The 212,333-nt window shown below is 50.3% G+C and overlaps 3 protein-coding genes, 4 long non-coding RNA genes and 1 pseudogene across 13 annotated transcripts; 4 read left to right on the top strand and 4 right to left on the bottom strand.

Moving 5' to 3' along the window:
* Window positions 1-7,522: 7,522 nt before the first annotated feature.
* BMP10 (bone morphogenetic protein 10) lies at window positions 7,523-15,221 on the top strand. Its single transcript, XM_072842710.1, has 2 exons — window positions 7,523-7,957; window positions 13,322-15,221. Exons 1-2 carry the CDS (start codon window positions 7,624-7,626, stop codon window positions 14,260-14,262), a joined length of 1,275 nt encoding a protein of 424 aa, XP_072698811.1. The 5' UTR covers window positions 7,523-7,623; the 3' UTR covers window positions 14,263-15,221.
* A 29,285-nt stretch (window positions 15,222-44,506) lies between these two features.
* ARHGAP25 (Rho GTPase activating protein 25) lies at window positions 44,507-135,293 on the bottom strand. 5 transcript variants are annotated; one of them, XM_072768657.1, is made up of 12 exons: window positions 135,153-135,293; window positions 134,768-135,008; window positions 94,621-94,817; window positions 85,240-85,327; window positions 81,418-81,534; window positions 67,013-67,220; window positions 61,917-62,049; window positions 58,945-59,018; window positions 52,910-53,031; window positions 51,902-52,098; window positions 48,545-49,074; window positions 44,507-46,337 (listed from the first exon to the last, which is right to left on the bottom strand). In XM_072768657.1, the coding sequence occupies exons 2-12, from the start codon at window positions 134,826-134,828 to the stop codon at window positions 46,130-46,132; spliced, it is 1,935 nt and encodes a 644-aa protein (XP_072624758.1). In that variant the 5' UTR covers window positions 134,829-135,008; window positions 135,153-135,293; the 3' UTR covers window positions 44,507-46,129. The 5 variants fall into 5 exon arrangements, with proteins under 5 accessions (XP_072624758.1, XP_072624757.1, XP_072624759.1 ...); XM_072768656.1 differs by having other exon boundaries at window positions 134,768-135,266; XM_072768658.1 differs by lacking the exons at window positions 134,768-135,008; window positions 135,153-135,293 and adding an exon at window positions 95,415-95,517.
* On the top strand, window positions 78,157-84,414 carry LOC140600421 (uncharacterized). Its single transcript, XR_012003690.1, has 2 exons — window positions 78,157-78,754; window positions 80,701-84,414. It is a non-coding gene; the product is annotated as an uncharacterized lncRNA (long non-coding RNA).
* LOC140600422 (uncharacterized) lies at window positions 104,274-105,478 on the top strand. The gene is made up of 2 exons (XR_012003691.1): window positions 104,274-104,524; window positions 104,818-105,478. It is a non-coding gene; the product is annotated as an uncharacterized lncRNA (long non-coding RNA).
* Window positions 134,107-141,106, top strand: LOC140600420 (uncharacterized). The gene is made up of 2 exons (XR_012003689.1): window positions 134,107-134,844; window positions 140,172-141,106. It is a non-coding gene; the product is annotated as an uncharacterized lncRNA (long non-coding RNA).
* Window positions 141,107-148,073: 6,967 nt separating this feature from the next.
* LOC140600552 (U2 spliceosomal RNA) lies at window positions 148,074-148,234 on the bottom strand (annotated as a pseudogene).
* A 27,072-nt stretch (window positions 148,235-175,306) lies between these two features.
* On the bottom strand, window positions 175,307-188,883 carry PROKR1 (prokineticin receptor 1). Of its 2 annotated transcripts, none has more exons than XM_072768655.1 (3): window positions 188,803-188,883; window positions 186,469-187,970; window positions 175,307-178,179 (listed from the first exon to the last, which is right to left on the bottom strand). In XM_072768655.1, exons 2-3 carry the CDS (start codon window positions 186,951-186,953, stop codon window positions 177,483-177,485), a joined length of 1,182 nt encoding a protein of 393 aa, XP_072624756.1. In that variant the 5' UTR covers window positions 186,954-187,970; window positions 188,803-188,883; the 3' UTR covers window positions 175,307-177,482. The 2 variants fall into 2 exon arrangements, with proteins under 2 accessions (XP_072624756.1, XP_072624755.1); XM_072768654.1 differs by lacking the exon at window positions 188,803-188,883 and having other exon boundaries at window positions 186,469-187,065; window positions 187,205-188,489.
* Window positions 188,884-195,939: 7,056 nt separating this feature from the next.
* Window positions 195,940-199,813, bottom strand: LOC140642341 (uncharacterized). 2 transcript variants are annotated; one of them, XR_012038816.1, is made up of 3 exons: window positions 198,596-199,813; window positions 197,358-197,509; window positions 195,940-196,422 (listed from the first exon to the last, which is right to left on the bottom strand). It is a non-coding gene; the product is annotated as an uncharacterized lncRNA (long non-coding RNA). The 2 variants fall into 2 exon arrangements; XR_012038817.1 differs by having other exon boundaries at window positions 195,940-196,357.
* Between the last annotated feature and the right edge of the window lie 12,520 nt (window positions 199,814-212,333).

The raw sequence follows: 212,333 nt of genomic DNA, 5'->3' as shown, positions 1-212,333 counted from the left end.
GTAATTGGGAAGCTCGCTTTTCTAAGAAATTCTTGCTGAAGCTTTTTTTGAGCTTATGATAATCACAATGATGCTTTGTCTCTTTGGGATTTGATGGATAATATCAATTTATATATTTATTTCTAAGCGTGGGGCTGTCTCCCCTCCTCTTTTGAGGAAAGAGGATAAGATAACCATTTATCCTCTTGTTATTTTCAAGAGTTGGAGATAGCAGACAGGGTGCTAGTGCTCAGGGAAACAGGCGCCCTTCTCCCAGAACTTCTCCCACGGGCTGTTAAAGCACCGAGGCAAAGATTTGAAATTGTTCTCTCACAGCGAGGCCTTAAACCATCTGGATTTTGTTTTTGCATAAAGAGTGACGTAGGCAATCGATATTTCCCATAAATGATCCCAACACCACTTCTCAGATCGTCGATCTTTTTCCCACTTGCATGCAAAATGCCAGCCATTATATACCACTTTTTCATATTTGCGAGGCTTTTTCCAAGCTCTTTTCTGTTTCTGATCTACTCCTACAACAACACAACACCAACTGGATTGTTGCTGATTTTTTTAAAGATTTATTTATTTTTTTATTCATGATAGATGTAGAGAGAGAGAGAGAGAGAGAGAGGCAGAGACACAGGAGGAGGGAGAAGCAGGCCCCACGCCCAGAGCCCGACGCGGGACTCGATCCCGAGACTCCAGGATCGCGCCCTGGGCCAAAGGCAGGCGCCAAACCGCTGAGCCTCCCAGGGATCCCCATTATTGCTGATTTTTAAAGGGATTTAATATTTGCTAAGAAAAGTCTCTCACTGACTTCTCCGAGAGTGTGTTTGCTCTTCTTAATCCTTTGCTCCTACATTTAAATTTTAGGGCTACCTCTTCAAGTTCTATTAAAAAGTCCTCTTAGGATTGTGATTGAAATTTTATTGATGCTAAGCAGTGATTTAGGGAATATTGACACCTTTATTATATTGTCTTCTTAGTGATGATCTTGGAATGTTGCTACGTTTATATAAGTCTCCTTTCTTGTCCTTCAATAACATTTTTTTTTTTTTTGCTCCTGGGTACCATGATTTACATGGGTTGAATTATTCATCGTAGAGTTGCGGGAGCCAGCACAATATTTTAAAGCCAGTGCTTGCTTCCCAACTCAAGCTATGCCTTTTGTCCAGAAGAGGACCTCCTGTTCTTTTTTTTTTTTTTTTGACCTCCTGTTCTTTTACAGATGCTAGGAATGAATGAGCAGAGCAACAGAAGAGAGCCCCTATGCCTCAACCGGAGTCCGTAAAGTCAACCAACACAAGCGTCGGCGAGGATATGGAGCAACAGAGCACCTCCTGCGAGAAACGCAACAGGGAAAACCATTTGGGAAAACACTTTGGCAATTAAGGTTACTCGTAGTAGCACCATATGGAACGGGAAAAAAGAAACGACCCATGTGTCTATTAACATTGTAATGGACTATATATTTATAAAACCACTAACTATGCAATAGTGGAAGTCAATGAACCATAGCTACATGCACCAACCTACGTGCATCAGAAAACATTGTTAAGCCCAAAAATCAAGTCATACAAGAAAAGGTAGGATGTCATTCAATTTGTGTATGTTAAAACAGGCAAAAAACTAAACTCTGTATTTTAATGGATTTGTTCATATGTAATAAATTATAAAAGTGTAACAGATTGGTTAGCAGAAAACTCAGTCTAGTAATTACATCTGCCGAGGAGAAGGAAACGAATTGGGAAGGGTTCACTGTAAGGTTTTCCTTTTTCCTTTTTTTTTTTTTTGATTTTACCCATTTATTTGAGATAGAGAGAGGGAGGGAGGTAGGGAGGGAGAGCACAAGCAAGGGGAGGTGGAGCAGGAGAAGCAGGCTCCTCGCTGAGCAGGGAGCCCGCTCTGCTCGATCCCAGGACCCTGGGGTCATGACCTGAGCTAAAGGAAGATGTTCAACCGACTGAGCCCCCCCAGGCTCCCCTCATGGTAGGTTTTAGAGATAACTGGCCTTCTCCACTTTTAAACCGGGTGGTGGATCCATGGTTATTCCAGTTTTATTATTTTTTCACACTTTTTATATACTTTACATAAATCCTTTGTGTATATGGTAAAAAGATTTTAGATGAAAAATGAATATTTTAGATGAGTGGTGTACTATGGTATAAAAACTGATCGTGATACGCAGTGGGCCTCGGGAAAGGCCTGCCCACTTTAATGATGGATACTTATTTTAAACGGCATTTGTGCTTTTACGGTATTACCGTGAGTAATCTAAGGAAGAGAATATTTGAATGTTTGCTGTGACTTATCCAATGACTCAATGACTATTTTATTCACTGCTCCGTGCCAAGGAAAGCTCTTCACGATACAATGGTGAACACAACGAGGATGCCTGACACTGTGAAGCCCATGTTCTCGCTAGGGAATAAGGCGTGGGTGACAGCGAAAGAGACAGAAAATCATGTGCGAGCTACATTAATCAGTTGTATCTTAAGTTGGGAGGTGACAAGAAGTGCTAGAGCAGGTAAGTAGGTCCCGGCCTGCTGGGCAGGCTGCCACTGAGTAGGGTACTCAGGGCAGGCTTCATTGAGGAGGTTACTTGTGAGCAAAGACGTGGAGGCGGTGAGGGTGACTGTGCAGGGGGTGGCGAGTCAGGCGGAGGAGATGAAGCAAAGGTCCAAGGGAGGGAAGGGGCATGGGGTATTTGAGGAATGAGAGAGGCCAGTGGGGCTGGAGTGGAGTTTGCAAGAGGAGTGACTCCAGAGAGGCCAGGGAGGGCCAGGGCCATGAAGGCTTCTGGAGGACTTAGCCCTTTGCTCCTAGCAAGGGAGGGACCGATGACATGCTGTCGTATCAGGATCTAGGCGCCATGCTCAGAATAAACTGCTAGGCGGCAAGGACAGCAAGGGTTAGTGGCCTATTACCACCACCCATGGGTGGCGCGGCACAGACTCCCAGCTTCTGTGCATCTCGGAGACGGCTGGGGGAGGCAAACGGTTGTCTGGCCACTCTGCGGTTCCTCTTTTCCAGACCTACATTTCCAGGGAGCAAACATATTAATATATTAATGCTTGTGAGGACTACGGGGCAACATGAAAACCCCTTAGGAGGTGACATAGGCTTGGTGACAGAAAGGAAAAGGCCAAGTTGTGTCCCTGTGTAGGATGGCTGTTAAAAAAAAAAAAAAAAAAAAAAAAAAGAGGAATCCATGAGCTCCCAATTGGTGCAGCTCCTGCTTAGTCTCAGACCTCCTCTACTGTGACTCTCCTTCTCGCCAGACTTCCCTAACCGCCACGACCACGGGCTGTCACTTCAGAGTCTTTGCATAGGCTGTTCCTTCCACCTGCAGTGCTCTTTCCTGCAGGGCCGGCATGGCCAGGTCCCTCGTCTCCCCACCTGGGAGGCCCTCCCCAGCTTCGGCAGTGAAACAGGAAGCCCCCTGCCCTCCTCATTGCTTATCCTCTCACTTTGGTTTGTTTTTTTCCACTGTAGTTATCCCCGCCCATCAGACACTTCATTTTATTTGTAGGTTTGCTCATGGTCTCTCTTCTCCCCGCTGTAAAGTAGACTCACAGGTCACGGGTTAGGTCCGTTTCCTCCAGGTTTTGTTTCTGAACGGCACCTGGCGCATAGCAGGTGCGTACACGAAATCTCGAAGAAGACTGTGACCAAGGCCTGAATTCTTTAATTTTTTTTATTGCTAGCCCAATTATTGGTGGGAATTCACATGAGAGGCCTTATTGGCGAGGGAAGGGCCCACGTGGAAGGTGAGAGAAGGAAGGAGGTAAGAGACTCTGTAAACCGCAGGCGTGGGCGGGGCTGAGTTGAGGTGACGGGTCCTCGTGTCGCTCCGTGAGAACCACCTGGCAGACCGGTGAGCCTCAGGTAGGCAGCAACCTAAATGCTGAGGGGACAGGAGGGGCGAGGGAGCACTTGCCAGCTGAAAATGCGGGCTCTGATACACAGGTTGATGAGCGATGCCACTGTCGGGGCAGCTTCCGGTCCCAGAGCAGGTGTTGGGGCAGGTGATATCAGAGAGGAGCAGGAGTTGTCTGGCCCACCCCAGGGGCAGAGGCTGGACATGGCAGCAAGATCTGGGCTGGAGAATGAGAGGGCAGCCAGGGAGCGGGCTCTAGCAGCAGGGGATGCGGTAACCGGCGCAGGCCAGCTGGCCTCGTGCTGAGTCGGAAGCGTGTGGAGCTTGCAGAGCTCCGGCTTAGGATCTGTGGGCGACACGAACCTCTCCTGCTGTTCACAGGGCAGCGGTGACACGGAGGCCAGAATATCAAAATATTCCCATCCAGCCTGGTACGTAGCTGCTGCCCAAGCCCCTCCTCCAACGTCCCACCCCCGTCTCCCCAAGACCCAGAGCTCACTACCTGGAACTCGAGGCCTCTGGGACCCCACTCTGGTGCTCTCTCTTGTGTCCGTTCTGACAGGTGGGGACCTGCCATGTCGCTTCCTGAATATTTGTATCATCATACCTGGTTTGAGAAGGGACACCTCAAACTCCTGGAAATTCCCTAGTGAGTTTGGCAAAAGCAGTGTCGTGCTTCTGACGTGGAGTCCAAGGTGCAAGTGGTTCCAAAAGCCTGGAGTCACGTCCGAAGGCCTCCCAACTTCACTGGCCTTCGGTCATCGGGGCAATCTGGTTGGTTACATTTTACTCAGGATCTGTTCAGTCCTAACAGGGAACAGCAGACTTCACCCTGGGGCAGTGGGGGCAGGGGGACAATGGATCCAACCTCCGCTGGATCACGGATCCCTTTGAGAATCTAATGGAGTTCAGCAGATCCCTTAGGTATTAGAACTCATCTTAAAAGTTGACCCCAAACTTCATAAAGCAGAGACTTTGGAGCTTTTTGAATTCGGGATTGAAAAGCATGACGTGTAGTTAATATTTTGCTTTCCACCCCAAGGGGGTTCACTTAAAATATCTAGACATGCTTTTTTTTTTTTTCATCTTTGGCTCAGCAGCATGGTCCTCTTCCATCCACTCTAAGTGAATTATAACACGCTCCAAACGAGCAGAGTCCAAAACCATGAGATCAGTGCAAAGGAGTAGAATAGATCGTGTCCAGAGGATCAAGACTCCGGAAGGAATGTGGGGATACTTGGACCTTTTAAAGTCTGATGAGGGCCCTCAGGAAAAGCTTCTGGGCAAAATCACGGGGATGGAGAGTCTGCAGCTAAAATGGAAGGTGCCCCAGTCCTGGAAGAGGGTGGAGGCCAGTCTCCTTCCTCGCCCGCCCCGCCACGGGTGTGGCCTGAGGACCCTGCCTCTCGAGGGGTCGTCGGCGATGAGCTGTGGCGAGCGACGGTTTCCCATTTTATCTTTAATCAGCCAGAAATGTAAACATTTACGATGCAGAACCCAGTCTAAATATCCAACCGCAAAAAATAAATAAATAAATAAATAAATAAATAAATAAATAAATAAATAAATAAATAAATATCCAACCGCCCCGGCTGCGCTAACACCGACCCGGGGCGGGGGGGCTGGCGAAACCGCAGGTGCCCGTCTTTCCGCCTGGACTGCAAAGGGCTGGAGCTCAGCAAGGCCGATGCCTGCGTCTGGGGCCCTCAGTGCCGCCACTTAGCCCGCTGTCCTGCGGCGGAGACACGCGCCCGCCTGCCAGGACAGTTTCGGAGTGTGCGCTGACATCTGTGCGTGCACGAAGAGAAACGGGTGCTCGTTTTGATGCCAGGGCCCCGCTGGTGCACCGTCGGGACCGCATGCAAGGCCCGCCCGCGGGATGGCCGGGACTCCTCACCCGGGACCTGTTGGGATATCCTCTATTTTCCACCTACACCTGGCTTCTTAACTCAGGAGCACGACCGTCAGCCAAGTACGGCTTTGAATCAAACCAACCACCAAGCAGGTGGACAGTTTTGAGGAGAGACTCTTCCTCTGAGCACGATTCCTCCCACGGCAGTTGAGGAAACTGCCGTAACCTTGCATCTCTGGGAGTTGGAAAGGACCGGAAGACGGCTCCGGAGGGAGCCTGCAGGGAAGGAGATAGCGGAGACCCTGGAGCGGGCCCACTCGGGGTAAACGTCGGAAACTGTGGCTCCGAGCTGAGGGCACTCCAGGGTGCCGAGCCCTCGGGCCGCTTCTGAGCACCGGGCCGGGCACCTGCCACCTGCAGGAAGTGCCCTGGCAGGGTCGGGGGGTGTGAGCATCCCTGGCAGCAGCCGCAGCCCGCACTCACCTGCCCGCCCTCACCTGTCCACCTTCACCTGCCCGCGCTCACCTGTCCACCCTCACCTGCCCATGCTCACCTGCCCGCCCTCACCTGCCCGCCGTGCCCCACCGCCCGGGGTAGAAATCGAGATGGGCCTGATGGGTCTTTTGCTAAACCAGGTGCACAGCCGATTGTACCGCGGTTTCCTCAGACGAAGCCACCTGGCATTTTTCATCTGCCGGGGATGTTGTTTGCTCGACTTTTACTTGGAGCCACCGACAGCTTGGATGTGGCCCTGAAGGTGGATTTGGCAGGGACGTTGCCGCCCTAGTAATTCACGGCTCTGGGATGCAGCGAGCTCCCCATGCAGTGCAGGTGGCTGCCTCCTGGCTGCATGCACAGGGGTGGGGGGGTGGGGTTTGGGGGTGAGGCGGGGACCCGGCCTTCCTGCCCCTCTGTCCTGGCTCCAGGCTTGGGGAGCGCCGGTTTCGAAGTCTGATTGTTCTTCCCTTTTCGCAGGAGTCGGAACGCCCAGGTTCAAATCCTGACTCTGTCGCCTTGTAGCTCGGTGGCCTCCGGCAAGTTATGGGATCTTAGTGACCCGTCCGTGCCGTGGGCATGATAACAGGGCTGTGAGGGGGCGCACACGTGGTGATGTACGTAAGGCACTCGGCACAATGCCTGTTTATAGGAAAGCACCTGATAGATTGTAGTTGCTATTATAATTAAACACTCACCCTATTTTTCAAAAGCCACTTAAGCCAGATCAAATCTGTTATGAAAAAGGCCCTCGACCACGAGGTTTATACTTCCTTGTTTCTAAAAATGTAAACTTCTAGAAATCTGTGTGAATTCATTTAGACTAACGCGGAGATGTGGGATACTCGGCCTTTCTTCAGAAACGTTGACGTGAAGCTGGAAGCCCCATCACTTGAACTAATCCGTGGTGCCGTTGACGTGGATCGCGCTGGTTCTCGGTATCTCTTCCATGCATGTGTGAAAGCAAACCACATAAAAGCAGAACTTAGGCATTCCTGCCAAAAGGAAGTGAATTGAAAGGAAGAGAAGCAGAGCTTCCACAAGGAGAAAATTGTCCTATCTCTTAGCCAGTGTCAGAATGTGGACATGTTTATAAAATGCTCATTAAAAGAAAAAAGGATCGCAAGATAGAAACAAAATCTGGTGCACAAGTTTACACTAGAGAGATAAGAAAGGCTAGGCCCCTATAGGGGATTTTGTTATCCAATTACGGCAACCTGACTTTTGGTGGGGCGGGCGGTGGGGGGGGGGGAGTGTGGAGAGGAAGGGAGGTAGGGGGAGGGAGAGAGAGGGGAAGAGTTTCCAAACTTGTCTCCAGTGACACGAGACATTAACGCTCCATCAGATAAAACTGCCACTTAGAGCCCAGGAGAGCTAAATCTTCCTGGGCTGGCCTGGGGGCTCGAGCACAGTCATGGGTTCTCTGGCCCTGCAGCTGTGCGCGGTCTTCGGCCTGGTGGCTCACTCGGTTTCTGGCAGCCCCATCATGAGCCTGGAGCAGTCGCCTCTGGAAGAAGACATGCCCCTCTTTGACGATGTCTTCTCGGAGCAAGACAGTGTCGACTTCAACACGTTGCTGCAGACCATGAAGAATGAGTTTCTCAAGACGCTGAACTTATCCGACATCCCTCCCCAGGACTCAGCCAAGGTGGACCCACCGGAGTACATGCTGGAACTCTACAACAAATTTGCGACGGATCGGACCTCCATGCCCTCGGCCAACATCATTAGGAGTTTCAAGAACGAAGGTAAGTTTACCTGTTATTGATGGAATTGGGCTCGGAATTTTTTTTTTTCTTCCCCGAGAGCAGCGTTAAGTAAATTCACAATTTGTGGGAGTAATACAGCTAAGGGTGAGTGCATCTGTGTGGGGCTGTGCATACAAAGATGCTCTAAAACAACGCATCTTTTGTTTTTATACCGTTTTCATGGTCGTTTCCCAAATGTTTTATACCGTTTTCATGGTCGTTTCCCAAATGTTATTAAAAGGTACCCAAGAGGGCAGCCCGGGTGGCTCAGCGGTTTAGCCCTGCCTTCGGCCCAGGGCGTGATCCCGGAGTCCCAGGATCGAGTCCCACGTCGGGCTCCCTGCGTGGAGCCTGCTTCTCCCTCTGCCTGTGTCTCTGCCTCTCTCTCTGTGTCTCTCATAAATAAATAAATAAAATCTTTAAAAAAATTTTAAAAAGGTACCAAAGAATGTCTTTTAACCAAAAGCTGTAAAGCATCTACCATCCTGACCTCATAACCGGGCCTTTAAAATTTTTAAATTTGAACAGCAAGAAATGCAAAAAATTAGTGCTGCTGTACTACTCTACCTTTGTCCGGCATTTTCCAGGTTTGTCTTTTAATTGGCCGAAAGATTGTCAGCTTCTCCTTAGAGTGAAAATAGGTGAAAACTAAAAAGTCCAGACTTGTGCCTCACTCAAGCTTTGATTGTATTTCCATTTTCTGACCTTATTTAAGAAGTATTCAGACAGGATGAAAACTTCTATTTCAGAGGTTCTCCCTAAAGTTTTGTTGTGTTGTGTGACGTGGACGTCCTTGAATCGCTGTTTATAATGTCCAGGAAGTTTGCACGGCCCAGTTAATGATGCCCCTTACTTCAGTCTTCATGAATAGCAACGTGCAAGCCTTAAATATCAGCAGGAAAACCAGGTTAGCCCCCCTCCGCCAGCTTTTATTCAGTGACTAAACGGCCTGATGTAGCAAGTTAATCCTTTATCTAATACGGTGCCAGTAGGCAAAAATACATTTTTTTCCCCCTAGTGTGCGTGGTAAAAGATCTGGGTCCAAAGAAGTGAATTCTTTAATATTTACCATTGTCATTGACCACATACAAAAGAGGGTTTGGGTTGATGTTGATCAGCAGTTCCTAAAAGCAGAAAGGTGCTAGCAAAGAAATGGCTTAGGGTTTGGAATTTTGAGACAGGCTTGATTCAGCAGTTGTGGATATTTTAGCTTGGTTTCTCTGAACCTCAGTTTTCTCATCCGTGAGTTGGGGGTAATAAGCGCACGTAACACAGCTGAGCGATCTCCAAGAGGGTATGGGTAGGAAAGCACTGCATTTGCTGTGAACCGGGGACACACGTTAGATATTACTCAGGAATTCCCTCAGTTCTAGGCGTCGGAGGACATGTGCAGTGGGGATGGCTCAGTCTCGGAGACACCGTTTGCCTTGACAATTTAGATAACTGGCCCAATGGTAGATAGTCAGTGACGCGTTGGGGACGTTTCCTAATAACCTTTAGCCACGTAATGGAAATGGCAAGAGTGAGATTGCAGATTCCTCTTGGGGGTGAGCCTGCGCTGGAGAGGAGTGGCCTGCCTCCACAGGAGCCCTCCTGGCGTTTCTGAGCCCCGCGCCGGGGGCCCGGCTCAGGGTGCGGGTGGGACAACGTTCGCACGCCCTGAGACAACAGGAGTTTTTCAGGTTCCGCATCTCCGGGGGAGGGTTTCGTGCCCGAGGTCAGGCAGTGCAGTTTCCGGAGCGTCTTACTCCTGGAGAGCAGCGGAAGCAGGAGCGGATTCCGCCCTGGGCGGTGGCCCCGGTGGCTCTTACGGTCTCACTTTTGGCCCCTTTGGGTCTGCACAGTGCAGCTGCCTGGGAGACAAAGACCGGCCCCGCCCGGCCCCACCCCCAAAGCCAAACCAGAAAAAAAAAAAACCTTCCCCAAATGTAACTAGTCAGGGGGAAACAAGTGCATTTCTAAGGTAGAAAAAGCACGAGTTGAATTCCTCCTACGGCTGCCCTCGCTTTGCCATCTTGGGGAAGTCGGTCCTCGGCACTGACCCCCATTTCTTCTGGTGTAAAAATGAACACGACGGAAATGAATGGTCATTGTAGGAACTAAATAAAACAGGGCTTGCAAAACACTGGCACGTTTAAATATGTTCAACTAACATCCGTTCCCCTGCCTAGAATGCGACACCTCCATCCAGTGCTTTGTTTTTTGTTTGTTTTTGAGGATTTTATTTATTTATTCATGAGAGACCCAGAGACAGAGAGAGGGAGAGACACAGGCGGAGATAGGAGAAAGCTCCATGCGGGGAGCCCGATGGGGACTCGATCCCAGGACCCCGGGGTCACGCCCTGACGTGAAGGCAGGTGCTGAACCGCTGAGCCACCCGGGCGCCCCTCTGTCTACTACTTTGTATACTTGCACGTGCCCAGTGAGCCTATTTTTTCCACAGCTTTACTGAAGTGCAATTGACCTGCAATAAACTGTACATATTTGAGGTGTATAATCAGCCAGGTTTTGACATTGGTAGACACCCGATGAAGCCGTTGCCGCAGCCAAGATGGTAAACATATTCATCACCATGAAAAATGTTCCTGTTCTCCTTTGTAATCCCTTCCCCCCACTACCGTGAGCTTTTTATTCTGTACTTTTCTCATGGGTGGAGCAACCAGTCTACTCCATTTGTGGTCTTCCCATGCTCCCCATCCAAGGAGAGTCAAGTCTCTCTATTCTTATAAGAGGGGAACAGCTCCCAAGATCCTTGATGTGTCAAGGACCCATGGATGCCCATGGGAAAACAGTAAAACAGTTTATCAAACAGATAATCAGCTTGATCTGATGTCCAGAACCATCAACTAGTCAATATTTTAAAAGTGTTGCCTCAATTTAAGGCATCGTGATAGCTTGGAGGCCTAGAAGGGAGTTTAAGCTGTGCGACCTGCCAGCATGATGACAATCTGGTTGGGAAGATCCACTCATAAAAAGGAAACTGAAGGGCAGCCCAGGTGGCTCAGCAGTTTGGCCCCTGCCTTTGGCCCAGGGCGTGATCCTGGGGTCCCGGGATCGAGTCCCGCGTCGGGCTCCCTGCGTGGAGCCTGCTTCTCCCTCTGCCTGTGTCTCTGCCTCTCTCTCTCTGTCTCTCATGAATAAATAAATAAAATCTTAAAAAAAAGGAAACTGAAATGTAAAGGATGTAAATGGTAAAGCTCAAAGGAGAGAGAGAGAAAGTATTTGAATCACTAAAACTACTCCTGAAACCAATATTACACCGTATGTTCACTAAGTATAATTTAAAGAAAAACTTAAAAAAAAAAGGGGGTGGTGGTGGTAAATACTCAAGTGACCCAGGAGACAGTGAACTTCTAGATGGAGAGGTGAAGGAAGGAAAATCCCATGAGGAGCGGACACAGCTAGAAAGGTGGAGGCGAGGGGAGAAGGCTTTCCAGGAGCCAGAAGCGCGTCTCCAAACGTGCGGCGCACAGCAAGGCACAGGAGTGTTTCGGCAAATGGTGAAGATATCAGTCTGCTTCAAAGAGGAGGGTTTATAGTTTCTTTAATCTTTCAACAAACATCAATTGTTCAATTACAATGTTCCATGGGCTGTAGGGGAATGAATGGGAACTATGACTCGATCAAGAGGTGAAGGCCTGGTTCTGGCTGGTTTTAAGAGTCTTGCTGGAGAGTTTAAATTCATCTCATTGACCCGTATTTCCCACTGGCAGTGTATGAGATGATTTCAGGTGGTACCCTTCACAGAGCACGCTGTGAATCCTGTGAAATTATTATATTTTTTCACTAAGGTGGATCGGATAAAAGAATCCACGTGACCATCACCTCGGTCTCCTCATTTCCTGAATGTGGTTGCTTAGGACAGGCCTAAAAGAGAGATCATGTCTAAAAATCATCTTACAAAGTTAAAGAAAAATATTAAGAAAATGGTCTGAAACAGGGAACCCACTAAAATAATGAACTGGCGTACAGGTGGGAAAACACTGCCAGAGATGATAGAGAACACCTCAGTTGGTGGTCCTTAGGGCTCTGCTGTCCTGGAACCCTTTGATGGATGACAGATGCCTCCAGGGGAGTCCTATGTTACCTGAGACAAGTGTACAGGAGCGTTGGGCTCCTACAAAATTCCCAGATAGAAAGTCAACATGATAATATTTGGAGGTGTGCTGCTTCTTCTTTTTTTAAAGATTTTTATTCACTCATTCATGAAAGACACGGAGAGAGAGAGAGGCAGAGACACAGGCAGAGGGAGAAGCAGGCTCCATGCAAGGAGCCCGATGTGGGACTCGATCCTGGAACTCTGGGATCATGCCCTGAGCCAAAGGCAGATGCTCAACTGCTAAGCCACCCAGGTGCCCTGGAGGTGTGCTTCTGAGAATGAAGGACCTTTCATAAACATTCGGAGGGATTCTTAGGCGCCAAACTCCATGCGGGTCACTAAGGGTATGAGACTAAAGCAATCCATCGGTCCCAAGGTTCAGTTTCTCCCATTCCTCCTTGTTGAAGACCATACCCCCCAAATACAACCACCGCGACCCCTCCCCCCTTGGTTTATGGCTATCTGGTCGACCTCATTAGACTTCGGTGTCTAGAGCAGCAGTCAGCAAACCCTTTCTGTAAAGGGCCAGACAGATAGCAAATATTTTAGGTTTCGCGGACCATGTGTTCTTACAACTCTGACATTGCAGGGCAACAGTAGCCGCTGATGACACCGAGATAAATGGGCCAGGCTGTGTTCTCCTGATCCTTTATTTCCAGAAATAGGTGGCAGGCCCAACCCAGCCCATGGGCTTGAGTTTGCCAACCCCTGATTAGCCTGGAGGTCTTTTAGGGAGCCCAAAGCTCAGCCCACCCTGTGGGGAATCTTCACCCATTACAAATGCAAATATGAAAAGCCATCAAGTGCTCCTCCCTGAAAAGCATCCAAAAAAAAAACCAAAAACAAAAACAAAAAAAAACAAAAAAAATCCCACCACTCCATGTCTCATTTGATGTCTCTTCCCTGGTTAGGATAATTAGGGGCTTGCCTGCGGGGTCTCCAGGGTCCCTCCCATCTTTGCAATTCTGTGGCTGATAAGCCATGCAAGCAAGGCTGGGAGAGTGTCCTCCCATTCATTAGGGAGCCACTTTCCATCTCACTCTTGGCAGCCTGAGTCAGTTTAGGCTTCTACCATTGACCTTTCAGTGCTTTCTGTTGGAAAATGCTAACATTGTGTTTGTTTTCATTGATTGTCACTGCCCCCCCCCCCATTTCTCTGTATCAAGCTTCCCGCACAGACAGGCCCTCTGAACGCATAAAGAAGCATCTGTTTTTCCCCGTGACACACTACAAATCTGATTTTTGTCTTTTTTTTTTTTTTTCAGATTTGTTTTCCCAGCCAGCCAGTTTTAACGGGCTCCGAAAGTACCCCCTCCTCTTCAACGTGTCCATCCCTCATCATGAAGAGGTTATCATGGCCGAGCTCAGGTTGTACACACTGGTGCAAAGAGACCGCCTGATATATGATGGAGTAGATCGCAAGATTACCATTTTTGAGGTACTAGAGAGCAGAGGGGACACTGAGGGCGAAAGGAGCATGCTGGTCTTGGTGTCGGGAGAGATCTACGGAACCAACAGTGAGTGGGAGACTTTTGACGTCACCGATGCCATCAGGCGTTGGCAAAGGTCGGGCTCGTCCACTCACCAGCTGGAGGTCCACATCGAGAGCAGACACGATGGAACCGAAGATGCCGGCAGGGGACACCTGGAAATAGACACCAGTGCCCGAAATAAGCACGTCCCTTTGCTCGTCGTGTTTTCTGACGACCAAAGCAGCGAGAAGGAGCGGAAGGAGGAACTGAATGAGATGATCGCCCATGAGCAACTTCTGGAGCTCGACAACCTGGGCCTGGAAGGCTATTCCAGTGGGCCGGGAGAAGAAGCCCTGCTGCAGATGAGGTCAAACATCATCTACGATTCTACTGCCCGCATCAGAAGGAACGCTAAGGGAAACTACTGCAAGAGGACCCCGCTCTACATCGACTTCAAAGAGATAGGCTGGGACTCTTGGATCATCGCCCCCCCCGGATACGAAGCCTATGAATGCCGTGGGGTTTGCAACTACCCCCTGGCAGAGCACCTCACACCCACAAAGCATGCGATCATCCAGGCCTTGGTCCACCTCAAGAATTCCCAAAAGGCTTCCAAGGTCTGCTGTGTGCCCACCAAGCTAGAGCCCATCTCCATCCTCTATTTAGACAAGGGCGTCGTCACCTACAAGTTCAAATACGAAGGCATGGCAGTGTCCGAATGCGGCTGTAGATAGAAGAGGAGTCCCGTGCTTATTTAATGACTGTAAATGTGTATATTTTGTGCTCCTATTTAATGAGATTATTTAATAAGAGTGTACAGATCACAGAGGCTGGCTGCCTTAGGGAAGTGGGCAAATCAGTTTGTTGTACGAAATGCGTATTTTGCTAATTCAGTCTCGTCCCTTCCAATCCGTTTTTCTCTGGACTTGCCATTTGCTGGCAATGCCACTTCCGGCAGCGAGTGGCAAGCCCCGCTCACCGTCCTAACCCGAGCTAGAGTGTCAGATGGTAGGTGTTTGTGTATGTATATGTGTATATAGGCAAACTCACAGAACTCTTCTGGTTCCATAAAGATAGGTTAATTATACTCACACGTGTGCACGACTCCATGAAATGTGTATATATTAAAAACCAATGGTACGTTTCCAGTCAACTCTTCTCTGAGTAGGATCTGTCTCAAGATAATTAGCACCCAGGGTTCGAGCATCCTGGGATCCGTCCTAGGAATTCCTAAATGCTACCGGAGGCGGAGGCGTCGCTTTTATGGGTTGCGTTTTCGCCGTTGCTCAGAGCCACAGGACCAGGTAAAGGGCGCTCGCTGCCTGTTTGAGGGGAGGGTGATTTGATGCAGAAACCAGGTGGTTTCCAGAGGCAGCGGCCTCAAGCTACATTAGCAAAGGAGGAGCCCCCGGAGCACCGCCGCGCTCTAGAGGGCAGCACCCGGTCAAGAAAAGGCGACCGAGGAGCCTGCAGGACGTTCCTGAGAGAACAGGACCGCAAGGCCCGGCCTGGCCGCGTGTGTTGGACTGTCGGGCGCGGAGGGCAGAGGAGGGGGAGGGCGCTCGCGGGGGAGGAGACAAAGGGATGTAGATGCTCTCCTAGGATGTGTCTGTAAAATTGTCAGCAGTTTTAACTGGAGAATTAAAGCTTTTGGACAAAATAAAATCACCCAAGACCAAGAGGAGGAAAATCAGAAGGGCTCTTGTCTGTTGGACTCTTCTTCATACTTTGCCTCAATTTTTCCTAGTCCTCCCTTGCCTCTGCGCCTCTGCTTTTGCTTCTTCCCTCTTTCTCTTTTTGCCCCCAGCGCCTCGGGTCCTTCTCTCATTCCCATGTCCGCCCCCGCCCCCGTCTCCACCGGTCCTCAGTGCCCTTGCTGCAGGTTGGAAGGGGACATTCGAAACCACGCGCTGTTGGGGAGGGTGAAGTTAGCGCTCTAATCTCGAGATTTCCTCCCAGTATGTCATTTGATTTTGTGCTTCTTCTTTTTTTTTTTTTTTAAGATTTTATTTATTTATTCCTGAGAGACACAGAGAGAGAGGGGCAGAGACACAGGCAGAGGGAGAAGCAGGCTCCATGCAGGGAGCCCGACGTGGGACTCGATCCCCGGTCTCCAGGATCACGCCCTGGGCTGAAGGCGGCGCTAAACCCCTGCGCCCCCGGGGCCGCCCTTGATTTTGTTCTAATAATGTTCTTCACTAAAGGTTTTATCCAAGAAGAATAGTTAAGTGTAAGGAAAAGGAAAGCAGGGTCCAACCGGATAACTCATCAACAGAGCAGGTGACTCAATGGCTACGGCTGGAATCCACAGTCGGGGTTGCCTCATGCCTAGAAACCCTACAGCTCCCCGCCCCCTTCTGCAGTCTTCCCGGTTTGGAACTGGCCCGGACAAGGGGCTGGGCCGCCGTCCTGATGGGGGTGGTCCCCTAGGGTAGCCAGCACCATGGATGGGATGGACACGACCTTGGGGCCCAGCGCCGGCCCACGTGCAGGAGGTGGGTGCTTGGGGGGCACCCAGCGCCCTGCGGCCCTGACCCATGCGGGCCCCTCCGGGCGTCCACGCTGACGCCTCGCGCTTCTCCGAATGGGTCTCCAGCACGTGGGCCCCCACTCGCCCGCCAAATGCCTCCTGGTGAAGCCTTGCTTGTGTGCGTGCGTCCCAGCCTCAGCCTCCTTTCACCAGCCTCCGGGGCCAGGAGCCCATATGGCGCCAGGAACCAGAGGTGCGGGGAGCTGCTTTGCAGGACATTTTCCCCAATTTGGACAACCTCTCTGCACGTCCACCGCCCACCCGAGTCCAGAGGGCAGGTCCTGGGAATTCCCTGCCCCCGAAAGGTTGCATTTTGCCCGTCGGTGGGCACGACGCAGTGAGGGACACTTGAGGTGCCCCTCGGCTCAGAATCGTTCATGTGCAAGAGGGTGTCCTGGAGGCTGGCGTGCGGACGTGCCTGAGTGTGCATGTGCCTGTGTGTGCATGTGTGTGTGTTCATAGCTGGCTGGGACAGCCCCCTCGGGGCCCTGCACGAGCTGGGGTTCGTCCTTGACGTCCGCGGGACGCCCCGTCTGCATATACCTGAGCTCTGCTTCTCCTTCCTGAGGAACATCCCCTACAGCCTCAGCTGAACGGGGAAGCTGCTGTCAGACAAGAGGCCAAGTGCTCTCTCTGTATAAAACATCGATGTGATGGGCACGTGCACACGTCGAGGGGGGCCATCCCGCCTCCGAGGCCTGCTTCCGCTACCCACGCGCTACCACCCGGTTTTTGCCAAATTGCTGAGACCTTGCCAGGCCACCCTCAGGGACGCGCCTGCAGCCCTGACGTAAGAACGGAGCGGGATGTGCCAGGCCTGCCTCCTTGGTGCTCCCCGCCGACGGGGCCAGGTTGGGGAGACACCTTGCGGCGAGCGCTCACATCCCTCTTCTGCTGGAGACACGTGAAGGGCCAGGCCGGCAGTGAGCAGGCCGTGTACCCCAGACGTCAGTTCTTCTACCACCCGCCGCACAGAAGCACGCAGTTCTGTGGTTTGCTTCTTCACTCGACGGAGAAAAGAGCACCGAAGGCCGCAGACTGGTCCTTCAGATGCCGCTAGTTGCATTCTTTTTTGTTTTTTTTTTTTTTCTCATGGAGAAATGCAAAGGCATAAATGATCAGTAGGAGCTCCCCCAGCCCCCGACCCCTGCCCCGGGGCTCCTCTTAGGCCTCCTGCAGCGAGTCTACATTGCTGTGGCAACACCATCCTTGGGAAGCAGAAATCACTGATGTCCTCTCTGGCCACAGACCATGGCTGCTCCCACACTAGTCATTTTTGACTCTTTGGTAAAAGAATCATGGTCCCTGCAGCTGATGCACCTCAATGACCCTCAAGGAGGCTTGTGGCAGAGGGACTTGGATGGCCAGCAACCAAGACACTCATGTAAAAGTTCCCAGGCTTCTCACCATTCCCTGATGAGTATAGTTATTTTTGTAATATAGTGTAGAGATTTTATTTATTTATTTATTTATTTATTTATTTATTTATTTATTTAAATATTTTATTTATTTATTCATGAGACACAGAGAGAGGGAGAGGCAGAGACACAGGCATAGGGAGAAGCAGGCTCCATGCAGGGAGCCCGATGTGGGACTCGATCCCGGGTCTCCAGGATCACGCCCTGGGCTGAAGGCAGGTGCTCAACCGCTGAGCCACCCGGGGATCCCCAAATATTTTATTTTTTAACGTTTGTGATTCCCTCTTGGATGAAACAGCGCTTTTCAAATAATGCCTTCCTCGGAGTATGGCTCCTTTACGATTCAAGGCCTCTATTTTCATCTTTTTGCATCGAAATTTCCCGTTCCTTTAGGAGGACTTGCCATAGCTTCGTATGTTTGTGTCTTGTGGGCGCGCTGTGAACCCCTGGGCATATTTGCTCCCTTGTAAATAGCCCAGTGTTAACCGGATAGTGTCGTTTTGACCAAAGTGTAAGCGTTCCCGACAATATTTAACCAACACATTGTCATTTTCCCAGGACAGGCGAATATTGTCAGGCCGTGAGGGGCTGGGGCTGCGGGTCAGTGATGGAGGCAGCGCTTAATTGGGCTTTTCATTCCCCAAACTAGGTGCTTCCTCCTGACTGTACCCCCTGCTTCCTTGACCCCCAGTTGGGAGACCAGTTGGACGAATCCCTTTGTAATTAGACCTGTACTCTATAAATATATATATATTTTAAGTTAACCTAGTGGTTCCCAAGAGAGTCACCCTCAAAATGCTTAATTCTCTCCCTGAGTATTTTTGGTGAAATTAACGGTGAGTACCTTCCCCGGAGCCGCTGGTCCATGTTTTGGTTTTGTTTGGAATCGATCCTTTTAGGGGTTTTCACAGAAAGGAATTTTACATATCGCCTTGTCCGGGGCCCATCAGCAGCCTACGGGGGGCCCAGAAGCTTCGTGGCCAAAGCCGTTTATGGGGCGGCAGTCACGCAGAGGGGGCTGCCTCGGAAGGCTGCGGCTCTGGCCATCCTCGCCCATGGCAGCTCTGGGGAAAAGGCCCCACGGCCGTGCATCTCACCCCCACCGAGGACGCTGAAGTCACACAGCAGGTGGAAGGCCCACCCGCAGAGCGAAAGGGTGTCTCCGGTGTGCAGATGTGCCCGTGAGTCCACAGCCTCGGGGAGGGGCGGCCGTCTGTTGTGATGGGCACGCTTATCTCACACACCGGCGCTTGTGCGTGCATGTGCATGCGTGTGTGTGTGTGTGTGTGTGCATGTGCATGTCTGGCTTGATCGCACCGGGGCCGGGGACGCCCATGCCCACCTGCCGAACTCCTGCAGATCCGGGAACCAGCTGATACCACGGTCACCCGGGGTCAGCTCAAGCACGCGCGTTTCTTTTCTTGTGTAAAACGTGTTCACCATTTGTGTCCAAATTTCGTCAGTGATCGATCGCTGACCTCAGACGGGGAGGGAGATACCTCGCTGTGTGCAGAAACCACAAGTGTACGTTCGGAGTCATCCTGTTAAGTAAAATGGAAACACTATTTTGACGATGATTATTTGCAGCTTATTTTTCCTTAAGATGAAATGCCTTTTGGGACTCCCCCCACCAGCCCTCCCCCCCCCACTTTTTTTTTACGTTTTCGTCTCACAATACACCCAGGTCGGTTAAAACTTCCCACCGTATTAGTAGAACACGGCCTGAAGGAGCAGCGTATTGGCTTTAGCTTCTAAACCAGAGGGTGAGGGGCACCTGGGGGCCCAGAGGTGGAGCATCTGCCGTCGGCCCAGGGTGTGACCCCGGGGTCCCGGGATCGAGTCCCACGTCGAGCTCCCTGCATGGAGCCTGCTTCTCCCTCTCCCTGTGTCTCTGCCATTCTCTCTCTCTCTCTCGGGGTCCTCCATGAAAAAATAAATAAAATCTTTAAAAAAAATAAGAGAGTGAGCTTCTGTTATGTGGTTTTCCCATTTCACACAACTTTCTGTGACTCCCATGAGCATCACAGACACACCCAGAAAATGAAATGAGCTCTTCTTTGTCAATAATCGGGAGATCTTTCTTCTTCGGATTTGGAAAGACGCAGATTAAAGAGATATTATTTTAGGAGGCACATTTAGGTTACGTTTCACTGGAATCTGATTACTGAACCTCACGGGACCTCAGGTGGAGGGGACTTGTGCACCGCAGTACTCACCCCCAGCAGCCCCTCAAAGCACTTTGAAACTTTTCTGCAAGTATCAGTCAAGGGAAGGGGTGGTGCCCTACCTTCTACAAGGTACCGATGACATTTTTAGAGGGCTCTGCCTCGATGGGCCTCTGTCTAAGCTGTGCACGCAAGGGACCACGGGGGAGACGAATGGTTGGGGGGATTGAGCTGAGAGCCCAAGAGGAGCCACAGGCCGGGGCGGGACTGAAAAGGCCTGGGAAGCCACTCTCACCCCTTGATTTTGAATTCTTCAGCAATCCATGCATTCTGTTGCAGTTGTCCGTTTGCAGTGGTCTCGCACACTGTGGGGCCTGGACCCGTTCTCCACGTGTGGCCCGACGGCACAGGAGCAGCCACCATTATCCCAGGACTTTCTTATCTTCTGAGACAGCCTGGGTTCGCATTGGATAGACATGGCTGCAGGTTATTTTGGGGGGTAGGTTGTTTGCAGAGTGAGAGAAAACATGATCTTATTTTCATAAGGTTGCACTTCATTTGCATACTCCCAGCATTTCATACTCCTAGTATTTCATAATGCTGGGATTATGCATTTAATACAGTTTCCGATGGTGTTCCTAATGTGAACTGGTCTTGGGGGTGTTGCAGGAAACTAATGCCATGAGATGGGCTGCATGTGACTCCAGTCACATGGACGAGAGCCCACTTTTGCGCCAGAAGTGACTATTTGTAAATAAGGGGCCTATTTGGAGAAGGTGAGAGCTTGTTAACTTGGGTGTTTATAAATGGATTATGTGATTATCTCCAACTCACTCTCCCGAACTGTCAGTTTACAAGAACCAGTTCCTGCCCTCTCTTACCCTTCCTCAGACTGGTAGCACAGATCCAAGGTGCTCATCGTGTTCCGAGAAGGGAGCCCCCGAAACACGAGGACACCTCAGGCCGTTTTCACTCTTAAATGTGATTCTGAGAATCCTACAAAAAGTTTTAGGCCATTTAGTTCAAATTGAGATTCTTCAGTGGGAGGCATGAAGCCCCACGGTCAAATCAGGATTTGGCAGAAAATATTTAGTTCCCGGGACCTGGAGCCAACTTTCTGGCTCCGCATGGGGCTAGTGCTAGAAAATCCGGTTCTAACACCTTGGGAGTATTCCTGCCTGAAATGCATCACCTGACCTGACCCAGACTCCAGAAGCATCACATGAACCCATTAGAAGGACACGCTTACAAAATAACTAGACTGTACTCTTCAAAAACATCCATGAGAGGCAACGGCAGGCAGAGAAACTATTATAGATTAAAAGAGACGAAGAAGATGTGACACCTCAATGGAACGTGTGATCCTGGCCTGGATCCTAGGTTGCTAAAAAATGGCCAAAAAGGGAAATTATCTTTTTGTTAGGCTCCCTGCTGCTCAGTTTGGGGGAGGGTCCGACTTTATCAGTTGCAGACTCTCAAATGCTATTTATTCTCAAAAATCTCCTGCATGGTTTTTTTCCTCTTTTTCAGAAGCAGCGAGGTTTGTACAGGAGGACCAAGTAGGCTTTTGTTTGCTCAATGCATGGTGGAAGAAGCAAGCGGGCTGCACGAAAAATGAGACCTCTGCCCAGTAGCAAAGATGAGACCTAGCCCGGTCGTTTTGAGCAGCAAAACTCAACGGAAGGAACAGAGCGGGGGGCGGGGGTAGGCGGGGGTGGGTAGGGGCGAGGGGACGCACTTCATCCGTGTGGCAAACCTGACGTCAGTACGTGAACTACAACAAAACATTTCCCTGAATTAACCAAGCTCAACACTCCGTGCCCCGAAAAGAAACATGCTTTTCAGGCAATAAACCATCTGTTTCAAGTGTTTAGAAAACGAATCTCCAATCGCTGGTAATTTAAACTTCCTTATACCCCAGTTCAATGCTTGATAAGGAGAGAGTGCTAACAACATGGGAACTGAGTTACTATATTAAGGAACCCAGACAGAACACAAACCAGCCCCCTGTGGTTGTTTTGTTTATGCTGTAGACCCATCTGCTTTAATTAACGTCATATTTACATGAGGCCAGCTCCCGGCACATCTTTTGCTGCAACTGTCCCATGTTCTGTTCTTCGTTTTCATGAAGTCCCTGCAGAAGCGTAACTGAGACCGTGCAGCGTGAGGGATATGCAGTGGGATCCCGTCCCAGCATCCCAGCTCCCACGGGCCAGGCCCACCTGCTTTGTGCGATTGGGAGCCAGCTGTCGGGTGGCCAGATAAAAATATAGATGTCCAGGTAGATTTGAATCTGAGATAAGCAGCGAAGAACTTGTTGGGTGTAAGTAGGTCTCAAAAAATTACATGGGACATGTTTGTACTAAACACGTGCCCATTGTTGATCTGAAATGCAAGTTTAGTTGGTTGTCCTGTGCATGTATGTGCTAAACCTGGCAGGTAGGGCTCCGCAGGTTACACGAGTGGAGCCCGAGGAACGTAAAAGAGCTATCCTTCCTTTCCCACTCGGGCTATTCAGAGGATCACACATCAAGGCTCCCCGGGTTCGTTGTTGAAGAACAGCTTTGGGATTGGAGGTTAAGATCTACTTGACCCTGATAACTGCGATACTGAAGACAGTAGCATTACCTGACTCCTAAACCTCCCCAGTCTCCTGAAAATCTCACCTTTACATCTTTTAAAGATTTATTACTTATTAGAGGGAGAGAGGGAGAGGCAGGGGGAGGGGCAGGGGGAGAAGGAGAGAGAGAATTTCAAGCAAACTCCCCACTGAGCACAGAGCCCCAAGTAGGGCTCGATCTTACGGCCCTGAGATTACGACCTGAGCCAAAATCAAGAGTCCGACACTTAACCAATGGAGTCATCCAGGCGCTCCAAAAATCTTACCTTTAAAAGTTCTATTTTTCTTTCTCTCTTTTTAAAAAGATTTTATTTATTTATTTATTTATTTATTTATTTATTTATTTATTTGAGAGAGAGAGAGAGAGAGAGCATGAGCAGGGGGAGGGAGAGGGAGAAGCAGGGTCCCTGGGATCATGACCTGAGCCGGAGGCAGACGCTTAACCTACTGAGTCACCCAGGCGCCCTCTAAACATTCTCTTTTTCGTGTTGACTTTGCCTGTTTTAGATTTTGTCATATTCATAAAAGTGAAATTGCCGGAGAAAAGGACATGCACATTGAGAATATAGCATTCTGAAAGATATCAGCAAGTTCATCTCTGAAAGGTCATATAAATCATACTCTATCAGCTGTATACAAGAGCACAGTTTCTTTCTTTCTTTCTTTCTTTCTTTCTTTCTTTCTTTCTTTCTTTCTTTCTTTTTCTTTCTTTCTTTCTTTCTTTCTTCTTTCTTTCTTTCTTTCTTTCTTTCTTTCTTTCTTCTTTCTTTCTTTCTTTCTTTCTTTCTTTCTTTCTTTCTTTCTTTCTCTTTCTTCTTTCATTTTTAAAGAATTTCCTCATTTATTTGAGAGAGAGAGAGAGAGGGAGAACATGAGCAGAGGGGAGGCGGAGTGAGAGAAGCAGACTCCTCATTGGGCAGGAGGTCCGATGCAGGACATGTTTCCAGGACCCTGAGATCATGGCCCGAGCCACCCAGGTCCCCCCAAGAGTACCGTTTCTACACAGTTTCCAATATTCCACACTATTACTTTTTTTTTTTAAGATTTTATTTATTTATTCATGAGAGACACAGAGAGAGAAAGAGGCAGAGACACAGGCAGAGGGAGAAGCAGGCTCCATGCAGGGAGCCCGATGTGGGCCATGATCCCGGGTCTCCAGGATCACGCCCTGGGCCGAAGGTGGCGCTAAACCGCTGAGTCACCTGGGGATCCCCACACTATTACTTTTCTTAATGGATGATGCACTCGTTGATGGGATCCCCCAAGTTCATAGGTTGGAGCTCTAACTCCCAGTACCTCAGAGTGTGAGCTTGGTTAGAAATACGGTCTTCAAAGAGGTAGTCAGTGTAAATGAGGTCGGTCGGGCAGGCCCTAACTCAATACGATGGAGTCCTCATACAAAAGGCAAATTTGGGCCTAGAGACCGACATGAACACGGGGTGAACACCCTTGGAAGATGAAGGCAGAGGGCCGCCTGGCACGTCTTGAAGCCAAGGAACGCCAGCGATTGTCAGCAGACCGCCAGAAACCAGGAGGGCGGCACGGGCGACACCGTGTCCTACGGCCCTCCGGAGGAGCCAACCTCGCCAACACCTTGCTCTCAGGCGTCCAGCTCCTACAAGCACGAGACAATCACCTTCTGTTTTTCGAGCCCACCCGGTTCGTGGTGCTCTGTTGCAGCAGCCCTGGGACACGAACACAAACACTAAGTACAATAAACATGAATAAACTTAGATTTATTTGTCGTGATTGGTGAGTTTGAACGTATTTGCACATTTTTCTTGACTAATTCTCCTTATTCTATCAGTAGACTTCCTGTCTCTTTCCCATTACTCATGGCCTCCTACTGGGTTCGTTGGCGTATATTATCCCATATAGACTGTGTGCAATTAATCCTTTGGCAATAGTTTCCCCATTTGTTGCTCATCTTTTAACTTTTCGAAAATACTGTATTTTGCGGTTCAAAAGTTTTACATTTTCATTCAGTCTTTCCCCTTGTGGCTTCTTGGTCTTGTGCATCGTGCTTAGAAATGGTTTCTCCATCTAAAAATTATGAAAATGTTTATTCAGCAAGGGACCGTTTGGCCTAGCTTAATGAAACAGCCAAAGGGAGAAGAAGAGGTAGAGGGAATAGGGACGTTTTTCCCTGCCCCAGACCACCATCAGCCGGTCTCACACTGGGCCTGGGAGACATTTAAAGCCTCACTTGGTCGTGTTACCTTCTCCAAAAACCCTCAATTTTGCAGTTGCCTCTCAAACTGTAGTTCCTGTGACTTGAGAGCTCCTATGCCCAGGGAACCAGGAGTTGGCCCCAGGTTCTTTCGTGCTAACGTTGCATCACGTCTGTAGGGGATCTTACCGGACGCTCCCATCACCTGTGCCCATGTGATAAACCACACCCGGACAGTGCTTGGAGCCCCGACGGTAAGTGGAAGCTTTCCTCACTCACCGGTGGGGAACCTGGCCACGGGCTCCTTGAGTGTCTCTCTCTTCCCTGTCTCTTTACATGGCTACCTCCGGGTAACCAGACCTCTTCTTTGATGGCGGAAGGTTCCAGAGTCCGTGTCCTAAGAGTGATGGATGAGGCTTGTTTGGTGTTTTATTATCTAGCCCTGAAAGACATGCAGCATCACTTCCTCCACTTCTATTAGGTAGGAGCGAGCCCCGCAGGCCAGCTCGTGATCAACTAGATGGGAATTACACCCATGTTCTTAAGGGAGGTACGCTGATGATTTTTCAGTAGGAATTCCCAATAGCATCTAAGAAATCTGAGAAACCTCTAAGCTGACTGTCTCTCTCTTGTGTACACCGTCCTTCGGGGGCCCATGGGATGCGCCTGCATCCCTTGCCCTGCTAACCCAGAGAGAGCCTGCCTGTCCCGGCTCAACAGTAACTTCTCTTTTCACTCCTCCACCAGAGCAGGGCAGCGGCCTGGCAACTGAACTTGGATCTCCTGGGTGGGGCCCAGATTTGAGCCCTTGGTCTCCTTCCCCACAAACATAGGGAATGCATAGCAGGCTCTCTGCAGGGCACAGTTTGAAGCAACGCTTACTCCACGTCAAGTGTAGGTTGGCCATTCCTCCCCTCCCCTTAATTCTGAAATGCAGATGCAGTCCAAATGAACTCCTTTCACAAGCTACGTTTTGAATACATGTTTGTGTTCATTTGGAATGCACTGGAATGCATTCGGTTTGAATACATTCGGAAAATGTTTTTCTTAAATTAAGTCAAATTGTGATAGGTTTCAAAAGCTCGGTGACTCAACATGACTAAGCACCACGTTTAAGCAGGAGCCGTAGGCCTCGTTCGGTTCTTATTGTTTGTTAGTTGTTTTTTTTTAATAAATTTATTTTTTTATTGGTGTTCAATTTGCCAACATACAGAATAACACCCAGTGCTCATCCCATCAAGTGACCCCCTCAGTGCCCGTCACCCAGTCACCCTCACCCCCCGCCCACCTCCCCTTCCACCACCCCTAGTTCGTTTCCCAGAGTTAGGAGTCTTTCATGTTCTGTCTCCCTTTCTGGTATTTCCCACTCATTTTTTTCTCCTTTCCCCTTTATTACATTTTAAATAAATTCTAATTTGGAATTGCTTTTTGGACAAAGTAATAACAACAAAATTAAGTGACTTAACTAAAGTCAACTAGTCAGTGAAAGAATTAATCACTAAGACCTAGATACCACAACGTCTTATGTCAGGATTCAACCTCAGGCAACCAAGATGTTTTTGGTGAACTTTTACCCTAAGACTTGTCTCAATACTTGGTGGTGGTGGTGGTGGTTGTTTTTAATGAGAGGACACAAACAAAAAAATCCCAGACCCTAATGCACCATCTTCTACATTTTCCAAACTTTTATGAAAGTGTTTGAACAAAAGCCACATTTTAACAAATAAATACTGCAGAGCAATATTATTTGGTGAGCACAGACCTACATAATGTGGTTGGATGCCATTGGCTGGAGGAGTTGCAAAGTGAGAAGCAAAGTGCTTTTGAAACAACCCAGGAACGTGGTGTTGAAAAGTAACATGTGGAGTTAAGTAAAGGTTGGAGGCAGTGTGGATTCACAGGGCAAGTACAGTAACCAAGTCCCATGATCCATCACCTTTAGGTTTGTTGTTTTTTGCCATGACAACTGCTTATCTTTGGTAGATGTTTTTGGATCAACAGCTGACACTCGAGGAGGTGGCTTTTCTAACTGGACTGACAAATGAAGACCAAATATGAAAATGAAGCAGCAGGGCAAGAGATTTCTATACGAAGGATATTAAGGGATTTATTATAACCGTTCTTTTCATAATCGCACAAATGATGTCAAAAAGACATTAGACGGAAAATACTGGTTTCTCTGAGCACTTATTTTCACAAATAAGGTGCAGCTAATCACTCACGTGGCAAATTTGAGCCCTTTGGAGCTACTACTAGTGCTATTACTAGCACGATAACTTAAAATCGGTAATAGATGAAACCGTTGGCCTCTAGCCCTTGCATCTGGGCAAATTAGATCAACCTCAGTCCCAGGGACAGATTTCAGACTCTGCTAGGCCACCACCCTGAGTTCGTTTGGCCCTCTAGTAGTTCTGGACAAGTACAGTGCTGGCACTGGTACGGCCCTCGTCCTTGTCTTCTTCTTAGGCCACCCAATGATCCCGCGTTCTCTTCGAGCTACCTGGAGCAGGGATGGCAACTCTGGAGGCCCAGTAAGTAATAAAAACAGTGAGGTGGCCTGGAGACGGTGGAGGGCTTCGCTTCTACCTGTTGGCAGCAGCATTGGTGTGGTTCCAGACAACTGTTGCCACGGTAGCCAGTAGGCCCATGTGTGCCCGATTTTCCAAGTTTTAAAGATGAACTAGAAATCTGGAATTGAAAAATTTTTTAAATGCTTCCATCTGATTCCAGGAAGTGTCTACATTCTGCAAAGTACACATAATGCACATCTGTGAGCCAGATTTGGCCCACACCCTACCTCTCTGGCCTCGAGGTTAGCTGGAACACTGGGAGAGTCGCGATCCCCCCGACTGGGTCTGTGGCTCTCCCAGAGAGCCCCCAGCTCTAGCAACTGTGTCCAGGCTGGAACTGTTCCTCTTGAGGCCCCTTCTCTCCATTTGGCTCTCAGCTGCTGTTCTTAGTTAAGAAGAATCAGGAATTGGGTTGGGAGCTCCCTTGCCCCCCAGAGCTGGGGAGTTCACCTCTGCTCCTTGGTGATGCAAAGTCAGCAGCATCTTTAGCGTCCCCAGTAGGCCTGTTAAGGCCTGGCCTTGATATTGGAATTGTTTCGACATGTTAACATTAGAATAGGACTTTCTCCAACAAAAAGGCATTCTAGTCCAATAGTTCTCAGGCTACATTAGAATCATCTGAGGTATTTAATAATTTTTAAAAATGTCTGGTCTTACCCAGGAGAATCAGATTTAATCAAAAGGGTGTGATGTTGGGCAGCAGTTCTCAAATGTTTTGTCCTCAAGACTCCTTTGTTAAGGATGCTTAAAAATTACCGAAGATCTTAAACAACTTTATGTGGTTTGTATCTATTTATATTTACTGTATTTACTATTTATGCCTACTATATTTTTAACTAGAAAAACTTAAATATTTATTAATCCATTTTAAAATTAATAAACTCATTGTATGTCAATATAAAATATCTAGTGAATAATAAATACATTTTCCAAAACAAAACTGATAAGAAGACTGTCATTGCCTTTGCAATTTTGCAAATCTCTTCAATGTCTGACTTTAATGGAAGACAGCTGGATGGTCTTCTCTGCTTCTGCATTTCATCCATTGCAATATGTTGTTTTGGTTGAAGAGATGAAGAAAATTTGACCTCCTACAAATTTGCAGCTGGAAAAAGGGAGACATAGGGGTGCCTGGGTGGCTCAGTCGGTTGAGCATTTGTCTTCTGCTCAGGTCATGATCCGGGGGTCCTGGGATCGAGCCCCATGTCAGGCTCAGCAGGGAATCTGCTCCTCCTCACTCTCTCCCTCTGTGCTCTCCCTCCCTCTCTCAAATAAATAAATAAATACAATGTTTAAAAAAAAGGGGGGAGACATATTTTAATAGCCTGTTCAGATAATTGTGAATATGCTTTAATACTACACTAAAACTCATTGAGTGATAGTTCCATAATTGTTACTGGCAGGAAATCTTAAATAATATTAACTCTGTACTAGTTACAGTCAAATCCATTGGCCTTTTTGCACTTTTTTTTTTTTTGCTTCACAGTTCTGGATGCTAGAAATCCAAAATCAAGGTGTCAGCACGGTTAGTTTCTTCTACTTTTAAGAACATTTTTTATGTATGGTGATGCACACTGCTACCTTAGTTTCAGGTGTACGACATATTGATGCTGTGCTCACCACAGGTGTAGCTGCCATCTGTCACCACACAACGCTCTTGCAATATCACTGACCATACCCTGTTTGCTGTTCCTTTTATTTCTTTATTTTTTAAAAAATATTTTACTTATTTATCCATGAGAAACTCAGAGAGAGAGGCAGAGACACAGGCAGAGGGAAAAGTAGGCTCCACGCAGGGAGCCTGATGTGGGACTCAATCCCGGGACTCCAGGATCACGCCCTGGGCCAAAGGCAGACGCTCAACCGCTGAGCCACCCAGGGCTCCCAATTTCTTCTTTATTTTTTTAAAATTTTTGTTTTATTTACCTGTTCATTCCACGACTGAAGGTCTGGCACTTCCAATGGATATTTTACCCAAGACTGATCCTACAATATCATGCATTTGTCATTTTGAAAATATTTGTTTACGGATCTTCCAACCGTTGGCATATTTCATCTTACATACACGACATCACACGTCAAGTAGCTTCTGGAAAACTGCACTGTTCATCCTGTGAGAGAATGAAAATGATAAAAGCACGTGTCTTGGATTGTTGCGGAAATGGTCTTGACCTCTAAGGACCCTCTGGTATGTCAGAAAGAGCCCTTTTCTAGAACTGTGTGGATCTACTCTGGAAGGTGCTACCAGCTAGCTAAGTGACCTTAAGAGTGGCCTCATCGTTCCGCAGCAGTTTCTCAATTTTGAAATGAAAGTTTGGAACTCGAGTCGGTGTTTATTGGGGAGGCACCGTTGCATTCAAGGAGGGAAAATGAGTGGTTGTGAGGGACTGTCCCTTGTGCGAGGGGATGGTTACATCTCTGTCTCCCTCACTAGACACAAGTTGTACGGCGCCCCATCTTCAGTCCTTGCAACACACCCAGGACCCCGGAGGGATGATACTGCCTCCTGTTATGATTTGTTGGACTAAATGAACTGTAAAATGACCTAAAATAATGCCTGGGTGGCTCAGTGGTTGAGTGTCTGCCTTCGGCCCAGGCCATGACCCCGGAGTCCTGGGATCCAGTCCCACATCGGGCTCCCTGCAGGGAGCCTGCTTCTCCTTCTGCCTGAGTCTCTGCCTCTCTCTCTGTCTCTCATGAATAAATGAATAAAAATCTTAAAAAAAATAAATAAGAATTTTAAAATGACCTGCAATAAGCAAACGTATTTTGAGTTTCTCTTTTGCTTTGTGTGTATATGTGTGCATGCATGTGTGCCAATGTGTGTGTGCACATCTGTGTTAGATACATCTGACTTGAACAAATGTTTGTGCCCACTTTGGTCTAGTGACACAGAAGTAGCACAATGAGAGGGGCCGCGTGTCCTAGGAACTCAAAGCCCGAGCGCCAGGGCCAACCTGCCTGCTTCTTGCTGAGCCTCTCTATGCCTCTGTCCCCTCCTTTGCCAAGTGAGAAAAAGAAAAGCATCTTCCTTATAGAGTCACGGGAGGAATGAACCGTGTGAACACGTACAAAGTACTTGGGACAGCGTGTACAAGTGGATAGAGAAGCAATAAATGTCAACGAATAGCCTTACTAAGTCGAGGCAGGAAGCCCCACTTACCTCCGCGGAAAATTTTGTTCATCTTCTTCGATTACATTTTTTCATTCTTTTTCCCATAAGGCTGAATATAAAACTGACTTCATCATACTTTTATGTGACCACATGTGCAGTTGGTTTAAAGGTGGGGGAGGGACACCATGTTCACAATCCCCGATGGCTTCAGTGAAGAACTCGCAGGCTGCCTCCCTGAGGCTCATTCTAGGTAAAGGCAAGGACATCTCCCAAAGCCCAATAAACCTGGCACACCAGAACTTGGGGGGATCGGAACGCACGGTTTTAAATGGGACTGATCTGTAAGTCTCTCTGTCGGCAGCAAAAAATCCCACAGAAACAGGCCAAAATGGAACCCCTGAGATTTTTAGCTTTGCGAATGACCCGTGAGAAGAAATTTCCAGATGTAAAAGGGAGACCCCCTTGCCAAACGTTGAAAAAGGCTTAGAGAGGAATCCTGGAGGTCGGGTCATCTTCATCTTCCTCCTCCAGGAAGACAGATGGATTTACATCTGGCACGCTCTCTCGGAGAACCTTCCGCGGGGGGCCGGAGAACCTGCCCACTTTCACATCACCAATGAGGTGAGCAATGAGGGTGGTGGGGGGATAGGAAAGCAAAGGCACCGGCCTCGTGGGCCAGCTGTGGCCCTGCTTGCAAACCGACCTCCCGCTGACTCGCGGAGCTCTCCGAGGAGGGTTGTGACGCACGTGCAGACCCGGTCGGCACTGCAGAGGTGAGGGGAAGGTGAGCCCACAGCAACGCTTCTGTACCTTCGTGTACCTTTGTCTCTGAATAAACCCCCTCTAGTAGAGCTCCTCGGCCTGTGTTTCCCGTGTCTGTTCCTTAGCTACTCTTTCTTCAAGATTCTACTAACGACCAATTTAAGAATTTGTTGGGCAAGATGCATTTAGGGGTCTCTTGTAATTTAGGGTTTCTTCCAATTTAGGGTCTCTTCCAACTCTGTAGGTGCACACAGTTATGTATCTGTAGAGTTGGAAACGGCTTTAGAATTCATCTGGTTATTTTTATCTGTTATTTTTCGACATGGAAACTTCCTGGACCAGAAATCACTTTCACAGCAGGACTGAGCCAAGAACTCCCAACCCACAACCCTTTCTACCGCTTACTCCAGGGTTCTTGAATTCGGGGTCTGTGTGTGACCCCGGAGCTTTGCAGCTATGTGCACAGTGTACACAGAGGTAGCTGTGTCCACTTGGGGTATCCTCCCGGAGATTCAGTTTTACCCTCTGGCCGATACATAAACAATCTTCTTTTTTTTTTTAAAGATTTTATTTATTTATTCATTCATGAGAGACACAGAGAGAGAGAGGAGGCGGCGGGGAGGGGGGCGGGTGCGGCACAGACACAGGCAGAGGGAGAAGCAGGCTCCATGCAGGGAGCCCAACATGGGACTCGATCCCGGGTCTCCAGGATCACACCCTGGGCCAAAGGCAGGCGCTAAGTCGCTGAGCCACCCAGGGATCCCCAACATAAACAATTTTCATATCGCACGTGCCGCCACTCACATCACATGGACCTCCTGTTCCTCAGCTCCCAGAGCAGGACCTAACCCGGTGGGTCATTAATAAATATTTGTTGACTGAACAAATGCTAGAAATAAAGTATGATACTTTTATCAAAAAAAAAATGTAGCTCACAATGGCCTTCGAGATATGTCAGCAGAAATACTTGAGAACACCATAGCGATGCTAAAACCAGGTGTCTCAAAGAAGCAGCTATGATGTGGCCATGTGTCCCCTTTGAAAATCCTTCTATATGTTCCTGAGATGCAAGGTATTTTGAAATCGGTTGAGTAGGAAAATTGCCTCCTTTGGTTGTCTCTCCCCAGGACGCCTTTCCTCCCATTTCCACCGAACTGCATGATCTTTTACCTTTTCTCACCGCATCCCCAGGGAAGGCTTCCCGGGACCCTTAGACTGGGTGAAATCCTCCAGTTTTATGCTTTATTGAAACCTGCCCTTCTCCTTTGTAGCTTCAGCACACTTGATTCATGTCTGTCTTCCTGGCTGGGCCCGTGGCCGTTGGGTCAAGTAGGGCAGTGACTGTGGCAGCCTCAACGGGGGAGACAGGTCAAGCCCCAGTTAAAGATTCATCCCTGAACATGACCCCGGGGGAGGCAGGGGCTCCATCACTGTCAGGCCTGGCTCTGTTGGCTATGCGTTGGGAGGTGGAATGCATCCGTGAAAAGGTAATAGAAATACGTGGGCATTTGTGAATCTTGATAGAAAAATGGACACTTGGGAACAGTGTTTCAGAAACGCAGATGTCAGACAAGGGACCTCTGTGATGTGCGACACGGGCAGACAGAAATAGGGTATCCCTGGCTCTTACCTCATAAGGCATGCGGCTAGGTCAGCCCCCCGGCCGCTCAGCCAGCTGGCCACCCTTCTAGCTCTCTCTCTTCCTCCCTGTCGCTCACTATACTTGTTCTTGGACTGACTTAGGGTAATCCTATATTCTCCAGAATTCCTCACCTGACTGTGTGACGTTTCCGGCTGCCTCATCGCAGACAGGATGAATGGAGACGACGAGGGGGTCAAAGAAGGAAGGAGATGAGAAACTGGCCGGCACCAGGCCATCAGCAGAAAGGGAAAACGACATTCTGAAATTCGAGATTTGCATCAATTTGCTCAGCAGCCACTTTTTAGAAGTTTGAGCTGGGAACTAAGGACATACGACCGTTAATGGGTCTCTTGAGAGACGTGAACTTTGAATAACTGGCATGAAGTCCTGCTCCCTTTATTTCTTTTTTTTTTTTTTTTTCTGCTCCCTTTATTTCAATCCAGTCTTGTCTAGCCCCTTCTGGGACCTAGAGCCATCCCGCCAGAGTGATGCCGGTTTCTGAATAACTGATGGTTCTGCTTTGCGTGTGACGTCTCCTCCGACCGGAACCACCCTTACCCTGCCTAGTGTAAGACTACCACCCAAGTGTCACCTTCCCCCAGGGGCTCCCCCATATTTGGCATTGGGTTCTTCTTTTTTTGCTGTGTCCCATCAGCACCCGCTACGCCTCGCCATTACAGCACTTGTCCCGTCGATCTGGAAACGTCTACTCACAAGAGCTGTATTTTTAATAATTTCATCCCATACCTACCGGGAACGTTCTCTCCACTGTTTCCTTTGCCGGAATGCCCTTCTCAGGGCTCACTCTGAGAATCCATCTATTCCCTCCCAGAACCCTATTTACTTCTTCTCTAGCATGAATCATCATCTGCAGTTCTTTTATTTGTTAGCTTTCCAGAATCTCCTCTAGAAGGACCCTTGTGTGAGGGTAAGGACCTTGCTCTTGTCTCCATCCCAGAGCTTGGCTTTCACATATTAGCTAGAATAAATAATAACATGCCTGGTACATACATGATAGTCCAAAAAAAAAAAAAAAAAAACCAAAATTCAATCCAGAGGGGCATTACTGTATGTTTTTCCAAAACCTAATTACCCGTATTTTTTGTTGTTGTCATGGGAAATTCTTATTTCACGCTGGCCAGCATCATTAATATCACACACACACATACACACACACACACACACACACACTCGTTTAGGTGGAAACCATGCAAAAGACTTTTTCGGTGAGATGGTGTCTGCCCGTGACAAGGACCGCATACTTCCCGAAGACTCCTGGTTCTTCAGGGGTTTGAGACAAAGCGTATTTTCTTTAGAAACCCTTCTTTTTTGGAACTATGGGAAGCACCCTTGGGCATTCCAGTCTAGGTTTAAGAGCAGGGGCCAGACCCAGGAGACCCACCCTGTAGCCAGGTGGGATCCGTACGAGGCTCACTCCAGCCCAGGGCTCTCTATCCACCCATTAACATTCCCACCTCCACTAACCTATGGTGCTGATGACCTCGGATAATATCGTTTCCTCAACTCCCCCTCCCCCAGCAAAGAGAAATGTTGATTGTCATCATGGAGTAGACAAGACATGATCTTTCCTTTCTCTCTGCATTTTTTTTCTCGGCATAGCCGTCATTCGGGTCCTGCACAGGTGATTGCAGAGGGCAGGAGGAGGCGGGGCCCCGTGGATGCCCCGGCCACTGCTCGCACCTGTCACTTCCATGCAAATCACTCTACAGCTAATTCAAGCGATGGAGCCCCTCCAGAGAAGAAGTGCCTGGTGCTGAGAAGCCTGTGGGCTCCCAGATGACTTCACAACTCCCCTGAAAAGACCCACTGACTCTTAAGAACTTTGGCTTCCTTTGCCTTCACATTTCTTGAAACTTCCAGCTCACTCGGGACTGTCCCACATCAAACTATGTCAAAACGCTGGAATTTAATGAGTCTTCCTTCCTCATCCACCTCCCTTGCTTTTGACGTCAGTAGCCAACCCTTGCCTCTGAGTAATTTCCCTGTCGAGTAGCCGAGTTTTTCCCGGAAGCTCCTCATGTTTTGCCGGCAGCGTTGGCACAGGGCACCCTCAGTCGGAATTCAAAACTGGGCTCCACCTGCAATAGCAGCAAGAGCGAGGCTGGACATGTGGCCTCCTTCACCCATTGATCGTGTGCTCATGTAGCATTATTCAGCGAAATAGGAGTCACCGTCCTAATGATGGCAACTCCTCAAGATTTTTATTATTCAAAGGAATAATCTGTGTGAACTGCATATACAACAGCTAATGTACAGGTAAAGCTTACACTTGAGCAGGAGTAATAGAACCGGAATAAGCAGCCAATCATGATAAATGATCAAAGTTTATCAGCATCGTCACTGTTAGGGTGTTGATGAAGAGAACAGGTGTTAGGATAAAGCAAGCCCGTCTTTGAGCCTTCCGCCCACCACTTGCCGTCTTTGCCCTCTTTTCCTCCGGTGCAAATATGAGCAACATTCGCTCTCAAAAGACTGCCCAGGGGATTCGGTGAGGTCAAGTCAAAAACCAAAGAAATGAAAACTTAGGGCCTGGCTATTGGCTAAGGGTTCAATAAACCCCAAGTTGCTCAAGGAGAGAGCTCAGCGGCAGATCTCTTCTCTCCTCTGTGAGGACAAAGCTCAGCGATTCTTTTTTCTCCGATGATGCTTTTTTGTTCCTTTTGGATTATTTTGTCGGTAAAGTGGCCAGGCCCAGAACTGTGCTCCTGAGGCCATCTGTCAATCAACCAGTGGTGACTGAGCTAGGGGCTCCCGAAATTCAGTTCATGGTGCTCTTGCTTTCTCAGGAACAGGTTCTCCATGTCCCTGGGCCAAAACAACTATCTAACGCCTCCATTTATTGTGTAGTTTAAGCCCAAACAATTTAGTAAGCATTTATTTATTTATTTATTTAATAATTCAGTGGCTGTTCAGAACAAAAAAAAATGCACATACATTGAAACAAAAACAAGACCATTCTTCATTTTACTTTTAAATTGACACAATTGGGGCGCCTGAGTGGCTCATCGGTTGAGCAGACGTCTGCCTTCGGCTCAGGGCGTGACCCCGGGGTCCCGGAATCGAGGCCCACGTCGGGGTCCCCGCAGGGAGCCTGCTTCTCCCGCAGCCTGTGTCTCTCTTTCTCTTTCTTTGTTTCTCATAAATAAATAAACAAACAAATCACCACAATTACTAGCAGGTGGTGCTCTTCTCGGGCATTGCGTGCTTTCCCAAACCTTGGCATAGCCGTGGACCCGCCACTCTTGTCTCCTGTTCCACATCGGTCTCGTGCAACCCGTGCATTTTGTCACAGCCGCCCTCAAAAGCTGAACTTCAAAAGATCTGATGTCATTGAAAGGGATGCGGATGATCCAAAGCTGAAGCTGTGCGCTATCTGCAGCTGGTAGTCGGCTCTGGGTCCCGCGGATGTTGAGCGTCGCTGTGTTTCCTTCAGAAAGATGAAACACCGTGGTGCCCTGTGGGTGTGCTGCAGCTCCGGGGCCGGGGAGCCTCAGCACACAGTGTGGGAACTTCCCATCGGATTGGTTTCCAGGTGCCGGGAACTCTCCCCATCACTGGGTCCCAAGCACCACGCTGGTGGACACGGTCTGTCCCCGTGATTCTTAGAGGTTAGTGGATGAGACCGACATGAATCAAAGAATCTTACCAAAAAAGGCACTCTCACAAAGCGCGTGCAGGGGAGTGAAACCAGCCTGTCCCTGCCTGGGCCTCGCTCTCAGGCCTCAGGGAAGGATCTGTCCTCATACGGTTCACAGCAGGTGCTTCCTCTGGCAGCTGCAAACCTAGAGTTGTGCTCAGGACCGTCCTTCCTAAACAATGACTTGGACGGAGAAGAAAACTAGTATGTCTACAACTGGGGAATTAAAAATAACAACATCAACCTTAATGAGATGCATCCGGTGGAGTCAAGGATGCCCATACTTACCTGGTTCTCAGGGGAGATATTCAGAGGGGGCTCTCCAAGAAAAATCACTTTATTTCCACAAGGCTTTTGCTATAAATCCTACAGGTCGGGCCAGGGTGCGTGTCTGAGTCTCTTAGGATGGATGCTTTTTGTCCAGGTGCCGGACAGACGAAAACTTATAACCTGGAAGCAGGCTATCTGGCATCTTAGGCCTCTGTACACTGGACCCTGGCTCTCATCTCCAGAATTGTAGTTTTTATTTCTTTTTTATTTTTAAAAGGATTTATTCATTAGAGAGAGAGAGAGAGAGAGATCACAGCAAGGGGAGCAGTAGAGGGAGAGGGAGAAGCAGGCTCCTCGCTGAGCAAGGGCTTGAATCCAGGACTCTGGGATCATGACCTGAGCTGAAGGCAGACGCTTCACCGACGGAGCCACCCAGGCGCCCCTGAACTACAGTTTTTATTATTTTATTTTTTTAAAGATTTTATTTATTTATTCATGAGAGACACAGAGAGAGAGGGAGGCAGAGACACAGGCAGAGGGAGAAGAAGGCTCCATGCAGGAACCCCGATGCAGGACTCGATCCCGGGTCTCCAGGATCCTGCCCTGGGCTGAAGGCCGTGCTAAACCGCTGAGCCCCCCGGAACTACAGTTTTTAAATTCACAGCGTGTAAGTAGAGGAAGGCCCCACAGCTGTCTTACCAAACTAGTCATGTGAAGTAAGGGTCCCAGAAGATGACACTGCGGGGGGTGGGTGACCTCAGCCTCTCAGCCCCTCAGCCCCGCCCAGGCCCACCCAAACATCTCACCCCGAGGTCTAGCCCGACCTTGGGTGGATGGAGAGGCGTGAATCTAGAGCTCCCACTGGTGGCAGCAGAGGGCCTCCAACATTGGTCCCCTTGCCCCGTTCCTCCCTCGCTCACACGGAGTTGAACCCCAGGCTGACGTTCAGCAGGAAACATTAAAAAATACCGTCTTCCCTTTTACGGGGACAAATCCCCCCAGTGCTGGCAGCTTTCTGGGGACCTTCGGGGAGCAATGGCTGTCTCCAGGCCTTTATGGACGCTTCCTGACTGCTGAGCCCCAAGGCCTCCGCTACTAGGAGCAAAGCCTAATGAATCGCCTCATCCCCACCACCACCTCCTTGCCTCCCCTCTTCCCTCCTTTCTCTGAGGACCTTTTGGAATCAAGATGTGCAGTTTACACACACAAATACACAGACACACAAATGCGCAACTGGGCTACCGGTGCCTCCCACCAGCAGGGAGATGGGTGGGGCTGCTGGCGGCGGGAGGAGGGTCTGCAATGAGAAGCTCAGAAAAGCCCCACTCAGGAATTAAGAGAAATACCTCCCTCCCTTGCTTTCCTTGTTGATGCTTCTTCCTAGGTCTGCTTTATCTCAGGCCAGGGTGGTGAGACTGGGAGGGGTAGGGAGCAGGAGGGGCCGAGGAGGCCGCTCAGCCTTCCCAGAGCGCAGGCGGCAAGTCCAGCTCGAGGGCCTGGTGCTGCCAGGAGGTCCAGCCCAGGTCACCGGGGGATCGAACTGTGGTTCGGACCCAAACCTTTGTAGCAATAAGGAAGCGCTATCGTCTGGCATAGCCCCACGAGCCCGCTGCAGGGAAGACTGGGCCGGAGCAGGTTCCGTATCCAGGGTTCATCGGTCAAGCCGGAGACTGCCTCACTACAGCTTAGGAACAGAAACACCAATCCTAATTATAGCTTAATAAATAATCTAAGAGGGATCCCTGGGTGGCGCAGCGGTTTGGCCCCTGCCTTTGGCCCAGGGCGTGATCCTGGAGACCCTGGATCGAATCCCACGTCGGGCTCCCTGCATGGAGCCTGCTTCTCCCTCTGCCTATGTCTCTGTCTCTCTCTCTCTCTGTGACTATCATAAATAAATAAAAATTAAAAATAAATAAATAAATAATCTAAGAAAAATCTAAGAAAATCTAAATAATAAATAAAATAATAATAAATAGTAAATAAAATCTAAGAAAATAATATCTAAGAATATTAATGAATTAATATTATTAATAAGCTTAATAAATAATCTAAGAAATCTGAATAATAAACAAAATAGCATCTAAGCATATTAATAAATTAATATTAATAATAATCTTAATAAATATTAATAATAAGCTTGATAAATAATCTAAGAAAAAATCTAAGAAAATCTAAATAATAAAATAACAATAAATAATAAATAAAATCTAAGAAAATAATATCTAAGAATATTAATGGATTAATATTATTAATAAGCTTAAAAATAATCTAAGAAATCTAAAAATAAACATAATAGCACCTAAGAATATTAATAAATTAATATTAATAATAATCTTAAATAATAATAAGCTTGACAAATAATCAAAGAAAAATCTAAGAAAATCTAAATAATAAATAATCTAAGAAAAATGGGATTTATCATCATGTAAGGCCGGGTTTCCTGACCCCCATGCAGTGACCTTTCACGGTACCCATGGAACAGCGGGATTTTAGAGTTCTGACCCTATTGATCTCCTGCGATAGTTTAAAACAAGATGCAGCAAAACCCCCATGGCTTCTAGTAAGATATTAAAATGTGTACTGATATTAAAATCTCCCTTTCAGAAGGGATTCTGAAAGACCGGGGTCCCTCTTGGCTGGGGATCTAAGGATGAGGCCTTAACACTGTTAGGTATGAGGGGCTGAACTGGGCCTGGCTCCCCCTCCTACACGGGAGCCCAACCCCCAGTATCTCACAGGACTGTAGGTGACCAAGGTGAAAGCAGGTCACACGGGTCTTGGACCTAATCCAATAGGACCTTATTGCCACACGTGGGACAGCAGCCTGTCTTGCCAGCTGCAACAGGAGGCCCACATGCCCTCGCTGCCTGGGTGCCCGTCCTTGAGCCCCGGGGACTCGGAGAGCTGGCGACGACCTCTGCGTCACTGGGATGGCAGGGCCTGGTGGCAGCCCTACTGCGGGAGCCGGCGTGCCAGTGGGCGTGTGGGGCACAGCACCTGCTGATGGAGATTTCCTCGACCTGAGGTCGTGAGCTGCGGTGCACCCCACACTTGGGCCACTAGTTCGCCCGTGTCCACATCCACCACCCTGCTCGGTCCTCATGGTCGTCCTGTGTGGTGGGGAGCTCGGGTCCCTCGCTGCTGGCAGGCCAAGGCCTGTAGGGCGGGGCTGTGACTGTGATGTTCATGAAGCGCCCAGGACTCTGGCGGGGGGCGGGGTTCAGCGGCTGGGCCTCTGCCTTCGGCTCAGGCCGTGACCCCGGGGTCCCGGGATCAAGCCCTGCCTTGGGCTCCTGTAGGGAGCCTGCTTCTCCCTCTGCCTGGGTCTCCACCTCTCTCTCTGTGTCTCATGAATAAATAAACAAAATCTTTTTAAAAAAGGATGTTTAGTCTACCTTGAGATAAATAATCACAGCCTTGTAGCACTTCCCTGGGGAGGAAACTCCTATTTAAACCTCAGCAGAACCACCCACCTCGAGGAGCCAAGGAAGTCATGTTACACGGGAACTTGCAGCCTCCTTGTTCTCTCCGTCACTGAATCTTTCTGATATTGACTCTTTCATCCCCAAAAAGGGCTTCCCGTCTGCCAGAAGTAATAATAATAATAGTAAAAATAAAAATTAAAAAAAATAATAATAACAAAGAGGCACCTTAAGATGGACTTCTTGGAAAATCTCTCGAGGCCCAGGAGTCTTCTTATCCCACATCCCTGAGTTGTTACCCAGCCTTGTAATGGGGTGCGGTCCGCCCCCGTCCTCGCGGCCCCATGTGCCGCCCCGGCCCTCCATCGGAGCAACCCCCTGCAGCCGGTGGCTCCCGGGCTGGGCTGAACACTGCCCACCCAGGCTGGTGCGGCCTTGAGGGAGTCGGCTGTGAGTCCTTGTGCAGGAAGCGGCCCCCGTTCCCTGGGGAGCTGTCGGGGTGCACAGCTCGGAGGGTGGAGTGGGCTCACCTGGCTGTGCGCCTGGGGCTGGTGCAGCAGAGGCAGGAGGTGCTCACTCCCAGCACCAAACGGCGAGTCCCCTCTGCCTCCTGACCCTGTCTTTGGGGTCTCGAATCATTGCCCCCCGCCCCCAAGCCCTGGCCGGACCCTCAGCGCAGGGCTCCAGCACGAGGCCTCAGCCTGGCCTCGTCGGCTTCGTGCAACTCCCCCCGGCCACTGTGAACTTCCTTGCTCCGCGACCTCCCTCCTCACGCCTCTCTGCTTTCTAGCAAATCTGTGTCCACTTGGCCGGCGTGGCCATTAATACGCGACAGCGGACTCATTTGTCAAAAGCCAATTTGTCAGGTGAGCGTGTCACCCGATTACTGGAGATCTTCTGAAGTGTTAGCATTGCCCTACACCTGCCCCAGCTCCGTCTCTAACCCTAGAGACTGTCAGGGAAAATGTTTTCCTCCGAACGGGAGGCGATCTGCCGAGCCACGGTCAAAGGCGGGAGCAGAAGCAGAAGCAGATCACTTCGCTGTGGAAAGGGGACCCTGCTCTCTGGCCGTGGGAGATTTGTTAGGACGAGCTCAGCTAATGCAAATAGGGCACTTTCAACAGTCCGGCGGGCGATATCCAGGCCCCAGCGCACGTGGCTGTGACTGCTATCGTGGCAACTGTTGCTTTGAATCTTACACGTGCATTTAAATTGTAGGAATTAATGAAAAATAAAAATAAGAATTTAAATCGCGAGGGCTGACCCTCGCGTCATTCACCTGGGGAGAGGAGAAAGGCTGCAGACGGAGTGTAATCACCGACGGCCAACGACCCCATGAGCGCTGTCTACGCAGTGAAGCCTCCCTAGAAACACCAAGGAACAGGTTTTGAAAAGCTTCCAGGTCGGTGAACACGTGAACACGAAGGGACTAGAAAGCAACAGGTGTATTTCTTCAATGTCCTTGGTCAAAGGTAGTTCTTGCAAAACGCTCAACGGCAGGAGGAAGACCCAGCGTTGCGACAGTTTGCTGTATCTTGGGTGCAGCTTCCTTGGGGTAAGTAGAGGCATCGCTGGCAGCACAGCTCTCCGGGTTGTCGCTGCGTGGAGATCGGCTTTCTCAAGACTGGCAGGGCCGCTGCCGGAAGCTGTGCGATTCCCAAGTGTTGTATGGCTCCGGCAACCCTCGACTTCTTTGCGAGATAGATCCCCATACTCTCGGAAGAGCGAGGACGCGTGCAGGAGTGACTGGCAGTAGCGTGGGTAGCGAGCCACGCCATCGATGTGCGCCTCCCTGACCGCCACTGGCATCGGCGAAATCCAACGGAAGAGATCCCGGGGAGGGTCGTAGCTGGAGCGCTGGGTCCCGTCTTGCATTAATAAATAACCAGCAGTTCAGCAGGTCAGGGAGCTCAGCACGGCGGAGCCCGGTGTCGGCTTTTTCCGATCGGGGTTGGTTTTCCACTGAAGGTCACGTCCAGCCTTAAAACAGACCCAGCGCTTGATCTTGAGACCACCTGCTTCCTGGAGATCAAGCTCAAGGTCCCACGGGTGCGTCTGATGTCTCCCCAGCCCGGAGCTCACCCAGCTCTTTCCCCGGGCCGACCGCCGGCCTCCCTCACAGCCAGGAAGGAGTGACTCCGAAGGGAAATGAGCATTTTGAATCTGCGCTGAAAATCAGTAATGAAAATAATGCAAGAAGCAGGGGGCGAGTCCAAGCCAGTGCATCGCTAGATGGGCCCCGGCTGCCGAGGAGTCCCGTTCGGACACTTGCTCTGCTCGCGGATCTCCCGCGAGTGTTTTGCAAACAATCAGACTCCGTGCAACACGCTGAAGACACTCCGGGGCCTCGTACTCAGAAGCCGCAAAGCCTCTTCAGGATGGGCCCTTGGAGGCTGCAAACACCCACAGAGCAGAGCCCGTATTTACCTTAGGACACATCTGAAGGTGAGGGAAGGATGGAGGGTTGTGTCCCCACCTCCTGCCGCCAACACTACCCCGCTCACGGGGAGGCCCCAAAGTTCCTACGTGGAACAGGAGGAGGTTCTTCTCCTCTCTCTTAAAGGACTCAGGGTCGTCCCCCCGGGGAGCTTTCAGGGCTGGAGCGCACATCCTGGGATCCTAAACCCACTGCGGGCGGGTCTGCAGCTGCCGTGAGGACCCGGGCGGGCGGGCGGGCAGCTGGGGTGCCTCCGACTATTGTACCTCGCCACCTCCACGCAGCCACAGCGCCTAGTGGTTCTTGCCTGGGCTCGCACCAGTGTTCTTTAAAACAATCTTCAAAAAGTCCTTGGGGGGTTATTTTCATTCATCACCACGTAGAGGTAGCTGCCTGGTGGCAGGGGAGCCCACAGGAAGGTGGGGCTGCATGACCCGACGGGCGGCAGAGGGGCCCCGCTCCCCAGAAGCTTCCGTCCCCGCATCCCGGAAATGGGTGGCGTTGTGCTTCAGCTGGAGTCTTAGGTTTTTGTTTTGTTTTTTTTTTTTAAAGATTTTATTTATTTTTTCATGAGAGACATAGAGAGAGGCAGAGACCCAGGCAGAGGGAGAAGCAGGCTCCCTGTGGGGAGCCCAATGTGGGACTTGATCCCAGGACCCCAGGGTCATGCCCTGGGCCGAAGGCAGACGCTCAACCACTGGGCCACCCGGGCTGCCCTAGAGTCTCAGGCTTAATGACAGTGCCTGCGAGGAGCATCCCAGCAGCGCTGGAGTGGACGGTCACCGCAGGGTCAGTCACCGTGGGGGGGTGTCTTTGGGGGGGTGTGTCACCATGGGGTGGTCACCACTGGGGGTCATCATGGGGGGCAGTCACTATGGGGCGGTCACCAAGAGGGGTCACCATGGGGACAGTCACTGCAGGGGGTCACCACGGGGTTGGTCACCATGGGGTCACTGTGAGGGAGGTCACTGTGGGGGTGGTCACCATGGGGGCAGTCACCGCAGGGTGTCACTGTGGGGGCGGTCACGGCGGGGGTCACCGCATGGGGGGTCACCGTGGGAGCAGTCACTGCAGGGGGTCACCACAGGGTAGGTCACCGCAGAGGTCACCGTGGGGGGTGTCACCGTGGGGGCATCACCACAGGGGCTCACCGTTGGGGGTCACCACGGGGTTGGTCACTGCAGGGGTCACCGCAGGGGGTGTCACCGCGGGGGTCACTGTGGGGGTCACCACGGGGAGTCACCAGGAGCAGGCCCACAGGGAAGTCCCTTCACCAGCCCCCACCAGCCGTCAGGCCGCCGATTTCAGGCTACTTTCAGTCCTGCCCCCCTGACCCCGGATCCCGGGCCACCTGCCCTGACCTCGCCCCACATGCCCTGGGCTCTCTGGGGAGCTGTGGCCACACCGCACTGTCCCTTGATGACATCCCACACTCCCTGCCCCCCCACGCGCCCCCCCACGGGTCCCCCCACATGCCCCCCCACGGTGTCACCCAGCAGCTGCCTGCCTGGAATTGGGGACGAACACAACAGCGGTATGTCCCCGACGGGCAGAACCAGCGGGCTGCCTCCAGGCACAGCGCACCCCGGGTGCTCTGGGCCCACCGCGTAGACCGCCTTCCTCTGCCACCGTGACTTGGAGAGGAGGGTGCTTTCAACCAGCGCTGCGTCCCAGACTTTGACTCAAGGCCCAGGTGCCGCCCTCTCCCGCGTGGAGAGCCACCGCCGAAGCGGAGTCGCAGTGTTCCGTAGATGACAGACGTCTCCGTCTCCTCGAACTTATTCATGACCAAACTACTACTATCCTAATTTTTTCCAGTAACGTCTTTGGGCTCAGTCTTCCCCATGTGAAAAATGGGTCTACAACGTAGATCCATCTTCTAGGTCTTAAGCGCCTGTTATCCTAAGTGAGCGAACACATGATAAACCCTAAGTGGGGAGCTCAGAGGATTGTGTTGACTGGGGACAGAACAAAAGGAGCAGGTGATAAAGTCTTTTAAAAAGTGCGGAGAGATGCCTGGGTGACTCGGTCGGCTGAACGTCCGCCCTCAGCTCAGGTCATGACCTCAGGTCCTGGGCTCCAGCCCTGCTCAGCAGGCGGTCGGCCCTTGCCTCTCCCGCTGCCCCTCACCCCCCCACCCCGCTCCGCCGCTCACGCACGATCTTTCTCTCAGATAAATAAAATCTTAAAAAAAAGAAAAAAGGCGTAGGAAGATTTAATATCATCACTAGTCACGAGTTGAGCCAAACTCAGCAGTTTTGCAACCATGTGTAACAATTCTGTTTGCATATTGGAAATAACTGGAAGTTTTTTTTTTAAAGAAAGAAGTTCTTAGGCTCCACCGCCCCCCAAATCCTGATTCTGTCGACACGGGGGTAGGAAGGGTTTGAGCATCAGGTTTGTGCCCCCGTCTGCACCCTTTGCTCCGTGGGGGCGGCGCCACGGCCACAGGCAGGGGGAGGACAATGGGGCGGAGAAAACAAAGAGGAGAAGGAGTGAGAAAACGGAAGCAGAAAAAGGAGTGAGGGCGGAAACCCGCGCAGGGAAGCCCCCCCCCCCCCACGGAGACCGCAGATCTCAGCCCCGTGGCGCGGCCACCTGCTTGCGGGGTCCGAGTCCGTGCATGGCCGTGATGGGGGGACAGGCGCCTAAGGAGCCCAGGCGACACCTGCTGGGACACCTGCTTCCACTGGTGGCCTCCCGGTGGAAGGCACCTCGAGAACGTGCACGTGTGTCTGGGGCCGTTGCTGCTCCTCGTCTGCGCTGTGTGTGCCTGAGAGAGCGACGCAGCAGCGCGTATGGGATTCCAGGTGGAGGGACCGCTGGGACGCCTCTGCTCCGGTGTTTTCTACCGCTGGGGCGCAGGTCCGCAGAGCCTGGAGAGCGCCTAACCAGGGCGACGGGCCTCACCAGCCCACGAGGCTGCCTGCGGGGGCGTCCTCCGGTGGGGTGGCCAGGAACCCCCCGCAGCTACTCCCTCCTGTGTCTGGTCCCCTTCAAGAGCCAAAGCACTTTCATTGTGATGAAACAGAATAAAAAAAACCCATTACCGTGACTATTCTTCTCTAAAAGCCACAGCGAGCCTAGAAGGGAGCCCAACACCGTGGTGGGAAAGCGCCGTTCTGGGCCCACCGCCCCGCAGGGGCTCCCGACACACCTGCCTTTTTTGTTTGTTTGTTTGTTTGTTTGTTTGTTTGAATATACTTCTCTCATCGATTTTGCCTTCATAAATACAAAGTTTATTGCTCGTTTTTGTCTCAGTCTAATAATACGTTTGGGTTTCCAGCCCCCAGGGTAGGCATCCAGGAGGGGCTGGCGGAGCGGGCTCTGGTCAGCAGGTGCAGCGGCCCAGACCACAGCTCACCAGGTGAGCGCAAGAGGGCGAAAGAAAGATCGTCTCCGCCCGGCGTCTCAAGGGCCCCGCGAGGCCATGTGCCTGGATGTATTGTTCCCCCAAAGCAAAAAAACAAAAACAAAAACAAAAAATAACGAGCTAACGCCTCCGTGCAGCCCGCGGCGTCGGCCCTGGGAGAGGGCCTGCCCCGATGCCTCCCCCGGCCCTGGCCTCCGCCGTGGGAGGTTCCGTCTCACCCTCCTGAGACCCCGCTGGGTGACAAGGGCCTTCTGAACAGAGCGGCAGGGGGTCACCGATGTCCCCGCGTCCCTGCTCACCCTCACCTTCCTGTAAATTCCACTGATTAATTTTCCTGGGAAATGGGACGTGTCCCCGCAATGTCTCCTCCCGACTCCCTGGGGAGTCGTTTGCTTCTCAGTCAGGAGGCGGCGCGCTGGGGGGGCCTCCCCTCGGCTCCCGTGGGCCCCTCACGCGTCGGCCTTGGGCTCTTTCATGGATTTGACGAACTCCTTGACTTCCTCCTCCAGGGCCTTGTTCCTCCTCTCCACGTCCTCCCGGGAGCGTTCCACGTTGCGGAGGCTGATCTCCAGGGCCGCAAACTTCTTCTTCTCCTTCTCCAGCTCCTCGTTGAGCCTCACCACCTTGGCCCACACATCGTAGTTTTCCTTCTCGAGGCTGCGAGGGAAGACATAAGAGAGTGAGAGAACGGGGCCTCCAGACCCCCCCCCCCAGCCTCGTCCTACTCCCCCACGAGTCCCTTATCCAGCCGTCCCTGTCATCCGGGCGCCTCCCCCAGGTGCCGACCTCCCAGCCCACCTGCGGCCCCAGGTGCGCCGAGTCCCCTTTGCCAGCTAACGCCCGTGTCTTATGCCGTCGGGTTTCTCCTTGTTCTATGGTCTGCATCTTCCACCAGGTAGGGAAGCACCCGACACGACGTGCTTTCCCTGCAGCCCCTCGCGGGTCCTGCCCAACGGCCTGCCGACGGCCCGCGCCCCAGACTTCCCAGCGCACCCCGAGTTCCCACACCTTGGCTCACTCCGCCGGCCTCCACGGCGGAACCAGACCTCCTCTCCCGAGGCCCCTGGGGGCGGGCAATCCGGAGAAGGGCCCGCGGTCACCCGGAGTCTGCTCCGGGCGGGTCCCGGGCTGGCCCCGGCTCTGCCCCGCCCTGCCAAGCTGCATTCGGCCACCGCCCAGGAGCGGGGGCAATGCCATTTTGACGCCCAGGGAAGGCAATCTCAGGACGGGGGGCGGGGGGACCGCATGATGGGACATTTGCTCCAGAATTTCCTTCTGGGAGATGTTGTCTCCCTGCAAGGTCTCCCTGCCCCCGACTAGCCTATTCCTCATAGAAACCTGAGCCCCCGTTTGAACCCAGCCTGGCCTCTCTCTTCAGGGGCCACGTAAGGGCCCCTCTTTCGAGCCCTGCCTACCCCGCCGGTCCCTGCCCAGGGCTCTCCTCCAAGTTTGCACCTGCTTCCCTCTTGCTCTGGGAGAAACCTCAACCGAGGGGATGCTGCGGGGTTTCGACCACTGATGCTGCAGAGAGAGAACCTGGGTGGGCCCGGGAGCCTGACGGGGCCAGGTTCAGATCCCAGCCCTACCGAGGATCCGATGGGTTCCCCCGAGGAATCTTCTCTACTCTTCCCAAGCCCCCATCTCTTCTGTAAAACGGGGGTATTATCCGTCTTACAGCATTGCTGTGCGAATTGCACGAGAAGGCGTCTGAACCACGAAGCTCGGAGCGGACACTACGGACTGGTAACCATCCTCCCAGCTGAGGAGGGAGGACCCCTCCGGGGGCTGAGTTCAGGGGCCTCGGTTCCCCTCAGGAGGAGCGGCCCCTCCGTGGCAGCTGGGGGTCTCCCGACCCTGCCAACAGCAGCCACTCGAGAGCGCGGGGGGGGGGGGGGGACACTTCCCTGGAGCTGCCTCTGTCACGGACAAGACGGCACGCGCGCGCCCGTCGCATCCCCCAGAGGACGGATCTCAGGTTCTTAGACAAAGGATCTACGCTTTGCTTTTAGGCGGGAAACCTCCTACGTAGAGGGCAAAGAATGGGGGCTCCCGGATGTCTGCCTTCCACGGCCGGAGCCTTAGCAGACTGGAAAGGTACCTGTAACTCGAATACCCCGCTAGTCCACATTTCACGACATCACGATGTGGGTTAATCCCGGCGAAGCTGGATTGAGCTTTACGCTCCGGAAAAGCCGGTGGTGTGAAAAAGATTTCGAGAAAATAGCTTATCTCCCCATGAGAGCAAATTGGGGCTGTGCACCAGCCTATTTAACACAGGAACCTCCTTCTTGAGCCTTCCAGCCTCCTGCCCTGCTTTATTTTTCTCCATAGCATGTTCCGCCCTCTGACAGCATATATTTTAATTACTTATATATATATATTGCCTGTCTCTTCCTGATAGACGGAAAGCGCTATAAGCACAGGGACCTGTCTGCTTTGTTCAGAGCTACTCCCCAGCAGCAGGCCCGGGGGGTGCCCAATAAACAGTACGGGAGGTACTCAATAAATATTTTCAGAATGGATGAATCACGTTAATATATATTTTAAAAAACCCTAAAGTTCCTCTTAGTTTTTAGAGCATGTCAATCCTTAAAGAACCAGGATTTGAAAATAGTTGCTTAGGCTGTGTAAGCTGCATACTTAACTTTTCATGAATTTAACCTAAAACTGAGAGCTTTCACCAATGTAGTCATCTCAGCATTCCCTTTACCCTTCTCCTTAATTAAGCCCAACTGCTGTAGATTAACGTTTTCTCTAAACTTGAGGTTTTTAAATATCATTTCTTTGGCAGAGGAGAACCATCCCCGTTGCTTCCGCAGGTGGAAGCCCAGTGGCTGCCCAAGGCCCCTCCGCAAGTGACTTACTTTTCGATCTGTTCCTCGTACTTTTGCTTCTGTGTTTCTATTTCCTTTCGCAGCTTCTGGACCACCGTCTGCAAGGATTCAAGTTCCTCCTCGCCAGAGTTCTTTTTCTCAGGCCCAGTTTCAGAGCTGGGGCTGGCAAGAGTTTCTCTCTTGGAGTCACAAGCAGGGGAAGAGGCCGCGGCTGCCTCCTCCCCGGTGGGCCCCGGCAGGGTGGGGACGTTATCGTAGGTGGAAGTCCGCTGGGCGTCGGGATAGTGAGGCACACCTTGAGACAGCGTTCTCCTGTGCCCTTCCCCTGCCTTTACGTCTGAAGGTGACCAGAACTCATTTTTAAAGATCTCCACTTTGCCGCTGTTGGCACCTTGAAACGCTGACGTCAAGAAGCATTTCCGATTAGGGAGCGTCTGAGTCCTTTTTCGTGACTGCAGCTTCCAATCTCCTAGCTTTTCCCTGGGGGCTTTACTGCTCTCTTCCAGACACCCATCGCTCGGCTGTTGTCCAGTGGGGCTAGTGGCATCCGAGTTGCTGGTCTAGAAGGAAATGGCCATGGATGTCACATGGGTTTTCCCCGTGTGTATCACATTCCCAAGATAAGGATTAGCAACTTGAACGCAAGGATCTTCTGACTGCACACCCATGAAACTCTTAATTAGTAGACCATCTCTTAATTCATCACATTATTGATGATCTGCTTAGTGTTTTTCAAAAGGACATTACACGTGAAGGGAACTAGCTCATGCTCTAGAAATCAATTGTTATTCGTGGTAAGAGAGTCTTACACGAGGATTCTTTCATAGCTTTAGGATAAGGAGGCCTTTCTAACTAGAACTCGAAAATCCAAAAGCCATAAAATATAAGTCTGACAATTTCAACCTACATGGGTGTCCAGGACCCCTCAAATTAAAAAGAACAAACATAAAACAAGGAAAACGCCATATATAAAATCAAAAAAGTAATGACAAATTAGCAAAAATATTTGCAAACATATCACAGACAACAAGTTACTCTCTGCTAGACAAAGTTCATAAAAATTGAGAAGAAAAGGACCAACAACCAACAAAAATATGGACAAAGGATAAGATCAAACAGTTCATAGAGGAAAAGAAAAATGCAACAAGCCCTTACACATAAGAAAAGATGTTCAGCTTCTCTCACTAACAAAGAAACCCAAATCGAAATTAAAATCATTGAAATATCAGGGCAACTGGGTGGCTCAGTTGGTTAAGTGTCACAATCTTGATTTCATGATCAATCTTGAGGTCATGATCTCAGGGTCATGAGATTGAGCTCTGCCTTGGGCTCCAACCCAGCTTAAGATTTTCTTTCCTTCTCCCTCTGTCCCCCCACCTCCTCTTGCATAGACACTCATGTGCTCACTCACTCTCTCTTTAAACAAGAAAAAAAAAAAGGTGAAATATCAATTTTCACCTATCTGATAAGACACTGCCCCAAATTTGAAAACGCATTTTGCTAGTGAAACTGTAAGGAAACAGGTCCTTTTGTGCACTGTTGGTGGAAGTACAAAATGGCACAACCTCTGTTTGACGATTTTAATAAAACCTATACACAAACCTACTTACCAAACTCAGATACCCCAGAATCCCAATTCTGGGAATTTATCCCAGAAATATATCTACCTGTGTATAAAATGAAGCATGGTCAAGGTTATTCATTGCAGCCTTGCTTGCGGTACAAAGGAATGAAAACAACCTGGTCAGATGAGAGGCCTGTCCATGTATTGACCTAAAAGGTCTTCAGGACACACTCTTAAATGGAAAAATGCAAGATAAAGAGTAGTGTGTGCATATGTGTGTGTAGAGAAAGAACAAGAGAATATCCTATTTGCATTAAAAAAAGAAGTAAATAATTTACATTCACATCTGTTTATATTTGCATAAAAGAACACTGGGAGGATAAGTAAGAAACTAATAAAGGCAGGTGACAGATGGAGATAGCAGAGGGAGCAGGATTTTTCAATGTATGTCTTTTTCTCTTTTGGATTTTTTTTGATATGTGCATGTGTATTTTTAAATTAAGTTAAAACATGAAAAAAAGGAAGAAAAACAAAAAAAGAATGAGCCCTAAAATCAGAAAATCAAGGCTCAAGCTCTCCTTCTAACCACGCTAGCAAAACACTTGCTTCCACAACCCCTCCTGGAGTCAGAAGCACCCAGGCCTTGAGGTGAGAACTAGAGCTAAATCCCATTCTGTAACCTCCTAGCATCCTGCTGCTACCTTAGGCCAGCTGGTCAATCTCCCTGAACTCTGCTCCTGAAAGATAACATGTGGGTGACAAATGCTACCCTACAGAGTTATGGTGAGAACCCCAGAGGTGACCTTCTTAAGTTTCCCAGCACAGTGCCTGCCCATAGCTGCCCACACTGTTACAATAAATAGCAGAAACCTGTCAAATAAGCATAATGACATCCACCCTCAAGGGCCACTAATAAGATTTCATTATATGAAGAATGAACATTTCTAAATATTAATTTAATTTGAGAGTGTTGGTAAAATGCATTGTGAACAGACGTCACCTAAGAAAAAACAAAACCACTACCACTACCTACCTTTTCTTCAAGACTTTTTTTTTTTCTTTTTTTTTCAAGACTTTCCTAATTGTCCTCAGGATTAATAGTACTATAGACAACTTACATTACCGGTCAACCAGAAATGTTAAATTCTACTCTTGGTTACACATAAAGAATTAAGCTGCTACATGAAGTTCATGTTTTTTTTTTAAATATTTGTCTCTATAAATATATAAAAATATTTGAGTTTTGTATATTATTGGCCTCAACAAGTCTACATTTCAGAGGCTGCAGAGTTTTTTGACATTGGGAACGTGAGCCCCAACCCTTCAGTACAAAGGAGGGGTGACATTGCTGAGACAGCTTATCAGGGAATGAGAAATATTACATGAACACATCACATACTCTGAGAAAGAAATCACGTTTCATGGGTTAGCGGAAACCAGTTCTCTCTGGACTTTCACCCGGAATTTTCAACAACTCTTGCTAAAATGCTTATAATGTGATATATAATTTCCCCTATTGACCTTCCCTGGACTGTATTTGGAAAGACTTCCCTTTTACAGTGAGCTTTATTACGGATTCCCGTTGCTCAGTCATTAGGAGACTGGCACACATGTCACTGACCCACCTCTAGGATGCCAACAGAGACTGGATTTTGAAAGAGGCCAGACTTCCAAGATACATTCAAATGGGTCTGTACCATCTGTGCCCACTGTCATGGCGTATCTAAAACTGCCCAAACTGCCACCCTAGACCAACTCTTACATGGAATGACTTGGACTAAAGGAAGAGTCAGAGGGAAGGAAGAATTTTCTCTGCACCTTACCGTGTTACTGAAGCTATCTGCCCTAGAAATTGGAGGGTCTTCAGTGGCATCCCAGCCCACAGAACTTCGAGCTACTGGAGGTTTCTTAGGGTCATTTTTCTGAGCAGGGGGTGAGAGGGGTACATCCTTGGACTTCGGGAAAAGAACTTCATGGTCTCTGATCATCATGGTCATCACTCTTTGGATTTGAGGAGCCCCTGAAAGGTGAAAGAAGAAAAAGATCTGTCGAGCTGGACCATGGCAAGAGGCAGGCAGTCCTCAGGGTCTCCACCCATGGGATGTCTCTAAACTTGGGTCTAAGACCACAGGGCCCAAAAGGACCTCATTTTGCTCTTCATGGGACCCTTCCAAATTGCTTGAGATAGGAGATCATGGTGGAAGTGAAGGGATAGAAGAAGGATATGAGAGTGGGGTGTAAGAGGGTTATTTTCAGCCTATACAGTCCTGTGCATCAGTCTTTGATCAGAAAATAGGTAACATAATATTTTTCTCCCCTGATGTGGTCCTTAATATGACATTTGCTCTCTTGCTACATGGATAGTACATACATGCCAGATGCACTGCCTTCCAAATCCATGGCAGACATCAATACTCTCTGCTAAGACTTCTGCACAGAGAACCAAGGTGCAGCCACAGAAGTCTTTTCAACACAACTTCACAAGTGGTCTTTCTGTGAGTTGTCTTATAAAATCAAACTTGCTTTCTCTACTTTCTTGCAAACTGTTTTCTCTGGTTAAGGTTATTTAAAAGTCATAAGAGACGAAGAAATACTAGCTGTGGTTGTGCTAGCCCTGTTGTACTGTGTACAGAGAGGTCAATTTTTAACCTCTCTGCTCTGCTGTGACCTGGAAAATGGATATAATTCCTGCTCTGCTCCTTTCACAGGGCTATTTCACAGTTGGGGCAAGTAATCAACTGAAAATGCTTGGCAAATTGCAGAGCACTTTGGTAGCTAGATAATTGTTGTCACTTCCTCCGCCCCTGCCTTCCACACAGGACCAGCTGTACCTCTCATGATCACAGCAGGGTCTTCGACCTTTGACCGGATGAGATTCACACCAATCACGGTAGCCAGGTTATCCACGCTCATCTTATTAACAGCACAGTTCAGCTGGATTTCATGTAGGAACCTGTGGACAGCCAGGAAATCCCGTAGTAGGAAATAGGAAATTGCCAGAAGGAAGCTTCTGGGTACCAATGAGATCTCAGAGATGGATCCCATCTCTTCCCTTCTAGTCTCAAGAATGAGACTAGTCTGCTTGGCCCATATGAGTTTAGCTTCACCCTGGAAGATTCAAGATCAAGGCAGAAGAGAAACCAAGAGGAGCCTACCCGGCTGCTGGGGTGGTGTAGGGGATTGGGATGGGCACCCTGTTGGCAGGAGGTAAGATCCGGCTCAGGGAGCTAAGAGGAAACTAGAAGGACTCAAATGAGTATGTGACTACCACTCATCCCAACCTTATAGGCTTATCTCCCAGGCTTTCGGCACCCATCCCACCCACGTTTCCACAGATGAAAACTTTATCATGAGGAGATGTCACAGAGGGAAATCCACAGTGCCTCTTTGCTCTCATCCTCCAATTACAGCACCAAGCATCTCAAATTTTCAGTGGATGCTCAACAACTAGCAATGAATTTTTACTGTAATTCCACCCATTGGAGGCATGAAGCTCTCAGTTTCCCTATAAAAAAATGAAACTAAAAATATCAGCAAAGGAATTTGTAAATACCTCTCCAAAAAACATCTTTATATGGATATGCTGAGGAGAGGGAGGCAAGATAGTAGAAAATTAGGAGTCCTCATTTCATCTCATCCCCCCAAATTTAGCTAGATAATCTTTCAAACCATCCTGAATACCTATGAATTCAACCTGAGATGTAAAGAAAGAACAGGTGGAACAAATAGAAAAGTGACCATTTCTTGCAAGCCACTCTGCACTGGACAAAATGACTAGAAGGACGGATTCACCACAAAAGAAAGAACCAGAAGCAATACTCTCTGCCACAGATCTAATGGAAATGGATTTAAGTAAAATGTCGAAGACAGAATTCAAGATTACATTTTTAAAATTACTGGTGGCTCTTGAAAAAAGAATAAAAGACTCTAACGATTCTCTTACTGCAGAAATAGGATCTAATCAGGCTGAAATTAAAAATACTTTAACTGAGATGCAGTCTAAACTGGATCTCTAACATCCAGGATAAATGAGGCAGAGAGAGTGAGTGCTATAGAGGACAAGTTGATGCAAAGGAAGGAAGCTGAGGAAAGAGAGAAAAACAACTAAGAGCCCACAAGGAGACCCCGAGAATTAAGTGATAGTTTGAGAAGGAATAATATCCATCTTATTGGGGTTCCATGGTATATGGAGAGAGAAAGAGAACCAGAAAGTATGTTTGAACAAATCATAGCTGAGAACTTCCCTAATCTGGAGAAGGAAACAGGATTCATATCCAAGAGATAGAGAGGAACTCCCACTCCAAAATCAGTAAAAACTGACCAATACCCCAACATATTGTGAAGCTTGCACATTTCAGAGATAAAGAGAAAATCCTAAAAGCAGCCAAAAACAAGAGATTCTTAATTTATATGGGGAGAAATATCAGATTAACAGCAGACCTCTCCACAGACACCTGGCAGGTCAGAAAGAGATGGCATGATATATTTGGGGTACTAAATGAGAAAAACATGCAGCCAAGAATACTTCATCCCACAAGGCTCTCATTCAGAATAGGAGGAGAGAGACGCTGGGTGGCTCAGTGGTTGAGCATCTGCCTTTAGCTCAGGTCCTGATCCCGGGGTCCTGGGATCGAGTCCCACATCAGGCTCCCTGCAGGGAGCCTGCTTCTCCCTCGGCCTGTGTCTCTGCTTCTCTCTCTGTGTCTCTAATGAATAAATAAATAAAATCTTTAAAAAAAAGAATAGAAGGAGAGATAAAGAGCTTCCAGAATAGACAGAAACTGAAAGAACATGTGACCACCAAAGCAGATTTGCAAGAAATATTAAGGGGGACCCTGTAAGCAAAGAGGAAGCCCAAAGAAACAATCTGCAGAAACAAGGACTGTATAGATATTAGGATGACACTAAATTCCTCTCTTTCAATAGTTACTCTGAACGTGAATGGGCTAAGTGATCCAGTCAAAAGACACAGGGTATCATACTGGATGAAAAAGCAAGACCCATCTAAATGCTGTCTACAAGAGACTCATCTTAGACCTAGGGACACCTTCAGACTGAATATGAGGGGGTACAGAACCATTTACCATGTGAATAGTCCTCAAAAAAAAGCTGGGGTAGGAATCCTCAAATCAGATAAATTAGTGTTAAACCAAAGACTATACTAAGAGATGAAGAGGGACACTATATCATACTTAAAGGGTCTATCCAACAAGAAGACCTAACAATCATGAATATTTATGTTCCTAATGTGGGAGCCGCCAATTATATCAACCAATTAATAACCAAGTAAAGAGACACATAGATAATAATACATTAACAGTAGGAGACTTCAACACTGAACTCTCAGCCAAGGACAGATCTTCTAAGCACAACATCACCAAACAAACAGGGCTTTTAATGATATGCTGGACCAGATGGATTTCACAGATACATACGGAACTTTCCATCCTAATGCAACAGAATATACATTCTTCTCAAGTGCACGTGGAATTTTATCCAGAATAGAGCACATACTGGGTCACAAATCAGGTCTCCACTGATACCAAAAGACTGGGATCATTTCCTGCATATTTTCAGACCACAATGCTTTGAAACTAGAACTCAATCACAGGAAGAAATTTGGAAGGAATGTCTTTGGAGGTTAAAGAGCAACCTACTAAAAAAAATCAATGAGTCAATCAGGAAATTAGAGAAGAATTAAAAAGATTCATGCAAACTAATGAAAATGAAAGCAGAACTGTTCCAAATCTTTGGGATACAGCAAAGGCAATCCTAAGAGGGAAATACGTTTCAATACAAGCCTCCTTCAAAAAATTGGAAAAAAATCTCAAATATACAAGCTAACCTTACACCTAAAGGAACTGAAGAAAGAACAGCAATTAAAACCTAAACCAAGCAGGAGAAGAGAAATAATAAATATTAGAGCAGAACTCAATGAAATAGAGACCGGAAGAACTGTAGAACAGATCAACAAAACCAGGAGCTGGTTCTTTGAAAGAATTAATTAGATAGATAAACCCCTAGCCAGCTTTACTAAAAAGGAAAGAGAAAAGACTCAAATTAATAAATCATGAATGAAAGAGGAGAGATCACAACCAATACCAAGGAAATACAAACGATTTTAAAAATGTATTATGAGCAACTATATGCCAACAAATTAGGCAATCTGGAAGAAATGGAGGCATTCCTGGAAAACCTACAAATTACCAAAACTGAAACAGGAGAAATAGAAAACCTGAACAGGCCAATAACCAGGGAGGAAATTGAAGCAGTCATCTAAAACCTCCCAAGACACAAAAGTCCAGGGCTTCCCAGGGGAATTCTATCAAACACTTAAAGAAGAGATAATACCTATTCTACTAAAGCTGCTTCAAAGGATAGAAATGGAAGGAAAACTTCCAAACTTGTTTTAAGAGGCCAGCATCACTTTGATCTCAAAACCAAAGATCCCACCAAAAAGGAGAATAATAGGCCAATATCCCTGATGAACACAGATGCAAACATTTCTCACCAACATACTAGCTAGTAGGATCCAACAGTATATTAAGAGGATTATTCACCATGACCAAGTGGGCTTTATCCCTGGGATGCAAGGGTGGTTCAATACTTGTAAAACAATCAACATGATAGATCATATTAATAAAAGACATCTCAATAGATGCAGAGAAAGCATTTGACAAAATACAGCATCCTTCAAAGTGTAGAGGGAACATATCTCAATATCATAGAAGCCATCTACGAAAAGCCCACAGCAAATATCATTCTCAATGGGGAAAAACTGAATGCCTTTCCCCTTAGATCAGGAACACGATAGGGATGTCCACTCTCATCACTGCTATCCAACATAGTACCGGAAGCCCTAGCCTCAGCAATCAGGCAACAAAAAGAAATAAAAGGCATTCAAATTGGTAAAGAAGAAGTCAAACTCTCCCTCTTCGCAGATGACATGATACTGTACCTAGAAAACCCAAAAGACTCCACCCCAAGATCGCTAGAACTCATACAGCAATTCGGCAGTGTGGCAGGATACAAAATCAATGCCCAGAAATCAGTGGCATTTCTATACACTGGGACTTAAGAAAGAGAAATTAAGGAGTCAATCCATTTACAATTGCACCCAAAAGCATAAGATACCTAGGAATAACCTAACCAAAGGGGTAAAGGATCTGTACTCTAAAAACTACAGAACACTTCTGAAAGAAATTAAGGAAGACTCAAAGAGATGGAAAAATAGTCCATGCTCATGGATTGGAAGAATTAATATGGTTAAAATGTCAATGCTACCCTGGGCAATGTATATATTCAATGCAATTGCTATCAAAATACCATGGACTTTCTTCACAGAGTTGGAACAAATAATCCCAAGATTTGTATGGAACCAGAAAAGTTTCCGAATGGCCAAACGAATGTTGAAAAAGAAAACCAAAGCTGGTGGCATCACAATTATGGACTTTAAGCTGTTACAAAGCTGTGATCATCAAGACAGTGTGGTCCTGGCACAACAACAGATACACAGATCAATGGAACAGAAGAGAGAACTTGAAATGGGCCCCCAACTCTATGGTCAACTAATCTTCAACAAAGCAGGAACGAATATCCACTGGAAAAAAGACACATCTCAACAAATGGTGCTGGGAAAATTGGACAGTCACACCCAGAAGAATGGAACCGGACCATTCTCTTACACCAGACACAAAGCTACACTCAAAATGGATGAAAGATCTAAATGTGAGACAAGAGTCCATCAAAATCCTAGAGGACAACACAGGCCACAACTTCTTTGACCTTGGTCACAGCGACTTCTCGCTAGACATTTCTACGAAAGCAAAGGAAACAAAAGCAAAAATGAACTATTGGGACTTCATCAAGATAAAAAGCTCCTGCACAGCAAAGGAAATAGTCAATAAAACTAAAAGACAACCTACAGGATGGGAGAAGGTATTTGCAAACGACACATCAGATAAAAGGGCTGGTATCCAAGATGTATAAAGAACTTGTCAAACTCTACACCCAAAGAACAAGTAATCCAGTCAAGACATGGGCAGAAGACATGAACAGGCATTTCCCCAAAGACGACATAGACGTGGCCAATAAGCACATGAGAAAATGCTCCGCATCACTTATCATCAGGGAAATACAGATCAAAACCACAACGAGATCCCACCTCACACCAGCGAGAATGGCTAAAATTAACACAGGAAACAACAAAGGTTGGTGAGGATGTGGAGAAAGGGGAACCTCTTATACTGTGGGTGGGAACGCAAGCTGGCGCAGCCACTCTGAAAAATAGGGTCGAAGTTCGTTAAGAAGTTAAAAATAGACCTGCCCTACGACCCAGCAATTGCACTGCTGGGGATTTATCCCAAGATACAGATGCAGTGAAACGCCGGGACACCTGCACCCCAGTGTTCACAGCAGCAGTGTCCACGATAGCCAACTGTGGGTCAATCTACATGCTCCATGTCACTACAGAGATTGCACACAGCAGGTCCCCAGAAAGGGAAATGAGTGGCCTGAAATGAATGTCTCTAAGGCACTAAGTTATGGCCCAGAGCCAGGAAGATGGGAGATCATTCTAGAAACATTTTAAGGATTCTGGGTGTTACTGCATGTCCCGGGACTCCAGGCAGCACTGCGACAGCACTGAAGGAAGACGCATGTTCACTTTGTGAGCCGATCAGACTTTCAGTGGGTCTTTTTCATTATGTTGTGGATAAAGGGAACTGCTTTGGCGCCGTGGGAATACAGTTGACCTTCCCAAGGTCTGCAGCAGAAGCTCTGAGTTCACAGAGACGTTCTTTCCTCCTCTAACCGGGGGCTTCTTTCTGATACAGTTGGCTGGAAACTGATGCCAGGGGATTCTTACCTGCACAGGTAGCTCAGGAGGCTGTAGTTGTCTCGAGGAAGGAGGGACAGCTGCTTCACCAACTCCTGCTGCGCCTGGGAAGAGATTTTAACACCGTAAACAAGCCTGCTCCCTCGCCAGCCAGGAGCCTCTGGAACACAGGGAACAAAACTGGCGGTTCCGTGCAGAGGGAACACCGGCAGTCATTCCAGTTCCCGTAGCTTGTGTGTGTGTGTGTGTGTACATGTGTGTGTTTTAAGATTTTATTTTTTTTACTTAACAGAGAGAGAGCACAAGCAGGGGGAGCTGCAGAGGGAGAGCAAGAAGCAGAGTTCCCGCTGGGCAGGGAGCCCAATGGGGAGCTCAATCCCAGGACCCCGAGATCATGACTCAAGCCTAAGGTGGACATTGAACCAGCTGAGCCCCAGTTTTTGTGTTTTTTAAAAAGCTTTTTACTTTGAAATAATTATAAAATCTGAGGAAACTGAAAAAAAAAAAAAAAAAAACAGCATGTAGAGGCACACAGGTTGCTTTGCTTTGTTTTTTAGCATATTTTTTTCATTGTCTCGAATCACACACTTTTCCCCAGCTCAGAGCTACTCTAAAGCCAGGACAATTCGATGACTCATACAATATTTGTTTGCTCAGTGAATGCTTGCGATGTAACACTGCAGTAAAGAACCGGATCATCACAAACACCCCAAGTCATTTTAAAAGTATTGAGAAAAGAAAAAAAAAATCAGTATTGAGAGAAGGAAGTTTCTGAGAAGGGTTTTAAGCAATGTGGCCTTGCTGAGACCTGCTGGCACACAGGACAGGCTGACTAATCTGGGGGAGGGGAGCAGGTAAAGGTCAGAATGTTCTAGATCCATGAGACTATCATACAAAGAATGCATGTGCCGGCGGGGGTTGGCGGGGGAGGTATGAGAAGTTGTCTGGAACGTGGATTTTTTTAGTCAACTTTTAAACCTTATTCCATAAAATGTTATTATTTTCACAAAGGTACGCTGATATGCCCGAATTAAGACTTTTCATGTCCTCTTCTCACCCCTGACCAAAAACAAATAAATAAATAAATCATAAATCATGCACAAAATCATGCACACAGCTACTAATTCTCAAGTGGCTTGGGGTATTTGGTTCTAGTCCGTTCTTTAACGGATCGTTACATCCCAGGAAGGCTGTTACCATGTTGCCGAGGAAGGTCTATACAAGATCATGCAACCTACCTTTTCTTTTAAAAAAAGATTTCATTTATTTATTCATGAGAGACAGAGACAGAGAGAGAGAGAGAGAGAGAGAGAGAGGCAGAGACACAGGCAGAGGGAGAAGCAGGCTCCATGCAGGGAGACTGATGTGGGACTCGATCCCGGGACCCCGGGGTCTCACCCTGGGCCGGAGGCAGGCGCTAAACCACTGAGCCACCCGGGGATCCCAGCAACCTAACTCTTGTGCCAGAAAAGAGCTACACTGGCTCCAGCCTGTTAGCAGCAGCACTATCACCCCGTTCATTTCCTAATGTTGAAATACAAAATCAGGATCCCCTTAAATCATGAGGTTTTTCATCCTGAGTCAGGAAAGAAGTTCTCATAGCTGTGCTTTCTACCAGGTTGAGGGGACTATTGCTGTATTGTTTAAAAATGATAATAACTAACATATATATATATATATATATATATATTTGTTATGTTGTATAATCCCAGAAAATAATATATATTATTGTCATTATTTATTATTTTCTAAGGGTATACTACATAAGAAATTATAAATAGAGAATAAATCTCTCCCTTAACCAATAATTAAAGATAAAAATATTGTTAATTTTTAAATTAAAAATAATTTAAAGACATCACTCACCTACCTCATATCCTTTGTCCTCAAAACTATCCTAAGTATAGCAGATGTTATGCTAAAGCTTGTTTCAGTTTGTGCTGTCTGGTACAACAGCTACTTGACACAAGTGACTATTTTAAGTATTTGAAAAAATAAAATGAAATCAGGAATTTGGTTCTTTAGTTGAACCAGCCACGTTTCAAGCGCCCAATGACCATGTGTGGGTTAGTTGTCACCATATTGACCAATGACACCACCTACCCGTGCACCACGATAGAATGCTGTGTTGCTCTGAATAAATAAACTCTCATAGAAAATGCTTAATTTGCCTAATGGCAAAATCAAAGTTAAATCCAGGTCTTCACTGGAGGCTTTTCCAAGTACCACTTCACCAAAAAGAGCGTTAACCCAGTATTGCTAAGAACTAACATCCCAGAACTGGGGAGTGAGACCCCAATTATTAGCAACATAATAAAAATGTATCCTTCGGGCATTTGGTTTTGCGAATCCAGGTTAAAATTCATGAACATCTTATTGTTGTTAGATGGGTTTTCCTGGTTTCTTTCGTTGGTTGGTTTGTTTAATTAACATGACTCCAGTGCAGTGAGTGTGGACTGTAAGACCTTCCAGGAGACGATTTACACAAGGTCACAAATCCCGCAGGCGAACTCGTGCGCTCTGCCGAGCAAGCTGCCGCGGATGCCGGCCACGGCCCTGTAAGCAAAGGGAAAGCTCCTTGTCCTTCCCTTCTCCAGCACATGCCTTCCTTGTATGGCCGTGCTGACTCTCACCGTCACTGTGGAACTAGAACGTCCTCACCTCTCACCCGACTTCCAGGCTGGTCGGCGCGTCCTTGTGTCCCACTGGGCCTCGGCAAGGCCATACTGCTCGGAACCTTGCTCAGCAGCTTCCTCTTTTTCTTGTTAAACTGGCTTGAGTGTGTTCACTATAGTCCATCTGCACTGGATTGTCATATCCCAGCAAGACTGTCCCTATGCTTGGCCTCAATTGCCTTTTGTTCCTGACAAAGTTCCAATGTGACAAAGTATCCCACTAAAAGGTGTAGGTCCCTGACCTACTGTTGCTCGCCCACCAGAATCGTGTTCAATAACTATCACCTTCTTACAAAGCAGGACAGCTAACTCTAATGAGATACAAACCTTTGCCTCATCCGCATTCATGAGCTGCCCACATAGCAGGAACCCCTCGTACTGGCTCCAGGGAACCACTGGCTCTGGGAGGTCTCGGAGGTAGAGCTTTAACAGGGAGGCCACTGTGTGCACATCCGTATCTCTGCAAAAAAATAAGCAATGTCCTTTGAAAGTGAAACTCCAGAACATTCCTCACCTCTCCCTTGGTGATGCACTGAACAGAATCCTAGGTTCCGAAAGGGAGTTTTGCAAAGAAGAGTCTGATAAAGATGTATTCAAACAGAACATCTTTGCTAATCTTCTTGGGAATAATGATTCCCAACACCGTTTCCTTTATCTCTTCCACCCACCTCAAAGGTAAGTTCAAGGTCTACCTTTCCATTAATCCTATTAAGTTATTTTTATCTTCACCTCTTTCTTTTTCCTCCAAGTCACCTAGTACCTCACAATTTTGCATTCTCTACTTAGTCTCTAATTTTTCCTGTGATAACTCATTTATATCCATGGCCCACGATCTCTTTAAACTCTCCGAGAGCTTAAAACATTTCTGGGATTCATTCATCTATTTGCACGATCATGCACTCGGTCAGTAAGTATTGAGAGAACCTACTAGGTTCAAGATTCTAGGTCAACCACTGGGATTTCAGCAGTGAACCTGAGGGATACACACGACACTTGGCCTGATGGGCCACAGAGCCATGCAGACTCAAACATCACCAAGTCATTACAATATTGTGACGTTAGTAGCACAAAAAAGAGGTCCAGGTCCTGAGGATGTATGGAAGTATGAAAAAGGGACACTCAGTGCAGAGTTGGGGAGAGAGATGGGACAAGATTGGAAGAGTGGCAAGGAGTTACAGCACGGGGAAGGGAGCACATGTACCAGCCCGGAGGGTGGGGAGCAGAGACCCTGCTGCAGAAAGAGAGGCAGCATTCAGATGACTGCCTGTTCAGTGAAGGAGTCTTGGGTTTTTCAGCTCAGCTTCTCCAGTTTACCGCAGGAATGGGCAAACCGTGGCCCAGGAGTCGAATCTGGCCCACTGCCTGTATCTGCACAGCCCCTGAGCTAAGAATGAGTTTCATGTTTTCAAATGGTTGGGAACAAAAGTCAAAAGAAGCCTATTTAAAAAAAAAAAAAAAAAAAAAAAGAAGCCTATTTCACGGCCTGGGGAAATGATGTGAAATTTGAATTTCAGCACCCATACGGTGTCCCCGGAATACCATCATGCTCATGCATTTTTGCATCGTCTCTGGCTGATTTTGCGCTGTAACTCTGCTAAGAGCAGAGCCGAGTAGCTGCAGCAGAAACCATCTGGCCTGCAGAGCCTCGATATTTCACACGCAGCCCTGTATCAAAGTCTGCTGACTGCTCGTTCATAGAGCTAATGCGTTTGTTCTGCAGCTCTAGAAGAGAAAATAAGTCTGGATCTACCGTATGTTTGAGGTTCATTAGTGAAGCGATTATTTACTTCATATTTATTTACCTCATTAAAAAAAATGGTGTTCTTAAGCAACTGTCCTGGTTGTATTTTGAAAAGCTCTGATGCGGTAGGAGGTTTGGACAGCTACGGTGTGTCCTGGGTTTCAGTGATGGGGAATGTAGAATCGGCCGCGTGGAAGTGGCTCCCGAAGAAGGGACAGGAGGGGTCGGTTTGGCCAGAAGGAGGAGAAGAGAAGAATGGAGGGAGCAGAAGCAAGAGCATCAGGACTTGACTGTGAACTTCTGTCTTGACATCGTGGGTAAGCTTTGTCGTTGGCTTTTGCCAGCCCGCGTTTGGAGCTGTCTTCTGAAACGGGGCCCCCTTCGCAGCCTGTGGGCTTCTCTTCCTCAGAAGGAGAACTCGAGCTGGCATGAGCCCTGACCGTGCTCCACTGCTGCCGCAGGAAATTGGGGCTGGGAACCATTCACTTAAGGTGGGGATTCTGGAAAAGCCTTCTCTGCTGAGTCACTGCCTAAAAATACTCCTGGGCGAAGCCTTCTTGTTAAAATGCACGAGACGTTCCCAAGAAGATGGCGGAAGGACAACCAGCTGACAACTTTGCGGGGGGTGGGCATTCCCCTAAAGTCCCAGAGCGGCTTCTCCTCAAGCCCCAGCATTGCAATCCTCTCTATGGTTTTAGTCAGAATCCAGGGCCTCTCCCTCACCCCGCCTCCAATTATGCTCCCCAAGCCCCTCAATTCTATCCGAATGTCATGTGAATCGCTCTAAGTCCCACCCCCACCCCCCAAACACTGCCCTGTTTCGGAAGGCAAGGCCTTTTGCCAAGATCCCGCCCCAGCTTCCTATGTGGCCTCCTGCCTCCACGCGGTTGGTTCCGTTCTCTGACCTTCCATCCACTGCCTGGCACAGCGCCCAACACAAAAAATAGACCCAAGCAACGAATGTCGCAAACAACAATTTGAAGTAAGAAAATATAGATAACACGTTTAAAAAAAAAAAAAAAGAATCTTTTAAAGATAAATGGCAATAACAAAACCCACAAACGACTAGATAGTTCAATCAGAAGAAACTACAATAGCAAAAATATCCAACATTAGAAATAAAGAAAGGGCTGTAACCACTGATGTAGGGTAGCTGCTTCAAAGCTATAACCAAAGAATGCAATTATCTGTGTAAAGCATCTTGGAACATTTAATACCAGAGGAAGCTTCCCGATTCATTTTATCGGGGGAAGACAATGCTGCTTGTCCTGGCTAACTCCTCGTGCCTGCTTAATGTGTCTGGGCGAAGTGTCATTTCTTCTTGGAGCTCTCCCTAAATCCACTAGAATATGTCAAAAGGTTCCTATTCTGCAACACCAGTGTGTATTGGGGGGGGGGGGCGGTGGCGTGCACGAGGATGGTGCAATCCATCAAGCGTCCCACTCTTGGTTTTGGCTCAGGTCATGATCTCAGGGTTGTGAGATCGAGCCCTGCGTTGGGCTCAATGTGGGGTCTGCTTAAGATTGTCTCTCCCTCTGCCCCTTCCCCCACTCTCTTTCTCTCTAATAAATAAATGCATATATTTTTTGAAAAGGCTCCAGTTCCAAGTTCTCGTGGTACCATCTAGTTTTCAACTTGAGCACCTAACACAATAGAAATTATACAATTATTTCTATAAATCTCTGGTTTAATGTCTGTGCCCCCGTTGTAGCAGGGCCAGAGCAGTTGCCACTGTTAGAGTCTAAATTTCCAGCATGATTTTTCCTGAGTTTGGCTATTCCTTCACCCCAATGAAATATCTTTAAATGGCTTTTCTTAAGTCAAGGACTAAGGGCAACACCCTTAGTGTTTGAGTTCAACACCCAAGATTAGCCCAGGCTCCACGAGTGGCTCTCCCTGGTAGCCCTGGGCTTCAGATGTGGCACATCTGCATGTTTCTCACAGAAATATAGGCATCAGAGGTGTATTCGTTCTGTGGCCAGATAGTGTCCAGCTCAGCAGAAACTTAACAAAGAGATTTTAAAATTCATATGCAAATGTTTAATGAGAATCAGATACAGCTGCACTAGAATCTGCCAAACAATAGCTCCTTTGCCTCTCTTCATTCCGTGAGACGATCTGGGGCATCTCAAACCACACATATGACAAGTGTAGGGGATCTAGATGAGCATCCACAAGGATTACATAGACCCCAAAATCGGCCCTGGGAGGACTCTCAAGAGCCCGGGGTGACCCTTCCTATTTCTAGGCGTGCAAACTCTACTTCTTGGTTCTGGGGGTGGAGAGGTCATGACGAGCTAAGCTTCCTTCTTTCAGCCCCAAATATTTCACAGGAATCAAAGACTATGACTCCGCCACCCAGGCTGACATTATAGGTACATAAAATCAAGCCCAGGGCAAGTGTGTGACGAACGCCTGCAATCACCTCTATTCCTCCTGGCTCACTGTTCACATTGCTTTAGCAATAACCCACCTGTATCTTTTTGATCAACTCAAAGCTAACGAAGAACGGAAGAAGAAAACTGGATATAAAGGAGGCGAGCTTCGGTGAACAGGTGCCTGATGATGAATCGCAATTTATAGTGCTGCTGAGGGCTCCGTACACTGGTGCCCACAACCCGCCGTAGTTCCAGTAGCAACCGCACCCGTTGCTTCCCTGTACAAGTACGGCACCCTTGGTAAGTCAACCTGCTGCACGCCGACGGCGGCAAAGCCAGTCAGTGGTGGTCCAAGCTCAGGCCGTGGCTGTGAGACCCGAGAGAGCAGGTGGCATCAGAGATGCTGCAGAGGGAGAACGGCCATCGCCGGTGGCTGGGGTGGACGGTGGGAAGGGGGAGCTCATGGCACTTCATGATTTTCCCAGGATCAGCCCCGTTCCTAGGTCCTTCTAAATAACCTCGTGGGGAATTGCAACCTTTGGGAAGCAGATAGGGTTTAGGCCTGTCTCACCAAATCTTGATTTATGGGCTGCTGATTTGGAAAGAACAATGGCTCTTTCTTGCCAGCGGGACAAGCACACACAGGCAACCAGGGCAAATATTGCACAAGAGGCGGAGACTGTCCAATGTCGGGGTGGAGGCGGTACTAGCTGACGGTGGCAGAGCTGACAACCTCGGTGGGGCAGCCGGGAGGTGGGGGGCAGGTAGGCCATGATGAGAAGAATTGTCACTACAGCTGCCGTGCCCCCGCCCCAGACCTGGGCAACCTCCACGGGGGACACAGGGGAGGATGCCAGCTGCCACGGCATCACGTACTCTCTCCGAAGAGGCTCCAAACTGAGTTCCCAGGTGGACACCACTGTGTCTCCCAAACCAAGCAGAAGCCCTGGCTCTGGCCCTTTTTGGAAAGCCGAGCCCTCGGGCACAGACACGGCACGCGGTCCACCCAGCGAGTGTGCGCAGCCCGCTCAGCCCTCCCGTGGTTTGCACCTGCCCCGAGTGGGGCTTTGAGCGAGCTCCCGCCTTCCCCCCTCCCGCCTCGGCACCTCCCCAACATCCCCCGACTGCCCGGCAAGGCCCGGCTTCGGGTTCACAGCATCGCTCACTTAAGTGGTCGGTACAACAGAAGGCTCTCTCGGTTGCCAGTGGGGCTCTGGGGGCATCTGTGGGTCCCCCAGCTCGGCTGGTAGAGGGAGGGCTCCGAGCCCACTGGGGCTGGGGACGGCGGGCCCAGGGCCGTGTACCTGTCGAAGGAGGGCCGCTCCCCGGCATCGAAAGCATCTCTGAGTTGCTTCACCAGGTTGTCCTGCCCAGGGAGCCGGAAGATGCCCTCTTCATGTAGGCCGTGCTGGAGGATGAACTCTGCACACTTCTCCACGAGGATGGGCACCAGGTGGGGGCCGAATTTCTGCTCATAGGCCACCGTCTCATCCAAACGCTGGCCAAACACAGCTGGGAAGAGAAAAACAGGACCCGCTCATCGCTCTGCCCTCCGTTGGATGAACTGAAAGGTCAAAGTGCTGCGCCTCTAGCTAGACTCGTCCGTGTTACCTGTAACCCCAAAAGTTTTAGTGCGATGGTGCTAAACAAAATATAGGGGATGAGTTGTCCGTGACGTTTCCTAAAACGTCTAAATGTGGAGCGTTCTCTGTCACTCTTTTTCTCTTGACCCACATTTTTACTCGGCTAAGATAACAACTTGCTTTCACTGAGTACCTGTTGTGTGCTAGGAGTCGTGCTGAGCGTTTCACACGCTGTTCTCATTTCACCCTAACGGCAACCCCACAAGGTAGTAGAACTGTCATACTCACCACTCGCTGAGCCTCAGAGGCGCTACCGGACTTGCCAAGGTCAGGCGCCGGGGCATGGTGATCAGAATTCAAGCCCGGGCAGTGAGCTCACCAGAATGTGCTCTTGACCGCGGCAGCAAGCAGGCAGTTTTGAATTTTGCTTGTGTCATAGAGCATCGGAAAATAACAGACCATCCCAGGGACGTCTCATACTGTATTAAATCGCGGCACTTTGCAGAATTTAGATTTTCTTCTATGTTTTACTATTTTTATTTTTCCTTAAGATTTATTTATTTATTTGGGAGAGAGATGGAGAGAGAGAGGAGTGGGAGGTGGGGGGAGGAGCAGAGGGAGAGGGAGAGTCCTCAAGCAGACTCCCTGCTGAGCACAGGGCCTGACCCGGGGCTCGATTCCAGGACCCCGGATCATGACCTGAGCCTAAATCCAGGGTCGGTCACCATCCAGGTGTCCCAAATGTTCTACTATTTTTAAAATTGCCACAGTGAACGTGCTTATCCACCTAGGAGGGTTCCTGGAACGTATTCAGTGCAATGTATAATTTCTAATTAATTGCTTAATTAATTAATTAACTTTTGGATGGGTGAACGTAGGCTTTTCACCCTTTTGAACTATTTCCTTAGGGCAAATTCCCACAGGTAGAATTACTGGGTCAAGTGGTTTGAACATTTTTATGACTCAGTGGTATGCAAACTGTTGTCCAGAAACATTTTTCCAAATGACACCGCCTCCAGCAAAGCATGTGTGGACCAGCTCTAACTCAGCCCTGCCGGGCCTGGCCCCATGATCCACACCCCCGCCCTGCCCCGGGGTAACAAGGTTAGTGGTTGAAGCAGGACGGTTGTTGGCTCCCCGCCCTCCCCCCAGAGCCCCATGCCCTTGGACTCCTGCAGGCTCAGAAGACAGGCCTCGGCTTCAGCTCTGTCCTGCGCCTCCGTCACACTTCGGAGCCCGATACCCCGACCCACTCAATTCCCAGGGCAGTGCTCCCCGAAGCCCTTTGGTTTTCCGCACAGTTCTCCCTCTGGCTGGTCCCGGGCCCAGCCTCTCTAGTGTGAACCCGCGCTCTCTCTCACTGCCCCCAGCCAGGCAGCGGGGTCCCTTCTCTGCTGTGCCCGGGCGCTCCTGCGGCTCCCCTTTCTAAATCGGCTCCAATTTACCCGAGCACACTGCCCCCCATAGCCCCCCCGTTTGTAACAATCATTCACTTCTTCCCCAGGTGTCACAGTAGCATTTTCCAAATTACCCCTCAAAGTCCATCATCCCAGCAGGTGAGCCAAGGAAGGAGACGGGGTGGTCCCTGTGCTCCCCACTCCCCATCAGGCCTGCTGGGCTGCTGTCTGCTTGATGCACTGCGTCTCAGTGAGACTGTTTGGTTAAATACTTCTGACAACATTTGAAAGTTGGGGCTGGCTTGGTGGGTTGGCAGTTGGTCTGGCCCCCGACCCCCTCTCCCGTCTGACTTCAGGTCACGCCCCCAAAGGCACCTCACCCCACTGTTTCCCAAACCCACAGAGCTCTCCAGTCATCGTTATGCCCTTGCATGGTCTTCTCATCGCCCGGTCTGCTCACCTCTCTTTCCGTGTCTGCTGGACTTTGTCTTCCTTGGCTTGGCTCTAATGTCATCATAGACATTATCCACGTCATTATCCACGTCATGATGACATTATCCATGTCATCACCTCTGACAAGCTTTCCTTGACCCCCACTTGGGAGATCCTGTCCCTTCCTTCTCAAATATCCCCATCCCTTTTGACACTGTACAGGAATTATTCGTAGGTACCCACACCCTCTGCATGACTAGGCTCCCCGGTGCTGGAAATACGGGGATGCCCCCTTTTCATCCCCAGGATGCAGCACCGGGCCTGGCACAAGGTCGATAGTATGTTTTGCCGAATGACTTGAGAGTTATTTCATCTTTAAGCAGGTGCTTTCCATGATTGATGACAACTGTGGCATCTCTAGCTTAAACACTAGTGAGATCTCCTCGGTGAAGGATTCAGCTTCACACGAACATTTCCTGAGTGCCAGGGGCAGGCCACGTGGAATGGGTAATGCAGACAAGAGAACGTAAGACACAAGTCTTGCTGTCAATAAATTTACTCTAGTTATACAAAAAATGAAATGAGGGCAGCCCGGGTGGCTCAGCGGTTTAGTGCCTCCCTTCAGCCCAGGGCCTGATCCTGGAGACCCGGGATCGAGTCCCACATCAGGCTCCCTGTAGGGAGCTCGCTTCTCCCTCTGCCTGGGTCTCTGCCTCTCTCTCTCTCTGTCTCTCATGAATGAATAAATAAAATATTAAAAAAAAAAAGAAAGAAAATGAGATGAGCGCCTGCAATATGGTGGGAAACGGTCAGAGAATGTCAATGGCAGGATAGACCCTGGTTTCATATAAGCCTGTGAAATTTGCTAGATAGACATTTGGAAGAAAATGATTGAAATGATCTGACTTCAAACATAGACCACATGTGTGGTGTGTGAGGAGCACCTCAAAGGGAGAGGCAGACGCGTTTCAGAGCAGCTGAAACTCAGGCTCAAGGGGCTCCCTGGACTCTGATAGGGAACTGCCTCCCAGACACAACCTGGGGTGTTCATGGCGACATCAGAGCTGCCAAACGGGAGCTCCATTCCTGGGGTCCCAAGGCAGATGCTCCGTTTTGCAGGTGGCCTGGAATCCAGCTCCTCCGTACAACCCACTGGGTAACAAGTCCCGTAGTTTTTCTCCCCATCCCAGCCTCTCAGCCTCATCCTGTGCTCATCCTCTATCCCTCACAGACCCCACAGCTAGTCCTTGCGATGCCACTGTCCCCGGTAAACCCACTTCCCAAGCCTCCTGTCTCCTCCATCACCTCTGCTCTGCTGACTCCTGGTACCCTCCCCAGGCCTTCGTCTGGTCACGCAGAGCTCCCAGGAGCACAGTATTCCATATCATGGAAGGTTATATTCCCAAACTCGGTAAAACCTTCGTTCCAAACCCTCCCCCTCTGCCTTGCACTCCCCACCCTTCCTCCCTTCTGTCTCAGTGGATGACCGTGTCTCCTCTTTCCCTTCTCTCCCTAAGAGAGAATGAATTAACTCCCTCATTCCCCGTCCCTGCATTTCTGGCTCCTCTGTCCATCTTCTCGCAGAGGAAGGACCCTGTGCTTTCCTCTAAGATGTTGCTTTTCCGGCCTGTGCGTCCCATCCGTTTGCACCTCTTACAGGACATCACTGGATCTCTTTTCTATCTTAAATTTTTCTTTTTCCAGTCGGAAGAGCCCAAGTGAGTCTAAGTCTGCCGATTTACTGAACAATAACTTCCTACCCCAGCCCTCAGACAACCACTAGTTGCCTTCCTTCTCCTCATCAGTAGACCCATAAAGGAACATGTCTGCTTCCATCCTCACAGGCTCTACTTCTTCCCTTATCGACCTCTCAACCCATCCCAGGCCCAGTCTGCTTTCATGAGCCTGCATCTTTCCACTCAATCCACTCAATAAAGTTTCTAGTGCCCTCCTAATGGCCAGACACGGCCTATGTTCATTCCACACCTTGCTGGTCTTCCCTGAAGACTCCTGATGCTGCTGATTCTCCTTCCTCCTCAAGACTTTCTCCCTACGTCATGACAAAACCATCTGCTCTCATTCAGGTCCCATCTCCTTGCTGGCTTCTCTGCAATCTCCTTTACTGTGCTCCTTCCTCCACCTGCGCCTATAGTGCGTCACCTCCTGGCATTCCAACGTAGCTGTCTCCGCCCTCTAGACATTTTCTTTGACAAAGGTCCTACGATTCTGTACTTTTGGTATCACCTACAAATGGGTAACTTGTAAATCCACCTGTCTGGTCCAGATTGATCGATCGCTCAATCTCTCCATCCATCCAACCTTTCTCATCCAACATCTAATGGCAGTTCTCCCAGTGTCTTCTCCAATCTCACTCTTGTCTCCTCCCCGATACTCCCAAATCACGCTTATCCCGTAGCCTTCTTCCCAGGCAACAGCATTCAGTCACTCAAGCAGTCAAACGTCAGGTACTTTCCTAGGCATGGAGAATACAAAGCAATCAACGCAAGGTCCCTGCACTCACCGAACCCCATTAGCAAAAGTGTGCGTGTCAGGATCTTCTGCAACACCCTCTCGTTCCCTCCAAACAGATCAACACTTTCTAAATTAAACCATCTCTCTTCTCTGTCGAAATTATCGTGATGGTTTCTTTTGTGCCTCTGTTTCCTGTAAACTTCTTCCCCTGGAATTCACAAAATCATTCAGCAAATACGAACTGAGCGTGTGCTGGGGGCCAGCCTCTTTGGTAGCTGGAGATTATGATTAAAAGAATGAGAAAACAACAACGACAACAACGGTCTTTGCTTTTGAACACGCTGGAGCTCATACCCTTCCTCCCTCTCCCCACCTGGACACCTGATGTTCCTGCAGCAGGAGCTTCAACCGTTTTCTCATCAGAGGGAACCCATGGGTCCCTGCAGATGCTGTCTCCTGCCACTTCCCACGTAACTTAGTTTTAAACGTGTCTCTCCTCTCCTGGACCGGCTGCGGGCTCCTCCAAGGCAGACAGCCCACCCGGCTCACCCTCTATCTGTATTGCCTGGCACAGAGCCTGGCACGCGATGGACCAGTCCTCCAAGAGCCGCCGCCAGCGGTCTCTCCTAGTTCTCTCATGGCCCTTCTCTCCCGGAAGTACTCTGACCAGCACTTGCTCTTGTCAAGGAGATCAATGGCCTTTACATTTGTAAAACCGAGAGGAGTCGAATTCTCAATGTTCCTCCTAACTACTCTATCAGCACCATGTGACATCGCAAATCCCTCCTTCTTAAGACCCTTCCCACCTGGCTGTTGGCACTTGCACTGGCTTCTCCATGTATCTCGTGGGCCACACTCCCTCAGCCTCCTCGGATGACTCCTCCTTCTCCCCCGTCCTCTGAATGCTGGAGCGTCCTGGGCCTCCCTTCCCTCACCCTCACATGCCCCCCCAGCACCCCCACTGCCTTCCTACTGCCCCTACAACCGGCGACACAGGACCTCACACCTCCTGCTGAGAAATCAGTCAGAGCCACTCCCTCCAACAAGGCATGGCCCCTACAGGCTCCAGAGGCAGCAGGACACGAGGGGAGAAAGAGCCTCCTGCTTTGCCTTAGTTTGCTTCAATCAGACGTGGCCACTTGCCATCCCGGGTCATGTGTGAGGAGTCAGGGGCAGAAGACCTCCCTGGAGCTCCCAAGCCCCATCCTGAGTGACAGCCACCTCTGACTTCTCAGTCCTCGCCACTGCCCTTTGATCCTGCGTGGACGTGAAAGAGCCTAGAGCCCAAGGAGACTAGGGAGGGAGGAAGACGGCAGCCTGCGGGATGCGAGGCCCCTGAAGGCCACCATCCTCCCCAGGCCCCCCCCCCCCGCCCCGCGCCGTGGCTGCACCCACTCCTTCAGGGAGAGCTAGTGCACTTGCCTCCTGCCCTCCCAGCCCGCCGTAACTCCCGACTGCTACTCGCTCTGTACCAGGCACTGCTGTCGCAATGGGTGTGAAGATGAACTGACGGATGGATTATAATATATGATGTAATAATTCTAATTACGAATGCATTTAATTAGTTCAGCTAATTTCATGAAGTACCCTAGAAGCTTTCATGCATGCTTTCTCCTAATCCCCATAAGAACCTCACAAAGTAGGTACTATCATTCCATTTCGCAGATGGATAAACTGAGACTGGGGTTAGGAATGTCTCCGCCGTCATACCGCCCCGTGATTCTAGATTCAATACCTTCATCTCTCTGGCGTAGAGCCAGCGGAATACAAGCCTCCAGGTGAAATTTTAGGCATCACTAAGTCTCGGGGGGGAGGAACAAGGGCCGGCGGCTGCTCGGGGATCCCCGCACCCCAGACCTCTAACCTCCTCTCCAGGTTTGCGAGGCCACCCCAGGACCCTGAGGCGCTTTGGGGAAGCTGAGCGGAAGGATTCTGAGCTTGTCCCCCTTCCCCATCGCCCAGGCCCCCCCACCCCCGCCCGGCCTCTGGTGCAGCCCGGCCCCCCTCTCCCACTGGCCTGGCACCCGCGCTGGCCCCTGCGTCCCGTTCCCGGGGCTCCGCTCCAGGACGGCTCCAGGACAGCCACCCCGCAGGACAGGGACGGGGAGCTGGGTAGAGCACCTTGCAGGGGAAGAATGGAATCACAGAATAGGGAGGAAATACCTTTCTTTCGGAGCTTGGGGGTTTTCCTCCTGAAATTCCAGCAGGAGAGCTGTGCCAGGGCGGCAAGGCCACGGCCCAGGCCCCAGCGCGGCGACCTGAGGACGTGAGGCATGGCGAGGCCGCGGAGCCACGGCGGCCTCCCCCCGCCGCCCCGCCCCAGGACAGCCATCCGGCTCGCTCAGCACCTGCCTGCAAGGCCGGAGATCGCCGATCTGTCCGCACCTGCCCGGGCCTCGCTGGCCCTGCCCACACCTCCTCCCTCCCCGCTCACCTTCACACGCGCCGCTCGGCCTTTAGAGAGCGAGCCTGAAGCCCGCGGGCCGCCCGCCCGTGCAAGCGCCTCCTGTGACTCAGCAGCTGATTGTCACCTGCCACCCGAGGGCTAGCACGGAGGTGGGCAAAAAAAAAACCCCAAAAAACAACAACATCCGGCGCACCAGCCCCGGGCGGCCTCGCTAGCACACCTCCCTTCCTGCCCTCCGTGTAGCACCGCGTGGGCACGAGCACGGGCCTCCGCCCGGCGCCCCCACCCCCCACCCAGAGGCCTCGGTCCAGCCTTCGGAGACAAGGGTCCCCGGCGGGGGGGGGGGGGGGCACCGGGCTGGTTCCCCTCCCGCTGAGACTTTAGCAGACACCGCGGCCTCCCTGCTAGCGGGCCCGGGGACTAGGGATGGCCTCAGCGTCGGGGGCTGGCGGGCCGCCAACCCGAGGTCCACCCCCTGTTCCCGCAGATGCTCGGGATCGGAGACTCGACCGCCACTGCCCCCTCCTTCCCTGTCGTGTCCACGGCCACGTCAGCCCTGCACAGCCCCCTCCCCCTCCACCAGCACCGCCCCCACCCAGGCCACCCGAGGGCCGAGGCCACCATCCTCAGCAGGGCCGCGTCCACGCGTCCATCCCCCGGCTCGGCAGCCTGTCCTCCCTGCCGAAGGGCCTGGGTGGGAGCTGCTCCTCCGGCTGAGGTCCATTCCTCTGCGCCCCCCTCTGCCTGCCGAGCCTCCACTGACCCTTCGGATTTAAGCTTAATCATCACGAGTTCAGGGGAGCCTCCCCCAATCCTCTTGCCCAAGACATTTCTCCCCCATGCATTCCGCGCTCCTCCTTCAGGGCCCGTCCCAGCCGTCGGGGCGCACGGGCTCACCCGCTCCGTGTCTCCTGCTAGACGTGAGCTCCGGAGCAGGGCATTGGGGTCACCGCCGCACCTCTAGGGCTAGCACCGCGCTCCGCACCTGGCACACGCTCAACGGATATTTGTTAAGTGAATAAATAAGGGTCTGTCTCGGGGGCGCCCGGGGGGCTCAGTCAGCTTAGCGCCCGCCTCTAGGTGTTGGCTCAGGCCGTGATGTCAGGGTGCTGGGATCGAGCCCCGCGTCAGGCTCCGTGCTCAGCCGGGGAGTCTGCTGGAGAGTCTCCCTCTGCTCCCTCTGTCCCTCCCCCTGCCTGTGCTCTCTCTCTCTCTCTGTCAAATAAAATACAGAAATCTAAAAAAAAAAAAAAAAAAAGAGTATCAGTCTCATGATCCCCAAAGAAAAGGGGATCGCTGAAAATAAGTAAAAATCCTCCTTGGGGAGACAGTAAAAAAAAAAAAAAAAAGAAAGAAAGAAGAAAACCGGGGGGTGGGAGTGAATGGGTGACGGGCACTGGGGATTATTCTGTATGTTAGTAAATTGAACACCAATAAAAAATAAATTAAAAAAAAAAAGAAAGAAAGAAGAAAACCCATCCTTCTTAATGTCCCTTTTAGCTAGAGAAAAAGACTCAGGGAACGCCTGGGTGGCTCAGCGGTTTAGCGGCACCTTCAGCCCAGGGCATGATCCTGGAGACCCGGGATCGAGTCCCGCGTCGGGCTCCCTGCCTGGGGCCTGCTTCTCCCTCTGCCTGTGTCTCTGCCTCTCTCTCTCTCTCTCTGTGTCTCTCATGAAGAAATAAAATTAAAAATCTTAAAAAACAAGAAAACAAAACAAAACAAAACAAAAAAACCATGTGCCCCGGCCCGGGCCTACCGGCAGGCCGCTCACAGCAGAACTGGGCACAAGGTAGTGCAGTTGCTTCCGTGCCCAGCAGCGGCCTGAGGGAAAACAGAGACGTGAGCCTCTGGGGCAAGAGGGAGAGGCAGGCTCTGAGGGAAGCCGGTCGTGATGTGGCCGCCCGCTGCCTGGGGTGGGACACAGAGATGGGGTCCGCGCGGGGACCAGGGAGGACAGGACCCTCCCGCTGGGGAGAAAGAGACAAGTCCAGAAGTCCAGATGGGATCACCTCCCTTCGCTTTCTTCCACTTAAAGCAGGAAAACTTGGAATTGCATCCACAACTTCCAGGGGAAAAAAAATTAATCTCATTTTTCCAGCCTGGCCCTTAGGAAAGAACCATGCAGGGGGCAGGCGGGTGGGGGGTGGAGAGAGAAATCGGCTTGGCTAGGAAAGAGAAGGCTGGGACATCAGGGCGCAGCAAGGTGCTGCGTCCCAAGGGGGGACATTGGGATTTACTATAAGAAGTGTATTTTTGGTCTTTTACCCATTTCCTCCCGGGAGCTCCCTAAAACTCCTGGAATTCGCAGTGTCGAGAGAGATAAAGGTTGTCTTTTGTTATGTTAATGAGGTGAGTTTTTGAAAAGCACGTGGAACCAACTGAAAGCAAAACCGACACCAAGGCCGGTGGAACCAGGATGACAGGGTCAGAAAGTGCAGCCCCGCTGCCCTCCAGGGAGCGGGAGGGGCTGGAGCCGCAGTTGGCCACTAACAGCCAAGGATTTAATCAACCATCGGATGCACCAAAACGTCCATAAACCCCAGAGGGATGTGGGGGGTGCGGAATTTCTGGGTTGGTGGCAGCCTGAAGGTCGGGGAGCGTGGCACTCCGGGAGGGCGCCCCTGACCCCGCCCCCGGGCACCTCTTCCCCCTCGGCTGTCCCTGAGTTCTATCCTTTTAGGACAAACCAACCGTCTAACCAGCGAGACGCTTCCTGGATTCTGGGAGCCGCTCTAGCAGGTGACGCACACCCGAGGCGGGGCGGGAGGAGGGTCTGCTCTAAGCCGGGTGGCCTGAAGCACGGATCCCGGCGGCACCTGGGGCCTGCGGGGCAGGGGCAGGGGCAGGGGCAGTTCTTGTAGGGCTGGGCCCTCAGCCTGTGAGGTCCGATGGCATCTACCTAGAGACAGCATCAGAACTGCGGTCAGTTGTTGGACACGTAGCTGGTGCCCAAGAATTCCCGGGACGAGTGGACATGGCCCCAGAATGGGACGAGGTGAGCGGAATGATTAGGGGCCGAGGAGCCAAGGGGGCGGTGGGGTGTGTGGCTCGTCCCAGAGGGGCTCTACGTCACAGTGTGGGTCCAGTAGCCGGGCAGCAAAAGGACCGCAGGCGCCGGCTGTCGCTCTATCAGAACATTTTTCTGGAAGTTTCCACAGCTTTTAGCAGATTCTCTCAGACGTCTACAAACTATAGAGGGTCTCACCAAAGCTCACCGTCGACACATTGGGAGAGAGATGGTTCTAGAGGCGGCCACCCACTTACCCAGTGATTTCCCAGCTGGTGGCCGTTCAGCAAAGAGCAGAGCCTGCGGTGTAGACCCCGGGGCCACCAAGGACGGGAAGGCCGCCCCTGCCCATCCCCGGCCTCGGGCACCGTTTAGATTCTGGGGAAGGAATTCCCGAAGCGGGTGGAAGGCTCCCTCCAGCCCGGGGAGACCAACGTCAGGCAAACGAGCCAGATACTCAGCACGTGGGCAGAGAGAGAAAGGAAGCAGGAGTGAGGGGAAGGGGGCGGGAGTGGGCCAAGGAAGGGACCCCGCGTCCCCCCGGCTGAGCGGGAGGCTCACGGAGGAGGGTCCCAGCAAAGACCTGCCAAGCGCCGAGTACCCAGCCCCGTGGCTACCCGGGGAGAGAGGGTTCCAGAAGGAGCACATGACTGCGTGCCTGATAGGAACGGCCTCGGGGGTCGGGGGGAGGGGAGAGCACATGGGTTTCTGGGCCACCGCTGGGGTTTAGATGAGACGGTAGGGCACCTCACAAAGGATGGAGGTCGCGGAGGTGAGGAGAGGGAGGTGCTGGTGGGAAGAGCCACGGGAAACCAGGAAGCCGCAGGGGGTGTGCGCTGCAGGTAGGCAGGCCCTACAGGTGGGGGGGGGCCTGCAGGTGGGGCATGCGCTGCAGGTGGGGGGCCCTGCAGGTGGGGCATGCACTGCAGGTGGGGGGCCCTGCAGGTGGGCGGGCCCTGCAGGTAGGGCATGTGCTGCAGGCGGGGGGGGGGGGGGGGTGCCCTTCAGGTTGCTGGGTGGGGGGGTAGGCGGGCCCTGCAGGTGGGGGGACCCTGCAGGTGGGGGGGACCAGGCCCAAGGCCCCCTCCATATGGGTCCAGGCCCGGTGCGGGCCCCTCCACTCATCAGCTACTTCCTCAGGACAGAGGTTTCCCATACAAGCAGGAGGAACCAGGGTGTGGCTTGCCTGGTGGCCCCACACTGGACTCTGCTGTCTTGAAACGCCTTCTGCCCGGGACGGGGCATTCGGACTCAACGAGAGGCCTGAAACATCTGAGATGCCACGTCACGGACGAATTCTGTTCTTTGAATAAATAAATAGGCTTCCTCTGGACTTTCCCCTGCCCGCAGGATCTCTGCTCGATTTGCTTCTCAGGTGGTGCGGTGGGGTAAAGGAGAAACCCCCGCGTGGATTAGAACCCGGGAGGGCAGCTCGCACGGCCACGCTGAGCCAAGCACCATCTAAGGCACACAGACGTCGCCGTCGGGGCAGCATTTTGACTCAGAATAAGTGCACAATCCGGCGACGGCCGTTGCCCTTGTCCCTTGTCGCTGCAGGCTGCCTAAAGCCCTGGGCTGGGGAAGGCAGGAAACGTGGACGGGGCCCACCGTCTCGGGGCAATCCGGAGGGTCACAGCGAAGGCTATCCAGGCTGAATGGGATACAAGGGAGCTTTCAGCACGAAAAACCTCACCTGGGACTGATGAGCACGGCCCGAAGCACAGTGTTTAGGACCTGGGAGATGGGTAAGGAAGCCCTGCTCCTCCTTTGGTAACGGGATGGCGGTGGCGGGCGTTCTCGAGCTTGGGTGTCCCACCAGTGACTCCTTTCCTCCCAGGCCCCGCTAGGCAGGACCGCCCCCTTGCCCCAGCGCCTGAGGCTGCACAAGTGGTCTCCTGACCCCAGCGAAGCCCGCGGAGCTTCTTTCCCAGGAGGCTGGAGTGCGGAGGTGCAGGCTGAGCTTGTCCCTGCTGTGCTTGGGACGGAAATACAGCAAAGCTGGGGCTGGCACCGCTGTCTTGGGCCAGGAGGAAGTACCGGGGGCCGCTAACCACGCAAAAACAGGCAGGCACGCAGGGAAAAGCAGAATGCTACGCTACGTGGCCCCAGAGAAACCTACAGAATAAGCTCCGGGCCCATGGTCCACTTCTCTGCCCCAAACCCTTGACTCCTCTTGGCAGCTCTCCCATGGCTTCCTTCAGTAGCTACCGTACCAACCCAGTAAATCCCTCTCTGTGATTTGATTTCCATTTTTTGTAACCAAAGAATCCCTAAAATGAATCAATACGACAACATGAAAAAGAAAAAAAAAACCCTTTAGCTACAAAATAAAAGGTATTAAATTGTATATATTAGAATCCCTGAAATGAATCGATACGACAATATGAAAAAGGAAAAAAAAACCCCTTTAACTACAAAATAAAAGGTATTAAATTGTATATATTAGAATCCCTGAAATGAATCAATAGACAACATGAAAAAGGAAAAAAAAACCCTTTAGCTACAAAATAAAAGGTATTAAATTGTATATATTAGAATCCCTGAAATAAATCAATACGACAACACAAAAAAGAGAAAAAAAAACCCTTTAGCTACAAAATAAAAGGTATTAAATTGTATATATTAGAATCCCTGAAATGAATCGATACGACAATATGAAAAAGGAAAAAAAAAAACCCTTTAACTACAAAATAAAAGGTATTAAATTGTATATATTAAAATCCCTGAAATGAATCAATACGACAACATGAAAAAGGAAAAAAAAAACCCTTTAGCTACAAAATAAAAGGTATTAAATTGTATATATTAGAATCCCTGAAATAAATCAATACGACAACATGAAAAAGAGAAAAAAAAAAACCCTTTAGCTACAAAATAAAAGGTATTAAATTGTATATATTCCATGCTTGTCATTCTGGAAAAAAAAAAAAGGAATATATATATGAATACCACCTGAAAAGAAAACATAAAAATTCCTCCCGGTGGTTTCAGGGGTGATTATTTTCCTCTATTTTTTTCCAAATTTTCGCAGAATTGTTATGGTGCTCATAATTTTTTAAAGAAACCATTGAGCAACCCAATAAATATTTAATATTTGAGCTGTAAAACACCCTCCCCAGCACACACACACGCACACACACACACACAGACTTCCAAAATAATAGGCAGAACAGTTGATAAATAACTATATCCAGTTATCCTGGAGTTGACACAAAGTACGTTCCTAAAAAGTTGAGGGAAAGTGGCCCCTCGAGATCTCCCATATCAGTTCTTTCATGCCTCTCATGAAAGGAAAAAACATACTGGGTTCGCCTGTTTGTTAATTGCAGTTTGTTCTTGTTTTGTTTAGTTTTTTACGTATATTCGATTTAGTTAACAGATGGTGCAGTATTAGTTTCAGGGGTAGAATTGAGAGGCTCATCAGTTGCACGTGACACCCGGTGCTCATGCCATCACGTGCCCCCCTTCATGCCCGTCCCCCAGTCACCCGGTCCCCTCTCCGTGCCCCTCCAGCGACCCTGTTTGTTTCCTAGAGTTGAGCGTCTCTTATGGTTTGCCTCCCTCTCTGTTTTCATCTTATTTTATTTTTCCTTCCCTTCCCCTATTCACCTGTTCATCTGCTTTGTTTCTTAAATTCCACATATGAGTGAAATCACATGGTATTTCTCTTTCTCTGACTTTTTCCACTCAGCACGATACCCTCTAGCTCCATCCATGTCATCGCAAAGGGCAAGATTTCACTCTTCTTGACGGCTGAGTAATACCCCACGGCACGCGTATACACCACCTCTCTTTACCCATTCATCTGCCGATGGACATCTTGGGCTCTCTCCGTATTTTGGCTATTGTGGACACCGTGTTAACTGCAGGTATGTTTTTCACGGCAGTTTCTCCTCCAGTGTGGACCCAACACCAGGGCACCCAAAAAACTCAAACACTCGAGCCATGGAACCCAGAGAAGTGCTCACCCTGAATTGACGGAAAACCCGTGAGCGGGACGCAGGTCCTGAACCTCTCCCCAGTCTGACCACCCCAGTTTTGACCAACCGCTTGACTTTCCTGTGCTGCTCAGCCTCCCCTAGCTTTGGGCACGGATCTTGCCATCACCCTCTCAGGCCCCACGACCCCATAACCGGGCAGAGTCCTGGTGCTGCAGAACGTTGGTGCTTCAGGGCATCACATAGGTGCAAAGGGCCGCAGGCGGCCCAGCTAGTCTAGAGTCGGCTCTTTGAGGTCGTGTAGGGGGGAGGCTAGATGCTTGGCAATGAGTGTGGCTTCAGAGTTGTCCTCCCGTGGTCTCCCCTGGACACTGTTCAAGGAGGGAGCTATCTATCGTGTCTGGAGCTACTAACTCCCCATCTTTGAGATGCCACAGACACCTGCCCAGGAACGTCCGCAGAGTCCTTACCTCCGGAGGGCGTGCCAGCGACTCTCCTAAGGAATTTAACCCACTCCTCCATTTCCGCCTGAGAGCTGGCCATGAGGACATAGGAGTCCTGTCCTGTGCGGCTCTGGTCCCATGAGGCTGGAGGAAGAAGTAATACTAATGAAGGTCTTCGAGTGGCGAGCGGCCCAAGGGAAGCAAAGGGAAACTAACCCTCAGCTGCTTCCTTGGTTCAATTAAACAAGCAGGCACACGACACAAAGGCGTAACCTGCTTATCCTCAAGGGAACCAAAACTCTAATTCCATAGATAAATCATTGAGCACCGCTGGTTTGCAATTGGGATGCCCTGGGCTGCGGTGTGCTCCTGTGGGGGAGAGAAGCCATTTCCTGCCAGAAAGGAAGAGGAGTTCACGGGGCAGCGTCAGTGTTAGAGGAGACAGGCTCAGCCCGCACGAGTTTGAAGCTCGGAGCCCATCACGCCTTCACAGAGTTTCCCAAGCTACTCATGAGCTCAGCTGTTGGGGTGGGCACGGGATAGCACCTCGGGAGGGAGGGACGATGAGCACCCGTGTGCCTTTCTCACAAAATCAGTGCTTCCTTACTCAGAACTTCTACTCTCCTACCTGCACGAGACGTTGTAAAAAGGAAGGTTCTCAAGACGTAGTTGATGGACAAACGAAGTTCGTTAGGACCTTATCATTTTCACTTTAAACCCACGATTACGGGCAGACGTATGTAATGCTTCCCGGGTCTGTGTTAGCAAGTAGACAGGAAGGTGGAGGAAACGACGAGACGGGGTGGAAGGGGAGAGGAAACCAAGAGGAAGAATGAGAGAAAGAGACAAAAAAGAAAAACCAGGACAGAAAAGGAGAAGAGAGGGGAGAAGGAAAGCATCAAGCGCAGGTCTTAGGAAGGATAAGAACACAAGAGCAACCCCTTTCAATCACGGGATTCTATTAAATTCTATTAATTAAATTCTATTAAAAGTGTCTATATAAACATCAACCCATTCTTCTCACAATGTCAGGGCCTTTCTCTCAAAAAGAGTTAGTTCCAGCACCCTAATTGTGCCCCACACCGAATTTTCTTCAAGGGCAACAAAAAAAAACCTTCAAATTGCCTTTGGTCCGGATCTCTCGAGCCTCTATTAATATCACCACCGCGTTCTTTTGAGCTCTGGAACAACCCAGTTCTGAATCTATCTTATCAAAAGGGTCATCAGCTCTTCTGACCAGAAGGGTCAGTCCATGGAGGCCCTTGACCACTCCTCAGAGCTAGGTGTTTCCAGAAGTAAAAGAGGAAGTGGAAAGCGGTCGGGGTGGAACTAAAGGATCCTGTAGCAATCACGGTGTCCCTTTGAAGTAGAATGGGCGCTGGGATCATTTCTGCGCTACAGCTAATGGAACTCAAGCCCCGAGATGCAGACACCTGCCCGCTGGCACCCCGTAAGTTATATGGCCAAACTCAAGGCACGGCCCCTGCTCTTTCTCCCAATAGTTGCCACTGGCCCCTGCTGCTTCCAGTTTGGCCTTGGCCAAAATTCGTCTGGCATACTTCTCCACCATGGCTGTTCTCCAGTCTACCCTGTTATCAAAAACATGCCTTTTCGGTTTACCCTGACTTCTGGGAGAGCTTTTAGTTTTGTCCTTAGTTTTGTCTCTCAATGCGGTTGAGAAAACCCCCTGCTCTCAGGATGCCCCTGAACGGCTACGGACTCACCCTTCTGGTCAAAAAAAGCCAATGACGCGATGACACGACGGCTTCTAAATCAAGTCATCGCAAAGGGGTAGAGAAGGTGATGCTCCATGATATGAGATGGGTTCAAGCGGTCAAAACCAGAGGGAATTTGAAAATCTTCCCTAAATATCAACTAATGGAATATCCACTCTATTTGAAATGGTAAGTGGCTGCCCGGTCCCTACCTCAATCAGGGTTGTTTTTTTTTTTTTTTTCCGCTCTTTCTTCCATTTAATTATTCCATTGTGCTTAGTCCATCATAAGCCTCTCCTAGCTTTGGGCATGGATCTTGCCATCACCCTCTCAGGCCCCACGACCCCATAACCGGGCAGAGTCCTGGTTCCCCATTAGACTAAGAGCACACGAGCTTGTTCTTTGCTGGATTCCCAGTCCCTGTCATAGGGCCTGGCTCATATAGCAGGTACTCGATGAATCTGTTGTGACATCTCACAAGGTGAGATGAGAATTAAATGCAACAAGAGGAAGAATGCTTGGTATCCCTGATGACTTCCTTGGGGTGGAAGGAGAACCGATGGCGATTGTGTGAGAAGTCGGCAGGGAGAGGGAAGCTTGTCCTGCATTCCTGCCCGCCCCAAAACAGTGTGACGACAGCGAAAGTCTTCTCCCTGGCTCTCGTGCACCCAGTGCCGGTGGTCACAGAGGCCCCGGTTAGGAAGAGCGTGACAAGAAAGGAACTGAAATGTCTCTGCACCGTGAATACAGAGGCTTGCCTCATTCTAAGTTGGGTGAAGACTTGACAATGATGCCTTTAGGGAACCTTCAGGAAAGTGGCTCCCACCCGACTACTACTGCTTTAGGGTTGTTTGTTCTTATGAGACGTGTGTGTGCATGTGCAAGCAATGCACCTGCACACCCAGGAGACCGCAGCAGGTGTGAGTGATGATGAGAGGATAAACCTTCGTCCTGCGTAACATAGCAATCCTCACGGGCCCACGGGGAGTCAGCAGCCAGAGCGCCCAGTAGGGTCACCCTCGATGGAAAGCTCAGGCTCTGGGACGCGTGTTACCATGGACGCTTGCATCCCATGAACCGGGAGAGGGGTCCTAGGACTAGAGGAATCTTGGAGGGAAAGAAGTGGGACTTTCTCAGAGATGAGACACTAAAAAAATAAACTCTTTCTTTGGGGGGTGGTGAGAGAGATGGACAGAGCCTTGGATGAAAAACAAACACATAAACCAAAAAAAAAAAAAAACCCACAAAGGAGTGCCCATCAAGAAGGAGGCCACCTGGGAAGAGCCTAACTTTAAAAAAAAATTTTTTTAATTGTTTTTCTTTGTTTTCTATAGTAGTAGCCAGTTTTAGGATTGATTTCTACATTATACTTTCCTCTAGTGATCCCCAAATGTCAAGCGCTTACATGGCATTAGCGACATGTCGGTCACTACACCAGGTGGGCCCAATACATTTCTTTCTTTAATCCTCACTGTCATCCTCGTTGTGCCATTTCACAGATGAAGAAACAGTGGCAGGAAGAAATGAAATCACGTGCTCACAGTTATGCAAATACAAGGTGGCAGGGCCCGGGTCGGAGCAGGGCAGGCGAGCTCTGCAGCGGGGTCACCTGTCAGGTGCGGCCACCTTGTGGGAGCAGTAGGGAGGGGGCCCGGGGCTGCCCGGCTGCACCCCCCGCCCAGCAGCCCCCGAGCTCCTGGGGAGGCCGGGGCCGGGAGATGAGCCAGAGACCTGGAGCAGGACGCCCGCAAACACAAACGTCCCTCGAGACGGAGCAGGACGGTCCCCTGGCCCCAGGAGCACTTGAGAAGGGGGCGTTCACCTGGGCAGCAGCACCCGCGTGCGGCCCTAGCCCCGTGGCAGAGGCGACCCAGTGCCTGACGCCTCTTTGCTGTCATTTAACCTCAATGACTCAGCCGTGCTGGTCACAGGCCACCTCTGACCCCGGAGACGGCGACGTGTCACCGCATTCGTCTCCACGCACTGCTCAGCCTCGAAGCTGCACTCCCTGCGGCGGGCGGGCCGGGGCGCCTTTGGGAGCCCAGGCCGAGTCCACGGCGTCCCTGGCCCCGCGCCCCCGAGTCTCCCAGCTCGGGGATCCCACAGGGCCTCCGTCCCCACGCGTGCTGCCTACCTGGGATGACTTCGAAGACAAACTTCCCCGCCTCCTCTGGGTTGGTGGCGATCTCCTTGATCGTGCCTCCTGGTAGGTACAGGCAGCCCTGAAAGGTCAAAGGTCAGCCCCATGAGACCAGCAGCACTCCTGTCACCTAAAATTACGTTGAGGGACAGACGGGAGAAGGATGGGCTGGGACGCGGGAGCCACCCGAGGACGCGCCAGGCGCCTGGAGAGAAAACAAGGCCCTGACGGAGGGCCGAGGGGACGGGCCGGCGCTGGCGTCTGTCCGATGACCAGTCTCCTGGCCGCCGCCGCCGTCCCATCCTCGTAAGCAGCGGAGCCGGGCATGCCCCGGGCTCCCACCAGCTGGTCAGGCGGGCCCTCCAGCGCCGGCTGCCTGGGCCCCGGGGACTGAACCACGGGCGGCACCGATCCGGAGGCCGACGACTTGGCAGCAGCCCGAGCTGCGAGAGCACATCCCAGGGTCTGGCCCTGGGCCCAGCACGCAGGATACGCGCCCATCTGCTCCCGCAGCGGACCCAGCACGTGTGGCCCCGCGCACCTAGCAGTGGGGGGACCAGGGGGCCTACTTCCCCCGATGTCATGGGGCTGGGGAGGGACGGGTGGGAACCGGCCCCGACGGGAGTTAAAGCTGACAGGGCAGGGACCCAGCAGCCTAGTGTCCCCTGGGAATGGGGACGAGGATCACGGATGCTCGAGGCCAGCGAGGATGAATGCGAGACGGAGGAACAGGGCCTCCCGCAGGGCTCAGCTGGCAGCCTCACCATGCAGGGCACCCTGCGGCAGGCAGCACCCCCCCGGGTGCCCACCCAGCATCTCCCCAGGACCCCGGTCCCTGCCCGGCATCTCCCCAGGCCCTGCCCGGCATCTCCCTAGGTCCCTGCCTGGTATCTCCCCAGGACCCTGCCCAGCATCTCCCTGGGTCCCCGTCTGGCATCTCGCCAGGTCCCCACCTGGCATCTCCCTAGGCCCCCGCCCGGGCATCTCCCCGGGACCCTGCCCAACATCTCCCCAGGCCCTGCCTGGCATCTCCCCAGGTGTCCATCCAGCATCTCCCCAGGTCCCCACCCGGCATCTCCCCTGGTCCTCGCCCAGCATCTCCCCAGGCCCGCTCCCAGCATCTCCCCAGGCCCCCGCCCGGCATCTCCCCTGGTCCCAGCCCAGCATCTCCCCAGGTACCTGCCCGGCAGGTATCTCCCCAGGCCCCCAGCTGGCACCTCCCCTGGTCCAAGCCCAACATCTCCCCAGGTCCCCTCCCGGCATCTCACCAGGTCCCCACCTGGCATCTCCCCAGGCCCCCAGCTGGCACCTCCCCTGGTCCCAGCCCAGCATCTCCCCAAGACCCTGCCCAACATCTCCCCAGGCCCTGCCTGGCATCTCCCCAGGTGCCCATCCAGCATCTCCCCAGGTCCCCACCCAGCATCTCCCCTGGTCCTCGCCCAGCATCTCCCCAGGCCCGCTCCCGGCATCTCCCCAGGCCCCCGCCCGGCATCTCCCCTGGTCCCAGCCCAGCATCTCCCCAGGTACCTGCCCGGCAGGTATCTCCCCAGGCCCCCAGCTGGCACCTCCCCTGGTCCCAGCCCAGCATCTCCCCAAGACCCTGCCCAACATCTCCCCAGGCCCCGCCTGGCATCTCCCCAGGTGCCCATCCAGCATCTCCCCAGGTCCCCACCCAGCATCTCCCCTGGTCCCCGCCCAGCATCTCCCCAGGCCCCCGCCTGGCATCTCCCCTGGTCCCAGCCCGGCATCGCCCCAGGTCCCCTCCCGGCATCTCCCCAGGTGCCCACCCAGCATGTCCCCAAGTCCCTGCCTGGCATCTCCCCAGGCCCCCACCTGGCATGTCCTCAGGTCCCTGCCCGGCATCTTCCCAGGCTCCCACCTGGCATCTCCCCAGGTGCCCACCAGCATCTCCCCAGGTGCCCACCACATCCCCCTAGGTCCCCACGGCCGCTGCGTCCTCTAGTCACAGATGAGGAGGCCAGTCCTGCAGCGACTGCACCACGGGACGTGGCTCCTTTGTGCCCCCTCAGCCTCTATCGATGGCCAGGGTAGGCAGCGGCAGGTTCCAGCTGCGTGAGGGCAGGGGTCCCGGGGCAGAGTGGCCACGAGGAGCACCGGCACCAGAACCTCCACTAACGTCGAAAACAGAGGGCGGCCTTGGAAACTCCCGGAGCAAACGAAGCCAGTGCAGCCAGACCCAGCGGGGCGTTGCTTACTTTGCAAGGCCGAGGTGACCCGGATCATTTCTTGCTTATGCCTCTGGGAGTCATGGGCAGAACTTGAACTGCAATCACTGACCAGTTTCCTATCATTTAAGGAAATGCTGGAGCAGGGGCTGGGGTGGGGGGCGGGGGGAGAGGCAGAGGGAGAGGGAGAGAGGGCATCTCCAGCGGACCCTGCACTACGTGGGGCTCGATCTTGTGACCAAGCGGTCCTGACCTGAACTGACCTCAAGGGTTGGGCATTTACCGAAGTCACCGGGCGACCCTAAGGGAATGCTGACATGATAACTAACTATTCACCTTAAAGAATAAACAGCCAGTGCTCTCTCACTTAAAAAGCTGCTCTGTAACAAGCTATCCCTGAGCCTCATTCCCCGTCGCGGTGTGAGGGTTTCCGGTTTGCACACTTTCTGCTGCATGCACAATTTTTTTTTTTTTTTTTTTTTTTGCCGGCTACTACCTCGGGGATTTGCTGGTTTTACTTCTGTTATTTCTGAACTTTTGAGAGCATAAGGGCCAGAGCCCTAAGGAGCTCTCAGGTCAGCTCAGGAGCCTGAAGGGAATACATGCTTCTTGAGAGTCTGGAGAGAAAAATGTCTAAGACTGAGTGAGAAAAAAGAGTGGAAGCAAAAGAGGAAAAGTAGGAGGAAGAGGGGACAGAGGGGAAGTGGAAAGGAGGGGGGAGGGACAAAGGGGAAAATATCTGTTTATAAAATATCTGCACTTTTCTACATTTCTCTAATTTTATTGCTTGAGAATAACCTCCACCTGCATGGTCCTCATCATGTCCAAGTAATATCAGTGTCCTTGGGGGACGGGGCGGGTGGGGGGGAGCGGAAATGTCCTCGAGACTGTGCAGCTGGGCTACTTTGCATGACTTACGGCCCCAAATAAAAAGCCGTGTTATTTTTAGACAAGGAGGAGCAGTGTCGGGCAAAAGAAAAGAATAATTTCAGAGGCACCTGCCTCTTCCCAATTGACCTGTTGTTTGATAGGCCTAAACCGCTTTCATCCAAAAGCAGTAAAAATAAAATACCGAGCTCCTAAGTACCGTGAACCGAGCAGTCTCAAGGAGCCGGGCCCTGGCTCCGCGCCCTGAGCACGTTGGCACGTCGAGCCTGGGCGAGGGCGCAGGCAGGGGCCAGGGAGGTTCGGTGGCTGGCCCAAGGCCACGGCGCCCGGCGGAGGAAGGCTGAGATCCCAGCCCCAGTCAGTGGGACTTGGACGTACCCCGGGGGAGGACGGCACCCTCAGGTGACTCGCCAAGCGGCCGACCGTACGCCCTTCAAGGGCCTTGAGCATCGTGAGGGCGGCCAGCGGTGGGGGGGCCTGCACAGGGCCGGGTGAGGATGTCCCCGTGCTCCACCGGGCAGGTGACTGGGTGCACCGTGAGCAAGGGTGCTCCGGGCCCACGGCCTCGCAGGACTGCCAGGCTGAACCGTCACAGTTTCAAGGGACACGGTGAGCCAGTCGTCGAGCACGGCCGGCATCACGCGCTAAGTCATCTACGCTTACGAGGAAACCGTTCGTATAAAAAATAAAGGGGATGATACTCGTGGCCCCCCAGTTAGCGAGTGTATTTTACTATTATTCCTGTTCGTGTATGTGGTGTGTGCATCCGTTCTGGGTGGTACAAAAAAAAATTGCTCCAAGACCTTGTGCTGGGCGCTTCTCTTCCCCGCTCTGCGCTCAGCGCGGCCCCAACTGTGGGGACTCACGGCCGCTCACAGCCACGGCCTGCCCCCGCCACAGACCGCGGCCACCCGGCCACCCGGCCACCCGGCCACCGCGGCCAGGCCCCCGGAGGCAGGGACACGCCACAGGGCCCGATGACGCTGGGACTGGCCAGAGCCTCGCCGCCGCGGGGACTCTAGCACGTTGGCCGAGCTTCTGTTTGGAACCATCGCCCTGATGAAGAACCTTCTGGAAGGAGCTACATCAGGCCCACCGAGCCCCAGGCCGCCAGAGCTGGGCCCCTCGCGGAGACCTGGGGGACATGCAGGCGCCCCGGGAGGCAGGCACAGGCGTCCCCCAGAGGGGCCCCTTAATCGACTGCGCCCTTCTCCTCTGTCGGACGTTAGGCTCACAGTTCTCCATTACGGACAGCACCGCACCTATCTTCTTTCTTTTGGATCATTTCCTAAAACCAAAATGACTCGATGTAAGCCTATGATATATTTTTTTTTTTTTTGGCTCTTGGAAATCTGGCCAATGGCTTTCTAGAAAGTTTGCACCAGCTCATATGCATATCATCAGCGTACACGAGGGCCTTTTTCACCTGATTGCTCCAAGATTACTGGGGTTTCTGTTTGAAATTGTTTTTTTTTTTTTTTAAGAGAGAATATGTGGGCATGTTCTCTTTTTTTTTTTTTTTAAGATTTTATTTATTTATTCATGAGAGACCCAGAGAGAGAGGCAGAGACACAGCAGAGGGAGAAGCAGGCTCCACGCAGGAAGCCTGATGCAGGACTCGATCCCGGGACCCCGGGGTCACACCCTGAGCCGAGGGCAGATGCTCAGCCGCTGAGCCACCCAGGTGCCCCAAGTTCTTCTTAAATTTATAATGAATTTATACCTTCGTTATAGAAAAATCAGAAAATGAACATAAAGGAGGAAATTTAAAAATTGTGTAAAACTCCACTATCAGAGATAACCACTATTAATAGGTCCACGTATTTCTCTCCCACCAAGCCACTTTCCCATAAGTTCACTTTCAATACTTTTTTCCCTCAACAATGGGATTAGTAGATACATCATCCTCTGCTGTAAACTGGCCTTTCTTTTTTGTTTTTGTTTTTGTTTTTTTTTTTGCTTTTGTTTTTTGCAGCAATATTATGGATATCTTTCTAGTTCAAAAAGTATTAGTTGAGGGCGTCACAGCAGACTTGTAGTCTGTGGTATAAACACACAAACGGTCCTTGATACAACTTAGTACCTACCACTGGGCATTGTTTTCAACATCAGTATTATAAACAACACTGTGGTGAAAACCTGTACGGGTCGATTTATCATCGACATCAGTCTTGGGGCGCCTGGGAGGCTCAGCCGGTTAAGCAGCCGCCTTCGGCTGGGGTCGTGGTCTCAGGGTCCTGGGGTCGAGCCCCTTGCCCAGCTCCCTGCTGAGCACGGAGTCTGCTTCTCTCCCTGTCTTTCCCCACCCCTCACCACCAGTATGCTGTCTCCCTCTCTCTCAAATAAATAGATAAAATATTTTTTAAAAGTAATTATCAGCATCAATCTTAAGCAATCACTTTGGTTGAATTCCTAGAATTAGAAATGTAGGGCCGAAGAGTTTACATTTTTGAAAAGGCATGTCTTACCCTCCGGAAAGGTGGTACAGGTTTTCATTTCCATCGGCTCTGCATTATAATCCCTATTCCCTGTCCTTACCAACGCTGAAATTTCTAGAAAAGCTTTGCTAATTTGATAAGGGGATGGTGATGTTTCGTTAGATTATGTTTCATGTCTAATTTTTACTGAGACTGAACTTTTTATTTATTTTTTAATTTTTTTTTAAAGATCTTATTTATTTGATTCATGAGAGACACAGACAGAGGCAGAGACACAGGCAGAGGGAGAAGCAGGCTCCATGCAGGGAGCCCGATGTAGGACTCGATCCCAGGACCCCGGGATCACACCCTGAGCTGAAAGCAGATGCTCAACCACTGAACCCCCCAGGTGTCCCTGAACTTTTTTATATACATGTGTTGGCTATTACATTTCTTGGTAGATTGTCCACTTGTGTCATTTGCTCACTTTTCTATTGAGATATTTGGACTTTTTTAAAAATTAGGTTTGAATACTTTAAATATTAAGTATATTTGTTTACCACATGCATACATATATAATATTTTCTTCCTTATTATTTGCTTTTTCACTTTGTGATGCTGGTTTTTAAGATACAGTTATTTTTATTTATGCAATTAAATAGCCTTTCCCTTGTGCTATTTTTGTTGCTTATCCTATGCTTGAAAAACACCTGCCTTCCAAAGATTATGCAGATAACTGCATTTTCTTCTAGGTCTTTTATGAACTCATTTTTTTTTTAACATTGAAGTTTTCAGTCCATCCAGAATCATGAATGGTGTGAAACAGAGCCTAGAAACATGCCTTTATTTTTTTCCCCAAGAATTTAGCTCAACTTTCATCTCATTTCTAGATGTTTCTCTATGAATCCCAAAACAATATTAAATGATAGCATAAAAAAGTGCTTTGTTTTTAACAGATTTTTTTCATCTTAATGAAAGAATTGTTGATATATAAGTCTATGAGAATGTCCACTTAATTCTTATTCATAATAATATAAAAATATCAACCCAAATTTTCAACTAATAAGTTAAATAAATTATAGAATGTCCATACAGTGGATTATTCTGCAACCATTAAGAATTACATTGTAAAATAATATTTAATTATAATAATAATAATTCATGACTTATTGTTAACTTTTTAATTAAAGAATATTATTATACTAATTTGCATTTAAAATAGACTGGTTTCTAAATGTATATGTATAGAAAGGACTGGAAAAAGCGAGAATTTAGGTGACTATTTCTTACTAATGGGATCATTCTCATTTTCTGCTTTGTGCTCATCCTCATCTTCCAAATTTCCTACCATGCACACATATAGCTTTTGTAATCAAAGTATCCATAGCTAAAGGCAGTAAAATCATCTTTCTAATACATTATCATTTTATCTCTAAAAGCTTTTTAAAAAACTTTTTATACCTGAAATGAGTATTGGATTTTTTTTTTTTTTTGAGTATTGGATTTTATCAAGTGCTTCTTTCAGCCACAATTTTTCCTTATTTGACTTATTGATCTCAGCCTATTGATATTCTATTCATAGATTCCCTTAAAAAAAAAACCCAAAAAACAACAACAACAACAAAAAACAACACAGGGCAGCCTGGGTGGCTCAGTGGTTTAGTGCCTCTTTCGGCTCAGGGCGTGATCCTGGGGTCCCGGGATCGAGTCCCACGTCGGGCTCCCTGCATGGAGCCTGCTTCTCCCTCTGCCTGTGTCTTTGCCTCTCTCTCTCTCTCTCTCTCTCTGTTTCTCATGAATAAATAAATAAAATCTTTAAAAAATAAAAATTAAATTAAACTAAATTTAATTTAATTTAAAAAAAAAAACAAAAACCTAGAACAAGCTTTGCTGTATTATCCCAGGTCCCAGGCTACTTTAACCCTGGGAAGATTTTGAGTTTCCCCCTTCAAATTAAGGGACAGAAGCTAGGACCTCCACATTAGTTTAATGCTTTCACAAAACATTTTTTTACGCATGCTTCATATCATTCGGGCCTGTGATAAGTGCAGGCCAGGTATGATGGTCTCGTTTCACGGAAGAAGAAAGAGGGATCTAGAAAAATTAAATGATTATCTGGCCAGACAGGAGAAGAGCCAGGAAAAGAACACAAGCTTGGACATATCATACCTCTCATCGTCTACACCTCGTGGAAGCCAGCCCCACTGAGCTGTCCTTCGGGCTGACCTGGGAAGGCTAATGCGGTAGTGCCACCTCCCTCACCCTGCAGACGGGAAGATGTGCTGCGTTGGCTACTCGTGCACCAGCCACCACCACCACAGCCTATAGCTGCTGGGCTCTGATAGGGTCTGGGTTGTTCATAAAGCAAAAGGAAGTCTGACTACCATGCACAGGTCACTGAGCAAGAACCCCGTCTGTGGTAGGGTCGCTGGTCCTTCTCCAGCCTTTGCAGTGACAGACACTCACAGCCCTCAAGCTGGGGGGGTGCGGGCTGGTTAACCAGGTGCTGGTCATGTGTCACGGAGCCCCAAGCTGATTCTCACAGATAACTGTCTTCTTCCAAAATGACTGTACTGTTTCTTTACATACCCTGCCACCCACCCTCAGTATCCTCACCCTTCTCGGGGCCTTTTCTCTGGATCCAGAAGGTTCTAGACTCTGTCTTCCCTAATAAGTTCTCTCTGGCCAAGCTCACTCTTGCACCTCCACCGATAGGAGCTCTAGATGGGGTGGCCCGTCGTCCTGGTTGCTCCAGGACAGGGTACCTGTTAATAGCACCCTCTTTCACTTTCAGGCGCCGTGATGGTCATGAGGACTCACTCTTCCCAAGATTTAGGGCCAAAGTGCTCTCTGGCCTCATGCATTCCCTCTGGAAATCCTGTTGTCTGTGCTTTCAGAGCATACCAGGAACCTGACGACTTTCCTCCAGCCCGCAGCCCTCGCGGCCATTCTAAGCAACATAACCTCTCCCCTAGATGACCCTCATGCCTCTCTCCTCTGGCCCTGACTCTCCTTTTGCCCAGCTTTTTACAGCATAAGCCTAGCGACGTCCCCTTTCTGCTCGGAACCTTGCAATGCCTCCACAAGGCCCTCAGCACGACCCCTCGAGTCCTCGCAGCGGTCTTCATCTTTGCTCTCTGCACAGTGACACTCGGGCCCGCCGTCCTCTCTCGGAGCCCGTCCCCTCTGCCCCTCTCCGCCCCTGGCCCTGTCCCTGGCTCTGTCTCCCTGGCACTGCGAACGCCCAGCAGACGTGCGCCACCGTCGAGCTGGGCCCTGGCCCTCCCGTCTGCCTGGGGTGCTCCTTCCCCGGATTGCCACCCGGTGGCCACCTCTCCTCCAAAGTCATGCTGACCACCCTCGGTGAGATGCTATCACCTCCTTGATCTCCCCTTGACCCATTCCTTTTTTTTTTTTTTTTTTAATCTCATGGAACTGGTCATTTTATTGTTTTGTTTTGTTTTGTCTGTCCTTAACAAACCACATAGTCTCCGTATTTGTCCTCCTGTCTCCTTATCTTCTGAGCTCCCCACACAGGGCCTTTTATCCGTTTGCCTCGCTGGCCGATTTCAAGTACCCAAACCACGCCTGGTACCTAAGAAACACCCAGTAAACACCGGGCCCACAAGCAGATCCATTTGCCCGAGGGCAAGCCCGCTGTCTCTGAGCCCTGACACGCCGCGTCACCGTCTAGGACATGTCAGGTCCAGACCATGTCACCATCAAGGCCAGGTCCCCGACCTCGGCGTCAGGGAGCCCCTCAGGGCTCACCCCCGGCTTGGAGGATGCCCCGCTCTGTCTGAGGTCAGCTGGCAGGTCTAAACCCTGGTGGAAGAGGGGGGAGGCCCGCAGGTGCCCCCCCCAGGAGCCCCGGCCCGGCCTACCTGCGGCTTCCCGTCCTCCTCGTCCTTGTAGTAGCAGAGCTGCTGCGCCCTCAGCACGAAGTACCTCTGCTGCCAGTTCTTCACGATGGAGCGCTGCTTCTTCAGCCAGCCCATCTTGACGGGCCTCTGCAGCGGGCTGGGGGCCGGCAGGTGCAGGGTGGCCATCTGCTCGCCGGTCATCACACTCCTGGAGCGCGCTGCGGGGGACACGCGGGCTGAGGCGGCTCAGGGGCCCGGGCGGCGGGGGGACGGGGCGGCCGGCGACAGCCCGGGGCGCCCGGCATCCTGCACCCGGCGGCGGAGCCTCCCGGGGAGGAAGTGGCCGCAGCATCTGACAAAAGGCGCTTCCTTTTTCCTGCGGGGGCGTCAGTATCCGAGAGAGAGAGACGCAGGGCCGGGGTGCGGGCAGCTGCATGGGTCCCAGGGGTCCCGGGGGTCCGGCCATGCAGAACGCTGCCCCCTGCTCCCCCTTCCCAGAGCCTCCCCGCAGCCCCCCCTTCCCCTGGGACTGAGGTCGGGGTCACCCTGGGCCCTTCCCTGCACTGGCCACGCAAGGACCCCAACAGATGACCCTGCCCCCAAAACACAGGAGGGGAATTTGAACCCAGACCCTCCACGCACTGCACCTCCCAGTTGGCTTCTGTTGAGCACTAGAGAGCCCTGCTGTCCCCGGCCAGGTCCACAGGTCCCCCCCACCTCGGGGGAGCTCCCAGCTGGGACAACTGTCTCCCTTCCTCCACCCACAGCAGCTGGTGGGCAGGCCAGGGCCCCGCTGGACAGCCCTCTGCGCCCACCTGCCAGTTCTGCGGTGCCCTTCTAGACAGTTCCACCGCGTGGGAGCTCAGCACCCCGCTCCTGCGCTGTTGCCCCTCCACCACCACCACCACCACCGAGTGCCTGCCCTCTTCTCCCTGCTGGGAGAAGTCTCCGGCTTACGGGCCCTGTCTTCAGCTTTTGTGGGTTCCCAGAACATTCATGACACAGCCGAATGCAGCCAACTTCACTTTGACCGGTTTCTCCGGCCGCTCGGAGACCAGTCCTTCCCTTCCTGGTTCTCAGGCCCTTGGGTACATTCATCACACAGCTTCTCTGAGCACCAATTTCACCGCTTGTTAAACCAGGGTGATAACACTCCCTCCTCGGTGGAATTATTGTGGAGATGAAACAAGCTGGCGAATATAAACGTATGAAACGTGGGCACATACAAGAGGTCCAAGGCAGGCGAAGGTGACTCGCTCATTTTATCAACAGGTGATGTCGCTTCCCACTACAGGGTCGGAGACCATCTCGGAGCGCCTCCTATTTCCCTCTACATTTCAAAATGTCACTCCATCGTCAAGCTCCTTCTCTTCCTTTGTTCTTATCTTTAATGCATTGAAGCGACACCTTTTCCCATCACTTCTGATTCCTTTCTTTCTATCTTCTTCTAGGCCTATGGTCTTCAACCTTTATTTATGCTTCTGGTATACTTTCAAATACCAGAACTTTACATGGCGTCACGGGCTAGTTGCATTCAGAGTGATCACCCTATCTATGTGTTTTACCCGTAAGTCCTATCTTGCTGTCTGACGAAGACTCTGCTCCCTTCGATGCTCACAAGGAGCTGATGTTCCTGTCATGAATCTTGTAGCCTGTAGTCACCCCTCAGCTCCCATGAGGGACTGGAGAGGTCATACTGTGTTGTCGACCGGGGGACGGGAATACCTAGTTCAACCTCCTGTCGGGTAGATGTCATCCTAACAGTGCATGAACTCGGTTATAGTAAAAAGGAATTTGACATTTCGATGACAACATAGCAGCGTGCCTGCAGAGGGTATGCTCTATATCATGTGTCCTGGCACCCTGGTTAAGAATTTTATCTTAGATCTTGCTCCTCAGCTAACTACTGTCTTCATGATTTTCCACCTATAGCTCAAAGAACAGCCACTCTGAGGCTAGTCACGTACTCTGAGGCTGTGTACATGATCTGCAGGGATGATAGGAGGGTCTTGGCAGGAATACAACAGGAGGAAGGAATTTGAAGAACTGTGTACAGCTCTGTGTCTCTCTAGGTCAGAGACCATAACTTGTGAAAGCTCCTAACTGTCCTAGAAAGAGGCCAGATAGTAGACAGAGAAGAAAAAGAATGGTTTGCACCCACAATCTTTGGAGAAATTGGAGGACTGGGGCATTCTGACAAGTTCAAAAGGGCTCTCTTTCCTCTCAATAGCTTCAGCATAGCCTAGGCCAGCGTGACCATTCACCTAACGTGGTCTCAGACCTGGGAGGGAAGGCCACCCTCTGAACAGGGCCGTAATGAGGAACCTTCACTTGGCTTCTGGGGTGATGCCACCAAATGACTCCAGCCCAGAAAAGGAGAGAAACAAGCAGATGCCACACGACGGTTATGAAGACTCAGGCCTCCCGAGCCCCCCAGAGACCCAAAGAAATTGTGAGAACCACGATGGGAGAAACTAAAGGTCTCCAAGAGCACTGAAGAAGCCGGATGGGGAAAACAGAAGCCAAAAGGACACTGTAGACTGAAGAGAATTAACTCAGCATGGGACTCGGTTGCCGGGATGTTATTCTGTGGTTAACTGTGAAATTTTTATGCTCTGTTGTGACGAAACCGATGACAAAAACAAAATCTCCTCTAGAAACATCTGTGCATTGTGGAATGGCCTGACAAAGGCAAGAGGAGGGATGAAGATCTTATGTTCTCAGGCCTGGCCACGAGGCACTTGGATGCCCTTGTGACTGGTAGGCAACCACTTGCTCTGCCTGCATACGGTCAAGGCCTCGAGTAACCACCTTTTGTATTCCAGAAATGATACCTTTCACGCATACATCCGCCCAGTGCTTCTTGAGTATTTGTTCTCATCCTCGCTGTGGGTGGTCTGACTATACACACTGGGTCAAGCTGGTGTATGGATAGCTCAGTTCAAGCCTCCATGCTGCTAGAATCCGCCCCAAACACTGGGGAGGTGACAGCTGGGCCTCCAGTGAGCCAGTGACTAAGCAGGGGAGCTTTCTGTCCCACATCAGAAGCATCTCCCACCTTGGCCTTCATCTCTGCTCATCAGTCAGGCCTACCATGAGACGATTCAAATAATCAGGGAAGGAAGCCTGGTGGGCTTTGAGTGTGACTTGTTTTTGGCTAAGTTCCCTTATTAGTTCCTTTGAACAGTCTCTCTTCTTTGTGGGTGTGACTTGTTCCCACATAAAGTAAACAAAGAGATCTGTTACTATTAATGGAGCTGTTTCTCATAATGAAAATAATAACTGTGATAAGCTTCACTTGTGAGCCAGTCACTGCACACTTGAGTGCATGCTCCCAGCCCTGTGGGAAGGAGATCTGAGCCAGGCTGTGGGCTGGAGAGGGGGCTGCAGGCAGACCAGGCAAGGCAGGAAGTCAGAAGGCAGTTGCTAAGCATTTATAGAACACTCTGGGGAAGTGGGAAGTGAGGGCCTCAGTACAGTGAGAAACCCCCCCCCTTACTTTCGTAGAGAGAGGAAGAAGCCCTAGCACTTGTGCTGTCCAAAGCAGTAGCCCTTGCTGTGAGTGGCCATGTCCACATCGACGCATTAAAATATATCAAATGTAGTCCCTCAGTCACACCAATGGCATCTGAAGTCCTCAGGAGCCCTTTGTGGCTCATGGCCACAGTACTGGACAGTGCAGATAGAGAACATTTCCATCATCACAGAAATTTCTACTGGTCAGCACTTCCTGGAATCTGAGTCTTATCATCACTAAGATGAGACAAAGATGGATGGTAAATGGTGGGGCAGTATGTCATCCAATAGAAAATCAAGCTAGAGGTCCCTGAGAAGAAGTGGCTTCGGGGGGCCGAGTAAGAAACACAGCCTTGATCCGAGAAGTGATATGGAGCCAGTTCACATACCTTGGCAAGGGAGGCCCATGAGAAAATACGGATGAGTTCCATAATAGTACTGTGTGTGCTGAGCTTTAGTCTGCAGTATGGAGGGCACCAGAAAGAGAAGAAGAGACATGGAAGAAGTGCCACATGCCCAGGGGATGCTGTTTGTGCAGTAGAAGTTAGCTACTCTCTGCCCCAAGCTGGAGCAACAGAAAATTCTAGACAGAAGTATCAATAGAGAAGTTAGCTTGGGAAGCATTATCACTTCCTTTCTTCATCTTCCCATCTTCTGACCCCTAACCCCCAAAATAATCCATCACAAAATCTTCTAGGGTCTACTTTTGAGATATTTCTTTTATCTGCTCTCAACTCTGCTTCAGTTTAGATTCTATTCTAGATGGCTCCACATATGTGGGTGAGATGCTGATAGTTCACCCAAAGCTGGGTATTTTCTCAATATGTTGATACGAGCAGTGCGTTAGTCTGGGAACCATGTTTAAATGGATTTGAAAAGGAGTAGAGGGGCCCCTGGGTGGCTCAGCGATTGAGCATCTGCCTTCAGCTCAAGTAGTGATCCCAAGGGTCTTGGGATCGAGTCCCACATCTGGCTTCCCGCAGGGAGCCTGCTTCTCCATCTGCCTGTGTCTCTGCCTTTCTCTTTGTGTCTCTCATGAATAAATAAATAAAATCTTAAAAAAAAAAGGAAAGGAGTAGAAATTATATGCTTCACCTGCAGAAACCCTCTTCTAAGCTACAAACCCATCCATCCAACTGTCTATAAATACTTCGATGGAATCTCTAGGTCACCATACAGTTAGTGAAAGTACCACCTTCCCCTGCCCACCTCACCGTTCCCTTCGCCTTACACCCACAAGCACGCCCAAACCCACTTCACCTCCACTGGTCTCCATGATGAGCTGTGAGCCATGTCTTCCCAGCCAACCCACCAAAGCAGAAAGCCGCCCCCCTCCACAGTCACCACAATCAACAACGTTCTCTCAGACTCAGCCGTCCTCTCTACACACCCACCTCCCTGCTTTTGTAGGCCCTTCTATCCTCCCCCTGGATTCCCACAGTAGTTCTCTGATGCATCTCTTCTCCTACCAGTGTCACCTCCGGTCCGTGGGTGACATTGTCTACGGCGTGGTCCTTCTAAAACACAAATCTGATCAGGTTACTCTCTTGCCTAAAGCCTCCCATGATCCTCGGGCACCTTCATCACTAACAGATGCAGGCTAAACTCCCTCCCAGGGGTTCCCTTCAGTGCTTCCCGCCCCTTCTCCCCAGGCCTACTGCTTCCTCAGGGCAGCACGCTATTGTCTCTGCTGGAATGTTCTCCCCACCCATCCCCACCCACCTCCAATTTGACCTCTTGGAAAGCCCTTGCTTATCCTTCAAGGCTCACTTCAAGCCATATCTCCCATGAGAAGCCGGACTGCAGAAGCCAGAGCCCACCCTGGGCTCTGTTCCCTCTAACGGGGGACATGTCCATCAAAGCACTTCCCATCCTGCCTGGTCCTTTCTCTTACTCTGTCTTCCCTCTCCACATGTGTTCTAAGAAGAAAAAGGGGCTCAGCCTTTGGCCTTGCTCATCCTTATAGCCCCAGAAGCCTGAAAGAGAAGGCACAGGCTTCTACATATGTAGCCGTAGGTGAGTCATGGTCTATCTCCGAGGGTTGGCTTCCTCCTCCTTAAAGTTGTGATAATGATATGTGCTTTGCAGGCAGCTTGTCTATACAAATGAATAATGATATCTGGGCAGGCCCAAGTGAAGGCTATTATTACTAAAATGGACTCAATTTTATGTTTGATGAGAGAAAAGACGGGAGAGATGAGAGAGAGAAGGGATGAAAAGGAGGGAGAGGGAGGGAGAAAAGGAAAAAGAGAAGATTGGCTGGACATTGTGCAACATTCCAGGTGCCAATCCAGAGGCCTAGTTGGGATGTGGAGTGGAGAAGGATGGAACAGGAGAGGCAGTTGTGAGGGGAACCACCCGACAGGGAGGAGAGGGAGGCAAAGACCTTTGTGAGCCCCGGGCCACCTCGGGTACGGTTGCCTTCTCCATCTGTCCATTTGCTCTACCTTGGCTGAGCGCACAGTGTGTACAGGACCCGTGTCAGGGGACGGGATATAAGATCAACTAGACACAACTCCGTCCCCAAATAGCTCATGGATCTGGGACACTTGTTTGTAAGGGCCAGAGAGGAGGTCAGAGGACAAAGTGGGTTTGAACAGGCAGGGGAATCCAGTCCTGGACCCCGTTAGAGGTCAAGCTGGACCAAGAGCTGTAGACCTCACGAGAGCTCTGGTGTTGACAAGTGGGGCTTGGGAATTAAGAAAGAGATCAGAGGGATGCTTGGGTGGCTCCGGGGTTGAGCATGTGCCTTTGGTTCAGGTCATGATCCCCGGGTCCTGGGATCAAGTCCCATATCAGGCTCCCCACAGGGAGCCTACTTCTCCCTCTGCCTGTGTCTCTCATGAGTAAGTGAATAAAATCTTTTTAAAAAGAAAGAAAGAAAGATAGAAATCAAAGCAAAAGGTGCAAGGGAAAGCCAGGGTATTGGAGTGACGTGAAAGCCTCAGATCTGAAAAGTAACACAACAGATGTGCAGAAACCAAAGAAAAACCTGGGCGCACGGGACAGCAGCACAGGGGGAAGCATTTTTGACTTGAGGCTATGGAGATAAACTGAGATAGGAGATGAAGACATTAACTGTTCTCCTTGGCACTTTAGAGAGAGCTTGCAGCAGGTCTAAACATGGGGGAAAGGAAGTGTAGCAAGAAAATCCATTATCACCAAGTGTTTGGGGCTGGAGCAGGCAGGGGCTGCCGCCTAGAAAGGCAAAATCAGAGGGATAAGGCTGTCATCCTGGGCCAAGTGGAGCCCCAGGGCCAGTTCTGGCCCATTCCACATCCCTGGGCCGGGAGCTGTCCTTGGGAGCACGTGGTCCTTTGAATGGAGAAATAGGTTCCTCTGCCTCTGGATGGGTAGAGGCAGCCACACACCGGGATAACAGCGGAGATGACAGGAGCCCCAGGGGTTTCAGCCCTACTCTCCCTTTCTGCCAAGGCCCCGTGCAGTGCACACTCCTGCAGCCTCCCATGTTCTGCAAGAGGTCACTTAAGGGTGTAAAGCAAGACATTCAAAAGCAAGACATGCTTTAAAGGCATTTTTGAGTCTCTGACCTCGGTGTTCTCTCTCAGGAAGTGTACTTGACTACAAAGGTGGGCTGAAGGCCCCGTGGCCTCCGGGACGAACATCTTTGTGCTCTTATTGCGTGTCTGCAGGTGGTAAGTCGCTAGAGCCATAAAGAGGTTCTTGAGAGCACGAAGGACCGTGTCTTACTCATTTTAGTATCCTGAGCACCCTCATAGGGTCCGGCTCAGAAAAGTCAACTGGGAGGAATGAAGAAGAGAGAGAGAGGTGTGTGTGTGCATGTGTGCCTGAGAGAGAGAGAGAGAGAGAGAGAGAGAGAGAGAGAGAGTAATGGAGAGAAAATAATGTTGAATAATGTTCAAATAAAAGATTCATAGTGTGAATTTTTAACCAAAAAAACCTAGTCTTTCTCTCTCTTATCTCTTTTATCAACCAATCAGAAAAGTTAATTGGGCATTTCTTATGTGCAGGTCAGAGTGCTGGGTAATAGGTGGGGTTTAAAAAATAGAGGAAACTCTTTAGATGAGTGAACTTGAGTCTTGTGGGGTTTCAAATATTTACTGTGCACCCCGGCATACAAAAATGCATCCCACCATCCACTGTTTCCAACGGCTGTCCCAATCCCAGCCCTATCTCTTGACGACCTCAGCCCCATCACACTCCCCACGTACCGAATGGGATGGGGGGGGATTCATAATCGGTCATGGATCACGAAGTGCCAGAGGGAAGATTAACATCTAGTCGAGGCTTTCTTTCTGGTAAAATCAGAATGAGTCAAGAGTAGCGCAGATGAAGAAAATGGAACGGAAGCTCAACCATCAGAACGCGGGGTCCCGGGGGGCAGGGAGTTCTCTCTTGTTTCTTCACGAACCTAAACTCACCGCCTAGAAGAGCATCTGGCCAGTTGAAGTTTCCCAACAAATATCTGCTAAGTGAATAAAATAAGCATTTTAGAATGAGACGCAAGTCACTACCGGGTGTTGTACACATGCAACAAATGTTGGCCAGGTTACCCTTTCGTGGGACATCTAGACGGCCTCACACGCGCCCGCTCAAGCAGGTGATAGACGATGGTAATCCCTGATCTAATAATGATGCACATCAGTGGGGATATACTTATTGAATATTCTCCGTGTGCCAGCCACAGTGCAAATGCTTCTAAATCTAGGTTCATTTCATGCTAACGGGACGCGCCCTCTCTGTCTCACAGACAAGGTCATCTCCGTCTTAGAGACAAGGAACTGAAGCTCACAGAGGTGAAAGGCTACGCCCCGGTCTTCCTGCTGGAAACCTGATCTCAAAGCCCCGTACACACACCCAGGCTTCATGCCCACGGAGCGGTGTGTAGTCCAGTGGTAACGAGAAGCCCCTAAACTGGGAATCACTGTGTAATATCGCCAGGGTCAGGGAGTACGCGGGAGGTGAAGGGGAGATGGTGCCACCCTTCCTTGGGCAAGGGACCAAAGAGCCTCTTCTCCAAACCCATCACGGGAGACGCCTGCTTCAACCTCTATCCATTTTGCCTCAGTATCACGCATAAACAATCTTGTGCTACATTTTCCCGCCCACCACAGTCTCCGCAAGCCTCAACGGGTCTCGGAAGGACAATGACAAAAGATGGAACTGAAACCTTGTGCCCATCGCTAAGGCTGTGCTGACACCCTGGCAGGAAAATGGGCATAGCCGGTGGTCCTGCCACGTCTGGCCGGCGTCGGCCCCAGCCCATCAGAGGACACCAAGGGTTCTGCCCAAAGCCCGGTGGGGCGGCAGGGGGAGCTGACCCGGGCACGGCGTGCGGCTGGCGGCTGGCGGCCCACCCAGGCTGAGGACGGGGCTGCGGGGGAGCCGTGCACGGCAGCAGGGCCCGCCCCTCTGTGCGCAGCGTCCCCCCCAGCCTGCACGCCCGCCCACCGCAGGCCGCCTGCCCAGATCCCGACACTGGGAGCTCTGCTCCTGCAGACGGCTGGGTCTTGGCCGTCGGAACCTCCAGGCTCACCTTCTCTGCTCCTCTCTTGTCCCTCTCCAAGGCGAGCTGCCCTCCACGTCAAAGCACCCGCATTCAGGGACGTGGGGACCTTCTCACCTCAAAACCCGGCCCTTAAACCTTAGGAAAACTTCATCCTGTGATTACTCTCCCAGATTTTCCTTTTAATCCTACATGATTTCTAATTTTTTGTATGAAAAACTTTGCCACCGGCAGAAAACAGCAAGCCATAGGGACCGAGGGGCAGGGGGATGGCTCTGTGCCTGTGAAATCAAATCACACGGGCTTCCCCGGATGCTCACTCAGCCATGCCACCCATTTACATCACTTAACTCAAAGAAAATATCTAAAAGCCGTTCTCCCAACGCCTGCCCCCATTCCCAGGAGCTGAGCAGGTTTAATTTTCCCATGTTCTGCAGCTTGTAGAAATGCCCGTCATCGTTTGACAAGTCAGCACTTCAACCCTAGAAGAGCAAATTGTGTTTTGGAAGCCACTTAGGCCAGGTCACTGTCTTTCGCAGGAAGAGGTTTAAAATGTGGTCTCAGTAGCCATATAAAGGGGAGAGAGAGAGGGAGTGAGACAAGCAGGGGGTGGGGGTGTCAGAGAGGGAGAGAGAGAGGGACGGGGGCGGAGACGGGCAAGGGAGGGCGAGAGCCGCTGGCTTCCTGTTTCTGGGCCTCCAAGGCCTCCTGTGCTTACAAACCGAGTCAGGCCAGGGCGCCTTTCCAGGGCCGCCCCTCTGGCGTCCACATCTGGGAGCTTCTGTGTTTCTTAGGAATTTAGAGCCCGGCTGCCTTCTGGGGGTGTGTGTCTCCACCGGTTGCAACACCCGAGGGCCCCTCCCCTCCTCCTATCTTTGCATAACAGGAAGCCTCGTGTAATAACGAGAAGCTTGCAGAATTGTGAGTACTTCCTACTCCAGGCTGCGGGGCTGCCTCTTGCTCAGCACGAGGCAGAGCGCAGTGGGCAGTCGGGGTGCACACGGCCTCGGGGGGCAGCGCGGCTGTGTGGGTGGAAGCCAACGGCCTCCTCGCACATCAGCGACAGGAAGGCCTTGGCGCGGGGTGGCACTGGGGCCCCTTAGCTCCCGGGAGGCCCTGCGTGCTGCTCACGTGGCCGTGCTAGGGCCAGGAGGGCCTTGCAAGGGGCAGTGACCCTTCCATGGTCACTGTTGGTCTTTTTTTTTTTTTTCTAGTGAAGAGGTTCTGCTGAGTCACTGGCATTCATACATAAATAGCACGTTCCAATGCCTGACGGATTCATATTCTACAAGCCCGGATGAGGTCTAGGATCCCAGTGTTTCCCAGCAGCGCCCCAGCCAAGGCCATGCTCAGGACTGGCCGCCGTGGCCAGGTCGAAGGTCACCCATCCTGTTCCCGCAGCCTTCCCCTGCTCTTCAGGAATAGTGATTTTTTGACCTTACGATCCTACTAAGAGTGTGGACGACGAACAGTCCTCGCGGCGGGTTGGGCCTGGCATACGAGCCATGACATGTTTCTCTTATTCTGCAACCTAATAAAAAGATTCCATTAAAAATAGAGGTAGTTAAAAAAAATAGACGTAATTAGGCTACAGGGGAGAGGGGAGATGATGCCGATAAATTATTAATGAGTTTGCCAGCTGTGATCAGTCAGCATGGTCAGGAAACAAGATGTTCCTACTCTTTTTTTTTTTTTTAATAATAAATTTTTTATTGGTGTTCAACTTGCCAACATACAGAATAACACCCAGTGCCCATCCCGTCAAGTGCAAGATGTTCCTACTCTTAAAGGTGCGAACATAAGGATGAGGAATAAAATCACATAGCATCCGGGGTTTGCTCTAAAATGTCTCAGCAAAGGAAAGAAAAGAAGAAATAGAAAGGGATGGCTAAATGGGCCAAAATTCCAATAACTGTTTAATTTCAGGATTGGATACACACGGAGGTTCATTACACTTACCTTCTAGATCGGTGTTTGAAAAGCGTATGAAATAAAAAAATCTTTTTCCAGATTCTATTAAATTTTTAAAAATACATTCTATGAGGTTTCTTTTTTCTTTCTTTTTTTTTTTTTTCCCACACATCCACGATTGCCCTGAACTCCAACTTGCTCATTTTCCCAGGCCTGCATTTGCAGACCTGTTAGTTATTCCTCCGAGCCCAGCAGAGTGACACTACGCAGACGTTACACCACACACGGACACATTCTTCCCGGACGGATCCTGCCCCTGCGTTCCCCTGCGCTGTCACTTTATCAGTTAATGAAGGGGAATTGCTGAGGGACTCCTGATGCTCCCAGTTATGGATAGTATTTCCTGTGAAAGTCAACTTTTACCCAAACTGTTCGCGGCGGCGATGGCGTGTGTGCGTTTGTACACGCGTATACGTGCACACACACACCCTTCCCCACGGAGGGAGAGGAGGAAGGGACGGCTGCACCTTGACAGCCGTGGCAAGGAAGGCAAAGAGGCTCCATCTCGTATGACAATCCCTTCCTCCTAGGGGTGACGTCTGGGGCGTCGGAGGCCTGGTACAGCTCAATGGGGGGAAATGGAGTGACTGGATGGGGGTTTGCAATGCCAGACGTGAGACAAAGTGGTAGCCCACAGACTTTCACTGCAGCGCGGTGGGTGGCCCGCTTGACCTTCGCTCCCCCAGCCCCGGGAGAGAGGCAGGCGGCACAGTGCAGGGGAAGGTGTCTCTGGGATGGCACCACGAGACCTGGGTTCAAGTTCCAGCCCAGACACAAACCAACGGTATAATTCTCTAGGCCTTTCTCAGCCTTCATTTCCTCATTTATAAAATCAAAGGATGACAATAAACCGCCTTGAATCCATTTCCAACTCTAAATTTTTTTCTGATTAATCCACAACACGTCTTTCAGCCGCTTAATTTGTGCTGTAATCTTATTTTAGGTGCCACGGGTCTAAATTTGTCAATTCAGTTCTATATCACGAACATGGGCCTCAGGACGTCCGCCTGGGGGGCTCAGTGGTTGAGAAACTGCCTTCAGCTCAGGGCGTGACCCCAGGGTCCCGGGATCGAGTCCCACGTCGGGCTCCCTGCGTGGAGCCTGCTTCTCCCTCTGCCTGTGTCTCTGCCTCTCTCTTTCTCTGTGTCTCTCATGAATAAATAAAATCTTAAAAAAAAAAAAAAAAGAACATGGGCCTCCAGCAATGCATTTATTTAACGGATTAAGAAAAATAGACTTGGCAAAAGACATATTCTAGGCTGTTTTAATTAAACACAGATGGTTTTGCATGCCCCTGGGTAGAGTGTTTGAGAATTCCACTGTTAGGCTGCAGAAGAGCCCCTGAGAAGTCCCACTGATAATACAGAGTGGGAGGTGCAAAGACAGAAGCCACTGTAACTATTACTCAAGGGTTGACAAGGCAACAGGCTGTGTGGTCGACTTCTTCTGGAGTAATATCTTAGCTCCCAAATATTAGGGAGCCATCATCCTCGGCGTATATCTCCAACTCTAAACCAGACCTCATATATCAAAAACTGCAAACCCATCCGTGCTCTTTCTACCAACAAAAACTTCTAGTGTTTTAGTTAAGGAGATAATAAGGTTAGTGTGTTAAGTTTATTTATAAGGATATTCACTGCAGTACTATTGTTTTAAAAACGTAAACTACTAAATGTCCAACAACATGGAATCAGTTGAATGAAGTATGGGATGCCCATAAAATAAAATATTATATAGACTTGGAGATGATGTGATTGGTTTATAATGACATGGGAAAATGTTGAATGGACATTAAAATTAAAAATTACTTATTCCAAAATAGTACATACAAGGTGACTCCATTTTGTCAAAAAAAAAATACACACGCACACCCACATACACACAGTGTAGCACAGGAAAATCATAAATACAAATGTCCTATAACACAGAAAAAACATGATAGCAAGATTCACACCAGACTGATGTAGGGTTAAAAGTTATTTTCCCCGAGAGGTAGGTGTATGGGTATTTGTTATGTCTTCTCTTTGTTGTCGTTTTTCAGTTTTAAAAAAAATTATTTGTAATAGCTCCATGTTACCTTTCTCTTCTATGACCTTCAGGCTGAGTCTCCCACAGTGAAGATTTTAAGACTAAAGTAAGCGAATCGAGAAACAGAAATCAGTAAGGACGATCTGTCCCAGCGTTAGAAAGAATTTAAATTTACACAATCTAAACCAAAGGGAAAGGAAACTCCAAAAGTTTTGAAATAGAGCATTTCGGGGGCCAGTTATGTCATCTCGGGCACCTCACCCTGTCCTGCCTCGTGGGAGAATTTGCCAGCAGGCTACAATATATAAATGATCTTTTTGGAAATATAAAGTAGGTCTAGACGTGCTTTATTATCATTAACAGGAAGAGCTTCTGCAGAGCCAGTTGCTCCATATACAGAATGAGGAAGTTTAACTGGCTGCTTGCTAAGGTCCTCCTCGACCCCCAAATTCTTCTACCCCCCCAACCCCCGTTCAACGTTCACCGGGTTGAGGGTCAGAGAGAAGGGCAGCAGGAAGGAGGGATTCATTATTTGGGAAAGAATCAAAGAGAAAGTGCTCCGGGAGGAAGGGCAAGAGTGCAGCATCAGGGAAACCACAGAACCCGAAGGACCGCGTGCTTTGGGGCTAAGCAGGGGCCATCCTTGGGGAGACAGGAAAGGCAGTGGGGATGCCAGAGGGAGCACAAGAGGATGCTCTGAGGGAGCCCAGGGAGGAAGGAGCGCCTCGGGGTGCGGGGGCCCAACCTCCTGGCGCAACAGACTCATTTGCAAACTGCCATTGAAATGACAAAAAGTTCCTTTTGTAAGAAGATGGGAAAATGTGAAATGAAAGTAAAAGAAAGATGCTATACCTGCCTGCTTCTGGGGTGGGAGGAGGGTTTCTGTAAGATGTGGGAGGGCAGGGCTGACCCACCTGCAGTGCAGTGTGAGTGCAGGAAGGGCCACCTGCCTGGGGGGAAGGTCCCAGGAAGGTCCCCTCCGGAGAGGGGAGAGCAGCGCTGGAGATGGGGGACAACGGGGACCCCAGGAGCCCTCTGAAATGCTCAGAGAATAGAAACCTGGCAAGGGGTGTCATTTCCAGCTTACCCCACACGCTGAAAGTCTGGCCAGAGAAAAAGTGGTGGCCCTGTCCTGCCGGCTCTTAAACGGGGTGGTCACTGTACCAGCGAGAGTAGGGGACACTTTTCCAACTACTCTGGGGCTACCAGAAGGAGAAAAAAGGGAAACCTTTCAGAAGGAAAGTTACTCTCCTTACTCTGGATGCTTCTTTTTTTTTTTTTTTAAGATTTTATTTATTTATTCATGAAAGACCCAGAGAGAGAGGCAGCAACAGAGGCAGAGGGAGAAGGAGGCTCCCTGCGGAGAGCCTGATGCAGGACTCGATCCCAGGACCCTGGGGTCACGGCCTGAGCCCAAGGCAGACGCTCAACCGCTGAGCCCCCCAAAGGTCCCTCCTGGATGCTTCTTAAAAAGTTACGCTTAAGCTTCTCATAGTGCCCAGCAATTTCCACTTCTAGGAATGAACTCATGAGGAGCGAAAGCACAAACTTTCATGGATGCAAACGTTCCCAGCAGCACTTTTCTTAGTGGTCAGACTGGAAACAACCCAGAGGCCACCAGCGGGGGCTGGATAAGCGCAATCAACACGAAGCAGCCCGTCCAGGCAACGCTACCCAGACGTAGCAAGGAAGGGGAGAGGTCCTCGCGCATCCCACGACACGGTGAGCCTCGGGGACAGCCCGCGGTGGAAGAAACTGAACGCCGGACCCGGCACCTTCCGATCCCCTACGTGAGAGGCCCCGAGCGGCAAGGCTGTAGAGACAGCACAGATCCTGCTTGTCTGGGGCTGCGGTGAGGGCAGGGGAAGGCTGCAAGGGGCAGGAGGGAACTTTCTGGGGTGATGAGGGTGTCTTAAAACGGGCTTATTTATGGTGATTGCTGCACATCACTATAAATTTACCGAAAATCACTGAACTATACACTTACAATGAAAAAATGTTATGGCATTGTACCATAAAAGCTTCTTAGCAAAGTTGTAAAAGGAAAGCTCAAGAACTAGGCATATTTAGTTCCCCCCCAAAACACACACACACAAAACCCACACGGAAGTACGGAAAAGCACAACAGTCTCTGCATAGAAAAATAAGGAATAATTCCTAACTCCTTTTATAGAAATCATTTTAAATAGGCCACAAACTCCACAAAGGTAGAGAGTTGCCTGTTTTGTCAAGCACGTACCCCAAGTGTCTAGAACACCCCAGGAACGTAAGAATACTTCAGCATTGGAAAACCTATCCTAATAGTTTTGTCACTGTTTAGTACGCCAGTCAGTTGGAGAACTAAGAAGCCGCATGTTTTCCAAGGATTGTGAACCTACACTTGATCACGTTCGATATTGATTATTTGCAAAGTCAACGGTCGCCAACAGAAGACTATGTCTTGGGGGGTAAAGACCGTGTATACAGGCGGGGGATTGAAGGCACACTCTGTGTCCCCGAGAAGTCGACTGCCGAAGGGTGGAGGGAAGGCTCCTACATTCTGGGGGGTCAGGTCAGGTGTTGGCGGTCTGGGCTGTGGAGGGAAAAACGACGACGCGCAGGTGAGGCACGTCACAGGAACAGGTAACAATGCAGCAGAGCACTCTCTGCACGTCCACGGTGTCGTCTAACTGAGGGCTGCCCACTGGATGAAAATGTCCACCGTCGTGACATTTTGCAATGTTGGTTAAAAAAAAAAAAAAAAAAAGATATTTCGGGCTTTGTCAGAAGAGATCATTCTACAATTCAGGAAACACAATCAAACGTCAATGCCCATGTCTCGCGTAGAGCTGCTGACTTGTGAGAAATTCTCGCGCTCTTGCTTTGCTGCAGGACGATGTCCTTCCCCGGCGTTTCGAGCCATCTCAGCCCGTGCTTCACAGTCCTTGAGTGAGGCCTTGCAGAGTGCAGAATTTCCCCTGTGACTCTGCTACTGACATCCTGCAGTTCTGTTTCCTCTTCAAAGCTGTCACACTTTATCAGCTGTCTGAAAACAAGATGCTTGGGCGGGGGTGGGGGGCGTGTTTCCCTTTCGTCGCCCGAGGTCCTCACAAAAATGTTAGGATTTGTTTGGTCTGCATCTGCGGGCAACCGTGGTGCACCTGTGCCACCCAAGCTTTCTCGGGGGCGAGACACAGGCCTTTGCCCTGATGTGTCCCTTTGCGGTGGCCTTTGATGGCTCTCGCCGCCTCTACACCAAGTCTCCTGGTACCCGCTAGGAGAACCCCAAGAACATCACACGCTTTCTTTTTCCTTCATCCATGTGTTTGCTTTCAGCCCATGGTCACTGAAGGACAAACGACGCTGTGAGGTTCTGGGTGCAGAAGATGAAGAAGCAGGAAATGCAAATAGACAAACAGGAAGTGAAAGAAGGGGAACCACGAACGGGGGACTCGGTGACTTGACACCATGACATGTGGGATTTGCTTCCAATCCAGAGTCCCTCTGGCCTGGCGCGGCCTCTAGCAGAAAAGACCTTTTCCAGAAGGTCTGGAAAAGTTACTTGTAACGTTTGGGTCGGGTTTGTTCTAAGGCAGTAACTTCACTAAACTCAAGGTAGACGCTTGGACCTAAAACAACTGACATGTCTTATAATACACTGGCACGTGGCACATTTAGAAAAGAAATGGTTAAGATTTTAATGCAGATTTTTTTTTAAAAATGGAAGAAAGGACTTACTTCACGTGCTCAGGAATGAATCATATGTTTCCTCTTCTGTGCTTTAACGCCACCCTCCTCCCACCCCTCTTTCCTGGCATTCCCTTATTGGATCGACTGCGACATGACATGGCTTCACATCGGAGCGAAGTGGGATGGAACTGTACCCAGACCTAAGAGCAGCCCCTGAAAACATATGTTCCTTTGAATATACGGGGAGATGGGAGATGGGGAGATGTTTCAAAAAAAAAAAAAAAACAAATCGATAAGCATAGTGAGCTACTCAATGAGACATTACAGTCCATTGACCTATAGCATGACTTTGTGACACCGGGGGTGGACGTAGTTTGGGTGGTGGGGGAGTGGGACATGAGTTTCCAGAATATCATTTCTACTTGTGTAATTTTGAGAAAGAGGATCCAGAGTGACATTCTAGACGGTTCGGCCCTAAAAACAGCACGGGCCATTCCAATCTTCCAGCACTCTCCCCTGCGTGATTTAAAAAAAAAAAAAAAAAAATTTGCTTTGGAAAATGTGACTTTTGTGATCTTTGGGAGGAAGCCTGGAAAGGGTGGGCTGATGGTTCCGAGTGACACAGGAAATCTGTGTTTGTAATGCTTAAGTGTGTGGGTGTGTTCACGTGGGCGGTGCTGGGGAAGCAAAATGAAAGAAAATGTTTGCAGACCTTTGCAGGCAGGAGCTGAATGAGAAACCCAAAGAGCCCATAGCATTTATGAAGCATATTTGGTGTCCACAGAATATCCTGGATTGAGAGTGTCAGAAACAACCCTTGACATCGAAAATACAGTCTATAGAAGAAAAATTTGACACTGGACTTCATCAAAATTAAAACCTTTTTCTAAAAACAAAACAAAACAAAACAAAAAGCCTTTTTCTCTGTGAAAGGCACTAATAGAACAAAAAGCGAGCCACAGATTGGGATGAAACATTTGCAAATCGCATATCTGACAAAGGAGTTGTATCCAGAAGATGTAAAGAACTCTCAAAATTCAACAACAAGAAAACAAACAAACCAAGTTTTGAAGAGGGGAAAATATTTGGGCAGACAGTTCACCAAGTGAAAAAGATGCTCGACATCGTTAGTCATTAGGTAAACACGCAGTAAAACCACAGTGAGAGGCCACTACAGACATATTAGGGTAACTAAAATAAAATTTAGAACAAACTAACAGTATCAAGGACAAGTAAGGATGAGAAGCAACTAGAATCTTCGCTCACGGCCGATGGGATTCCACAAAACGGTTCAGCTACTTTGAAAAACAATTTGGCAGTTTCCTGCAAAGTTCAACATACATTTATCCTATGTTTGACATCATACATACGTATCATAACTCAGCAGTCCCACTTCTTGAAGTTTCCGCGAGACATAGGAGATCTTAACGTTCATGCCCAAACCCACAGGCACATACTTAAATGTCCAAAAATTAGAAGCAACCCTAATGTCTCTCAACCGACAAGTGGCCGCACCGTGCAGTGGAGTACTGTTCAGCAACGAGAACGAAACCGTTGAGTCAATCGTGCAGTAACATGAGTGGATCTCGAGCGCATCCTGCTGAGTAAAAGAAATCGGAATCCATCAGCTACGGACTTGACGATTTTATTTACGAGACATTTTGGAAAAAGCAAAACTATAGGGGCGGAGAACAGATGAGTGGTTGCGCAGGCCGAGGGTTGGTGAAGAAGAGACACAGGGGGACCTTCTTTGCGATGACGGAACTCCTTTGTGCCCTGATTACGGTGGTTGTCACAGGACTCCAGGCATTTGCCAAAACTCATACAATTGCAGGCCAAAATGAATAAACTTTATGACATGTCAGTTTCAAAATCATCCTTTCCATCTGCTCGACTTTGCTGCATGCCTGTCACACAGAACCATTCGGCATTCTCACCTCCTCGTGACCTTCAGAGTTCCTGCAGCTGATGCGAGTTCTGAATGGAAAAAACAGGTATTTCCACCAGTCAGCCACAGTGGCTCGGGTGAGGTGAGTGGCCTCAGAAAACACGGGAGCGTGGGGAAGATTAACACATCAAGTTAAAGCTCTCCAGATCTTTAGGGATCTTAGGGATCAGGACCCCAGGGTTGGCGGTCATGCCCTTCATTTGGCTGGTCTCTTCCATGGGCGCCAGGGAAGGTCATGACATGCAAGCCCACCCTCCGGTCAAGAAAGTTTGAACGTGACCCTCATCCAGATGATCCATTTTGGCGTCCCAAACAAACAAGGAAATGTAGCCAGGGGTGTTTCCTTCTGTCCACATAATCTCCTAATTCTCAAGGTGCTGAGGTTTTAGTGTAAGGGAGGGCCCAACGGCAGGCGGGTTGGTGGGGTTAGAGACCCTGCAAAGAGGCTCTCTTGTGGGATCCCTGGGTGGCGCAGCGGTTTGGCGCCTGCCTTTGGCCCAGGGCGCAATCCTGTAGACCCGGGATCGAGTCCCACGTCGGGCTCCTGGTGCATGGAGCCTGCTTCTCCCTCTGCCTGTGTCTCTGCCTCTCTCTCTCTTCTGTGACTATCATAAATAAATAAAAATTAAAAAAAAAAAAAGAAGCTCTCTTGTGGAAAGCAGTAGGTAGACTCCCGGGTGCTGTTCAGGAGACCTCATACTCGGTCCTAATTTGCTGTGTTCAGATTTGGGCAGTCACAGAATTTCTTCCATGTTTCCTCACTGTCTTAGTTTTAACAGTTTTTTTGGCTATAAGAAATAGATTCTGAATCAAACTGGTTTAAGATAGATAGATGATAGATAGATAGATAGATAGATAGATAGATAGATAGATAATAGATCGATAGATGATTGGATTGATAGATGATAAATAGATGATAAATGATAGATAGATGGACAAATAGATATATAGGTAGACAGATGGATAGATAGATGGACAGATAGATGATAGATCGATAGATGATTGGGTTGATAGATGATAAATAGATGATAGATAGATAGATAGATAGATAGATAGATAGATGGATAGACAAATAGATGGATGGATGGATGGATAGACAGATGGATAGACAGATAGATGATAGATCGATAGATGATTGGGTCGATAGATGATAAATAGACATTAGATAGATGATAGATAATTAGACAGATAGGCAGACAGATGGATAGATGGATGGATAGATAGACAGATGGATAGATAGATGATAGATGATAGATCGATAGATGATTGGATTGATAGATGATAGATAGACAAATAGACAGATGGATAGATGGATGGATAGATAGATGGATAGACAGATAGATGATAGATCGATAGATGATTGGGTTGATAGATAAATAGATGATAGATAGATAGATAGATAGATGGATAGACAGATAGATGGATGGATGGATGGATAGATAGATGGATAGACAGATAGATGATAGATCAATAGATGATTGGGTCGATAGATGATAAATAGACAATAGATGATAGATAATTAGATAGACAGATAGGCAGACAGATGGATAGATGGACGGATAGATAGACAGATGGATAGATAGATGATAGATAGATGAAAGATTGATAGATGATTGGGTTGATAGATGATAAATAGATGATAGATGATAGATAGATGGATAGACAGATAGATGACAGATCAATCTATCTCGAGTGGGGACAGTCTTACCCCCGGTGGATATTTGGTGACGTCTAGAGATATCCGGGGTTGTCACACAGGGAGGGACACCAGTACCGTCAGGTGGATCCTGGTCGGGGCTGCTGCTAATCACCCCGCGCAGCGCAGCCCCGCAGCCAAGAATTGTCTGGCCCAGCAGGGCAGTCCCGATGGAAATACAGACGCACACACGCCCGTGTAGAGCAAGCGTGCGTGTGGTGTGTACATATAACTTTTTTTAAAGGATAATCTTATTTTGAAACAAAAGGAAATTTCAGAAAAAAAAAATCACTCAGGCTCAGGATGAGTAGGAATGAAGGTAGATTCGGTGAGTTTTGAGCCCCGAATAAGCTCAGGGGCTCTCGTCCTAGTGTCCTGTAGCTTTCCAGGGCTCAGTCCTGATTGCCCGTCCCGCTGCGAGCCTCAGCCTGAGAGAAAACCAGACAGACACAGCCTGGGTCGGCTGTTCACCCGGTTCCTGTCAGCTCTGTCCCAAGGGCAGGGGGACAAAGGCCACGCCTGTGCCACCCACGGAGAGCGCGGAGCTGGGAATCCAATCCGGGAAGTGAGAATAGTGCCACCTAGCCTCCAGAAGCCCGCAGCGAAATCAATGACTGGGGGCCCCAGGTCACCGGGAAGCGGAAATGGCAGGTCCCTCCAAATGGAATTCCTAAATTTTCTTTTTTTCTTTCTTTTTCTCTGTTTTTTTCCGTTCTGTCTCGAAGAGCAGTTTGCAATGTTTAAACTTCCCCAGAACAGATGCTGCACAGTTTGCGGAGCTGACTGCACGAGCAGCGACAAGACCCGCATATTTCGGGGTGCCCCTCGTTAGGCCCGAGAGCTGTCGGGACGCACAGGCGGTCCTGCTACGCGGGAGGAAGGCCAGTCACCCCGAGCAGCACAACGAGCGAGGTCCCCCTCTTGCTCCCCGAGGCCCAGTTATTTTGAAGCCGATGGGAGGCCTCCAGGGTCCCCGGCCCACCGACGGCTCCGGTGCCACTGTCAGCAGATGGGAGGCGGCCCTGAGGGGGGCCTGACCCCCAGACCTGGGGCTCTGCAGCCACGGGCCGTCCTAGGGATTTTCCCCCGCCGTTCGCCCTCCCGTCGCCCAGGCCAGGGAGCCTGGCGCAGGACACAACTGTGGCCTGGGGGTCCGTCGAGGGGTTCCCACTCAGCCGCTCTCTCCACGTAACACCCAGTGACTCCATTTGGGCGGGAGGGGCAAGGCAGGGGAGCAGGGTCACTCGCCCGTCGCCCCGCACCCCGTCACCACGGCGCCCCGGCTGAGGTGCTTGTCGCTGCTGGATCTTGTCGCTCTAGGGGATCTGCAGGTGCCTTGGGAACCTGCGTGGACACACTCGTTCTTACAACTCTGGGAAGGTCGTGCGCTTACTGAGGCCGACCCAGGGCACGAGGGGAAGGACCCCGACGACGGCCTGATAAAGATGTTAGTCGGGCACTAGATGTACAGTCACAAGCGGCCTGAGGTCCTGCGAAGCAGAAAGGGAGATGTCCGGGGTACCCCCGTGCTGACTGGGCAACCCGAAGCCCCCTACTGTCCCTAGACCATCCCTAGACCGCGGCAGGCGCCTCCGTGACGCCTTGGCCCCATCTACTCGGCTGTGCACACTCCCCCGGCCCCCGTAACGCTGGGTCCCTGCCACATATCGGGGGGTCCCCTGGCTTCCCCAGCCCCCCGGTGTCTGTCCGGAGTCCCTGGCGGTGCAGTGGGTGGGCCTGAGCTGGGAGGGGGAAGAGCGGCTGCGGTTAGGCCAACACCCGACCCACCCAGGTGGCCGTGAGCGCCCCACACCCTCGCGGGGCTCCGGCCCAGGACGAGCTTCTCACCCCTGGGGATGGCAGAGCCACCGAGAACAGGCGAAAACCACAGGAAGACGGGCGGCCCGCGATGTCCGAGGCGCAGCGGCGCTGCAAATGCAGGTCCTGGTAGTGGTGGGACCGGCCCCGCAGCAGGCGGCCCCGCGTCACTGAGGAGCTTGTAATAAATATCCAGATAGGAACGCCTGGGGGGCTCAGCGGGTTAGAGCCTGCCTTGGGCTCAGGGCGTGACCCTGGGGTCCTGGGTTCGAGTCCTGCATCGGGCTCCCCGCAGGGAGCCTGCTCCTCCCTCTGCCTGTGTCTCTGCCTCTCTCTCTCTCTGTGTGTCTCTCATGAATAAATAGATTAAAAAATATTTTTAAAAAAAGCCCAAATACCCGGACCATGCTTCGGCCCCTTAAATTGGTACCTCGGGAGGGGAACCCAGGCGACAAGAATATTTTAAGAGCTCCACAGGCAATTCCAAAAGCGGCCACGTGTGCGGACCAGCGGTTCAGCGGAGGTGGAGGGGCGCTGCAGACCCGGACGCCCCCCGCTCGGGCTCCCCGGAGGTCCGGGCCGACGCCACTGATCGATGGAACCACGGACGCGCGCAGGCGCCACAGAGCTCCTAGCCAACGAGGGCAACATGGGGAAAACCAAGAGGCTGGACAGTACTTAGGAGGCCTGCCGCGTGGTCGGGGCCTGAAAGGGAGAGAAGGCAAGTGGGCGGATCCACGGCGCAGGCAGGAGACAGAGGGGAAGGCCCTGGGCACTACCTGCAGGAGCAAGAGGCTCTGAGCTCAGCGGTGGGCTCAGAGGTGGCCCAGTTTCCAGAGTCAACTGCATAATTTTCAGGGCCCAGTGTGACATGAAAACGGGTGGTCTCTCGTTCAAAAATTATTGACTTTTCCAGGGCTCCTGGGCAGCTCCATCGGTTTCGCGCCCGACTCTTGATTTTGGCTCAGGTCGTGATCTCAGGGTCATGAGGTCAAGCCCCGCGTCGGGCTCCACGCTCAGCAGGGGGTCTGCTTTGGGATCCGCTCCCTCCCTCTCCCTCCGCCCCTTCCCCTTGCCTCAAATAAATAAATCAATCTTTTTAAAAAAAAATTATTGACTCTCAAGATGGCAAGAGTAGAGGGTCAAAGCACCCTCAGGGCTCTTCTGCGAGGGGCTGTGTGCACCTGCACGGGTCCCGAGGCCACACAGCTGGCCCTGAGGAGGGGTCCTGGCCACGGGCAGAGCAGGGAGGGTGGAGCCGGGGTGCCTGGGGAGAGGCGACGAGAAGGAAGACCACCCGACGGATGCTGTGGTCCCTCTGCAGGAGCCACAGAAGTGCTTGGCGTCCCCTCTGTCCTCGGGTCCCCTGCCCGCCCTCGCTCCCCGGCTCAGCCGCGCACTGAGCTCTCCGACTGTGACGCAGACCGAGACCTTGGATGCGTGGCTTCCTGGGTAAGGCCGCCTGGCGCCGCCCGGTAAGGAGCCCCCGGGCAGGCGGGGGCAGCTGCTGAGCCTGGCTCCCGGCCCCCGAGTCTGAGCTGAAGGGGTTCACGGCCACACTCGGTCTGGGTCCCCAAGAAGCCTGGTCACAGGGTGACCCCGCTCGGCTGCCGGAGCCCCGACATCCCTCCAGGAGGGGCGGGCACGCTTTCCCATTTGGCTTCGGGAACCAAACGCCCCGTGTCCTCCTCCGCGAGGGAGCCAGCACCGCCTCTCTGGGTCAGGCAGGTGACGTTCAGTGCCCAGGCCACTCCGACCAGGGTGGCGGTGGGAGGGCGGGTCACCCCTCGGGCACCCTCCCTGACCGGCCCCATAAGGGAGCGAGAGGGGCCTTGCCTTCCTGCGGCCGCGCCCTCCGCCGCTCAGCACCCCCGAGGGCGGCCCAAAGCCCCGCATCCGTCTCGTCTTAACTTTCCTCCCCTCGTCGGGATGGGAGGGAGCCAGCAATCGCAGGCCAGTCCCTGGCCACTGTCCCCAGCCGTGTGTCAGGCACTGTCCCCGCGGCCGTGAGCAAAAGGGAGCAAAGCAGACGGAGCCCTGCCTTCGAGAAGCCGACGGCCTCGGCGGTTGGAGCCACAGGCACGTGAACGAGGAAACACCGTTTCAGGTATAAAAAGTGTCGTGGAGAGAGTCCCGTAAGACACTGGAACACAGCCCGGCAGGGCAGAGGGCCTGTCCCCGCGGTCACCCGAGAGCCCTTCGAGGGCCGACACCTGAGCTGCAAGCGAGCGGGCGAGGAAGGGCCACGGAGGGACCCGGGAGCCGCGCTCCAGAGACGGGGGCGCACCGGCCGGGCCACGACCCGGGCACCAAGGTGAAGTCCCGAGGGCGGCTGGGCCACGGGCCCTGTGGGCAGCGCCACGGAGGGGCAGGTGCTCGCCACATGCCGAAGGGCTCAAAGAAGGCTTGACGGCGCCCGCCTCTGTGCCGAGGTCGTCGAGTCCGGCCCTGGCGCCGAGAGCCGGGGACACGGGACACGAGTGAGGCGGGACGACTGCTTGGCAAGTGGCCACAGGAGACGCAGCACCCGGAGGACCAAGTTCTCAGGTTGGAGGCTTTGCTCGCGAGGCGCCCCAAAGCTCTCCCCTGGGGGACGGGACACGCGGTGGGAGAGAGGGCGCGGGTGGAGGGGCGGCAGGGCCTCAGCGTCTGCACCGCGGGGGCCGTGGAGCCTCTGGGAAGGCAGGTGCACCCAGGGCGGGCGGGGAGGGACAGTCCACGGGAGACAGAAGCCCGGGGGACCCAGGTGGGGCCGCGAGCAGCCTGGGGCTCCAGGGAGATGGTGCCGATGGAGCTACAAGCCGCGGCCCCACTGCAGTCCCCCGGCTGGCGGGGAGAGACAGGGACCAGGGGCTGAGGCCTGGGCCAGGGCGGCCTCCTTAAGAAGCGCAGGCCGTGCGGTCGGCCGGGCCCCCGCGTGGGTTAGAGCTCTGCGCTCACGCCCCGGGAAGTCCCCGCCGTCTGGCACAGCAGGTTCCACACTGTCACGTTGGCTCAGGCACCTCAGGCGGGGCAGCTGGTCCTGCCCAGAGTTGGGGGGCCTGGCCGAGCAGGGGACTCCACCCCGAAGACTCCGAAGGAGCCTCCGCGAGGCCGAGGGAGGCCGGGGGGGTGGTCCTGTGACAGCACATGACGGCCGAGCACACAGGACGCCGCAGCGCCACCCGGGGACACGAGGGCCCGCCGAGGTGCGGGGCGTTAGCGATCTCGATGATGACCTGCCTGGTGGAGGGTGTGCGCTGGTGCTTAATGAGGTTCCTGCAGGACAAGCCGCGACCCAGCTGGGCGTTGGGAACACGGACGGGGCCCGGCCTGCACCCCACGCCCCTCCTCTGTGCACCCAGCCCTGCTTCTCACAGGGGGGAGCCTCCCGCACGTGCCTGGGGACTGCCCTGTCCCGACCCGCCAGCTCTGCCCTGGGCCTCCCTGTGGTCAGGCCCTGGGGGGACCCAGGAAAACACTCATGCGAGTGTGGAAGCGGCTCCGGGCAATCGTGAGGGAACGCTGCGGTCCCACGTGGCCTAGAGGCAAGCAGAGCATGTGTCCCCTCCCCGCCCCAGCCAGGGGCCTCACCCCAGGAAGGGGAACACGGCTGCAGCCCAACCAGAGCAGGAGCCCCCAAGGGCCGGGCCTCCAGATGGGGGGTCCCCGCGGCCCCGACGTGGGGGTTAGTGCAGGAGGCGACAGCTAGGGCAACGGAAGCACCGGGCGGTAGGGAAAGGACGGCGTAGCCACACAGCTGCCATGTGTTTCTCTATGAAATATAGAAGCGAGGGGGAAGGTGGAAGAGGTAGTTCAGAGGAAAGGACAGTAAACATGTGAGGTAGGCGCAGTAGGCCCGTCTGGCCCTGCTGAACGTCCACCCAGTACGACTGGTCACAAATCCAATCGATCCTGGTGGTTCAGGGGTCTGATGCTCCTCAGCAACGTTCAGCTGCCCAGGAACAGGCCCCCAGGAGGTGGGTCGTGGGGTTTCAACAGGGTCAGGGGACTATCCCTGTGGTCTTGACAGTGGGACAGAGGAGGGAGCTCCAGGGTTCAGCCGAGCTACGTTGCCAGAAAGACGACTCTATGGGAAGGAAGCCGTAGGGGGGTTAATAGTGAAAATGTCATAGAAGCAATGGAACGGGGGGTGGGGGGGAACTCAAAGAAGTCAGAGAATTTCTGAAGGGGGTGAATGGGGCACCACAGCCCGGGAAGCCTGGACGTGGACTTCGAGGGATGGTAGAGTCATACGGGGTGACACGGTTCACTCAGGACCAGAAGCTGCTGGGCAGGGCAGAGAATGGATCACGGGAGGTGAGGTCATCAAAGCAGGGACACCAACAGTAATAACAGCGGCAGTCCATTGTCAAGAGACGCGATGCACGTTATTTGAGGCTTATAACAGGTCTATGAAGTGGGCGAGACTACCGGCCCCATTTTTCAGATAAAAACACTCAGGCACAGTGAGGTGGAAGCTTACGTGCCGCAGATCAAACAGGTGACCAGAGACTGAGCTCACAGCTCAAGTCAAATCCAGGCTTATTTGGGCTCAAGGCCGTGTTCCTAGACGTCTCTATCCCCCAACTATGCTCAGGTCTGGCTTCTTATTTAACTGGAGTTTGTGTGTGCGTTTGTTTTTTCTTTTTCCTCTTTCAAGAGAAACTTTTTATCTGTAAAAGATACAAAAGGGACTAAATTATCTTTTGCTTTCATTATAATGCTGTTGGCATTTCAGGCACAGAAGGATAAGATATAAAGGGTCCCCTGGGGGGCTAGGGCATGACCCCGGGATCCTGGGATCGAGTCCCACGTCAGGCCCCCTACATGGAGCCTGCCTCTCCCTCTGCCTGGGTCTCTGCCTCTCTCTGTGTGTGTGTCTCTCAGGAATAAATAAAATCTTAAAAAAAAAAAAAAAAAAGAAAAGAAAATGAAGACAACACTATGCTGCCCAGAGAGGGTTAAATCCAGGGCTTTGATAGAAACACACAGGTTTATGGTCACTGTCTGCAGACGCCGTCTACTGGCGGCTGGTGGGAATAGCAGCCTGCCATCCTACACCGTCTCTCTTCCTGGAAGAGAACACACTTGAATCACCAAGTGAAAACCTGCCCCTTGTAGGTATTTAGAGGCTGTGGTTCAAGGGCGGGGGGAGGGCAAAGGAAGCTGTAGTTACAGAAGCGTTTTAAATCCCACAATCGCAGTTACTTCACTTAGGAAATTCTGCTTCTCTTTAGTGGGTGAGCCCTGCTCCCCTCTGGGTGTCTCCCCATTGACACCGGGAGCTGCTACTCGAGGTCAAGACCTTAATCTTTGTTTTGCCTTCTTACATCCTGAGCCTAGTAAAGCACCCGGCACACAGTAGGCATCTGATAAATACGTGTCAAGCACAACAGGAGGAAAATGAGCAAAGTGGTGCAATTTCACAGAACAGGAGGGTCTTGGGATGCCTGGTGGGCTCAGCGGTTGAGCATCTGCCTTCGGCTCAGGGCGTGACCCCGGGGTCCTGGGATTGAGTCCTGCATCAGGCTCCCTGCATTTCCCTCTGCCTGTGCGTCTGCCTCTCTCTGTGTGTCTCTCATGAATAAATAAGCAAAATCTTTAAAAAAAAAAAAAAAAAAAAAAAAGCAGGAAGGTCTAATCCGACTTGGGCCATCCAGGAAGGCTTCCTGGAGGAGATGGTGGTGGCCGTGGTGATGACAGGAGGCGGAGGTGAGGAGTCGAAAAGAAAATCCAGGAAGCAGAAGGGCAAACCTAGGGGGCAGATACAGAGATCCCCGGGGCAGGGACTTTGGTGTCAGTCTGGAAGGAAGTTTCCCACCGTGCGGCTGACAGGGGCAGCTCCCAATCCCTCCAGAGGAAGTATGAGCAGGAAATAAACCAATTCCATAAAAGGCAGAGGAAGCTAGCATTGCAGACGCAGGTAGACTGAAGAAAGGATGGGGAAGGACTTCTTCTGACCCTGGGCACTAAGCACAGAACAATTCAAGGTTTAAAGAAATCTTCCTATAATTTTGTGTGGCCTCAAAATTCAGTCTGAGAGATACACAGAGCACCTGTCACGATGTTCTCAAAATACCTTCTTTTCTCAGGCTGAGCCCCAGCAACAGGGCGAGTCTCCTGGTTCTCATCCCGAGGGTCTCATATCTCAGGAAAACCCCACGTTCCAGGCTAATCAGGCCAGCTGCCTCCCGCCCCCCCCCCCACCCAGCCGAGTGGGAGAACTCAGAACGGCTCCCGAGGCGGAGGTGGTGGGCTGGTGGCAGGTGCAGCACACGGGGCCTCGGCGGGGAGGGCCTGGGGTACACAGCTCTACCCGGTGACGGTGATCATCGTAACCCCGGGTTGTGTGCATGGGAAGATTTCTAACCCCGACCCGCCCCCAGCAAAACGGGTTTCTGGTTCTAAATATCCAAGCACACGGAGCATGATGCAGAAGCAGGGGGAAGGACGCACTCACATAAACCCGCGGGTTGCAACAACAGCAGACCTGAGGCCAAGGGAGGCCAGGAGCCTCACTGTGGAGGTCCTGCTGTTTCTTCATAATGACATCTAAAAATAACGATCTGAAAATGCATGGTAGGCCACGACCGTGAGGTTCTTACAGTGCACCGGAAAATCCAGCCTGCTGCTGCTGTCACCCACACACAAGTGATCACAAATGTCGGCTACTGACTCCAGCGAGGCCCGAACAAACGGCCGGCGGCCTCACCGCGGCGGCCAGAGGCCAGGCATCCCTGGCACCTGTGATGGCAGGAGAGGTTAGTGGCTCCTCCAGAGGAAATGGCTCCTCGGGGATGGGGGAGGGCCTTCCAGGCCCTGCTCTCCGCCCAGGGTTACTCTCCAGAGTCGGGGAAGTTTGAGGAACTTCTCCTATCACCACAGCATGGGGACTGTGACATTTCTGCAGTGGGCACTCAGCAGGAAACCCACCCCCAGCTCCCTGTCATGCTTCCCAGAAAGTTATAACTCAAGCACTTAAAGGGTTTGGGAAAGAAACGACAAAGAAAGAAAGAAAGAAGAAAGAAAGAGAAAGAAAGAAAGAAAGAAAGAAAGAAAGAAAGAAAGAAAGAAAGAAAGAAAGAAAGAAAGAAAGAAAGAAAGAAAGAAAGAAAGAAAGAAAGAAAGAAAAGAAAGAAAGAAAGAAAGAAAGAAAGAGAAAGAAAGAAGAAAGAAAGAAAGAAAGAAAGAAAGAAAGAAAGAAAGAAAGAGAAAGAAAGAAAGAAAAGAAAGAAAGAAAATTAAAAATTAAAAAAATAGGGATCCCTGGGTGGCGCAGAGGTTTAGTGCCTGCCTTTGGCCCAGGGCACGATCCTGGAGACCCAGGATCGAATCCCACATCGGGCTCCCGGTGCATGGAGCCTGCTTCTCCCTCTGCCTGTGTCTCTGCCTCTCTCTCTCTCTCTCTCTCTCTCTTTCTCTCTCTGTGACTATCATAAATAAATAAAAAATTGAAAAAAAAACTTTAAAAAAATTAAAAAAATAAAAAGGAAGAAAAGAAAGAAGGAAAGAAAAAGAAAGAAGGAAAGAAAAAAGAAAAAGAAGGAAAGAAAGAAGGAAGGAAGGAAGGAAGGAAAGAAAAAAGAAAGAAAGAAGGAAGGAAAGAAAAGAAAGAAAGGAAGGAAGAAAAGAAGAAAGAAGAAAGAAAGAAAGAAAGAAAGAAAGAAAGAAAGAAAGAAAGAAAAAGAAAGAAAAGAAAAAAGAAAGAAAGAAAGAAGAAAAGAAAAAAGAAATGAAGAAGGAAAGAAAAAAGAAAGAAGCAAGAAAAGAAAGAAAGAAGGAAGGAAAAGAAGAAAGAAGGAAGGAAGAAAAGAAAAAAGAAAGAAGGAAGAAAGGAAAGAAAAGAAAGAAAGAAAGAAAGAAAGAGAAAGAAAGAAAGAAGGAAAGAAAAAAGAAAAAAGAAGGAAGGAAAGAAAAAAAGAAGGAAGGAAGGAAGGAAGGAAGGAAGGAAGGAAGGAAGGAAGGAAGGAAGGAAAAGAAAGTAAAAAGAAAGAAGGAAAGAAAGAAAGAAAGAAAGAAAGAAAGAAAGAAAGAAAGAAAAGAAAGAAAGAAAGGCAAGAGGAGGGAACGTGGGTGGCTCAGTCGGTGAAGACACCAGCTTTTGATTTCTGCTCGGGTCTGATCTCTGGGCCCCGGGGTCGAGCCTGGCGTCGGGCTCCACGCTCTGCTTGGAGCCTGCTTGAGATTCTCCGTCTCCCTGTGCTGCTCCCCTCGCTCGGACTCTCCCTCCCTCCCTCCCTCCCTCTATACTAAATAAAATCTTTAAAAATAAAAGGAAAAGCAAAGAGGAAAGAAGACGGAAGGAAGGAAGGAAGGAAGGAAGGAAGGAAGGAAGGAAGGAATCCACACCTCCGCAGCCCGGAGACCAAGGGAGTAAGAAAGAAGCGGTGGCTGGTCAACAGCGCGCGGGCCGGTTGCTGCGGGCCAGGCCCTGCCACGGGCGATGCCCTCAAGACCGCGCCTAAAGGAAGCACAGACGAACTAAATGGGACCAGGACAAGGCAACCCCTGGCGCTGCCGGCTGTGCCTTTCGGCCCCGGCTTGTCGGAGGCAGCTGGTATCATAGGTACAGCGTGGGGACGTCCACGCGGCGGCGATGACGACCGATACTCGTGCTGCGCGAACCAGGGCTCGCTGTCACACTACAGGCGCTCGAGGATCGCGTCCCCTAGTCCTCACGGTAACCACGTGGCTTGGCACTAGGGTTGTGCCCATTTTACAGACGAGGGAACTGAGGACCAAAGCCACCCAGCCGGTGAGCCCCGATGGCGGGGTGGAATTTGGGCAGCGGGACTCCAGAGCTAGCGTCCCAACCGCCGCGCCACACAGCCGGCCGGCCGGCTTCTTCTCGAACCGGCCAGTTCACACCCTATCAGGAAACTCTTTTCGTCGTCTTCAACAGGGTTGTTTTTTTTTTTTAAAAAAAAGTGAAACCATTCTGCGTAGCCGTAGAGCCTTCCTACGGCAGCACTGCTCCTCTCGCTGTGAGATTCCCCAGCCTGCAAGGAAGCTCGCGGATCTGGCTCGGGAGCCACAGGCCAGGCCAGCGGTAGAGCGTCCCCGGCCCCACCTGGAAAACCTAGATCCGCGTGTGCGCGTTGGGGACCGGTGGGTGGGCAGCCCCAGGAGGAAGCGAGGAAGTGAAGCAGCTGTCACCTGAGTCGGTCACAGTCCTGGTGACTGACACCCCACAGCTTACGGGGGAAAATGTGGTGGCACCAAAGCCTAAGACATACATTTTAGAAAGATGGAGGTGCCGGTCTGGGGCGGGTCACCAGCGTGAGAAGCACGGCACCGAGGATGCTTCTAGAAAAGGATCTATCGCACAGAAGTCAGCCAACGGGGGAAAGGACCGGCCCCAAAGTCCTGAAGACGCCACATCTGCAACTCCAGGGAAAAAACGTAGGTGGCAGTAGGGCTGCATTTTCATTCATAAACTAAAACAAAACAAAACAAAAACCAACCGCATTCTCAGCACCCACAGTCTCAGAACCCGGTTCTTCAAAAAAAAAATCCTAGTATATGTGCTGCCGAAGCGAGCACCAAAAAAAAAATCCTAATGCCCGGTTGCTACTAATCAATAGGAAACATAACCACGGTACATCCGGGGAATTGTGCGCTCATCTCGCGCCTGGGATTACCCTCCTTTCCTCAGAGGCTTCACTGGCTTTTCACATCCGAAAAGAAAACTAAAAAAAAAAAAAAAAAGACAAACAGAAAACTCATTTGCCGTGAACATGCACATTTGTATCAAAGGCAAAGGAAGATATGAAGTGTTTTAGTTGAAGAGGCAAAAGCGGCGAAGGAGCTTCAGGGTAGCGCTGAGCTCCCGGGCAGCCGAGATGAAAAGGAAAAACAAAAACAAAAACAAAAAAACGTGAGGACTCGCACAATTGTGCAGAAAGGAGAAAGCGCCCTCCCTCCCGACACACGGGGTGTTTCCGGGTGCTGAGTTCTCAGTGGATTTTCTCGCACAGAGTGTGGGTCCCAGGGGCATTGTCCACACCTCGTTCTCATTTTCCAACACAATCAGGGGCGAAATCTCGTGACGTTATCACTTGCGGTGAAGATGAAAACCGAGGGTGTGACGGGAAAGCACAACTCGGCGGGCCCATTCTGGGAGGGTGCCAAGGTCACCTGGTCCAAGTACAGCCCCTAGTTTGACCTGAATTGGAAATGAGATTACCTACAAAGAAAGGGAATAGGTGTTTGCTGAACACCAAACATGTGCCATGCGTACAAAATATTCTTTTCCCTCTCAACATCTGTATCACTATCCTATTGAATAAGTGGGCAACTTGCCCTGGGATTCACTGCAAATTAGCAGGATTGTCTTAAGCTCACGGATTCTCTTCTCTACCACACACCCTCCTACTGGCCGACACGCCTCTCAAGGAAGACTTCAACGCGCAATTCGTCCCTTAGACAATGTTCACGGGCTGTTCGAGTTTGTTTTCTCCGGGGAGGGCCCAGAGCACCCGTGTTGCGTCTTTCAGATCAAGGCGAATGTCTACGCTCAGAAAACCAAGCGGTGGTTGGGCCGTGTGGATGCACAGAGGCAAGGTCGGGGACGTTCGTTGAGCTCATCTCAGTGGAAGTCCACGGTCTCTAACCTCTAAGCTTCTCTGCGTAAACAGCTTGAGAAAGGGTTATTGGACTCTCCTCCTAGTGATCTGCAGAGTTAGAGTCTCCACGAGGGCAAGACGTCTACACTGTGACCAAAGCATGGGTAGGAGTTGGGTTGTAGACAGGGAACCCCCTATGGAGTGGGCTCGGGGCAGGTAGAAAGCCGGGTCCTGGTGTGCGTGCATCTGGGGAAGCCGGGCGGCAGGGGACCAGCGGGCAGGCGAGCAGGGCCAGAGCCCAAGGACTTTGAGTTGAACGACTCCACTGGGAGGAGCCGAGCAAAAAAAAAACGCTTTTTTTTCTCCCAAGAAACAAGCTATGTTCAGGAAAACCAGCCCAAGGAAGATGGCAAGCCTGGGACGCGCTAGAGAAAGCACAAGTCTATATCCTCAAGCAAAGAATGGCCGGACCAGGGTTCCTACCCACAGGGACCCTCCCCCGGCTCCCGCGGGACCTGCCTCGTGTCATCACCAGACTTGCTTTGCCTTCTAGTCGTCCCCTTGTCTGTGCCCCACTAGCCTGGAAGCCCTGCAGGAGCAGAGAGCAGGACTCTCTTTATATTGGGTCACCACACCTACGGGTATTGTTTTTTTTTTTTTTTTTTTTTTTTTTTTTGTAAAGGGATATTTGGTTTTTTAGAAAACTTTCAAAGGAGAGAAAATCTCCAGGAGAAACATGGTGATGAGTAAAGCATAAAACAAGAAATGTAAATTATTTTCTCTTTTTGTCACTTCCATATCTCAGTTCCTATCTGGGAAGTCTACAGCGTTTACATACGATCCCCTGGAAGGAACCCCTCCATTGGCCTGGGCCTCCCTGTGGATAGCCCCTGGGGTTGCCCCGGGCTCCACCGTCGGGGCCGTCGTCATGGGTCTCGATCACTGGGGCCACAGCCAGGGCGGCGCGTCACCTCTTGCGCATCCAGTTATCCAGCCACGGTGCCGCTTCACGAGAGGTCATACCTTTTTTTCCTTTCAAGCACCTTGCGGTAAAGGACCCTCATCATCACCAGCTTCTCCTCAATCATTGCCAAGATGTTTCCAAAAGCCCAGAATGCTCACCCCCTTATGCAGAGGACCGCACTCCAGCCCTGAGGCTCCCCGGCAGTCTCCGCGTGGTCCCCCCCAGACGCTCTGTGCAGATGCTTCATAAGTCGCGAGCCAGCGACAGCAGGAGTGCCCTGACTGGAAGATACTTCGGGCTGTGTCTACCATGCGAGGACCGCGGGGTATCTCACTCTAGACCCGTTTTCCAAGACACAGACCCCAAGCCACTGAGCCCACCTCTGCCGATCCCAGTATACTTTGGTGCCCAATCCAACACAACGTGCAGCCTCTAAATCACCCTTGCCCGGCATCTGCAGGGAGACCTTTGTCGACGAGTGAGCACAAAACAAAATCTTGACTCCCAGTCGACCCTCACTCTGCTGCTGTTTTTAGGTTGACATCAGCCTCTTCCCCAAATGGCCAGGAGGCTCTCGGCCTGGGCAGCAGGAGACACATGCACCTCATGGAAAGAACTTAATTTATGCCTAAAGATAAGTCGATGACAACATAGGTCAGACATTTTAACTTGAACAAGGAATAAACCAGGGAACCCGGGTGCCTCAGTTGGTTAAGTGGGTGCCTTTGGCTCAGGTCATGATTTCAAGGTCTTGGGATTGAGCGCTGGGTCAAGCTCCCCGCTCAGCAAGGGGTCTGCTTGTCCCGCTCCCTCTGCCCCTCCTCCCACTCATGCTCTCTCTCTCTCTCTCAAATAAATAAATAAAATCTTAAAAAGAAAGGAAGGAAGAAAGGAAAGAGGGAAGAAAGTATTCACCAAAGCTGAAAGCCGAATAAACAGACCAGCTCACTATGAGCTTCATGGCTTCAGGATTCCCAAATTGGGGAATGAGCATTTCTGTGTTCCTATAAAATGAGAAATGTACTCAAACAGGATAGCGTGGTGACCTTGGGACCATGTAGCTCTTCCAAGAAAACCCTCTACCCTGAGTCCAGAGGTACAGAAAGTCTACAGATGACCAGCTGTGGGTCCTGGCTTGTTCCAACCTCTGCAGCTGGCTGTAGATCCCCGAAGAGCACATGATGCCTGTAGTATCTTACACCAACATGCGTGACCAAACACTTTGGAATTTGTTTTAGCTTTAGGTATTTTTTTAAAGAGTTTGTTTATTTAGTTGAGAGAGACTGAGAGAGACTGTGTGCATGAGCTGGGGGTGGGCATAGGGGAAGGGACAGAGGGAGAGGGAGAGGGAGAAGTAGAGTCCCCTGCTGAGCAGGGGGTCCAATGTGGGGCTTCATCCCAAGACCCTGGGATCATGATCTGAGCCAAAGGCAGACACCTCATCAACTGAGCCACCCAGACGCCCCTAGTTTTAGGTATTTTAATAACATAATACCTGTTCATCATAGGAAGCCTGGAAAACATTTGTAAAATAATAATACAATCCCTATCAAAATACCGACAGCATTTTTCACAGAACAAGAACAAAGAATTCTGACGCGATCGGGCGCGTTCAGGGCGGTATGGCCGCAGACAAGAACAAAGAATTCTAATTTTGTTTGGAACTACAAAGTCCCCGAACAGCCAAAGCAATCTTCAAAAAGAAAAGCAAACCTGGAGGCATCACAATTCCAGACTTCAAGTCCTGTTACAAAGCTGTGACCATCAAGACAGTGTGGTACGGGCACAAAAATAGACATGCAGGTTAGTAGAACAGAACAGAAAATCCAGAAATAAACCCACAATTCTATGGCCAATTAACCTCTGACAAAGCAGGAGAGAATATCCAATGGGAACCAGACGGTCTCTTCAACAGATGGAGCTAGAAAACTGGGCAGCCACATGCAAAAGAGTGAAACTGAACTACCCCCTTACATTGTATGCAAAGATGAATCCAAAATGGGTTGAAGACCTAAATGTGAGGCCTGAAACCATCAAAATCCTAGAAGAGGACACAGGCACTAACCTCTTTGACATGGGCCGTTAGCAACTGCTTTCTAGACGTGTCTCCTGAGGCGAGGGAAACAAAAGCAAAAATAAACTATTGGAACTTCCCCCAAACAAAAGTCTGCGCGGCAAAGGAGACAATCCACAAAACTAAAAGGCGGCCTTCGGAATGGGGCGGGGGGAGATGTTGGTCAATGACAGATCCGAAAAAGGGTTAGTATCCGAAATGCATGAAGAACTTCTACAACCGAACCCCCAAATAATCCCATTTAAAAACGGACAGAAGCCACGCACAGGCAGTTCTCTGAAGAAGACATCACAGACGGCCAACGGACGCGTGAGAGGATGCTCACGTCACTCATCAGGGAAACACAAATCGCAGCTCCAATGAGATGTCGCCGCACACCTGTCAGGACGGCTAAAATCAACGGGGAACAACAGGTGTCGGCGGGCGGCCAGGACGCGGAGAAAGGGGAGCCTCCGTGCCCTGCTGGGGGGAGCGCAAGCTGGCGCAGCCGCTCTGGAAAACAGCATGAATGTTACTCGGAAAGTCAAAACCAGAATGACCCTACGAGCCAGTAGTCGCTCTACTATTTATCCAAAAAGTACAAGGGCGCTCGTTCAAAGGGATGCACGCGGCCCTGCGTGTACAGCCGCGCTGTGCACCGTGCGTGTCCTGATCATCGCCAGTGCGCACGTTCCCGTGTGTTTACTGGTCGTATCCGTCCTCTTCTGTAAAATTCATGTTCACGTTGCTCATTTCCTTTTATTAATTTTTATTGATTCGAGGGACAGCTGTGTATCTGCGGATCTACGGATGCATCCGTGTATCCTAAACCCATACTTTCAAATCCGACTCCCTTAAACAAGAATAATAACCTTCATTGCAAAAAAAATTAAAATAAAATAATAAAAATAATAAAAATAAATAAAATAAAATAAAATAAATAAAATAAAATAAATAAAATAAAATAAAATAAAACAAGCTTCATTGCATAAGACCTTAGGTTTTATAAATTGGTCTCGCAGTGGCAGCCTTAAGGAACAAACGTTTTCATTCCCCAACTCTGATTTTCTAAAGGGCCGAACTAGACGAACCGTTCAACTGTTCAGGCAAATAACGATTTATCAAAGAGGAGAAAAAAAAATCAAGTGAGGAAAAGAAACCCCACATTGGCATTATTCCCTTTCCTACTTGGGAGCTTACAATAATGACATTGTGTTTCTCAACTGTTTCTGATTTCAACATTAAATGTCGCCGGGGTTGGGGGCGGGGGAAAGCGTCGAGACGCCACTTCCACAGCTCCTTTCACTATGAATCTCGGAGCCATTTGGTCTCTAGGGTCTGCTTCCCGTTTGGACTTGGGGGGAACTGAGAACAAAGTCGGAGGCCACACGGGAGGCCCAGGAATTCACGGGTAATCTTCCCACTAGGTGCTGCCCACCTGCGGCCCATTAGCCGCCCTCCTCTGGCCCGATGCCCTCCGAAGGTGGTGCTGAGCCCCGGACCCCTCACTGGAGCTTCGAGAGGGATGGGTTTGGGAGAGAAGACGCAGGTAGCAGTGCAGGAGAGTCGGGGAGGCTGCATCGGGTTTCATTCTGGGACTAAATAGAAGATGATAGAGGATGAAAGAAGTGCGTGCTCTGGGCTCCGCCGCAGCCAGGCCTGCGCCCCTGGCCCGGTCATCCTGGGGTGGCCCACTGGGTGCCCCGGCCCTGCTGCACCCCCGGCTCCCAGCGGCGGGAGTGCAGGGGATCCCCTCCCCCACTCTCACACACTTTCACTTTCACTACAGCCCGGCTCGCCTCCCCCAGCATCTGGGAAACTGGAAGCACAGCTGGCACAAAGGAACAGCTGGGATCCCTCCCCGGGCCTCATAGCGGGTCAGAGCCTTGCAGCTGGTTCTGGTTGAGATGGGGCGTGGGGGGAGGGGCGGAGCTCCTCATGCTACTGCTCCCCACCCCATATATTTTCTCCTGAAAATTGACCCAAGTGGTGAATGAGGAGGCAACTGCGACCTGGGTTCCACCCTTTGGGGTGATCGTCTCCTCCAGTGGCTCAACCAGGGCAGACGTCTCTCCCCGGACATCTGGCAACATCTGGAGATACTTTCGGTTGTCATAGGTGGTGGTGGTAGGAGAGGGTCACTGTCACCTAAAGGGTAGAGGCCAAGGAGGCGGCTAACACCCTATAATGCACACACAGAGGAGCCCCCAGCCCGAAGAATTACCCAGCCCAAGATACCAGTGGCGTCCAGGCTGAGAAACCCTGATCCTCTCAAGGCCGGTCACTGGCCTCCCTGACGGGACTCCCGACTCCGCACGTCTGCGTAGCAGCCGGGGGATTCGATAGCCCCTTAAGCCGGTTCTAACCGTCATGCCTGGACACAGGATGCCAGAGCGGGGAGCGGTGGTCCTGTGGCCGGGCCAGTGACTTCGTTTTCTAGGAGAACCCAGCCTGGGATCTGAGATCTCATCTGCATGACCCTCGTGGAAGGTGTTTTGGCTGCAGTCCAATCCCTGGGGGCGACAGGCTTGTAAACGACATGGATAACAGGAAGGGCTTCTTTGCATTTCACTACGGGATTATTTTTTTCGTTAAATAACACGAAATAATATCACCTGATCAGAGTCAGCCCATCATTCATTCAGTCGACAAATGTTGACGGCGTGCCCCCTAGGACCAGGGACGGTGCTCTACGAGGCCACTAACTCAGACCACAGCCCCTGCAGTGGGACTTCTTCATCGGGTGGGACGGAGGCCGGGGGGCTTGCTAAACTGCAGGCACACGAGCCTCCCTCCAGATGGTCTGATCTCACAATTCAGGAGAAGGCGCAGGAACCGGCCTTTCTGAGAAAGTACTTGAGGTGACTCTCGTGTAGCCTGTTCACGGGACCACGATTTAATCAACGTTGGTAGAAATCACGAAATCTCCCCAACCTCCCCAACCTCTGAGAATATGCAGACCTGAGCTCTAACATGGTCATTTCCCATATCCCTGGAGGGGAAAAAAAAAAATTGTGTAACCCTTGAATCAATTAATCATTTAATCACTAATCTCATGTCTCCTATTTTTAAACAGGAGAGTAAGACCTGTTCAAACACAGGTGCCGAGAGGGTACGATGACCCCACGTAAACAGAAGCAGGACACTTCCAAAGGAACTAAACCATAGAAGTCTTACGTCTAAAAACTAATTTTTATGACATGTAGTAAAAAAAAGAGCATTTGCCAAGGGTGCTGGCATCAACGTGCCTTAGAAGAAAAATCTCTTGCTTCCGTCGGAGGTACACACACCACCTATTTTCGGAACCAACCTCAGCATGCAGTGATTCCTGGCTTGATTGGGGCCTGCGGATCCTCCCTGGACACCACGATTAATGGCTTCTCTGATTACTCTCGATTTCCTTCCAAATCTCTGCTCAGACCGACATCATTAACCCTCCATTATGTGACTTGGCCACACACCACTTATTTTCGTGACACATTAAGCACCTTCAGAAGACCAAGCCTGAGCCTTGTTCCAAGCAAGACTTTTCCAAGCCACAAGAAACATCTCCCCGCTCACCTAACGCCAAGGAGGTTAGCTCACCGTGCAGGGGGGGGAGTGTAAACCCAGGAAATCGCTTTCAGCCCAACTGCTCTCCCCCAAATTACTGTGATCGATTTAATGATGGAAGAAACCAAAAAATAAAATAAAATAAAATAAAATAAAATAAAATAAAATAAAATAAAATAATAAAATAAAATAAAATAAAATATTTAAAAATTAAAAAAAAAAGATGGAAGAAACCCACACAGAGGAACTCTTGATACCAATGACATAGATTAAAATCAACATATCACTATCATCATTAATAAAGAGAGGAACGGACTAAAGGCCAGAATATGCCAGAAAACATGCCGCCATCCCTTAATTAATCTCCAACGCGTTTCTCTTTTTCAATTTCACCATCAAGCGGTCCCTTCCATTCTCTTTAAGCAAAAAGGTCTCTACGCCATCGTCAACGGTCTCTACGTTCCTGCCTGGTCTTCCTTGCTTATTTTTTTGCTCCTTTTGCCTGACAAATAGGACGCCTCGAGTTTCTTCCCAGATGGAGCCCTTGAGAAAGACTCTCCTCTCCGCGCTCCTGTGAAAAACCACCCAAAATATGGAAAAGTGTCTGAATAGGAGGAAGATTATCCTTTCCCTAAAAATAGAGAAAACCCCCTCGGCCCCGTGTGGGATCAGTAGCCCGAGCCCATCACAGGCCAGCGAGCTCCATTCCCACACCACCCCAAGCAGAGGAGAACCCCCTCCCTGCAGGTGATGGGAACTCTGAGCCAACGTACCAATTTGAATGCAAATTTCCCCCAACTCAGGTTTGCTGACACCCATGTTCCAGCGCAAGCTCCCCGCAGACCAGCATGCAAATGGTGGGCGCTGGGCTAGAAGAAGCTATAAGAAGGGCGAGGGCGCGCGCAGACACGGACGTACCTATTTTCCCAGCCTCCACTTTCAGGTTAAAATCCCAGTTTCTTGGCAACTTCAGGGACATTTTGCTCCCGCTCGGGGTGAGTAGCTGCTGAAGCACAAGTCCGTCTCGATTCCCTCCCCTGTTGCCTCGTTCCTCTTGCCGGGGCCGCTCTCCCTCCGGGTCCCGTGTGCGTGCTCCCCGTGTGATCTCTTCCCGAGCGAGCTTGGGCTCGAGGCTGATTTGCCAGCCTGCGTCCTCGTACTGTCAGGAGAAAGGTCCGTCCATCCGTCTGTCACTTTGTCACTTGGGGCTGGCACCCAAATCCCCCCCAGGGCCTCCGACCGGCCCGCAGGGGCTGCTGCTCCCAGAAGGGTGCACCTCGCTTTTCCTGCTTTCGGTTCTTACCAGAACTATCCTGGGTGGCACTTGGCCCTGCGTCGCGAGGAGCAGGGTTCCCGTCCGAAAGGATCTCAGGCCTCACGGAGGCGAGGTCGTGATCAACAACTGCAGCCTCTCGGCCTTTTTTTTTTTTTTTTAACTGTCTGCTTCCTTGCATTTGAGGAAGTGGGTGGTTGTTCGGTGTAGATGATGCATCATGAGCACTGTTTCTTGAGAAAACGGTTTTTGGAAATGCTCGTGTAAGTAGAGCGAGTGCTCATGATATTAGGCTACAGCTTCAGGGAAAAGGGAAAGACGTGCCCGGTCCCGGGACTGCCGCCCTATGCCTCTAAGCCCCCCTCCGGCCCCAGTGGCTCACGCACCCGAAAGTGGTCAAGAGGCCACCTGCATCCTCCTCCAAGCTTCCTTCCTCTAAATTCTCCCCGCTGTTAGACCCAAGCCTCAGTCCTCCGCCCTCCACCATCCACGGGAGGGATGAGCCGCCTGCGCCCAGGGCCCTGAGGGACTGAGCCACCAAGTCAGCTCCAACGGGGGGGCGGGGGACCCCCGTGCTATGACGGCTCCTTGGCATTGTGTACAGGGCGTGGGTGTGGGGGTCAGGCGGCCACGGGTTCAAAACGCAGAGCCTCCACTTCCCAGCTCTGCAGCTCTTCACGAACAGCTGCATCCCTCTGGGCCTCCATGTTCTCAAGTCGTGACTGCAGCGAGTGACCAAGGCGTCCAGCACGGAGCGGACACGTGGCGACTGTACCACAAACGGTAGCTGGACCCGCGCGTCATGGGGCTCAGGTCTACGGCAGGCTTCCACGCGGTCACCTGGGGCAGCCTAATCTAGTGACTAGGTGCTTGAGTCTCGAGCCACACCGCCTGTGTTCAAATCCTGGTCCTGTCACCTTCTCACTGCGTGACTTCGGTCAACTTTCTTGACCACCCTGGGGTTCAGCTCCTCATCTGGAAAGGAGGCCAATCATAGGCCCTACCTCACGTCTGTTGTCAGGCTTTACTGGACCGTAGGTAGACGTGCTCACGAGAGCCACCACTAGCCAGCGTGCAAGGCTCCATCCTGGGTCCATTCATCCTTCAACGCTACCAGGTGACGCCGTCATACTTTCTTCTTCGTCTCACATATGCTCACTCTCCGTTGACGACCGCGCTGCCCGTTTTATTGAGAAAAGCTGGTGGACACTGTCTACGAGCTCCCACTACTGTACCCGACTAAGGCCCACACGGAAGCCCGCACACTGGACATTTTCCTAGTAACGGGGTGGACTGTAGTGTTCTCAGTCATCCATCTTTTTTATCAATTATTATTTTTTTTAAGATTTTTATTTATGTATGTATTTAGAAAGAGAGAGAGCAAGGAGAGGGACAGAGGGAGAGAGAGAGGATCCCGAGCCGACTCCACGTTGAGCGCACAGCCCAAGGCAGGGCTCCATCTCATGACCCTGAGATCGTGACCTCAGCCGAAACCAAGAGTCAGACAGACCGAGCCACCCAGGTGCCCCCATCACTCCCCCATCTTTGCTGAATCGATTCTTTTTCTCTCTTGGATCATTCCCACCCGCAGTCAAGCTTGTTTTAAAAAAAATCACTCTAAACTCCACTTCCCCCTCCTGCTACAGCCCCATCTCTTTTCTTCGTTTTTGGGCAAAGCTTTGGTAAGAATTGTCTACATTTGCAAATGCTTGTCCTGTTATTCTCTCCTGACCCTTCCTGCTGCTGTTTCTGCCTTGAGGCTCTTGCCCAGTATGTTCTCGCCAAGGACGTGGGCAGCGTCTCTGTCACTGAATCACGGTCGATTCTGCAAGTCAGCTCAGCGCCCTCCGAGCAGGTTTGGACGCTCTGATCACTGTCTCCAACTCTGAGCTCTCTCGGCTCGGCTGCCTGGAGTCCTCACTGGCCTGGTTGTCTGCCTGCCTCCCCAGCTGCTCCGTCTCTGTTTCCTTGCCACCTAATTCAGATTCAAGGCTTATGGGAAAGCCCACGAGCAGAGGGGGTTTCTTAGACCACCACTGGGGAGAGTGGGGTAGGGGCTTGGTTAGGAGCTCAAAGCCTCCAGTAGCCAACACACATCATGTGGCCAAACCCCAAAGGCAGGGAGGCAGAAAGGACACATGTCCCTCAAGTGGGGAGGGACGGGGAGAAGGGAGTGACTATTTGCCAATCAAGACTCCAATCCATCATACTAACCTTGACCCTGACTCGGTCTACCAGAGACTTTGGAGCCCCACCTCGGCATCACTGCCAAACACCACCGCTGTTTCCTACCTTGACCTGGAGGAGAGGAGCAGTGGGTAACCATCCTGAGCCCCCCGCCCAGCGATGCCTCCACGGGGAAGGTGACACCACCCAAAGTTCCAGTCCTGGGATCTTTAAGTGAGGAACTCTGAACATATTTTGAAGCTAGCACTTACAGACATACAGAGAACTTCCTTCGCTCTTTAGGGGGAGGTTCCTGTAACTCTTGGAAAAACTCGTGACTGATGGGGAAGTTGGGTGTGAATACTTGGAAAGGCAATCAGACGCAAAGCACCCCTGGAAAGGCCCAACACGGCAGCCTTCCCTCTGGGGAGCCCACTGTGGGTCAGCCTGCGGCCTGGGTGGGGCTTCTCTCCTTCTTGACCTGCAGGGAATGAAGATCGGGATGTCCCACGTGGCCCCAAAGTTTACACCAGCATATGCAATAGCAGAAACAAAAGCAAAAATCCAAGCATCTACGTGCTCACTACGAGCAACCGTTTCTTGAGTAAGGACTTGGTTTTGCTAGACTTTGGAGGAACATCCATGGACAAGCAGACTTTGTTTCTGCTTTCATTCTACTGACAGTTTGTTGAGAGACAACAGTACAGCATGAGAAGGGTTACACTGGGTGAGGTGTAGGAAGCTATGGGGGCTTATTCGTGAGGTGCCGGATTGGGACTTGGGCAGTGAAGGAAGGCTTCCTGGGGGAAATGTCTTTTGCATTAAGGCTTATGAGTGACTTGGGGAGGCAAGAGGGTTGGGAGAGGCTTGCAGACAAAACACAGGGCATGCAAGAGGCACAGAAGTAGGAAAGAGCTCATCGGGTTGCTCTGGAGAAGGATGAAAAGGGGTAGGAGGGAGGAGAGACAGACAGACAGACAGACGGCTGCATTGGCGGTGGAGCCCCGGCGAGCCTTGGCATGGAGTCTGGACTTTACCTGGAGGAAAGAGAAGCCATTTGAACTTCATAACTGGGGTTGGGATGCGGGGCTGTGGCAAAGGGCGGGTGAGAGGCGGGAGACAGGGAGTTCAGCCACAGTGCGCAGGTGGAGAAGGGAACACGAGGCAACAGGCCTTCTGGTGGGACGCTGGATGTCCAGGGGACTTTTGTGGGAGGGAAAGAGACCCCACAGGGCACCCACTGGCCTGGCTGTGGTCCCTGCAGGGGGATGGAGCTCCCGCCACTAAGCCAGAGAGCACACAGGAGGAGAGGGGGCTGAGGGCTGCTGCTGACTAGCAGGGAGTCGGCTGCCCAGGGAGGAGCGGGTGGGCTGGGCCCGGTGGGAGCATCTGGAGACTTCTAGAAGCCGGGGGCCCAGCTGGCTGAGCTAGAGCTCGGGAGACACATGCATCCGTTCATTCACTCGTTCACTCCTTAAACACTGACCCAGGACTGGCCGGAGGCTAAGTGAACAAGGATGACTAAGGGTCTGCCCCAAGTGACCGTGTGGCAGACAGAAGTGTGAGCACAGCGGCAGTGCTGTGCGGGGTGTGGGGGTGTGTGCGGGCGGGCATGGGTGGCTTCCCCCGACAGGCAACCCCTGGGAGAGGTGCCGGGCAGCAAGCACGGCAGGGCAGCAAGAGGAGGAGGTCGGGGCAGATGCCCAGCCCATGGATAGTAAGGAGGCCCAGGCCGGTCAGGGAGGTAGGGGATGGTGTCCTGGCGGGGAGGGGGGGTGCCTCAGGGGGAGGTGCATGAGGGGGAGGTGCCCGGGGGGCTCCAGGGGGGAGGTGCCCAAGGGGAAGGGGGTGCCCAAGGGGGAGGTGCCCCTTCCCATTCCCCCAACCCAGCCCTGGGCTAACACGGGTCTACACTACCTGTCTCTCCTCTGTCTATCCTAGACATTTCGTATAAATGCTATCCTATGGCCCATGACACTTAGTGACCAGCTCCTTTCACTCTGTATAATGTTCTCAAGGTTCTCCTGTGTTGTCCCCGGCGTCAGATCTTTATTTCTTTTAATGGCCACATCCTATCCCGCCGTACAAGTGTAGCACACTTTATCCGGTCACTGGTTGACGGGCATGTGGACCGTTTGCGCTCTCTGGCTGTTAACGAGTAATGCTCTCAGAAGCATTCACATGCAAGTTTTGTGTGAACGTGTGCTTTTGGTTCTCCTGGATACGTACCTGGAAGCGTAATTTCTGGGTCCTATGGAGACTCACTTTTAAACTTTTTGGGGAACTGCCCGAACGTTTTTCCAAAGTGCTTGCACCACTTTAGGTTCCCATCGGCAATGTAGGAAGGTTCCATCTCTTCCATTGCCTCCCCAACTCTCGTTGTCATCTGTCTTTCTCCTGCGTACGAAGCGGCAGCTCCCTGTGGGTCTGATTTGCCTTTCTCTGAAGGCTAACGACGTCGACCCTCTTTCTGTGTGCTGATCGGGCTGGTTCGGTTTTCCAAAAGACTTAAATTCTGCTTCTTGAAACATCCACAGATGTAGCCACAGGGAACCTGCATGTCTATGACTGCATTCAGCGACAACTCGAACCTCCGATTTTGACTTAACGTCCTATGTTGTTTTGTTTCCTTTAAGTTTTTTCTTAGCTGATGGAGACACACCGTGCTAAATACCACCCCAAATTTCCAGCGGCCTTTTTCCTACATGCTTCTGCTCCCACTGAAGTGCCATGTCCTGCCCCCCCACCCCGCCTCCCCAATCCTGGCTCTCTGGGATTTTCAAGTGATGCCCTGCATAAATAGCAGTCACACCTTAGTGGCAGTGATTAGGTGTGCTGGAGAGACCCACTTGCCAGTTGATCTCTCCATCCCTCTCCCCACAGCATGCCCCAATGATGCTTGTCACCATCACCCTCATCACCATTATTTTGGAGCTGATGTTTTCCACAAGGATTCATAACAACGCCCGAGGAGGCTGGAAGGACAACACACGAGCTGCCTCACTGACCAGCATGGGACAAACGGGTGGCAGAGAAAGGGAGTTCAGTTTTCTGGATTGTCCACAGTTGGAGCATCTGAGTAGACTCCAGGAGAGCCACAGCATGAGGGCCCACCTTTGCCAGGAGGTCTCTGTTCAGGAGACAAAGCCGGGGAGTCCTCTCTGGGCTGGGGTCCTTGTGCGGCCGGACAGTTCCCTATGATCCGTAGATTCTTCCCTTACCAAGGACAAAGAGAAACTTGGCTGCTAGTGCTACCCAGGTGCTGTAGCTCATGACGTTTTTAACAGAATTAATTGTATATTGGGGGAGAGACACAAGCAAAGATGAATCTAGATTGAGCCTCTTGGTGGTAGAGCCTAAACAGAAGGGACTTTGCTTTTTACTATTTAACCAAAAAAAAAAAAAAAAAAAAAAAAAAAAGCTCATGGAACGTAAATAAAGAGGTGGCTGAGGCTGGGGCTCCATCGCACCTGTCTCCCCTAGTCCTTGAGGAGTTGCTTGGTGAAATCTTAAGGCCCTGACCATGGCGGTGGTTCCATGAGTCCCATGTCTTTCTCCTTCCGTGGTGAGGGTGCAGTGGGCCGAGAAGGGAAAGCGATGGGTGACAGAGTCCATTTAAAAGTATAACAAAACTAAAAACCACCTACTTTTTAAAATCACCACCATGCATAGTAATTCTAGATAATGTCTGTGCCAAACAGTCCTCCCTTTCGTTGGACCGCCTCCAGTCCCTGCCCTCCTGGTAGGTCCCCATGACCCTGCTGGTAACAAGAACTCCCACCTCGTCCAGGGGGGAGAATTTTCTCCTTGCTGTGGAACCTGCGTGTTCTGATTGCTCACACCACTCACCTGCAAACTCCACACCATCCCCACTCCTTGCCACCACAGCTTCTTGAGGATTTGAGCTCCAAACCAAGCCCCTACCCCACTCTCCCCAGGGGTGCTCTAAGAAACCCCCTCTGCTTGTGAGCTTTCCCATAAGCCTTGGATCTGAACTAGGTGGTGTGGTCAGAAAACCTGTAGGATGCTCTTCTAAAAAGAAATGCCCTCATGGTGAACACCGGGTGTTGTACAGAAGTGTTGAGTCACTAGGTTGCACGTCCAAAACTAACACTACACAGTGTGTTAACTAACTGGAATTTAAATAAAACCTTTCAAAAATAAATGGAAAAAAAATACCTTAAAAACTACATCTTAATGAGCTTACCCTGACAATTTCAGTACAGCACTCATTTGTTTTTTAATCAGCACACTTTATTTTTTTAAGCACTTTTAGATCTACAGAAAAATTGAATGGAAAGCAGAGTTCCCACAGGCCACCTCCCTCCTCAATACAGCCACCCTGCATTTCCCCCTCTTATTCTCCATTTCTCCTTAGTCTGCTTTTCCCTCCTTATTCTGCATTTCCCCTCTTATTAACTCTGCATTTCCCTTCTTATTCTCCACTTCCCCTCTTATCTCCATTTCTCCTCTTATCTCCATTTCCCCTCTTATTCTCCATTTCCCCTCTTATTCTCCATTTCCCCCTTATCTCCATTTCCCCTCTTATCTCCATTTCCCCTCTTATCTTCATTTCCCCTCTTATCTCCATTTCCTCTCTTATCTCCATTTCTCCTCTTATCTCCATTTCCCCTCTTATTCTCCATTCCCCCCTTATCTCCATTACCCCTCTTTTCTCCATTTCCCCTCTTAGTCTTCATATCCCCTCTTAGTCTGCATTTCCTTCCTTATTCTGCATTTCCCCTCTTATTAACTCTGCATTTCCCTTCTTATTCTCCACTTCCCCTCTTATCTCCATTTCCCCTCTTATTCTCCATTTCCCCTCTTATCTCCATTTCCCCTCTTATTCTCCATTTCCCCTCTTAATCTGCTTTCCCCCCATTATTAACATATTGCATTAGTGTGGTATGTTTGTTGTCACTGATGAGCCAATATGAATATGTCATTACTAACCGAAGTCCATAGTTTACATTAGGACTCACTCTCGGTGTTGTATCCTCTGGGACCTGAGCAGTGAGGTGGACAAGCCTCGTTACTGATCTCATCTCTGCCAAGGCCCCTAGTGGTGTTGGTTCTGATGTCTGGTCACAGTTTATAGTCTATTAACCCTTACTTCCTCCCATAGCAATAGAAAAAGAGAGGAAAGAAAAGAAAAGGAAAAAGAAAAGAAAGGGGAAAAAAGAAAAGAAAAGAAAAGAAAAGAAAAGAAAAGAAAAGAAAAGAAAAGAAAAAAAGAAAAGAAAAGAGAAAAGAAAAGAAATCTCTCTGGTCCTGAAGGCCAAGACTGCCACTGTCACCGGCCACGCTCTAACTGTCTATTGAAACACGAAATATATAACCATGAGATCATAAGCAGAATCTGAACTCTGTGAATCAGAGCACACACAGCAAATCAGAGGGAAACACTTCCCCACATAACACCTCCCTCAGGCCAGTCACAGCTGACATAGTTGGTTGAACCACACGAAGTTGCTGATACTTGCCCACGTTTGACCTGCAAACAACAGTAGTTTCATAGGATTGGTTGTCAGAGGCCCACTCTGCTTCCTGCCACGTATTCACTCAACAGATACCAAATGCTCCCTTACTGTGTACCAGGCACTGTCCTAGGTGCAGAGGATGTGGCCAGAAGCAAGAGGGATGGGAATATCTCGTTTTGTGAAGATTATTCTGGTGAGAAGAAACAATAACGTAAGTGAAACAAGTGTGACAAGCTAGTGGGTGGTGAGTGCTGCGGAGAAAAAAGTCAGTGTGTCTTGGGAAGTAAGAGAAGCAGTAAGTTCCAGGAGGGGTGGACTGCAGCTGGGAACGGCCCAGGTGAAGCTTCCTGAGGGATACACGACATTCCAGTAAAGGTCTCAGGGGAGTGAGGCTGAGGCAGGTGAAGATCCGTGTTAGACCCTCCAGCGCGAGGAAGGGTGAGTGCCACAGCCTCGCCAGGGGTAGAAGCGAGCCCAGGGTGACCAGACCCAGCCAGGTGGCTGCCCGGTATCTTTCTCCTTTATCCTGGGGCCTGCAGTAGAGGGGCTGTGCCCCAGGGGAAGCCAACCTTATAGGCTCAGTTGTCAAGCAGTCGGAACTCCATGTTGGTGTTTAGGGAATTTGGGAGGAAGGTCAGCAACCCACAGCCTGGAGAACTGGGGGCCCCAGCGTGGTGGGAAGTTGAGGCCGGAAGAGTCTCAACCTCCGCCTGGAAGGAGGCAACCGCCCCTCGTGGCTGTGCAGAGCAGCCTTCGGGTCACCCGCTGGACAGTTCTGCCCACCTCACAGCTCTGCTCTTCGACCCCAGCAGCTCATCCATCAAGCGCATAGCTCCCTTGGACCTGGATTAGAAAGAGCGAGACTCTTTGCCACACCTGACCCATGTGCCAGCGTTGGAAGTGCCCTTGCCCAACCAGCCAGGGCCTCTCGCTTCCTCCAGAGTGAGCCCGATGATCCATCTCCAGGGGGAAATGGGCTCTGTGCGGAGTGGGGAGTCTCCATCCCCCCACCACAGGGGACGCCAGGGACCAGAGAGGGTACTAGTCAAATCACCCAAAGCACATGGATACGTTCAGGTTGCATCCCTCCCAGACTACAGGCAGAAGTGTGCCTGTCTCCGCCCCGTCCCCGCGCTCAGGGGGACGGCAGGTCACAGCAACCTGCAGCACAACCCGACCAAGGGGACCAGGGAACAGCTTCGTCCATCCCCCATCCCTCAGATCCTCACATTCAAGGGCCCATGGGTCTCCCTAGGGCAGGGGAGTCTCATTTGTGACGGGCCCTCCGCAAGTCCCGAAGCACTCCACCCACGACAGACCCCAAAATATGTTGATGGGGTCAAGCTGCAGTGGCACTCTCTTCCCCTCCAAGCCCTGGGAACCAGGAGGGAGTGGGGGCTTGCTCACTGATCCCTAGACGGGAGCCTAGGACAAGAAGGGGGCCCTGTTGCCCACCTTCCTCCTTGACCAGGTTCTGGAAGGTCACACTCCGTACAGGAACGGCTCCAGGTTTAGATCTACCCCCCGTACACCGGTCCCGACGACTACAAATCGCCACTAGCAGGTGCCCAATAAATGTAGCTCACTCCTATAATTTTCTGCAGGCCCCTCAGGGATTCGGGGAAGCCCACTGGCTTTCTGTTTGGAGCTGGTCCTGGAGTAGCTGCCCGAGAGGCCCGGTGCACTGTGCCCGCCGGAAGGCCTGTCCCTCGGATCGACCCACGCCCTCCTTCCTCACCTTGGCCCCGCCGAGCCTTTCCTTGCTGGTAACCTGCAGCCACAGTGCCGTGCGGAGGGGGCTGCCCTGCAGGCTCTCGAGCCCAGATGCGGCCTCCTGGCCTTGAGCACAAGCCCTATGCAGGCCAACCAGGCCACGCACCCAGACAGATGACACTCATGTGACCCTGCGGAGCTGCTTTCCCTTTTAGACTGTCCATATTCTCCCCTGGTTTCAGACTTAGGTGCTGCTCCATTTCTCATCCATCAAAAAAGCTGGTGGCCATCCTTTCTGAGCCTCCCCTATCCTTCATCTCCTAACGCTTCCCCGGGTAGAGACCTGGAAGCCGCACGCATCCTGTCTGGGCTCTTACCGTGTGTGAGGCTGAGCCTTCACGGCTCCTGGGGTCTCAGGGGGGTTCAACTTTGCATTCGGGGTCTCTGGGAAGTTACACACCACACACAGGTATGCAGACTTGGCCACTCGGAGTCCGGCTCAACCTGAGGCCAGGTGTGTCGCCCCCACAGACCAGCCAGTCTAGAAACCTCATTTTGCCACAAGAGGCCCTGCATTAACCCCTACTGTGGCTTGTTGGGCCTTTGTCAGCCGCATAAAGAGTCCATGCAAAGATTCCTGTGGTGGGGGCCTTAGAAAGTCTAGTGTATTTTCCCCAGATGGCCCCAAACATAATGGTGCAGAACTGTTCTCCCAGCGAATGCTTTGGTGCCATTCCGCACCCCCCAGTCCTTCACATTCATGAGGAGAAGCCAAAGGGTCAAATGCAGCAGCCCAGGCCCCAGTGCCCTACACGTCATCCACAATCAGGAGCTCTGAGGACCCTCCCTCCAGGGCTCTTTGGTTCCACAGCCGACAACACGACCGCCAGACCACCAACGCTCCTTGGGGCCAGTGACCTGCCCTCTCGGGGCTTCTTCTGGTGACAGACACTGCGGTCACCCTGTGAGTGGTCTCCTCTGTCCTCCCGTGGACCGTATGCTACGAATACATTTTCCCCCTCGTGTCAATAGGGCGAATATTGTTCATCCATTTTACGGAGAAGAAAACCGAGGCGTGGGCCAGTGAGATACTCACTCACTGAAGGGCCGAGTTAGAAATCTGTATTTTGCCCAAGAGTTGTTGCAAATCTTATGGTCAGAAAATACGCCCCAGAACGCTTGAAATAAAGTATAAAATTCAAAATAAAGCAAGGAATTGATCTCCGACGGTCAGTTCTTCCGGTAAAAAGAGGAAACGAGCTTTGGTCAGTTTCACAAAGGGAGTCGCCGTGCTTTACCTGTCGCTGTACCTGTGGTTCAAAAAAAGCTTTGTTTATTAAATTCTGAGCAGCCGGTGCAATTAAGACTTGCACGCACTGTGGTCTGAAACGTAACTGTCTGTTAACATGACGCTGGTATTAAAGTCGCTATCGGGAAGCTTCATGTGTGGTTCCAGACCCTGGGGGAAAGAATGAGGGAAAAAAGAATAAGGCTTTGGAGTCTGAGGGTGTCTTAAGCATTTCTGCATTCAGTCACATCCATGAGCATAGCTGGATTTCCATAAAAATGTATTTCTGCTCAGAAAGATCATACTGGCCAAACAGAGGAGTCCATTAAGATCAACTTCAGATCTTCCAAAACATCTGGCAGGGGCCGGGGGTGTATCTGACAATAGCCCACACCTTCTAAAACCACATAGATTTTGCCCACCTCACTAGAGAACCTTTGAATGTGGCAGGTGGGGAAATGCTGAAAGCACCCAATGGTCCTTCTGCGGCAACAAGGTGCTCTTCCGGTTGATTCCAATAACAAAGTGATTACGGCCACAGAACCGAGGGGAATTTGATCTCTGCCCATAGCAAAGCTTCCAGGGCAAGGAGAAGAGTTGTTATAATTATTATTTTTTTCTTTTTTAGGAAAACTATTTGAAATATTTCCACGTCTACAAGCTCTGTTCTGACCCAGCTTCACTCCTCTGCTCCACCAAAAGTTTGAGCTGCACTTTATCATAGAATCTCATCAAAATGGCATCTCTCAAACCACCTCCTGCCACCAGGCAACATTTCTGCCTGGCTCCTGTGATTTTTAAGGTGGGGACCCTCCCTGTCTGGGTGTGTGATTTCTAGAAATGAGTCCTGATCAGTCAGCTGATAGCGAGCAGGAAGTTGCAAGGGTTTTTCACCAAAACCATCACCTTGGTCGCTGCATTACATTTAAAGACTCCTTCTTAAAATAAGCATGAACCTTAGACCAATAGACATAACAGGTAACTGGACAAACCTGGGCTGTTTGACATCTCACGTGCTAAGTTTGGAAATACATCAGGTGCTTATGTTGGTGACATGAGCCAGGGGCCAAGAGGCGCTCGGTAGACCTGGATTCACGAGAGCAACCCCTGCTCCATCTCATTGTGATTTCTGAACCCCTCTTATCTACAAGGACAAGTTGATGATACCGACTGTGGGCTAGACTTGTAAAGATTAGGCTCCCTGTATGGGAAGCTCCCGGACAACAGCAGCCATTGTTAAATAGCAATAATAATAATGCTAAATTTCCTCTAGGCAATAGTTGACAACTAGGTTGTAAAAAGGCTGACTAATGACCCCTAAAGATGTTCACATGCTAAATCCACAGAACATGAGAACGGGTAAAGGGATTTTGCGGATGTGATTGGGTCAAAGATCTTGAGATGAAGACACCGTCTTGGATTGTCAGGTGGGTCCAGTGTAACCACAGGGCCCTTATAAGAAGGAAGCAGGGGGGGATTGATGTGATTATGGAACAAGGTGAGAAAGGGGCTAATGAGGGGCACCTGGGTGGCTCAGTCCATTAAGCGTCTGACTCTTGGTTTCAGCTCAAGTCATGATCTGGGGGTCCTGAGATCGAGCCCCATGTGGAGCTCAGCACTCAGCACAAAGTCTATTTGTCCCTCTCCCTCTGCCCCTCCCTCTGCTCTCTCTCTCATAAATATATAAAATCTTGAAAGAAAAAGAAAGAAAGAGAGAGAGAGAGAGGCCATGAGCCAAAGAATGCAGATGACCTCTAGAAACTGGAAGAAGGGGCAGCCCGGGTGGCTCAGAGGTTTAGCACCACCATCAGCCCAGGGCATAATCCTGGAGACCCGGGATCGAATCCCACGTCAGGCTCCCTGCATGGAGCCTGCTTCTCCCTCTGCCTGTGTCTCTGCCCCTCTCTCTCTCTCTCTGTCTCCATGAATAAACAAATAAATCTTTAAAAAAATAAATTAAAAAAAAATTGAAACTGGAAGAAGAAGATAGATGTCCCCTCAGAACCTTCAGGGGGAGCTCACCCTGCAGACACCTTGACTTCAGCCCAGTGAGACCAATTTTGGAGTTCTGACCTCCAGTACCATCTAAGAATCAATCCGTGTTGTTTTAAGCCACTGAGATTGTAGTGATTTATTACAGTAGCAAGCAGAAACTCGTTGTATACGATTATAAAACTTATTTTCTTGGGCGGCCCATAAGCTGGCTCTGGAGGCAATTTCCAACAAAACAAACTTTCTCATTTTTTTTTTTCAGAACAAGGGTATCACATATTTATGACCTGCCTATTTCATACCAGGTTCAAAAGTAGATGAGCTCCCCCCAGAGAGTGTATGAAGTGAGAACAGAAGCCCTAAAGCAGACCCTAGAGTAGTGATTCCTAGACTTCCCTGGGTTCTTGTTAAAATGGAGATTCTGGTAAGAACAAATATTACACTTGATCTTAGCCAAAAGGCTGAGAAGCAATAGGATTTTACGCTAAATAAAATAAATCAGTCAGAGAAAGACAATAATCATATGGTCTCACCCGTATGTGGAATTTAAGAAACAAAACAGAAGAGCACAGGGGAAGAGAGGAAAAAATAAAACAAGATGAAATCAGAGAGGGAGACAAACCGTAAGAGACTCTTAATCATGGAAAACAAACTGAAGGTTACTGGAGGGGCGGGGGGCAGGGGGAGATGGGGAAACCAGGTGACCGGTACTGAGGAGGGCACGTGATGAGATGAGCACTGGGGCTTATGTAAGACTGATGAGTCATCACTGACCTCTACCTCTGAAACCGTAACTTATAAGTAATATGTTATATGTTAATTAATTGAATTTAAATAAAATAATTTTTTTGAAAAAAATGAAGATTCTGACTCAGAAGGACTGGAGTGAACCCTGAGTTTCTGCATTTCTAACGTGCTCCTGATGACCCCGTGCAGCTGGTCCCCACAGTTTGAGCGGCCAGGGTCCAGGGGACCACTTCGAAGGGGGCACATTTGATTGGCACACAAGAGTCTCCACCAGTGGACTTGTCCGTTGGCAGTTCCCAAGTCTATCCGGGTCTTTGCAAAATTCCTTGACAGGTGCCCAGGTCTGCAGAGCGCTCATGACGGGCAGCACGTCATTCACGTCCACTCCCACCAAGTGAACTGTACATACTCTCGGTTGGATCCGTTCCCAAGCAAATGCATGCCAGGGTGATCCAAGCTGTACTTACCCTAATCATATATTTTAATCATATGATGAAGTTGATTAGTTGAAACCAACGAAATAGGAGTGCAAAGAAAAAAAAAACAGAGCTTTTTCTATTAAAATTAAGTAATTGGATTTGGAAAGAGAATTTAAAACCTGTCAAATCACATGGGAGTAAGTGTGTGGGGAGGGGTGGGGGATCCTAAAGCTCTCTGCACTTAGAATGCTTTAAAATATGCCTTCAAATTTTCACCCCCATTTTTAAAGAAACCAAAATTGTCCTCTTGAGGACGTTGCAGATGACAAACATTTTGACAAGAAAAACTGTAAGGATACGCGTCTGGTTCTTAGGTGAAACACTGAAGGTCGAGTGGCCGCTCCCTCTCTCGGTGGTGGTGACAGCGGCCTTGTTTATGCTTCAGACCTCTGGTTTTACTTCCACAACATGCCGGGGCTACCGACCAGCCCTGTCAGGACTCAGCACCACAAACCTGTCAGGGGCTGTGATTAATCTCTGTTTTTTGCAGAGGAAGAATCTGAAGCCAAAAAAAAAAAAAGAGTGAATCGACTGAGTTCTGGAACCAGCCAAAGCCTCACCACCCTCAGGCCGGATCATGGCGCCCCTGCCCAGCCTCACCCTTCAAGGGGGCTCCCTGCTTAGAAGCAGCACGAGGCCGATTGACATGCACCCACGTGTAGGAGAAGCAGCAAGGAACGCACACGAGCCACGCACCTGTAGACAAACAGAAGGTCACATTCTGACGTTTATTTCTTTTTTATTTTATTTTTTTCATTCTGATGTTTAAAAAGAGAGAATTGCACGTATTGTTTTGGCGAACTAGGGTCGGAGAGTAAAGAGAAACAGCAGCTGTGGCAAAACCACATCAGGTTGAAGGAAGTCTAGGTCAGAAAACTCTAAAAAACCAGAATACAGATGCCTGAGACGGCCCTAGAGACCCTACGGTGGTTTCTCACCAAAGTAAGTGCTACTTCAAGATTATGTGGCGTGGCTGGGGTGGAATAGCGAGCACTGTGTGTACGTGCTCCGTCGTCATATGCTGGACGATGGAAACTTAGGTTGTGGAGAATCATCAAGCAGAAGGGCCCGCAGTCCGCGTCTTCTGAGTCACTCTTCGGGAGGGAAGGCCGTTGGGCCGAGCTCCAGGCAGGTGCAAGCAACCTGAGGCCGCGGCCTCGCCGCCCGTTCCCGGCCACAGCAGGTCGGGGTAAGAGTGACTTCTGCGGCCTCCGCATGGGTCCCACAGGGCTTCCCCGGACCTTGCAGAGGAGACCCCACTGGGCAGCCGGCTCCCCTCCTCCTCCGCTGCGTCTTCGCTTCTACTGACTTGGGCACCGCTCGTCAGCAGGGGCGAGCAAAGCAACACCCCGGCCTCCGGCCCTCCCCAAGCCCCCCCCGCCCCGCGGCCTCTCGGCCTCGCAGGCCACGCGGCAGAAGGGGGCAGAGCAGAGGCTCAGCAGGCCAAGGGCTCCCGGGCATCTCCGGGAACCGGGCGCGGGTAGTCACAGGGAGGATAAACACCGGCCAGAAGGGGCCCTGGCCCAGCACACGCCCCGGACAGACGGGGCAGCAGGGGCAGCAGGGGCAGGAGAACGAACGATGCCTGCGGAGTGAACGGTGGCGGAGGCTCGCTGTCCTGTCTTCTCCCCCCCACACCGTCCAGGGTCGGACGCTTCCGGGACGGTTCGCTTCGGAGCTCTGGGAAGCTCCGGGATAGCAGGAGGCCTGCAGAGTCTTGCCATTTCCCGGGTCCCCTGCTCAGTGCATCAGGACCACAGGACAGCGGCGGCAGTTGCACCCTCCCTGCGAGACGTGGAAACCTCTGGCACAAGGCCTGAGGAGGGCCCCCCTCTTCCAGGCCTCTTGTCTGCGAGCAACAGCTCTTTCCCGGAAGCCTTCCAGGCCAACCTCCTAGCACATCTCCTTAGCCGGGTCAGGGCCACACGCGCAGCCCTGAACCAGTCCCTAGCAAGAGGGATGGGCTTTCTGTGGGTGCCTCAGAGCCAAGCTCCTTAGACTAGAGTGGGCATCAGAAAGGCCTGGGGAACTTGTGAGAAAAGAACAAACAAACACATTTCTGGGCTCTACCCCCAAAGGCTCCGATTCCCTGAGTCTCGGGGTGCGCGGGAGAGTCTGCATTTCTGCGGGGCTCCCACATGATGCTGATGGTGCTGGCTTAAGGATCACTGGATTTGGGCACCCAGCCTGCGGGGAGAGGGCCCATCCTGTTTTGGCATTTTGAGCGGTTCTAACGTGACTTCCTGCCCACGTGTTTCAAGTTAAGCCTTGTGGGGCGCACAGCCCGCCCCCACGCTCAAAGCTTAGTCATCCCGCTCGTTCAGGGAAGTCATGATTATAACCATCAGAAGAAGTAAAAGCAGAAATGGTCACAAGTGGCGACCTCGGGGAAGCAGGTGGGAGAGGAGGGGGACGAAAGGAAGTGATGATAGATTTTATTATGCTCATGCGCCCATGTGAATGGATTGGATTTTTCTTTTCATCAGTATTATTGAACTACTATTCTTTAATAAGAAAACCTTTATAGGCATGTTTTTCCTACTAAAAGGTCTCAACTTCCTTTCTCCAACCAGCCATTTCCATGGACTTCTCAAGATCAAGGCTGTGAATCAAGCTTAACTGAGTCACATGAAGTGGTTATCTTTCAAGGATACCAGTAATTGACCTAAAACCATCACGGGGATGTTGACAAAATATTAACCAACGGTTTGCACCAAAATTTGCCTTCAGAATGGCACGCTTCCCTTTTGAAAAATAATTTGAAAAGAACCCAGGGAACAGTTCACCTCCACTCCTCTCCAGGCTGCCACCACCGCCACCAGCACCAGCACCGCCACCGCTACCGCCACCACCAGCACAGGCCACCATGAAGCCCAGAACCAAGGCTCAAGAGAAAAAGGTGAAATGCTCTGCAAATAAGCGGAGAAACCGCCGGACCTCCTCAGGGAATCCAGTGGAGAATGGAGAGGAGGAAGAGAGAAAAATGGCACGATTGAGAGGGACGGGCTGTGGTTTGCGATCACCTGGACCTTCCCCGTCATTTCCGCGGGACCGTCTTCAGCCAGGAGCCTCATCCACACTGTGTGAGTCGTGCCCACGTGTTGCGGTGGAAACTAAAGTGGCTAATGTTCCACCTTTGACATGGGGCGACCCCGACAACCTAGGAAGACAAACAGAAGGCCGAGGATGTTCAGAGGATAACGTAAGGTTGGTCGGCCTGCGGGACCAACGGGCCACTTCCCACAGGCCGAGTCATGAGAGAGTTGAAGGCACTGCCCCTGTGTCCCAAGGGGCAGGTCAGCCCCCCGTGACACCCGCTTATAGAAGAACAGGAGAAGGCCACCGAGCGCCCGTCAGGGGGCATATATTTCAACCTCGGGAAGCTGCCAGGAACCTGGGGGCTCTGGCCTCTTGACAAGGTGCTGCCTCTCAGAACCATCTTTCTGGAAGAGGCGGTGGGCAGTGTCCGGAGCCAGCTGGGCTGGGCGCTACAGGCCCAAACCCCAGTGTGTCCTTCAGCTAGAACAACTCTGAGAGCTCCTAGGCTGGCATTTGCCTACCAGAATCCAGAAAAGCCGACGCTGACCCATTGCAGAGGTTTCTGAGTGAATGAATGAGAAAGAAAGAAAGAAAGAAAGAAAGAAAGAAAGAAAGAAAGAAAGAAAGAAAGAAAGAAAGAAGAAAGAAAAGAAAGAAAAAAGAAAAGAAAAGAAAAAAGAAAAGAAAAGAAAGAAAAGAAAAGAAAAGAAAAGAAAAGAAAAGAAAAGAAAGGAAAAGAAAGAAAAAAAAATAAAAGTCTTCTAGCTATTTTTAGCCCAATTCACTCTAAAATCGCTATTTCATTCACCATCTGAAGAATAGGGGCTCTGATTCAAGTAATACTTATGCTCCTTTCCGGTCTGGTCATCATTTCCCACCAATACCCAGGGAATAATCCCAAGTTCCCCCACTAGTACAGACTTATTGTTATTATTCCATTTGCTCAGGACCTGAAAGGATTCTATTCATCAGCACATTTCTTTTATAATTCGTTTTTTTTTTTTCCCTTAAGTATCTCCATTTCTCTTTGCAATTGTAAAACTGGGTTGAATTCTTGTTTTTTTCCTCCCTTTCTGTGGCTGATTCTCCTTTTCATTTATATATTACCTATTTGACTCATCTGCAGACCCAGCATGACACCCACTTCATTTTATCTAAAGTAATTAGCCGGGTAAGGATCAAACAAGAGGAGCTTGCTCAGGCCTCCAATAGGGCCCCTCTCAGAAAGAATAACACCGTCACCCTAAGGAACGGGATTCTTTAGTTAGAAATAAAAAAAAAGAAATCCAAAGAGAAATGTATTGGCCTTTTGTCTTGTAATCCGGAGTCCAGTTTGGTTCTGCTCTTTGTCACCCTCCCAGAAAGGGTCATGGGGCAGCGGGGACGTCCACATCGGCACCAGCGCGTTACATCCGTGCCGCGTGGCAAAGCGGGGCTGAAATGCCAGGCACCCTCACTTGCCAAATTTCAGGACCTTAGGAGCCTGGTTTAATTTGCTCCAAATGATAGAAAAAAATTACCAGTTTGTCACATCCGCAGCCACAGAAACGCGGCAAGAGGAGAGCGCCTTTCTGGGCTCCCTCTGCTGGCCTTTCAGAAAACCACCTGTCCCCTTCCCTTTTCTCTTTCTTTTTCTTTTTCTTTCATTTTCATTTTCTTTTTCTTTCTCTTTCTTTTTCTTTTTCTTTTTCTTTTTCTTTTTTTCTTTCTTCTTTCTTTCTTTTTTATCTTACGCTTGATTTATTTCTATTTATTCTTTCACTGTTAGACGCTTTCACGTTTAGATTTTTTTCTAGCACATACGAAGAGTTACTTATTAACACAGTAAAGCAAAGAAAGTGCCTACTCAAGTATGCCTGGAAAGAAAAAAAAAAAACACTAGTCAGAGTAATGGCGTCTTTGAATATATTTGTTATATTCTTTCGGGAAAACTGGCCAATGATCACAAATAACTCGCACCTGTCCCCTTCCAACCAGATCCTGCGCCGTGGGCAGGTCCGCAGGAGGCTACCTTCCTGCCGAAGGCGAGCCTCAGGCCCAGAGGGAGGTTAGGGCCACAGAGACTGGGAAGATCTTTCCAAGGCACCCGGCGCTCCGAAAGATGAAGAAGGAAGAGGGAAGGGCCAACCCAATGGCGAGTCCAAACTGAAATGCTGATTCTCCGGCCCACCCTACAAAGAAGTAAGCCTGAGAGGGGGCCCAGGTGTGCGTACACTGCAGGAGGATCCCAGGTGATTCTGTTGCACCTCCTGGCTGGGAACCCCAGGTCGGAAAAGTTCTGGTTTATATTTCCTGTGGACTCGGGCTTCCTCAGCCTGTTTTACAGGCTTTGGGGGACAGGGAAGAATCAGCATCTTAACCTGACCCAGTGTGCTTGGTCATTTAAGGGGCACCTATAGCTTCGCTTCCTCAGGCTAAAAAAAAAAACTCCAGATTCCATTGTCGTTTTTTTTCCCCCCTCAGTTTCTATCCTCTTGAAAGATTCTCAGGAACCAACAGTAGCAATTAATTCCGAGAGGCATTCGGCATCATCCGCGTTCCCGTTCCAGAGCCTTCTTACTTTCTCACCTTCGGTTTCCCCATTTCTTCCCCTTGAGGGTTTTGCTCATGTCAGTGCGTTTCCTTCTGAGGCTGGTGAGCAGCCACTCAACGACAGGAGGGTCTCACCACCCGAGCTGTTCATGACAGGAAGACGGGGCACGGTGCTGAATGACCCACATAGCATAAGGAGCCTGTGGTCCTGACGTCTACACTTCCAACCCACCCCTAGCAAGAGAAGAGGTCTTGGCACATCAGCTCGGGAACTAAAAGGTTGCTTCTCACTGGCCAGGGCGTGATGTACACCCAAATTCCATGCCCCAGTGAGAGCTGCCCCAAGAAAACTGGTTTTAGGGCTCTAGGCTATATCCATGACCTTGGCCAGACACCTTACAAATGTGTGGTCTTGTTTATTTCCTACTAAGGGAAATAACTCAGAATTTGTACCAAATAGGGATCCCTGGATGGCACAGCGGTTTGGCGCCTGCCTTTGGCCCAGGGCACAATCCTGGAGACCCGGGATCGAATCCCACATCGGCTCCCGGTACATGGAGCCTGCTTCTCCCTCTGCCTGTGCTCTGCCTCTCTCTCTGTGACTATCATAAATAAATAAAAATTAAAAAAAAAAAGAATTTGTACCAAATAATCATGGGTCAAAGTACACACAAGACAAAAGAACAAAGCACTTACACAGTTTGTCTTTCTAAGAAAAGATTATACACACCTAATGCCACACCTCCCTATGACCGTTCTTTACCAAGCAGGTGAATATATGTTTTACAATCAAGTTTCATAATCAAAAACGTGTTGACTCGTTACAACAGTTTTCTTACAATTGATTTGTGTGTCTATATATGTGTGTATATATATATATCCATGTATATTCTTACATACACATTTGATATATATTTACACAGAAACCTGTCATTTTTTAAGTCAGAAAAGTTTTTGAAAAATAGATTAACATATTTAAAATATGCTCCTTGATTATTGAAAATAATCTTTCAGTTTTGACAAGTATCAACCCAGAATATCTGTAAGGACTCAATGAATGGCACAATGAATGCACAAGCACTCAACTTTAATCCCCTGTGAGTGACCTTCTGAAAAATATCGATTAGGATGCATTGAAATGATCTAGGTTCTATGAATGGGAGAAGGCATCCTGAGATAAATATGGGTAACACTCTCTGGGTTTTTCGGAGAGGTATCTTTTTTAAAACATATATTTTTTTCTTATAGACATAAGATAGATCGGTCATGCACCAGATTTGGGAGATTCTTGTTTCGAATGTCAATAATGCTTTGCAAGCCATTTATGACTCTAAAAGTGAAAAATGACACATACCTTCAAGCATCCACTAAGAATGGCCCCATTTATTCATTTAAATGTTCATTCTTCCATTCACTTTACCTTTTCTTCCCAACAGCTAAAAGATGAATGCAAAGCTCACACAAAGCCGCCAAAGTGAAGTGAAAATACATGGGATCCTAGAAAGAATTAAGGAGGCCGATACTCTGGATCATTTCCTCTGCTCATCTTACGGCGCAAGGGTGGAGCCAGGAGCAAGGGCTTAAAATCCCAAATGCTTAAGGTTTAACTGGGCCTCAGTGCCAGCTCATTTTTTAATCTTCACAATCATTTCACTATGATATTAAGCATGACCTTGCCTGGCTTTCTCTATCATTTGCTCAGTAAATATCTATGAAGTATCTGCTGTGTTCTAGGCACTATTTTCAGAGCTGGGGAAATAGCACTAAGGAAAGTCTCTGCCTCTGTGGAGTCATATTCTCCAGGGGAAGATGGACAATCAACAAGTAAATAAACAATAGATGATGTCATGTAACATCAGGTGGGAAGAATAAAGATAACAAAGGCTTAACTAAGGAAAAGAGAGCTATGGGTGGGTGTAGTGAGAAGGCTTACAAGGTGAAGGCGTCTCTGAGGAGGTGACTGGTGAGCAGAGCCCAGGGGACACACGAGAAGGAGCAGAACCTATGAAGATGAGGGAAGAGTTCTTCAAAACAGGAGACAATAGGCACGAGGGCCCTGAAGTCTCTACTGAACAACTGCTGGTTTCCAGGTACTTGGCTAGATGTCACATGCATAATGGCGGGCAAAATGGGTGTGAACTTCCACTGTCGTGGCACTTACAAACTCTGCGGTGGGGGGGGGGGGCACAAAGTGAGACGACAGGGTGGTGATGAGGGTGGGAGTGAAGGTAACTTACTTAAAATGGTCAGGAACGCTCCTCGGTAGAGCTGACACTCCCCTGGAAAGTGATACTATCAAGGAAGCTGGTGTGGTGGCCAAGAACATGTTCCTGGCAGAGAATGGGATTGCCAACATCCCTGGAAGATCACTCAACATGCTCCAGGAAGAGAAGAAAAAAAAGGCCAATGAGAACATGCACACGGTTGGCCAGAGAAAGCAGATTGAGATCACTTTGGTGATATGAGTAAATGTCAGACCATTCAAGACTTTGATGATCCTAATCAGAAGTTTCAAGTATTTTTAAGAGCATTACATAACCAAGGGGGGATTTGAGGAGAGTATCATGACCTGATTTGTGTATGTAAGAGACCACTCTGGTTGCTGTGACGGAAACAGACTGGAAGAAGGCAAGGAGGGATGTGAAAAGACCACGGAGGAGGCTATTGCCCTAGCTCAGGGGAGAGATCACGGTGGACTGGACCACAGCACTGGCAATAGGAATGGAGACACAGATCCCAGATCTATACTGGAAATGGGAGACGCAGGTCTTGCTGTTGGATTAAAAGAGGGAGATGAAGAAGGAGAGAGCACGTTGGTGTTCTCCTACGTACAGCAGACAACAGGTATTTAGTAACGTCACTTACTGAGGCGCGTTTAAGCCTGGGAGCCAAAACAAATTGGGGATGAGGGGAGAGGAGACTCAAAGGTCTTCCCTGGACGCCAGAAGTCTGGAATGTCTGTGAGGCCATTAAAAGAGTATAAAATAGGCAAGTTTTGCACATCATCCCTGTAAAGGGAAGTCTCTGAAAACCAAGTTTGGGTGTTTGGTAACTTCTAAAGCTAGTCACTAACTATGATCATCCAGGACCATCTCTCAGGTCAGGCAAGTGGTTAAGATTTGATCTTAATCAAATTCCAAGAGGAATTGATTGATCGATTCCTCCTGGCCAGTACTGCGGAGGGACACCGATACGGATTGGCACACAGAGGGAAGCTATAACCTTCCAACAACTAAATTCGCTGCACTGGGTGTGACTGATCCCCCAGGAATAGAATCGGAAAGAGGAACAGCAACAAAATTAAGCATCTGTCAAAGTCTGCGTATGATGGATATGTGCAAATCAGTCCACACGAGAATGTCAGGGTGACTCTTCTGGCTTTTCACAGCAACAAGATACTATTTCGTTGATTTTCCTCTATTGTATTTTTGCTTTCTGTTTTATTAACCTCTGCTCTTAATTTTTACTAATTCTTACTTTTTATTATTTCCTGTTATTATTACATTTACTCTTCTTTTACTAATCTATTAAGCTGGAGGCTTAAATGACCCATCTAAGACTTTTGATCCTTTTTTTTCCAAAATAAACATTTAATGCTATATGTTTCCCTCTAAGCACTGCTTTTACTGCTGTGTTTTTATTTTCATTCAATGCAGAATATTTTCCAATTTCCTTTGCGACTTCTTTCATCCATGGGTTACCTAAAGTGCATTGTTTAGTTTTCAATTACTTAAGGATGTTTCAGGTATGTTTCTACTATTTTAAGTTCAACTTGTTCAGAAGATATACTTTATATAATTAAGATTCTTCTAAGTTTCCTGTGAATATTGTGTATTTTGATGTATGACCAATGTGCACCTGACTGTGTATTCTGTTCTTGTGAGAATTCTGTTCTTTCTATAATTACTAACTAGGTAAAAATAAGTGATGCTTTTGTTTGAGTATCCTATATCCTTGCTTACTTGTTCCATCTATTCCTAAGGGTGAAGTGTGGAAATATTCAACTACAGTTGTGGGTTTCCTTATGTCTCTTTTTCGGTTAAACCGGGCTTTTTCATGAATGGATAAAGAAGATGTGGTTTATGTATACAATGGAATATTCCTCAGCCATTAGAAACGACAAATACCCACCATTTGCTTCGGTGTGGATGGAACTGGAGGGTATTATGTTGAGTGAAGTAAGTCAATCCGAGAAGGACAAACATTATATGGTCTCATTCATTTGGGGAATATAGATAATAGTGAAATGAAATAAAGGGGAAAGGAGAAAAACTAAGTGGGAAATATCAGAAAGGGAGACAGAACATGAAGACTCCTAACTCTGGGAAACGAACTAGGGGTGGTGGAAGGGGAGGAGGGCGGGGGGTGGGGGTGACTGGGTGACGGGCACTGAGGGAGGCACTTGACGGGATGAGCACTGGGTATTATTCAGTATGTTGACAAATTGAACACTAATAAAAAAATAAATTTATTATTTTAAAAATGGGCTTTTTCAACATATTCTGAAATTTTATTAGGTTCTTTGATATTTTTCTTTTCCTTCATTCTATTAGACTAATTGACTCTTTGGGTTCAGTGAAGACTTTAATTCCTGCAGTCTGTGGAGCACCATCAGGAGAGGAGTTGAGTGAGGAGGGGCAGGCTGACGATGGCATGCGTTGGTTCTTGGCCGGGGACTGTACGTCTGCACACTCAGCAAAGTGTCATCAGCAGCCTTGAAGCACGGCGGCCCTGCAGCAGGGAGAGCAACTCCGGTATTGTTTTCCTAGCTCCCAAAGACGAGAGGCTCTGAGGGCAGGAGGTGAGGCCAGGACACAATGGCACTGGCCACACTTCTGAGTGTTCATTGAAAGACACCCTTCTCTCTTCCAACAAGGTTTCTGCACTTGGTGCAGGGATGGGTTCACTATGTTTTTGTTTTTTGAAGAACATTAATATAATTCCTCCCAATCTGAGGACCAAAGTCCAAAAATACCACCTAATTCAAAGAAAAACAGATGATGAAATAGTCATTAAAAGCAATTCAAGTTAAATATTGTTTCATCTCTTGAGGAGCCACCTTCTTAGTCCAGACTCAAGCATCTTTTTTTTTTTTTAAGATTTTATTTATTTATTCATGAGAGACACAGAGAGAGAGAAAGAGAGAGGCAGAGACACAGGCAGAGGGAGAAGCAGGCTCCATTCAGGGAGCCTGACATGGGACTCGATCCCGGGACTCCAGGATCGCGCCCTGGGCCGAAGGCAGGAGCTAAACCGCTGAGCCACCCGGACTGCCCCAGACTCAAACATCTTAAGCACCCTCTCTCTTCAGCTCTTCCATCTTCAATATCTTCCATGTAGATGGGAGATACACCCTAGGAACATTTTGTCTCCCATACTCAGTGCCCATCTTAAAACTCTGGTACCTACCCTACTGGGCTTTTCTAGCACTTCACCTCATTCTTAGATTTATTGGCTTTTTTCTTTCATTTGCATTATAAGTTCTCTAGCTACCCCTTCTTCTGTTATCTAAGAAACTGGATCCTCATAATAATAAAAATGATCATGGGGAGGGGAGGAGGGAGCAAGAATAAAAGGAAGAGAGGGAGAGTAGGAGGAGCATGGTCAAAGGAAAAGTACTAAGTCAACAACCCTAGCATTTCCAGAATGTTCCTTATGGGCAAAGGGAGACTCCAAGGGAACATGAGACATTATGAGTGCATATGTGTTACTATGTGTTACTTCATTTCATCTGTACTGTACAAGGAAAATGGGATCTCTTGGAAAGGATTAAGGTGCATTTTTGTTAATAGGGAGGAAACCTCACACACACAGTTCTTTTATATCTGGGTAAGGGATTTTGTTGAAAAATAATAAAAAGGGCCACAGTAGCAAAAGCCTCAACATAGAGCATGAGAATTCTTAAAATTGTAAGGACTGAAGTAAAATCACTGAGCAAGGGGTCCCAGGCACCTAGAATGGCCTAAGCTACACATGCCAATGATCCAGTGAAGGTCTGGTCTCCTCTATTATCTGCCCTTCACCCCACACATTTCAATAACATTTTTTAAAAAGATTTTATTTATTTATTCCTGAGAGGCACAGAGAGAGAGAGGCAGAGGCACAGGCAGAGGCACAGACTCCTTCAAGGAGCTCAATGTGGGACTCGATCCCGGGACTCCAGGATCACACCCTGAGCCGAAGGCAGATGCTCAACCACTGAGCCACCCAGGTGTCCTTTCAATAACATATTCATGCAAATATCCAGAGCTATTGTCTCCACCGAGACAAAAATTTCCCAGGCCAACTCCTGAGGAGAAACAAGGGTGAGACCTGTCTGCCCCAGCTATCGACAGGGAGTCTGGCTCACTAGTTCACTCCTGCTGGTTAAAGCCGGGCTAAGGTTCACAGGCTGTGTGCAGAGAGAACATCACTTTCTGCAAAGCTGTGTCCTCAGCTGAGCACCTGAATCCATCAGAGGCCTTCCCCAAACTCCGCAATATGGCCGAACTGGCTCCTCCGCTGGATGTTCTACTTCTGCGGGCCTCAGTACAGCGAATGACCCTCTACCTGCATAGCAGAGCCCAGGCCAGGTCAGATGTGTCGGGAACAATACAGGTGACTCTTTTTTTTAATAATAAATTTATTTTTTATTGGTGTTCAATTTACCAACATACAGAATAACACCCAGTGCTCATCCTGTCAAGTGTCCCCCTCAGTGCCCATCACCCAGTCACCCCCGCCCCCCGCCCTCCTCCCCTTCCATCACCCCTAGTTTGTTTCCCAGGGTTAGGAGTCTTCATGTTCTGTCTCCCTTTCTGATATTTCCCACACATTTCTTCTCCCTTCCCTTATATTCCCTTTCACTATTATTTATATTCCCCAAATGAATGAGAACATACACTGTTTGTCCTTCTCCGATTGACTTACTTCACTCAGCATAAGTGAAGATCCATCCACGTCGAAGCAAATGGTGGGTATTTGTCGTTTCTAATGGCTGAGTAATATTTCATTGTATACATAGACCACATCTTCTTGATCCATCATCTTTCGATGGACACCGAGGCTCCTTCCACAGTTAGGCTATTGTGGCCATTGCTGCTATAAACATCGGGGTGCAGGTGTCCCGGCGTTTCATTGCATCTGTATCTTTGGGGTAAATCCCCAGCAGTGCAATTGCTGGGTCGTAGGGCAAGTCTATTTTTAACTCTTTGAGGAACCTCCACACAGTTTTCCAGAGTGGCTGCACCAGGTCACATTCCCACCAACAGTGTAAGAGGGTTCCCTTTTCTCCGCATCCTCTCCAACATTTTTGGTTTCCTGCCTTGTTAATGTTCCCCGTTCTCACTGGTGTGAGGTGGTATCTCATTGTGGTTTTGGTTTGTATTTCCCTGATGGCAAGTGATGCAGAGCATTTTCTCATGTGCATGTTGGCCATGTCTATGTCTTCCTCTGTGAGATTTCTGTTCATGTCTTTTGCCCATTTCATGATTGGATTGTTTGTTTCTTTGGTGTTAAGTTTAAGAAGTTCTTTATAGATCTTGAAAACTAGCCCTTTATCTGAAACGTCATTTGCAAATATCTTCTCCCATTCTGTAGGTTGTCTTTGAGTTTTGTTGACAATACAGGTGCCTCTTGACTACCTACTTGTCCACCCTCGGAGGTTGTGTGTCAGGATGCGTGGTCAAAAGGGCCTTTTCATTTTAGTCATTCTGATGTCAGTTCCAGAAGGTTCTACCCCTATGACATTCCTACAGAAGATCAAATAACTGTTTAGAATTAAAATTCAATATCCAATAAATAAGTAAATAAATAAATAAAATACAATTCAATATTCAGATTTTAAAACAAAAGTACAGACTAAAACAGTAACTCATTAGACTGGTTAAAGGACTTGCTGTATCGTGCTCCATGATAACAGGGCAACGGTACTAGGAGCTCACAAACGTTGAATACATGCTAGGCTTCAGGGCACATATTATGTTATTCCATTTAATCCACGGCCTGCTCCTGCCAGTCGCCTCCTTCCTCTGCTCCTACTCTAACTGATGATGATCTCAGGCCCCCCCGGGGAATGGACACGGTGCAGAAGGCACAAAGTAACCACAGGCTTTGTTCCAGTCCAGTTGGGAATATACTTCTTCATTATGAGAATTAATGCAGATGAGCACAATTTAAATGAAGCTCTGCTAAATTACTCGATGGGAAGGCGACACAAGAAGATTTCAAAAGAAGCCTTGCAGAGAGAGAAAGAGGAGAGCTGCAAGTGGTAATGGCCATCTCATTTCCTGCCAAAATTCTCATCACAGCGCACCACATCTCTATTTGTCTGCCTTATCAATCAGTGAAATGAGAGCCTCGTGACCATAAGGCACATAGCCCAGAGATCGTGATTAAGTGCGGTATTCAAAATCAGCTTCAACAGAATTAGCTCTCGCTAAGAAGGAGGGTGAAGATGGTTGCTAAAAGAAGAAGGAGGAAGAGGAGGAGGAGGAGGAGGAGGAGGAGGAGGAGGAGGAAGAGGTTGCTTAACCTCTGGTTTCGGTTCCTCTTGTGTGAAACAAGTTGCTGAACTTCATTCTCTCTAGATCCTTTAGTATCCAGCACCCCCTTCCCACCACTTGACCAAAACACACACGGGAAGAAAGAAGATGCATAGCTTGACTTTTGAGGAACAGGGCTTCTGGGAAGGTCTGTAATAAACCTACTCCCCCCAAAGCTGACACTTGGTCCCCCAACACCCCCACCACCACCAAAATAATCCATCCCCAGGATTTCTCTTCTTACCTACTTGAGGTAAAGGGAAAACAATGACCCAGAAGCTGCAAGACCAGATTCGTATCCCAAGTCTCAAGTAGCTGTGTGGTCTTCATCTGGGGTTAATCTCCTCAATTGAAAAAGGGGGGAATTGGACCAAGTAGTCTCCAGGGTCCCTTCCAACTCTGAAACTTGAAGTAATACAAGTCACATGGAATAAATGAATTTTATGACTTCAGTTTCCCAGCAGTGACCCAGAATGCAAACCAAACGGCCCCTTGGAAGGAAATGGCTCCCTAGAAGTGTTATTGATAAGCATTTAATTTTCATACCAGACTTATATTTCATACAAGAATTGCCTAGTCCCTTATTTAGAACATGATGTCAATTTTAGCTACAGTTGCAGTGTCAATGTGAATTAACTCACTTGGATGTAAATAAAAAATCTGAGGAGGAGGAAAAAAGGGAAAAAAATAATAATAACTCAATAAGAAATAATAGCTCCAAATATATTTTTTAATTAATGAATAATACAAACAGGTGACATTTCTGCCAATTTCTTTCCTTCCCTTTATGTGGGTTTCACATGAAAGTGACCAAACCTATAGTTATTATGCCTCATTATAATCTGGGAACAGTACTAGGTTCTGGAGACTCAGAAATAAAGAGACCACAGTGTAGTTTGAAAAGGGAGAAAATAAGAGTAAATGGTGAAAGACAGTGCAGTCACAGTCAGCTTTAGATTGGTTATGTTTCATGGCAACTTCACATCTTTCTAGCAAACACACAGTAACTAAGACATCCTTCCCCCGTATATGGTAGGGTAGGGGCACGACGCTCTTGGTGGTCCAGAATGTGGCGATGGAGGTGCTTAGAGGGACCATTTCTTTGGAAAGCTACAGAGAAGGACCCAGAAGTCAGCATTTTCAGGGAGGGGATTGTATCAATTCGCATTCCCACTAGCAATGTACAAGAGCTGCAGCCTCTTCACATGCTTGCTAATGTAGAGTAGCGCCAATATTTGTACCTTAGCCATTCTGGTTGGGGGGAATTGGCATCATCTGGTTTTGTTTTACATTTTTCTAATATCTAACGATGTTGAGAACCTTTACATGTGCCTTTTAGCCACTTGTATATTTTCTTTTATGATGTGTTCAAGTCTTTTGCTATTTTTTATTAGGCTGTTTGTCATGCTATTGTTAATTTTAGGAGTCCTTTATATATTTCGTATCCAAGCCCTGGTCAGTATGTGTGTGTATGTATGTATATTTGAGAGAGATATATATATCTCTCTCAAATATTTTTTTCTCAGGCTGTGGCTTGCCTGTTTATTTCCTTAAAGATGCCTCAAAATGTGTAGAAATATTTAATTTTGATGAATTGAATGTATTAAATTTTTATTTTATGTTATAGTTTTCATGTCTGTCCTAATAAATCTGTTTCTTCCCCCCCAAGATTTTGGAGATATTCTGTTTTCCTCTAGAATCCTTATAGTTCTTGCTAACATTTTTAAGTCTTTGATCCATCTGAAATTAATTTTTGTTTTTTTTTTTTTAATTTTTGTTTCTATAGAGAGATAGGACTTGAGGTTCATCCTTTGCCATTGGGGTATTCAGATGTCCCACTATCCATTTGAGAGTTGGTTTCTTGCAGGTCAACGTACCAGGGATGCTCTTGGCCAGGGCTACGCCTCAGTGTTTTTTGCGCCGGCAGGTAGATATTGATAAGACACCAAGCCTTGTAGGTGTCTATTGTTCTGAATTACAGCAAAATCAAGAGTTAAGCCTTTCCAGACATGCTATTACAAGAACTTATCTTCATAGTTAGAATACTCACAGTCCAGAATTATAAAATCTTCAGCAGATAAAACTTTCCGAATCATTTCTCCTCCTCCACTCCCCCCCTGGCCAGTCGTGCTATAGCACTCCTCTTCTCTTCTTAATGTGTTTTATTTGATCCTGGTGTTGGTTGGGTTACCACTGATTCCATTTCCCCCAAATTTATCCCCTGTATTCCATCGTATTGCTTTGTCTTATACACATTGTCTGGTTGGATTTTCTTCCTGAGAGGAAATATCTATTATGTTACTCAAACATTCAGGGGAATATTATCCTCTTTCTGAAAACTGACTAAGTAGAATGAGGTGCCTCCCTCAGGTATTAGCCTACTGTGAGAGAAGAAAAAAAAAAAAAGACACTCAACTTGCTCTCCCAAGGACAGATGACAGCCTCATGGGTAAGAATGTGGGAAATCATGGAGTAGAACTTTCCAAGCTTTCTTAGGCTGGAGGCCAGGGTGAGCTGTTTGCCCTTGGCTGTTGAAATCACAAAGAAAATCTCCTCGACTTGATCAAACCAGGTCTCCTGAGGCTGTTAAGTGTCCTGAGTTTGAACAGAGAAGCAAGAATCTCCAGAAATGTGAGGAAAACATTTGCTGTAACAGGCAAACCAAAGCACATAGGAAGAGTAAGAGCTGACCCTTATTAGGCCCATATAGGAGCGAGACACTGATCTAAGGATTTTCTATGCAATTACTCATTTAATCCTCACAACTAGCATTTGAGTTAATACTATTATTATCTCCACTGAAAAATGAAGAATCTAAGGCATAAAGATGTTAAGTAACTTGCCCAAGTATACTCAGCTAGGAAGTGAGGAAGCTTTTAACCAGGCAATCTGGTTTGAATCTGTGCTGTTAACCACTAAGCCATAAAAGTAATAATAAATAAAAATAAAATAAACACCTGTTAGTAATAGAGACAATTCAGAGAAAATAAGACTTCAAAAAGTAATATCCTTTAAAATATAAGAGAAGGAATATAAGAGAAGGAATTCATGTCAGAAACAAGAAAAGAATGCTATAGAGTATAAGGAGAACAAAAAGAATCTTCTTGGCGATTACAAATATGGAAGCATAAGTGGAAATTGGATCACTGGATTCTGGATTTTCCTGGAATGGGAATTTTCCAGAAAGTAGAGCAAGTGATAGCTTTGCAGCTGGTCTCCTGGCTTCCAAACCTGGTCCAGTGCAATGGGCAGAGTGGTTGATTCGAAATCTTAATTTAAAGTCCCATTAATTCCTTGCTCAAAACTCTCTAGCAAACTCCCCTCGCATTTAAGATAAAACTCACACAGTTATGAGGAGCTAGATGATCTGATGTAAGGCTTCCTCACCAAAGTCAACTCTGGTCACTTCTTCCCTACTCATCCCAGCCCTGCTAGCCTCCTGCTGTTTCTCATCTCACCAAATTTGCTCCTACGTCAGGGCCTCTGCACGTGCTGGTCCCTCTGCTGATAAAGCTCGTTGCCAGATCTTTGCAGAGCCAAGTCTTCAAGAAGCCAAGCTATCCTTGACCTCCCAACCTAAACCACCTCCAATCCCTTTCTGTCTCATCCCATGAATTGTCACTTACTGGCCCTTTATTCTGCTCTCCATTTTTCATAATACCCCTGTCAGAAATTACATCTCTATGTAAGTGCTCTTATTTGCTTGATTATTTGATCTAGACTATAAGCCCCATAAGGGCTGGAGTTTTGTCTCCTTCACTGTTGAATCCCCCAGTCCCTGCATGGTGCTAGTGCATAGTCAACATTAAATAGGTATTTGTTAAATAAATAATGAATGAGGAAAATTACATGGTAAAAACAATGATATCAACTGCAGTGACTGTGTTTATAGAATCCCTGGATTTTCAAACTGCAAAGTAAGGTAAAACTTTGTACAAAAAAAACAAAGCAAATTGATTTTTTGTTACACCCATAAGCCTTGGAGGGGGTAGCTGCAAACAGAATCTGGGCTGAACAGCATGCTCTTGACATTTCTTCGGTGAGCCCCAGAGACCTCTCCCTCTGGCAGGACCTTAGGCACGGAAGGGGAGTAACACAGCACTGCCATTAGCTAAGCACGCAAACAAGCCAGCGGCTGCCTCTGCTCATTATCTGCATGAATAAAATGCTTCCACTGGGACCCACCAAGGCAGAAGCAATCTCAGTTCCAAATGAGCTAAGTTCTCCAGGAAAATGATTCTTGATGGTGGCTCCGAGAGACTTTGGAAGGAGAAGGGATCAGCAGCGCTGGCCTGCCTTTTCCCAGCTGGCTTCTTGCTGTTCCAAGCCGTGAAGATGCAGAGGAGATGGGTTTTCTTTAAACCATGAAGGAAACTTCTTCTGTTTTTTTTTATTTTTTTAATTTTTTTTTCTATTTTTTTTTATTTTTTTTAATTTTTTTAATTTTTTTTTATATTTTATTGGTGTTCAATTTACTAACATACAGAATAACACCCAGTGCCCGTCACCCATTCACTCCCACCCCCCGCCCTCCTCCCCTTCTACCACCCCTAGTTCGTTTCCCAGAGTTAGCAGTCTTTACGTTCTGTCTCCCTTTCTGATATTTCCCACACATTTCTTCTCCCTTCCCTTATTTTCCCTTTCACTATTATTTATATTCCCCAAATGAATGAGAACATATAATGTTTGTCCTTCTCCGACTGACTTACTTCACTCAGCATAATACCCTCCAGTTCCATCCACGTTGAAGCAAATGGTGGGTATTTGTCATTTCTAATAGCTGAGTAATATTCCATTGTATACATAAACCACATCTTCTTTATCCATTCATCTTTCGTTGGACACCGAGGCTCCTTCCACAGTTTGGCTATCGTGGCCATTGCTGCTAGAAACATCGGGGTGCAGGTGTCCCGGCGTTAAGGAAACTTCTTCTGAGAAGAGGATTTAGACTGTCAACTCCTATGGATTATCTCCATTGAGGTAAGCAGTATGGCGAGGTCAGTGGAAAGAAATCCAAACATCTATCTCATTTTCCTGCAAATAATAATCTCCTGCCCCCAAAATGTCATGTCCCCCAGGGGAAACTTGGCGGGCGTCTTCAGCGTGACAGGGCAGGGTTGGCAGCTGGGGCCTGCAGTCCAGCAGCAGAGGGAGTCCAGAATCGTGGGCCTGGAATTGAGAAGCAGCAAGAACTGACACTGGAGTTCCCCGAGCTGATTCTAGAAGCACAACTGAGGGGTGTAGAGACCTAACATCTCCAGGGTGGGCTGAAGGCAGTAATCCTAAGGAGAGTTTGGTGTCACCTTACAGTTCTGGAGGTCAGAAATCCAATGCTCAGTTTTACTGGGCTAAAGCCAAAGTGTTGGCCGGGCTGGTTCCCTCTGGGGGCTCGAGGGGAGAACTAATTTCCTTGACTTTTTCAGCTTCTAGTGGACTTGGCTTCTTTACTCCTTCTCCATCTTTAAAGCACATCACTCCAATCTTGGCTTCCAAGGTCACATCACCTTTTCCCCCCTCTGCTTCCCAGTTACAAGGACACTGGTGATTGCGTTTAGGGCCTCCCTGGACAATCCAAGATGGTCATCTTCTAGCTCAAGAGCCTTGATTTAATCACGTCGGCAAGGTCCTTTTTGTTACATAAGCCAGATTTCACAGGTTCCTGGGACTCAGACCTCGATATTTTGGGGGCCATTACTCAACCTACCACAGTATATAAAGTAAATGAGACATAATGTATATAAAGTATATGTATGATATACATAAGCATATGTAATACCCACTCTTGTCCATTGCTCATGGAGAAGACACCATAGCTGACTGCTCCAGAATAACATTAAATTCCTATTGGCAAATCGAACTTCAATAAAAATTTAAAAAATAACATTAAGTTTGGTTTTCATGCTGTAATTTGATATATCTTTGTGTCTTCCTCCCACAACAGACACACCGTAAATGTGGATTATGAGAAATCCTTAAAAAATAGGTGTTTTAGTAGATGTTTGTGTATACCTCTGCCCAGGTATGTACTCACCTGAAGATCTCATTACCCAGAGCACACATTAGGGCACCTGCTCTTTACCTTGTGCTGGATAGAAGGTGATGTTGGGTGTCCTGAGCCCTAGGTGGGCTACTTACTGAGACTTACCGTCTCACTGAAGACTGAAGAAATTCAGGCTTTCAGAAATATTAGTGAAGTAGCATATGAAAGCAAGAGGAGGGAATTCTTCCCAAGGACAAGCACGCAGCCTGGTCTCAGAGTGAGGACGGAGGTTTCCTCTCCCTCCCATGTTGAGGGACTTTGGACAGCATGCCGGGGAGGGACAGCCCACACAACTCCAGCAACAGCTGGTGCAGACTGGTTGTAAGAGACCCGGCGGAAGAGACGAGCAAACACCAAGAAGAGACTTGTGAAACCTAGACCTTCCTCGGGGAGCCTCAGCAATACTTGGAAGGAGGACGAGGTGTCGGGACTGTCTGCTAAGTTGCAAAGAATTTACAGGTTCCTGGGACTGTGACAACGTAATGATGACAATTAAATTAAGCAAATATAATGTCACGGCACTCTAACTCGTCGCTAGGGGGTAGAGTCCCTACTTGGTTTGGTGATATGTTGCTATGGATACATTGATTGGCTCCCGAGAACATTCATCTGAAGACCCGACCGCCCCTAGGGTTCAAAAGTTCTTTTAAATGTCTGGAGGTGCATCTAGAATGAGGTGTGGTCTGTTTCACAGACTACCATTTTAAGAGTCTTTAGACATTTTATCTTGGTGAATTCCAAAAATAATCACAGAAAAATTCATATCCCTCTTCTAATTCAAAGGTTCTCTGAGTTTCCATGTATGTCCGGAAGAAGTGACCTATCTTTGTCCCATGGGTTTTCAATGCTGTTAAAAAAACAAAATGTTTCTCATTAGGTTATTTACTATTTACTCCTGCTTAAAAATGTTCTTTGAAATTCATGGAAAACTTTGGCCAGTCTATTTCCCAAATAAAAACAGCCAAAGAGCTATAGGAATACATGTTAATGCCTTACACTGAGAGCTGCTCTAATGTGGGATTTTGGCAAGCCTACTCCAAACAAGCCATCTATTAATTTTAGCCCCCTGATATAAACATTTCAGAGACCCTAACTTTGAAAGAGTCATGAGTACTCACTTCTGTACACTCCATAGCCTCAGAACTCCCACCTTGGCGGCCAGTTTGGGGTCTTTGCAGTGCATGGAAGCTGACAGATCCATTGGATCCATCGCCCTGCCTAATGCCCTTTTAGCTTTGGGGGACAAGAGCAAAAACTCATCTGCATGCTTGGATAAAATTCTCATTACAATGTAGCTAAAAGGTCAAGTCCTGGTCCTCAAACAGTCCTCTGCGCCAGTAGACATAGAGGGGATGAAGAAAACAACAGACAGGGTGGTTCCATCCTGATATAATTCAGGGGTATCCTTGTCACTTTAAATACAAAGGTAGACCAGACCCCGTAGTGTAGCTTTCTAACCTCCTGCTCTGAAATCAAACCAGCCTGGTTTCGAATGGCAGGCTGACTGCTCACTAGACAAGCGACCCTCAGGAACAATATTACACACACCTGGTAGGGTTATGAGGATTTAATAAAATCACACCTATAAATTACTTAACACAGTACATAGAAATACCTGATTAACTAGAATCAATCGTGTAGTCTATTATTATAGTCCATGTCACAATAGCCAAAAACAACATTTAAACAATTCTTATCCATAAAGAGAAAAACTTGCCTATGATATTGAAGATGCACCTTGAGGCCAATTAAAAAAAAATCCTAATACATGCAGTAGAGATTAGAATTTGTTCAGATTAGAGTTTTATTGAGGTACTAACGTGCGAGGGAATATTGAGGTCTTTGCCATGCAGCTCAGCAATGTCGCCTTTCTTGAAAAGATGGGTATTCTATATAACGGCAAATCGAACTCCAATAAAAAAAATATACAAAAATAAAATAATAAATTTTAAAAAAACAGAAAAGATGCGTATTATGCGGAAGACAAAATACAGTCCCCGCGAGCCAATATTGAGCCATAGGTGCCCAGCGAGAAGTCCCTAAACAGTGACTTAAATCAGATGGAAGTTTATTTTTATCTCACTTAGGAGAAGTGTAGAGATCGTCAGGCTGGGGACACTCAGAGTTACCATAGGCCCAGTATTCTTCCGGTTTTCTGGTGGACCATCCCTACGGTGCAAACCTTCTTTTCATCGTCCACGATGGCTGCTGGAGCCATCCGGCTCCAGCTCCAAGCTGCTGCGTCCTAAGCTACAGGATTTTGCAAGGCAAAGAGAAAGGTATTTCTCTCTTTGGTGACGTCAGCTCCATACTTTCCTAAGTTTCCTCTTAGGTTTTCTGGGTAGGTTCTCGGTCACAGGATCATCTTTCACAGCAAGGGAGCCTGCGAAATGCAGTCTTTACTCCGAAGTAATTATTTGGTTCTCATCCTAAGGAAAAAGAGAATCCTGGCGAGCAAGAGGAAACTAAAGTGATCCTTCCAACATATCAGTCTCCCTATAGCACTCTTCTACACAAACGCGATAGACTGCGGGGGAAGTACGGTGAAGGAGATGCGGGATCATAAAATCTAATGAAATAAGCAGCAATAACATACACAGTTGGCGCTTGACCAGCCCCACGAGGAGGGGCACTGACCCTGCCCTCGCCTCTCCCCACACATTCAAGAATCTGAGCAAAACCTTTGACTCCCCCAAAACTTAAATACTAACAGCGCACCGTTGACTAGAAGCCTAATCAATAGTATAGACAATTAACACATGGCTGGTTTGCTCTATGTATCATATATTGTATTTTTATAATAAAGTAAGCTAGAGAAAAGAAAATGTTATTATAAAATGATAGGGAAGAGAGAATACATTTACAGTACTGCATTTGTCCCAAAAAAACCTGCCTAGAAGTAGACCATGCAGTTCAAACTCGTTTTGTTCAAGGGCCAACTGTGTATAGATAGAGATAGAAAGAAAGATAGATATTTTCATAAATATTCACTTTATAACCAGATGCAATGTCATGTGTATTGTCCAAAGGCGAGTAAAATGAAAAGAAGCAATAGAAAAACTGTGCACAATCATGCCAAAGGGAAAGGGGGTGGGAAGGAAGGAAGGAAGGAAAAAAAGAAGAGACTAGAGCCTGCAAAAGAAAAATGAATAGTCTACTCTGAAATAAATAAATATCACGGAAAGAAAAGAAAACAACAAATGCTGGAAATGTTGAATATGTGAGGAGAATATGGAAACCGTGATCCAGGAGACACATATATCAAATACGATTAAATAAAAAGATGTATTTCAGAGCTAAAGATGTTCTATATATCAAACCAGGAGTAAAGCTCTGTCCGGGGGACGCCTGGGTGGCTCAGTTGGTCAAGCGTCTGCCTTCGGCTCAGGTCATGATCCCGGGGTCCTCGGTCGGAGCCCAGAGTCACGCGGTCTGCTCCGCACGGAGTCTGCTTCTCCCTCTGCCCCTCTCCCCGTTCATACTCACTCTCCCTCTCTAATAAATAAAATTAAATGTTTTTAATAAAATGCTTTAATGTCTAATAAATTAATAAAATGTTTAAATTTATTTATAAATAAATATAAATATATTTTATAAATATATAAATTTATATTTATAAATATAAATCCACTCCCTTAAAGTGACATAAAAATAATTAAAAACACGTATATATTCAACTCAAGAAGATATGAAAAGAGCAACAAAATTAAAGTGAGGAAAGCGAAAGCCGCAACAAAACGATGAAGCGACAGAGACTGACCAACAAAAAGAGAGCAAAGCAGTGACCTTGAGAAGTGAATGTGCAATGCTGCTTTTATAGGATTTTTCCTTGTGCTTCCCAACAACCAAAACGTCCTAGCTCCTAAATTCAGATCATTAGGGGACAAGAGCTAGAATTGGGTCGTTCCTTTTTGTAACATCACAGCCTAGGATGGTAAGTGTTTGTTAAATAATTGTGCAAAAGAATCTGGAATCTCCAGGTTATAAAGACAGACCTCTCAGGCTTCTCAGGCCTGAGGGATGAGGGTGGAGGGACCCCACAGAGGATGGAAGGACCCCGCAGAGGGTGGAGGGACCCCACAGTAGGTGGAGGGACCCCACAGAGAGTGGAGGGACCCCGCAGAGGATGGTGGGACCCCACAGAGGATGGAGGGACCCCGCAGAGGGTGGAGGGACCCCGCAGAGGGTAAGGGACTCCGCAGGCTGGGGCTGGTTGGGATGGGGGTGAAGGGACCCCGCAGAGGATGGAGGGACCCTGCAGAGGGTGGAGGGACCCCGCAGAGGGTGGAGGGACCCTGCAGAGGGTGGAGGGACCCCGCAGAGGGTAAGGGACTCCGCAGGCTGGGGCTGGTTGGGATGGGGGTGGAGGGACCCCGCAGAGGATGGAGGGACCCTGCAGAGGATGGTGGGACCCCACAGAGGATGGAGGGACCCCGCAGAGGGTGGAGGGACCCCGCAGAGGGTAAGGGACCCCGCAGGCTGGGGCTGGTTGGAATGGGGGTGGAGGGACCCCACAGAAGATGGAGGGACCCCGCAGAGGGTGGAGGGATCCCGCAGAGGATGGTGGGACCCCACAGAGGATGGAAGGACCCCGCAGAGGAGGGAGGGACCCTGCAGAGGAGGGAGGGACCCCGCAGAGGGTGGAGGGACCCCGCAGGCTGGGGCAGGTGGGGGAGCCACAGCCCCTATGGAGGCACCTTCACGGGAGGAGCCCGGGAGGTGCTGATGGAGTCCCACTGACCTGCACCCGCCCCCCCACCCCCCGCAGGGCCTCTCCCCCAGCCCGGGCCTGTCCTGTGAGCCGCCGCTCTCCCCTGCTCCGTGTCCTTCAGGGTCCTGCTTACCAGTTGCAGGGACGACAGTTTCCTCCCGGTGTGAGAAGCCCCCCTGGCCACCCCTGTCCCCAGTCAACACCCAGGTCCCGTCTCCAGGGGCAGATGCAAGCGACCTTCCTCGTGTCTGGTGCCTCCCAGGCCCGTGCCCCGTCCTTACCGCGGGGCAGGAGGTGGGCTTCGGGCCACCCCCACCCTCCACCCCCACCAGACGACAGGGCAAGGGATGAAACCTCCTGACCTCTGTGCTGGGTCCGGGAACGAGAGCTAAGTGGGCTCTGCGGGGCCGGGAAGGGTCCCCAGGGGCGGCCTGGCCGAGCTGAAGGTCAACCCGAGAGTTCTCGGGGAAGATGCTTTCGCCCGAAACAGGCTGCCCCCAAGGCTGCGGCAGGAAAACCCCGGGAGAGCTAGGGGCCCTGGGCGCCCGAACCTCTCACCCGGGGCGTCGGGCTCCCCACGGTGGGAAGCACCCTGCGGGTTTAACAGGCTGGGTCCCGGGGAGGGGAGCTGGCCTCGGGCTGTGCACGCAGCCCGAAGCGTCTCAGATGTTTCAAGAAACCAGAGTCATAGTTAGGATTTTGTGGCCGCGCCCCACACTCCTCAGCGCCCTTTCCCTAAGGGGGGACAGGTGCCGCGCTGGAGGGCTCGGGGGACACCGCCCGCTGCCCTGTTGCCGTGTCCTGGATTTAAGAAGTCATTTCTCGAACGTGTGACCATTAGGCAAAACGCCCAGCAGCTTTGTTGTGCACCTGCCCTCCTCTTTGGCTCTAGTTAAGGGAACGGTTCAATTTTGCCAAAGCCCTGGCTTCAGGCTTCCACGCACGACAAGGCGCAGGCCGGGTGTGCGTGGGAGCGCGTGGAGGACCGCGGAGGGCGGCTCAGCGCCGGGGCCCCTTGGTGGGCTCAGCCCCAGGGTTGGAGAGGCCCTCGGCTGGGCGGGCGGGAGCCGGGTTCGCGGAGCCAGCCACCAGGCTGCGGATGGTGTGGGGTCCCGGGGCCACCTCCCGGATCGTTTTGCGTGTGTGGACGGGAAGCCCGTGCCAGGGGCTCGCCGTAGGCATGTGACGGGCGTAAGCGGGTCCTCAGATTTCGCGTCTTGGCATCTCGATGCTGAAAAGGCACTGATGGTTGTACCAGAGCCGCCTTAGAGGAGGAAGATCTAAACCGTGAAATCTGCGGAGGACGGAGAAGCGCGAGGGCAAGAGGGGCCCGGGCAGCGCCGTTGTCACAATTGCCGGGACCGTGGCCGCGGCCTGTGCCCGGCGCTGGCGGGAAGCAGCTCCGCGCTGTGACCCAGACGAGGGGGAAGACGTGGAAATTACAGGCACGCTACGCTCCACGCTGAGATCTGCACTGGTTTTTTTTTTTTTTTTTTATTTCACTTGATCACAACACGACACTTTTATTCACTGTGGAAAATCCCAAGCAGACGCAACAAGTAGGAATGTCACAGACACTTAAACGAGTGCAAAGCGGACACGTTCTAGGCGGAAAAGCAAAGCCGCTCGGCTGCCACGTGATAGTCGACTCTCGCTTAGCATTTCTAATGGGAGAGGCGAACGGGACAACAGCCACCTATGTCCTATTACTATTTTGTGGTCCGAAGCTACCTTTCCCGAGTCTAGAACGGAATATGTGATCTTATAAGGACTAAGTACCGCCCTCCGGGACGTGTCGGGTTTGGGCTCATGTCTTAATTAGTTTTTATTCTCTGAGAGTTTTCCGATGGCACCGTAGGACGGTCTGCTGGACGGTGAGTAGGGAGACATGGATCTTTGAACGTGTCTTCCAAGGAAATACAGTAACTATTGAAAAAAAAATGAGGTTTGCTGCCAAAAATTAAGAGTTGACTCTATTTGGAGGGAAACGCCGTACGAGTGTCAGTTAAATACCCTTTGAAATGTGCTGCTCTAGGATTCTTTGAGAGGGAAAGGACACATCTACTCTTTGGCTATACACACTTAGGAAACTAAAGAAAGATCGAGAAGCGAATGTCACATTGCCCAGGCGCACGCTGGCCGGCAGCAGGAACGTGGTCAACGCGTCCATGATTACAGACAGTCTCGTTCTGAGATTCCTAAAACCCGGAGCTCATCTTCCGGCGGGAGACACGCCGCCACTCCCTGTTGCACCTTCACCACCAGACGTCTCTGCCTCGCGGTACCAGCGTGATGTTGGGACGTGACACGTCAGCGCGGCCACGAGAGGTAAAGGGATAAATGTGCACGAAGAGTAATGACAAGGGGAGACGGTAAGGTTCCCAGACACAGCAGCCAGGGTGGCAAGGTTTTCCTGGTCGGGCACGCTATACAGTCATCGGTCCTCTCCTTTGGTTACCCACCTACCGGCTCCTCGGCTCTTCACAACCACCTCATCAGGAGCTCTCACAGGCCTTAGCCTTGTCCCCTTTGGGAAGCTCTCCCAAGGGTCGCACAGGTGGCAGAGCCAAGGCTGGATCAGATCTTCTGGTCCCAAAAGTCCAAATTCCAAAATTGGAAACACTACACCATGAGGGCGCGTTAGAAAGGAGGATGAGCTCTTGACGAGCCCGTGGAGGCATTGAATCCCACGGGGTCGCCTTCACCCGCCGGTATGTCCCCGTCTTTCCTGGACGCCCAGGGCTGTCCCACCAACCTTCACCACCTGCCCCCGGATCGCAAGGCTCCACTTACACGGAGGAGTGGGAACACGGCGGGTGATCTGTCCCAAGGAGAGAGAAGCAAGTCTTAATCCAGAGGATTAACAGCTGTGATGGGCTTCGGGCACTGGTGACGGACTCATCTTGCCCTCAAACCGTAACAACGAGGGGGAGAGCGGGTGGACGTGGAACATGGCTGATGGCCACACCACGAGGGGCTGAGCCTACTTTCAAAGAGTCTATGCTTCCAGGCGTGGATTCAAGAGCAGGACTTGAGGGGAAGCCTAATTGGTCCAAGTCAGAATAACTGAGGGGCAGAAGCATCCTTAGCCCCAGAAAACCCGAGCTCCTGCCCTGAGCCCCACAGGCTCTCAGAGGTCTGCCATCTGAACTCCTCCCCCTGGAGCCAAGAGGATATACTCGGCCTGAGCCGAGGCCCTCCCCAGAGCAAGTCAAGACACCCAGAACCCCTTAATACCTTGACCAAACGGCTTCCAGGGTCTGCGTGGCTTCCCCTGACAATGAGCCTCACCGTGTATGGGCACAGCTGTAAGCCACGGAGCAGATTTGGACAGAACTTGGCCACGCGTATTGGGGTGTCCACGTGCAGGCACACGAGGCTCCTCACAGTGACAGGACCAGAGATGCGACTAGAAGGGTTGAGGAAAGAACGAGGAGCCCGTTTCCTATTCATGCTCCAACGCCCCAAATGTTAAGAGAGAACTCGAGCCGAAGGACAATCCTAGAGATGGGCTACATCAGGGCCTGGTGGGTTGTCCATTCACTCTGCCCCCGGCAGCCACCCGAGGCTTCTTGCTTGACGGTGTATCTTCCGTACACTGGTCAGGGTCCCAAAGTCTGTCTTTGTTTAAACGTTGCGAGGCCCAGCGGGTTACTTCAGTCTGACGCAGTCCACCTCTTCGGTGGCAGGCACGCCTGTGGTTTTAAGATCCAGGTCGGCGCTGGACTTACTGGCGCTGTAAGAAGCCTTCCAATGGAGCAGCATGATCTTCTTGAAGCACTTGATGGTGTTGTTCTTGACGGTCACGAAGCACAGGGTGTTGATCATGCTGTTGCTCATGGCGATGCACTCGACGACGTAGAAGGCCGTGAGGTAGTGCTTCTCCTTGACGAACACGGTGGGGAAGAAGTCGCGCACGATGGTGAAGCCGTAGAAGGGCGCCCAGCACAGCACGTAGGCCGTGAGGACGCACATGAGCACCAGCACCGTCTTCCTGCGGCAGCGCAGCCGCTTCCGGATCTGCTCGGTCTGGACGCCCGGCACCGCCTTGAACCACAGCTCCCGGGAGATCCTGGCGTAGCACAGGGTCATGGTGACCACCGGGCCCACGAACTCGATGCCGAAGATGAAGAGGAAGTAGGACTTGTAGTAGATCTGCTGGTCCACCGGCCAGATCTGGCCGCAGAAGATCTTCTCCTGGCTCTTGACAATGACGAGGACCGTCTCGGTGGTGAAGTAGGCGGCAGGGATGGCGATGAGGATGGACACCAACCACACCAAGGCGATCAAGCCCGTGGCCGTTTGATACTTCATCCTGGGTCTCAGCGGGTGGACAATGGCCAGGTATCTAGGACGAGAACAGAAAGAGGGCCAGCCGCCGTGAGGGGGACGTCGTGGGTCATGATACTGTTGGGGCAACACTAGAACAAGGACAATCCTGGAGATGGGCTACCATCCCGAGAAGGTGCGACCCAACGGAGAAACGACCTCGTGGGCTCTCAAGAAAAGTAGGCTCTAAGCCCCGGTTCCACCCCTTAGGAGCTGTCGCAGCCTCAGGCAGGCTTTGCTTAATGTCCCCGAATCTCGGTTTCCCTACCTGCCGCGTGTACGCAGTTTTGGACGCACTTTCAAATGTGCTATATGCTCGGTAAACGGTAACTATTACTAAATGTAGTAGTGATGCCTCCCGTTGGTTTCTGGTCGGGCTCTGTTCCCAGGTCCTTCCTGATTCCGGGGCCATTCATCCTAATTACCTCTCCATGAAGAGCCGAGAGGGCCTGATAATTCCAAAAAGCTGTCGGGGGGAGCCTGCCCTTTCCAGTGGAAGCAGTGGGCCAAGTTTCGCCCTCGTTCCGCGTCATTGGAAATACTGCTCTTTATGCAAAGGTGAAGGGAAGAGCATGTGACCACGTACCTTGTTTTTCAGGGGTAGAAACGGAGCCTGGAGACAGAGGAGTGACTCTCTCAGGGTCATACACCACAGGACGCTTGATCGAAAACGTTTAACCCTGTCTCACAGTCGATGTGAAAGATCAATCAGGAATATACATAAATTTTTTTTTTTTAACCACAAAGCAGCAGGCGGTAAAAGATATTGCCTTTGTTCTTTCCCAAAAAAAAAAACAAAAAACAAAAAAAAAAAAACCACACGGCTGTTACCACAGTGGTCCAGGAATGAAGAGAGAGCACTTTGGGGGGGATGTGAGTCATCTGTGTGGTATGAAAGCCGCCTTCCCAGGGAGAGAGCGCAGAGAGCTCTGGTTTCCTGGAAGACCTGCCACGTCTGGCACGGGGTACAAGCTGGAGAAGGGGACAGATGGGGAGGGAAGGGGGAGGGAATGGCCAGACGACGCTGGAAATAATCTCATTCTCACGTGTCCCTGGCCTGTCCCAGGTAGAGCCAAGGGCAGGCGTGAGAAGCCTGAAGGAAAACCAGAGCGACTCTGTTGCCTTTGAAACCAATCCCTTTGAGGTCAGCGTTCTTGGGATTTTGATTGGAAGAGGAAGCTCATTCCTTTTTTTGTTTTTTTGTTTTGTTTTGTTTTCCCCGATTATATTCCTGCTGTTTGCGCCCTTCTCCCCCCAACGCAGGCAGCCGACTCCGTTGCGTGTCCTTCGGAGAGTTCACAGAGTGAGACTCCTGCTGGCTGGAGAGACGGCAGACGGGGTGGGACGGGGCCACCGTCGGTGCACCCGGCCGTTGGGTTGCTCTGGCCCCGCAACAGTCCCTGCCCTCCCGCCGGTGTCCGAGCGCCGAGGGGGGAAGGGGAACGATGCCGGGTGTTGGCGGTGCCTCTGTCCATGCGCAGGCCCGGGCCCCAGAAGGCCGCGGCGCCCCAAGTCGCCGACCCCTAAGGCCTACTATGAGCTCAGTGCCTTCGCTCTCACCGCCCCCTCCCCTTTGCCGTCCCCCCACGTTCTACCGACCGTCCTGCAAAGGCCACGTCTGCGCCTCTACCCGTTTGCTATGCGAGTGGTCACGGTCTGCTGCTATTCCTTCCTCCCCCACGCACCCCCCGGAGCACTCCTTTCTGCACCGACCTAGGCGTCAGAGGACCGGGGCTCTGATTCCGGCTTTGCCTCGAACCGCGGGAACGTGCGTCCTTCCTCCGGGCCCCCTGGCTGCACGTGCCCCGGGCGACAGGGGAGAGCGCCTGCCTCGCCTGCCTCCGAGAGCTGTGGGCGCCGTTAGACGCCGTCACTTGGGGAACCCGTACGACCCCGTCAGAGTCTGCTTTGGGCTCCTTTACTTTTTTTTTTTTTTTTAAGATTTTATTTATTTATTCACGAGACACACAGAGAGAGAGAGAGAGAGAGAGAGGCAGAGACCCGGGCCGAGGGAGAAGAAGCAGGCCCCATGCAGGGAGCCCGATGCGGGACTGGATCCCGGGAATCCGGTGTCAGGCCCTGGGCCAAGGGCAGATGCTCCACCGCTGAGCCCCCCGGGCGTCCCTACTGCTCCCACTCTTGCGGGGCTCTGCACCCCCCACTTCACACGTGCCTCGGAATGCAGAGTCTACGTCCCCCCTGGAAGGGACAAGGAGTTAATGATCCCTTCAGAGTAGATGACCGCTAAGGAGGGACCGGGTGAGAGTGACCCGACGGAGCCATGATGACGGGACACGGGGGCGCGGGGCGCAGGCCAAGGGATGCACCTAAGGAGCTGCCGGTTGCCCGATGCCTCGGAACATCGGGGGTGGAAACCAGCTGCGCTGCAGAGGAAGGGGAGAAAAGGATGCCGGCGTTCTGGAGGGTTCCAGGAGGGCAGGAGGACGGGGCGCGGCTTGCTCCCCGGGAAGGCTGGAGCCGGACACCGACGGGCCTGCACCCGGCTCTGCCGAGACCCCCCGGCTCCAAGGAATAGCAGCGAGGCCCCGGTCTCCGAGCCACGCAGTCCCTGGAAGCCTGAGAGGACACGCATGAGGCCCCAACGATGACCCCAGACCTCGAACAAGGAGAGATTCCCTGCTCTCCCTCCTGAGCCCCCACTCCGTCTACACCCGCTGTCTCTCTAGCCCTTCGGGGCCTGCTGGCTCGTGTTTGCTCTCTACGCCGCGGGCAGCCGGGGACCCTCCGGGACGGCGACTGCCGCAGGCCACTAACTCCCCTCACGTGGTTCGCAACCTCAAAGGGAGTTTGTCCCGAGCTCTTCTGCATACATAGTGCTACTTTTTTTTTTTTTTTTTTTGACCTGTTCTCAGCCACGACGTCGCCGTCAAGGTCTCTACTACTTTCTATTTCACTGGATCTGTTTATCCTCGCATCAGAGGCGAATCACCCACCAGATGCGTGTTCCGTCCCGGCTCTCCCGCCTTCGCCGCCACCCGCGACCGCGCCCGGGGTTAGCAGCAGGTGCTGTGCCCCAGGCCCGCCGGGGACCCTTCCCGGAAGGCGATGGCGGGGTGGCCTCCGAGGACGGCCGGCAGCCCCCTACGCCCGGGCCCGCACTCCGGGCTCCCGCAGCCTGCGTGCTTATGTCTGCGAGGCAGCGGGCGATGTGCACGGCGCCTTCACAGGCCCTGTCCCCGCGTGGCCCCAAGCGTGCGGAACAGGGGGGAGAACAAGGGTGACCATTTCACAGATGAGCCGCCTGAGGCTCGGAGGAACTGCGTCACCTGCCAAAGGCCACACAGCTGGACCTCGGCAGAGCCAGGTGCAGGCCCGTCGGTGTCCGGCTCCAGCCTTCCCGGGGAGCAAGCTGCACCCCGACCTCCTGCCCTCCTGGAACCCTCCAGAACGCCGGCATCCTTTTCTCCCCTTCCTCTGCAGCGCAACTGGTTTCCACCCCCCGACGTTCCAAGGCGTCGGGCAACCAGCAGCTCCTTCCTCCGCTTAGGCGCGTCCCTTGGCCTGTGCCCCGTGTCCAGACCCACTTGGGGCCGACACTCCCCACAGGGCAAGGAATGAAGGCTGTTGGACGAGCGAGCACCCAGGCAGCGACTCCGCGATGGCCACAGGCCGGGCGATTGGGGGAGAGTATGCGCCCCCCCCCCGCACCCCGGGACCCAGCCCCGGGTCAGCCCATGGGAATGGCGGCTGCCGCAGCTTCCAGGCCATCCACCAGCCCACCAGGGACCCAGAACCCACTCCTCCGGCCAGTCAGCCCCATCGGTGAACTCACGGGGGGACGTCGGTGCTTCCCGAGGCGGCTCGGGTGCTCAGGCCCCCGCTGGCCCCGCGCAGCCGGGAGACCGGGGCTCAGCGGACGGGCCGACATCCCGCCTGGATTCTGGGTGAAGAGGGCGGTGCCCCCGGCGCCCCACGCGCTCTGGGGTATGTGGATGGCACATGGAGGCCAGTGCAGCTGTGTCTACACCCGACGGGAAACCCAGACCTTGGGGCGCAGAGCCCAGGGATGTTCCTTTTCAGCTCCCTGCTCCAGCAGGTCCGACTCCCCGTACCTAGATTCCGAGACCTTCTGGAATAGGACCCTGCTGTTTCCCATCTCTGCTCTGCTTATGTTCCTTGCCCCAGAGGGTCCCACACACCTCCCCAGGGGACCTCGTCTTGTAAACCCCGCCCCTACCCCCCGTGGAAAACCTTTCCTGTCCTTTACTGATTGTCATTTGTTGACAGCCAGTTGAAAGCCCACCTCCTCCGTGAAGCCTCCCTGGTATGCATGACGTGACGCTTCTGCAAATTTCATTTAAAACACAGCCCTTACTCTGGGTTCTGTTAACTCAGGGTTCGTCCCACCATCTGCACCCCCCGCCCCGACGGCAAGCTCCTCGAGGGCGGGGATCCAGTCTTGCTTCTTCTGTAGCTTCCACTTCCCCGGGAATCCTGGGCACCTAGGATTGTAGTCAAGGCTCAGTCGCAGCAGGCGCTCGGCCCTGGATGAACGGGGACGTAAGGGGCCATCGCGAAGCTCCCGGAAAGATGGCAACGGCTTTCGGAGAACAGGGCCGGAACGTGCTTACCCAGCCCGAGCCCGGGGCGCTGCCTGGGACTCGATAACCCTGAGGAAAGGCGGAGGGATGCGAGCCGTAGTCCCTAGAGGTCTTTTGAGCAAGAGGGGAGCTGTGCCCGCGACACAAGAGTGACGGCGGCGGCGGCCTTCCTTCTCCCCTCGGGCCATGGAGCCTTGCTGCCCCTGTGGGTGCCTGTCTCGGGGCCTTTGCACTGATCATTTCCCTTGTGTGGAATGTGTCTTCCCAGTCTTCAAAGCCCGGCTTGCTTGCTTGCTTGCTTTTTTTTTTTTTTTTTTTTTTTTTTGATTTTTCCAGAGTTCCCTTCAAATGCCTGTTCCCCGGGGACACTTTCCCCAACGACGTGCCTGGAGCAGCTTCCATCCTGCATCACGTTCAGCGTTCTTGTGTTCGTCTTTTTTTTTTTTTTGGTTCAGAGCGTTGCTGAGATCACCTTCTGGTCTGTGGCTTGTTTGCCCGACTGTTCCCTCTCCCCACTCCTGGGGGGAAAAGCTGCACGAAGGCAAAGAGCTCCTCCCCCCACCCCCCCACCCCCTGCACCATCCTGTCCACAGGGCTCGCACTCAGGACATGCTGTTTGCAGGGAGCCTGGGGGGCTCAGGGCTTGAGCGTCTGCCTTTGGGTCAGGTCGTGATCCCGGGGTCCTGGGTTGGAGCCCTGCATGGGGCCCCTGCTCCCTCTGCCTCTCCTGCTCCCCCTGCTTGTGCTCTCTCTCTCTCAAATAAATAAAATCTTAAAAAAAAAAAAAAGTGCTGTTTGCATGAATGAGTGTTTAGCGTGGATTGTGAGCAGGGGACGTTAGCTGAGGGGCAGATCCAGGAGCCCCCGAGGCTGCAGTGAAGACGGTGGAGATATACCCCACCCCGTCACCCCTCTGCAGCAGGTCCCATAAATCGAATGAATGCGGAGAAAGGGAGACAGCCTCCGGGCGGCACAGACGTCTGGGAGCACCAGGGACCCTGGTTCATAAATAGTTCTGCTCTGCTCTGTCTCCATAGCTGCGTGTCTTGCACACCCTGCACCAGAGCTTGTTTGACCTCACATCACAGGAACAGCCACCTCGAAGAGCTTGGCCAATCGAAAACGGTCATCACTTTACCTGGGTCTGTTTTGTGGTTGCTGCTGTAAGGGTTAATTTGAGAATTATAAGATCTGCTATTTTGTTTTGCTTTGTATTTATTGATTCCTGAGAGACACACACACAGAGAGAGAGAGAGAGAGAGAGGCAGAGACCCAGGCAGAGGGAGAAGCAGGCTCCATGCAGGGAGCCCGACGCAGGACTCGATCCCGGGACCTCGGGGTCACGCCGCTGAGCCCCAGGGGCCCCTAAGACCCGCTGCTTACTTGTTGTTGACTCTGGTCTACGCCTGGTTCCGAACAACCACACGTCTTACCTCCTCGAATCCTCAGGACACCCCAGCACACGGGCTTTCTTATTATTCTCACCGTACACAGGAGAAGCCTGAGGCCAGGGAAGCTAGCTGACGGGAGGCCCTGGCGCTAGCAGGCGCCGCAGCAGGGCTCGAACCCTGCCCGCGTAGGCACTACCACTGTGGTTTCGCTGAACAAAGCTCCAGGCCTCCTATAACGGGAGCGTCATCCGTGACATCGAGACAAAAAAAATCAGTTGCCCCCGGGGGCAGCCCGGGTTGCTCAGTGGTTAGCGCCGCCTGCAGCCCGGGGCGTGATCCTGGGGACCCGGGATCGAGTCCCACGTCGGGCTCCCTGCGTGGAGCCTGCTTCTCCCTCTGCCTGTGTCTCTGCCTCTCTCTCTCTCTGTGTCTCTCTCATGAATAAATAAATAAAATGTTTTAAAAAAAATCCGTTGCCCCAAACTAACGACACAGAACCTGAAAAAGCCCCGATCCATTCCTGAACAGCACACGAGGCCCGACAAAGTCAAGCAGGCCCTGCAGGCCCTGCACCACGTCCCCAGAAGGAGGTGGCACAAACACACACAAATCATCTGAAGCAAAGGCACGAACAGGTGCAGCCGAGCAGCCGGCTGGTTGGCCGGGGCCTCGGGGCGGTGGCCTGTGGTGGCCACAGCGCCGTTTTCAACGTCGGGGCTCAGGCCCCGCGTCCCCACCCTGCTGGGCCCGACGAGACAGGCCCGCTGTGCAGCACATGTTGCCGCCGCGTCTAAACGGCGTGATCCCGCAGACCGGGGTTGACGCCTGGCACCGATAGCGGCCCTTGCACAGTCGGGGTGAGCCAGCGTCCCCTGACCGGCGCTGGCGTCCGCCCCCCTGGGAGCCCCCACCGCCCACCTCGTGGGACGCCTGCAGCGTGGTGACGGGCTGTGCCCGGGGACCAGGCGCCACCGCCGAGCAGGTGCCAGGCCAGCCCGCGCCCGTGGCTGGGGCGCCCCCTGTGCAGGAAGTGACACTTCAGGAGAGGACGCTCTTCTGCTCTGAGCTCCCACCTTCAGGAAGTCTGAGACAAGGTAGCGGGAGCTCCTCCCTCCCAGCCCGGAACGGGACCTGGGGACAGGCTGTGCTCGGCCGTCCCCTTCCTGAGTCGCCTGGGTCAGCTGCGGCAGCGGCCCGGGGCGCCCGGACCCCGTGGAGGGCCCTGCAGGCACGACCCCTTGCACGCAGCACCTTCGTGCCCTTGAGGCCAAGTCCCTGACATTCGTGCCCTGAGAGAGGAGGCTGCGGCCCCAGCCTTTAAGGCTTGGCAGCCGGGCTCCTCCTGGGGACGCCCCCGGGGCCTGGGCAGTGGCCTGTTTCCAGGTCGTGCTATCTCGGCTTGTTCTGCCTTTGGCCTCAGAAAATAGGTTCTATCTGCTGCACTGGTCCCGGACCGCTGCCCCGGGCCGTCCTGGCTGCGGGGGGTGGGGGGGGCCTCCACGGGAGCCCTGAGGCCACGAACCTGGGGGGCGGCTGTGCTGCGGGCTCTCGGGGCGAAGGGGCAGGGACGGGCCATGCAGACCCGAGGACACAGGGCCCTGACCCCGGCGGCGGCGCCAGGAAGAGAGCTCCGGCAGAGGGGCTTGCAGACCCTGCCCGGGGACCCCCCCCCCACCCCCGCCGGGCTCCTTAGCACAGGAGCTCGTCCTAAGTGAAAAGGCCGACACCGCCCAACACAGGTGTGCAGAGTGTGCTCTGACGGCTTCAGGCACGAGGCCAGACCGGCGCCCACCCCAGCGCCCACACGAACCTATGGGGAGGAGCAAACGTGCCCCGACGGAAAGAACCAGTAAGAGCATGCGCTCCCTTTCTTTTTCTTTCTCTTTTTCTTTTTTTTCTTCAAAACAAATCACCCGTCTTATTTTAAAATCAACCGGCGCGGAGTGGGGGGAAGGTTAGGGGAGAGGCGCTTGCGTTTTGAGAAAATCTTCCTCAGGCAAGCTGACTCGCAAGGCACCTGCCTGGAACTGAGACTTGTCCCTCCGCGTGTCCTCGAACCTATTTGCCCCCGGGCCCCGAGCAGGCCGTCCAGGAGCGCGGCCGTCGCCCAGGGGCCCAGGGATCGGAAGCTGTCCCGCCGCTCAGCTCCGGGGAGCTCGGCCACTGCCCCTGCCCGCCCACGGCTGGAAAACCAGAAGTCTCCCTACTGGTGGCCAAGGGGCCAACGTCGCCCCCCCCCGCCCCCAGGCATCCTCGTCCGCAGGGAACAGAGATCGCCCGTCCGTCCACACCTGCAGTAAAGGAAGGGGTCGACCCGGGGCCCTTTCTCTGTCGTCCCTGCGTCCCCGGACTCACCTGTCGATGGCGATGGCCAGCAGGGCATTGGTGGAGACATAGAGCGAGACAGTGCGCAGGTAGTTGACGGAGGCGCACGTGACGTGGCCGTGCTCCCAGGACAGCTGGCGCACCACGTAGTAGTCCATCTCAAAGGGGCAGCAGACCACGGCCACCAGGAAGTCGGAGACGGCCAGGTTGGCGATGAGCAGGTTGGTTAGGTTCCGCAGCTTCCTGTGGCGGGCCAGGGCGGCGATGAAGACCAGGTTGCCAACGCCGCACACCAACATGATGGCCACGAGGGCCACGCCGATGACGATCTTGGCGGCGAAGAAAGTCCGGGAGTTGGTCACGTCCTCCTCTTCACCCGAGGGCAGGTCGTAGTCGCCGTAGCTGAAGTTGAATGGGAAGGACGCGGCGTGGGCCCCGTGGGGCGCAGGCACGGAGGGGAAGTAGGCGGACGTGTTGGGGGCCGACTCCTCGGCGAGCCCCGCGGCGACCTCCATCGGGCCGGCGGCCCCCGGGGCGACGTCGGGGATGCTGGGGTCGCCGCCCTCTCCGCTGGGTCAGGACGCGTCCGCCGTCCTCGGGGCTCGGGGCCTGGGCTCCATCCTAAGCCTTCGAGACACACACAAGTGAGTGGCCAAATTGAAGGCCGTCCTGTACCCCAAGGCCACCCGCTAGCCCCGCGCTCACGACGAACAGAGTGATGGGGGGAGACCAAGGAGGCGGGGAGAGAAGACAAATGGATAAAAACCACAGAGCCGCTCCTCCGGGGCAGGCTGGACCGCTGTAGAGACAACCGGCTCCGGCTCAGCTTATCTCGTCTCCACTGAAGATCTGACGTGTGGCCGCGATTTTGCTCAAGGACCCAAGTTGGGGGGGGGGGGGCTGAAGAGAAGGAAAGTGACCGGCTCCAAACGCTCCCCCCTCCCACCAGCGTGAACTCGGTCTTTGTGAAACGGTCCAGTTCTGTGGCTTAAAAGAAATTATTCTGGGATCCCTGGGGGGCTCAGCGGTTTGGCGCCTGCCTTGGGCCCAGGGCGTGACCCCGGGGTCCCTGGATCAAGTCCCACGTCAGGCTCCCTGCATGGAGCCTGCTTCTCCCTCTGCCTGGGTCTCTGCCTATGTCTCTGCCACTCTCATGAATAAATAAATAAAATCTTAAATTAAAAAAAAGAAATTATTCTGAATATCATCAGCCCTGTACGAAACAGCCCTGTCGCTCCCCCCGCCCCCCAGCTGGTCTCCTTCCTCTCGCAGAACCCTCCAGAATCCCAGAGTCTACCCCGCAGCGTCCCTTCCCGCGCCTCGCTGGGTTTCGTGTCCCCACATGCACGTCTGCTGCGATCCCAGGAGCCAGGCGGCGTTGACCAAGGCCTGTCCCCAGGCAGAGGCTGCGGGGCTGAAGCCACAGCCCCCGAGCCCCTGAGTGGCTTCGTCGGGGGCTCCGGAGCCTGCCCCGGGTAAACAGCTTAACCGCTCCGAGTTTCAACATCCTCCAGGCAGCAGATCAGTAACATCTGTGAGGCGAGCTCCCGGGAAGGGAAGGGAGGGCGTTACACTGGGGCTGCAAGGAATTCCTGCCCAGGGTTCAGACCTCCGCGGCCACGGGGAAGGGGGGGGGGATCCTGCCCCAGATGCCTCCACCGCAGCACCTATGGGGGGCAGGGTGGGGGTTCACTGCCCTGCTGGGGACCAGAAAACCAAGAGGAACCCCCCTCCCCTTGCAGTCCCGGTCCCTCCCAGAGCCTGCAAGCATCACATCAAGTTGCAGAGACCTAAGAGGCCCCGGCCGGGGAAGGGAGACCTGCTGCCCACACTCCTCAGCGGGGAGGTATCCGCAGCCTGTCCTGGGGGGACACTGGGGTTAAAGCCCCTCTGAGCCCCACGAGGCCACCGCCCGCCTCACCTCCATTGATCTCACGGTTCCCTTCCCAGGCCCTCCCCGGTGCCCCTGTCAGGGTGGGACCGCACCCCTGAAGGGTGGGGGGGCACGTCTTGGGGTCCAGGCCCCTCCAGCTGCCATCCTGCTGGGCCCCCCTCCCTCCCCGCAGGCCCCGTGTGCCCCAGGTCACCTACCTGGAAGGCTCCAAGTCAGCTTTTAAAAGCAAATGGTGATAAAAACTTCTTGGAGGGGGGGCGGGGCAGGGGGCGCTGGGAGATCCAGCCCCGCGGAGGCCCGTCCTGCGCTCCCTCCCGCTTTCTGGCGTCTGCAGGGGGGACCCCAGTCCCCGGGGCGCGGGGGGGGGGCACTCCCGGGGCGGGTACCCCGCTCCCCTGGGGAATGGGCGCGAAAGCTAGTGCCTGGCAAGGAGCCCGACGGGGGCGAGCATCCCCCCGGGCGCCCCGTACCTGCACCTGCAGCTGCAGCTGCACCTGCACCTGCACCTGCGGCGGCCGCGCTCCGGGTCGGTGTCGGCGGTGCAGGGACCCAGGCGGCTCCCGAGGCGCAGGGACCAGCCCCCGCTGCGTCCTCGTCTCCCCCCTGCCCCCCCGCTCAGCGATCCCCGCCCCCCCCCCGGTGCCCTGGGGGCGCCCAGGCCCCCCCCCGGGCTCACTGGGGTCGCTGGGCCCGCGCGCGGCTGGGACCCGGGAGCCCCGGGATGCGGAGGACGCGGCGGAGGGAGCGGGGCCGGGGCTCAGGCTCGGGAGCTGCGGCCGCGGGCGGGGGGCGGGGCTGAGCCATCCCCGGAGGCGTAGCTCCCTCCCGCAGTGCCCGCCCCGGGCAACCGGACAGTGCGGCTCACCTGGCGGAGGGGGCGGGCCGGGCGCATCCGAGGGCGGCTGGAGGGCACCCCCCCTCCCGCCCTCGCCGGACCCCTGGGATGGACCCAGACCTCGCTGCCTCGGCCAAGCCCCGGGGCACCCTGGGGCACCCCAGGGTCAGCTCCGTTTGGGCAGCGCCCACCTCTAGGGGAAAGGGGCCGCGAGGGGAGGGGGCCGCGTGGGCGCTGCAGGAGGCAGGAGCCCCCCCCACAACCTGTATCTGTTGAGAGGGCTGCGCAGGCCAGAGCCAACTTCACAGAGCACAGATCTCCCTCAAAAGTCTGGATTTCTCAAGAAGTCAAATATAATATTACCCTACCATCCGGTCGTTTCACTTTCAGAAACAAAACAGAAAACAGGAACCCGGATCCCAGTCCGTCAGTGTTCCGGCCAGTTTTATTCCCAACAGCCAAAACCTGGAAACGACCCAAATGTCCATCAACTGATGAACAGATTTTAAAATAAATAAATAAATAAAATGTGCTAGATACACACCTGACAGTATTCCTCATCGCTAAAGAATGATGGAGTGAGTGAGCTCACGCGTTGGTGAGGACGCGGAGAAATGGGAACCCCCGGGGCGCTCACTGAAGGTGGGAATGGAAAATGATGGAGCCGCTGTGGAAAGCGGTAGGACAGTTCCTCAAAGGTTAAAAAATAGAGTTCTCACAGGCTCGGCAGCTTCCTCCCTGGATATAGAGCCAGAGTCGTGGAAGGAAGCCAGCGTGTCAAGGGACTACTGGGCACCTACGGGCAGAGCCGCATCATTCACAATGGCCCAGAGGTGGGCGCCGTCCCAGGACGCGTCACTAGGTGGACGGACAAGCACAACGGGATGTGTACACAGTGGGATCTCAGTCAGCCTCCAGATTATGGAAATTCTGACAGAGGATGCAACAGGGATGAAACGTGAGGACATCACGGGAAGTGAAGTAAGCCGGTCACCAAAAGGCAAATGCAGTGTCTACTGACAGCAGGTGCCCTGCAGAGTCCGGATCATAGAGAAAGCGGATGGTGCTGGAGGCTGAGGGAGGGGCAGGTGCCGCGTGCGGGTCCAGAGTGTCAGCTTTGCCAGATGGGAAGAGTCCTGGAAGGGGTGGTGGGGGTTGCACAAGAATGTGGATGCGCTTAGGTCGCTGACATGCACATTTCCAAACGGTTAAGATAGTAAATATTTTGTGTACTTCACAATTTAAAAAAAAAAAAGGAGAATAAAAGGAACTCAGTCCCGACTCATGCTACCATATGGGTGAATCTTGAAAACACCACGTTAAGTGAAATAAGTCAGACACAAACAAATACTCCATGAATCCAGGTCTATGAGGAACCTAGAACAGGCGAATCCATCGAGTCAGAGTGAATGGAGGAGGGTAGGGAGGAGGAGGAAGGGAAAGTTATGTTCAGCGGATCCAGAGGTCCCGTGGGAGATGACGAAAACGCCCTGAATTGGGTGCCCCCGATGTCACTGAGCTGTTCGCTGAAATGGCTCAAAGGGGCTATAGAACAGCTCCGTCCTCGTCAGCAAGGCACCCAGGGCCCGTCGCACTTTGACCTCCCAGTGTCCACAAAGGAGGGGGGCCCGCTGGGTCCTGGATCCCCACGCTTCGTCGCCAGATCGGCCTCAGGCAGGTGGCCTCCACTCTCTGGAGCTCCCTTCCTTCACTTACAAGTGAGCTGAGCTTCTATTGGGAAGTCACCGCCAGATTCCAGCACCTCCTGCTCTGTCTTCCGAGGCCCATCTCCGTCCCTGAGCACCTTCTCCCGTTTGCAGAGATGTCACAGGCCTCTCACGTGGCTGAGCCTCCTGCGTCCGGGACGGAGCCTGTGGGTTAGGGGCCTGGCGTGTGAAGGCCCCTCTCCCCCTTGCCCTGTGCCGGGGTGGCCTGGAACCAAGCAGAGCCTCCCATCCATAAGCTACAGGTGGCCAGAGCTCCCCCTGCACAAGGCTGTCGTGAGGACCCAATACGGTGAAACAGGCCAAGTGTCTGGTGCGTGCCGGGGGCTTAGCAGGCTCCGCTAAATGCCGAATGTTTCTGTTGCTCTGTCAGTCTTTCCCTGTCTTGCTCCAGTGAGATCTTAACCAACCAATTTGCTTCCCCTCTCGCACTGTCACCTGAAGAGGGGCTAGGGCTCCCTCATTTTCTAACCCTTTCTTGCAAATATTTCTCAGGCTTGCCTGGTGATAGAATTATCTGGGGTGCTAGTGAAACATACTGATTCCTTGGTTCCCACCCCAAACCCGGGGAAGGGGCCTAGAAATCTGTAAGTTAAACCAGCACCCCAGGTGGTTCCTACTATCAAATAAATTTGGGGGCCCGGGGACCTAGAACAGAGCCTGGCACAAGGTAGACCAATATTGATTTGTCCTCTCACACAGCATATACGGTTGTTCCCTACAGCAATCGTCTTCTTGACTCTATTTACGTCCACTCAGAAGATCAAGAACAAAGCACAGAGTTATCTGTTCCTACCAGATTACGCTGAAACCCAGCACCAGAGAGCAGCAAACGCATATTATATCCCAGAATTTCTGAGGGTCGGGATCTGGGGATGGCTTAGCTCGATGGATCCAGGCTCAGGGTCCGTCATGAGACTGGAGCCAAGCTGTCAGGGCTGCAGCCTCATCTGAAGCCTCACCTGGGGGAGGATTCACTTGAAACTCACTCAAGAGGTGGTTGTCGGGCCTCAGCTTTTCCTTGGCTGTTGCTGGAGACTTGGGTTCTTCAGCATGTGAGCCTAACCTGGGCTGCCCACGTGACCTCACGACTTGGTAGCTGATTCCCTGCCCCCAACCCGCGCCCCCGCCCCGTGCTTCCGTTATGTATCATTCACCACAAACAACAGCGACAATAACCCTGGTACAATGTGGGAAGGGACCACACAAGTGTGTGACTACGAGGAGGATCACTGGGGACTGACTTGGAGATCACCTTAGGGACTGGCTACCAGACAAGGCTTAGCATTTTCCTTTTTCCCCTTCAAAGGCCTGACACAGAATGGCACCTGAGGTCAGCAATGAGGTCAGCCACAGCGAAGACGTTATTGAACTTCAGAGTAGAGAAGTCCGGCCATAAATAACCTCTGGAGTTGGAAAGCAGGATTGAGATGACTGATCGGCCCCGGACCCTCATGAAAGGAACGAAAGAATGAAATGAATGAAATAATGATCTAGCAGGTCGTATTGGGGACTCCAGTGGGGAACAAGTTTCCGACACTTCCAGAGATCTCCATTCCATCCGAGAAGCAGTCATCCATCAGGGGCCCTATAATAACAGTTTGTCTCTAGACAGAGTTAAACCAGGGCTAGCTTAGCTTAGAGCGAAATATGGCACTAAAAAGGTTTTTTTTGTTGTTGTTTTTTTAAGGAATTAAGAATAAAAACTGGAACTCCAATGGTACAATTTTTTTCTTTTCAAACTTGTAACCCCAAGGATGCCAACAGCCTAGAAATCTGTCCTGTGATTACAGCCTACTGCCAGGAAGGGCAAACGTACTTTGCCTCATCTCTCTGAGAGAATTTGCCATCTCGGTGACCTCTCGCCAAACAAGATCAAAGAACTCATTTGGGAAGCGCTTTTTTTGGAGATGCTCCCCCCCCCCCCAAGTAATGTCCTCAGGCTACTTTAGATTTTCTTTCCTTTCCTATCCCACTAGCAGGAATCATCTCAAAAGTCCTCTGAATTCTCATTTCTTCATCGTTTTAGGCTATGCTTGTATCCTTTACACGTGGAAGTTTTTAATGTCTTAGGGCATTTCTCAGCCATGTAACTCCTGTGATGCTCCAGTCAACACCACATAGGAAACAGTTCAAGGAGCCTTCAGAGTTCATCCAGGGAGCGCTCTTACGTGGAGCAAGGAGCAAGCAGGTGCTCAGGAGGGAAGCCGCTAGCCCAAGGGAACAGAAAGGGCCCATTTCAGAGCCCGGATGAGAATCCCAGTCTCCTGACTTTTAGCCCCACTCTCCATCTCCCGTGGCCACACTCACAACACCTACTGCAACCTGCCTCCATTTGCCCCCCTCCCCCCATGATCCTTGGCCCCATAGATCCTTGGCTCCAGTCACAATTCTTCCTGGCTGGCAAATTTACTAAATCAGCTTATTTTCTGCCTTCATCAGATTTGTTCTCTTGACACTCAGTCTCATCCAGTGCCACGAAAAAAATCAAGGATTCCTGGAAGACACCCAGAGCTGGCTCAGAACCCATGCTGCTTCCTTTTCCAATTACCTCTGCAGCACTCGAGCCAGCAGGGTTGGACGGGCTCCCCGAAGCCCACTCAGCGGGGCCTTCGGACTGCTCTTTGCCGCTCCTCTCCACTTCCCAAGTCCCCCTGGAGGGCATGTGAAGGAAGATTCAGACAGATACACAGACGTGACCTCACTCTCCACAGAAGCCCCCACACTTCAGAGATGTCGATTCCTTCACTAACCTCATTGGTTTAATACCATCCCTAACAAATTCCTAATGATTGACAAAACTATCCCTATGTGTATCTGAATGAATAAACAGGCAACAGCATATAAGAATTTTTCTTTGAAAAGAAGAGTAATACGGGGAAATTTGACCCATTAATAATAAAATATTATAAAGGTTTAAGAGGACAGCACGTAATGAGTTTGAGCAAAAAGTGTTAAGACCTGCATATGTCTTGACATGAGGTCTGATAGATAATTCACCCAGCCCCTATTTCACCCAGGGGTGCGGAGGGGAGGGCTGAGGACAAGGGTGGAGCCGGTGCGTGGCATCCGCCCCAGGTTCTGGTCTCCCTGACTAGGACCCGTGGTGACAGGGCTAGAGGCAACGGGACTCTGGGAAACAGGGGCCTCCCGTAGTGCTGGCCTGGGGGCTCGGGGACAGAGTGGGGAAGAAAGGCCCTGTCTCCCCGTTTGGGAAACACGGGCTGGTTCTAAAACCATGAGTGCCACGTGCAATGTCACAATGTCCCGCTTCGCTGGCACTCTGCAGTTTTACCTTTGGAGGACGTGACATGGGTCCTTTCCGTTGACACGGTGCTCTCTCAAGGGAAATGGCACAGCCAGGCCCCAAACGTTTTTGCAGGGAGTAGTGTTGAGGGGTTGGACAGGAGGGGAAGGATATGGGAACTTGAACGATGCCCTCCCCCACCCCAGAGGCTTCCAGAAACAAGGGTCTGGGATTTTCTGCTTTATGCAGACGGTGGCAGGAGTCAGGTGTATCCTTACGTGGGTCCATTGTACCCAGGAGTTAGGGGATCCTGGTGAAACTGGAGTTACAGGAGAACACATGCAAGGGAAGCAGTGCCCATCGACTGCTTCTCCAAGTCCAACTCTTAAAAGTGGTGATTTGATGGGTCATGGCCACTGTCGGACTGATAGTTCCCACTAAGATTCTGCGACACGGACTTCACTTTTGCAGTTTCTTCTGACGAAAAAAGGTGAAAGGCATATTCAGAACAGCATGAGAATAATAAAATGTTAGAAAGACTGCAGCTCCATCAAGGCCGAGCCGAGTCCCTATGGGCTTCCCGCAGCTGCCAGGGCTGAGCCCCTCCATCCAGGTGCCTTAGGACCACGGCACTGCGGTCCATGCACTGTTGTGGAGGCTGAGGTCTGCAACCAAGGTGTGGCCCGAACCCTTCCCTGCCTCTCCCCATGACACCTGGTGCCCGTGCTTGGGCTGCAGGGCTCCGGCTCTGCGTCCTCCTCATGTGGCTCGCTCCCCGGGGTCTCTGTCTCCATGCACCCCCTCCCCCCGTGCTGGGACCCACCCCAGGGACTTCAGCCGAGCTCCATCACCTCCGCAGGAGCCTTGCTTCTGCGTAAGGTCATATCTGCAGGTCTCGGGGGTTAGATCTCAAGCTGGCCTTCGAGAGGACACAGGTTTCCCCGGATCGCCCATGAGGCCATGCAGCGTGGGGCTGGGAATGAACCCGGGCTGCTGGGGGGTCCAGGTACAAGGTGGCGGGTACTCTCGGGAAAGGGAGATCCCTGGAACGAGCCGGGTGCGGGGCTCTGGGTGTCAGCCACGTTCTTCCACTTGGTGCAGTAGCTTGTTACAGGGTCTGGCCAGTTGGTGAAAATGCACCCAGCTCTGTGCTTCTGAAATGTGCACTTTTCTGAAGGTTTAGGATATTTCAGTGAAAAGTTAATTAGGACATGGTGCTGTCAAGGTGTGTTGATTGCCACGGAGAGATAGTCACGATATATTACTGAGTGGAAAACATCAAGTTACAAAACCATCATTGCAATATGATTCCACCTGGAGGGGAAATAATGCATTCATCTATAGAAGATACTATCTGGAGGAACAAAGCAAATTACTAATGTTCAACTCGTAGAAACGAAATACAAGTTTTTCCCCCCCATTATTTCAATTGTTTTTTTTTATTTTCTAATTTTTAAAAATGAACGATGCTATTTGTATAATGCTTTACGTTTCATAAATGAAAAAAGAGTGAATTACTCAATAACAATGAATAGGAGAGTCAACTATTAGGGAAAATTACTAATTTAGATCTTTCTCTCACACGACATTCTAAAAATGCATTATGGAAGGATTAAACAGTTGAATTCAAAAAATTTAAGACAAAAAAATTGACAAAAATCTCTCTGATTTCAGAGTAGCGAAGGTTTTACTAAGAAAAAAAAGGCAATCGACAATATCCCAAAGGAAAAGACTTTATTTATTTATTTCTACCTTGAAACTCAAAACATTTCAAAGACAGAAAAATCATAAACAGAACTAAAAGATAAATGTCAAACCAGAGGAAAATATTTATGACAGATGTTGCAAAGAAAAGGTCACAAGTCTGAATATATGAAGTACTATTATATTGTAATAGGAAAGAAACCAGGACTTGGGAGGAATAATGAGCAGAACACACAAATAGGCAATTCACAAAACAAATAACCAAAAAAATGAGACACCATTTTGCCAATTAACTAAGCCAATGTCACAAACCAAAAGTTAAAATTAGATCAGGAGCTTACTTTAAGAATTCAAGTCCGTCGTCTAACTTTGGAAGAATCTTGAGCTTCCGTGTTGTGTCTAGAGTCGCTTTGTAGTAAATACGGTTGATTCCGTTGATGACACGCGACCATTTTCTCCCCTTCCGTTGTTCATTCCGCCTGGCATTGACTTGAGCTGCGGCCAGGAGAACAGACCTGGGCACGGCGCCAAGAGGATGACGTCATTGCAAGTCAAGTCAAGTGTCACAGGACTCGGCTCCCTGTACTTACAGAGAAACCCGCAGGAGAAGATCGAACTCGAATTATACCTAAAAATGTGTGCTGAATCTTTTGCATGGTTTATTGACTAAGTTACAATATTGTTTTATATTCAGAACATTTTCAAGAGGGGTGCGTGTGCGTGGGGGTGAGGGTGGGGAGTGGGAGCCAAGGGCTATCCATGGCAAAGCCCCAGAAGCACATTCTCACCAGCCACAGCCTACCTACTGAACACGTGTCCAATGCTGACTAACCTAAAGAGCATGTGGGGAGGGGACAATGACAGGAGGGCAAGCACTAGGGGACCAGGACTTTCTGGAGAGTCGGTGAAAAAAATGGAAGCCACGGCTCAGTAAGGAGGGTCTGAGAAGAGTTGAAGGTGCTCAGACAATGGCGGATGGGCTCACGCCACCTTGGATGGCAGCAACTCCTCTTGGACGCCCCGGCCTCCCCCTCAGCCCTGCCCCAGTGACGACACCGCCTCACCCTTGCTCCGGCCTGTGTCTAGAGCTGGGGCTCCCCTGCACCTGCTGTCTGCCTCGATCCCTCCCCGCTCCCCCACCAAACCAAACGCTATTCTCAAGAACAAGGGGATGCACATACCTACGGGTACACTCTCTCTGAATATAACATACGTCATGTCTAATGAGGGACAGGACGTGAAGTATGTATGTTCAATGTCTTTAAGTCTTGTCTCATCACAAAAGTAACGTGTGTTGTCACTTAAAAAATCCTCAAGCACACTGAATACAGAAAGCCAAACTTGTCACATTTACCTGTATCCCTGATCCCATTATTAGTGGTTGACATTTTCCGAAATAGAGAGTATTTCAGAATAACCTTACACAGAATTCGTCCACGAGGTAGCAGCATATGTTAATGGGTATTTTAACAAATGGGATGGACTACGAAGACACAAGTCTTTCCAAATACCCACCTCAGTGCCAGAGCATTAGACCTTCCAAGGCGCCCATGGTTTGGTAGCATGCTCTCTACGGACACGTCCTGAAGAGACCGGGTGGGAGGCTGAACAATCCGTGCTTCCATAGAATTCCAAGCTCAGCTTCTTTTCCCCTGGGGAGTTTGTCTCTTGGAACCCAAGAGGACAGGACAATAATTAGCGTGCATCTCGGTCATACCCAGGCAGGAAATGGTTGGGCCTTAGGGTCAGGGGCAGGGAGGCACAGAGGCCCAACCGGAAGATCCAGTAGTGGAGTGAACGGCCCTCAGGGAGGCAGATGGTTGTGTGGCCACACACACAACATGACAAAAGCCTCAGCAGTGCATTGGAGCCCCCTTCAGTCTTGGTCCCAAAATGAGACGAGAGAGCCCACCTGGACCTTCCTCAACGTGCTGGAGCCAAGTCCGACAGAGCCCAGCAGCATTCGCAGAGCCACAGCCACAGCTCCCGCGAGGGAAACGTAAATGTGTGTGGTTTAAGCTGCTGCCTTTCAGAGCTATGGCTCCATTATTGCAGCAAAGGCTGGTTCTTAGGCCTGTAGTAATTTCCAAAGACGGGAATCACGGAGTGCTGGGGGTAACCAGAGATAATCCTAGGGACACCGTCTAGCTCGGCGCCTGTCCCAGTTTGCTAGGGCTTCCACAGCAAAGTAACACAAACTGAGGACTTAAAAAAAAACCCAGAAAGTTATTGTCCTGCAGTCTTGGAGTCTAGAAATCCAAGATCGAGGTGGAGTTAGAGTCGGTTCCTGCTGAGAGCCACGAGGGAGCCCCGGTTCCATGTATCTCCCCACTTGTGGTGGTTTGCTGGAGGTCCTTGACATTCTTTGGCTCGTAGAAGCATCACCCCTAACTCTGCCTTCATCTTCAGCTGGTGGTCGCCTTGTACGCATGTCTGTGCTCAAATGTTTTGTTTTTTTTTTTTGTTTTGTTTTGTTTTGTTTTGGCTCAAATGTTTTAATAAGCATGACATCTTTTAATAAGGATCCCAGTCTTGGGCTGGGGATAGGGACCCACTGTACTCCAGCATGATGTCCTTAACTAATGATACTTGCAGTGGCCCTATATCCAAACAAGGGCACATTCTGAGGGACTAGGAATTGGGCTTCCAACATATGAATCTGGGGGGACACAGCTCAATCCTTGACAGTGCCTTTTATACTTGTGTTCCTTGAATCAGGGAAAGAAAAGAGCCTGAGCGTCAGGATGGCTTACCTTCCCCACCTTGTGCCACTGGCCCCTATCGTAACGATTCTCATTTTGAGAGGAATTGAGGTGTCCACGGCACGGTATGTGTTGGAGGCTTCTAAGTTCTGGAACCAGGATGAGAATCTTGGTATCTTGATATTAGACCATTTCCCCCCCATCCCATTCTGCCATTTTAGTGGTCGGTGATTCAGGGAGGTAACCAAAAGCAAACAGAATAAAGTAAATAGTGGTAGGGAAACAGAAGAACAATCATAGCATTCAAATCATCATCAACCTCATCCACTGTTGCTAAGGCAAAGTTCCTTCCTCCTCTGAAGGAAGTCAACAGGTCGGCGGTAGAGGTTAGTGGTAGCAACCGAGAAAGGGATGTCAGTATGGCTGGATAGCAGAGTTTTATAATGTCAAAGTAAAATTTTATAAATTGGAAATGTCTCATTTTACAGGAATTACAAAAACTGACCCGAGAAGAAGTATGAATCACAGTAATTACAGATAAACGAGAAAGTAGTTAAAGGTCTCTTTCTTTAAAGGTACCAGACCCAGATTTATGCAAAAAGTCTACTGAATTGTTGAGGAACAGATGATGGACAGCCATCTCCCCAGGTATTTGCCCATCACCCTTATGAACGAAGATAAAAAATATATAATAAATATTAGCAAGACTGGATACAGCAGGAGAATCATGAGCCTGATGTGCTCCAGGAATACAAGCGTAGTCCAATATATTAGAACTATATTATGTAGTTCATCACATTCTTAGGTGAATGGCAAAGAAATAAACTCAGTAGCTAAAAACCACGATAAACTCAAAACCATTCTTTATAAGCTATGAATAAGAGCAACTTATTTAACTAGGAACCTATTCACAGAAGAAAAGAGACCCAGTGATCTATAAAATATCATGTCACATATACTAAATGTTAACATCGCAAAGAGTTACTTAATATTTCACTCCTCTGGACCAACTCTGGGGTCTCTTTATAGGCTCTTGGTGTTTGACCCCCTTGGAAAAGATGCCGTGTTGCCTTCGCAACTACTTTCCTGGGTAACTATCATGTGTGTTATCAATGACCTTTCTAAATTACCACCCAAGTGCCACTCTCATCTTCCTTTGTGAGCGTCATGGATCTTACTTTTCCTACTTTATGTCATGAGACCCTTCTCCTCCTCGCCTACTCTAAGGCAATTCTTGAATAGTTCTTAGACTATGCTTACATTATAAAAAAAAAAAAAAAGACTCCATGATTTTAATGCATAAAGGACCAGGCTGTTTTTGTTTCCTTCATTTCTTCCTCTATACGATTCTTCAGCTAAGAGACAAAAGTTTCATTTGTAAAACGAGTGAGGGAGAGAGAGCCCGAGTGTGCATGTGCAAGTGTGCATTGGGGGGGGGGGGTGTTAGAAAGAAAGAGAGAGAGAAAGAGAGAGAGAATCTCAAGCAGGCTCCAGGCTCAGAGCAGACCCAACACGGGGCTCCATCTCACGACCGTGCAATCAGGACCTGAGCTGAAACCAAGAGTCGGATGCTTGACTGAGCCCCCCAGGTGCCCCTCATGTATTAATTCTGATGCTCTGATTTTTATTTTTCTATAATGGCAGCAGGTCCCACCCCTCATGGTGAGACATTAGCAGCAATCCCATTAAAATCAGGAACAAGATAAGCTTTCTGGCTGTCACTCCACTACCAACACTGTCCTGGAAGTTCCAGCCAATTTAATGGAATAAGAAAAACTAATGAAGTACAAATATTGGAAAAGAATAGAGGTGCCTTGGTGACTCAGTTGGTTAAGTGTCTGTGCTTGGCTCAGGTCGTGATCCTGGGGTCTTGGGATTGAGCCCCACATTAGGCCCCCAGCTCAGCGGGGAGTCCGCTTCTCCCTCTGCCCCTCCCCTCACTCCTTCTTTCTCTGTCTTTCTCTTTCTTTCAAATAAATAATAAAATAAGAGCTTAAAATTTTTTTTAAAGAATAAACAAAGCTACCATTGTTTGTAGATGATGACATCATTGTTTGACTAGGACATCTCTAGAAAATATGAAAGAAATGTTAAAACTAATAAGACGGTCCATTAAATTGGGCTGATAAAAGGTCAGCACAGGAAAATGTGCAACAGCAATAACCAATTAGAAAAAGCAAAGAAGGGAAGCCCGGGTGGCTCAGCGGTTTAGCGCTGCCTTCGGCCCAGGGTGTGACCCTGGAGACCCAGGATCGAGTCCCATGTCAGGCTCCCTGCATGGAGCCTGCTTCTCCCTCTGCCTGTGTCTCTGCCTCTCTCTCTCCCTCTGTATCTCTCATGAATAAATAAATAAAATCTTTAAAAAAAGAAAAATTTTATACTAACATTTTATATTGGTGTCTGCAAATGATGCTAACTGAAAGTCAGTCGAGCAGATGCCAGTAACGGTTTGATCAGGTTTTTTGCATTCTTACTCAGAGCAAAACTTCAGGAAGTTCATTCTGGCAAAGGTGGACATTTGATATTAAAAGTCAATGTTATTATAAATTCAAGTGATAAGTTCGACACTGATGACAAAATTATATGGTGCGTGTGTGTGTGTATTTGTGTGTATACCTAGGATTTCAATGCAGCACAGTATTGTGGTAAAAACTATGTTCTTACTGAATAAAGAAACTTATGGAGCAGAATTCTATCGCCAGGATTGGTTTTGTTGCATGTGTGATTGATTCATAATGACACTCAACCTTCAATATTTCACAAAACCACATAGAAGCTACAGTTGTTGACATTTACAAATATTATAAATATACATAGAATGACAAAATTTTTAAAATTAAGTTACTGCTAAATTAAGAAAAATGCCTCTAGTTTGGCAGACTGTTCTCGCTTTACTTTCGGTTATCAATCAGATTTTAGAAATGTCCGTGCCTTCGAAGGACAACTTTGTCAATTAAAATTGCATGCCAACATAGAGCAATAAAAAAATATATACAAAAATAATAATAATAAAGTTGCATGCCATTGTATGAAACCTTTTTAATAGGCCCTCTAACCTTTGGCTGCCTTTGAGCAGAAACTATTTCAGATCTCCAGCTAAAGTATTCTGTGGCTATAACACCAAACAGCTTAAATTTTAAAGCTTTTAGAAAATCACGATTACTGAAAACAAAGCTTGTAAGTAGAAATGTGGACATTTATCCCTATAAAAGCAAGAGGACCTAAAAAGTTTAAATAAGAGTTTTAACTGATATTCTCCAACTGTGTTCTGGAATGTCTCTACCCGTAAGAAGAATCTCTCTTTTTTTTTCTCATGGTGATAAAATACATGTAATATTTACCACCTTAACCAGTTTTAAGTGTACATTTCAGTAACGTCAGATGCCTTCACTCTGTTTTACAAACAATCTTCAGAAATTTTTCATCTTGCACGACTGTGACTCTGTACGTGTAAAACAGCAGTTGCTCACTTTCCGCCTCTTCTCAGCTCCTGGCAGCCTCCGTTCTGCTCCCCGTCCCTCTGATTTGACTGCTCTGCTACCTCTTCGAAGTGGGGTCAGGGCGGTTGTCTTTCTGCGTCTGGCTTATTTCACTCAGCGTGACGTCTTCAAGGTTCATCCGCGCTGTTGCAGTGGCCAGAGTTTCCTACTGCTTTATTTTTATTATTATTTTCTAAAGATTTTATTTATTTATTCATGAGAGACCCCAGAGAGAGAGGCAGAGACACAGGCCGAGGGAGAAGCAGGCTCCATGCAGGGAGCCCGACGTGGGACTCAAGCCTGGGACACCGGGATCACGCTCTGAGCTGAAGGCAGATGCTCAACCACTGAGCCCCCCAGGCGTCCCTCCTACTGCTTTCAAGTTGAATAATAGTCCATTAAAAGTATATACAAGGTTTGTGGATCCATCCACCTGTCAGCGGCCCTTCGGGTTGCCCCCACCGCGTGGCCCTGGTGCAGGGTGCCCGCCTGCAAAGGTCTCTGAGCCCTGCTTTCAACCCTTCGGGTAAATCCCCAGAAGTGAGATTGCTGGTTCATCTGGCAATCCTATTTTTAATTGAGAAACTTCCATAATGTTTTCAACGGCAGCCGTACTGTTTTATATCCGTACCCAAGACTGCACAAGAGGTGATGTTTTCCTGTGGTTTTGATCTGGATTTAGCTGATGGCCACTGACGTGGAGCATCTTTTCCTATGCTTGCGGGCCACCTGTGAATCTTCTTTGGGGAAGTCTCTATTGGAGTCCTTTGCACGTGCTTTAATCATGTTATTTGTTTTTTGTTTTGTTGTAAGAGCGTAGAGGTTCTTGGTATATCCTGGGTATTCACTCCTTATTAGGTACATGATTAACAGATATTTTCTTCCATCTTATAGGATGCCTTTTCACTCTGTTGGTTATGCTCTTCGAGGCACAGAAACTTTATAAACATCACCTCTCACCCATTAGAATGGCTACTTTCAAAAGACAAACAACAACAAAACTCAGAAAATAAGTGTCGGTGAGGACGTGGAGAATTTGGAGCCCTTGTGCGGTCTTGGTGGGGATATAAAACAGTACGGCTGCCGTTGAAAACATTATGGAAGTTTCTCTAACAATTAAAAATAGGATTGCCAGATGAACCATCAATTTATATATAAACTTTATATATATATATATTTTTTTTTTCTTTACATTTTCACACAGGCCAGTTCATCCATTTGTAAAGTTTTGTTCCCTGGGCAGCTCCCCAGCTGCTTGCTTGGGCCCCCTCCCCGGTTTCTCCAGCAGCCCCTGCAGGGGACCAGGCTGCTGCACCCCCCGGATGGAGAGCAATGAAGAAACAAAGAAGAAACAGCAGGTGGAGAAAGACAAGAATCAAGGCTACGACCTGTTCAATGAGCCAGTGTAAACAAACACTTTGGGCGAATATGAAAAATCTAAGGGGCTCAAAAGCAATCCGATTTTGGAGGCCCTGGGGAGCGGGGCCAGCTAGGGCCTCAGCATCTCAGCAGAAGCAACCCCGCCCTCCCGGGGCGACTGCCAGCCTCCCCGCGTCCAGCGTGAAGCGGGATGGGGATGTAGAAATCTCACGGGTAAGCAGGTCCGCAGAGGGCGGGGATGATGCAAACGCATTATTCTCTACAAATTAAAGCACTTTATTCGCGTCCAGAGCTTGAGAATGCGTTTCTCGGTAAAGGTCAAGGAAAAGCACACACCGCTTGATTTAATTAGTGAGCCAGCTGCCAGTCACCGGCAGTGACAGAGGCACCAGGACATGGTGAGGCAGGAAATGAGCGAACACCAGCACGACGCGGTCCTTGCGTCTGTAATCTTGAACTCCTGTTTCAGAAACACTTATCAGTGAAAGAACGACACCAAGCTGGCGTGAATTTTGTTTCCCGATGTATTTCCTGAATTTTCCCTATTTATTTATTTATTTGTTTGTTTATTTATTTATTTTTAATTCTCCCTCTTTAAATAGGAAATCTAGCAAACAAGGATTTAGTTATGGAAAGGAGGATTGATCGTCCCTTCTCAAGCAGTGCCCGAAGCCAAGATTGAAGAGCGAGATAAAAATCAGACCTTTGGGCATTTTGTTTCCCTTACAAGTTAGGTGCGAGAGTCAGGTGAGCCTGTTCTATCTTGGACCCCACGGCGACTAACTGGGGGACTCGGTGGGTTGCAGGGACTTCTTGAACGACTGACCTAGAATGAATGAGGAGAAGGCCTCGGTCACCTGCCACCCCACTTAGGACCACCTGCCCCTACTACTGTTTACTGTCTAACTTCTCTAGAGCTCACTTAGACTCTCTAATCTTTATCACTTGCAAAACAGGAGTAGGAAACTCCAAAAGGGAATTACTAATGATGGTCTGAAGGTGGAAGCGGCCATGGGTCACTTTTATGTTGTCTTTCCGCTTGTCTGTTTTCTCTGATGTTTTTTTAAAGATTTTATTTATTCATAAGAGACAGAGACAGAGACAGAGACAGAGAGAGGCAGAAGCAGGCTCCTCACAGAGGAGGGAGTCTGGCCCGGAACTCAGCCCCAGGACCCTGGGAATCACAACCTGAGCCAAAGGCAGATGCTCAACCACCCAGGTGCCTTCTCTGATTTTTTTAAAGAAAAAAAAAAAGGACTTTAATTCATCATAAAACACTGAATAAATACAAATCTCTGAGTACCTATAGATACCACTGCTGCTACTACTAAATAAATATGTTTTAAAAATCAAAGGAAAGAAATAAAAAGCTCATGTTCACTAACTTCGTCTTCTGGAAATTTATTATTTATTTATTTATTTATTTATTTATTTATTTATTTATTCATTCATTCATGAGAGACACACAGAGAGAAACAGGCTCCCTGCAGGGAGCCCCATGTGGGACTCATCCCAGGACCCCAGGATCACAGCCTGAGCCAAAGGCTCCACCGCTGAGCCCCCCAGGCATCCCTCTTCCTCTGGAAATTTAAAGAAACATTTACTCTACCTTTGAAGACGAACTATATTTCATTTCCATTAGATGAGAAAAATATCTTCTCTATAGTAGTATACCAGCTAATAAATGGGAAAGGAATGAGAGAATGAGGGAATCACTATTTTCTAATCCCCCAGTGTAATAATTGACTCAGGTAAGGATCATCAGTAGGTCCCGAAAAGCATCACCCCACAGATAGCTTGTAGGCGAGAAAACACTGCTTTACAAGGGAGAGGTTAGGAGGCACCCACAGCAGAGGGATGGCCTAACATGTCTCCTGAAGCAATGTTCTTGCCAAAAATGTTTTACTGAATCTAATCAAGCTTTTGAATCTAATTCCCAGGGTACAATACAGTAGATAGAGGAAATCTAATTCCCAGGGAAATACAGTGGATAGAGGAACACGGTGAGTGACACCATAGTAATCAGGCAAATGCAAAATGTGGGATAATTCTATCTTGTCTCTTCAAAAAAGACTTCTAAAAAGCTAGGAGGGGACCGCTCTTAACTACCACATGCAATGCATGAATCTTGATTTGATCTTGTTTTTATGTATTTAAGACTACTGGAGAAATTTGGGTATGAACTAAACTTGAGCATTAGATGATATTAGGAAACTTGTTAATTTCCTCAGCTGTGATAACAGTATTTTGATTCTGAGGCAGAACAATGTTTTGATTCAATTCTCAATTGTAGAAGATGAAAAAAAAATTGTAGAAGATGCACAGCGAAGTATTTATAGCGGAAGTGGCGAAATAAGGTTAGCTTATTTTCTAATGGTTTTGTTCATACACGCATACACCTACAGATAATGCGTAGACGGTAAATTAATTCACGTTTAATATACGTGGTGAGTATCCGAATACTCATTGTACTTGATTTCGACTTTCCTGCATGTTTGAGGTTTCTCTTTAAAAATCTTAGGTCAATTTAAAGGAAAGAAAACATGGGGATGATATCGTAAATGACAAAACAAAATGATGAATAGCTCTATCTAGTTAATCTGAAAACAAAAGTATGCTATGTTAGAAAATATTGATTATTTCAAGTTGACCTCATCCTTTTAAATTTTTAATTTTGTTTGTGTTTTATAGTGCATATATTAATACAGTGATGCACATAAATACTTTATATCAAGAATTTACATAAATACTTGATATGAAGAAGTATGCATACTCAAAAGTTCCTGCCATGCCCTGTGTGCATCACTAATACTTGGAGACTATGCCCAGGACTACAGTTTCTCATGTTTCTAGGTCAACTTTTAAACTGCTACCGGGAGGGGCACCTGGGTGGGGGGGGGGGGGGCTCAGCGGTTAAGCGTCTGCCTTGGGGTCAGGGTGTGACCCCGGGGTCCCGGGATCGAGTCCTGCATCGGGCTCCCTGCATGGAGCCTGCTTCTCCCTCTGTCTGGGTCTCACCTCTCTCTCTGAGTCTCTCATGAATAAATAAATAAATAATCTTTAAAAAAAACCTGCTATCAAGGCAGGTAAAACAATCCAGCTGTAGGTTTACGGAGTGGGGAGGATGTAAGCAGGGTGAGCCCTTAGGATTTGTTAGGGATCGAGTGGTTCTTGGGGTTCCCACGTAAGCTTCAGAAGTTGGAACTGTAGCTGCGCCAAGATTAAGTAACGTGGGAGAGAGCCCTGCAGCCTGCATTTTTCTGTCTTCAAAGACTTTCACGTAGTCTAGGGGAACTTTAGAGTCTGTGAAATGTAATTGAGGTATCTGCCCCCCAGCAGGGCCGCCCCGGGCTCTGACTCCGGCTGCAGTGCTCTCTGGAGCCGCGACAGCACAAGGATCTGCTGGGGGGAGAGTAACAGATCGCGGAGTCCAGGCAGGTACGTCCTCACTCCCGACGGTGTCCTCCAGCCCACACATCCTACAACGAGGAGGACAGTTTGGTGCTGGGAGGAGGCTGGAGCTGGGGCAAAATTGGATAGTGCTCTACTAGAGCTTTCTGGGATCTACGTGAGACAGGTTTGGGTATCGCACTGCTGGTTACCATGTGGCTCTTTGGGTAAAAAATAAAGTCTCCCGAGGGGCCACCAGCACACAGCCTTTTTTTCTTTCATGTGAGTCCCAGATCGCAGGTGCTCAGGCTGCTGAGGGTGGGGCTCTGTTCCTGGCCTAGGAAAGAAAATAGGAAACTGGAGGTGAGACGAGGAAGAAAGGGAGCAGGGGACTGGCTAGAGGTCAGAAGATGTCATTCCCCCCCCACAAAAATCCTCAACTGATTTCCCTAGCCAACAGCAGCCTTTCCCAACCGGCATTCTGATTTTTTGTTAGGTGAGGCTCAAAAATGGTGCATAGTGGTGATACAAGTTTGCAAAATGCTGGATTAAATGGGCTTCTCACTCGGGGACACGGCACAGCCTTGCATAAGCAAATCCATACGGTGAATATTCAAAATTGTTTTTTTTTTTTTCCTGGAGCATTCCGGAAATTCTAGAATATTCATTCACTCTTCCACTCCACAAATCCGTTTTGAGTAGCCATAAGAAAGGAAGACATCGTTCTGCGCACTGAAGATGCAGAGGTAAACAAGACAATGTTCTTTCCCGAACGGAGTTGATATCCAAGTGGGATGACAGCAAGGAAACAAGGCCGGGACTATGAAGCAGTACGATAACTGCTCTGAGCATAAAGCAGGGAAAAGAGGCCGAGGACGGTGGGGTGGGGGCTCGAGGTGGTGGCTGTTTCAGGCCGGTAGTCAGAGTGAGATTGGAGTAGATACTGGGAGTAAATGGCAGGGCCCATGTGAAGACCAAGGGGAAGGGCATTCTCAACACAGGGAACAAGTACAAAGGTCACAGGGCAGGAGGGAGCTTGGGGAGTTCCAGAAACATCAAGAAAACCAGAGCATTTAAGGAAGAATAAGCAAGATGAGGAGGAAGGGCTGAAGGCCAGGAGGGGTAGGAGACCCCTCTCTCTGGAGTAGAGGCAGCCGGGAGCCCATCGTGAAGGGCCAGGTCATGGGAACGCTCAGGGAAGAGGGGAGCAGATGACCGACTATGAGTCAGAGGGCAAGTTCCTGACATGCCTCTTCTCCAACTCCTTCAGTGAGTCTTCTCTTTCCACCCCTTAGATTCCTGTCCCCAGCTCTTTTCCCTAATGTCACTCACTCCTTTAGTGACGGTGGTGACATGACTGGTGTTCACTCCAGCAGGTTCTCATCTTCTCTGGCCTCCCCTTCCAGCGGGCGGGGCCGTGGGATTGCTTCTAGCCAACACCAGTGGGGAGTCCACCTGCAGGCTGCAGCTCTGGATCCACAGGGCCTCCCTCGCCCCCCAACCTCCTCCTGGTCCAGGTTCCAGATGGTGCAACCGTGAGACCACGGAGCCTCTGAAAGCCTGGGATGCTGTTACATGGAAGACAGTGCCCTGAGTGTCACCCAACACAGGAAATCTCGTCATAAGGCAACTTCCCTTTTATCAAATCACAGATTTTAGGGTTGTGCTACCACAGCTGACCTAACTGAATGTACACGGATAGAACTGAGGGCTCTCAAAATTCTGAGCCTTAGGACTCCTTTTGCTCGTAAGGATTACTAAAGATCCCAAAGAGCTTCTGTTTATGAAGGTCATAGCTATAGTTACACGCCATTTTGGAAATTGTAATTGAGAAATGCAAAATATTTGTTTACTAATTCATTTAAAAATAATAAATGGGGGTGTTGGGGAGGCACAGCTGGTTTAGCGTCCAACTCTCAGTTTCGGATCAGGTCATGATCTCTGGGTGGGGAGACTGAGCCCCGTGTCGGGCTCCCAGCTCAGCGGGGAGTCTGCTTGAGATTCTCTGTCCCGCCTCCTTTGCTCGCTCTCAAATAAATTATAAATATTTTAAAAATATAAGTAAAATAAAAATAACAAGCCGGTTACACATTAACACAAGTGTATTTTATGAAAGACAATTTTTTTTAATTTTTTTTTTTTTAATGTAGTGAGACGAGCGGCATTGTGTCACATTTTGGTAAATCTCTCTAAGGCCCACATAATAGCAGGTCGCCGGATTCACAGGTCTACTCTCACATGCTGTTTTGCTTAAAGCATATGGAGTTACGCACTCGGGAAAGGAATGAGTATTTTAACGAGCTTTTCAGATAATTATGGGTATTATTTTTGACATGGCACCAGAAGTAGAAAAATGTAAGTAGCTTCTGAAAGGCTGGTCGCGATCCGTAGTCTGCACCTAAATTAACGGACTGCGCCGACAGACTCTGGTACGTTAAACTCCACTGGTCTATCTCGTGCTTTGAGTGGGTTCTACCCACCCTGATTTTGTAACATGCGCTAGTCATTTGGAAACCATTGGCTCGTTCACTTCTGCAGCTCTTCCAGACGGCGACACACTTCGTTATATTACATTACCCTGGTGACGGTTTGTAAAGCTTTCGGAAGCAATCAGGCTCACAGTGACACACGCAGGCTTTCCAGAATCCTCATTTTTGCTGGCGAGCTCAAGTTTTACAATGACAACGAATAGTGCCGGTTGTTTTCCTTGAAAAACGGGCTCACTTAGTACATTTTGGAGGAAATGTCTGCCAAATACTCAACTTCGAATAACCATAAGCTTATCTGCTATGCTAACCGTCAAGTAAAAATTGCGTCCTGTGGAAAAAAATCTCCTTCAGCTTCCAACTGCATCATACAAAGGCGTTTCCTCAAGATCGAGGCTGTATTTCAATCTAGCAAGACGGGATGTTTGGATTATAACCCAGCACTCCCTTCTCTGACGAGTGTCGCTCCACCCATTGCTCTTTGGCCAACAGCATCATTGCCTTCGCAGGCTCTGTGACTGCAGACCCCGTGTCCTCTCTCCCTGGCCACCCCCATGGGATCCACTAGTCATGAATAAATATCCAACTTCCCAAGTACTTTGCAAGCACAGTGAGACGGACTCTGTGCTCTTCTATGCTAGGCAGGGTCTCGGGCAGAACGGAGCACAACCGTGGTGGCTTAGGGCGACCATAAGATTATGTGCACTGTACTAGGATAGCCCGCCATAACGTCAGCAGTCACTTGTCTTCACCCCTTTTCTTCAATATTTATCGTAGAGGAGCTCTGTAAGTCTGGTTTGCCGATGGGCGGGAGGAAAATATGTGCTTGGACACGGACACACAGCCCCGATCACCAATTCCTGCTCAAGAACGGGAACAAGAAAAAAAAAAAAAGAACGGGAACAAGGAAGCGGGTGGTGTCACGGAGCGGGGCTGGATGCAGCACGTGCGTGTGGTGGTGACGCGGAACTCTGCACACGTGAACTGGAAGAAAGTCACTGTCCATTTATTCTCAGCTTCACGTCACCATCCTGGAAAATTATGATCACAATCTCTCTGCTTTCATTACATGAATGTTTACGTCCACTAGAATCTTCCAGTTCTAGAAACCAAGAGCGCCCGGGTGGCTCAGTTGGTTGAGTGTCGGCCTTCAGCTCAGCCCATGATCTTGGGGTCCTGGGATTGAGACCCGCATTGGGCTTCCTGCTCGGTGGGGAGTCTGCTTCTCCCTCTACCCCTCCCCACTGCTCAGGCTATGCTCTCTCTCTCTGAAATAAACAAAATCTTAAGAAGAAAGAAAGGGAAACAAAGAAAGAAACCGACCGAGAGTACTGACAAGGCCATCCTCAACCTGGGGCAAAAACAGAATTCAGTGTCTGGGCATCACTGAAAGATCTTCATGTCTTGGCTTCCCAACGTCCCAGAAACCACCCGTGCTACCTGCAAGAAGTCAGAAAAAAAAAAAAAATTCTTTCAGAATGAAGCACATTGGTGAGAAATGTGTATGTGATAAAACGTGGCACGATGGAGAAAGCGGAGATAGAGATTCAGTGAGCCCCACGGGAGCGAGCGTTGGCTCCTACACCCTGCCCAGGACGGCAAGGACTTAAAGAATCAAGTTTCTGTTAACATTGCTCTTGCACCCATTGACGGCCTAATATCGTCAGTTTTCCCTCCACTTTGTAAGTCACAGATCTGAATACAGTCCACTTACGAGGGGCGAAGTCTGGCCAATTTCGCTACCCGGTCGTGCATCGTACTCAGGTGTCTTTGGGATGACTGTCCACATCAAGTCCTCCTTGAAACGCAGCTACCACGAGGGCTGCTGGGTCAGCTGAGCATCCGGCTCTTGATTACTGCTCAGGTCATGGTGTCAGGGTTGTGACCCTGGGCCCCGCGCTGGCTGTGGAGCCTGCTTCGGATTCTTCCTCTCCCTCCGCCCCTAGCCACATACCCCCTGCCCCAACAAAAGCTATCACATTACACCAAGAACGTACTCTGATTAAATGCTTTTTTCTTTCTGAAAGCCCAGTGTCCGCTTTTGCATTCTCTTTATAGCAGCCTTCCCCGGATCATAGAACCCATCCTTTGACAGTGTAGAGCCCAGTGGGTTTCCGTTTACAGAGCCGTACAAGCGTCACCACTAACTCCAGATCACAGAGACACCCTACACCGATTAGCAGTCACCCCCTGTGCCCACCTCCTCCAGGCACTCCCCTGCACCCGGCACTGGGAACCACTAATCTACTTTCTATGGGATTTGCCTATTTTGGATATTTCATACAAATTAGTTCATATAATACGTGGCCTTTTGTGGCTGGCTCCTCTCACGTAGCACAGTCCTTTCAAGGTTTATCCGTGTTGCAGCATGTATCAATCCTTCAGCTCTTTTAGCCAAAAAATATTCCATTGTAGAGACACGCCACATTTTATCTGTTCATCAACTGATGGGCATTTAGGTGTTTCCACTTTTTGACTATTATACCAATTTTATTTATATTTATTTTTTTTTAGTAGGCTCCGTGCCCAGCGTGGAACCCAACACAGGGCTCGAACTCACCACCCTGAGATCAAGGCCTGAGCTGGGATTAAGAGTCAGATGCTTAACCGACTGGGCCACCCTGGTGCCCCCAGTTTTTGACTATCATAAATAATGCCTCTGTGGACATTGTAAACATGTTTTTGTGTGGACATGTTTTCAATTCTTTTAGGATATATCTATGAGCAGACTAAAAAACACTCGAAGGATTAAGTCGGTGCAGGGATGAAAATAAGTTCAGAGGTCTGTCGAGCCCCAAGACTAAAGGGACATTGGAAGGGACACATGAGTTCCTAAATAACAGAGGCAAAGTCAGAATAATAGGTCTAAAGAAATATTTATCTTGTCTTGGGCAGCTTAAGCTAATTTTAATATTACACAATTAACTCTGAAAGACATTCAGAAACACTGAGAAAACCATTATAAATCCGTCTTGCCCTTTTAAGATATAAATTTCTAGGTTGTCTTAGAAAATATTAGTGTTTAGCAAGGACACTTTTGGCGTAGCAATTTAT

This window comes from Canis lupus, chromosome 11 (genome assembly GCF_048164855.1).
Source record: "Canis lupus baileyi chromosome 11, mCanLup2.hap1, whole genome shotgun sequence".
NCBI lineage: Eukaryota > Metazoa > Chordata > Mammalia > Carnivora > Canidae > Canis > Canis lupus.
Note: the sequence above shows the minus strand (reverse complement) of the source record. Positions and strands in the feature narration are given on the sequence as shown.

Bases quoted from the DNA above. Each gene is read 5' to 3' on its own strand.
- BMP10 (XM_072842710.1), top strand. From the start codon at position 7,624: ATGGGTTCTCTGGCCCTGCAGCTGTGCGCGGTCTTCGGCCTGGTGGCT. The intron at 7,958-13,321 runs GTAAGTTTACCT...TTTTTTTTTCAG, and splicing joins TAGGAGTTTCAAGAACGAAG to ATTTGTTTTCCCAGCCAGCC.
- ARHGAP25 (XM_072768657.1), bottom strand. From the start codon at position 134,828: ATGTCCCTGAAGTTGCCAAGAAACTGGGATTTTAACCTGAAAGTGGAG. The intron at 62,050-67,012 runs GTACACGGCCCT...ATTTTTTTGCAG, and splicing joins GAGCGGCCCTCCTTCGACAG to AGATACGGATGTGCACACAG. The intron at 52,099-52,909 runs GTACAGCTGGTC...TTCACCTTTCAG, and splicing joins CCCTGCTGTGATCATGAGAG to GGGCTCCTCAAATCCAAAGA.
- PROKR1 (XM_072768655.1), bottom strand. From the start codon at position 186,953: ATGGAGGTCGCCGCGGGGCTCGCCGAGGAGTCGGCCCCCAACACGTCC. The intron at 178,180-186,468 runs GTGAGTCCGGGG...TTCTCGTCCTAG, and splicing joins CTGGCCATCGCCATCGACAG to ATACCTGGCCATTGTCCACC.